Source organism: Manis pentadactyla, chromosome 2, assembly GCF_030020395.1.
Source record: "Manis pentadactyla isolate mManPen7 chromosome 2, mManPen7.hap1, whole genome shotgun sequence".
NCBI lineage: Eukaryota > Metazoa > Chordata > Mammalia > Pholidota > Manidae > Manis > Manis pentadactyla.
In genome coordinates, this window is record NC_080020.1 from 154,875,574 (window position 1) to 155,149,523 (window position 273,950).

At 48.7% G+C, this 273,950-nt stretch overlaps 8 protein-coding genes, 1 long non-coding RNA gene and 1 pseudogene across 28 annotated transcripts; 6 read left to right on the forward strand and 4 right to left on the reverse strand.

Annotated features, from left to right (window-relative positions):
- The first annotated feature begins 1,698 nt into the window (after positions 1–1,698).
- On the forward strand, positions 1,699–82,665 carry FAM178B (family with sequence similarity 178 member B). The gene is given in 14 exon segments (XM_036888404.2): positions 1,699–1,939; positions 9,681–9,945; positions 15,969–16,074; positions 18,731–18,815; positions 40,807–40,922; positions 46,371–46,454; positions 46,752–46,928; positions 47,174–47,275; positions 59,328–59,414; positions 66,296–66,421; positions 80,460–80,537; positions 80,797–80,842; positions 80,845–80,942; positions 82,286–82,665. Coding segments are annotated over 14 exon segments (1,644 nt in total). The 3' UTR covers positions 82,319–82,665.
- On the forward strand, positions 73,112–76,113 carry LOC130682541 (uncharacterized). The gene is made up of 4 exons (XR_008995741.1): positions 73,112–73,260; positions 73,962–74,244; positions 75,637–75,798; positions 76,023–76,113. It is a non-coding gene; the product is annotated as an uncharacterized LOC130682541 (long non-coding RNA).
- A 3,962-nt stretch (positions 82,666–86,627) lies between the features above and the next one.
- Positions 86,628–96,754, forward strand: SEMA4C (semaphorin 4C). 5 transcript variants are annotated; one of them, XM_036888897.2, is made up of 15 exons: positions 86,628–86,940; positions 89,407–89,552; positions 90,908–91,056; positions 91,406–91,468; positions 91,655–91,753; positions 91,849–91,945; positions 92,069–92,185; positions 92,292–92,443; positions 92,527–92,702; positions 93,016–93,160; positions 93,249–93,471; positions 93,598–93,710; positions 94,647–94,804; positions 94,898–94,968; positions 95,085–96,754. In XM_036888897.2, exons 2-15 carry the CDS (start codon positions 89,444–89,446, stop codon positions 95,912–95,914), a joined length of 2,502 nt encoding a protein of 833 aa, XP_036744792.2. In that variant the 5' UTR covers positions 86,628–86,940; positions 89,407–89,443; the 3' UTR covers positions 95,915–96,754. The 5 variants fall into 5 exon arrangements, with proteins under 5 accessions (XP_036744792.2, XP_036744780.2, XP_036744787.2 ...); XM_036888885.2 differs by lacking the exon at positions 86,628–86,940 and adding an exon at positions 87,036–87,406 and having other exon boundaries at positions 89,404–89,552; XM_036888892.2 differs by lacking the exon at positions 86,628–86,940 and adding an exon at positions 87,036–87,406.
- Positions 96,755–98,029: 1,275 nt separating this feature from the next.
- On the forward strand, positions 98,030–107,695 carry ANKRD39 (ankyrin repeat domain 39). Its single transcript, XM_036888872.2, has 4 exons — positions 98,030–98,196; positions 101,956–102,059; positions 103,773–103,976; positions 107,343–107,695. The coding sequence occupies exons 1-4, from the start codon at positions 98,097–98,099 to the stop codon at positions 107,484–107,486; spliced, it is 552 nt and encodes a 183-aa protein (XP_036744767.2). The 5' UTR covers positions 98,030–98,096; the 3' UTR covers positions 107,487–107,695.
- A 2,120-nt stretch (positions 107,696–109,815) lies between these two features.
- On the forward strand, positions 109,816–116,594 carry ANKRD23 (ankyrin repeat domain 23). The gene is given in 10 exon segments (XM_057496966.1): positions 109,816–111,127; positions 111,302–111,354; positions 111,356–111,427; positions 112,112–112,235; positions 112,465–112,486; positions 112,489–112,562; positions 112,651–112,749; positions 112,907–113,005; positions 113,118–113,201; positions 113,243–116,594. Coding segments are annotated over 10 exon segments (1,038 nt in total). The 5' UTR covers positions 109,816–111,016; the 3' UTR covers positions 113,543–116,594.
- Positions 116,595–117,340: 746 nt separating this feature from the next.
- CNNM3 (cyclin and CBS domain divalent metal cation transport mediator 3) lies at positions 117,341–132,363 on the reverse strand. 6 transcript variants are annotated; one of them, XR_008995742.1, is made up of 10 exons: positions 130,841–132,363; positions 124,959–125,102; positions 124,422–124,571; positions 123,880–124,049; positions 123,584–123,680; positions 123,058–123,191; positions 122,504–122,642; positions 120,103–120,197; positions 119,534–119,619; positions 117,341–117,924 (listed from the first exon to the last, which is right to left on the reverse strand). XR_008995742.1 is itself a non-coding variant. In XM_057496967.1 (10 exons), the coding sequence occupies exons 1-9, from the start codon at positions 132,195–132,197 to the stop codon at positions 119,555–119,557; spliced, it is 2,343 nt and encodes a 780-aa protein (XP_057352950.1). In that variant the 5' UTR covers positions 132,198–132,363; the 3' UTR covers positions 117,341–117,924; positions 119,534–119,554. The 6 variants fall into 6 exon arrangements, 5 of the variants coding, with proteins under 5 accessions (XP_057352950.1, XP_036744672.2, XP_036744663.2 ...); XM_057496967.1 differs by lacking the exon at positions 120,103–120,197 and adding an exon at positions 119,859–119,945; XM_036888777.2 differs by lacking the exon at positions 120,103–120,197.
- A 3,070-nt stretch (positions 132,364–135,433) lies between these two features.
- Positions 135,434–175,853, reverse strand: CNNM4 (cyclin and CBS domain divalent metal cation transport mediator 4). Of its 5 annotated transcripts, none has more exons than XM_036888759.2 (8): positions 174,443–175,853; positions 145,121–145,264; positions 144,691–144,825; positions 143,529–143,698; positions 143,217–143,313; positions 141,535–141,597; positions 138,311–138,492; positions 136,547–136,774 (listed from the first exon to the last, which is right to left on the reverse strand). In XM_036888759.2, exons 1-8 carry the CDS (start codon positions 175,842–175,844, stop codon positions 136,763–136,765), a joined length of 2,205 nt encoding a protein of 734 aa, XP_036744654.2. In that variant the 5' UTR covers positions 175,845–175,853; the 3' UTR covers positions 136,547–136,762. The 5 variants fall into 5 exon arrangements, with proteins under 5 accessions (XP_036744646.2, XP_036744654.2, XP_036744630.2 ...); XM_036888735.2 differs by having other exon boundaries at positions 136,578–138,016; XM_036888741.2 differs by lacking the exon at positions 141,535–141,597 and having other exon boundaries at positions 136,578–138,016.
- On the forward strand, positions 175,831–221,902 carry LMAN2L (lectin, mannose binding 2 like). 7 transcript variants are annotated; one of them, XM_036888843.2, is made up of 10 exons: positions 175,831–175,953; positions 179,629–179,765; positions 191,338–191,456; positions 194,281–194,398; positions 195,192–195,274; positions 207,497–207,529; positions 208,577–208,738; positions 208,830–208,944; positions 211,753–211,872; positions 212,198–213,671. In XM_036888843.2, the coding sequence occupies exons 2-10, from the start codon at positions 179,729–179,731 to the stop codon at positions 212,338–212,340; spliced, it is 930 nt and encodes a 309-aa protein (XP_036744738.2). In that variant the 5' UTR covers positions 175,831–175,953; positions 179,629–179,728; the 3' UTR covers positions 212,341–213,671. The 7 variants fall into 7 exon arrangements, with proteins under 7 accessions (XP_036744738.2, XP_036744748.2, XP_036744757.2 ...); XM_036888862.2 differs by lacking the exons at positions 175,831–175,953; positions 179,629–179,765 and adding exons at positions 189,908–189,927; positions 191,918–191,998; XM_036888853.2 differs by lacking the exons at positions 175,831–175,953; positions 179,629–179,765 and adding an exon at positions 189,907–189,927.
- LOC118913961 (60S ribosomal protein L21-like) lies at positions 200,110–200,586 on the reverse strand (annotated as a pseudogene).
- Positions 214,329–265,202, reverse strand: FER1L5 (fer-1 like family member 5). The gene is made up of 53 exons (XM_036888719.2): positions 264,924–265,202; positions 262,964–263,016; positions 262,271–262,362; positions 261,481–261,589; positions 259,777–259,831; positions 259,225–259,334; positions 257,276–257,404; positions 256,217–256,279; positions 255,544–255,594; positions 252,248–252,278; positions 251,550–251,665; positions 251,196–251,319; positions 250,703–250,755; positions 249,426–249,494; positions 246,866–246,909; positions 246,691–246,773; positions 246,519–246,613; positions 245,510–245,638; positions 243,746–243,923; positions 232,560–232,684; positions 231,633–231,733; positions 230,750–230,927; positions 230,519–230,674; positions 229,269–229,400; positions 228,034–228,197; positions 227,637–227,751; positions 226,697–226,799; positions 226,046–226,209; positions 225,791–225,955; positions 225,425–225,569; positions 225,215–225,292; positions 224,130–224,311; positions 223,753–223,942; positions 223,379–223,470; positions 222,276–222,422; positions 222,033–222,195; positions 221,859–221,884; positions 221,229–221,279; positions 220,980–221,081; positions 220,526–220,645; positions 219,852–220,013; positions 219,557–219,648; positions 219,035–219,205; positions 218,669–218,817; positions 218,318–218,457; positions 217,090–217,178; positions 216,742–216,834; positions 216,455–216,596; positions 216,164–216,263; positions 215,895–216,088; positions 215,617–215,726; positions 215,182–215,329; positions 214,329–215,070 (listed from the first exon to the last, which is right to left on the reverse strand). The coding sequence occupies exons 1-53, from the start codon at positions 265,024–265,026 to the stop codon at positions 214,846–214,848; spliced, it is 6,201 nt and encodes a 2,066-aa protein (XP_036744614.2). The 5' UTR covers positions 265,027–265,202; the 3' UTR covers positions 214,329–214,845.
- Positions 265,203–273,950: the final 8,748 nt, after the last annotated feature.

Here is a 273,950-nt window from a genome sequence, read left to right on the forward strand (position 1 = left end):
GTCTGTGGCTAATAGATTTGCCTTAAATACTTTCATAAAATACTACCAGGAGGCCACTCAAGTCCTGATAAATTTTCAAGAGGGGTAAAACAGAGGCAAGACCCAGCGAAGATCCCTCAGGAAGCCATGAGACAGGTCAAAACACACAACCACAATTCTTGAGAACAAAGTTTGTATTGCCCCCTCTGGTATCAGCAAACCGCACAGCGACGAAATCCCTGTGGCTGCTTCTGAGCTGGAAGTGGGTGATAGGCAGGTAAATAAAAAACCCAGACCATAATCTTACTGAAATTTAGCAGCTTCTTTCTTCATTAAGCATTTCCCTGATAGTGGTTTTTTATTATTCTAGAGTTCTGTTCAGTGTTGGTTCTGACAGGTTTTGCCAGCTTAATTATTGCTTTTGAGGAGGGACAGAGTTCTGGGGTTTCTTGCTCCCAGGTATGGACATTTTTGCAGTTATTTTTATAGTGATAGGTTGCTCTCTAAGAAGAATAAAACATTTTACAGTGCTAACAACAGGCATTTCTTCATAGTCACATCAACACTGTTACACATTTAAAAATTTTTTATTATTTCATTGTTGAAGAATACTTCACAATCCAGTAGATTTGAATTTCTTTAATTGTTGTTGAGTTTGAACTCTTGTTGAGTTAGTATTTGTATATTTTGTAAAGTATTGTTTCCTTGAACATTAGCTCATTCAGATATTAGCCTTTCATTTGCATTTCCGTTTATCTGACCCTGGGCCTGATATGATGAGAGATGTTTTTATAGGGGGTATGGTCTATCTTAGCTGAAGACAGCAGCTTCTAACACTGAAGGAGGCTAATTGGACCAGGATGGGGTTTCTTTAAATCATTCATGCATTCAACATAAATGCACCAAGCCCTACTGAGTGCCAGGTCTGTGCTGGTGCAGGGAAAATGGCAGGGACCAGACAGCTCTGCCTTGCCCATTGTGATCAGACAGCCTTACGGGGTGCCACCAAGCAAGCAAGATGTGCAGGACATCATCTCAAAACACAACTTTTCCATTGAGCTGTGCTAGTTTTTTAAAAAATGTTGATGTCTTTACATTTTCCCTCACATTCTTGAAATAGAGGTCAGATCAAGCCCTTAGCAACTTGATCTTCACGATACATGTATTTGGTTCTTGGGGTGGAGCTGGATGGGGAGTTCTCTCCCAGGCACCAGTGGACCCAGGCCCTCTCCTCTAGGCAGTCTAGAGCTGCAGAGCATTTAGCTGCTTCTGGAGGCTCCCCTCATCTGACAGGCGGTTCATTTCAGGGCAAAACATCCAGCAGCTTGCAGATGGCCAGACCCCAGCAGGTGGCGTTAGCCCTTCCAGAGAGAGAAGGTAGGTATCTCTCACCTGGCAGGTAGGGCCTTTCTGAGATTTGGAGCCACGGGGGAGTGGAAAACCCATAGTTGAGGGACTTCCTTGCATCCTGCCCACACCAATCCTGAGTTGCACCTCTCCTCATCCAGTAGGGTACAGTGGCTGGGATGGCAGCAGTCAGGTGGGGCCACTACTTATTCTTTCCCATCCCCAGGGGCCCAGGCAGCTGCTGACATGCCCATCCTCTTGCCTAGCCTGAAGGGCAGTTGCTTAAACCATCCTCTGCACCAGGGGCTCCCCCACCTCACCCAGTGCCTACGCAACCCCACCTCAGCTCCCAGATGGTCCAAGAAGCCCAGGATGCAAGCAGTTGGGAATATGTTCCCCACCGACTGGAGCCCACCACCTGTGGAGTTCCTGAACATGGGGTCACCACAGGCCAGCAGGATGGCCCCGGCCCAGGGGTGGATTGGCAGAGCAGGGCCTCAGGGGCTGAGGAGACTGGCCCCCCAGCTGCCCAAGGACTTAGAGCAGCAGCCCCAGGACTCAGAACCCAAGAGGGGCCTGGCCTCCCTGGAGGAGCCTTTCTGGAACACACCAGGCCCGACCTAGGAGGCTGCAGCTCCAGTGGATGGCTGCACCTTGGTAAGCCGGTGGCCACCCTTTGGCCTCCTCTTCATACCACCCTCTTCGGCCATCTCTCCTCAGTCACCCCAAGGCCACCCCTTTTTGGCTCCTCCTCAGCTGTACCCCAACTGCCCTCAGGCCACCTCCCATGACTATCACTTCTCAGCCTCACCACCACCCCCCATGCTCCTCCAGCCTCTCTCCAGCCTTCAGGCCCTCCTGGCTGGGAAGTTGAACCCCCAAGCTGGGCCGTACCTCTTACTTTGTTTCTGTTCCTAACCTCTGCTAACAGAGGGCTTGGGGTGGTGCCAAATTTGACACCTCTCTCATGTGGGGCCCTTCAAGACTTTCACAACTAAGGCTGAGGCTGTGGCCGGGCAGCAAGGAAGGACCTCGGTGCTGGGGTCTGGGCTAGGTCAGGCACAAAGACTCAGGCTGACTGTGGTCCAGTGTGTCGGGATCCCTAGCGAAATGTTCAGTGATGAACATCAAGCTGGGAATAAACTCTTGTTGATAGATAGGTTGTGGGGGGCAGGGCATTTAAGGACCCATCAATCCAGGAAATTTACCCTAAGAATAGGGCTCAATTATTGGTAATAGCCCAAGATTGTCTATAACCTAAATGCCTACCACTAGGGAACTATGTTCTAGTCATACATCAGAATACCTTTACAATGTTTTTTAAAAAGATATCTCTGTAGTATTGTCATGGAATGGCCTTCAAGAGGGCCCAGTACAGGGCAGGCTGCAGTGTGCTGCTGTTAGTTTGAGGAAGACTCCGAGACGTGCTACTGTGTGCTTGCCTGTGCAGGAGCTGTCCCTGAAAGCATACTGCACCCCCGTGGCCACCTGTCGGAGGGAGCTGGAGGGCTGGGGGTGGAGTGAGGGGAGATGTTTTACTGTGTGGTGTTACACTTTCTGATTTCTTAATCATGTGAATGTACTGCTTATTCAGAAAAGTAAGCAAAGTAAGTAAAGGGCTTACTTCGAACAAATTCCTATTGGGAGGAAGCAGCCTACCCCCACCCTTCACAGTGTGACTCCTGGAGTGCCCTGTGTGATTAATAACAAGCTCATGGGACAGCAACCAGCTCAAGGGGGCCCCTCCGAGGCAGAGAGCCCTGTACCCCCACTACATACAGAGCCCCTGTCCCTGGTGCTGTTTCGCCTTGCCTCTGTTCATGCCAGTTTGGGAACTCTTGACTCCCATTCCAGTGTCCTGTTAGAGAGCCATGGGCAGATCAGGCAGCTGTGGCACTGAGGCATTCAGCCTGACTGTTGCCTTGTTGGTGCTGTGGGTAGATGTAGGGAGCCTAGCATTTCGTTGTCTGAGCAGCATTGGGTGCACTGTGCTCATTTTCCCAGAGCTCGTAGGCCATGGCCACTTTCTCCTTGGTGTTGCAGTGAGCTGCATCTCATGTAGAAGTTAGTTTCACGTCTGATCAGAATTGGAAGTCCTAAGGAGGTAGAGGTGTTGGAGACCCGGTGAAGTGGTTGGCGTTCACTGAGGGCCCATGTGGGTAGGACCCTACTCCACAGAGTAGGCTCCTCGCACTGTGCAGGACATAGGGCGAGCAAGGACTGGGGCCCCGGGACAGCGTGTTCCTGCTCTGGGGCAGACTTCCTGCTGGGGGCATGCTCTTTGGTGGAATGAGTGCAGGTTGCGCATGTGCTTCATTCTTCTTTGTCCTAAACCCTCTCCTGTTGGGTTTTGTTTTGGGCGTCCATATTCCCTTTGCAGGAGGCAATTGCAGGGAGGGGTGGTGCTGCTGAAGTCTAGTGCTTCAGTTCCTGCCTTGCCTCTCCCTCTGGGAAGAATGATGGCTCCCTCCTGTTTCCTAGAGTTCCCAGCTCTGTGTTCTTGCCCCCAGGAGGGAGTTACACCTGTGGGAGACGAATTCCTGTTCCTGGTCCTTTGTCCCTTCCTGGCCCTTTGGCCCGCCTGAGTCATCTCCCCCATCCATGCTGCTCCTCTCCACTCTTAGTGGTAGCCCCTGACTTTAGTTGTTTAATTCTTTTGCCTGGGTGTATTTCCTTCTAGTTAAGAGTTTCAGGTAGGGACCATGTGTATATATTTCCAGGGCACAGCACTGTGCTGTAAATACAGTAGATGGCCCCCCTTTTTCTTTCTTTCTTTTTTTTGTCTCAAGCAGTGCAACAGCCTTTATTGTTGCAGCAATACTGATGTGTCTGTCCGTTCCTGGTTGGCCCTTATCCCACCCTACCCCTTGGTCCTCTCCACTGTGGGACTTCAGAGAGTGGAGGCATAGAGTCCCTAAGCAGAGCTGGGACTGGTGAGTGTTTGGGGTCACCACAGCCCAAGGGCTCAACAGGGTCACAATACCTGAATCCTCTGCCCAGATGAGAGCTGGGCACATGGGTCTTAGATTCAGGATTCAACAGTGCCTCGATCTGGGTTCCAAGCTACGGTCTTGGTCCAGGGTTCAAGATCTGAGAAAACCTTGGTCCCAGGCCTCAGTTTTGGCTGAGCATAGGAAGTGGATGGGTCCCAGGCTGGGGTTGGGGAAAATGTCTCTGGGTCCAGAGTTTGAGGTAGGCCGTAGATGCTCTGTTCCCCAAGCCAGGAAAGTGAACAGTTGTGGGTAATCTGCATGCCTGCGCATTAGTGCACCTGGCATTTGGGTGCTTTTGTTCTGCACTGAGCCTTCTGCCAGGCACTGGACATATAGAGATGGTGGCGTAGCTCCTGCTCGCCTGGTGATTTAACGTAATGACTGTAGTATTTCCAATGCTGTGAAGTTGCTATGGAGGGGCCCAGAATAGTGGCGCTTAATTTAACCTGGGGGTCAGAAGGGGCACCCTAGAGATGTCCTTATCCTTGAAACTTGAGGGATGGCGTGGGCAACCACACATGTAAAGGTGTGTGGGAAAGACATTCTGGTGTTTGGCTAAGAATGAAATTTTCAGTGCTGGGGAAGTGAGAATTGGAGTGGATAGCTGGTGTGAACCAGTGAATCATGTGGGGCCTCATGAACACAAGGTCCAGTCGTGGGAAAATTTTAAGCAGGTAGTGGCTGTGTGCATTTAAGAGAAATGGCTTAGGGAACAGGGTAGAGCCTAGGAATGGGGGAGGCTCCTGTATTATGGAGAAGGGATGGAAAGGGCAGGATAGGAAAGTAGGTAGTGGTGATGAGATGCGTTCCCTGGAGGAGGATGAGGAGCTCCTGATCAATGTGCTGACCTGTGTGGCTGGGATGCTAGGTCCTGTGTGGAGAACTCAGAATTAGACATGTATTAGAGGGGCTCAGGCACATTGAGCTGAAAATCATCCTGAAGTCAAGATGGAGGCCTGGTTTGGAGATGACATCTTTTGGAACTGAAGACCCGTGAGGAAAGCCAGGGCGAGCCCCTGGAGGGCAGGGCAAGGGCTGGGGAGGCTCCCAAGGCTCCCTCAACAGCCTGAGGGAACAACAGAGAAGGCCTCTGTGCAAGGAGACAAGGGCAGCACTGCCCTCTGGTCCCTCATTCCTAGGCTCTACCCTGTTCCCCATGTCTCTGCAGCCCAGCAGGGGTGCTGGATGGCTGGCACAGCGCTGTTGCCGGCTCTCGTCTTCCTGCAGGGAGCAGGCCCTGTAGCGGGAGTGAGAGAAGCTGCTTCTGCAGGACTGTCCCAGCCCTGACTCCCTGGATCTCAGCGAAGATGGAGTGCCTCTCACACCAGAGCACAGGTAGGCAGAGTGGGCACAGGTTGTGGGTAGGGACCTGTCCCCTTGGGGTGGAGTCTCTGCACCTGCCTCTTAAGTGCTGACCAGCTTTCAGTTTTGGACAGAGTTTCAGCCAGCAATTTGTGTCCATTTATGAGTTTTCAAGCTGCCTCCTTCTCTTAAACCCATATTCATTCATTATCTCCAGAAATACTTGATCACCTATGGATCTTTGAGCACACACAGATGTAAAACATGGCCTGCTCTACCCCAACTGTCAACCCAGATAAATAGAATCAGATGTCTTGGGAAAATAACTACACAAAATCACAGTGTAAATGAAAACTGCTTCTGAAGGGGAAAATAATGGCCACATGACATCTTTAATCTTCCCTGCCTGGGGAAACAAAGGTAACTTTTGTCAGTGTTGTCATCTGGGCAGGGGTCCATGGGCCCTGATTTAACTGGCCATTGACTGGAGGGAGGGCTGGACTCATCTGTACAATGCTGTCTTAACGATGCAATTGAAATCCGTCTTCAGGGGACCTGTTACCTGCCTATCCGTCCCTCTGTCTGTCCATCCAGCAAACGCGTATGAATGCCAACTTTGTGGCAGGCTCTGTGACAGACTCTGGGACAGCAGTATCTCTGCCCTCTTGCTGCCTGCTTTCAAGTCAGGGAGAATGACCTGAACACGACCAGTCGGAAGATGTGACTCTGCCTAGTGGGAAGAAGACAGGAGGGGCCTATGGAGTGTGGGAGGTTGTGAGATTTTGGATGAGGGGTCAGGGAAGGCCTCGGTGAGCAGTTGACTTTTTAGCAGAGCCTCAAAGAAGGAGGGAGGCAGCTCTAGGCGATCCTGCAGTGGGGGCACACCAGGTGTGCTGTGGGAGAGTGAGGGGGCAGGTGGGGGAGGAGGGCAGGGAGGCTAAGGGAGGGCTCGGGGCCAGAGCTTTTCCTCTGTTTGAGCTGGCCACCATCCATCTGAACAGGATCCTCCGCACCGTGTCAGAGATAGGCTGGAGGGTTGCGGGGGTGCGGTGGAAGAAAGGAGATCGGGGTAACGGGGAGGCCACGGCAGTAATCCTGGACAAGTGAGGGTGGGGTGGGGGGCAGGAGGCAAATTCCGGATATATGTTCAGGGCATAGCTGACAGGACTTGATAATGAGCTAGATGGAAGGTGAAAGAGAACTCAAGGAGACCCAAGGATCTGGGCCTGAGCAACCGGGCCAGGGGAGTTGTCTTTAATGAAACTGGGAAAGACTTTGTGACCTGGGCTAGAACGTGTGGGGGCAGGTGCAAGATCAAAGAGCTCATTTGACAGTGTACAAGCCGCCCCCATTGATCCCACCCCTGGGATCTTCTCTGGACTAGATTAGGAATCAGCAAGCTTCCTGTAAAGTTTGTAAGTAGTAAGTATATTATATTAGGCTTTGAGGGCCATACTGTTGCAAACACTCAGCTCTGCTGTTGTGACGGGGAAGCTCCCATAGATGGCACATAAATGAGCAGTCATGCCTATGTTGCAATATAACCTTGTTTACGGAAACCGGTAGGAGTTGGCTGCAGACTGTAGTTTGCTGATCCCAAGCCTAGATTAGGAGCACCTGCCTCTTAACTGGTACCAGTTTTCCCTGTGGAAATCTGTGAATGTTCATATTGGAACAGACATTCCAGGTAGGCAGAGAGCTACTCACACTGCCCAGAGACGCAGGGCAAGGGTGACTGCGAGTCCCATGGTGATTCCCGGAAGATGTGGTGGAATGTGAAGACTGAAATCGGTGGGCTTAGGCTAAGGCCTCCCTGGACAAGAGTATCTTGGTGGTATCACAAGTGATAAAAGGCATTTTCTGTTGCAGCTGGGACTTGTAGATTTGGTTTCTAGGTTCCCTACTCACAAGGTAGATAGCCTTGGAATTAACCTTTTAAGGCCTTTTAAAAAAATCTCTGCTGTAAGAATAGTTATTATAGCTTTTTACCTTTCTACTGAGTGCATCCAGGATTCTAGAAGTCATTGCTTGGATGTGCTGAAATTCTCCAGAGAAGAGTTATCTGGGCGACTGGCTTAAGCCAGAAGGTGTTGCAGACTTTGAAATCACTGATAATTTTCTGGCCACATGACGTTTTGAAGTGGTACTTTGAGAAAGCCTTTTTGACAACAGCTGCTTTGAGATGGTTGTTTTGATGTGGGATCATTTTGATGGGACAGTTCAACTTTCTGCTTCAAAGAAAATTACTCACTGATATTCAAAACCAGTAGCCCCTTCATCCCTGAATGGGGCTAGGGGGACCAAAGAGGGATGTGGGTCTGGAAGGGGTGCGGCTGGAGCTGGGGGCTCGCCACCCTCTGTAAGGCAAGTGTCCTGTGACCAGGAGTCGCATGACTGCCACAGTTGCCCATCGCAGAAAGGAGCCCTGAATACTCAGAGCAGAGCATCCACTCATGCTCTAAAGATTGGCCTGCATCTTGAATGCATGCCGTCCTGTGTTCTCTATTTCTTAAAGTTGAAAGACCTTATGTGTGTGCTGGGGCAGGGGAGGGGAGGATGTTTAAACCACAACATCATCCTTTATCCTTATTTTGGGCTGCACAGGAAATCCTCAATTAGACGAGTGAGAGTCATCTCAGCTCTCAGTAATGCACATGCATTATATTTAATATCACACAAGTCCCTTTGTGCGATGGTTTGAGGGACAGGGCTAAGATCCTTTTACGGATAAGCCTGGTCCTTCAAGACTTCCAATGATTTGTACATTTGTTAAATTATAAAAGCAACTAAAAAGCCATTGCTATTCAGAAACTTAAAGAAATTAACAAAACAGAAAATTGTTTAACCATCTGTGTGGTGGTTTGCTGAGGCTGCTTCCCAAAGACTGCAGGATCAGAGCCTCTCTGGTTTTCCAGGGTCATTACCATCATCCGATGTACCGTGTTGTCCTCAGGATGATTCCGTGATGTGTGTTGGTGCCTTACATTAGGTCCCTTGGCCAGAAAGTGGGGCAGGTTTCATCTGGCCAGCAGTGGGCTACCTGCTTGTGTCCCAGGTCCTAACGGGGGCCCCCAGTGCTGTTTCCCCTCCTAGTTCACTGTTTCAGGGCCTGGCTGGAACCGGGTAGGGTTGTCCTCTGGTGTGAGGAGGGTATGTGTTGCCCCATCTTGTTTCATTTCATTATTAAGTGAGTGTCATGTCACCGCAAAGTCAAGCAGCACACAGGGGTATGAAGTGAGCAGGAATGTCTCCTCTTCCTTCCCCATTGCCCAAATCCTGTGTCCCAGGAATGACCCTGCATCAAAATTGGGTGTGTTTGATGTGTGGGTTATTACTTGTGTCTAAGAAAGTATGTGTTCATGTGTGTGTGTGCACACACACACGCACTTGCTATTCTGCAACTTCCTGTTTTCACCCACCAGTGTACTGTGTTCATTCTAGTCCTTCAGGGTGCAGAGATTTACCTCACTCTGAGGAATCATCTTAACTTACCCCCTTTCCCCTATTCCTGCTTAAGTGGGCCAGTGAGTCCTGACAGTTCTGCCCTCCCCACCTTGATACAGTTTCAGCATACCCCCTCTTCTCTGTTCTTTCCCTGTCTATGGGGCCCAGCTCTGACTAAGTCAGACTCCCAGGACTGGGGAGTCCTCCCGGTCCCAGGAGCTTCAGGACTGATGCCCAGAGGAAGAGTGGAGGCTCCTTTGTGGCACAGATGTCTTCCCTGACCTGGCTGCTCCTGGCATCTCTCCTCTGCCCCAGCCGTGTAGGCAGCTCTGTGGCCAGTCCACTTGCTGAAGGGTATTGCAGTGATTTGTTTACACTTCTCCTGGGCCTGCCAGGGCAGCACACGCCTGACTCATCCTTTAGCACCTGGCACCCATACCTCGTGGGCACTCAGTGAAAGTCTGAGCTGAACAGAGCTGACGGGGGTGGGGCGGTTGGGCTTGGGACCAGGACTTCTGGTTCAGGGACTGAGGCCTTAAGGGAGGGGGGCGGTGTACGACAGGAAGGGGATGGGCTCCCTGGTCTGCATCTTGTGGGCTCTTCCTCTGTCAGCAGGTGGCGCTGTCCCCTCTGGTGTCCCCATCAGGCCATGGCTGCAGGGTGCCTTCTTCCAGGCTGCCAACCAGGTGCGCCCGCTGATGCGTGACTCTCCTGCCTCTTGCTTTGCCAGGACGCTGGTGGAGTGCTTCGTGTCACCACGGGCCCTCCCAGCAGTGCATCCAGGCGAGACTGTGTTTCTACCCAGGCGTCACCCCCTGCCTTGCATCCCGGATTGTTCACACCTGAAGCCACAGTGTGACCTGGAAGAGCTGTTCTTCAGGTCAATGTTGGCAGTATGGCCAGACCCCTTTCATCATGCAGCCCAGGAATAAGGACCAGCCCCACTGAGGAAATCCAATCTGTGTTTTGGCCAATTCGAATGTGGCAACTTTTATGGATATAGATGAAATAGCACACATCTACTTACATTTAATGTACTAATTGAGACTTCACGTACTTCTGAAAATCCTACATCAGAGCATATGTTATATCATGTATTCGCTCCCCTACACCCCACTTCATGGAACTTCTTTAGTCAGACTCATACATGCCTTTGGGGTTATGCCTCCCCCAGCACTGGAGCCACTTCCTGGGCCATTCGGCAGCTTTCCAGAGCATGTCATCCTCACTGCCACCTGATTGTTGGCAACACTGCCTTCTGCAGGCTGTATGATACTCACTCTGAAAAGGATGCCTCTAGCCACCCACAAGCAACGTTGTGTGACATCAGGACAGTAGCCTTGTTCTTCTCTGTGGAAGTAAATTCATGATTGTTATCACATAACTAATTTTTTAAAATTTTAAAGGGGATTTTTTAAAACTTTACCACAGTAACATCCAATACTTGTAATTGTGAGTTTGTATATCGAAGACTAGGAGGGAAAGCTCATAGGATTCAGTGCTGTGGCCTTCGCCAGGTGCCCACCCAGGTGGGTGACCTGCTGGGCCTTGGCTCCTGGGCTGGAGGAGCGACCCCCTGACCCACCCCCGCTTGGGAGGAGCAGAGGTGGGGTGCTTCTCTGGCCTCTTGAAAGCAGGCATCTGGTTCTCTTTTCCAGCTATTCAGGGCTTTCTCATGTCTATTTCATTAATTCTGAATCCACCTTATTTTATAATAGAAAGATAACATTTTGATATGTTTCCTTTAAAGCCATTTATCATGGAAACATTGAGCACACATAAAAGCAGAACGGTGTGATGTTCCTCCATGTGCTCATCACCCAGTTTCATCAATTCTCAACTCAAAGTCAATCTGTTTTGTCTCTACCTTTGCCCACTAACACTATTCCCTCAGGATTATTTTTAAGCAAATCCAAGATGCATGTAATTTAATCTGTAAGTACTTCAGTTTGTGTCTCTGATGGAACTCTAGGTATGATTTAAATACTATATTACACCTAAAAACTATAGTTTCTTCACATCAGTGTTCAGATTTCCTTATCTTATGTTTTTTATACGTTGTTCAAATCAGGATCTAAACAAGACCCAAACATTGCAGTTAGACCATGTAATGTTAATGACAATGAAATGTGAAAAAATGGTGAAATAATATTGTATGGCATTGATGCCTCAACATGTTTAATCATTTTGCTCATTTTACTTGACATTATGTTATTTCCCTGCTATAAGAATGTGGTAAAGAATATCTTTATACATAAATATTTGTCCAGAGGTCTGAAATATATCCCTGGATGTGACGTGAGGTGATTGGTTCTGAGCGTATGAATATTGGTAAATGTTCACATTGCCAAATTGAAAAGGTTCTAATAAAGAGATGATGAAAAGGGGGAAAAAAGGAATGAAGAGAAAAGAAGAAAGATAAGAGAGCTGGAGAAAGGACAAGGATAAAGAATGGGCTGGGCAGGCCTGGGACGGAGAGGAGAGAACAGGAAGGCGTCTTCCGGAGCTGCCTCAGCAGTGGCTTATGCGACAGTAGGTTTTCTCTGTCTAGGACTGGACGGCTGGCAGGAAGTGCTTGACAGATGAGATGGCCCGTGGAGCAGTGACCTGGGATCAGAGCAGCCCTGCCAAGTGGAGCAGGTGGCTGGCCAGCTTTCCTGGTGTGAGGAATTCAGACCCTCCTCCCTCCAGTATGCTAATGAAGCACAGAGGGGATGGCCTTGCCAGCCCCTCAGATCAAGGGGCTTTCTGGAGGAATGCCCACCACCTTACCATCAGATCAGGGGACCCTCACTATGCAGTGGATAAGGGCCACTTCCTGAAGGTCACTGTTTAGCCTTGGGGTCTTTTATTTCCTGTTTGTGCCAAGGACTTTGGGTCTAGACATAAGAGTGGGAAATACTAGTTGTTCAATAATTGTCTGTTGTGTTCAGCTGGAAACATGAAAATTGAGGAGGAATGAAAGGTTACTTGATCTCTAAAAAAACAGTATGGTTCAAGCAAGTATGGTTCTTGCTGTACAAAAAGTTAAGACGTATGTGAGTTTATGGGTAACTTTTATTTTCCTAATTATACTGTTTTCTAAAACTTTCTATAGTGAACATGTCTCATTATTCACTAGAGGTTTTAGAAAAATTTTGAATGGAATTTTAAAAAATCTCTTCTTGAAAGAGACTCACTTCTTACCTTTCTGTGAAAGAGATACTACCTTTCTTCCCACTGTACCAAGTGGAAAATCTTGGCACAGATTAAGCAATTGGTTTGTCTCAGATTGCAGAGCCAGAGCGGGTGGCCTTGTGTCAGAGGCCTTGTCCTCCTGGATTGGACCTACACGAATTTATGTGCAAGAACACAGCCCCCTGGAACACACAGCTGTGGGATTGCAGCTGGCCTGGCCATCCTTTCTCATTCATCACCCGGCTGGGTGTGTGACCTCAGGTTCCCTGGGACCAGAGTCACATGCCTTCATCACAGAAGTTGATACCAGGGGCTGAACTCTTTCCTCCTCCCTTGACAACACTTCAAAAAGAAATCTGATTCCCATCCCCTGTGGAAAAGCTTCAGGACCAATGCCCACAGGCAGCTCAAAGGCAGGAGCAAGCTGCCTGAGAAGGGTGGGGATTGCCTGCCAAATTACTCGTGGGCTTTCTGGGCTCCCACAGTGCATGAGAGAGGGTCAGGGTCCGTTTGTCCTCTGGGTGCATCTGCCACTATTCCTGTGAGGTGTTCGCGGGGTATTCTCAGGAAGCCAGGTGGCTGGCTGGGGCCCTCCTCCGTGAACACCCCAGCGGGCAGGACAGAGCGGTGGGTCTGAGCTGCCTTGACGTGAACGGCTCGTGTGCACCAGATCTCCCCGAGGCCTACAGCCCCAGCTCTTGTTCTGCTAAGGCCTCCTCCTCTTCCTGGCCTGCTGAGGTGGAAGCCTGGGTGAAGTAAACCCAGCAGTTACAGAGTATAGACAGAGCTGAGCAGCCCAGCTGGCTGCAGCTGCCCCCCATAATGAAGAGCTAGCAAAACCAGCCAGCTAGGTTGTTGCTGGGGTCTCTGGGTTTCTGGCTGGAGCAGTGCCCACAGGGAGGAAAGAAAAAGAAGAGCAGGAATGAAAGCTCTGACCGTTCTTCATTTCTGTCCTCCCTTTGCATTTTAAACTTTTTATTTGAGTGACTTGGCAGAGACACAGAAACTGATACTGTATAAGTAACTACACTTGGTGTTTATCCTTCTGCCATCACTTGGCATAAGTAACCTCGGCATTCCCAAGGCAATAAAGAGACTTTGCGCTTCGGGACTGCTGCCCATAAAACAGATGAGGACGTAGAAGAATCTTCCCTGGGGCATTATCCAGGACCGCACAGCCCAAGTGGAAGGTCAGTGCTCTGCCCAGAGGCCCAACATGCTGACCTATGCTGACCCCTGGTTTAGCGTGATTCCCCTCTCGCTGTTTTTCCCCCTTCCTTCCATGTGTTTCTGTGGTCCTCTGTCCTTGTCATGGTGGCTGGGGATTAGCAGTATTCTTGACTCTGAGTGTCCTGCTCTTGGGTGGGAGCCTCCTCACTGGGATCCTCAGGTTTGACAGCTAGGGCTTCTTTCTCAACCAGGCCTGCATGGCATCTGCTGCAGAAGAGGCCCTGTCCTCCTCTTCCTGCTCCAGGGTCCTCTGACACTCTTAGGGTCACCTGTAGGCACCCCCTTAGGCCCAGCATCACCGGGTTGTAAATCTAACAGCAGTTGATTCTGTAACCCGAAGTTTTTGAGCTTTCCATGCACATACCTCCCACCCCCTTCCTTCTCCTCTCACCAGGTGCTGCCTGCAGACTGTCCCACAGATCAAGGCAGTGTCTGCATGCAAGGCTGGCCCTGCCCTTCCACTAAGTTAGAGGTGACTTGTGCCATTGGCCTTGAACAGCCAGAGTGCTTGTGGTCAGCAGAGGTGAAGCAGCACCACCCTTACACTGAACATGCACACTTGGCTTGTGACCCAGCCTGCAGAGGAGATTCCTTGCATCTCATCTAGCTCTAGGCACAGAATTCCTTAGAAGCCATTCACTTCAAAGCACCCCTGGACCATGCCCCTTCTGCCCATCTCTTGCTGCTGTTCTTACGGACAAAACCTAACTCAGCAGCAATGAACTTGAAGGCAAAGTGATCATTTTTCTGGCAGAAACTGCTGCAAGGCTGTAGCAGAAGGGAAATGTTGTAACTCTAGGGATGTCTTTCCCTCAAAGCAGCAGTTGGAAATGCGTTGATCTGAGCCAACAGGGACTTATACAATCAATTCTCCTACTGAGAAGCTGGTCAGGTGCCCCCCAACAGAATGCCAGAGCCGGAGTCTTGAATCCCCAGAGTACCATTCTCCTGGCCACATGGCTCCAGGCCAGGTCCTACCAATTTGTAAGGTCTTCCAGACAGTGTTTGCTTGGGTATTGTCTGCATTTGGGGTGTGCTTGAATCATGCATGCATCATGGGGTCAGTTCATGAAAGTGTTGGGGTGACTAAGCACATGGAGCAGAGTGGAGTGTGCCAGCAGCCCTGGGGTGCACACGTGTTTGTATATACAAATAAAGGTCTATTTTAGAATTGTTAGCTTCACAGACACAGGAACAAAGCCACATTCTCCTCTGAACTTAAATGATTTGGAAAATATATACAATTTGTAAATTGCCTGGACATAGTCAAGGAGACAGCAGCTTGGCTCAGAGGAGAATCTATGTTTTGGAGCCTTCTGTTCCTGGCAGATTAAAATATGTCTTTTTAAAAAGGAGAAGAGGAGGGTTGGGCTGACCAAGGAAATGTCTATCTAGAGTCATGGCTTTAAATGTTATCTGAAATGTTGTTTGCACAAATTTGTCAATTAAAAAGACCAAACATGAAATTACTTTTTAATTTCCTGGAATCCATATTAATTGCTTTTAGGACATTATCTAGAAAAAGAAAGCAAAGGAGCATTCACAAAATGCAGAGAGAGTAGAAAACCCTACACTAAACCCAGCCTCCCAGCATGACCAGGAGTCCAGGGAGGGTGATGAGTCCAGCCAGCCCCTCTGAGATGACTTCTGGAGTACCTTCCACCAGGGGTCCTAAAACTGCCAGAAGTATCAACTCATTGGTTCATAGGCACGTGGGATCCTGTTGGTCCAGATGATCTGCCAGGCAGCAGTGTGCCCCAGGCATGGCTCCTCTCCACACCAGCATTCTGACTGTGAGAGCGCCTACCAGAAGGGAGAGGCCCCAGAGGACCCCACAGTGGAAGGAAACGCAGGGTATGGCCACGGGCACGAGGGCCTAAGCTCCATTCCCCTTGACTCTGCAACAGTTGCTGCTCACATAGCTTCTGAGGAATCTTCTGTGGCACCCTTGTTATTTCCTTCCCAGAATTTCCCCATTTTGGGCCCCTTTTGTTATTTTCCCATCTTCTCAGGTGTCCCCTTTGTTTCGGAAAAACACAGGCCTGGGGCAGAAATGCTCTGTGTAACCAGAGCCTGGATGTGGGCCCCACATGCCACCCCAGTAATTCAGCCTGCTGGCTGCAGCCCGGAGCCTTTGACTGGGAGGTGTGACTCCTGGGCTCTCACCTCGCCTCCACACAGATCTTTTTGCAATCTTGGTTTACTACCTGTTTTCCCCCTCCCTCAACTGGAAAGGACAAATGTACCTTCCAGTCATGTGTTTAGATGGTGTGAGAGTGTATGATCCTGTTGGTGGCTGGGGTTGTCTTCCTTCCCACCACTCCTTGCATGGGGGCTGTGAGCACTTTTATCTGTAGCAATTGTGTACCGATGTGATCCTGGTGTCCCATGAGGCTGAAATATGAAAATCCCCCACGGTGAGACAGGCATGCTGCAGAAAGCTGCCAGGCCATGAGCCTGAGGGCCTCCCCTAACCTTGCCCCTCTGCCCCTGCAGCTCCTCGCTGGCCCAGCAGCTCTCCTTCCTGCGCAGTGGCCTCCAGAGCAACCTCTACCTGCGCACTGCCAACTGCCCCGTGCCTGTGCTGCAGTGGCTCTTCCAGGTGAGCACCGCACACCTGCCGCTAGATGGTGGGAACGTTCCTGCTGCTTCGTCTGTCCTCTGCTGGCAGGTGGGGCTGTGGGCACCTACCTTCTTCTGGCCTTGGGTGCTGCTGAGTTTGTCCTCTCTGAGGCAAGAGGAGGGAGGAGGCCTATGATGACAGAGTCAGGGAGGCGCTGGGAGCAGACTAGTCGCTCTGCACCCCGCAGAGTGCGCGCCTCAAAGGGTATTTCCTGTGCCACCAGAAGTCCTCCCTGTGGTTCCGTCTGTGCTGCTCAGCAGCTGCTGCTATGGTGTCCACCCTTACCCCTCTGAGGCTGGGTCCTGCCCTGGCCTCACGCAGCCCTACAGTGCGCCTGGAGGGTGAGGGCCTCCCGAATTCAGAGCCACCGGTGCTTGAGCATTTGAGCATTTGTTCCCCTCTGTGGGGTTGTAGGTCAGCTGGAAAAGCCTAGAACAGCTGTTCTGTCTCCCTCTTTCTTCCCTTAGAGTTGCTGGAGCAATATTTTGCCCTGGGGAGATATGCATTCTGCCCCAGGCTTGAAACCTTTGCACTGAGAAAGAGAGAAGCCAGCAGGGATGGTCCAGAAACCAGCTGCTGTGATTTGAATGCAAGGCATGAGGATGCCGGCCTTGGCCCCCACCCAGCACTGTCCCTGCCTGGGGATGGGCAGGTCACAAGTCCCAGCTTGTCTCCTTCTTGCCAGTTGGATCCTGGACCTCAGCAATAAATTAGAGCCACCGAGCCGGGGTAGATTGTTCTAGGAACAACAGCCTGGGCTGACTGGCTGCCTTCCAGAAAGAGCCACCAGCCCTCTCTTCTTCCCAGGATCCTTTCCGTTGCCTTTCCCCTCCCCCAGGCCTGGAGGGAATGGCGGCTAGTAACTGGGAACAGTGTGGCCATTCTTCTTGGTCCTGTCAGTGCTGCTTCTCTTTGCTCCTTGTACAGTGTATGACACAACACAGTCAGGCACTGGGAGACACAAAGAGCCTGTCTGAGCTGTCACCCACAGAGGGTCCTTGTGTGCCCTGACACGGCCCTGGGAGGGGTGCCTTGTCCTGCCCCTTCTCCCACCTCTTACTGGACAGGCTGTACAACAGAGGACCCAGCCAGGAAGTGACTTCGGCTCTACCACTTACTACTGTGTGACCTTGGGAAAGTTATTTAAAAGCAGCTCTGTACCTGTTTCTTACTCTGTAAACTGGGTCTGTAGTCCCATGTGAAAATTAAATGAAGAGGTCCTGTGATCTGCTTGTCCCTGTGGTCCCCTTATGTTTCTGCCAGGGCCTGGGCATCATCTGGAAGGAATGAAGTTAGTGCAGAGGTTTTAGTTCTCCCTCTTCAGGAAGGAGAAACATAAGCTCCTCCTCACTCCACAACTGAAGTCAGGTCAGTGAAAGGGGTGCACTTGGCCTTGGGAGCCTTCTGGGTAAGACCCTGCCCAACATCTTTGTCTCTGGTGAGGAAGGAGGAACAGGGCAGCTGACATCTACCAAGCACAGTGACTCGTGGTCACACTACAGGCCTTAGCAGGATGGACGCTGATAACTTCACTCTTCAGGTTTTGGTTTTCTTGCCACTTGGAACATATTTTCCCACAGTGACAATAGCATTCATTCATCCATTTGCAGATGTCAGTTGAGGACCTGCTATATACTAAACTCCAGGGATAGAAAGATTTTAGAAAACATGTCCCAGGTAAATGCACAGAATGGCCATGGTGCTCAGCATAATCCATAGGGCTGCACTTGGAGAGGGCCCTTCCTCTAAGGTCAGTGCCCAGAGAGGGACTCAGCTCAGAGCCCCCCCACCAACACCACCCCACTCTTAGGGATGAGAGCCTTGGTCCAGAAGGAGGGTAGCCCAGAGTGTCCACCATACTGAGCTCTCAGCGCGCTTGGAAGGATGGTGTAATGCACAGTGTGGCCCGCGGTAGGCAGGAGCAGAACTGTTGACGCTGCCCCACCTCTAAGCATCATCATGTTTGTGTGTCCCCAGAGTGGATGGCACTGGTGGAAAGGGTGCTAGCCCATTGCTCATCTCCATGTCATACTCTTCACATTCCAAATCGCCAGTTTATGACCTTCAGACTCAAGGAGCATTCAGTCAGGATCCCAGTGAGTTTGAGTCACGTGGATGGCCTGCCCTCCGCCAAGTGGCTGGAGGGTCTGTACTCAGAACCAAAGACCTCCCAGATCAGTTGTCTCAGAGGACTGAGTGAAGGCATTGACCTGGAATGATGTGAGGGTCACTGAGAGGGGCCACCTTGTCACTGTGCAGCTGACTGTAGACAGTGCTTTTGAGTGCTTTCTTTCTCTTACACTGGCCCCTATCCTGGAGGGGCATGGCTGTGACCACAGGGGGTGAGGGGCAGAAGGACCAAGACTCCCATGCTGGGAGGTGGACAGGGTAGGAGATTTCTAGTCACATAGGCCTAGGATTGGATCCTGGTTTTGCTGCTTCCTAGCTGTGTGACCATGGGGAAGTTGCTTGACCCCTCTGAACTTGGGTTCCTATGAAATGGAAGTAATGACAATATCCTTTTACTGTGTAGACTGGTGAAGATTAAACAGGCCATATTTAATAAGGGAGTAGAAAGGTTTACAACTATTACTTCATAGAAATGACCCAGATAACCTGTTTTTTCTTCTCCTAGCTGCTGCCATGGCCTCCAGAAACTTCTTCAGGAGCCTTTGGTCTCCTGTGGGATCTCAGCATGGATGAGTTCTTCCATCATTCTGGTCAGTACTAGGGTGTGGGGTGGAGACTAGCACCCAGAAATCCCAAACTGGAGAGCCTGTATGGTGCACAGCTCTCAGCCCCTGAGGCCCGACATGCAGGGGAGGTGCTGGTGGGGACATTGCATCACCGGGATGTGCAGACATGAGGCCTTCTTTGGCTCTGGCTCCAGCATTAGTAGAAAGCTGAGCCAACAGGCTCCTTGGCACCTGGATCTGGCTTCAGGTCCATGTCACTGTGGCCAAATCCAGGCTGACCTCACAGACTTTTGGGATCCCAGAATAGCCTGGAAGGTGGGTTCTCTGGATTTAAGGGGACAGCTCACCTCTGAGTTCTTCCTTGAGGGGGTTCGAAGAGTATCTGCCTCAAATCAGGGAAGCTCCTTGGATTGGAGTTGCCATAAGGGAGGGCCCTGAAGCTGTCCCCCCACCAGCAGCCCTCCTTGGCTCACAGAGCATCAGCAGGGCGCCTAAGTTTGGTTTGGGCTGGAATGAGAGCAAGTCTGTACCTTGGTCCTACATTTAAGGGGTGCATTTAAGTTGTCTTTGTGCTTTAAGATTTCCAGAGTTTCACAGAAGCAATTAGATTTCCCTTTAGTGGCTGCTCCCTTCCTAAGCTGTCATCATTTGGTACCTGAACCAAGACACTTTGGCACCAAAAAATATCATATAACCAGTTGGATGTTGCTTACAGCAGACAGTGAGAGGGATTCATAGATGTCCAGATCCCACCTTTGCCCACCAGCTATAGTCTTCCCACCCTCCCACTAAATGCCAAAGCACAAGCCCCGAAGGCCGAGGTTACAGCCCCAGAATACTCCAATGAACTCCCCCACCCCATCCATTTGCATTTCTGCTTTTGTGCCTCATGAGCTGGGAGCCATTTGTCAAATTAAGCATTCCAGACTCCTCCCTGCCCATGCTTGGTCCACTCCTACTGAGGCCTCCTGAATAGCACTGTCTTGGCACCTTCCCCCTTTCTATAACCTCTGCCCCTGCAGCCATGGCTGCCCTTTCTTGAGCCCCTGAGGCCACCTCTGCGGCATGCCTGCCCTTTCGGGAACAGAGGCCTCCCTTGTCCCGCTCTTCTCCTCCGTGCAGTGGTATGTGTCTCCTCCCACAGAGGCAAAGGGGACATCCCACTCTTCTTGCCACATTGTCCCTGGTTTGCCCTCCATCAAGACGGGCCAGGAACTTGCTCCCGAGTTCCCAGTGAGTTCGACTTTGGCTCCCTCAACTTCAGAGCATTTCTCATGAGCCCAGCCTGGGGTTCTCTTTACCTCCTGTTGGCATAAAAACTGGCCTAGAAAATTCCATACCCAAGGTCAGGATCTTGACTGATAAGGAGTAAGTCAAAGGCCATGTCCACAAAAGAACTGAAAGCAGGACTTGAACAGATATTTGTACACCCATGTTTACAGCAGCATTACTTAAAATAGCCGAAAGGTGGAAGTAACCCACATGTCCACTGATGGATGACTTGATAAACAAAATATGATCTAAACCCACTGTATTATTCAGGCCTAAAAAGGAAGGAGATTCTGTCACATGCTATAACATGAAGAACCTTGAGGACATTATGCAAATGAAATAAGCCAGTCACAAAAAGACAAATACCCTATGATCCACTTATCTGAGGTACCTGGAGTGGTCGTATTCAGAGAGACAGAAAGTAGAATGGTGGTTGCCCAGGACCGGGGGGAAGAGAGAATGGAGAGTTATTGTTTAATGAAGAGTTTCAGTTTTATTGGATAATGCAAGTTCCAGAAATGGATAGTGGCTGCACAACAAAGTGAATATACTTAACACTACTGAATTGTACACTTAAAAATGGTTAAGATGGTAAATTTTATGTTACCATTTTTTACCATAATTTTAGAAAAGCCAAGTCCAGAGCCAAGAGTCAAGTGCCAGGAGAGAATCTACCAAAAATCCTGAAGTGAAAATCAGCCACTAGTTCAGGAAGCATTGGTAAGGTTAGCTTAGACCCAGGATTAATGCAAAAAGAAGTCATGATCTTCAGGATTTGTCAACAACTTGAGGTCCTTTGAGTGTCCTTGTCCCCTGTGGGGAGCACAGCCCTCTTGGACAGAACCTTAGGGCTGCCTTCCCCCCAGTATGAATCTGTGATTGTTTTCAAGTTGCTTGGTCTTTTTTGTGTGTAAACCTTGTGTCTGTGTAAATTTCCATCCTTTCCCAGAACTGTGAAGACTGACAGTTTTTCCAGACTATCCAGGAAGGGTCCTAACACATTTGCCTTTTATCTCAGTAAGCTTCCTGAGTAAGGGGAGTGCTGAGGCGGGCCCAGGGTCTTGGACAGGGCCTGGGACCCAGGCTTCAGAGTTAACTGCGATGGTGTGCTCTGGGGGACTGCGAGGGCTGAGCAGCCAAGAGTTCACCACAGTACTAGGGTATGGTGAGAATTATTTTCTTGGATTGATAGGCAGCACACGTCACCAATTAAAAACTCCTTGGTGAGCTTGAAGAATGGGATATTCTGGAACACTAACATTCTTCATTGCAGGGAATGCGTATGCATTTATTCAGCAAACACATTGAGTGCCTCAAGCACCTCGTTAGATGGCAAAGGGAAATACAGGGATGAATAAGGCATGGTACCTGCCCTCAGAAGGCTGATAGCAAAGGAAGAGGGGATGAAATGTGCAATTACAGTAGGAAATAGAAAGGAGGTACTGACCAAACTGTGGGAGTTCCAAGGAGAGGGAAATTACCTCTGGCTAGATGGGACTCAGGTGGGAGGAGGCAGGAATAGGGAAATGCTTTGTAGAAGAGGGGGCAGTTGATTCACCTCTCAAAAGATGGGTAGGGCAGGGATTGCAAACTAAGTTGCCTATGGGGACCAAGTGAGATCAGTGACTAGAGAGCTCCTGCTGTGTCCAAAGAAGTTTGCAGGTCTCCATTTTCAAAAGAAGCCATGTTTTAGTTAGGTTGTGCTTTGGCTATGTGTAACAAATAATTAAGAGAAGGTTATTCTCTCACATGACAAGAAACCCAGAGGTGGGCGGTCCCAGGGTATGTTCAGTAGATCTGCTGTGTCGGAGCTCTGACTTACCTTCTGTGTTTTCCTTCTCACTGCTTCCCTTCAGCATTGCAAAATGGCAGCCATAACTGTTCATCATGTTCTCATGAGAACAGTTTAAGGAGAAGGAGGATGAGGTCGTCATTTCTCATACTTTTTGCTCTTTTTATCAGGACATTCTTTCCTGATAATTTTTTAGTTTCATTAGACAGAACTGAGTCACAGGCTTTAGAGGACACTTGCCATGTGTTTGGCTGTCTGGTGCCCTGCAAACACCCTGGCCATGTATGAAAAGTTTTTGGCCTCTGGAATCCCACCCCTCTAGCATAGAAGCCAGGAGACTCACTTTTCCAGCCTCTTTTCAAATACTTGAATTTTTAGTTTTGGAATTTCCAATTAGTTGTTCATTGCTTTTTCTTCAGCAGTTTCTGTTTCCCTACTGGGGTTTCTTATTTGTTCATTCAGTTTGAGCATGTTTTCATTTACCATGTTGAGCATAGTTATAATAGCTGCTTAAAAGCCTTGTCTGTAGTTCTAACATCTACATGGAAAATTACGTGTAAAAGTGAACATTTATTTAGAATGAGTAAAGAAATCATACCAAATACTGGACCTTGGGAAGTTCAGGTCTCTTCCCCCTAGATCTTTTTAGGATGTTTTCTAGAAATGTTCCTGTAGATGTACCTGCTGATTGCAACCTGGCTTCCCTACCTAACCTAGAGCACTCACAGGGGGCCATGCAAGTGAGGGCCCTAGAGCTTAAGCTTCATTAGCCTGAAAGTCGGCTGGCTTCTGACATATAATAAAACTGTTTTCTACTCCTGTAGCCAGAGCCTGTTTCTGTTGCTTGTTGCTCAAATCTCTGACTTCTCCAATAACCCTAGACCAGTCCTTGCAAAGATAAGTGGGATGACATGGTTCATCCACTGGGGTGGACCTACCTTCCCTGAGGACACCAGAACAAAACCAGGGTTCCCTTAGCAGGGAAGATGGGGAGCATGGTGTGTGGATAGGTAGCCAGCAGAATTTTCCATAGCCAGAATATGGACATTTATGTGAAATCTCAAACAAAACTCCCCACTGTGAAACCATCTGCAGATTATATTTGACTGTAGATGGAATATAGCTCCAATGGTTTGCAGCCTTGGGGATAGGATTCAGGTGTGGAGAGTTGCAAAGGCAGCAGGGGGCAGTGGGAACACAGACAAGGAGGTGGGGAGAGTGGGGCTTCCTTAAGGGGGCAAAGTGGGAGATAAAACTGAGCATTTGGGGCCAGATCTTGGAGGACAGTGGGAGCCATTGCTGGTGCAGTGAATATTAATATTTGGCAAGACTGGGATAGTATTTTGTTTAGACATATAATTCACATACCATGTAATTCACCCTTTTAAACTGTATGCTTCAGTATGATTCACAGAATTGTCCAACAGTCACCACTAATTTCAGAACAGTTTCATCACCCCCAAAAAGAAACCTCATACCCATCAGCAGTCACTCCACACTCCCCCTTCCTCCCAGCCCCTGGCAACTCCTACTCTACCATCTGTCTTCATGGACTTGCTTATTCTGGACATTTCACATAAATAGAATGATACAGCATGTGACCTTTTGTGCCTGGCTTCTTTTACTTAGTATGAATAATGTTTTCAAGATTCATGTAAATTGTAGTACATGTTAGTACTTCATTCCTTTTTATAGCTGAGTGATATTCCATTGTATGGTTATACCACATTTTATCCATTGATCAGTTGATGGACACTTGGGTTGTTTCCACTTTTTGGCTATTGTGAATAATGCTACTATGAGCATTTGCACAGAAGTGTTTATGTGGACATATGTTTTCAGTTCTCTCAGGTATACTTAACAGTGGAATTGTTGGGTCATAGGATAACTCTGTGTATGCTTAACTTCCTGAAGGACCACTAAACTATTTTCTGAAGTGGCTGTATCATTTCACATTCCCATCAGCAAAAATTTTTCACATCCTTGCCAACATTTGTTATCATCCATCTCTTGATAGTAACCATACTAGTGGGTATGAAGTGTTAACTCATTGTAGTTTAGATATGCATTTCTCTAATGACTAAGGATGTTGAGCATCTGTTCATGTACTTATTGACCATCTGTATTTCTTCTTTGGGGAAATGTCAATTCAAATGCTTTGCCCATTTTGTGATTAGATTGTTTCTTTTTTTCTTTTTTTTTTTTGAGTTGCAGTTCTTTATGTATTCTGGATACTTGCCCCTTACCAGATAATGTGATATGCAAATATTTTCTCCCATTCTGTGAGTCATCTTTTCATTCTCTTGATAGGGGCCTTTGATACACAAAAGATTTTAATTTAGATAAAGTCTAATTTATCTTTTTTTTTCTAATTGTTTCCTGTGCTTTTGTTGTTAAGATACCATTGCCTAGTCCGAGGTCGTGAAGATTGTCCCTTACATTTCCTTCTAAGAGTTTTATAGTTTTAACTCTTGCATTTAAGTCTGTGATCCATTTAGAATTTATTTTTGTATGTGGTGTAAGATTGGGGAGTGGGGATGGGGGCTCTAGCTTTGTTCTTTTGCATGTATATATCCAGTTGTCCTAGTACCATTTGTTGAAAAGACTCTTCTTTCCTCATGGAGTTATCTTGGCACCTTTGTTGAAAATCAGTTGGCCAATAATGCATGAGTTTATTTCTGAACTCTCGATTCTATTACATTGATTTATGTCCTTATGCCAGCATCCCAAATTCTTGGTTACTGTAGCTTGTAGTAATTTTTGAAATTGGGAAGTGTGAATCCTCCAACTTACTCTTTAAAGTGTTGTGGCTATTCTGGGTCCCTTTTATTTGCATATAAATTTTAAGATTGGCCTTCAGTCTCTGCAAAAATGACAGCTTGAGTTTTGATAGTGATTGTGATGAATCTGTAGATAGCTTTGAGTGTTACTGCCGTCTTTATAATACTGAGTGTTCCAATCCATGCACATGGGAACATAGTTCCATATATTTAGATATTCTTTAATTTCTTGCAACAATGTTTTGTAGTTTTCAGGGTACAAGTCTTACACTTCTGTTTTCCTCATTTTCTTCCCAGATTGTTCCTTGTTAGTGTGTAGAACTACAACAGAGTTTTGTATATTGACCTTGTATCCTGCATCCTTGCTGAACTCGTTTACTAGCACTAATAGCTTTTTTTGACAGAATTTGGTTTTGAAAGCAAACATATTCTTGTGCAACTAATTGTTTGAAAGAAATGACCTCATGTTTCTTTAACAAACATGCTTTGACTGTGCCAGTGTAGGACCGGCCAGTAACCCAATGTCAATTATACTGAGTAGGCAGCAGTGCCTGGAGAAAAAAAGCTCCATTAGTGAGATAAAAACACATAAGAAAAGGAGTAAAAATGCGTAGGTTCTTTGCAGTTGACTTTCAAGAAAGTATTGTTCATTCTTACCTACACATTCCATTCCCAACGAGCTTCTATAATATTTGTGTAGGACGGAAAGGAATATAATAAAATGACCCTGGCCAGTACATTCTTTGGATATTTTTTAAGTGGATAAGAAATTTAGCTCTCTCTAAGAACAAGTAAGTTTCATTTTCACAAGCAGTGTTTTTGAACACTTTGTTCCTCCTCACTTGGTCACCATGCTTTTCTCTTTGTTCCCGGAGCTCTAGTGTCGTAAAATTGTCACCACAACCAAGATAATAATGTTCATTGCCTTCAAATTTTTCTTGTGCATCTTTATACTTAACTCACCTCTCCCTCCCCTTTTGTGTCTAGGAAACCATTGTGGTCTACTTTCTGTCACTACAGATCAGTTTGCATTTTTAAAATCTTACATAAATGAGATTTTGCAAAGAGTACTCTTTATTTTGTCTAGCTTTCACTCAGCATAATTATTTTTCAATTTTAACATGTATCCATGTCATTGTGTATATCAATAGTTTATTCTTTTTATAGCCGAGTAGTATTTCATTATATGGATATACTACAATTTGTTTATTCAGTCACCTTGTTGATGGACATTTCATTTTTTTTCAGTTTGGGGTCTATTAAAATTAAGTTGCTGTAAATATTCTTTTTTTTGTTGTTGTAAATATTCTTATACAAGTCTTTTCTGTGAACATCTGCTTTCTTTCTCCTTGGGGTAAATATCTACAAGCAGATAGGCTGGGTCATAAGGTAACTGTATGTTTAAGTTTTTAAGACATTGCCAAACTGTTTCCTAAAGTGGTTGTACCATTTCCTCTAGCAGTATAGGAGAGTTTCAGTTAGTCCACACCCTACCCACTTTTTTATTATTATTAAGGTATTATTGATATACACTCTTATAAAGATTTCACATGATAAAACAATGTGATTACTACCTTTACCCGTATTATCAAGTCCCCACCCACATCCCAATGCAGTCACTGTCCATCAGTGCAGCAAGATGCCACAAATCCACTATTTGCCTTCTCTGTGCTACACTGTTCTCCCCGTGATCCCCCACACCATGCGTGCTAAACATAATACCCGTCAATCCCCTTCTCCCTCCCTCCCCACCCGCCCTCCTGCACCCCTCCCCTTTGGTAACCACTAGTTCCTTCTTGGAGTCTCTGAGTCTGCTGCTATTTTGTTCCTTCAGTTTTGCTTCATTGTTATACTCCACAAATGAGCACAACCTACCCACTTTTATATTTTATTTATTATTTGGTATAGTTAGTCTTTTTTTGAAGATATGTAGTGGTTAATCATTGTAATTTTAATTTGCATTTCCTTAAAGACTGATGACCTTTGTGTTGGCTTATTTGCCATATGTGTATCTTGTTAGTTAAGTGTCTCTTTAGTTTTGCTGTCCACTTACTTATTGGGTTGTTTGTCTTCTTATTGAATTTTAAGAGTTCTTATATATACTACTTATAGTTCTTTGTCAGATACATGTTCTGCAAATATTCTCTCCCCCCAGTATGTGACTTTCCTTTTATTTGCATGACAGTGTCTTTCCCCCCATTTCATGACCGTCTTTTGAAGAACAGAAATTGTTATATTTCAATGAGTAGAATTTATTGATATTTTATCATTTGTGCTTTTCATATCATATTTAAGAAATATTTGTGAACCCTGGATCACTCTTCCTATTCTAAAAGTTTTATAATTTATATTTTTACAATGAAAATAAGCTTTATAGTTTATAATAAGACTTACATTTTAAGGTTAATAATCTATTTCAAAATAATTCTTTATGTTGTAAAGTAAGATTAATTCTTTATGTATGGCTCTACAGTTATTCCAACACCATTTGTTGAAAAGATTACCCTTTTTGAATTGAGTTACCTTGGCTCCTTTATCAGAAATCAATTTACCTGTATGAGTAGGTCATTTTCTGGACTCTACTGTGTTTCATTGATTTATATGTCTTAAGTTTACACCTACTCTTAATTACTATAGCTTTATATGTGTTCAAATCAGATAGTTGAAATCCTTCAACTTTTTTCTTCTTTTCAAAGTTGTTTTGGTTCTTCTAGGTCCTTTGCATTTTCATATAAATTTTAGAATAAGCTTATTATTTTCTACAAAAAAAAAAAAACCCTGCTCTAGTCCTTACTGGAATTGCACTGAATCCACAGATCAATAAGTTCTCCAATCCATGAACATGGTATGTTTTTCCATTTATTTAGATCTTTTGTTTCTTTCAGCAGTTCAGCATACAAATCTTGAAATTCTTTTGCTAAATTTATTTCTAAGTATTTTATTCCTTTTGATGCTATTGTAAATAGATTTATTTTAATTTAATTTTTAAATTGTTCATTGCTAGTATATTGATATAGAATTGGATTTTGCATATTGACCATGTATCCCACATCCTTAATAAACCCCTACTTTGCTGAGAATTTTTATCAAGAATGGAAGTCAAATTTTGAGATGATTATATGGTTTTCCTTTTTTAGTCTACTATAGTGAATTCCACTGATTGGTTTTTGAATGTTCATCCTGGCATTCAGGAATAAGTCCTACTTGGTCACGATACATTAATTTTTTTATGTATTATTGGATTCAGTTTGCTAAGTTTTTGTTGAGAACTGTTACATGTCTGTTCATAAAAGACATTAATCTAAAACTTTCTTTCCTGGTTTTGGTATCAGGATAGTGCTGGCTTTATAGAATTTGTTAAGAAGTATTTCCTCCTCTTCAGTTTTCTGGAAGAGTTTGTATAGTGCAGAGTTTTGGAAGTGTAGAATTGGTATTATTCTTCCTTAAATGTTAGGTACCATTGCTAGTGAAACTTCCTGTGCTTGGAGTTCTTTGTAGAAAGATGTTTAACTATGAATCCTATTTATTTATTTACCTATTTAATCAAATGTACATCACAGTGGTTCAACAGTCCCCCTCCCCCTGCCCCTACCCTCTCTCCTCCCCCTTGATAACCACTAGTCACTTCTTATTGTCTATGAATCTTTTGCTGTTTAGTTCCATCTGTTTTCCTTTCTTTTTTTATTTTCCACAAATAAGTGAAATCATATGGTATTTATCTTTCTCCAGCTGGTTTATTTCACTGAGCATAATACCTCTAGGTCCATCCATGTTGTTGCAAATAGCAGGATTTATTTTCTTTTCATGGTTGAAATAATATTCTGTTGTGTATATATACCACATCTTCTTTATCCATTCATCTGTTGATGGACACTTAGGTTGCTTCCATATCTTGGCTATTGCAAACAGTGCAGTGATAAACATAGGGGTGCATATATCTTTTCGAATCAGGGATTTTGTTTTCTTTGGGTAAATTCCTAGGAGGGGAATTCCTGAGTCAAATGGTATTTCCATTTTTAGTTTTTTGAGAAACCTCAATACGGTTGAACCAATTTGCTGTCCCACCAATAGTGTAGGAGGGTACCTATTTCTCCACACCCTTGCCAGCATTTGTTATTTCTTGTCTTTTGGATAATGGCCATTCTAACTAGTGTGAGGTGATAGCTCATTGTGGTTTTAATTTGCATTTCCCTGATGACTAGCGATGTGAAACATCTTTTCATGTGCCTTTGGCAATTTGTATTACTTCTTTGGAGAAGTGTATATTCTGGTCCTCTGCCCATTTTTTGATCAGGTTATTTGTTTTTTGAATGTTGAGGCATATGAGTTCTTTATATATTTTGAATGTTAACCCCTTATTGGATAAGTCATTCATGACTATATTCTCCCATACTGTAGGATGCCTTTTTGTTCAGCTGATGGTGTCCTTTGCTGTACAGCTTTTTAGTTTGATGTAGTCCCAGTTGTTCATTTTTTATTTTGTTTCCCTTGCCAGACAAGATATATTCAGGAGATGTTGCTCATGTTTATATTCAAGAGATTTTTGCCTGTGTTTTCTTCTAAGAGTTTCATGGGTTCATGACTTACATTCAGGTCTTTGAGCGATTTTTTGAGTTTACTTTTGTTTTTGGAGTTAGACAATCCAGTTTCATTCTCTTACATGCAGCTGTCCAGTTTTGCCAGGACCAGTTATTGAAGAGGCTGTCTTTTCCCCATTGTATATTCATGGCTTCTTTACTATATATTAGTTGATCATAGATTCATGGGTTTATATTCTGCACTCTATTCTGTTCCATTGATCTATGGGTCTGTTCTTGTGCTACTGCCAAACTGTATTGATTACTATAGCTTTGTAGTAGAGCTTGAAATCAGGGAGCATAATCCCCCCAGCTTTGTTCTTTTTGTCTCAGGATTGCTTTGGCTATTCAGGTTCTTTTGTGGTTCCATATGAATTTTAGAACTATTTGTTCTAGTTCATTGAAGAATGCTGGTGATGTTTTGATAGATATTCCACTGAGTCTGTAAATTGCTTTGGGCAGGATGGCCATTTTGACAATATTAAGTCTTCTTATCCATGAGCATGGAATAGATTTCCATTTTTTGGTGTCTTCTTTAATTTCTCTCATGAGTGTCTTATAGTTTTCACAGTAAAGTAGTTTTCTTTTTCCTCCTTGGTTAGGTTTATTCCTAGGTTTTTTATTCTTTTTTGATGCAATTGTAAATGTAGTTGGTTTCTTGATTTTTTTTTCTGCTAGTTTGTTGTTAGTATAGGATGGAACAGATTTCTGTGTATTAATTCTGTATCCTGCAACTTTGCTGAATTCACTTATTAGTTCTAGTAGCTTTTTGGTGGACTCTTTAGGGTTTTCTATGTATAATATCATGTCATCTGCAAATAGCAAGTTTAACTTCTTCCTTACCAATTTGGATGCCTTTTCTCTGTTTGTGTTGTCTGATTGCTATGGCTAAGAACTCCAGTACTGTGTTCAATAAAAGTGGTGAGAGTGGGAATCCTTGTCTTGTTCCTAATCTTAGAGGAAAAGCTTTCACCTTTTTGCTGTTAAGTATGATGTTGGCTGTGGGTTTGTCTTATATGGCCTTATGTTGAGGTGCGTACTGTCTGTACCCATTTTGTTGAGAGTTTTTATCATGAATGGATGTTGAATTTTGTCAAATGCTTTTTCAGCATCTATTAAGATGATCATGCAGTTTTTATCCTTTTCATTAATGTGGTATATGATATTGATGGATTTATGACTGTTGTACCATCCTTGCATCCCACTTGGTCATGATGGATGATCTTTTTGATGTGTTTTTTTATTTAGTTTGCTAATATTTTGTCGAGGATTTTTTTCATCTATGTTCATTCAGGCATATTAGTCTGTAATTTTTTTGTGTGTGGTGTCCTTGGTTTTGGTATTAGAGTGATGCTGGCCTCATAGAATGAATTTGGAAGTATTCCCTCCTCTTCTACTTTTTGGAATGCTTTGAGGATGGGTACTAGCTCCTCTTTAAATGTTGGGTAGAATTCAGCTGTGAAGCCATCTGGACCTGGAGTTTTGTTTTGGGGGAGTTTTCTGATTACCAGTTTGATTTCATTGCTGGTAATTGGTCTGTTCAGATTTTCTGTTTCTTCTTGGGTCAGTCTTGGAAGGTTGTACTTTTCTAGGAAGTTGTCTGTTTCTTCTAAGTTGTCCAATTTATTGGCATATAATTTTTCATGGTATTCTCTAATAACTTTGTATTTCTGTGGTATCTGTTATGATTATTCCTTCTTTGTTTCTGATTCTGTTTATGTGAATACACTCTTTGTTTTTTGATAGGTCTGGTTAGGGGTTTATCTATTATGTTTATTTTCTCAAAACAAAACTCCAGTCTGGAGTGCAGCCTGGACATGAACATTTTAAAACCTCCCCAGATGAATCCAGTGAACAGCCCAGGTTGAGAGCCCCTGTGTGGGTGGCCTCAGGTGCAAGGCTGAGAGACATGCCAAGGAGCTGGAGCTGCCCTTTGCCAAGCTGTCCCTACCCCAGCTCTTCACCTGCCAGAGTGTGAGGAAGGGCCCCTGTGTGCTGCCTGGGAGGGAGGGCCACAGCTTTCATTAGTCCAGTGGTCCCAGAACTTCTGCATATTAGAATCACTTGGGAATTTTTAAAAATTCCAAAGCCCAAGTCATACACCAGGCCAATTAAACCACAGTCCCCAGGGGTGGGACACAGGTGCCTGTAACTTTTGAAGCTGCTCCCTAAGTGGTTCCAAAATGTGCAGACAGGTCTGAGAACAAGTGTATTAGGTTCTCAGGTGGGTCCTTGATCCATAAAACAGCAAACACCTCCATCCCTCTGACTGCCAGCATCTGCTGCCCGAAATGTTGTGCATGGAGACCTTTTTCTCTGTCCATCCCTCCCTCCTTCCTTTCCTTCACCCTTCTTTCCCTCCTTTCCTTTCCTCTTTCCCAACCTTCTCTCCTTCCTGCCCTTCTTTCCTTCCTTCCTTCCTTCCCTCCTTCCTTCCTTGTTCTTTGTTTGTGTTATTTTTTAGAACAATTTTAGACTTATGGAAAATTGGATCAGGGTACAGTTCCTGTGTACTATCTCCCCACAACCATGGCTTCTCCTAGTAGTAACATCTTGCTTTAGAGTGGTATATTTGTTAGAGTTATGAGCCATTATTGACACATTATTAACTGAAGGACATTGTTTAAATTAAGGTTCAGTTTTTGTGTTGTACACTTGTATGGGTTTTGATAAATACATGGCATGTATCCATCACTACTGTATTATACAGAATAATTTTACTGCTCTAAAATTCCTGTATTCTCCATCTATTCATTCCTATTTCCCTCCACCAAACCCCTGGTAACCCCTGGTATTTTTATTGTCTCCATAGTTTGCCTCTTCTAGTGTATCATAGAGTTGGATTTATATAGTATTTAGCCATGTCAGACTAGCTTCTTTCACTTAGCAATATTCATTGGAGGTTTTTCTCCATGTCTTTTCTTAGCTTGATATCCTATTTCTTTTTATCATTCAGTAGTATCCCATTGTCTGGATGTACCACAGTTTGTTTATCCATCACCTGTTCAGGGACATTTTGGTGGCTTCCAAATGTCCAATTTTTGACAATTGTGAAAAAACAATAAATTTTCATGTGCAGCTTTTTGAGTGGACATACATTTTCAGTTCATTTGAGTAAATACTAAGGAGTACAACTGCTGGATTGTATAGTAAGAGTATGTTTAGTTTTGTAAGACACTGCTAGACTGTCTTCCAAATTGGCTGTACCATTTTGCATTCTCACCAGTAATGAATGAGAGTTCCTGTTGCTCTACATCCTCACCAGTGTTTGGCATCTGTTGTTTCATTTGATTTCAGAGATCATGAATTGTACCAAAAATCTCAGGTTCAGAAATCCAGAGAGAGAGAGAGAAGCTGGTGGCCACTCATTCAGGGACATTACTGGGAAGCGGTTTGGTTGAGTCTAAATTAGTCTCAAATTCTTGCTTTTTAAACTTGAGAAGGCGGTTTGCTACTACCTTCCTCGGCCACACTGAGGGGGCCTTGCACCCTTGAAAACAACCCAGGAAATGCATACTGCAGTGGCAAAGTGAGGCAGTGGTTGCCTGGAGTTGAGACTAATAGCTGGGCCTCTAGCAGCAGTCCTGGACTGTGAGGTAATTCGAGAAGGAGAGGGGCAGATGAGACGGCAGAGCAGAAGATGGGCACCCAGGATCCTACAGATCAGTTAGGTCCCTGCACCAGTGTGGTCTGCCCACCTCCAAACTTCTGGTCATCAGAGAGAAATAAAATTCTACTTTATTTAAGCCCATGTGGGTTAATTTTTGCAGGGCGCAAGGGTGGAGGTTGGTCTTTTGGTCATTTGCAGCTGAACCTAATTCTAGCAGGTATGAGTGGTTCCGTGGTTTGGCACAATGCAAGCCTGTCCTCCAACCTGGGGGCCTGGAATGCTCAAGGGTGTTAGGTGACACCAGGAGGTGGTGTGAGTTACAGAGAGCAGGAGAGAGGAGAGGTGGCCTGGGGACAGCACCTACCCTGTACCCCACCCTTGTTCCCAGAATAAATGGACCAGGGGCTGAGAGACACTGTGCATGGGTTATGTGGGTGCGTTTTGTGGGTGTGGGGGGGGAAGATGTGTGTTTATATGGTGTGTGTATGGGTGATGGGTATATCTGGTCTGTGTATGAGTGGGTTTTCATGTGTGTGTGGTGGATAGATATAAGGTAACGTTGGGGGCATATATGTGTGTATAAGTGGGGATGGATATATGGGTGTGTGATAGGTGGATATATGAGTATATATGTGTGTGTGTGGATATCTGAATGTATGTGCTTAGGGTTGGATATAGGTGTATATGTGTGAGGGTGGATTTATGAGTGTGTGTTCATACAGGTGGATATGTGTGGGGGTGGATATATGGGTGTATGTATGTGCAGGCTGGGTTATAGCAAGGCGGGAAGGGAGGTTTTAGGGGAACCAAAGGGAGGGCTTCAGTTCAGAGTGAATAGGGAGGAGAAAATGAATGGCTGTCAGGACAGATTGCACAGCATAAAAGGAATAAAAAGAAGATTCGGAAAGAATGTGGGGACAGTCTCTTCAACAGGTGGTGCTGGCAAAACTGGACAGCTACATGTAGGAGAATGAAACTGGACCATTGTCTAACCCCATATACAAAAGTAAACTCAAAATGGATCAAAGACCTGAATGTAAGCCATGAAACCATTAAGCTCTTGGAAGAAAACATAGGCAAAAACCTCTTAGACATAAACATGAGTGACCTCTTCTTGAACATATCTCCCCGGGCAAGGAAAACAACAGCAAAAATGAGTAAGTGGGACTATATTAAGCTGAAAAGCTTCTGTACAGCAAAAGACACCATCAATAGAACAAGAAGGATCCCTACAGTATGGGAGAATATATTTGAAAATGACACATCCGATAAAGGCTTGACGTCCAGAATATATAAGGAGCTCACACGCCTCAACAAACAAAAAACAAATAACCCAATTAAAAAATGGGCAGAGGAACTGAACAGACAGTTCTCCAAAAAAGAAATACAGATGGCCAACAGACACATGAAAAGATGCTCCACATCGCTAATTATCAGATAAATGCAAATTAAAACTACAATGAGGTATCACCTCACACCAGTAAGGATGGCTGCCATCCAAAAGACAAACAACAACAAATGTTGGCGAGGCTGTGGAGAAAGGGGAACCCTCCTACACTGCTGGTGGGAATGTAAATTAGTTCAACCATTGTGGAAAGCAGTATGGAGGTACATCAAAATGCTCAAAACAGACTTACCATTTCACCCAGGAATTGCACTCCTAGGAATTTACCCTAAGAATGCAGCAATCAAGTATGAGAAAGATCAGTGCACCCCTATGTTTATCACAGCACTATTTACAATAGCCAAGAATTGGAAGCAACCTAAATGTCCATCAATAGATGAATGGATAAAGAAGATGTGGTACATATACACAATGGAATACTACTCAGCCATAAGAAAAGGGCAAATCCAATCATTTGCAGCAACATGGATGGAGCTGGAGGGTATTATGCTCAGTGAAACAAGCCAAGCGGAGAAAGAGAAATACCAAATGATTTCACTTATCTGTGGAATATAAGAACAAAGGAAAAACTGAAGGAACAAAACAGCAGCAGAATCACAGAACTCAAGAATGGACTAACAGGTACCAAAGGGAAAGGGACTGGGAAGGATGGGTGGGTAGGGAGGGATAAGGGGGGGAGAAGTAGGGGAGTATTAAGATTAACATGCATGGGGGGGTAGGAGAAAAGGGAGGGCTGTACAACACAGAGAAGGCAAGTAGTGATTCTACAACATTTTGCTATGCTGATGGACAGTGACTGTAAAGGGGTTTATAGGGGAGACCTGGTATAGGGGAGAGCCTAGTAAACATAATATTTGTCATGTAAGTGTTGATTAGTGATACCAAAAACAAAGCAAAAAAAAAAAAAAAAAAAGGGCAGTTCCTGTGTGGTAACCTCCAAAGAGTTCTACACAAGGGTATAAAGGGCATATAAAAGTGTAGGCAAAGGGTCTGTTTGTGTTTATACAGAGGATCAAAGCCTAATTGGGCTACCCCGAAAATGAACTGAGATACGATATGGAAAAGAACTTCCAACATCTGCACTCTCTGGAAGACTCATGCCAGAAGATGATCATCAAAAAACCCCAACAAAGATCCACGCACTGCTACAGGTGTAGATGCACTCATCCCACCCGTTCCTGGACTTGCCATGGGAACGAGGAAGGAGATATCTAAGCTGGCCTGTGCATACAGTAAAACAACAAATTTGACTGGATCTATACTGTTGGAACTCAACCAAGAATTAGGAGAAGTGCAAATTGTAGCGCTCCAAAGTCTTACAACTACAGACTATTTAGTTAAAAGAACATATGGCATGTGAGCAGTCCCCAGGAATGGGTTGTTTTAATTTGTCTGATTTCTCTCAGACTGTTCAAGTTCAGTTGGACAATATCCACCATATCATAGATAAGTTTTCACAAATGCCTAAGGTGCCTTAATGGTTTTCTTGGTTTCACTGGAGATGGCTGGTAATTACAGATATGCTTTGGTTATGTAACTATACTCCTATTATGTTAATGTGTGTGTGCAATTTAAGTAGTAGCTTAAAACCTATACATGCTGAAGTTACTCTACAAGAAGATATGTCAAAGAAATAATCAATCTTCCCATGTTTTCTTCCGCCTGCTACTTCTATAGCTTTTCTTCTTCCTTCCTAATTACAACCCTTAAATAGAATTCGTGCCTCATATCAAATTTACCGAGTATCATAATTCTTCCAAGTGGTAAAGATACCTCAAGACAAATGCTGGGCATAGAAGCCACAGGGCATAAATATGCAAAGAAGTAAAAAGCGAACATTTTCAAACAATAAGGCTTCCCTGTCACTTACCAACTTCACATTTCCCTGTATGGCCCCGGAAGATGACTGGTTAGCCAGAGACGGGTAAGATTCCTCAAGGGAGGAACAACCTAAGACAGGCACAGTCGCAGGGGGGCCATCAGGTGAGAAATTGGGGATCAACAGAGGTGAGGCTTAGAACCTCACCCCCCCTGTTCTGAGAGAAATCTTCTGCATACGTGGATGTTTTATTGCCCTTGTCTAGCTTGGATTAACACATAGTCTACAGGCACACACCTGATCATCTACATTTGCTCTCTTACAACACTAAACTATGTTTTCTACCTTTATCTTGTATCTACCTACCACTTCAGCATTTTATTAAAAATAATAATAATAAAGAGAGAAATGTGGTATCCACATATAAATCAAGTATAAAAACCAAATGAGTATTCATATTTGAACTGACTGTTTAGAGTTCATAATGCATGAGCAAAACCGAAAGTTTTTGTGATGACTGCCCTTGTACTGTTCACTATGTAACTTATTCATTATGTAAGAATTTTTTCTCCATGTAAGAACTTGTTTGTTATGCCTCAGAAGATTGGAGACTGACGAAAATTAGGCTTGGGTTGGATTAATGATTGTGCATTGAGCATTGACTCCCCTATACAGAATTTTATTGTCGTTAACAACCATTTGATCAATAAATATGAGAGATGCCCTCACAAAAAAAAAAAAAAAAATGGACAGACTTCCAATGGTAAAATAAATAAGTAACCGGGATGTAATGTATAGCATAAGGAATATAGTCAAGATATTGTAACAGCTTGGTAGGGTGATAGCTGGAACCTAGAATTATGTATATAAATGTTCTACCACTGTGTTGTACACTTGAAACTAATGTAATGTAATACTGTGCGTCAACTACCCTTCAATAAAAAATAATTATTTAAAAAAAAAAAAAAAAAAAAGAATGTGGGGAGAGCAGGAGGTGGGGATGAAAGGCCAAGAACAGTGAGTGGGTCAGAACTCATAGAGGTGCCGCTGGACACTCCTCTCTGAGGGAGAGGCAGCACCAGTGTGTGGAGAGCACCAGCTGTCTTGCTCACACTATCATTGGAGCAATGAGGTACGTGCTTTTAAAATGTGGATGTGGTAAGATTTTGTATTTTCCCCATATACATGAATCCCTTTGATGTATCAGTCCCTTGTCATAAGACCAGTTGCTTCCCTTTGCCTTGTCTTTTCCCCAGTCTGCAAGGCAGGCGGGTTGGGCGGGTCTCCTGTCCCTCTCCCCAGCCGCCTCCACCCCTCTGCTGTCTTTATCTCCCCAACCTGGGCCTTGCTGGACCTAAAACAAGGGGCCACCCTGACCCCAGAGCTCCACAGGGTTCTTCCTTCTGTCGGTGACATTGTCCACCCTCTCCCCACCACCTTTCTTCCATGCTGTTTATACCACCTGGTATCATGCTGTCCAGTAGATTAGTATTCTGTGCTTTGTTTATTTCTACTCTAAACGGTTATCTCCATAAGACCAGGACTTCAGTCTCTTTTGTTCACTGCTGGACCCACAGCATTTAGAACAGTGCCTGGTGTTCAGTCACTATTTGTTCTGCAAATACAAATTTTAAATAACTAAAGCTAAAGCCAGTTGACTAAAGCCAGCAATATTAAACCAAGTTTAAGTACAAAAGTGCTGAGGGAATTTGACTAATCAGAGTCAGTAAGATAAGAAACAGTAAGATTTTAAGCCTCCCCTAAATGTCATGAGCCCCCAGGGCTCAGTCTGATGGGCTGGTAGTTTGATTTCCTTAAGGAACCAGCACCACCCACCAAGGCCGATTGGGAACACCCCTCCTGTGGCCCTGTGTGGTTCCCAGACACTGTCAGAGAACCAGGGCCCAAGCAGATGGCGCTGCTGGGCCCTCCCAAGGCTGACAGCCTGAATGCTTGATAGTGACTTTTTTGGGGGGTGTTGAGGGGGTAGAACAAGAACAGAGTCCTGTGGACACTGCTCCCAGTCCTCTTACCCTAAGGCCAGGGTGGGACTTGGCGGGTGAGTAAAAGGGATGACAGGCCTGGGGCAGCAGGAGGTCCTTGGGAATGCATGTGGCTTTCCCATTTCCTGTAGATGGTGCCAGAAGGGTGGCGTTACATGAAGCAACAGATTCTGAGGCACAGATGGAAAAGTCACTTTTATTTTGGTCCTGATGCTTTTCTTCCCGAAAGCATCCATTCAGTTCCAGCATCCCCACCAACAGGGACGTTTTCAGACTCACAGCCTCTAACAGAGCCCAGATTCTCAGGGCTACTCACTCTGGCATCTAAAAAGGCCCAGGGCCCAGTGCTGCCCTGGGGAATTGCCTCAAATGACTGTGCCAGGATGGGGTGGGGGCGTGGGCATGGAGAAACTGAGTGAGGGAGATGGAGCTGGCAGCCGTGTGTCTGAGCACTCTTGGGTCAGCTCTCTAGAAAATCCTCATTTGGTACCTACAGCACTCAGGAAAATCTGAGCACATGGCCTTCTTCTGGACAGCGTTAATTATGGGCTCCCGAGTGCCTGTTGTCACTTAACCAACTTCCAGAGCTGCTAATAGGGACTGATGTATCTCGTAGCATCCCAGGCCCCTCTTCTGAAACAGCTTCTTACACATCAGCCTGGGTCAGGGTGTGGTGAAGAGAAATGACGGGATAGGAGCAGGAAAAGGCCACAAAGGGCACTTGAAGCTGGCAGGATCTGCTCTGCCACTCTCACAGAGTTTTAAAGCAGCAGATGCACCTTTGTGGGTCAAGGTGGGAGTGAGGGGTGGTTGCATGCAGCACCCTTTGGGGTCCTACTCTGCTGGCAGGATGTTCCCGCCCAGCTGGGCCTTCCAGGGCCTCACCCTAGGTTGATTCTCTTTCCACACATGTCTTCCCCTCCCTGGAAAGTTCATCGACCCACCCACACATGCATGCATGTCTGCATACAGTCCCCCCAAGGGCCCTGATAAACAGCTGTCTCTCAGTGGAATCTCACTGTTTTTCTTCTGGAAGACTGCATTCTTCCCAGCTCATTTGTGGAGTGGGCAAGGGGTATCATTACTGTGCTCTTACTTGTTAGGTTGCCCGAGAGGAAAAAAACAGTTTTTCCTCCTCCAAGAGTCTAATTACCTAATTACTTGTTGGGTGAGCCCCGACCTGTATACATTTCCAAAGAGAGAGACACTTGATGCCGGCTGAAGAAATGTCCTTGGCCAGGATTCAGAGACCCTCTGCCTGCCATGCCACCATCTGTTGACTGCAGCCATACCAGGCTGTTGGTCAGACTTCTCAGTGAGTTTAGGATGCTGTATTTCTTGCCTGGGGTCACTGGACATGCCATGCTCATTCATGCCTCTCTGCCTGTCATTTCTGACCCTTTGCCCGGCATGTGCTGCTTTTCCCATTACCTGTGCTGTGGTCCTTGCCTTCCCTCTCCCCCAATTAATTCCCCCTCCTCTGAGCAAGCTCTGCATTTTTTACCTCCTTTGGTCTTAAACACAACCTTTTAGTTATTTGTCTGCCTGGCTCATCTTCCTCCTTGACTGTGAGCTACCTGAGAACAAGGTCACCACTGGATCACCTTTTTATCTTTAGTGCCTAGTATGGTTCCTGCCCATGGTGGGATCCATTGAGGTGAACATTTAAAAGGGAACAGAGAAGGTTTAAATTGTGCTGTTAACATGCCCCTCGCCCAGTTCCAAGTTCTTGATTCTGATGCCTCACCTGTTGTCGAATTCCACATGTGTTCTGTACCCTACAAGCTTATCTTGTGACTTGTTTCCAATTTCCCTCTTAGTCTGTATACTTAGGTTTATTTGGGATTCCTGCCACTCATTCATGCATTCACTCCTCCAGGCACTGGGTGTGCAGGATGAGCAGCACAGACATGGCCCCAGCCCCCAAGGAATTTTCATTCTAGAAGGGAAAGACAGACCAGAAGCAAGTACATCAATAAATAAGATAATGGAGAGGAATGATAGGGTGGAGACCTGGACTCTGTCTCTTGATGCCCAAGAGCTTGTGGGATGGGAGGAGATATTGTTGCCGCCAACTCTGGGAAATATGTTCAGCCTTATTGTTTTTTATTTTTCCATTTTCTGAGTTCTGAAAATGTCCTTAAGTAGTCTGACAGAAGAAAAGGCCCTGAGTACATAAAGTTTTCCCTCTTTGTTGATGTGGTCAGATTATTGTTCATGTTTTGCTAAACTAGTTGAGAGACAGAATAGTAGCTTGGCCTCCTGAGAAGACACCTCCCTGGCTGCAAGGAGTGCCCAGCAGGAACAGTGGACCTGGGAACACCCAGATGTAGCAAGGGTAACGTCGCGTCAGCAGCAGGCTCAGAGCTGACCTCAGCCCTTAGCGGCAGAGAGCCTGCAGGTGCTGAGACGCATGTCTTCTGAGTCTTGTAGTTTTGAGGCCTCTGTTTCAGGACTCTTTACCTGGGTCCGCTTTGGGACAGCTCGGTGTCCTGATAGCTGCCTGATATAATCAGGGCTCCCATCACCCCTGGGCCCTCGCATTTCAAGGTGGCCATAGCTTGAAGACTGGAGCATGAATTTCCAGGTTCCCAAACCTCCAGTGTCTGAAAACCACTGGCTGCACTCCTGTGGGACCAGAGAATGCAGAAAGTGGTCCCCTTAGGCCAGGGTTGTCACGTCCAACACCCCTGCGGGAATAGTGTGTCCTTTCCTCCTCTGGCTGCTCTAAACCTCTGCCCTCCTTTGGCCTGACAGGTGAAGCCATGTGTATGTGGTGCCCCTCACTGCAAGAGGTCACAGAGGCCTTTTATAGCCTGGGAGCCCTCAGCCCTGCTGTGTACCATGTGGGGCCCTGTCAGCACAGCAGGGAGGTGAGTACTTCCCCTTCCTGAACTCAGTCCAAACAATTCAAATTGTCTCCAATAAATTTGCGCAGGTTTTCCACACCAATTACATTGCATAAAAATGCTGAAAAGCAAAACATTACAGAAAGAAAGATACTTCTAAGCATGTATATTCATGCTAGGAAATACAAATTTAAAGTGTTTCCTATTCTATAGATGTAACGCAACTGGCCATTTATTGTGCAGAGCTGTTGATTTCGTCATCATTTATTATATGCATCCTCAGTTCAATGAGCATTTATAAGTTAGAAAATGGTAAGATTTCCTCTATTATTATATAAAGTTACATGCATTTTTTAAAGTTAAAAGAGAAAGTCATTAAACTCAGGCTCTAGCTCACACAGTAAAGTGGTCCGAGAGAATTACAGAAAACCACACAAGTACCTGTGACTGTAAATACCACACCAGGAGGCGTGTGAGGGGGGGGGCGGGTGCGCGCGCAAGGAGTCTTGCTGCTTTGGCTGACATCTCTTCCTGCCGCTTCCTGACTCAGAGCTCTCACTGCCCCTCCTCTTCCAGGACATGTCCCAGTCGCTTTGGTCTAATTCCACACCTCTTTTGGCCCATTACTTAATATGGACTCATGGCCAACAAAGCACAGTTTTACATGTAATTTCCACAATGCTCAATTTTGTTCTGTGGGTACCCTCCTTGTGCATTGGGCTGGTGTAGGATTGGGGCACAGGGGGATGATAATGCTGGAGGAACAGAGCCATGCAGTACATAAATGACTCTTGCTGGGTGGATGGCAACTAGATCTGAGTTGTAAAAGTGTCACATATCATAAGCTTGTTCCACAAATTACAGCACATCCAAACTCTTTCTTGAGAATTCTTTGAGAAGTTAGTTTGAGATATAATAGAGTGTTAAGAGCCCTGGACGGGTCGTTATACGGGCTCATTGCCCCCTCCGCCTCCTGCCAACAACCCCAGGAGGTGCTGGGACACCTTCCCTTGCTGGGATGGGCAGATATTCCTCTGCGCGGAAGGCCAAAGCTTTCTTAGGAACCTGTTCCACAACTGTGTTTAGTAATTGACTGCCAAACCAAACCAGACCAAGCCACACTCACTCTGCTATAAATACCCTGTGCATGTGCCAGCCTGCCGCTCCTGCCCCCGCCTCCTTTCAGAGTTCCATATCTGGTGTAATAAGCCGCTTGCCTCTGCCCCAACACAGAGCTTCAAACACACCACCTTCTAGGAAGAGTTGGGGAAAGAATTACACTCAGAAAAACAAATTCACATCAGTGGAGTGGGGTGAGGGAGGTTTCTGGGGTCCTATAGGGTTCTGAAGAGCCACTTCTAATTATTGTGATTTGCACCCAGTGTCCACCTGGAAAGTGGGCGATGGCACTGCAGGCTTATAACCTCCCAGTTCACTCTGCACTCTGCAAAAAGCCATCTTCCCCCTTCCCCCAGGATTGGATGGCTTCTGGCCCCTTGGGCTTCAGGACAGATCCACATCTCTGGAGGCCGTGGAACAGATGGGCATTAAACTGTGGCCATTTAAACATGTCATCTCAAATACATGGGAACACAAACCTTAGCTTGGAGACTTCCAGCTTTATCAGGCACAGTTAGCCCTGGGTAGGAGGAAGACAAAACCGTGTTGTCCCAGGACAAGGCTGAGAGTGCTTCCCAGATGTGCTGTTTGGATGCCCCTGCCTCTTTCCCTGGGCCCCACATCTTGGGCTGGCTGTTGGCACCGTTTCCCTGTGGAGTATTCAGAACTGGCCCAGAGGATCTGGCCTCTGGCTGCAGTTATGATTTCCCTATTGCGCTTTTTAAGAGCAGGCTGTGGCCACCTGCAAAGCCACTTGGAGGGGTGGGGTGGGGGGTTCTGTCAGAATACAGCCTCATTTTGAGAAGCAATCAAACATGCCCTGAGACCCCTGCAATGACCTTCCCACACTGTGCGGGAGCAGGGGTGCTTAGGTGGTCCTCCTGGGTTGCTCTGCTTGGGGAAGCTCTGGGAGTCATGGGCTTGGAAGACAACTCCTCTGGAATATTCAGGAAGCACCACAAAGGTTCTGACATCTCCTCAACCAAGGGTATAGCATCCATCATGGAGACGTGGGCCACACCCATGCCAGATGGCTCCGTGTCAGGCACTTCTCTGTTGACTTCCAGGGATGTCCCCTCCAGGGCTTCCCTGGCAGAACAGATACTTTGGGGCTCCTCCAGGGCACCTAAAAGCCTTGTAATGGCCCATGCTGGACTTGAGGAGCTGGGATGTCTGCATGTGGCCCCACAGCTTGGCTGTCTCTCTCACTGCTGTGAGAAGGGGGGGTCTCTCACCATTTGCTCCTCATCTCAGTTTCCCTACACCCACCACCATCTTGTCAGATGCTCCAAAGTTTCCCTTCAGAAAGATGGAGCCCTTCTGCCTCAGGACTGTTCAGATAGTCAGATGTCCACCTTGTTGCAGATAAAGTAGCCCAATGCCCAGGGAAGAGGCTGGGGAGGAAGAAATTGGGAATGTCTGGGGGCGAAAGGGCAGAAGAAGAGGAATCAGAATGAGCCCTGGAAGCAAGAGCTCCAGTGCCTCAGAGGGCAGGTGCCCCCAGTGACGTGCATACCTTTCGCCAGGTGCCCGCAGTCCCACCTGGGAAGGGAGGGAAGGTCCTTAGGTAATGGTGACTGATCTTCCAGGGCTGCTCCCTGACCACAAGACCCAGCTGAAGAGCCCTGCTCAGATACACAGCACTGGTACCTGAAGACCAGCGTCCCGCCGCTGGTGCCTGCTGCTGGAAGCCTGTACCACTTGGTTCTTGAAAGGGTAGCCTGGCGCAGAGGCCAAATGGGTAAATAAAGTCATTAATCCATTGAAAGGAAGGCTTGCCAAGTGTGGGGCTGGTTGGTAACTGACCATCTTGGGACAGTGTAATTCGATCCAGGTAAAAACGCCTTCTCTCCCTTTCCATTAGCTTAGCATTGATTCCTCTTTATTGTAATGACTTTGGCCCATAAAGCCGAAATAACAGGCCTGCCTCAGTTTAGCATACAGGCCTGGGGACAGCACCCTACTCAGCCTGCATGGTGGGACCACTGACCTCTGGGCCCTTCAGAAGGGCTCTTGGTTAGGGAGGTGGCAGCACCCATATGCTCTCTCACTGTCTGCCTGTAAGAGTGGCAGGGCACTGTACAGACGTCCCAGACTCCAGCTCCTGGATGTTGGCCACGGGCTGCGAGCCTTAACGCAGCCAGCAGGGCCAGAGCTCCGGGGCAGGGCTGGGCAGGCAAAGCTGCTTGCTCAGGGAGTCTTCTGGCAGGACCTTCGTCCCCCTCTTAACCTGCTGAGTCCAGGAGGCGGGGTGGGCTGGTTAGGCTGTGAGTCCGTGTGCTCCATAGCCTCCTGCTGGGAGCAGCAGTGGAGGTCTGGGGATTGGCTAATGGTGCACCCCAGGGGAGCAGACCCACAGCAGCAGAATGGTTCCTGCAGAAGGCAGGGAATAGAGGACCCCGTTATATTGCCTGCTGTTCCCAAGGAGAGCCAGCCCAGGGCAGTGCTGGAGCACAGCCAGGAGGCTATCTGCCCTCTCTACTGGGGAAGGTTGCCTTCCCCCCAGGGAGGAGAGGGCTCTAGTCCAGGCACACTTCCCCTCCCAGCTAGGAGAAGATGCATCAGCCTCTCACGTTTTCTACACTCCTCCCTCGTACAGCGCCAACCCGTCTGGAGTCCGTTCCTCTTCAGCAGAGTCGCGAAGTCGACTCTGGCCGCTCCCACCTTTGGGAAATCTGAAAGCATTCCCACCCATGCTCGCATGCCCTGTGCGCACTGATGGGCTGGCACAGAGCAGGACTTCCCCTCATACTGACACTGGCCCAGTGTGTGCCCACATGTGCAAACACCAGCCTCACCCATTCTCTGGCCCTGATAAATGCTAAAATCTAGAAGAATGGCCGAGCCCAGTCCTAGCTGCCTTCTGGGCCCTACCAACTTTGGTTTGTTGGCACCAGGTACCTAGAGATGGATTTCTTCTCCTGCCCCTCTGAGGAGCAGCACCAGTGCCGAGAAGTAAAGAGTCACAGAGGCTTTCCACTGGATGCAGGAACTGCGCTCTTCCCTTGCCAGTTGTGGGTAGCCACATTGTCCCTGTCAACAGCATTGTCGATATCTTCGTTTAGAGAGAGCCCACTGTTACTAGGAACTCCAAGCTAGTCAATAAGAACAGAGAAGTGGATGAGGCAGCAAAGGGGCCTTGGCATAAACTCACCTCATTCATTTGAAGTCAACGATATACATTTGGCCTGAGAGAGAGAGAGAGAGGTCTTGCTCAGCTTTTACCCAGTGAGCATGTTCATTGTGTGGGAAGTGCTCTGGGGCTCTGCTATCCACTGATGCCTCTCTCTCTGGCAGGATCTTGCACTCTGAGTGTGACTTTGGTCTTTTAAAGCAGGCTTTTTAAAAATTTCATATGATCATGGCCTCTTAACTTCACCTGGGCTCAATACCAGATCTGTTTCCTCACTAGAGGAAACTGGCCGTGCTGGGCTTGGTGGTAGGCAGCATGTCAGTGTGATGTCTTTGGAAGGGTTTTCAAGGATCATTTGTACTCTAATCATCTGATTTTCATCTTTCTTTCTGACTTTGGAAATTAACCCTAACGTAAGCTACAGCGTAGTATATTTTTCAGTGCGTGTGAAGAGTTGGCATACCCATATGGACACAGAACTCTTTTGAGTAAGACTCTTCTGGGCAATAGAATATGATTTTCTGGTTTCCGATTCCCTGAAAACTAAAGCTGGAGGCCTGACCCAAAGGGCAGCGCTGGGGAGGCAGCCCCTGAGGCCCCCAGGGGTCCTCATCACCTGTATTCACCCCCTCGTGCATCCCTCTCCTGTGCTGAGTCAGGCTGGCCTGTGTGGCCAGTAGAAATCAGCAGAAGTGATGGGATGTCACTTCCAAGAACAGGTTATAACAAGTTCAGCTTCTGTCTCGCGTGTTCTCCCTTGGGTCACTCACCCTGGGGGAAGCCAGCTGCCATGTTGAAGCACGTGTGGAGAGGCCCACTTGGCGGAGAGCTGAAGCCTGCTGATGACCCAGTGAACGGACTTGGATCAGCTCCTCCAGGGAAGATGGATGGTGGCAGCCTCTCCCCCAACATCTTGGGGGCAGTCTCCCAAGAGACCCTAAGCCAGAAGCACCCAGCTAAACTGCTCCTGGATTCTTGACCCTCAGAAACTGAGTGAGATAATAAACAGTTGTTGTTTTTAAGCCTCTACATGTTGGGGTGATTTGTCACGCAGCAATAGATGACCAGCACACACAGGGCCTGTGTCCCAGGCTGAATGGGTCATCCATGGCCTCTCTGTTCTTGAGCAAGTGCCCATCTCCCTCTGCCTCAGTTCTCCCCTGTGCCCACCTCATCCTGTTTCCTTCCCTTTGTTTTCCTCTTACCTTAGGGAGCTTTAGAGTGATGCTAGCCTGAGCTGGAGTGAGCAGCAGAACACCCCCTTAGAAACCGCCTTGGACATCAGCCTGAACTACATCTACAAGGTGAGTCAAACACCCATCAGACCTACTCAGCCACTTATATACCATTGAGCACCTACAGTGCTCTGCTCCATTGCGGACACTGTGCTGCCTGCCAGGACTGATGCCATGGAAACCTCACCCCCTACACACCTGAGCCTGCCACCCAAAGACCCTAGGGGGGCCCGGACTCCAGGTCTTGCTGCTTATTTTTCTTAGCACCTCTCGAGCATGGCCACGGGGGCCCAGTGCCATCCCCTGCTGCCTTGACCTGTCGCCCAGGGAGGCTGCTCCTGCCCCAGTGTTCTTTCTCCTCTCCAGGTCCTGACACTGGGTGCTCTGGACCAGCCAGGGGCCTACATCAGTGGGAACCTCTTGGGCCTGATTGAACTGCTCTGCTGAGCCAACCTGGACGTGGGGCTCTGACTGCTGCCCAAGACCAACCTCCAGCAGCTCCTGTTTCTGCTCCTTGATGACACCCAGGAATGGCCGGTGAAGGTACTATGAACCCCTGAGCCAAAGCCAAAGGCCCTAGCCTCATCTGTAAGGTCCTGAGGGCTCCCCACATGGCCTTGTCACCAGGGACTGAAGTTGTCCCTAGAGAGCCCTTGATGGGGTTGGCCCAGGGAACACTTCCTCCTGTCCCTCTTACCCTCCAAGGGCTTCCTCAAGTGGGCTGGCGGAGAGGTCAGGGTGGAGGCTGGCGCTTCCTGCAGCCCAGGTGGGTGCTTATGTCCCTGCAGCTCTGTCAGTCGTGCCACAGCCTGAGCTGGGTGTCAGATCACCACCACAACCGACTGGCGCTTGTGCAGTTTTTCCTGGATGTGACTCCCCAGAACAGGTGGGTGCTCTTCCCCCTCTGCCTCCTCCCTCTGACACTCTTCTGGGCCCTGTGACAGGGTGGGATGGGATGCAGAATCATGGCCCAGGAGTCCCAGCAAACCTCTCCCTCCCACCAGATCACTAAAATCCTGGAGAAAGAACTAAAAATACAAGTCACTAATGAGTTCAATACAAGCAGAAAAACGCCTTAATTTTCTTACCATAGTTTTACTAGCAGTACAATTGCCTTGCACAGTTAGCTCTGACAGCAGCTTCCAGCCCTCCTCTCTGCCTTCCCCCTCAGTCCCTGGTTGAGGATTCCTTCTCGTCGGTCAGACCTCAGCTGCATCGTGTCCCCTAACCACCCCTCTCCCAGTCGCTCTCCCAAACTCTCAGTTCATCATTTGGTTCCTTTTTCTGCACAGCACTGATCTCTGTCAGAAATTACCTTGCTGTTAGTTCCTTGTTTATGGCCGTCTCTCCCCCATGTTACCTCCAGGAGAGTGACCCTTACTGGGGTCACTGCCATATCACCCCACATCTAGAACAGTGCCTGACATGCTGTTGGCTCTTTATGAATTCTTTTTGAATGAATGAACAAGGTGAAAAAACAAATCAGCCCAGGGGGTGACCAGACCTGGCTTGTCTCAGCTCCTTCCTTCCTTCTCCCACTTCAGGCTGCAGCCAGAGCCTCAGCCAAGGGAATTCTTTGTGTTCCCCGAGCTGTTCACTTCCTCCCCATCTCCTCTTCTCTCCAGCCTACCCGTTTGCAGCTTCTCCCACCTAGGATGACCCCCTTGCCACCAGGCCTGTCCTGGGGCCCTCTTCAGGAAGACCCCCGCATTGCAGGCATGGGGCCACTCCACTGCAACTCCCTCCTCAGGGGTGGCTTCCAGGAGTAGGCTTGGGGTTCAGACTCAAATTCCCAGGTTTCCACCAGGTTCGATCATTTTGAGTCAACTGCAGTTCTGAGATGGGGAGCTCAGTTTCTTTCCTGTGAATCTGGCTGAAAGAGAGGAGGCCTGTCCACAATCCTGAAAGGGAAGTTTTGTTCTGTATTTGCAAGAACTGGGCTTCTGGAAGCTTTGTCTGAGACGTTCAGGTGTGAGTACCAGAGCAGTGAGTGCCTCAGTGGGCACCATCACCATTAAGCCCAAACCCCTGGGACTTCTTTGCGTTTGATCTGAAGAGGCTGACCTCTGCCTCCAGGCTCCCTGCTCAGCCCTGAACAGCTAACACATTCCACTGCACAAATTAGAAACCACAGTCCTGGAGGTTTCTCCCATGCTCACCTCCTTAGTTCATCCCTAAACTCTTTCCTTTTTGCCTTTTGAATCCTAAATTCCTATTTATGGTTGCTTCTCCATGTCAGCTCCATGAGAACAGGTGCTTTATTTGGGTTACTTTAAATCAGTCTCCTCCTTCCCACCCACTCCCAGATTTTACCACCTCTCACCTGGATGGCAGCAGTGGCATTCTGTCCCTTCCTTCTCTCTCAAAATCTGTCTGTTGTGTGGATACCTGTGATTATCACGTCACTGCCTTGCCGACTTCCCTTCACCTGCACAGCCAAGTCTACATGCCTAAACCTGGCCTCTGAGACCCCACATCATCCAGCCCTAGTTCTCATTTGCTCCAACCAGCCTGCTTATTTGTATTTGTTTCTCTCCATTTCATATATATACATATACATGCATGTATATGTTTATAGTTTGTGTGTGTGTGATGAACCTTATTCTTTTTCACAGCTACATAGTATTCTCCAGCATGTGCCCACCCACACCGCTATTCTGGATATTCATCCAGAATATAAGCTTTGCAGTCCATGCAAATATTTCTATAGGATAAGTCCTTTGAAGTGGGATGGCAGTCCTAAAATACGTATACTTAAAATTTGACCTCCAAAAATAAAGCTGTGTTAATTAATAATACCACCAGGTGGACATGAAAATGCCTGTTCCTTCATATTCTCATTAATACTATGTATTCTCCATTTTGTTTTTAAGTTTTAGTAAATCTATTCAGTGAAAAATATCATCATGTGGTTCTAATTTTCATTCCCCTGATTGCCAGTGAAATTGAGAATCTTCTTACATGTTTTATTGGCCTTTTATGTTTCTCTTATTGTAAATTATCTCTTGCTATTCCTTCTATTGGGTAACTATTCTTACTATATTGGTTTACAAATTGCTGCTGCTTATATATGTTTCAGACACTATATTTCCTCCTAAGACTGTAGATCATCTTTTTTAAACCTTTGTGCATGGTATCTTTCTGTGAACTGAAATTATTTTTACTTTTTCAATAAAGTTTGTTTAAGAATAGATTTAAATTTATGGTAAAGTTACATGGATAATACAGGGAGTTGTTGTACTTGAATCTTTCTGTCTTGAAAAGGAAGGCCTCCTCGCCCCAAGATCATAAAAAAATACTGTGTTCTATTTTCTTCCAGTATTTTTATATGACTTGGTTTCTGTTGGCATTTAATCCCACTGGAATCTATTTTATTTTAAGTATGACACAGGGTTCTAACTTGGTTTTTTCCACTTCCAAAGACCCAATAGACCCAACACCAATTTTTTATCTTAAAAATCCATCCTTTCCTAACACTTTTGAAGCTGCCTTCATCATATCCTAAATGTATGATGTCGTTAATCTGTGAGCCTAGTCAGAAATCTGTGATTGCAGGAGTGAGTCTTTCACATGGTCTCCATGTAGCTCCAGGGCATTCGGCCACTGCTCCCCAAGGACCAGGAGTGGCAGAATGGAAGAGCCTCACCTGTCTTTCAGATAGACACATTACCAAAGGTAACCCCTCCCTCTGAGAACTTTGTTAGAAAGAGTGTTCATCACCCAGATGGGTGTCATTTATGCATTTACTTAGAAATTCTGTTTGATTTCTCTAAAGAGAAAAAGCTTTCAAATAGCACAAAATTCAAAAGGCACCAAGGAGTACATACTGAAAATGTGCCCTGCCTCTGTGCCTGAGCCGCCGAGCCTGTCAACGTTGCTTGTCTGTGCTCGTGTGCGTGTGCTCCCCGCCCTTCTTTTCACTTCAAGGTATGTTTTGACAGTTGTTCCAAATTGGATTAGAAAGAACTTCTAATTCTTTCACAGCCAACTTGACTGTATCTATTAACTGTAGTCTTTAGTTAGGCCCCCTCTCTGTGCTCCATGTGGTGGCAATGTTAGAGGAGCTTGCTGGTGGCCTTGTTCTGTCCTCACTGGTAGCTGCCTCACTGGGCTGTGTGCCCAGACTGACCATGGGACAGAGGGCATATTGTACCAGGGCCTGTCACATTCTCAGTCTGCTGACTGGTAAGCACAAAGTAAGAACTCCCACCAACATCTGTGTGACCCCCGCCCTCTCAAACCACCTCGTTGACCAAGATTTCAAGGGACACACTGTAAATTTAAGGCAAAGTTAAGCTTAACCAGGAGAAATGAAAGTAAATACTAAAGCAAACCACCTAAAATGGGTTGAATGAGGAGAGGAGGTTCTTAGAGGACAGTCGTCTCAGGACAAGGCCCCTCTGGGGCAACCCCAGGTTGCTGTTGGGAAGAGCATGAGCTATGCCAGCTTCTGTCCAGGGTCTTGCATGTATGTTCTGAGCAAACCTCCACAGCCACCCTCACAGCCTGTTAGCAGGAATACAGAGGCCAACGGCCTCTTCCACTCCACTGAAAGGTGATATTCCCAAGTTCCAGACACATGCCTTCTTCACCACCCATGAATGTTCATGAAATATCCAGTGCGTGCGGCTTCACCATGGCCTTCAGAGTAGATGGGAAGATTAAACCACCTGGACAGCCAGATTCTGACCACAGGGAAGAGCTGGCTGATCAAACAAATGCAGGCAGCCCTTCATTTCTTCACAGCCTTCACAGTCATTGGGTCTTTGCACACCAGGATGAGTGGAGATGTGTGTAGGCACCCCTTAGCTTTCCCCAAAGCCCCCCTTATTCCGTCTGTGTTCCACACTGGGTGGGAGCCCCTCAGGTTCCTTTGGGTGGGACAGGGTGCCTCACCTTCCTTGCCCCTAGTCTCGCTCTGCATCCAGGGCCTGGGCCATTCATCTCCCGGTCTGCCAGCCTCTCTTGCCCTCATTTCCCGGGCTCTTTGCTCCACCATTAACTCCCTTCCTGCATGTTCTTTAGATCTGCCCACCCTGAAAACTGCATGGCTGTGTGGAATGGTACCACCACACATCCCTTGACCCTCAGCCTCTGACCCCATCAAGTTGCCCAGGAGCCACTCTGAGTTGCTGGCCAGGATCCTTGGAGCCCTTGCCAGATTGCAGATTCCACCCAACTTCTGCTGCTGGAACCTCTGCACTTCCAGCAGACAGCAGGGTCCCCACTTTCTCCACTGCTTGCCCTCCATACCACACAGACCTCATGGACCCACAACTGCCACCTTCCTTTCCTCTCTACCCCTACTTCCATGTTCAGGATCCCGATAAGCCCTGCCCTTCCTAAACCGTCCTTCTGCAGTCATCCCTTCTTATTCCTGTATCTTTAGCTTTTTGTTTCCTAGTGGCTCTTCTACCTCAGCAAATAAACATGCTCCTGTGGTGTCTTCTCCATAGAACAAGGATTCTATCTCCACCCACCCACCTCCAGCTCCTGGGGCCCTTCCAAAATCCCCTTCCCCAGTTTTCACCCCTCGTCTGAACCCTGCCCCTGCTGCACACATACTGGATTCTTCAGAGCTCAGAGTGTTCTTGGGTGTTCTCACCTGAAGAAAAGACATTCAGCCCTCTGGGGGTGGGCAAGGCCAGAACATTCTCGGAGAGAGCCAAGGGCCAAAAACCCTCAAGATTTCAGAAGAGCTCAAAATCTGGAGGAACAAGAGGCAAGATGAAGGTCATGTGCAGAGGTCAGGGGTCTGTGACTGAAGCTAGGAGGCCTGCAGAGGGAAATCAGGGCCTGATGGGGCCAGGCATGTGTGGGGCAGTGGCTGAGGAAGGTCTGGCTCAACTGTACGAGTGGGCGTGTGACAGGGTGACTTAACCAGGAGCAGAGGAGACATCCCGCGTCTGGCACCAGCCATTCCACCTAAACTGTTCCCGTGACCGGAGACCTTTCCTCATGAACAAGCCTCCCATTTTCTTCCTTGGCTTCACAGAGCCGCTCTTCTGGCCTTTTCCCACCCTCTTTCTGGCCCTGGTTAGTCGCCATCGCCCATTGCCCTTGCACCACTGCTCCTCAGGCCTGGTTTGCCTTAGGATTCTGGCCAAGGCCTTCTCCCTGGGCGTGGTGCAATCTCAGGGAGCTTCCTGGCCTGGGTGCTCTGTACACATTGCCCCACTTGAGGACTCAAGCACACACACCGAGTGTTGCCCTGCCAGCCTGCCACAGGAACTGCCTGTGCTGAAAACCATGGCCTTCCCAAGTTTGGGCCCCTTCCTTGGGATCACCCAGTGCTGGGGGAACAGAGGGCTGCCTGACTGCCTCAATCCGGGAGGTTTGTGAAGGGCCTTGCCAGCTTCCGAGGTCCCTGTGGGGTCGGCTGGGGGCTTTGCTGTCACTGCATTGCAGCCTGACTTTCCCCCTGGCCCAGACCTGCTTCCTTCACTCACCTACAGGAGGTGATCTCAAGAACACCCCTCTCCTGACTCCCCCAAGCAATTCCCCGCAAAACTGACCTCCTGGGGAACTCAACCTGAGACCCTATCTCATCCTTATAGGCTGCCCAGTCCCCACACTGTCCACAGTGCGACTTTCCTTCAAATGTACCTGTGGCCGTCAACTCCTTTGGTTAAAATCCTTCAGGCTTCCATCTTCATGGTGAAATTCAAATAGCCCGCTTGGTATACAAAGGCCTTCGTGCCTCCTTTCCCAATCCTATCTTCTTCCCCTCACCCACAGGCTCCCAGGCTCCAACCATACCCTGAAACTTTGCCCCCCATACCCCACAAACTTATCCTGCGCATCTGTCTCTGAACTTTTCTACATCTGTTTCCACTTTCTAGAAAAGCCTCTTAACCTACCCTCCTTCTCCTCTCGGCCTGGTTAATGTCTCCTCCTCCTCAAACCTAGGCTCAGACTAAGACATCTCTTCTGAGGAATTTCCTGATGCAAGCCCTGATTGTTGGCAGCCTTTGCTGACCCTCTGGGCTGTGAGCATCTTGAGGACAGGAGCTGTGACTTCGTTGTCCATGTCCTTGGAGCTTGGCATAGAGGAGGGGCTTGGGGAGCATGCTTACAGAGTGGTTGCTTCTGGAGGGCAGATTTCAAAAAGTGTAGAGAGAGAGTGGATATTTTTTATTAGCAGATTCCAAAAAGAAAGATGGCTCAGGTGGACTAGGAGATCCTGCAAGGACTTAATGGATTGCAGATGAGCCAGTGAGGGAAGTATCAGGAAGTGCCTGCAGGTCGCAGGGGCTATGCCCAGAGCTCATGCATGAGCTCAGACTTGGAAAATGGGCACAAAAGCAAGGAAATAGGCAGATGGCATGGGGCAGCAATGTTGGTACCATTGGGAAAGTCTAAGGCCTCTATAGAAGGCTCAGTTTAGTTACTTCTGAGGCAAGGAGTGCTGTTTGGGGCTGACAGTGAAAGGTTGTCACTGAGGAGGGAGAACACGTGGTAATTCCTGTTTCGCTTCTGTCATCTTTGTTGAGGAGCATGATTTTTCATCCAGACTCACGTGTTGATGGAAGGGAACTGAAGCCTGAGAATAGTGGAGGAGCATGTATGACAGCACCTGGCTGTGCAGATGAGCTTAGGGGAGTCCCGGGAGGGGGGCAGCTAGGGTGCACTGACACCATGGAGACCTCAGGAGGTGGGAGCGCTTCTGGGAGGTGGGGGGAGGGCAGAAGGTGCAGGCGTGACCTTTTTCCCCAGGAACCGTGTGTAGAGCACATCTAAAGGGAGCGCTGCTCTCTGTACCCTAAGAATAAGTCACAGCATACTACCTCGTCTACTTTTTGACAGGCCAACCAGAGTAGTACTCTGGAGAGGACTATGTGCTTTTGTAGGGCATTTGGTAAACTACTTTGTATCCTGTGGACCACACAACGAAATGTGGGCTGAATGATGGAGAATTAGATGGGCTCACCATCAAAAGGTACTGCTGGCCAGCACAGTCTGCCTGGAGGGCAGGCCCCTGGGCTCCATCCAGACTCACTAACAGGTTGGCCAGGGCAGACCCAGTACCTTTCATGAGGCCATTAATGGAACAATGGTCAGAGTGACACATGAGATGAGTACACCTGACAACAAATTGAAGATCCAGAAGATCTCAACAGACCATAATGATGGGCTGAGCGTAAAAGGGAGACTTAGCCGCACAATTAAGAACAAGATCTGGAAAATGGAATTTGACAGCAAGATGTGTGGAAAAGCTCTGGGCTCAGTCTGTTATTTGCAGAGCATCTAGGGGCTGCCGCAAAAATGAGTGTCAACCTCAGCTCTGGGTGCCACATTGGTGGGAATGTTGACAACCCCCGGGCCCTTCAGAGGACCCAACCCAGAGTGGCAAGAAGACTTCAAAAGTTAGAAGCATATGGCTGTTGCACCTGGAGAAGGGGAAGCCTGAGCGGGGTGGGGGTAGGGAGTGGGAGGGAATACAGCAACTTCCTTTAGGTTTGTGGACAGTAAACAAGTAAATGAACAAATACTAGGACATTCGACTAAGTGATTTTAAGGTGTTTTTTAAGCCTGAGGTCCTATAGATTTTATCATAATACCAAAAAGAGAGGGAGGGAGGGAGAGGAGGGGGAAGTTGGGGTTGTGATTGTCCGTGTGACTAAATAGTAACCTTCTTACTTAGTGATAAGGTGCATGCAGGAAAAGACATCAGCAGTAGACATTCAGTGCACCTTGCAAAGGGATCTGTGTGACCACTCTGTGTCACAGGACACAATGTCACCTGCTCTCCCGCAGCCCCCTTGGGTCCCTCCCAGGCATTACTTCAGCAAAGAAACCAGTTCCCCAACTTTCATCCCATAGGTTTTGCCTGTTTTTGAACCTGTGTGTGAAGGCACACGCGGAGGGTTCGTTCTTGTGTACGGCTCCCTTGGTGTAGCGTCAGCATTTTGTTGATGCGATTTGTCCATGATGAAGTGACTGGTTGCAGATGGAGCCTTTGCCTGGCCATGTGGTGGTCCACTGCTTGGATCTGTCTGCCCACCACTGTCTCTTCCTGTCCACGCTGTGTGTGCCCCAGTGTGGGTGTGGGTGACTGGGCTGGGCACTAGGGAAGGTTACCTTAACCTCAAGCCCAGGCCCAGCTTCTTGCTGCCTGAGCAGCACCTGCTCTTGCACAAGATAGAAGATCCCAGGTGGAGGACGGGGTGTGAGGGGTTTGACGGGGAGCTGTGATACAGGAGAGGCGGGTGGACTGCCCAAGAGGCCAGCCAGCAGACGCCCTGAGGTGGGGTGTTGGGCAGCATTTCCACAGCGGAACAAGACACTGTTGTTGCTTCCTGAGCTGCCCTAGAGACATGGAAAAGGCAGCTCACACCTTTGGCCAGATGCCTGATGGCCTTTTAGGGTAGTTCAGCCTTAGCAGGACCTGGTTCTCCTCCAAGGGAGTGAAGGTGAGGAGCATCAGTGGGGCTGCATTGACCTGCGTGGCTGTCCTGCCATCTCCGTGGCCCACCCTGGCTGGTGCCCGTTGCCTTCCTCAGAGCTCCTGCAGGGTGCCCCCCTGGGCTGCCCCTTGCAGTAGCTGAAGGAAAGGCTGGAAGCTGGGAAGCAGAGGGCCTGCATTCCACTTCCGGATCTGCTGTGGGTTTGGAATAGGCATTTCCAAATTTCCCAGCGCCTTAAGCTCCTCTGAGTGTTAATCCAGTGTCCTGATTTTACAAGGGCTGTGGAGGCGGGTAAGGCCCAGGCAGAGGCCTGGCCTGGTGTGAGCAGTAGGGCTAGAGCCTGCTGCCTTATATGACAGTGGCTGGGAGGGTTCCTGTGGCAGGGTTCCAGCGGCTCCTGCATCCTCCTTTGTCCGCCTGGTTTGAGTTCTGGGGAGGCCTTGCCAAGTGGGGTTGAGCAGCTGCTGGGGGAGAAAGAGCCCAAGGCCAACCTCAGCAGGCCCAGGGTCCTTTCTTCTTGTCCCCTGCATAGTTTGGGTGGTGTTTGGGGTGAGTATAGCTTTTTCTCCTCCGTAGACTAAGTTTATGGTCTAAAAAAAGTGGTCCTGTCCCCTCTCCGTTCCCAGTGGGAATTGAAAACGCAGGGGACTGTGTTGAAGAGGCAGTGAGGCCACTGGGATGAAAGGCAGTGGGCAGGTGGGGACAAAGTGGGGTAGTGTCACCCTTAGATGTGGGTTTCTTTTCATCCACTCACCCCCTCTGTGCTACTGCTGGTGCTTATTTCTTCATTTCTGGACGACAGCCCTGTCCTGACCTACCCAGACCCGCCTGCTCCCTTCTGGAACCTCCCAGCTCTCGGCTTAACCAGCCTGCCGGCACCCCCACCCCCAGGTTGGCCCCTCCCCGCCTGTTGCGGGTGAAGGAGCGCCCACGCAGGCCTCGGATTTTGTATTAATGGAGCCCAGCTGTAAACGTCTGATTCTGGCTGCAAATTAGCTTCAGGGCAGCACACAGAGGGGCCATTTACCTCCCACTGTGGTCCCTGCCCAGCTGCTGCTGGGGGTCCTGGGGAGAGGCTGGAGAGCAGGTCCTGGCTGACACGGAAGTGCGAGCCATGTGTGTGTGTGATGCGGCCAGGGCCCAAGGAGACCCTGGAGGGCGGGACTCCAGGAGAAGGGTGCTGGTTGGGCTGTGCCCACAGGGGTCTGGATAATGTGGGGCTCCTGTTTCTTATCCCATGACACAGTCCAGGGGCTGACTTCCTTCAGGAGGGTTGGGTGGGAATGCTGAGGTGCTCTGCAGAAAGCAGAGGGTCAGGGCTAAAGGGAGACAGGGTCAGGGCCCCATGCTGGTTAATATCAGTTCTTCCTGGTCAAGAATGGATGGAGGTGGCGGGTCCCTCCCGGGCTTACCAGATAAAGTACAAATACTGCCTGGAAGAAACTCAGCCTAAAAAAAATACTCTTTATCTATACAAAATTCAAATTTAACTGGGCATCCTATATTTTCATTGGCTAAATCTGGCAATCCTCCCTCCAGCTGAATTTCTTCTTTAAGTAATAGTTTTATTGAACTGCTCCACACAGACAAAACAGAGCACAGACCATGGGTGTATGGCTCAGCAGATTTCCGTAGGTCAAACTCGTGTGAAACCAGCACCCAGCTCAAGAAACGAAACACAGGCAGAACCTGGCCCCCCAAGCATCCCCAGGGTCCCCACTTCCAACAACTAGTATTTGCCCATTTTTTTACCACATATAAATGAAATCATACACATATACTCTTTTGTAAATCCAGCTTTTTTCACACAACTCAGATCATCAGCAGTGATGTTGGAGGTGGTTAAAACTCACTGGTAATGACTGCACAAAGGATTGCCTCATATGGATAGAGCCTGTCTTGTTTTGTAAGGATGTACCTGGGAGTAGGGCCTCTGGGTCATGGGCTGAGCACATGTGCATGTTTGGTATATCTCGCCACACTGTTCCCCAGAGCAGATGTGCCGCTGTCCGCTCCCACCGGCTGTGTTTGAGCATCCCCACGCCTGTGCCCTCACCAGCGCTGGCGTGTCCCCTTTCGCTGTCACCCTCCCCGTGTCTGGTGTTTGCTACTGCCTGCTACTCCTTGTTTCTTTTTTTAATCAGGAACTTCTTGCTTTGTTGATTCCTCTGACCTTGACAAAGTGCTGCTTAAGGAAATCAACAGGGCCCCTGGCTCATGTACCACCCTGGGCAGCCCCAGAGCTTTGAGAAGGCCATTCCACTCACCCCCTCACCCAGGGCCTGGCCCTGTGAGGCCCGGCCGCTCAATCTTGCCTCCTCCCAAGTACTTCCATAGGGAAACATCATTCCCAAGGGCTGCCCTGGCTGGCTGTCCCTCGTATCCTGTGGTTCCTTGTGGTGCCCTTCCAGGATGGGGGTGAGGACACTGTGGTCCCTCCAGCAGTGTTGTTACCTGGCAGCACATCTGTAAGGACCTCATCCCAGCCCGAGGGCTTTCCTTCATGTGCCCTACCTCTTTCCTCCAGCTTCAGGACCTCTCCTTTGCTTTACCTGGTGGTCGCTTCCCACAGGAACTGGGGACTATGGCCACATCAGTCTATGCCATGGGCCGCAAGCATATGGGGATGCATGGAAGGCTTGACTCCAGCCCTCGAGGACCCATAGAAATCCCCACCAGAGCTCTTCACTGCTATGAGAGGAGATGCTGTACTAGTGCCATCCTGAGAATCAGGACTGTTTGGTACTCAGCTCAAACTGAAGCAAAAGGGGCTTGGTGGCTCCTGTGCTGGCCGACCAAATAGCCCAGGAGGTGGAGGGGTCAGGCATGACAGGCTCTCGGTGCTGTCAGGGCTCTGGCTCTGTCCTGTTTGTTTTTTCCTCCAGGCTCTTCCCACTAGGAGGCAGGAGGGCCACCAGCAGCTGTAGGATCACCTCCTTCCATATGAGTGGCCCTGCTGGAAAAGCCCCAAGGCTACCTCTCAGTGGCTTAGTCACAGGGACTATGACAGGCCAGGCCTGGCTCATGTGCCCACCCTGGGAGCCCAGGTTTGGGCTGGGTAGGCAAGGGGTTCTCCAAAGGAGAGTCCCTGTTTGCTAGGTAAAAAAAAAAATGTTTGGCCTCACCAGGCCACATCATCCACCTTCCACCATCTTCCTTGGGCTGAAAAATTATAATGCAGCAAAGGAAAGAAAAAGCAAAGGTCTGCACAGAAGCAGTTAACCTTTCCCTATTTCTGTGTATCTGCAGGTAAGTGTTGACAGAGAAGAAAACCAACAGAAAAAAAATACTGTCAGCCTCTGAAATGAGTAGTGACTTTTAATTTTTTTCTTATTACATTTTAACTTTCCCATCATGCATATTTTATTACTTCTAAAATAAATATTAAATGTTATCACCAAAGGGGAAAGCCAGAGTACTCCAGACAGAGAGTGGCCCTCCTTTGTTCTCTTCGGGGTGTGTGTCCTGCTCCCCGTGTGACACACCTCCTCTCAAGAGTGTCACACACCTCTGTCTCTGTCACTCCTGTCACAAGCAACTTCGAAGCCAGCCCAGCCTCGTGATTATTGCCCGGATACTGAACCAGCAAGAGTCTCTCCGTCTCTGGCAAGAGAAGGCTCAGGTGAGTCCCCACCTAAGCTGCATCTATGGGGCCTGGGAGGCCGACAGGTGAGCCAAGGGCTATCCCTGCGGTCTGCACGCTCCTGAGGCTTCTCCCAAAAGGTTAGGAGCCTCAGGCCAGGAGAGCCACACTGAGCTTGAACTTTTCCCTCATATCCACGCATTTGACAGTTACTTTGTGTTTGCCTGTGAGGTGCTAGGCACTGAGGAGAGGGCAGTGCACTAGGAGCAGGTGTTACATTTTTTTAATTGTGGTAAAACATACATAAACAAAATTTAGCATTTCAACTTTTTTTAACCATCTCTACAGCTGTAAGTGTAGAGTTGTAACCGTTCTGAGGTGTGCGATGCAGCAGCCTTCAGTGCATTCACCATGTCGTGCTGCCATCACCTCTGTCCATCGGCAGAACTTGCCCATCCTCCAGAACAGACACTCGGTGCCTGTGAAGCACTAACTCGCCAGTTCCTCCTCCCCGAGCCCCTGGTATTGGTATTTCCAATAGGTGGAAAGACAGTAGTGATGAAAACTCATACTACTGAAAGTAAAACTCCTCCCCCAGCGTACGTCCGTCCCAGCGTTAGGCACTCTTGAGGCAGCAAGCAAAGGCAGCTTTGTCTTCTTTCTCTGGCTCTCTTCTCTCCATAAAGCACCAACGACAGCCTCCTTGTAGCTCTGAAAACATCATTTCAGGGGCCTCGGGGGCAGCGTGGGCCACAGCCAGCCCAAGGATGGACGGCAGGGATGCTGAGTGCTCCCATCTGCCAGGAATCTCCCTGGAATCCCTGACGAGTGGTTCAGCGGAACCCCAAGCTCAGCGACACAGGAGAAGCACGGCAGTCCCCATGAGAGGCTGTGCACCTCTGGTCACAAGCTGTATGAGGCCAGCCTGCGTAACCTTTGCCAAGAGTGCTGACAGAATGTTCTGGCACATCCCAAGCAGAGAGGACAACATGGCTGAGTCCAAAATGCCACAATTGCAGGGCGTGACTGGTTAAGTTGGCTAGTCAGAATGGGCCTGACCTGGCTTTTGCCCTGGCTGCCCCCTTTGCCTTAAATGCTTTCCCCCAGGACATAGCATGGCTGGAACTTCTTGTAGTTCCAGTTCCAGCTGAAATGTCACCTCCTCCAGGAAGTCTTTCATGACCATCCAACCCAAAGTGCCCTGGCACCATCATCCTGTTGAAATGCTTTGTGTTTACCTCCTGATAGTTTCCTATTATTTACTCAGGGTCTGGACCCACAGCAGCTCCTTGAGTGCAGGAACCAAATGGTTTCTGCTTGCTGCTGCCTGTCAGCACCTAGCACAGTGCCCGGCACGCAGGAACTCAGCGCACACTCGTGGAGTGAACAAACCTGAGGTGGAGTTGCAGGGGTGTGCAAGGGGGATGTTCCCCAGGTGAAACCTCAGGAGGGGAGGGCAAGGAGGTGGCCTGCCCAGGGGTCATTTCACAGAAGTGGAAGTCTGATGACCCAGCGTCTCCGGGAAGAAGGAGAATGGAGGGACCAGTCGATGTCAGAGGGGTGTCCAGCGGGCAGGGGACGGGGTAGACAGAGACGAAGCACGGGGACAAGACTGAGTGGTCCAAAGGCAGCCTGGTAGAGGCATTGGCACCAGCCAGAGGGGAGCCCCGAGCCCCACAGAGAGCAGAGCACAGTGTCAGCACAGCAGAGGCGAGAGGCCTGAGCGTCAAGGTCAGGAGGGGCAGGACCAGCGGTACGGGGGAGGCTACCTACACCTCTGTGCAGTGCCTGGCAGTGACCAGAAGGATGGCAGCTGGAGCGCCATGATGGATTCAAGTTCAAGGCTCAGGCTTTTGTTTGGATTTGGTAACTGTTGGCAGCATCCTGTGCAAGGGAGAGTGAGGGGAGCAGGAGGGGGCAGAGAGTGGGGCGGGGAGGTGCTGTGGAGGAAGAGCTGGGGTGTTTGGGCTGGAGGGCCTGCGAGAGAGCAGAGTGAACATGCCTCCCCAGGGAGAGCTGGTCTGGGGCTGGTGTCCTTGCCTGGCCTTGTGGTTCACAGCTCCAGGGCTTTCCCACCACACCAGTCACCCACCTGCCATGTGCCCACCATGTCACCATCTGTCAGTGAGTCCCTGGCTGAGCTCCTCCTGTGTGCCAGGTTCTGCACCAGGAAATGGCCTCAGAACTAGGCGGGCTGAGGGCACAGCCACTAACTTTGCCCAAGGGTAGGGAAGTGGCTTCCAGAGAAGATGTCCTGAGCCAGGTCTTAAAGGATGAGTCAGTGCTTGTGCTGCAAAGAGAAGAGTTTGCAGGAGGGCAATACAACCTGTGCAAAGCCACGCCAGACTCGTGGTGGCTGCAGGGGAGGAAGGACCCGCTGGGGCCTGCCCAGGGCCCTCCTGATGTACATCCCCCTCTCTACTGCAAGCCCAGGGCTGCTGCATGACCTCCTTGCAGGTCTCCGGGCTCTGAGCACTCCCCTTTCCAGTCCGGCCAGTTGGACAGATTCTCAGGAACCACCTTCAAAGGGCTGCCTCAACCCCACAGCTAGCCGTGTGGGACCCACACGCCCCCTTTCCCAACCTCTCCTCCACGCACTGGCCTGCCCGAGTTGCTGTTCTTCTCGGCTGCCCTGCAGGCCCGTCCAGCGCCCTCTGCACACAGCTTTGCTTTCCACCCTCACATCCCAACCAAAACAGCCGCAGCTGATGGGCCGCCGGCGCTGGCTGTGTCCCGGGTGGGCACTGTTCCCAGAGCCTGCCTCTCATAGCAGCGTCAGGCAAGAAGGGCTATTGTCACCTCCCTTTCCCAGATGGGGGAACCAAGGCAGGTGTGGTCAGAAACCATCTCGGGGTCACCTAGTGGGGAAGGCGTGGAGCTGGGATTCAAACCAAGGGGCCCCGATCGGGAATCGGCCCTTGGCCCCTGCAGCGTGCTATCTCTACTTCTCCAGCTCCTTCCTTGGCTCTCACGGTGACAGCCTGGACTACACCTGCTGGTCCTTGAGCTTCAGTTCTGCATGGCAGCTAGGAGGTCAAGGGCCATTCCATCTTCTTCCTTCATTGATGCACAAGTGCTGATTCACTGTGCAGGAGAGTACAAGGGCTGAGGACTGACTTGAGTAGGAGCGGCTCTGGGGTGAGTGCCTGGGCAGGGCACCACTGGGCAGGAGTCCCTGATCCCTGCATTGCTTGGCTCTCCATCTCAAGCTGCAGTCTGAGGCCCCAGGAACTGGAGAACTGGATTTGAGGGACAGGACTTCTGCTGGTGGTCAGGACACATCAACCCCAAGACTTGCATTTTCCAGAAAAGTGTCTGGGTCAAACTGCTTCATGTTGTTCCGGTGAATCCTGAGAATATCCCAGAAAGACCAGGGTTTTAGCCTCAGGCACCAGGGTGCTCCAGACACTGCTCAAGGCACTGAAAATACCGCCTGAGCAGAACTCAGTCCCTTCCTTGTGAATCTCTTGGTCTGAAGGAGATGGACATAGGCACCAAGAAAGAAATCGGTATTTGGTAAACCAGATAACCATAAGAGCTATGGAGAAAAAGCCAGACAAACAGGAGAGGGAGTATTAGGATGATGCTCTTCTATAGGGGTGAATGCGAAGGGGCTGAAGGAGTCAGGCAGGTTCCTTAGAGGGGGCAGCAAGTCAGAGGCCCTAGACCAGGCAAAGTTCTCTAAGGTTGGAGGAACAGAGGCCAGTGTGGCTGCAGCAGAGGCCTGATGGCGGAGCAGGAGGAGCTGAGGTCAGGTCGTTAAGTGGGGACTCAATCTGCCGGAGCTTCAAGACCGTGGTTGGGACTTGGACTTTCATGCCAAAGAAAAGTCGATCTCTCTTTGATGGAGAGCCACCAGTGTGTTTTGATAAGAGGTGAACCATAATCTGATTTATCAAAATTGTAAAAATTACCCAGGCTGCTGTGTTGAGAATAGACTATTGAGGCTGGAGAGGAAGGAGGCAATTGCAATAGTCTTGTGAAAACATCACAGGGATTTGGTATAGGTGGTGGGAAATGGTCAGATTCTAGGTGTATTTCCCAAATCCACCACAGCCAGTGGGATGTGGGAGGTGAGAGAAAGGCAAGGAGGGCTCCATGATTTTTGCAACTGGAAGGACAGAAAACCCTTTAGGGAGACATGCAAAACACAGGTGGAACAGGTTTGGAGAGAAATCAGGAGTTTGTTTTTTTTACCAGGCCACCTCTTGCAACACAGCAAAATTGTGAAGCTATGTCTTCCAGTTTGGAGTTTGGAAAACATGGGTTTTAAATGGCTGAAATCAAGAGAGAAGGGGGTTTGCATCTACTGAGGAAAGGCTAGCTTCAGTCCTGAGCTGCTGTTCATTAGTTTGCTTGTTTAGTGAATACTTAACTGAATATATGCCATGTGGCAGGTGCTGAGCTAGACTCTGGACATGCAGTGAACAAAACTTCCCTTGTGGACCTCAAGGTCTAATGAGGGAGGGTGCTGGGTGGTGATAAACACATTGCATAGCATGTTAGGTCATGAATGCCCTGCAACAGAGGTAATGCAGGGTCAGGGGATCAGCAGGTGTACGTGGTGTGGGCAAAGAGCCAGGAGTGGGATAGTCAGGGACCTGAGGGTAGGCCTTGAGCAGGGCCTGGGGGGAGGACAGGACAGTGGTGCTGCATCTGGTCGCTGGGCCCCTTCTGGGCACAGGCTGTGGGGAGCATCAAGAGCCACCTGGGGTCTCACAGACACTTAAGATCCGGGCCTTCTGCACTGTGTGAGTAGAAGTAACTGCCAGGCTATGCACAGGAGTGACCAGCTGTGTGGACAGTTGCCTCTCCGGAACTCATCTCCTCCTCTTGCTGGGCAGGCTGACAAGCCTGCCTTCTCGGGTGATCATTTGCTTCTTGTCTGGAGGTGTCTCTTCCTAGTGGGCTGAATGTTTGCAGAGACAGCTCCTAGCGGTGGGGGTAAGGTGGGGAGAAGGGATGGTCAGGCCCTGGCCCTGCTGGGACCCATGTGACCCAAAGCAGCCCTTTTCCCAAATGGGTGTGTCTGCTGGAGAGGGATGGCTGGGACTGCCAGAGCTGGAAGCGGAAGAGAATAAGCAATCAGAAGGTGGCAGCTTGCTGCACTATGTGGAGCAAAGCTGTTTTCATGGAGTGAGAGGAAAAACATGGGAGCTAGCTTGCTGCTGAAGCTGCTGCTCTGTGTTCCTATGCCCAGCCCCTCCCAGAGCTCCTGCAGCTGGGAGGGTCCAGCTGGGGTGAGGCTGCCTTTCTGAGGGCTGCTTCTGGGGGGCGTGGACTGCAGAGCAGAGCCCAGCCCCTGTGCTTGCACAGCTGTGAGCTCTAGCCGCCAGGGCTGTTTTGGAAACTCCCCAGACTTGCAAGGCCTGAGCAAGGCAGTACAGCTATAGTTTTGGTGAAGCTCCAGATGGTGCCTCTCTTCACCCAGAACCTTCCCTCTCTCTCTTTCTTTGCCTCCTCCTCTCCTTTTCTAAAGGGATCAGACACTAGTCCAAGAAGCTCTGGCCTCCTTCCAGGAGCTGAGGCCCTGGGCCTGACTCCCAGCCCGCAGCCCAGCTGCTCTTGTGAGCTAAGCCTGAGGCCTGCTGAGGTGCTGAGCAGGTGTCTGTGGGTGAGTCAAGGAGAGGAAGCCAGGTGTGGTAGGCAGGGCTGGGCTAGAGCAGGTAGCTGGGGGTGGGGCCGGGGAGGCTAGAGTCCTAGCACTTTCTGCCAGCCTACACCTGCTACATTTAAAGAGACGTGCCCCTGTGAACTCCCTTGTCTCTGCTTTCACTCTGCATCCCCTCTTCCCCAGGCTGCATGTGGCCTCAGAGGGGCTAGAGGCTTGAAGACTGCCTGCCTCCTGCCCAAGCCACAAGTTAGCTCAGGGGCAGCTGGACAGTCCTTGCTGGGACTTGGCCGAGGGGCTGCCCAAGCCAGGTGCAGGGGCTGGCCAGAAGTGGCTCACTGCAGACCCCTGTACTCACCTAGGCCAGCAGGAGCGGGGCACTCCACCCATTTGTTTAGAGAGGATGGGCAGTTTAAATGCAGGGTGGACAGCTAGCGGACAAAGTGACATATCAACCAAATGCAATGTGTGGGCCTTGTGGGGAACCCCCATTCCAACAAAACTACTGTAAAGACATTTTTTAGATGATCAGAGAAAACCGAACATGGGTGTTAGATTGTACAAGGAATTTTTGGTAATTTTGTTGGGCAATAGAGTGATATTGTGATTATGTTGGGGGAAAAATTCATATCCTTTTCTATTAGAAGCTCTTTATGGGTAAAATGATACAATATTTGGATTTGCTATAAAATTCTCTGGGAGGAAGAGGAGGGGTAGAGAGGAGTGCTGAAGTAGGGCAGGAAGATGAGGTATCTTCAGGCCCATTCCAGCATGAGCAGGGGTTGTGGGGCACAGGTGGGGACTGGGGGACACAGCCTCTCTCCTTTCACGAGCATTGAAAACCCCCACGGTAACTAGTTAAGCGGAAGAGGGACCCAAGGAGAACGGGCCTGCAGATGAGAGCAGCAGCACAGTGTGGGAAGGGTCTCTTCGCCTGGTGGCAGTAGAGAACCTTCTGCTGTTCTTGGTTCTAGAGTGTCTGCTTCCTCCGAGGAAGGGGGAAAAAGTTCCAGCCTATGGAGATCTTCCTAGTTCACTTCCTTAAGGGAGTGCACACCCTGCGCCAGGCCCCATGTGAGTGGGACCCTCCTCTCCCAGGAAGAGTGTGCAGATGTCTTCTCTTTGCAAACAAAAAACTCGGCTCTAAGAGCCCACACAGCCCCTAAGTGACAGGTGGATTCAGGTCTTGGAAGCTGGTGATCTGGCTCCAGAGCCCGTGACCCACTGCCACGATCCAAGGGTCCAGTCCAGGACACCCACAGTACCTCCAACACCCTCCGTGAGTGATGGCCTCCTTTCTTCTCGCCAGCTGTCCTCGCTCAGCCACCTCCTGAGCCTCCTGAGGCCATCATCCCTCAGGCAGTACCTGAGCTTTGGGAACTTGCCACCCAGCCAGGAGCAACAGCCAAACGCCGGTGCTGAGCTTGACCACAAGGTGAGCCCCTAGCTTTGCCTACTTCTGACAGGGTGCCAGCCCCAGGGGATGGGGGTGGGGTGGGGGCAGCACTGTCCACGGCTGCCAGCCCGCCTCAAAACCCTAAAGCCCCAGCAGGCTGCCTCCGTCTGGTGAAGGTCTGCACAGCCTGCCGTGAGCGCCTTGCCCGTGCCCCTCACAGAGGTACTGTGCATAGGTGTGCGTGGCCCACCCTGCTGGTGGGTTTTGCAGCATCCTTTACAGCCTACTATGGCTCAGCCGTGGGACGCTCTGCTAGTCCTACAGCACAGAGGCTGCAGGAGCTGAAATGCTGATGAGGTGTGGGAATGTCCGGGTGAGAGAGGCATCCTGCTCCCCCAGGGCAGAGCTGGGTCTAACTTCCCTGCTGTTCGTTGTTGTCATGGTTGCCACTGAGGCTGCATCCTTGGCCTTTCCCCGGTCCTTCCTGACTTCCCAGATATTGCCCAGCTCTCCTGAAAGCCGTGTTCTGATGGGAGTCTGGGGCAACAAGGTACCCAGAGTCTACAGGAATGGGGGGCCTGTGGGCCCTTGGGGTGAATGTCAAGCAGGGCAGTGCAGGGGTACAGGGGCCTCAGAGTGGGAGTCTCCAAGCTGGGTCTGGGGGTAGGGATGGGGGATTGGAGTTCAGTGAGCTCCCGGTCCCTGGGGATTTGGGAATGAAGACTGGAGATCAGGATCTTCCTAATTTAGAAAAGTGGTAATTTCAAAGACTCACGCAGAGGTTGGATGTTGTTGATCCAGAAGTCCAACCTTTGGGCATAAGTCTGTAAATCAGATAAAGAAATTAATTAGTGAGCACAAATGAACGATTAAGAAGGTAGGATAATTCCCAGGTATCTGCTCCTCTTCTGGAACATGTAGATAAGGTTATCTTTCAGTTGTGCCTAATATTAGTGCATTTATGAGGCTGCTAGTTATGGAGGCTGAATCTAGGTGTTCCCAGGCCTCTAGAAAGGAGGTCAAGTCAGCCCCTGGGCGGAAGGGGTCCATCTGAGCAGGACACAGTGGTGGGCCTCAGGGCCGGACTGGGGGAAGGGAGAAGGGGCTGTAAGAGCAAAGGAGAGGCTCGCGTCTGGTCTGACCCAGTGAAGGGTGTGACCTCCAGACACCTTGGTAGCCACTCCTCTGACCTCCCTGGCAGAAGAGTCACAGGCGGAGGCTCCCAGTCGGCTCACTGAGGTTCAGAGCCCATCTGGTAGCAGATGTCCCTTCAGCAGCCTGGAGGAGGGCACTCAGTGGGCTGAGGGAATCCTTTATTCTGAGCACAGTTCTCACACATGTAAAGGAGGCTGTGACACGTCCCCCTGGTCAGCTGCCATATTGGAAAAGACCTGTTTGGTGAGGAAACGAGGGACCAGTGTGTCTCAGCAGGGCACCCCAAAAGTGTAGGGTGTGCTGGTCCAGGGCAGTGAAAGGGGCAGGTGAGGCCGAGGCAGCTCTCAGCTGGGGTGGGCAGGAGAGGGACACAGTAGGAAGTGGGCTCGGTGTGGATGCAGGGTCTGAACAGACATGTGAAGTGCTCTGGGCAGTCACCGTGGTGCTCAGGAGGGGCCAGGGGGGCAGGTGACCAGCTTGCCCAGCCCAGCCCCACTCCCACCTCAGCCGCCTGACTCCTCAATAGGCCCTGGCATGTTTCATCCTCAAAGGTGATCAGGCCACTCACTCACCAGCCAAAAAGATCTGTGGCGTCTCCCGCCCTGTTTTATAGGGAGTGGTGGTCTGGGCCAAGGCTGAGCCTTTCATCCCCAGAGCTCAAAGTCTTTGCCTTCTTTCTATTGGAGGCACAGTGGGGAAACTAAGGCCAGAGTGAGGCTGGCCAGAGGTGACCCAGCCTGAAGGATATGGGGATGTGCCCTTTCCCAGCCCTTGGGGCTTCTAAGCTGAGCCCCAACCCCCCGGGCCCTGCTCACTCCGTCTGGGAGATTTCCGGTGAGACTGGTTGACAGCACTCCTCCGGCCTGCAGATAAACACTTCTGCCAGGCTCCCCTTCCCCTGCTCTCCCCACCTCCTCTCTCTGCCTGGGGCTTGGCCCAGTCTTCTCCCTCCCCAGGGAGGCTGGCAGCCTTCTCCCCCTCTGTCTGGCCTCCCCTCCAGGATTGGAGAGCTGCTCTTCGGTGCCCAGCCATGGCTTTCTCTCCTCACTGATCCCATGGCTTTGCAGTTGCCCCCTTACTTATGTCTGAGGCCAGACTGTGGGCGCAGCTGGTGTCTCTCAGCATGGTGTGGCGTGTTTGGCACTAGATGAGCGAATGAATGAACAAATGAACAAATGCAATGTTAATTCCTCTCTCCCTCTGTGAACATCTTCTTCTACTCCATTCTAGCCAATCACTCTCCTGCCCCACTTCTAGAAACCTCCCTCCCTCTGCATGCCCTCTGACCAGCCTCTGCACGTTGGCACCCTTGTCTCCTAATGTCCTTGTTTCATTAAGGCCACAGGGCTTGTCGGGTTGGAGTCCCTTGGCTTCTGAAGTGTTTCCTGCTTATGACAGAACCAATCACAGCACACGTTATTATAAGCTAGTGCAGTCCCTGCATGGGAGAGCTACCCACCAAGTATAATAAAAGAGGCCACGTGCTCCCGCTGCCTCACCGCAGGGGCTGGGGGTTCCTGCACTGGCAGTTTGTCCTCACTGGGTCAGTCACAGTGTCCTAGCAAATCCTGGCACAGCTTGTGTGCAATATAACAATTCTACTTCTTAACGAGATGATTAGAATACTTTCAGCAATTTAAAGTGCTTTTGGATAAAGAAATGATTGCTCATCCCCTTGATGCTTATTGGGGGCCCTGTGCTCGCCTTGTCTGAGCAGGTTGTCTCAGAGGAGGAGAACAACCATCTAGGTCAGAGTGATGCTTGGGGGCCTGGGACAGACCAGCAGGAGCCAGGTGCCCTGTTTGGCTGAGAGAGGTGGGAGAGGATGTTTTCATGCAGGACTATATTCTGAGAGTTCACCTCTTGGTGCTTCCCTGTGGCCCATGCATACCAATTCTACAAGAGACCAGCACCTTCCTAGGCCTCTGTGTGTGTGCGTGTGTGCATGTGCGTGTGCATGTGCATGTGTGTGTGTGTGTGTAACTGTCCTTTCAGCCACTCTACAGACAACCATTGTGTAACTGAACTCAATTTGCCACTGTCTCCTCAAAGTGACCAGCTTGGACTTCCAACCCAGATCAAGGGGTTTCCTTTAGCTGACTTACATAAACCATTTTTGGCCAGAATTTGCCTAATTTCATTCTGTCCGGTCCCATTGACTGTGTGTGTGTGTGTGTGTGTGTGTGTGTGTGTGTGTGTCTGTATTTATTTCTGTTGTTTATTGCTCTGCTTTTTTTTTTTACAGTTTTATATTGGTTTTGGTTATACAACACAGTGATTCAACAATTACATACATTACAAAATGCTCACCATGATAAGTGTAGTTACCATTCCTCATACAAAGACATTACAGTATTATTGACTGCATTTCCTATGCTGTACTTTCATCCCCATAATTGTTTTACAATTGGAAGATTGTACCTCTTTTATCACAACAGTCAGAATTGCTAGTATCAAAAAAATAAGTAACAAGTGTGGATGAGGATGTGGAGAAAATGGAACCCTCATGTACTGTTGGTGGGAATGTAAATTGGTGCAGCCGCTATGGAAAATAGTATGAAGGTTTCTTAAAAAGCTAAAAATAGAAATACCATATGATCCAGTAATGCCATCTGTGGGTATTTACTTAAAGAAATTCACTAATTTGAAAAGATATATGCCTTTGTTCATTGCAGCGTTATTTGAAATAGCCAAGATATGGAAGCAACCTAAGTGTCCACCAATAGATGAATGGATAAAGAAGATGTGATACATCTACACAGTGGAATATCATTCAGCCATAAAAAACTAAATTTTGCCATTTGCAACAATGTCGTTGGACCTAGAGGGTATTATGAATGAAGTAAGTCAGACAGGGAAAGACAAATACCATATGATTTTGCTTATATGTGGAACCTAAAAAATAAAGGAGACTTGTAAACACAGAGAACAGACTGATGTTGCCATGGGAGTGGAGGATGGGGAACAGGCAAAATAGGTAAAGGGGATAAAGAGGCACAGAAAGAAAAAATGGGGGAACTTTGAGGAAGTTAACTATCTCTTTTTGTGTGGAAAGAAAACTAAGGTCCACAAAGTAGAGGATCCCTGAGTTAGGCTACATTGAGGTACCAGGAGCCAAGTCCATCTCCTCGTCCCCCCAGAGCCTGATGAGTGTCCTCATGGGACAGACAACCTGGGGTCCGTGGAGGGTTCTACATCTGTGATGATCCCCACCCCAGAGTGGCTGCAGGAGGCCGTACGGCCTGGCCTGAGCCCTGCCACTGCAGGCGGCTGCAGTCAGCCTCCTCACCGTGCACAGCACCCACTGTTTCCCTGTGCCTGAGGCCTGGGGATGGCTTGTTTATTGGAGAAGTGTGTTTGTCAGGGTGGATCTTCATGGGGGTGGGCCTGTGCTCCAAACGTGGGTGATACTGCAGGGTAAACAGACTGCCCCGCTTCCCAGACTCCTCTGAGTTCCCTCCTGAGTACCTGCATGCCTACAGAGGGTGCGTTTGTGCGTGTGTGTGTGTGTGCGTGTGTGTGTCCTGTGCGTCTCCTGGGCAGCTTTGTGGTGTGTGGGGGTTAATGGAGTTGACAAACTAGTACTGCTGCCTTGGCTCCTGCTGCTGCTATGACTGCAGGCTGGTCTGTCCCTGTGTTAGGTGACTGTGCCAGGAGCTGCCTTAAGTGACTGCGCTGTGGTCTGGGCATTACGGGGTGAGGACAGGGAGGGCACTGCTGCCCTGTGGCTGCTGTGCGCTGCCTCTGCGCTGTCCTACTGGTGCTCAGCACCAGCAAGGGGCTGCTTCCTTGGGCATGGCTGGGCACAGGCCCCTTGCCTCGTGTCACCCAGAAGCTCAGGTAGACTGGGAGTCTCTCCCTCTGCCCAGCCTCTGCCTTCTCACCTGCCAGTGCCCCTCCTCCTCCTGCCCCCCACCTGCACCTTAGGGACAGCCCTGCCCTACAGGGATGGGACCTTGGTCAGGCCAAGATTAGGTGGATTGGGAAGAACCTGACTGGGTTTAAGGAACAGAAAATAGACATTTAGGATTCCTTACTTCCTCCCCAGCTAGTCTGTGGTTGGTTCTTCTTGACTTCCTCCAAAATGAGGAACATCAGACATTTTTTAAATAAACCTCAAAGAGATGGCCTCTCAGAAGCTGACCCTAAGGAAAGATCCGCGTAGCAGCTGCATGCGTGTCACTCGCACCTGTGTGGCTGCTGAACCTCTTCAGAATGCGTACTTCTTGCATCTGAAGGCCACACGGGCCTGGGCCCAGGTCAGCTCTGTTTGGCTCCCAAAGGTGCTGGCTGCTTTGCAGGTGTATGAGCAGGGCTCGAAGTGACAGAACTAAGCCAAGGAGGGCAGGCCTGGGTCCTTTGGGCAGCTCTGCAGCAAGCCCAAGCCGGCCAGAGGCCTCAGCAGCTTCAGGGCCTGCTCTCTGCCCTCCCCTCCCCCAGTCCTCCTGAGGACCCTCCGGGGACCCTTGCTAGGACAGTCCTTTCCCCACCAAGGGGACTTACCTGCTTCTGGCGTAACACTCTGCCTCGGTTCCTTCATCCTTCAAGTCCTCCCAGACAGCTCTGTGCTTGTCTTCCTCCCATTCTCACTTAGGAAGAAGGGGCCCGTAGTGCCTGTCACATCGTGTTCAAACCCTGCCATCAAGGCCTCCATCAGCGGGCCATGCTTCATCTGTCTGGTTTTTCTCCTGCAAATCAAACCACACCATTTGATTCCAAGCAATGAAAATCTTTCCCAGAAACCCTTCCTCAAGCCCATGCTTTGTTCCTGCTGTTTCTGCCTCCCTGGCAATGCCTAGCCTGTCTCTCCTATCCTTGGCATTCTGTGGTCATTACAGTCTGCTCACTCAACACATGGCTTGTCCACATGTTACTTCACGCACCTGAATGGGGTGACCTTGGAGGGCCAGGTCCAGAGTCTATCTCAGCTGCATCCCCCATGGCTCCCCCTGAAATGCCTGCACGAGGGACCCTTTCCCACCTCCCTGCATGCAGCCCTCCAATCCTGACTCGTCTCTCTCCCAGGCCTGAGCCAGCCCAGAGTGTGGGGGGAGGATCTGTGCCTTCTAAGTCCTTAAACTCAGCTCCCACTTCACACCTGGGGAGGACCAGAGGGATGGATGAGGGCCCTCACTTACTGTCCTCGGTCTGGAGGAGCAGTTGCCAGGCAGACCATGGCCTTCTCAGCTGCTCTTCTGCTCACTGACTTTTCTGTCTCTCCTCCCCTGTCTTTGCCAGGACTCTGTAGTGACAGAACACAGACACACATCCTGGAAGGTCCTGGGACACCTTACCAGGCCCAGTGGCAAGGGGCTAAGCAGTGTCAGGAAACCTCAGTGCTGTCTATGCATCTCATTCCCAGACAGGCTTTCCCCACTCATTCTGAGAAACTCCAGGCTTACATCCTTCCCTCAGCAACCCTAGCCAGGGAGAAAGAAAGTGCCTCTGTCTTAGAGTCCTAACCAGAGTCCCAGAGTGGAGTCTCACTGGGTTGTCTTCAGTCATGTGCTCCTCTCCACGGCAGTCACGTTGCCAGGCACACAGTGATTCGCCAGCCTGGCCGCTCTCCTCTGGAGTCAGGGCTGAAGTCACCACCATGGAACAACTTGGCCTGGGTGTAGGGAAGCCAGGACATTCTGACAAGGGAGGGGACAGAACCCTGGGCACCCGGAAGCCATGATATCCACCTGGTCTCAAGCCATGTGCAGTGGCCCCACACTCTGGTAAGTGTGAGGAGGGCAGGGCTTCCTGGGCTCCTCCTGCCACACCAGCAGGCCAGGAGACACAGGAAGAAAGCTAAGATAGGGTGTCATTGCTTTTGAGGAAGCCCCCACTCTGTGAGCGTCGCCAGCCCCTGGGGGATGCCGCGGCTGGTCTCAGCAGTTCCCTCCATGTGGCACCCATGTGCTGATGTGTACGTGCACTCCAGCCATAGATTCTCAGACATATGTACTGAGAATCTTGTCCCTCTCTGGGCAGTCGGCAGAGCTGGGTTTCCGGTCCAGATCCTCCTGAGGTCAGGGTCTTTAGTCCCAGCTGGAGGATGAGGAAGAGCCAGCCAATCCTCAACTGTCACCTCCCCTGCCCCCCATGGCCAGCAGGAAGCCAGAAAGGAAGGGTGGGCTGGATGGGAGCACTCTAACAAGGGTTTGCCTACAGCCCCTCGGTTCCCCCCACCAGCAGACATGGGAATGGGTCAGATGCTCTGAGATAACCTCCCTGCCTCAGATCTGCAGGAACAAAAAGCCCTCAGGCTTCCTGCTTTTGTCCCAACCCCATCTCCCATCTCTTTCCCACTCCAGCCCTACTACACCGTGGCCTCCTAGACCCTCCCTATCCTCGGTACCAAGACCAGAGACCAGGGCTGCTCAGGATCCAAGCCCAAGTCTGGGACAGAGTTTAAGAGAATCCTTCTGTCTTTTAGGGAAGTGCAGGTGAGGGACTTATCTTCTGAGGAATCTGAAGAGATGGACACACACTGGGCCTCCAAGGTTTTCCAGCAGCCTCTCCACCCAGCTGAGAGCAACTTTCTAGGCACTGGTGTCCCCAGCAGCTGCGCTGGACGTCCTGTTCCTGCCCAGATGCTGCCAACGTGTCTCCCATCACCCTCAGCCGGCCTCATCTTTGCTCCGTGTTTAGCTACCCCCTCACTCCCAAACACGGACTCTGATTTAGAAAATTGAGTGTCCAGCCTTGCAAACACCAGGGTGAGTCTAGCAGGCCCTGCCTGTGACGTCCGCTTGCTGGCCTCTGCCCTGTGCCCTCAGGGACCCTGGACTAGGAAGACGTGCTGGCCTCTGCCCTGTGCCCTCAGGGACCCTGGACTAGGAAGACGTGTTGTGTCACCATCTCATTTCTTAGTGATTGGTCACGTGTCCTCAGCATTTCCTACTTCCTAGGACTTAGGGACAGGGACCTGTCCTGGTCAGTCACTCCAATTTCGGTCTTGCTTTGGGCACAGCCCTCTGCCTGCTGTTGGAGTGTGGCCCATGCTGAGGCAGGACGTGCACCACTGGGGCAGAAATAGCATGGGCAGGGGGAGGGGCCACGTGGTCTGCGCGTGGCCACAGGAAAGAGGCGGCATCCTAGGGGTGACAGCAGGGGCCATACTCCAGGAGGGGTCCAGACGGGGCTCACCGAGAAGAGTTGAGCCCCTCTCATCTTTGTCCTGGCAGACACCCCAGCCAGATGGGCTTTGGCGCTCTCACCAGGTGGAGGCCCTTGGCTTGGGGCCTGCAAGTAGTCCTGCCTTGGGATTACTCATTACTAATTATTGTTATTTGCCCAACCAGTGGTGGAGTACCTGGACCATGCCCTTGGGGCTCAGGCTTGGGGGCCCATTCCCTTCCCCAAGGGAGCAGCCTCAGCCTCTCCCTGTACTCCCTCTGGCAGGTGACTGGGCCCTTGCTGTGCAGTGGCAAAGGGGCTTGTTCTCTCTGGAGGAGGGTGTCTCCAGAATTAAATTCCCTTTAGGGAAAACACACACACACACACACACACACACACACACCACTCCACACCACCCCCAAAGCCTCCACAGCTTAGCACAGACCTAACCCTTACTGCGAATGGTTATGCCATCAGAGGACTTCTCCAAGATAAGCTTCCACATCTGAAAATGAGGACCACCAGGTCTCCTCTGTGAGCCCCACAGGGTCAGGGCACTGTGAAGTGGTGCTATAGGTTTAAATTTTAAAAAAGAAAGAAAAAAGTCACTGGGACCCAGCTGTAGACTTGAAATGTCCCAACATAAACCATCGCAGCTGCAGTGTTTCCCAGACAAGATTGGTTCTAGAATTGACCTTCAGCATGTGTGGCATCCACGTCTCTGACAGAACAAAACCTCTAAGAAAGACCCACACGTGGCACCAATGGGACCTCTGGCAGGATTCTCCTCCTGGGGTCAGGTGTCAGTGGGGCTGGATGGGACCTCTAGGCCGTTTAACAGGGCTGAGAGTAGCCCAGCCAGACTGGGGCTGAGCGCAGGTCCCCAGGCCTGGAGTCCAGCACCAGTAGGTGTTCAGGGCCAACTTCCTAAGCAGGAGCCAATGGCCTGGCTGGGTGAGCATGTCCTCGGGTCAGTCTGTCCTCCCAAGCAGGTCTGCCTGGGCATCCTTAGTTCGGCCCCATCCCCACAGCAGCTGCCCCAGAGCCTGGCTGGACCAGCTCCCACCAGATCCTCCTGCCAATGGCAAGATCCGCCATCCTCACCTGGCCTGGCAGCTGCCAAGGAGAGGGCTTAGTTTAAAGACTTGCCTACAGTAAGCCTAGAATTTTGGTCATGACCTCAAGTGGGAGAAACCGTGATGTTCTGGCCAGACTGGGTAACTTCCTGGGATATCCTCTCTCTTCCTTTCTGTCCTTTTTTAAGCATAAATAACCAGGCCACAGCCTGCTCCCTTGGCATTTGCTAGAGGGGAATTTTGTAAAGAATGAAGTTCTTGGGAAATGTTCACCCTTTTTCTCTTCAGTCTTCTGATGAAAGTGCTGCAAATGGTGACTTGGCCAGTGGTTCTGGGGTCAGAATTAGCTGGACCAGAACAAGGAGACATTGCCCATTCCTTGCCCCATCCCTTGCGGTGAGTAACAAGCCCAATAGGCTGTCTCCTATGGGTCACCCTCCCCCATTGCTCTTCCCCAGGGAGAGGCCAGGGCCTGCTTTAAAAGGCTCTAGGGCCAGGAAGGAGGTATCCTGCATAGAACTTGTCAGAAAAGTTGGCCTGCCCGTCTCTGGGGAGAGACCCAGAAAATGGGAGCTGCAGGCCTTGCTGGACGGTTCTGGGAGCTGCAGGCCTTGCTGGCAGGGGACAGTCCTGTCTTGTTGGCACTGGGTTCAGACATGTCCCTTTCCTCGCCCTCAGACTGCCTCTCCCCAAGTTGTTGGCTGCAATTTCCCGGATCCCATTTCCCATGGGGGCTTGCCATCCTTCACTCACACTTGGCGGAGGAGGCGCTGGGCAGCCTGAGCTGGTGAGGGCCTATTTTTCAGATAAGATTCTGAAGGCTAGACAAATGTAGCCCCTACCCAACATACAAGAAGGGCCTCTGCCCTGCTCTTTAACCGTGAAGCCACCTTGACACCCCTTAGGGATTTGGAAGGGGCCTCAGGCTATGGAAAGGCCACCTTGCACTTCAGCTGTGGAGGAAATAGGAGCAGGCAGGGGGCTTCAGCACCTACTAGCACAAGCACAGCCGCTGCCTAGAAAGGGAAGACAGAGGCCAGTGTGCCAGCCAGGACAAGAATGGGCTTGCTAAGTTCAGCTATTGGTCACAGCGAGACAGGAGCAGGAAACGCAGCTCTTACACCTGGCTATTTACTTTGTATCCTAATTGGAAGGCCTAGCTCTCACCCACCCCTGCTGCGCTCCAGGGCCAGCCTCGGGTCTCCCAACCCCACCACCCACCCCTAGGATTTTCTGAGAAGGAAGACTGGTTCAGGCTCCACGTGGCTGCAGAGCCCCAGGGGCTGCTGATTTGTGCTTTCCTGGCCCTCACAAAAGCAGGGTAGAAGAGAGGAGGAGTGGGAAGAGGGGTCCAGAAGCCATACCTGCACCTGGTACCACTGAAGGAAGACCTGGGTGAGATCAGATGTCCTCCTACAACTCTGATCAACACTGAGCCGTCCCTCAACAAGGGTCTGGGGGAAGTGAAGGGAGGTGATTGGGGTGCTTCCTCCACAGTAGCAAAGTTCTTTTTTTTTTTTTTTTTTCCCAAAAGTACTACTACAAAGAGCACTGCTCTGTCATGACTTTCAACCACAGGTGGCACCTTATCCCCTTAAGCTAGATCAAAGTCTTCCTGAGGGCCTCCCTCTCTTAGCCCCAGCACCAGGGATCACCTTCCAGTGCCAGGAAACAAGGCGTTCCACCCTCCTTGCAGCTAGTGGACAAGTTTTTTTCCCCTTGGGAAAACCGGCTTATAAAATGAGGTTTAACAAAACTGTTCTTCAGAATTACCACTTCCTTCTTGCTCTCCCCCCACACCCCTACCCCCCAAAACAACCACATTCAGAATCGTTTTTCTGGGATTTTCCCTCCAGATTCAGTTACAGGAATCAGCGTAGAGACAAGTTGTGAAACCCGCACACACATAGCTGTAGAAGTCACTTTTTCTCAGTAAATCCCCGCTGCACTTTCCTCCAGGGCATTCCTCAGATCCCAGGCCCACCCTTACCACGCCTCCTCTTGGAAGATAAGTTCTGTGGGGAAGGACGATGGGGGTGTTGCTGGGGGGTGGTGCCTGGGGCCCCAGGGGCCAGGACTGCCTCTGCACCAATCCCAGAGCACCCAAGGTCCCTGTTAGCCCTCCCCGCCAGTACTGTGCACTGGGGCCTCTGAGGTGCAGCTCCGTCTGAGCCTGCGGGCCCGCCTCAGGTGCTGGGAGCACTTACAAGTGAAGGTCTGAGGTGTGCCTTCTCTGCCCAGCCCCTCCCAGGCTTCCACACCCACCGCCATCCTCTGACCTTCCAAGGTCCCCATCCCCTCGCCCTTGGGTATTTTCTTTGGCATCTCCTGCCACCTCTCACTGTCAGCTTGCTGGATGCCTTCTCAAAGAGGGGCATTGGTCCAGAGGGCTCTAACTTTGTATGCTGATTATATGAGTGAAGCACACACACTGTAGAGAAATTATGTTTTTAAAAAAAAAAGGGGGACATCCTGTAATCCTTTCTTTTGGGGAGAGCCACGTGTTCACTCTGGTATATTCCATCCCAACTGATTCTGTCACCTGCTTCCCCCAGAAACCTCCAGTCCATCCCACAAACTAGCCTCCATGCTCGAGAACCTCGAGTGGCCTCCACTGCCTACTGTCCAAACCCTCTGTGGCCATCCCCATCCTCAGGCCCTCCTCCCTTCCCCCAGCCGGCCACCTGGCAGCCAGTGCCCAGTTCACCCTTCCTCTGCTCCTTGCATCAGCCCAGAGATCTGTGGTGGTGTAATCTCGGCTGTGCCCCTGTGCCCACAGGGCCATCTTCACCTCAGATCCTCCTGTTTGAGGCCTGATTTAGCTTAGTCACTTCCTCCCTGGAGCCTTCTGAGCTGCAGACCACTACTGCCACCCCAAAATAACTAGAAGGATGCTTTTCCTTTTTGTTTTGTGGGGAAGCTGAGATTTAGTATCTGTTGACCAAATGACTAATTGCCATTCGTTCTTCAGCATCCTCTCTCTAATGTCTGGGTGTTTGTGGATGTGTCTTAGTCAAGGTACAGTGTCTGGCACTCAGGCCTGAGCCTGCTTTATGGGGGGGGAAGGGGGGGAACAATGAGCCTTTTGCCAGGATTGCAGAGTTTGGAAAGAGTTCTGAATGCTGTGGATGTCCCTAGGGTAAGGCAAGGCTGGGGAAGGGAGCCTGTGGGAAGCACCAACTCAGAGCCCAGGCAGCTGCAGGACCCAGCAGGTGGAGCTGCCTCAGAGCAACCCCAGCTTTCCCCACTGTCTTCTCTGTGCTTGCAGTGTGCAGGGCTGCCAACCTGGCCAGCCTGTGGGCTCAGGCCACCTGTGGGCCTCAGCTGTCGTGCTGAAGAACAGCTGGGGCCCAGGCTGGGCAGGTGCTGCTGGTGGGAGACCAGGGCTGGGGGGCAGGTGGCTTGTGTCCTCATGATTTTGCACCACAGTATTTGAGGTCAAGAAGACACTATCATGCCAAGTCTGGTGTCCTCAAAATGGTTCTGGCTTCTGCTATAAGGGGGTTCCTGGGTCTATGAAAACAGGCAGCCACCATTCCAGGGGCACCTCCTGGTACTCGAGGAGGAGAGGTTGGGGTAGTGAAATAGGAGAAAGGGATTAAACCTCAATTATAAATTAGTCACAGGGATGAAAGTACACCATAAGGAATACAGTCAATAATGTACTATCTTTCTATGTTGACAGTAACTACACTAGTTGGGGTGAGTACTTAATGTAGATAGCTGTTGAATTACGGTTGTATTCTTGAAACCAATATAACGCTGTGTATCAACTATATTTGAATAAAGAAACACATATATATAAAACTTAAAAAATAAGGGGAGATGGGGGACAGGGGAGCCTTGGGCTGGTTCTGAGCTCCATCCCTATTGTCACCAAGCTAGAGCCCTGCTGGCTGTCTCTGGAGCCAGCTCTCTCATCCCAGCTCAGCCTCAGGGCTGGTTATAAGCCACAGGCACAATGGAAGGGTTGTTCCTGTCACTTTCCCTATCTTAGACCTCAGAAGTGTGAAGAGACAAGGCATCAGGCACCCCTGAGAGGGGAGCGGTGTGCCCAGAGGCTGGAGTCCCATCTGCCCTCACAGAGGAGCCTCACCTGTCTTTGAGGTGCTCCCTGAACCTTCTATGCACAGCAGGTGGACGTCCCATGGGTGAATGGGCACCCACGGAGTCCAAGTTTACCTGGGGTCAAACCATTCTCTCCTGGGATGAAATTGGCCTTTGCCTATTTGCAAGCCTCAGGGTTCAGCAGGCAGAAGCAAGGGTATGAGTTGGTGGGTAAGGTGTGGAAATGCTTAACCCGCACTGCCTCCCTTCTGCCTCCCCTTTCTCACCTGCCTCCTCGTATGGGCCACATCTCCCCATAGAAGATGGTGGCATTCAGTCACAGTGTCCACAGGCACATGCGCTTCAGGGAGCAGAACAGAGACCAAACACCATGCAGAGGTCAGAATGGACAGGCCTCCTTTCCCAGTGGGCTTTCTCTGCTGGAACCTCAGGACAGGTGAGTAACAGTATAGGTTTCTGGATGGCAGAGATTTCTTTCTCTGAGGGGAGGGAGGGTATTCATTCATCAGAGGGAGAGCTCTGAGTGAGTGGGGTCTGGAGCCCTCCTTGGAGACGCCCCCTCTGGGAACTCTGGAAGCCCAGTGGTGGGTTGAGTCCCCACCATGGCCTACTGGGCCCACGAGGTGCTGGGAGTGGGAGTCAGGGCCCACTGCCCTGCGCTGACTCCCCAGATGTGCTACCTGTGCCACAGCTTCCTGACACTGGCTGGGGTGGTGGTCAGCTACCAGGACATTTCCCTGGACCACTGGGTGAGACTCTCAGGAGCCCAGCCCACTGTCAGGAACTGCACAGAGGGGGAGTCTGAGAAAGAAGGCAGCCTAGGGGAGCCAGGCCTCTTCCTTCTCCCTGTATCCCTTGAGGAGTTCCCAAGGGATACTGACCTGTGCCCCTCTCCCTAGCCTCCCTTTCCTGCCCATCTTCTGAACAGTCACTCAAATGTGTCCCTCTCTTTCTCTGACTTCACTCTCCCTTCTTCCCCACTGTGGATGTGATGGCCTGTGCCCCCAGGAAGAGCTGCAGCTGCTCTGCGTGCAGCTGGACCAACATGTCAACACCAGGAGAGCCCTCAGGCCATGCACCAAACCAAACTCAAGGACCTGGCTGCCCAGACCTACATCCTCTGACAGGAGCTACTGGCCCACTGCCAGCCCCAGGTGGTGCCCCTCCAGCCCCCAGATTGTGAGGAAGGAGAGGGAAGTGGTCAGGCAGGCTAAGCAGAGCCAGCGTCACACCCACCCTGCTGAACTGCTGAGCTCCTGGCTGAAGGATGGGGGAAGAAGGCAAGGGGTGGTGGGGAGGTCTTGGAGGACATTTGCCATTCTTATCAAGAATCAAATACCCAGCATGAGGGTATGGTGAGGGGGATACAGAGAAGCTGACTCCTAGGCAGATGCAAAGAAAAACTAAACCCTGGAGAAGGAAAAGCCTGGGAGTACCAGTTTTTCATGAGCAGTGCCAGGATGGGGCACTAGAGGCACCAGCTGTCGGCCCTCTGCCCACTTGTCCTGCAGGCCTAGGGCTGGACTCCTGCTTTGCTAGGAGGAACACTCCCAGGCTGGCCTAGTCCCTCCAATTTCTGTAGCAGCGACCTTCATACCCCTGATTTTCTGATTATCTAGGTGATAACATGCATGCCTAATAATTATTGAGTTGAAGACGCTTTTCTACATGAATCCAATTAACCCCCATGAGACAGATAATGTTAACATTCTGTTTTACAGATGAGCAAGCTAACCAGAGTCACTGAGAGGTTAAATAGCTTGCACCATCATGCAGGCAACATGTAAATGTCAGAACCAGGGCCCAGAGCCAGCCTGCCACCCAAGCCTGCAGACTTAAGCCCGGTCCCAACCCTGCTCTGGCAGCCTCCCTTCTGTCCCCTCAACGGGCAGCACCGGCTGGCTTAAAGGCTCTTCCCTCCTTTGGTCTCCAGCCCTTGATGGAGATGAGCTGGGTCTGGGGAGACTTTCTCCCCCTTCCCTCCCAGTGCTCGTTGGCTCCCAACTTGACTGTCCTCTGACTTCTCTTTGCTTGTCCTTCCCCCTGTAACCTCTGACTTGGGGCTGACACATCGGCCACAGGCTGTGGCTTGGGTCTCAGATTTCGCAAGTCTCCTGAGAAAGCTGTGGAGAGCAAACCTCACCCTCAATCCCCAAGGAACTAGATCACACTAGCTTCTGGTGGGAAACTGTGTTTGTCATGAAAGGAAGGAAGAGTGATTCGTAGCCTGGCCAAGCCAGGGGGCAGGCCCCACCTTCCTTCCAAACTGCCCTGGACCTGTGAGCTGTGAATAGAGGGAACCCAGGCAAAGCACTCATGTGCTGTGATCAAGTGGCCTGCTGAACTGCCATGTCCTCGCCTGGACCGGGAGCCCCTGTATTCTGGTCACTCAGTGCCTAGCATGGACAAGGCTTGGAGTGGGTGTGGAGATGGAGCATCAGGATAGTGGGCATGCATGGGCTTGGGCCGTGACACCCTGTGTTTGTCCCTGCCACAGGTCCAGTACTTCAGGCCCTGGAAGGACATCTGAAGGAGCAGGGCAGGGCTGGGCTGACCCAGGGCTCTTGTCTCTGGCAGGAATTGAACGGGGCTCATGGAACAGGAGCAAGTGAAGAATGGAGGCCAGAGAAGGACCAGTCTAATGAAGCAAGAGCCTGCTGCACACTGCCCCTGGCCCCACCAGCCAAGGCACGAGGCTTCCCCTGCCTGGCCTGCCCCTCAGCTCTCCTCCCCTCCCAGCCATCTCTTCTGTCTCCACAGCCTTTGTCTCCAGGGCTCTGGTGTCCCTTGCCTTCTTGGGTCCTGCCAAACCTTAGTCCTCCCCACCCTCCTTCCTCTGTGTTACTGGGAGTTTCTTTGTGCACATTAAAATCTTATCTCTGCATCAGTGATTTAGAAGATGTCTTACGAGCCCTATTCTGAGGGCTCATGACTAGCACCTAGTTTCCTCACACCTCTGTTTGAGCTTTGTGGAATTCTCACCTCCAAAGGTCATGTGACCCCTGTCTTCAGCACACACACCCTCCCCACTGTCCCACCGAGGGAGGAGTAGTTATCCCAGTGGCCCCAGAGCTGTCAGAAACCCTGGGAGCAGGGATGGGGAACATCTGTTTGGACCCAGTCTGGGACCACTCCCCACTCCCCACCCGCACTGGGGAGGAACCACAGAGTGAGCTCGTGATGAGCTCTGTAATTACACTTAATTCAGTTTATTATTGAGCTTTGAAATCAATTCCCCAGGCTTACCCAGTGGGAGGGCAGTGCCAAAAGGCCAGTCCAGATACTGCTTTTGTTTTCTTTCAGCCTTACCCAACATCAGTTTTGTGGGCCCTGATCCCTAATGGGGCACTGAATGTCCTGTCCCCCTTGAGAAGTGAGTGGACCATCCATGCCCCCAGGAGATCCCTGGGTATGACTTTCTCTCTCTGCCCACCCCTTCTGAGAATCCATTTCTAGTCTCTGGCCGCTCCTGACTCTTTCTGGGATGGTTTGGGGTTTTGAATGGGACACAAGAGGCAGATAAGAAGTAGCCTAGGCTGACCCCTGCCCAACTGGCCTGTGCCCACTCCTTAGCTCAACCCGAGTCTCTACTGATGGAGCTTTACCATGGCTGGTGTTTGACTTGCTGTTTATGTGTCCTTTCCCTTTGCTCTTTCATGCCACAGCAGGCAGGGTAAGATGGATAACTAGGAGAGACATGGCCTTCAGGCCAAGCTGCTCAGTTTGCAGCCCTAAAGTGTAGCCCATCACTTTCTGGGCCTGTTAGAAACTGCTACCTCCCTCGCCGGGTCCCCAGAATGCTGGGAGCTGAGGGACATCTATAATTCAGAGGACAGGCACATGAGGCGGAGTGCTGGCTACCAACAGGTCGCCTCTCTGCCTTGCTGCCTTTGCCAAGGTGAGGTAGAAGAACCCCTCTGCCATGGCGACTTAGATGCCCAGGTGACTTGACTTAGAGTTTTGGTTTCTGTTCCTGGCTGCATCACAGGCACCCTTGGCCGGGACACCACTGAGGCCCCAGTGGCATCAGGTAGGCCTGAGATGCTCCGATAAAAGAGCGGAGGCTCTGGTGAGACAGCCTCCTTCGCCCTCCCTCAGGGCTGCCTCTGCTTCTGACACTGCACATCCTGACAGTTAATCCTCAGCTATTCAGTTTGCTCTGGAAACCTGGAAATCACCTTTGAAATTTCCCTCCTTTGTTCTCACAGCCAAGGGCACAGAGGGAGTAGGGAGACCTGAGATGCTGAACCAGGGAGTTTCCAGTGCTCAAAGCTGGCTCTACTTGGCTCTGAGAAAGGGATGGAGCAGTCCATCAGCACAGAGAGCTGGAGCTCTTCCCCCAGTCCTGGCTCTAGTACACTGCCCCCACTGCCCCTGTTCCCCAAGCACACGCATCCCCCAGAGAGAAATAGATACCAAGGGAGGAGGTGTTGGTGACGACTCAGTCCCTCCAGAGACCAAGCTGAAACCTGAGCAAACCTGAGCAGAGGTGTGCACTAGTGAGGTCACCCAAGGGCGTATGCTATCCTCCAGGACATGTTATAGGCCCTCTCTGGAACTGGCTGGCTGCTGACAAGACCTTCTAAAACTAGTCTGGGACCAGTTATAGACTCAGCCTCCTCTCGGCCAAGAGTTCCATAGTGGTGCTGGCAACTTCACCACTTGCCTTTTCCAGGTCCTAAAGCCCCTGGAGAATGGCTGGGGATATCCTGATTGAAGCTGCTGGAAAGGCGGCATCCGGGGCTGTGATGACGGATGTTTTCCTGCTTCCTTTTGGTGATGGTGGCAGGGAGGGGCTGGGAAGGGAAAGGCTTCCCAGGTGGACAGCTTTGATAACTCTTTTAAGAGGAAGTAGAGAGAGGAAGTCCTTTTCCTATGTCCCCACTCACCTCAGAAAGATCCCTGAAGGATGGCTGACCCAGGATTTCTCATTTCCCCCTCTGTGGGTGACAATAGCTCCTGGGTCCCTTGAAAGTCAGCCAGGCAGTGTTGACTGGGGAAACCCACCGTGAACCCTGGGCGCCCCTCCTGTCAGCTACCTCCAGAGAGCTAGAGGGTAAGAAGCTCAAGTGAAGGATTCATGGCACATGACCAATGCGTGGGGGAGAGCGCAGGGCCTGGGTTTCCATCCAGGTAAGAACCTTGCACCCATATCTAGGGGCTGGCCTGAGGTGCCAGTGGATCCTTTGAGACCCTCAGAAGGTATTCGTTTAGTACATCTCTGACTCTCCTTGACTTGGCCACAAGCAGTTGAGCAAATGGGGCAAGTAGGAGGGTCTGTCAAGGTTTAAAGAGTCGGTACTTTCCATAGAATATGCCAAATAGGTCCTACAAGGACTTGATAGGTACATGAGCCCTTCCCCCTCCCCTGCAATTAGTAACTTTTTTACATCCTTAATTTAAGACCCAGGAATCCTCATTTGTTTCCCATAGTGCTTTTGTTAAAAAAGTCGTGCAGGAAACTATCCCCTCCCCATCCACACACCCACAGAAAAGGCCAGTGTTGGAAATGAGCAAAGGTAGAAAAGCTGAGCAGGGCACCACAGCCCTGTCTCCAAGGAGCAGGTGGGAAGGAAAGGGCTCTGGAGTCTTAGCACGAACGGAGAAGTCTGCCATGAGGAACGGAAGACTGTCATTGCCAGTGAAACCAAACCACCTTTTGTAACTTCCCATCTGGTCATCTTGCAGGTAGAGCCAGGAGCTCAAGTCTCTGCCTGGTCTCATACCTAGAGGGTGGGGGTGATGGGTAGGGCTGGAGTGGAGGTGAGGCACAAAGGTGAGGAAAAATAGCAGGAAATGAAGTGTTCGGAGCCTAAAAGCTGTCAGGATACACTGATAGTGGAAAGAGACTGGGGCATCCCATGACCTGATTAGCATTCTGACCCTGCTAATTATCTGTGTGACTTCAAGCAGGTTGCTTAGTTTCTGAGACTCGTTTTATCTATAAAATGGGAGAAACAATACCTACTTTTTTAAAGGGTGGTCATGAGGGTAGAGTGATAAAATGTACGTGAAGGCAGGTTGCTAAGTCTAAAGCAAGGAACAAATGTGAAGAGTATCTGCATATCAGAGGCACTTAAATAGACATAGGGTCTAACCTGGACCAAGGTCACACTTCCTCAGTCAGCTGAAGCAAAGAGCCTCCCCCGCCCACCCCCATGCTGTTAACTGGCTGGTGCCCTATCTCCAGCATCTCTAAGGCCACAGCTTGCTTTCTGGTGGAAAGGAGCTAGGAAATGGGGCTTTGGCCAGCGCGGGAGAAGGGGCCTTTATGTGGACCAGCAAAGGCCCAATTGTTACTGAATTCAAATGGGCTGCTTTTCCCAATTATCTCCACTACTCTCTGGTCTCCACTTCTCAGATGCCAAGTTTTAATCCAGAACAAAAGCTCCTGTCGGGACTGATTTATAATCCAGATCTGCTGATGGGGTTCTAAGTGTTTCTCTCCTCCAGGACTGCACTGGCTTAAAGTTACCAGGGAAGCCTTAGAGCCTAAGAGTGTCTTAACCTCTGCCCTTCGTCCCTAGCCAGGTGGTGGCACCTGTCTCCAGGTGCCAGTGGGACAGCTTCCCTGGGGTTTGTCTACCTGCCCAGCTCAGAGGACCAGCTGGCAAGGCAGACACCCCAGCACCGCCAAGGCCAGAGTTATTACTTCCAGGAGCGGCAGTGGGCGGAGGCTGGCAGTCCTGAAGGTGGCAGTTCTTCTCCAGAGAGGCTCTGCTCAGCCCCTTTCATCTGAACATGAGGGCTCCTGGCACTTGTTATTCAGCCTTTCAGCGGCATCAGGAGTCATTTCCTGGGGGTAGGCTCTGCGCAAGAGGAGCGGAGGGAGCTGGGCAAGGAGTGCCAATCAGGTCCCTCTGCCCAGAGCAAAACAGGGCAGACTGTCTCCGGAGCCTAGGGGTTCCTCCTGGCCGGTAAGGCCGTTCGGTCTGGTGGACTGACTGGCCAGTGGGTGTTGGGGCCAAAAGACAGACCACTCTGGTCCGCCCCGGAGAAAAGCCCCTGTGTCCCTTGCACCTCTCCCTCGGATACTCGCCTTGAGCTGGCTCTCCTGTCCATAGCGTGAGCGTGGGGAGCCCCTCAGCCCCATTCCCGAGCCTGGCCGTCCAGCCCGCGATTGGCCTTGGGGGACACTTCGGGAAAGACCGGGTGAGTCCGATTCCCCCAACGCAATGCCCAGTCCCTCCCTCGCCCCACCTCCCAGTGCTGTGGCGCAGACCGCGACTCGGACGCGCGGGGTGCCCGGGCTCGGGGAGGGCCGGGGGTCTGTGCCCCCCGGCGGAAGAGCGGAGAGGCCGGCGGGTCGCAGCGGGTCGCAACCCCCTCTTGGGCGGGCCTTCGCGTCCCGCCCCGGCCTCCGCTCGACTCCCCCACCGCCTGACGTCAGGGGGAGGGGGCGGAGAGCGGCGGCGGCGGTGGAGAAAGAGCCGGCGCCCGCCGCGGTGGCGCGGGGAGCCCGAGCCCAGGGGCGCCGAGCTGAGCCGGGACCAAGGGGCGGTGGCAGAGGGGCAGCGGACCAAGGCGGGCGGGCGGGTGCGCGCAGGCGGGTGGCGGCGCAGGCTGGGCCAAGCCGAACGCGAGGGCGGCGCCCAGGGATTCAATCCGCGAAGAAGAGGTGAGTGAGGCGAGGGCTGCGGGGAGCCGAAGCCCAGGGCTCGGGGATCCTCGCTTTGTCCCCGATTCGGGTCGGGGCTGCCGCACACGCGAGGGACAGTCTAGAGGCGCAGGGAGGAGCAGTGGCTGAGACAGCTGTCCGCCCCAGACCGTTCATGCACCCCCCGCAGACTGCTTCGCGGGGTCTCGGGAGTGGGGCGAGCGGTGCTCGCAGCCTTAGGGTCCGGAAGCGCGGACTGGTCAGGGGGAGCGAGGCTAAGGAGAGTGGGGGGGTCCTCCGTGCTGTCCGACCCGCGGCCGGGATCCTCTCCAGGTCCCCGAGTTGCCCCCGGCTCCCCACCCGCGTCGGAAAGTTTGGGGCGGGCTTGGACTGAAGCCGATGTTGTGGGATCGGATTTCCCTGCCGCGGCCCCCCGCCCGCCGCTCTCGGGAGGCGGGGTGTCCTGGAAAGCCAGGCTCCCGGCCCAAGCCGGGCCGCGCAGTCGCGGGTTGGAGCGCCGTTCGCGGCCAGCCGCTCGGGGTGGGCAAGGGTGGGGAGCGCACTGCCCGGCCCCGCACGCCTCCAGCCCCACCCCGGGGCTGCTCGTTTCCCCGCCCTGGGAAGGGCCGGGGGTGGGGGCACGCTGGGTGGGCAGATCCTGGGAGCGCGCCGCGGGGTCCGTCCTGAGCCTGGAATAAGGGGCTGAGGGAGGGCTGGGGTGAGGGGGCCGACGACTGGGGGTGAGCGTATCCCCAGACCCCCGCCCTTCCCGCGCCGGGGTACTGGTCCGACAGGGGGCGTCCGCAGGCCAGGCTCCGCCACGCTCCTGGTGCCGCCGCTTTGTTTGCATTCAAATCCCCGGAGCTGGGGGGAGGGGAGAACCTGGGGGGAACCAGGGACAGGGTCTTGGCGGGGACCCTTTGTTTTGGGGTGAGCAGGTCCCCAGCTTCTGTGTCTCTGCGCCCTTCATTGGAAGGCTGGTGCAGTGGAAGTTAATCCAGATGGCCTACGGCCGGGGTCCCGGGACCACAATCCCTGAGCTGGGACGTCTGCCAGACCCCTGGGGAGCGCATCAGGCGTCGGCCCTGCGCCGGCGTCCCCCGCAGCCGGGGAGAGACCCCTCTCGCGCCCTTCACTCGCTCCTGCCTTTCCCCCGGCCCCCGCCTGAGAGCGTGGCGGGGAGATCCCGGGAGGAGCCCAGAGCCGGCTCTGTAGTCCCGCCGCCACTCAGCCCAAGGGCTGGTGGCTCCTAGGAGGTTGTGCGTGGAGGACAGGATGAGGCCCTGGCCATTTCCACGCCCATCCCACCCACTTCCTGCCTCCCTTCTTGGGCAACAAAGGGGTTTCTGGAAGCTGGGCCCCTTTGCTCCCGGCCCCACTTCAGCCCTGCTGATGTGGAACGGGTTTTGGGCTCTGCTAGGCTATTGTCTGCGCTGGGGGAGGGAAGAGTCTGGGACCGGGACCCCCAGCACGCCGGCCGCACCCAGCCCCGCCTTGGGGGGGCTTTCCCATTGCCCACGTCACCGCATGCCCCCTCTCTCTAAGCAGCGGTTTGCCTCCCAGAGTCAGGTCTTGGGGCTGACTGGAGCCCCAGCAGGGACAGGCTCTGTTTCCAGAGGTTATTCTTAAGAATTCCTCGAATCCATCAGGCCTGAGGGTGGGGGAGGAGGGCTCCCCGTTTTATTTTCTTAAACAACTTCCTGTTGAGAAGAGGGGGTGGGGGAGGGTCTTGGAGGAGGCCAGAGACAGCCTCTTGGAGTGCCCATTCCTCTAGATGACCCAGTTCCTCCCCAGCAAGGAGACCCCATGGTTCTCTGGAAGCTGTGGGTGCTGAGGCCAGGTGTGGGAGGGCAGTGGGGCTCTGCTCAGAGGAAGGGGCCAGGGAGGAACCCAGGAGGTTCCTGGGGAGAGGCCTGACCAGGTCTTCTGTCCTGTCAGCATCTCCTGCTGTGGGCTGGTGTGGGCCCCCTTCCGGTCTGTTTTCTCTGCCTGAGACTCTGACCCTTTCTTTTCCCCAGCAGGGCAGCTGGCCTGGAGCTTAGAGCCAGGGCGTGTGCCATGGCCCCACACTGGGCTGTCTGGCTGCTGGCAGTGGGGCTGTGGGGCCTGAGCATTGGGGCTGAGGTGTGGTGGAACCTGGTGCCCCGGAAAACAGTATCCTCTGGGGGTGAGTACCTGAAGTTGTGGAGAGAAAGACCTGTGTGGGGAGCAGGAGTCTGGGAGGGACTGCTGGGGGACAAGGGGTGCTAAAGAATCACCCCTTGCACTGTGCCAGCTTTATTCTGCTGTTGGGCTCAAGGCTTACCCATGTTATGTGACGCAGCCTTCTTAGAAATGTAAGGAATGGCCCCAGGGACCTACAGTCCAGATCAGGACCTATGGTGTCCCATCTTCTGATACCTAGGACCAGGCCGCATCCGTCTCCTGGTGCTTGAATACACACACACACTTCCTAGCTCTTTGCTGTTAGAAGCTGCCTTATCAATCCTAATAGACCCCCTCTGCTGCCCTGACAAGGACCTGGATGGGTGCGTGTCCATACATAAGCTGATGTGGGGGACGTGGAGCTAACAGCCCTTTTTGCGTGCACTCCCACCTGTGTGAAGAGGTGATGTCAGGTGTTTGTATCATCTGTACTCTGGGGACCTAGGATGAGCTCACCTCCCACAGGCCCCACACCGGTACTAATGAAGACCTCCCTTGCCAGCCTGTATCTGGTCCCATCATTGGCTCCAAAGACTAAGGCTGGTGTAGGGGGACCCTGAGGACAGGTTGGTGGCTGTTTGGGGGCTGACGTAGGAGTCCTGTGACTCAATGAATGTCTTAGTGCCCTACTGCCCTGCATGGCAAATAGCAGCAAGGCTTCCCAGCCTGAGGCCTCAGTGCTATCTCTGGTCCCTTGCCTCTGGTTTCACCTGGCCTCCCTCCCTGACTTTGTCTCCTGTCATCCCTGCTCATCCCAGTGGCCAGCTGTGCTTGTATCCCTGGCAACCTGGATTTGGGTATGCTGGAAAAAGGGGTTTCCTACGACAAGAAGTGCTCACACCTTCTGAACGTCCTGCCCTGCTGGATCGGGGGCTGCGTCCTGGCTGCATCCTGATGTGGGCAGCAGGCAGCAGAGCAAAGAAGGAAGCAGCTGCCTAGCTCTGCAGCCGGAGGTGCCGCTGACCCTGAGAGTGAGAGCGTCAGTCTTATGGCTTCCTCTGGCCGGAAGCTGTGGCTGAGATATCCTTCCTTCCTCCTCACCAGCCCAGATTTGCCTCCTCCCAGGCTGGGAAAGGCCTTGGAGCCCTGGGTGGAGCTGTCAGAGCCAAAAGGCTATTCAGAAAATTTGCATCAGAAAATGCCCTTTATTTTCAGTCAGGGGGCTTGGCTGCCAACTGCTTCTGGGGCACTGGCTATAAAGTGAGAAGTGGGTAACTAGGCCTAGTAGACCATGGTCTGCCGGAGGCTGGGGTGAGTCTGGTGTCCCACGAAGGCCGGCCCACCCGCAGCCCAGCTCCTCCCACCTTGTCCCCGCAGAGCTGGCCACAGTGGTGCGGCGGTTCTCCCAAACGGGCATCCAGGACTTCCTGACGCTGACCCTGACTGAGCAGACCGGGCTTCTATATGTGGGGGCCCGGGAGGCCCTGTTTGCCTTCAGCGCGGAGACTCTGGAGCTGCAAGGAGTGGTGAGAGGTGGGGGCGCGGGAGGCACATGGGTGGGGGAGGCAGGCCCAGAAGGGCTTTGCTCGGCCAGGCTGTCCCCTCAGCCCGCTGCCTCTGCCCTCTTCTCCTGCCCTGTGGAAATCTTACTGGGTCTCCAAGCCTCCCCCACACCCCCAGATGGTACTGTGCTGCATCCCCTTCATCTGCAGCATTTGACTGAGTTCTGCGCTGGGCCATTTGGGGGCTTCTCTTAACTCCTAGGGAACGGGGACCCTGCATTCTCACTTGGCATCCCGATGGTGCTGCCACAGGCCATGCTTGTGGCATGTGCTCTGTATATGCCTGTGACAATGTGCCCCTTCCTGTCCCCAGATCTCATGGGAGGCACCAGCTGAGAAAAAGGCCGAGTGTATCCAGAAAGGGAAAAGTAACCAGGTGCGTGCTGGGGATGCTGCCAGGAAGGCCAGCATCCCAGGTACATCCCACGGGCCGGGTCTCATGGCTCACATCCTCTCTCCAGCGCTCCCCTTGTTCCAGTGCTGATCTGGGTCCCGTTCTTGGCCCTTGGGTCCCTATGGCCCCTGCCCTCACAACGTTAACTGGATGCCTTTCTTTCCCCAGACGGAATGTTTCAACTTCATCCGTTTCCTGCAGCCATACAACATGTCCCACCTGTACGTTTGTGGTACCTACGCCTTTCAGCCCAAGTGCGCCTACATTGTGAGTGTTGTCTGCCGCTCTCCGCCCCCTTCCTAGCCCTTCCCTGGGCTTTGGGCCTGGCTGCCTCTCATTTCATTGTCTCTTCCCTGCCCCAGAACATGTTCACCTTCACTTTGGAGCGTGGAGAGTTTGAGGATGGGAAGGGGAAGTGTCCCTACGACCCAGCTAAGGGCCACACAGGCCTCCTTGTGGGTGAGTGGCTGCCCCTACTGTAGGCTGACAGAGTCCCCCAAGACTTGCTCCCACTCTGGGGCTGTGTGACCTAAGGGTATCTCCACCTCCCTTCTGGCCTAGCTGACCCTCTGTCTCCCATAGATGGTGAGTTGTACTCAGCCACGCTCAACAACTTCCTGGGCACAGAGCCTGTTATCCTACGTAACATGGGGCCTCACCACTCCATGAAGACAGAGTACCTGGCCTTCTGGCTCAACGGTGAGCCCCGAGTTGCGGGTGAGGGGACTGAGGGCGATGTCGGTTAGAGACACTGCGAGGGCCCCAGGTCCCCCCACTGCTGCTAATTCCATTCCTCTTCCCATAGAACCTCATTTTGTCGGCTCTGCCTACATCCCAGAGAGCGTGGGGAGCTTCACGGGAGACGATGACAAGGTCTACTTCTTCTTCAGTGAGCGAGCCGTGGAGTACAACTGTTACACAGAGCAGGTGGTGGCTCGCGTAGCCCGCATCTGCAAGGTACAAAATCCTGCAGTGGTGAGCCCTGGGAGCCGCACTGGCCTGGCAGAGCTGACCGGCGGTGTCTCCTTGCCATCTGCCAGGGAGACATGGGAGGCGCGCGGACCCTGCAGAGGAAGTGGACCACCTTCTTGAAGGCATGGCTGGTGTGCTCTGCCCCAGACTGGCAGCTCTACTTCAACCAACTGCAGGCACTGCACACCCTGCAGGACACCTCTTGGCCCAACACCACCTTCTTTGGGGTTTTTCGGGCACGATGGTGAGTTGGCCAGGAATCCTTAGGGATGGGGAGGAGCAAGTTTGCAGATTGGGGATGGTTTATGGGTGCAAGCCTCTGGGGGAAGTCCAGGTGGTCGGTTATCCAGAAGCCAGGGAGGGTGTTGGGCATGTGCCCCTTTTCAAAGCAGCCAGTGAGAGGTGGGCAATATCCTGCCCCGGTAACACTTAAGAGCTGCCGTTACAGTGTGTGCCCGTGCCCACTTTATACTGGGCCCTGCCTTCCTACGATGTCCTGAGCTGGAGTAAAGTGGGCACCTGGCCTAACCCTGGGGGTCCTTCCCTTGCTGTGACAGGGGTGATGTGGACCTGTCAGCAGTCTGCGAGTACCAACTGGAAGAGATCCAGAAGGTGTTCGAGGGTCCCTACAAGGAATACCGTGAACAAGCCCAGAAGTGGGGCCGCTATACCGACCCAGTACCCAGCCCTCGGCCTGGCTCGGTGAGTTCTCTGGGAAGCATGTGCTCCTGCCCAGGGCTCTGGGGCCACGGCCCCCGGGCTGACAGCTCTCCCCCGCCCCCGTCCCCAGTGCATCAACAACTGGCACCGCCGCCATGGCTATACCAGTTCCCTGGAGCTGCCTGACAACACCCTCAACTTCATCAAGAAGCACCCACTGATGGAGGAGCAGGTGAGGCCTCGGTGGGGCCGGCCCTTGCTTGTGAAGAAGGACACCAACTTCACCCACCTGGTAGCTGACCGGGTTACAGGGCTTGACAGAGCCACCTACACGGTGCTGTTCATTGGCACAGGTAGGCACTTGGGGGTGTGGGCGTGGCTGCTGTCGGCCGGGGGAAGGCCTGCACGCTTGGGGAGGGAGAAGTGGAGATGCCCTCGTGCCCCCTGGCTCACACCTGCCCTCCCCCAAACCCCCACAGGAGGTGGCTGGCTGCTCAAGGCTGTGAGCCTGGGGCCCTGGATCCACCTGATCGAAGAGCTGCAGGTTTTTGACCAGGAGCCCCTGGAAAGCCTGGTCCTGTCCCAGAGCAAGGTAGGGATCAGGCCTCGCCCACTACTGTCCCTGCACCTTCTCGAGTTTTCAGCTGAGCCAGTGCAGGGGTGAGCACCAGGAAGTAAGGTCGAGGGAGTAAGATGCTAACGGAATCCATGCCCACCAGTGTTATATAAAACCTGGTCCCTGTGGGGCTGCGTCCCAGAACTGGGCCTTGGCAGCTGCGCCCCATGCTTTCTTCAGACCCCTCAGGGTTGTGCTGTGCCTCTACCCCATATAGGCTCTTCTCTGGTGTGATGCCACTGGCAGACTCTCAGGCTGCTTGTTCAGGACGCCCTCATGTCAGGTTTCCCTCAGTGCTCAGGGCCCTGGCTCTGCCACTTCCCTGTAGTGCCTCTTGCACCTTACCCTCACGAGGCACTCTCTTCCCGCCTGTCTGTGGCACCCTGAACTCTCAGGTGCTAATCTTTTACCAACTACTGTGGCCCAAACTGTTCCCAGAACATAGAAAAATGGCAGAAAGAAAGTCTGTGGTTAAAGAAGCACATAGCTTGGCAATCACCATTCAAACAGGGAAACACCTCACACTGTGCTGGTGCTCTTGTGAGGCTGATGCACCCCCATAGACGTGTGTACTCTGTGTACTGTTCTGGGGCTGTGTGCACATGCATGCATGTGCTGACACTTGGCCTGTGGGTCTGCAGCTCCTTTTTAATAAGGTCATGTCTGTAGGGTGTGCAGCTCCTTTTTAATAAGGTCATGTCTGTAGGGTGCTTAGGATTGTGTCTGGATTGTAGTAAGACCTCCGTGTGTTCTCCAGCCCTTAGGTTCCGTTGTTGGGACTTGCGCACTGCCGTCTTCTACCTTTTGGCACCTTTTGCCCTTGTGCCCCCAGCCCCGACCCTGCAGCGCCAAGCACCCCTGGGTGCTGGCCTGGCCTGGCTGACCCTCCCTCCTTCGTCGGTTCTCTTGCAGAAGCTGCTGTTCGCGGGCTCCCACTCTCAGCTGATTCAGCTGCCCCTGGCCGACTGCTTGAAGTACCGCTCCTGTGCAGACTGCGTCCTTGCTCGGGACCCCTACTGTGCCTGGAGCGTCAACACGAGCCGCTGTGTGGCCGTGGGCAGCCACTCTGGGTGAGTGGGGCTCTGTGCACCCTGAGACCTGGAGGGGGGGAGGACAAGGGTGGCTGAAGCCAGGATGCTGATGGGCCCTGCTTCCCCAACCAGATCCCTGCTGATCCAGCATGTGATGGTCTCAGACACCTCAGGCATTTGTAATCTCCGTGGCAATAAGAAAGGTGAGCTGCCTTGTCTCCCCTCCCAGTGGGATGGGCCGCGGGCCAGAGTTGGCGTGTATGCCTCTCCCCTTGGCCGTGGGTTTGCTGCACTAACTCTGCTCTCTCTGCCACTGTAGTCAGGCTCACGCCCAAAAACATCACCGTGGTGGCAGGCACAGACCTGGTGCTGCCCTGCCGCCTGTCTTCCAACCTCGCCCACGCCCGCTGGACTTTTGGGGGCCAGGACCTGCCTGCAGAACAGCCTGGCTCCTTCCTCTACGATGCTCGACTGCAGGCCCTGGTGGTGATGGCCGCCCAGCCCCGCCACGCCGGGGCCTATCACTGCTTTTCCGAGGAGCAAGGGGCACGGCTGGCTGCCGAAGGCTACCTGGTGGCTGTGGTGGCAGGCCCGTCAGTGACCCTGGAGGCCCGGGCGCCCCTGGAAAACCTGGGGCTGGTGTGGCTGGCCGTGGTGGCCCTGGGGGCTGTGTGCCTGGTCTTGCTGCTGCTCGTACTGTCACTGCGCCGGCGGCTGCGGGAGGAGCTGGAGAAAGGTGCCAAGGCAGCGGAGAGGACCCTGGTGTACCCATTGGAGCTGCCCAAGGAGCCCAGCAGTCCCCCCTTCCGGCCTGGCCCTGAGACAGATGAGAAACTGTGGGATCCTGTGGGCTACTATTACTCGGACGGCTCCCTCAAGATTGTGCCTGGACACGCCCGGTGCCAGCCCGGTGGAGGGCCCCCTTCTCCGCCTCCTGGGATCCCTGGCCAGCCCCTGCCCTCTCCCACTCGGCTGCACCTGGGGGGTGGGAGGAACTCGAATGCCAACGGCTATGTGCGCTTACAACTAGGAGGCGATGACCGGGGAGGGCTTGGGCACCCCCTGCCTGAGCTCGCTGACGAACTGAGGCGCAAACTGCAGCAGCGCCAGCCGCTGCCGGACTCCAACCCCGAGGAGTCCTCAGTATGAGGGCCGCGCCCACCTCACAGCGTGGGAGACGCAGCCCCTCCATTTGCACAGGCACCAGCTACCTCAGGGACGTGTGGGGCGCCCCCGCCCAGCACTGCCGGCACAAGCACTGCTGCTTGGTGTGGCTCACCAAGGCACCAGCCTCACAGAAGGCATCATCCTCTCCGTGAGGGGCTGGGAATCGCCAACACGCGGGACCCCAGCAGCCGAAGCTTTTCAAGGCAGAAGTTGGATGGGTGTGTTTGTATATATATGCGTGTGTATGTGCGTGTGTTGCACGTGTGTGTGTGTTGTGGGTATGTGTGACATAGTCTTCCTGTTTCTGTCAAGTTTTCCCTTGGCCTGGGGTCCTCCTGGTGAGTCATTGGAGCTATGAAGGGGAAGGGGTCGTATGACTTTCCTTCTCCTATCCCCCACCTGTCCCCAGCGTGGGGGCAGCCATGTACATATGGGGTGGGCTGGGCAGGGTGCTGTGCCCCTTGCGGGGAGTGCAGGGCTCTGGAGTGGGCCTCTCCTGCTCCTAGGGCTGTGAATGTTTTCAGGGTGGGGGAGGGAGATGGCGCCTCCTGTGTGTTTGGGGGAAGGGTGGGCGGGGCATCCCGCGTGGCCCTGGGGTTCAGTGGTATTTTATACTTGTCCTCCCTTACAGGGCTGGGAAAGGTTATGAGGGGGGAGGGGGAGGGGAGGGGAGAGGGTGGGCATGCTGTGGGTATGGCATACCCTCTCCCAGCCCTAGGAAGAGGGCTCCTAACAGTGTAACTTATTGTGTCCCCACGTATTTATTTGTTGTAAATATTGAGTATTTTTATATTGACAAATAAATGGAGAAAATGAAATTGGTACCGTGATGGGGATATTAGAGGGAGAAACTTCTGGGTGCAGGGAGGGAGGGTTCCCTGTGGAGTGAGTGGGGCTGGAATGGCCCCACTTAGGGTCCCCGGTAGCTCCGGTTCCCGCCTCCCTGTGCCTGTCTCTGGAGCGGGGACAGCCCGGGCTCCAGTGCTTTCCCACAGTGGTAGCGTGGAGCTGGGAACCAGACCAGGGCCACAGCCCCTTGGGAGCCAGCCTTGGCTTCTGGCCAGAGGAAGAAGTCAGGGCATTGGTAGTCAAAGCAGGAGAGGAGGGGCCTGTCTTCCCAGAACAGGGGAGAAGGGGAAGTGGGAGTGAGGGGCTACAGAAGGGGAACTTCTAGAAGCAGCTCTAGGTTGTATAGACTGGCTTGAGTGAGGACAGGGCTCACAGATGGTTTAGGGGAAGAAACGTTACTTCCAGCCCCCTGCCCTGAAGGAATGTTGGTCTTACGTGCTTCAGCTACCGTGGCATGGGGCATGGAACTTTCCCCACTGCCACCCAGTGTGTACCAAGCCACTGTCCTAAGGAGTGGTATAGGGCCTAGGGACTTGTAAGGAAAAGGGGACCCCGCCTGGGTTCTATAATTCATGCCCACAGATAGAGGCAGTCAAGTGAAATGTCCTCTACCCTTCACGGTCTGGGGACTGTGCAGTGGCTGAACAGGCCGCTGCCCCTGGTGTCCTCAGCTGGAGAGGGCTGCCATCTGCTGACGGGTATGCTAGCTTCCTGCACGATCAGTAAACATCAGCCTGAGCTAGATGTTTCGTGAACTAGGCGCCCACCGTGGGGTTGGAGGTTGGGCACAAGGCCCTGTCCCTGCTTTCGGGGCTTGGTTGCTCCAAGCGGGAAGACAAGTTGTCGCCACCTGCCTGCCACGGGCTTTCAAGAAATGGGCAGGAGGGGTGTGGGGAGGCCTTTCGCGAAGTCGCTGCGCGGCCGCCGTGAGATCTTTCTGGGCCTGAGTGGTGCGCTCGCCCATCCCTGCCCGGGATGCCCGGTGGACGAGGAGGACCTGGAGGGCTGGGTTCTGGCGAGCGTTCCCAAAATGCTCCCGATCGGGCCTGCCCGCCTCGTCCTCAACCCTACCAGGTCACGGGCCCGGGAGTCGGGTTCCTGGTGCCCACTCGGCGCGCCCCGGCTCTGCGCTTAGCCAAGGACGCCCTCTCGCGGCCGCCTTGCAGCGAGGCACAGCGCAACAAACCCCGCCCCGCCACCCCGATTGGCTCACGAGCCAACGCCCAGACGCCCTACTAGCCAGCCCCGCGCGGTCGCCGGCCGGCGAGTGGTCAGACCCGCGCCTGACTAAGCCGCCCGCCCAGGTCTGGGCAGAATGGCGGCGTCGCGGCCCTGCGCCGACCGCCCCTGCTGCGCCCACCCCAGCGCGGCGCCCGGCGTGCAGCAGACGCTAGACGAGATGGACTTCGAGAGGGGTGAGGCCCGGGAGGTGGCGGGGCTCCGGCGTTCGAGGGGAAGGCGGCCGCAGGCCAGGCCCGGCCCGGCCGGGGAGGGCGGCGGCGGCGGCGGGCTGGCAGCTCCCGCTTCGGTGAGAGCCCGCCGGGGCCCCGAGCTCGGCCCTTAGAAGGTAGCCCCGCGTGCGGGTTGGGAAATATAGGGCTGGTTTCGTAACCTCCCCAGTCGGGGCGCCGGGCCGGCTCCTCATCTGGAGCGACCTCCGGGAGACGCATGCCTGCTCAGGTGTCTGCGGGCGGGCAGGTGGGAAGCAAGACCTGCAGACGGGGACGCGCCGCTCCGAGCCCCGGTGTGTTGGGCCCCGTGTGCTTTAAATGAGCCAAAGATGGCCTTCGAGACGGGTGATGTTATCCCAACCTATGGGCCTCAGAAATAACATTTTGCCTCAGACCACACAGAGATTAATTATGTTGCCAGTCTGGAACCGAGTAAAACAGAAAAACAAGTCCGCTCTTCTCGGTACCCTGAGTATCCTATCTGCAGTCATAACGCTATCATCGGTTTTTTGGTAGATGCGACAGCTTTACGTGCATTCCCACTTAATAAGAAGTGGCTCGGGCATCTGCTCACTCCCTTCATCTCCTACTGCCATTCTCTGAGCAACTGAAGGAGTTCCCACACGGGCCTTCCTGCTTCCACTCGTGCTCTCCTACAAGGTTTTTTTCCACTTTATACACAGAAGCCGGAGTACCACTTTGAAAGTGTTAAATCAGCAATCTTACTGCTTTTAGCATGAATCCAAATTCCCTTCATGGCCTACAAAACTCTGTGTAATGGATCTCTGCCTGATATTCCCTGCCCTCGCTTCATTTCTCATCCTTTTCTTCCCCCAATCACTGTGCTTCAGCCACACTGGTCTCCTTTTGCTTTCTCAAAAACACAAGATCTCTTCCTGACTTAAGGCAAGTTGTACTTGCTGTCCCATTTCTTAGAATGAACTTCCTGCAACCATCAGACTAGCTAATGCTTTTCCTTCTAGTCTCAGTTCAGATATCACCTCTTCAGAGAGACCCACCCTGAACACATAGTGGTTCTCAACTGGGGGCAGTTCTGCGGGGTGAAGGTTTTTGGCAACATCTAGAAACATTTTCCATTGTTGGAACTGGGAGGGTGCCATAGATGTCTTGTAGGTAGAGATCAGGGACACTGCATAGATACTACAATGCACAGGACAACTTTCCATAACAAAGAATCATCTGGCCCAAAACCTCAGTTGTGCTGCTGTTGAGAAACAAACCTTGCCTTATCCAAAGTAGGATCCTTTTCCCTTCAGGTTACTCTGATATATCACTTCACTTTGATCAAAGCAGTTTTTTCAATCTGACATTATTTTGTTTGTTTCTCATTTATTATCTATTTCCCACACATGGAAAAGATCCTTACCTATTTTGTAGTGTGGACTTTTTTTTTTTCTTCAAATAGTATCTTCTCTCTGGGTTCATTTAACTTTTTCCTGAAGCATACACCTCATATCTTAACAGTTTTTCCAGTGAGCATGCATGCGTGAGCAAGAACGCATGTGTGCACGTGCACACACACACACACACACACACACACACACACACACACAACGTGGTAGCTTAGCTAGGTATAAAATTCTAGGCTGACACAGTTATTTCTGCCCCCCTCAATCATTTGGAGGTGTTGTTGCTTTATCTTCTTGTATCTGCTGCTGCTGATAGGAATTCTGATAATCTGATTGTTATTCTTCAGTGGGTAATGATCTTTCCTTTTTGGTAACTGTTAAGTGTCCTCTTTATTTATTTACTTATTTATTTTAGTGAAGCAGAGTAAAAGTTTTATTTAAAGTTACTTAAAGAGAGAGTAAGTGCAGAAGCCTCAGAGAGGAGAGGTGCCCTGAAAGGTTGGAGAGAGAAAGTTTAAGATTAAAAGATTTACACACTTACAAAGTGTGGGTGACCTCAAAGACAGGAGCACCTCTTTTTGATATTTGGTCATTTCACCATGCTAGATTTGTTCTTATTAATCCTCAAGATTTAATGTTTTTTTGTTTGAGAACTCATGGTTGTTTGCTTCAGAATGATTCTCTGCTGTTCTCTCTTCAAACATTGCCTTTCTCCAATCCAGTTTCTCTCTGTTTTTGTTATGTTTTTTGAAACTGTGGAGATTAGACATATGTTGATACATTGCCTTTCTTCCATGTTTCTTTGCCTTTTTAAATATTTTTCTCTTTAACATTCTGCATTCTGGGTGATTTCCAAACTACTAATTCTCTATGCAGCTGGGTCTGCAGTACTGTTCAACCATATATTGCTGTTGTTTTATTTCAGTGATTCTTTTTAATGGATTGACTTTTGTTTCAGATCTGTCTATCCTTTTTTCCCCCTACTGTTCTGTTATGAGCATATTAAATGTCGTTGTAAAGTCTTTTAGATTGTGCCATCATGGCTAATTTTTGAAGCATGCACTTTCCCATTTGCTATATTTGCTGACTTCCTGGCAAGGCAGTGGGTTGCTTCTTTGTTTTGTAATTTTTAATCTTTGAGCCCACCATGGGGGTTCTCTTGTAAGATGCTCTTTGCTGGCTTGTGGCAGAATCCTCAGGATTTTTCAGAAGTTACCTCTGCCTGTCCTTATAGGGTTCACTTGTCTGGGTCAGTTTTTATGTCCAGATCATGACAGATTCTGAGATTGGGATTTTGCTTTCTAAGAGTAATGTAGACACATATGGGTCCCACACCTCGCAAGTTGCTTAGGTCAGTATATCTGATTTTTTATGCTTCTTCTGTGCTTGCTGTCTTCTCACACCTAGTCAAATGGTGCCTTTTCTCATTTCCTTTAGATTTCTGTCGCCTTTTAGGATAGACTATAAAATAATAAATATCACCCTTTCAGAGATGCCATCCCTGACCACTTCTTGTGCCCCTTCTCTGTTTTTAGTTTTCTTCACTGCATTTAGCACCACCTGGCTTACTTCATTTTTTCTCTTGTCTGTTTTAATTAAAATGTAATCTCCATAAGACCAGAACTAGGGGTGAGGGTGGGGAGGCATATTTTATTCTTGGCTGACCTGTAGTGCCCAGAGCAATGCCAGGTACACAGTAAGTGTTCAGTAAATATGTGATGAATGAATGAGGTGCCTGGGCATGGCAATTTGCTCCCTGCTGCTCTTTAGGGCAGGAGAGTGGAGCTATCCCAGTCCCAGTTCAGCCACAACATGACACCACTCCCAGCTTTGTGCACAGAGGCTTGCTCTAATGTTCCAGCTCCCTGCCATGCACAGGACCTGCAGTCTTTTCTCCAGATCCTGCTCAGGCATTCAAGCTACAGCCCCTGAGATGTGAGTCCAGTTACGAGGACTCTTTGGATTCCATAAATTCAGTACCTCATCACCACTTCTCCCATAGTTTTTCACCTTGTTCTGGCATCTGGAAGGGTCTTGTTGCTTTTGGATTTGACTATATACTCAAACATTGTAAACATTCCTTTATCCAATGTTTGTGTGTTTGAAGTGGGAGGAAGGGATCTCTATATTGTCTAATCCTGTTGCCCTCCTTAGATAGGCCCCTTGGCTATCTTATTTTCAATTATGTCACCAGCACCTAAGACAGTCCTTGGCACAGAGGAGGTACTTGGTTAATATTTGTTGAGTAAATGAATCCCCATTTTATGGGTGAGAAAGTGGAGGTCAGGAGGTAACGGAAGCACTAACCTCAAGGCGTTCAGCTTTATTCAGGACTTTGGTTGTCTTTCCACAGGTATCTGGTCAGCAGCCCTGAATGGAGACCTGGGCCAAGTGAAATATTTAATCCAGAGGACAGCAGACCCCAGTCAGCCCGACTCAGCTGGCTATACTGCTCTGGTGAGCTGGGAAGGACCACAGGGTCAGAGGACAGAGATGCTCCAACTCAGGGGTACCTGCTCTGAGGGGGGATTGATGTTTGCCCTCTATCGTTACTCTCCCTTTCTTCTCTCTCAGAATGGTTTCTGTTTTAAATATCATGTGATCCTGGGCTTTTTAAATTAGTGTAAGTGCTGTACATCAATTATTGAATTTCATTTTCATAACAATCCTGTGAGGTAGGAATGATTCTTGTCCCCATTTTCCAGTTGAAGAAACTGATGCTAGAAATGAAGGAGCCTCCATACACAAAAGTAAACTCGAAATGGATCAAAGACCTGAATGTAAGTCATGAAACCTTAAAACTCTTAGAAGAAAACATAGGTAAAACTCTCTTGAAAATAAATGATGAGCAATTTCTTTATGAACATATCTCCATGGGCAAGGGAAACAAAAGCAAAAATGAACAAGTGGGACTTGTTCTAAAAAAGCTTCTGTACAAGAAAGGACACCATCAGTAGAACAAAAAGGCATCCTACAGTATGGGAGAATATATTCATAAATGACATACATATCTGATAAGGGGTTGACATCCAAAATATACAAAGAGCTCACAAACCTCAACAAACAAAAAGCAAATAATCCAATTAAAAAATGGGCAAAGGATCTGAACAGACACTTCTCCAAAGAAGAAATTCATATGGCCAACAGTCACATGAAAAGATGCTCCACATCACTAATCATCAGAGAAAGGCAAATTAAAACCACAATGAGATGTCACCTCACACCAGTAAGGATCGCCACCATCCAAAAGACAAACAACAACAAATGTTGGCGAGGTTGTGGAGAAAGGGGAACCCTCCTACACTGCTGGTGGGAATGTAAATTAGTTCAACCATTGTGGAAAGCAGTATGGAGGTTCCTCAAAAAGCTCAAAATAGAAATAGCATTTGACCCAGGAATTTACCCTAAGAATGCAGGAGCCCAGTTTGAAAAAGACAGATGCACCCCTATGTTTATCACAGCACTATTTACAATAGCCAAGAAATGGAAGCAACCTAACTGTCCATCAGTACATGAATGGATAAAGAAGATGTGGTACATATACACAATGGAATATTATTCAGCCATAAGAAGAAAACAAATCCTACCATTTGCAACAACATGGATGGAGCTAGAAGGTATTATGCCCAGTGAAATAAGCCAGGCAGAGAAAGACAAGTACCAAATGATTTCACTCATATGTGGAGTATAAGAGCAAAGAGAAAACTGAAGGAACAAAACAGCAGCAGACTCCAGAACCCAAGAATGGACTAACAGTTACCAAAGGGAAAGGGGTTGGGGAGGATGGGTGGGTAGGGAAGGATAAGGGGATAAAAGGGGCATTATGATTAGCACACATAATGTAGGGGAGGGGGCACAGGGAAGGCAGTATAGCACAGAGAAGACAAGTAGTGACTATAGCATCTTACTATGCTGTTGGACAGTGACTATAATGGGGTATGTGGTGGGGACTTGATAATGGGGGCAATCTGGTAACCACAATGTTGCTCATGTAATTGTATATTAATGATACCAAAATAATAAAAAATAAAAAGTAAATGAAGGAGCCTTCCCAGGCCACATGGCTTATGGAGGTGGCACCTGAGATGACCAAGTCACTTGCTCTGGAGCTCCACCACCCTTGTTACCTGCCTGGGTTCTGCCGTCTGACCTAGCCCCTGTTCCCTGCAGCACTATGCCAGCCGCAATGGCCACTACGCCGTATGCCAGTTCCTGCTGGAAAGTGGGGCCAAGTGTGATGCCCAAACGCACGGGGGCGCCACTGCCCTGCACCGGGCCAGCTACTGCGGGCACACTGAGATCGCACAACTTCTGCTTTCTCATGGGTCCAACCCCAGGTTGGTAGATGACGATGGCATGACCAGTCTACATAAGGTATGCCGCCTTTCCCCCTTCAAACACTTGTTTTGTCATTATAAAATTATGTTCACTGTAGAAAATGTGGGAACACAGCAAAGCATAAAGTAGAAAATAAAAATAATTTGTAATCTCAGCGCTGACCTATCATCACTTTAGGATTAGTGTACAATTTTCCAGCATTCTTCCTGTGCATGTGAATTGAGATTCAATGCACATGTCGTTTCCCTGAGGAAGGCCAAGAGTGCTTTTCTGTGTAACTGGTTCTCTGAAACTTACACATCCTCTTACCTATCCCTGTAGCCCACTTTCCATATGATAGCCAGAGTGATCATTTAACTGAACCTTGTCTGACTAGACATACCTACACACAGTCAACAATGGAAGGAGTGAAAAACAAAATACCATGAGAATGGGTTTCCTTTCCACCTCTGACCCCTAGTCCCTCAGTCTTCTAGGTCACTGTCTTAAAGCATCCACATAGCCAATTTCTTAGTCATTTTTGAGAAGTGGTTTAAGCATATTTATGGCACATGTATATATTTATTCCTCTCTTGCCCCCACTTGATTTTCTCCCCGAGTGAGAGTCTTAGAAAGCAATTCAGATTATGCCACACCTTAGACTCCTTCAGAGGCTTTTAGCAAGTCCTTAACGTTGGTTTACAAGGCTTCCTGGGATGAGCCACTGCCTACCTCTCCAGTTTGTCTTCTTTTTTTTAAATTAATTTAAACAACCAACACACATTAAGAATACTCTTGAATTGTAGCTTGTGAAATACAATTCTGGATATGAGTATTAAAATAGAAAATTTTAAGTAGTTGACTGCACGGTTTAACAACAGAGCCTGTGGCCAGTCCTTTTGCTCTCATTAGAAATCTATGCTCACTCTTTCATATTAGAGACATGTGTCTCTAAAGGGGCTCTCCGATTACAGACTACATGCCATTCCCCTCCCCCCCCGAGCACACTGGGCCAGGCAGCCAGTGCTCAGCCACAGAAGAAAAGACACATAGATGGGCATTATTTCCAGGAGAAAGCTTTTGGGAATCAGTGTTCTGACTCCAGACACTCTACTCCATTGCCCCAGCTGGTAACATGGAGGCCTAGGGGTTGACAAATCAATCCACAGCAGGCACCCCAACTCCAGAAGGATGGTGTGACAGAAAGGTGCTGGCTTAGGTACAGCGTCCTGGAATGCTGTGTAACAGAGATAAAGTTCTTGTTTTTATTTATTTATATTTTACACCCAGATGTTAATGGTTGTAACATTTTTTTAATGGATGATGGGAATTGGGGTAACACTTTGTAGTGGTATTTAGATACCAGTTGATACATTTTAAAAAGAGGTAACAGGTTTTGTCTTCTGGTTTTGTTTTTTATCCTGAATGAAATGTCTTATGAAGTCCCATATATAGAATAGTCAAGCCTAGAAGCAGAGAGCAAAATGGTGGTTGCCAGGGGTTAGGGGAGGGGAAGTGGGGAATTGCTATTCAACTGGTATAAAGTGTCATTTAGCAAGATGATGGGGTTCTAGAGATCTGCATTGTGTCTGTAGTTTACTATGTGTACACTTTAAATTTGTCAAAAAAGTAGATGTCCTATTAAGTGTTCTTACCAGAAGAAAAAAAGTTAGTGGGGAAAAAAGGCCTTTTCAAGGAACAACTTAATTTTTAGGAAGCAAGATGTAAATAATTCATTGTCCAGGGATTTTTGAACATACTACCCTCATGTGCACTGAGAGGGAAGCATATCTGTCCTCCAGTTTATCTTGAGCCCTTGTCCCCTTGTCCCTTACACTCAGGCCTTGCTAATCTTTTTCATTCTTGATCCTACTATGCTGACACCCCAGGTTCCATATATATGTCAAGCTGTTTCTCCTGTCTGGATGCCTCTCCTCTCCCATCCTTCATCTGGTTGCTTCTGTCCTTCCTTCAGGGTCTTAGCTTCTACATCACACCCTCGGAGAGCCTTCCTATTCCTTGGACATGGGCAGTTCACCCAACTAACTGTATGGCCCAGAACAACCTAAACTTGACTTCTAACTTCTCTCCCCCAAGAAGTTCTGTCTGAGCACTGTCTCCAGCTGGAGACAGCTGGACTTGCTCTTGTTGCTGTTGGCGCCTCAGCGCTTGGCACAGGTGCTCTGTGAATATATGCTGAGTGAACAACTGGTGTTGTTTTAAGAACCCTGCCAATTGGAGAGGCCAATTACTTATTTCTTAATGGTCTAAACTGGTGTTGCTTGGAAGTTTTACTGCTACAGTTCACATGGGTGTTGATAGGCAGAACCTGCTGTGGGCCTGACTGGTGTCACTCCCAGCCTGCAGAATTAGTGGTGCATCTACATACTTTTTTATCTTATTTGGGGGATGCAGATGTGTGAGGATTATGAATTGCTCTACTTTCTTTAAAAAAATTATTTTTTCTTTTTCTTTGCAAGCATTGGTATTTTTTTTTTTTTAATTCATTTGTAATGCATCTCACAACTGCTCACAACACACCATTGCCTGAACTGAGGCAACAAAGTTGAGAATTCTGGGTCTGTAGTTATCAAGGGGACCTGTTAAATAAAGATTTGGATTCAAATTTGAGGTGGTGGCTGCTACTCATATTAATTGTGATACCTCCCCAAAAGCCCCTGTAGTCCATCAATTTGTCTGTTGGGAGAAGTAGAGGATTAGTGGTATAAAATAGTTAAGAATTTAGGCTTTGAGGTCAGACTTACTTGGTTTAGAACCCCCAGGCTGCCACCCCAGCTCTGTGGTCTTGGGCAAGTTATTTAACTTGTATAAGCCTCCATTTCTTCATCTGTAAAATGGGACTAATGATGGTTCCTACCTCTGATGGTTATTGTGAAAGTTTAGGTAATCCATGTAAATCACTTAGCTCTGTTATTTTTTTTGGAGAAGGTAGGTTAGAAATTGACACCCAGGTTGGGGTCACCTACTTCAGAGAGAAGAAAAAGCTGGGTACCTGGGCCCACTTATTTCTGCTCATCAGCAAGTTCCCAGAGGACACAGCCTGTGCCTGGGGTATCTTGTGCCCATGGTGCCCTGCATCCTGTGAGTGATCTGAACATTTGAAAAGATGCTTAGAGATCCAAGGTTCTGTACTTGTTATTGTACACACCTGAGGAAAGAAGAATGGCCACTGAGCAAAGGACATAAGAAAGACAAACTGAGCTAACTGTCAGAATAATACCTAGTACTCCACCAACTGGCATGCAAGTCATTGGGATTTGGTAGGAATTAGGGGAAATCTACTCAGCCAGCCAGCGTCTCCATTTCCACAAGACCTTTTTCAGGACCAGGAGAGCCCTGGAAGTGGAATAAGGAAGAGCATGGCCCTGGGGCATGGCTTTTATTCAGCTTCTCTCTCCCCAGGCTGCTGAGAAGGGTCATGTGGACATCTGCTCCCTCCTGTTGCAACACTGCCCCGCCCTGAAGGCCATCAGGGATCGGAAGGCAAGATTAGCATGTGACCTGCTGCCAAGCAACAGTGACCTGCAGGACCTGCTGGCTGGGTGAGCTGCTTGCCTGGCTTTAGTGCATCTCCACATCAACAGGTGTTCCTAAGGGGAGGAGAAATAGTTCATCTCCATATCAGTGGCTAATTACCTCGGTGACCAGAGAGCTTATCTGAACCTGAGAGGTTGGAGGGGGGGTTTTGCTTGCTTCTGCCCTAGCAGGAGACAGCCCCCTGGACCACAGTTTGTAAGGAATAAACGGGTTTTAAACTTTATTTTTCTCTTTGACTGATTTCGGTTTCAGCTAGGTATTTTGCCCTGGCAGAGTTAACACCATTTAACATTTTTTTCTTTTGATTGTTTCACAGTTGTTGTTTGTGTATCTGGATATTGATTCTGGGTTTTTTGTAATTTTTTTCTTTCATACTGTCATTTGTCTCTGTTAGTGTCTATTCATGAAATTGGTAGGCAATAACTATTAAAATTTAAATGAGCAGGGCCAGTGATTTGATTTCTCTAGCTTCCTAAAGAAATATTCATCCCCGTATACAAAGATGTTTATTTACAGAGGCGTTTACAGTAAATATGTGCAGTGGAACATGGGCTATAATGTAAAAAGGAGGGGAGATAACCTAAGTGCTCCCAACAGGGGTCTGGTTAAATTCTGGGATGCATATCACTGGAGTGCAGTGTACGCTCATGTGGACGGCATGCTGAGTCAGGATCACAGTGTGATGCCTCTTAAAGCATGTCTATAGAAATGTGTACACACAAAAAATATACAAGGAAAAAGTTGGGAAGATATGTATTGAACTGGTGCCACTTCCCTGGGCCACTCTGGCAAGAGTGTTTTGTCAAGGTGGTCTTGAGCTTTATTTGTTAGATGTGGGTTTTTTTTTTTTACAAGGAGTAATATTCTAAGTCAGAGTTGTAAATACCAGTTTGTTGCAAGTGGAAGAAAGTAGTTGACTGCTGAGAATTTCAGTTGATGCAAAATGCCCTTGTCCTTGAATGCTAAAGTGGTTTTGGTCAGTGGCAGACAGTGGAGTCTAGAGCTAAAATCTGACCTTTTCTTGTGTGTTTACCCTCACCCTAGTCTAGGTTACTCTTTCCTTCCTCACAACCAAAGGCAAGAAATCTCCTTTGACAAAAATACCCAGAAACATAAGGACTGAGTTTCTTTAAAAAGCTCAGGTCTCCCTAAATCTCAAAACTTGGAAATACTTAACTGGGAAGCCAACTGTGGGTGGGGCCACTTGCAGCCCATTGGGGCCTGGGGCTGTCCTGGATTCAGGGTTCTCCCTCCCTCTCATTCTGTCATCTCTGCTCCTGTTGCTCAGATTCTGGAGTCTTATTAGCTATCAGCTTTCCTTTCAAAGGTCAAGGCAGAGTTCAAGGCATAGCTGGGGGGAAGGGCATGCTTGGTATTTTTAGGGAGAATTTTTAGGAAGTTTGTCTGGGTTGTTTTATGACTGGATTAATGATTAATGTTCCGTACTTGGACCTGGAATGGACCTCGGCCTCACCTTCCCTGTGGAAAGGCATGCTCCGGGCTGGGAGAGCGCTTGGTGAGGACCAGGCAAGGACTTCTGGGAGGCGTGGACACCGGCAGCAGGCTGCACGCAGTGCTGAGGGCACCCTAGGCAGGACACTGGCCTTCAGAGTGGTGCTACGAAAGTGGATCCGTGAGGGAGAGGTGCCTGGGCAGGAAAACCGCCAAGAGCAGGGAGGTAGCCTTGGTACTGGCGGGCGCTGGGAAATCACTTGAAGCCTGACTTGCCTCCAGGGTCCCCAAGGCAGAGGTCACCTCCCTGGCCTGGCCTCTGTTTGTGGGGTGGGACGTGAGGGGGTGGTCGGACGGGGCCTCCCGGGGTCTCAGCAGCCCCACCTACTGCAATGCCAGGGGCTTTTGCTGGGATCAAGTGCTGTTGACTTAGGGGGTTATTCCCACTGCGTCTGGGCTTGGGCTCCCCAGGACGTGTGGTTACTGTTACATCCCTCCCTAGTAGGTGCAGGGGGGCTGGCACAGGTGCAGGATAGCAGATGTCTGAGGACGCAACCAGCTCAGCTCCAAACCACCCCCTCCTACCTTCAGCACAGCCCACACTGGTGTTTTGGCCACGGAACAGAGCCACCGAGCTGCCTGGCCCTGCCCCCAGGAGGCAGCTTTCCTATAAAAGGGCTGGGCAGCTCACCACTCTCAGCAGGGCTGTGAAGAGCAGGGTACGTGGACTTCCTCAGTGTCTGGCGGTTGGTGAGGACACGGGGCAGAGAGTGGGAGGCCAGCAGTTGTCCGGGTGCCTACAGAGCGAGGAGGGGTCTGGCTCAGGCAGGGCAGGCAGTGCTTTCGGTGGTCTTGGGACCAGGCATTATGAGCAGAGGTCTGTCTTCGGTCTGTGCCCAGTTATCATGTGAGGTGGCAAGGGACAGGGTCAGGGAGCAAGGGAGGGAAACAACAGGAAAGCCTCTGGGTGGTGGAAGACACGAAACCCCATGAGCCTAGTGGGCTTTGCCCTGGTCTGTGACAGCAAAAGAGGGAGCAGCAGGTCACCTTAGAAGACATGAGGTGACTAGGTGTCAGTTTAGCTCAACTGCCCAGAAGGCAGTGGCTCTGGAGATGGTCCCGAGGGTGTGGCAGCCTTGGGGGTCGCAGTGGCAGGTACTCTGGAGTTTCCTGTGTGATGAAATAATGGGTGACACCAGTGGCACTTTGGGATGTCTCTTCTGGTGAGGAGGGCCATGGAGGCCCAGGCTGTCACACTGCCCAGCAGGCCCACTTCCGCTCAGGATTGGTGGGCCCTGCCTCTGCCGGGAGATGGTTTCAGGAGCTGAGAAGTATGTTGGTGCCGGCAATCGCTTTAGAAGGGAATGTAGTTCCATGTGGCTAGAAGCCCTGGGCTCTGCCAGCATATCATTCCAAGCTTTTCTCTCCCCCAGCCTGTTTATTCCTCAGTGCTTCTAGCTTCTGAGCTCCTGCAGATGGGAGACTGGGGAGGAGGAAAAGAGTGGTCCATTGAATGGTGGGTCCCACCCCAAGCACAGGCCCTGACAACTCATTTCCTCTTCACAGATTCAGGAAGTGAGTGCTAGTTTTACCCCTTCACTGTTGAAGAAACACTTCAGGAAGAGCCAAGATTTGAATGCAGGCATTCCAAATTTTACCCAGAAGGCATCTCCTCTGTCCCTCTGAGCTCAGGGTCAGGTGGCAGTATGGTGTGATCTGGTAGGAATATAAGGACAACCACCCCTGAGGGAAGCTGAGGTGTCATTGCCCTGAGCTTACCTGGACAGTGTACATAGAGATGTGGCACCATGCCCCTGGCCCTGTGTTCCTGTGGACAGGGCAGGGGGTGGCAGGCAGTTATCCTCCTGGGCCTTGGGTGACACTACAGCTGGTGAGAGTCCAACAGCCACGGGGATCAGGGAGAGTGAAGGTCCAGGCCAGCTCTCAGGTTGGGAACCCTGACCTCTGTAGGGCAGCTCTTGTCAGGGCCCCCGACTGTACAGCTGTATTTCTGAGGACTCCTAATTTTTCTGAGTTATCCTGTTCCTACAGGTAAGTGGAGAAGGGGCTGGAAGGAAAGTGTTGGGATGCGCACATGGAGTCCTGAACCTGGAGGCTGGCCAGGTGACCGCAGGCTGGGACTCCAAGAGGCTGTGGCCTGGGAGAGGCGGAAACTGGAAGAGGAGAGGAGAAAGTGAGTGATGCTGGGGGGCTGGTCTGAGGAGGGCAGACTCAGAGCAGTGAGGGCCAGGGGGGCCTGGGGCTTCTGTGGGCAGAAAAGATGAGGACTGCACTGACCCAAGAGCCCACCCCCACAACCGTGACCAGTGACCCGATGGCAGGGCCCCGTCTTCTGCCCACTTTCTGCCCAGCTTGAGAGATTTAACAGCTCCAGACTTAATCTGGAGAACCTGGCTGACTTGAAGACTTCAAAGATGGTAAGAAAGATTCTGGAAGCACACAGTTCCCCGCAGGGCCTCAGAGCCCGTGGTGAAGGAGAGTGAGTGTGGCGAGCGCACCCTGGGTGAGTTCCCCGGGGAGAGCTCAGCCTCACAGCCAGCACCTGCCACCCTGACAGTCACTTCTGAGCCCCCTCCCCACCCTGTATTTACTGGCTGGGGTAGCGGTAGCAAAGCACCTCAGACAGGAATGAAAAAACAAACGTGTCATCTCACAGTTCTGGAGGCAACGAGTGTGACAGGCCAGTTCCTTCCAAGGGCTGGAAGGCAGGATCTGTTTCATGCCTCTGCCCGGCCTCTGGCAGATGGCCATCTGGAGTTGTCCTTGGCTTGTGAATGCATCATGCCAGTCTGCCTGAGTTCACCTGGTGTTTTCTCCCTCTGTCTAAATATCCCCTTCAGTAAGGACACTCATCATAGTGGATTAGGGCCCACCTTACTCCAGCACAGTTCATCTTAACTACAGCACAGTGACCCTGTTTCCCCATAAGTCATACTGGGGAGGAAGACATTTGTCAACCCATTTCACCTCCCCACCCAATGCCTATTCAGATAGACTCTCCCTGGGGGTAGTATTTTTAAAAAAATTATTTGCATAAGCCACCAGTGGGCTGGCCCTCAGCCAGCTCTTGGGAGCCACTTGACTAGACTGGTGAAGCTGTGGCACCCCAGAGGCCTGCAGTCTGGGGAGTGATTTGGTCTTGTCCTTCAAATTACCTGGCTGCAGCCCCAGGCCCAGCCACAGCCTGTGTTCCTGGAGGTGTTCCTGCAGGCAGCTGCTGAGAACCAGGAGGCCCTGACTGACAAGTACCAGGCAGGCAGAGGAGACCCCAGTGCCCGTGACAAGGCAGCGCGGCAGGGGGTGGTGGTTGGATCACAGCAGCAGCAGCTACAGGGTGCCGCCTTTAGGATGTTCTTTCCCTGGCCTGGGAAATGCAGCTTTCGTTGTGGCCTCCTGAGCTGGGAGGGAGGGACCCTTTGCATGGTGCCGGACCCCAGCACAGGGAATGGGATCAGAGTGGGACCTGGGGGGTGTGGGGGGCGTGCTCTCCACCTAATCTCATCTTCACCCTCAGCTCCACCAAACAGCCTTGCACTGGCCTGTGTGAAGGGTCACAGCCAGCCTGTGAGCAAGTTGATGGAAACAGGTGCGACTGAGGATGCCCGGGACTTGGTGAGAGCAGAGGAAGGCCCATCCTCCCAGCAGACACCCTGCTCGGCACTACAACAGGGCAGAGTGCTTTGGTGCTTTTATTTTGTAGCTGGACAAGATGCCTGTGTTCTGGGCCTGCCGTGGAGGACACCTGGACATCCTCAAACAACTGCTTAACCAGGGTACCCAGGTCAATGCCCAGGACAAGGTGAGGGGCACCTGTGGGTGCGGAGCAGGGGGCTGTTAAAGGAGCAGGTGAGCAGAGCACAAGGACTGGAGCTGGGTCTGCAGGAGAAAGCTTAGCCCTTTGGGGTGGGATGAGGCCCTGCCACACCGGAGTGACTGACTTGCCCCCAGCCCCTTAGACTGGGAGCAGGCCCCTGCACGTGGTGGTATGCACAGAGCACCGTGACCACCTGGAGCTCCTCATTGCGTGTGGAACCTGCGTCAATGCACAGGACAAGGTGGAGGCTATCAACAGTGTGTTACAGCTCCCCTGAGGTAGTGACAGCACCTGCTGACCTGACCCTGCTTGGGCATGGGGAGGTTGGGAGGACACTGCCCCTTTCCCAACAGGAAGGGGACACAGCTCTCCATGAGGCCGTGCCACATGGCCACCACAGAGCCACAAAGGCACTGCTGCTCTATGGGGCTGACGTGGTGGGGCTGGGGGTGCCTAGGAGGAAAGAGGGCTGATCCAGGGTCCTCACCTCCAGGCTTCAATGACTGCAGTGCGGCTGGCATGAGACTGGCAGCGGGGCATCCAGGAGGCATCCTCGAACCCGGTGCTGACAAACCTGCAGGGCCACTCGGCAACCTTTCACCCCTTCACCCCTACCCTCATGCCCACTCTGGCCACTGTGCCCCTCTGGTTCTCCCCTCTCCCCAATTCCAGGGCTGCCATCAGCACTGAGGAGCAGCACCAAGCTCGGCAGGTAGGTAAGAGGACTTCCTGGCTTCAAGTCTCAGGGCTGAGTGTCCCCCACCAGGGCTTGGGCTAGGACCACAGGTAAGCAGGGAATGAAGTGGGGTTAGGCAGGGCCAGCAGGGGAGGGAGTCCAGGGTGGTGCAAAGTTAGTGGTCCTATATCTCTAGCTACCAAGGTGAGTGCTGGACTTCTCATGTCTACTGATTCTTAGGAGTGTCTACCGAGTCCAGGAGACTGATGAAGCCCCCACCATCCACAAGGGCCAGTTTCCTGTTGGTGATGCGCACATGGCCAGCAGCTGCCATTCGGGCCATACAGAGGCCAGGCACTTCTGCAGGTGGCCGGGGCTGTGAACACAGGTTTCTCCAGGGACTCCATCCCTAACAGCAGCCACCCTGGTAGCGTCTGGAGTGGCTCTAACAGCTCTGCTCTCAGGGACTCTGGAGTTGGGTCTGCAGGGGGTGTGCTCAGCAGGTCTGAGGGCCTACTGTAACAGAAATCCAGGACCAACCTGGTTGTCTCAGAAGCCCTAAGATTGAGGAGCTGGAGCTAGTATTTTAGGGAAACCTTGCGCCCACTATTCCTTCAGGCTGGCCTGCTGCTCTCTGGTTGGCCAGTGGGTGGCTCACCCTGTAGGAGTGAAGCAACTGGGAGCTGGGATTGCTGTGGCCCACCCAACCTCAGGGGCGTAGGCCAACGCCTGCTTTGCCTCAGGCACTAACAGCACCCTAGTCCTGGAGCTGGAGCTCTTGTCTGGACTCTGCAACTATGCTTGTTCCACGACAGAGGCAGGACATGAGGTGCTCAGGAACTATAGGAACGTCTAACTGGCAGGGGACGTAGGACCCGACCTCAGAGGTGCTCTCCTGCAGGCTCCTCCCTTTCACTGTCTTTTACGTTCCACGTCACACTGTGTAGACCTATACTACTAGTGGGGCTGGGTCCTTGCCTGCCAGAAAGTGAACCTTAACTCTGCCCTAAGTTGAGGACCATGGCTGAGGGAGGGGCTTAGCCTCCCTCACACACATAAAATACCTGGGTTGACATCCATTTTGCAGCAGTTATTTCAGTCTGAGTAGCCCTCTTGGCCCCAAACAAGGCTATTCTTACTATGAGAAAGCTGATCAGAACGACACATGCCTTCCCTTCACATCCATGTGGGGATGAGCCCAGTGTTCACCCAGATGCCAGGGCCACCGGAGAAACAGATATTCAGTTCATGAAGAAGACTTGATTCCCCATCTAGAAAATGGGGACACCTAAGTGACAAAGCACCTTTTCATACATGTCAGTATTTTCATTCATTAAAATTGATTATCCATCACAACCCAGTCATCTGTCTGGGCTGGGAGGGGCCAGTTGATTAGGCCCAGGGCCTTGTTTTCCTCAGCAGAGAAGTTCAAGCCTGTTAACCATGCCAGCCCAACAGCAAGACAGACCCCAAGTACAGACAGGCAGTCAGACACTTGGCACCTCTGCTTGCTGATGGGCAGGTTCAAAGAGCAGTGGCTCTCAACCTTGACTGCTTATAAAATCATGAGGGATGGTTTCCAAAGTCCTAATGTCAAGGCTGATTAAGTCAGAATTCCTGGACAGTGGGGCCCAGGTATCAGCACTGTCATGCAGATACCACCTTGGCAATGCAGAAGTCCTAAGGAATCTACAACCCACCACCTAGAATAAGGGAGTTCACAGTAAGATCTCAGGATGTTAAGATACACAGAAACCTACTTCTACATATCAGTAGTGACTATGTGAACATCAAAATTAAAGAACAGTACCATTTGCAATTGCTTTCAAAAACTACTTAGGTGTTAAATCGAACAGAACTTGGAAAGACTTGTGTGCTGATAACTACAAAACCCTGATGAAAGAAATCAAGATTTAAATAAATGGAGACATACTGTGTTCATGGATTGGAAGATGCAACATAGAAAAGATGTCAATTCTCCCCATACTTAATGCAGTACCTAGCAAAATCCTAGCAAGAGTTTTTGTAGATGTGATTATTTTTTAATTTATAGCTAAAACAATTTTGAAAGAATAAAATGTGAAGAATCAGTCTACCCAATTTCAAGACTTCTTATGGCAAGATAGCAGGGTATTGATGGAAGGACAAGCATACAGATCAATGGAACAGAATAGAGAGCCTAGAAATAGACACAAATATGGCCAACTGATTTTTTGGCAAAGGTACAGAAGAAATTCAATTGAGGAAAAACAGCCTTTTTAACGAATGGTGCTAGAACAACTGGACATCTGTAGAACTTTGACCTAAGTCTTACACCCTATACAAAAATTAATTCGAAATGGATCACAGTCTTAAATATAATCATAAAACTACAAAATTTTAGAAAAAATATAGGAGGCAATCTTCAGGACCTAGGACTAAGCAAAGAATTTTAGACATGACACCAAAAGCATAACCCCTAAGAGAGAAAAATCAGTTAAAAATAAACATCAAGAAATTCAGATGGCCAACAGACACATGAAAAGATGCTCCACATCGCTTGTCATAAGAGAAATGCAAATTAAAACCACAATGAGATACCACCTCACACCAGTAAGGATCGCCACCATCCAAAAGACAAACAACAAATGTTGGCAAGGTTGTGGAGAAAGGGGAACCCTCCTACACTGCTGGTAGGAATGTAAATTAGTTCAACCATTGTGGAAAGCAGTATGGAGGTTCCTCAAAAAGCTCAAGACAGAAATACCATTTGACCCAGGAATTCCACTTCTAGGAATTTACCCTAAGAATGCAGCAGCCCAGTTTGGAAAAGACAGATGCACCCCTATGTTTATCATAGCACTATTTACAATAGCCAAGAAATGGAATCAACCTAAGTGTCCATCAGTAGATGAATGGATAAAGAAGATGTGGTACATACACACAATGGAATATTATTCAGCCATAAGAAGAAAACAAATCCTACCATTTGCAACAACACGGATGGAGCTAGAGGGTATTATGCTTAGTGAAATAAGCCAGGTGGAGAAAGACAAGTACCAAATGATTTCACTCATATGTGGAGTAAAAGAGCAAAGAAAAAACTGAAGGAACAAAATAGCAGCAGAATCACAGAACCCAAGAATGGACTAACAGTTACCAAAGGGAAAGGGACTGGGGAGAATGGGTGGGAAGGAAGGGATAAGGGGGGGAAGAAGGGGGTATTATGATTAGCATGTATTATGTTGGGGGGGCACGGGGAGGGGTAGGCAACACAGAGAAGACAAGTAGTGACTCTACAGCATCTTACTACACTGATGGACACTGACTGTAATGGGGTTTATGGGGGGGCTCGGTCACGGGGGGCGCCTAGTAACCACAATGTTGCTCGTGTAATTGTATATTACTGATACCAAAAAAAAAAATAAACTTCATCAAGATCAGAAACTTTTGCTCTGCCAAAGATCCTGTTAAGAGGATGAAAAAATAAGCTACAGACTGGGAAAAACTATTGCAAACCAAAAACCTGACAAAGGACTAGAATTTAGAATATATAAAGAACTCCCAACACTCAACATTAAAAAAGAACCCAACTAATCCAATTAGAAAATGGGCAAAAGACATGAACGTACCTGCACATGGGAAGATGGATGTCAGCTATTACATTAATACAAATGAAAACCACAGTGAGACATCACTACATACCTATCTGAATAGTCAAAATAAAACAGAGTGACAATACCAAATGCTGGTGGGGATTCAGAGAAACTCCATCACTCATACATTGGTAGTGGAGACAAGAAAATTGTACAGCCACTCTGAAAAAGGTAGTTTCTTTTAAAAAAAGACATGCAGTGACCATACAACCTGACGGTTGCACTACTGGACATCTGTCTCGAAAGCAATGCTTACACAAAAATCTGTAATAAATGTTCATAGCAGCTTTATTTGGAATAGCCAAAAATTGGAAACCACCCAGATGTCCTTAAAAGGGATGAATCTACCATGGAATACTAGGCAGCAATCAAAAGGAATGAACTACAATGCACCCAACAACCTGGATGTATCTCCAGAGTATTATGCTGAGTGAACAACGCCAATCCCAAATGGTTATATACTGTATGATCCCATTTACACAACGTTCTTGAAATGACAAAATCAGAGATGATGCACTGATTAGTGGTTGCCAGGGATTAGGGCTGGTGACCGCAGAGGGCAGGTGTGGCCTGAAGGGAGACCCTTGTGGTCATGGGACAGCCCAGTACTTAGGCTGCAGTGGTGGCTACACAAGTCTCCATATAAGATGATGTAAAAACTACACACCCCACCATCAGAGTCCTGGTTTTGACACTGCATTATAACTATGTAAGATGTAACCACTGAGGAAGACTAGGTGAAAGGTACCTCTACCTTTTCAACTTCCTATGAATCGGTAATTTCAAAATAAAAGTGAGGGGAAAAAAAAGCAATAGCTCTAAATGCAACTTGGTCTCCTGGATTGGATCCTGCAACAGAAAAAGGATATTATTGAAGACCTGGTAAAATCCAAATAAAGTTTAGAATTTAGTTAATAGTTTTGTACCAATATTAATTTTTTAGTTTTGATATATATGCCAAGGTTAAGATGTTAACATCAGGGAAAGCTGGGTGAAGGGTATATGGAGCTCTGAGCCTAAAATTACTTCAAAAATATAATCTTGATGCCCAGGCTGATTAAATCAGAATCCCTGGGGATGGGCCCCAGGTATCAGTATTTCTAAGTGCCAGGTGATTGTGATGTACAGCCAAGGTTAAGAACCACTGTTTTGGAGAGATGATTTTTAAAGTGTCTGTCTCCTACCTGGGTTTGCTCTTGGGGAGAATTCCTTGAGAACAGTTTCTAAGAGAGCGTGCCCCTACTCTTTGCCTTCATTCCCAGTGGTCCCAGATAGGGACCTAAATCCCTTTGAGACAGGTTCCTGAAACCCTCCTGCCTCCCTACTCTACCCGATCGCACGTCTCTGTGATGCCCTAATTTCCACACAGATGAAGGACTATGGAAGGTAGCTATAGGTAAACGAAGAGAAAGACAAATGTCTTCTTGTTCCCGCTTCTCTAAAACCCCACAGCGGGGAACAGGGAAAAAGCAAAGAACTTGAAATATTTCAGAGATGTAAAAAAATCTCTGATTTCACGTTAATTTTTTAAAGAATGGCCATGGGGGTCTACCTGGTCCATAACCCAGCCTCTCCTCCCTTGCTGCTGTCCAGGCACATCATGCCCACAGCACCCCCACGGAGGCCTAGGAGGAAGGCACAAAACAGATCTTGTAGGTGGTGAGCCTCCCAGGATCCCACAATGAAAAGGGATTAGGTGTAGCAGAAAGATCCCTTCCTCCCATGTTGACCTCTTTTTAAAACACAGAAAGTGACAATACTGTTAGCAGCTACTAAGCTGGACGAGCAGAGAAGCAGCAATTGCAGGCCTGCCCAGCCCACTGGGGCCAGCTGGTTCACTCAGGGCTCTGGCAGGGCCAGATAAGCAGCCTCCACAGGAGGGAGCAGGGCCGTGGGGCAGGCTCATGGGAAACCATGCTCCTAGGTTTGGCACTCAGGACAGGCTGGGGCACGTGCTTTGAAACAAGGCATTGTGAGGGAAGCCAAACAGTTCACTGTGGCCATGGCCATGGATCTGAACCCCCAGTGGAAACTGGTACTCTTGGTTTGCTCAAAGAGTGCTACCAGCAGCAGCAGGTTGCCAAATGAGAAGCAAAGTGAGTACAGGTCACAGTCACATAAAGGCAGTAATCATGCACTCATATTATGGCTTGGCCCCAAGAGGAATAAATGCACTACACTGTCACAGGGAGAAGGCTGGGCCCTGGGGACCAGAGGTGACATGTTCCTTTCATTGCCTCCAGGAGCAGGGCCAGAGGGCTGTGTCCCATTGACCCCCTTTCCTAAAGGAGGACAGGGCCTGCGGAAGGCTCCTGCACTGACGTCCAGCGTAAGGAGACAGCCCAGTACCCATCTCTAAGGGCCATCTAAAACGTGGCCTGGGGGGGATGGGGACAGGCTGGCAGGAAGCTACTCCTCGGCTCTCTGCAGTCCCCCACGTGCTTGTCCATTCCCCAACCTGGGGCTGCCTGGCAAGCAGTCAGACTCCTGGGTTCCGCCCAGGGCTCTCCTCTGCGGGGAGGCTGGGTCTGCTGTGCTTGGGCCCTGTAGGAGAGAGGGAAAGGAGAATCAGTATCAAAGCTGGGAGAGGGGGCAACTCCTACAAAACCAATGTTAAAATCATCTTTTGACAGGAAGGGGCAGGCAAGGCAGAAGATCCTCAGCACCCCTCAGGTGTCAAGGCAGGGCTGGGAGAGGTTAGTTAGGAAACTGGCCAGCCCAGCTCCATTGTGAGGACTGCCGTTCCTGGGGGAGGGAAAGAGGGGGCTGGGGACTCTGCTCACAGGCAGCCAAGGCCTCATGCTGGGCCAGGGCGCCTGCCCTGGACAATAGAGCACCCGCCTGGAAGGAAGCGTGGTGTTCAAGATCTTCTAGAAAAATGAAAAGTAGCAATAAGGGACAGGAAGGGGCTACTCACCCCCCAGGGAGACACACCTCTCTGTCTGGGGGAGGGCTTAGAGGATTCCTCCCAGCAGCTAAGGGGCTGGGAAAGGAAAGCAAAGAGAAAGGGAAAGGGGAGATATTTACCTGGGTGTTTTCTTAAAACAAAAAATGCTCACTAGTCCACAATTATCAACTGCAGTTTCCAAATGTGCCAAAGAGGGAAAGGTCTACTGGGAAGGCTAGAGAGAGCAGAGAGAGAGAAGAGGGGACAGGCTGCTGAGTGAACAGCAGGGCCGCCCACTTGGGCTGCAGCATGGAGGTGGCCTGTGGCTGTGCAGGCAGGGGGAGGCACAGGTGCACACTCAGCGTCCTGCTGCTCAGAACAAGCAGGACGCAGAAGGCACAGTGTCCAGAACGGACTTGCCCTTGGAAATCCAATTCTGCGAGTCCAAATTTGAAACGGCAGGCCAGGAGTCAGAAACCTGTTCCTGTAAAGGGCTGTTATTTTTAGGTTTTGCAGATCATATGGTCTCCATGACAAGGACTCAAGTCCACTGTTGAGCTCAAAGGCAGCCATACACAATCCATAAACCAATGAGCAGGTTCCAGTGAGACACCACTGACAGGAACAGCCAGCTGGCCAGATTTCTTCGCCCTTGGGCAGGTGTGCCAATCCCTGCTGTAGGCAGTTAGAAACCATTGTGTCTTTCCAGCATTTCCATAAAGGCACTTCTCTGCCAGGGAATCTAGTGCCAGAGCCACCCAAGGGATGGCGCTGACCTGAATTATGTGACCCACATGCCACTATTTAGTTATTCCCTCACAGGACTGCCCCAGAGCAGCTGACCCCAGAAGATTAAAGAAACACTCTTGGTCTATGATAAAGATGAAAAGAAGGGAAAACCTTCATTCTTAGATTAAAGTCCCTGAATACAACGTGCAGTCTGAGCAGCAAACAGAGCCAGAAGAGGCTGACACGTGAGAAAACCAAAGCCAAAAGGCTCACATTTTGAAATAACAAAAACATTTTGGCTTTTGAGATGTGGGTCTAATGTGATGGTGCAAAGCTCCATATAAAGGACATCTCACTGAATAAAGAACATGGCAGGGCAAACCTAGGCACGCACAGCCCTGAGAGTGTACCTCCATCCAGGAAGGGCTGCCCTGGCCCCCACCCCACTCTGCCGTGGCGCAGGCTGGGGCTCTCTGTCCCTTGCACCTGCACATCACCTCTCAGAAAGCAGCTTTTATAAAAGCATGTTTGTGTTCTCAAGTGTGGGTCTAAGTGACCAGAGTGATCCCCTGCAAGGCACCAGAGACCAATGCCATGCACAGGGTCTCTGATTTTTCATCTGGAAGATGGTCAAAAGAGCTACCACCTCTCAAATCCGTGGGGAAGTTTTCTTAGGTGGGTTAGTGAGGTGCCTGGCAGACTGTTTGGTAAGAGCCTGGCATCCCCACAGCAGGGGAGGAGGAGAAGAGTGGGCCAGGCCACAGGGCAAAGGCCCACAGTTCCTCCCATAGCCCCTGGAAGCCCTGCCTGCTCCTCTAGGAACACCAAGCCCGGGAGTGTATCTTGGATTCCAGCCTAGAAGCTTGAGGAGAGTAAATGTAGCTTCTTGAACAACAAGGACAAGAAAGTCTCCTGGCTGTTTACCACTTCTACCCAAAGCCCACAACCCCTGGCTCCCATGCACATTCCAAAGTCCATTTCTTACAACACCATCTTACTTCTCCCGATGGAACCCCAGATGGGAGGGGCATGTTTTCAATATTGGCTTGACCTGACCGAAGGCCTGAGGGGTGCACTTCTAAGTTTCTGGAAGTGTCTGCCAACTCTCCACCTTCTGAGCCAGGCCCACTTATGACCCAAATCTCCATTTTCCAGGTGACCTAACCCTAACCCTAATTGGCCAATAGTGTCTGAACTTGATCTTATTCCCATTTAGCAGCTACAGCTGACCCTTGAACACCGAGGGGTTAGGGGCTCTGACCCCTGGGGAGCTGAAAAACCATATGTAACTTCTGACTACCCCAAAACATACTATTAGCCTACCATTGACCAGAAGCCTTACCGGTAACATACACAATTGGTTACCACTTATTTTGTATGTCATATGTGCTATATACTATATTCTTAAAGCAAGCTAGAGGGAAAAAAATGTTTTTTCAAATTGTTACAAATCTCTAAAAAATTTTCCAATATAGGTATTGAAAACAATCTACATATAAGTGGACCCACTCAGTTCAAACCTCTATTGTTCAATTTGTTAACCATATTCTCTAATTAAGTCAGCCCATCCAACGAGGCTCCTAAGAGAAAATGTTGACTTAAAATCTAAATGCCAGCTAGTCTACAGCTTAGCGTCATCTGAGCTATAAAAACAGCAAGAAGGGAAAGAGAAAAGGATGGGGATGAGATTGGGGGTGGGGGAGAAAACATGGCAGAGTGAGGACAGAGAGCACGAGTCTGTGTGTGCAGGCAGCAGGGGCTGGCAGAGGGCCTGCCCTGGGTTGGCACTGGGGTTGTGTGCATGTGGCTCACCTGCTGCTGCAGATGTCTTGTCTCCAAGCAGTCTGGTCTGGCTGCCTGGGATGACCTGGAGGCCCGCGTTCTCAGGGGACTGGGGCAGGCTCTGGGCTCGGGTAGCCAGGAGTGCATTGAGGTACTGCAGCCTCGTGACCTGGAGCACAGAAAGCATTACCTGGCAGGTGCAACTTGTGAGGCCAGATGGAGGTGAGGGCCAAGAGGTCACACCACTCCCCCATGCCCACAAGCACCTGAACTAGGTAGGGGAGTCACACTCAGCAGGACGGGGAAAAGGAAGAGCTTTAGTTAGCAAAGGGCAGAGAAGAGCAACTGAGCACTGTGTTTTTAAGATCTCAAAAGGAAACAGGATGCACAGGTCTAAAGATGGGACCAGACCACCCACAGCTGGAGGGGTCTCCGGGGGGGCCAGGGCCATCCAGCTACTCTGGGAGGTCTCAGACTTAATCAGAGTTTCTCTTAATCCATACAAATTTGTAACCAACTGATCTAGCCTCTTGGGAACACAAGATGGTTAAAAGCCAGCACCAATGAGCAGTCTGGACAGTCACCTTAATCATCTGCAGGTCAGAGAGTGCCCTCACGGTGTAGTCAGGACAATACGCAGACAGGCGAGTGCCATCAGCCAGCTCAGGCTGTAGGTCATGGCGGGTGGACTGGAGCGAAGACACTGGGGACTGGTGAACTAGGGAAAGGAGCCATCAGTGAGGGGCACCTCCCACCCTGGTGGGCACCACTGCCCAGCCTCTGAGGACCACCCCACAAATCACCCAAGAGGGACTGTGCCTAGGAACTCTGGAAAGGGTAGCAAACACACTTCCTCCTGGGGAAGGTTTTGCAGGGATGGGAGTAAGCAGCAATGGTCAGCCCTGAAGAAATGCTGGCCCTCCCTCCACATGGACCAGACAGGAGAAAAACTAACAGGTCCCAGAGCAGGCCACCTTGTTGGAGGCATGAGCTTGGAGGAAGGAAGGCCAGAATCCTGGCCACTGGAGAGCCCCCAAAGCCACCAGAGGGTAGGTGAGCTCTGCCCAGAAGCCGGCCCAGCCTCTGGCTCCAGGAGGCACTGCAGCTTACCCGAGGATGGTGCAGTCAGGGCAGACACTCCATAATAGGTGAAGGCCCCGTTCTCAAACTTCAGGCCTTCTTTCCCGATCTCCACCTCAACCCTGCCCTGGGAGGTATAGAGACATGGGGAGGAAGGAGGGGTAGGGAGAGAAACAGATGTGGACACATTATCTTTCCTGCCAGACAGAGCACAAGGAGAAAAGGAGAAACCTCAATTATTCAGGGGGGGTGCATCCACCCTCTTCTCAGCCCCTTCCCTACTTCCTGAGGCAGTGGGAGGTTCTCTGGTCTGGGCTCCCAGTTACCTGAAGGATGAGAATGAAATAGTCCACTGGCTGGCTGCGCTGGTACAGGTAATGGTGTGTGGCCAGGCGGTTGCTCTCGTCAAACCTCACTTCCTGGTTGACGCTGGGATGCTTCAGCAGGTGCAGCAGGACCTTCTCGGAGACTCGTACTGGGCTGAATACATCCACCTCTGCCCCATGGTGGGAAAAAGGGACAGTGTCCACAGAGCCCAGGGTGCCTGTATGACCACACCCTTTGCGGGCTGCCCCCCAGGACTCTCCCCGGTTGGCCCATGGGCCAAGTGTCCTCCCCAACACAAGAGAACTGGGCAGGCACATACCCACCTGGCTGAGGTCCCCTGGGCCCGGCTCTCAGCCCTCTAGCAGAGAGGAGCCACCCCTCAGGGGACCTGGGACGCCGACAGGGCCACAGAGAGAAGCAGAGAAATCCTGCAGAATGCTCTCCTCACTAAGATGGGGGGAGTCAGGTCTGCCCTGAGGGTCCCCTGACCACTGGATGGTGAGCAAGAGAGCAGGGACAAGGCCCCCCGGCACCCCCTCACCTCGGGAAAGGAAGCGCTGGGTGGCCAAGAGCAGTTGGGGAGAGATTTTCACTTTATATTCATCGTCAGACACCTTGAATAAGGAGAATTCCTCTTTCCGCCTGAGAGGGGTGCTCAGAGGAGCAGGCTTCTTCCTCACGGCCGTGTCTCCTAGGATGGCGAGAGGGCCTGCTTAGGGGGCAGCAGGCTCCCGCCACAGGAGCGAACCCAGGGGCGGGCTAGAGTTAGACAGGGCGACTGGGCAAGGCCCGCTATGGGCAGAGCCCTCCCCCAGTGATAGGGAAACAGTACAGCTGCTAGTGGAGCCCCAAGTGCCAGGACTGCAGAGCCACGGTTGGGACGGGCTGAGCCACAGTGGCTCCACATTCCAGCCGACAGGGCCAGGAGAAGAGGGCCTGGCTAGGTACAGCTCTGACGGGAGATCCAGCCTCATTTCCAGCCACATGAGACCTGCTACCCTCTGATTCAAATATGTATCTCAGTAAGCTTCATTCAAAGACTGGTGGAGAGGGGAAACTCCCAGGAGCCAAGACTCACGATAGTCTTCAGACTCATCAAGGATCTCAGACTTGATGATCTCCTCAATGACGTCCTCCAGGGTGACCAGGCCCAGCACCTCATAGAAGGGGTCACCTTCACCCTCGTTGTTCACCTTTTGCACGATGGCCAGGTGGGACTTCCCTGGGGGAGGGGATGCTCACATCACAGCTTGCCGGGGGGCTCCCAATCTGCCCACCTAAAGGACAGAAGCTGATGCTTGTATCCCTACAATGTGCCAGGCACTGGGCGAGACTCCTCTGAGGGGCCTACTGAAGGCTCTCTACATGCTCATGAGGATTAGCCTACCATACATACAAGGAATTTAAATCTCAGACACCACGTCCACCTCCACGAGACCCCCTGAGCAGCACACAGCTGGAGTAAGCCCCGGGTCTATGCAACTCCATGCCCTGAGCGTGGTGTAGACAAGAATGCATCCGGGCTAGAGCAGACACAACAGGACTGCAGACACCGGCTCCCTGGGGACAATGTAAATGGGGGAGCCCACAGGGGCCACCCAGTCGGACTCCCCTAGAAAAGCTCTCCCAATTCTGAAAACTGCCCTTTATTTCCAGAAGCTGGTCTATGGAAGTCCCCCAAGGGATGGATTCGGCCAATCAGGGCCCAGACTGTGTGGAAGTAAGCGCGGGGCCTGGAACTTTTCACCTTCCTCTCCTGGGTCTCTCTCAGGTTGGCTTCCTGTTTGTTTTGTCTGCTTGTTTAATAAGGAAATGCAAGCTTGAAAAAAGCCCAAGCCTCTGAGCGTGGGGAGCACTGGGGCAACTTCAGGAGTTTACTCTGCTTTAGGTCACTGCCTGTCATGTACACAGTTCTACACCTGTCCAAAAGAACAGAATGCAGGCCACGGATGTCATTCAAAATTTTTGAGTAGCCACATTAAATAAATACAGGTGAAATTGATAATATATTGTAAGTAACTCAAGATAGCCAAAATACCATTTCAACATGCGATCAATATGCAAATATTAATAGATGTTTTTCTTTTTTGGTACTAAGTCTTTGAAGCCTGGTGTGTGCTTGGCCCTTACAGCACATCCTAACTCAGACTAAGGTCACCTTTCTAGAGCTCAACAGCCACGTGTGGGTAGTGGCTGATGGCCTGGGTAGTCCTGGCCCAGGATACAGAACCAAGAGCAAACTCATCTGAACCATGCCTGCCTGTCACTAGTAGAAAAAGACTTAGGGCAAAAGCCGACCAGCCTGCATGTAAAGGTGTACTTGCTTTAAGAATCTTCTGGTAAAGCAAAACGTCAAGGTCACTTCTTTATATGCACCACACTTTACATATCCTGGGTTTAATTACAATGTAGTTGACTGAGTTTAGAAACACATCTCTGGAGTCTACAGGACATGCTCTGCCTCATTCTTTCAGCATCTGTATCTCCGGAGTAGTCAGGTAGAGGAAGACCTCCGCTCGACAGATGGGTGGAAGGAAAATGTCAAGAATCAATCAAAAGCTCTTACTATTATTAGGCCACTAACCAGATAATAAGAAAGGAGAGAAGGCTGAAAAAGAATAAAGACATAACATTTACTGTATGCCATCCAATCTAAGATGCCATCAATTATAGGACACATTCTGATGACAGCGATGTTAAAATGCAGAAATGTGCCTCTGAGAACTGAAGAGATGCAGTGTTCAGCTGAGTCCTCCAACAGCTCTGAGGAATTTAATACTGTTACACCCACTGTGCAGTTTACAGAGGACACGGAGGCCAAGACAGGCTTGGTAACCCACCCAAGTGCAAAACCAGGATTCGAACCCAGGCAGGTGGCTCCTGAGTCCACTCTCTAACCAAGTGACTTTCTTTCGCTCAGTCGACTTTCACTGAAGAGAACAGACTGGCCCTTAGGAGACCCTCCCCACGGGCAAGTCACACATCACCAAGGGGTGCTCTGCAGCACAGGCCCTTCCAAAGAAAAGACAGCAGCGCAATCAGGGCGCTCTGATATCCTGTCAGCACAGGTGAGGGTGCAAGTGATAGCAGAGCGCTCTGATGTCTTCCAACTGCAGGTGAGTTTGGAAGTGACCACACTAGGTTGTCTTCCTACCTCCCAGGAGGAAAAGGCCAGGAGTTCCTGGACAGCTATCTGCTCACTACTGCTGAGACAGGTGTGGACTGAGGAATGCCACCTTTCTAGAAGCTCTGCCACTTGGTATTTGTGTTGGGAATGGCTCACCATTCCTAAGGGGGCCATGGTAGCCCTGCCCCATGTTGCAAACATCATGCCAGATCAGGAAGGCCAAGGTTCAGCACACAAGTCTAACGTCTACAAAACAGGCTCAAGTTCCTCAGTGACCTGCCACATGGGATGACTCAATAATCAACAGAAGAAAAGAGCCCTTGGAAGATGTCCTAAAACAGTGGCCATGAGATTTCATCTCAAAACAACATTTGAGGAGTCCAAATGACAACCATGACAGAGTAGTTGGGGTACAGAGAGAAAGGGCAGCTGGCTGGACTGAAGTTTCTCTCTCATCTTATAGGATGAAACTCCATGAAAATACAGAGGCTCCTAGCTGGCTAACCAGAGACCCTCCCTGAGCAACTCTACAGGGCCACAGGCAGGGGGCAGGGGGCACACCTGTCAACAGCAACCAGAAAGCTCTGAAAAAGCTACCAAGTTTTCATTTGTAAGGAGGCGCAAGGGTACTCAAAAATTATATGGACACTAGAGAACTCTTCCATAATGCCTGATTTCTAGGATATTCTTAAAAATGCAGTTGGGAGTTTAAATTCCTCTGCCTTACCTTTTGTTTTTTTTTAAAGCAACTGTCTGAATATGTCTGAGAAAAGTACATGCTAACATTCTCACAGGCTTTCAAAGTTGTGGCAATGCTGTGCCTTCTGACAGACAAGGAACCAGAGCTTAGTTTGTTTAAAGCTGAGACTCTGAACAAAGCTCACCCAACCTAGGCCCTCCTCTGGATAAATGTCCTTGAATAGTCTCACCAGGGTTGACAACGAGGACAGAAGTTAAGGGCTTTCGAGGAAGCACACGCTCTTTACTATAGCTCTGAAGCACTCACTCTTCCTGGTAATGTTCACACAAAATAATCATGTCACCTCAGGCTGCGTACTAGCTGAGGGCGCCTCACTGGGGAAATGCCTTGCCCACACTCTGAAGTCCCAGAACAGACAGTTCTCTGAAAGAAAGAAAGACATGGGCCCCAGAATGGCAGCTGCCAAGAGGGAAGGACTCCAGCTTCAGGAAACATGGAGGGCATCATACACTTGGCAGAGAAGCAGGAAGGGAATAGAGTTCTAAAGCCTAAGGCATCATATGGGCTGCAATATGCCCTTTGTTCATAAGCAGAATGAAGAAGGGAATTAAGCTAAAAAAGACTTTAAAGAGGACCAATAAGATACCCACCAAAGGATTACACTGCAAAGAAAAGCAGTGAAAACTCCGAGACGTCACAGGAAAGACATGGACACAGACTGGTCTTCAGTCACCCAGGAGGAGGAAGGCGAGGGGACTAAGAGCTCCCCATCCAACCTCCAGGTTGCAAATCCCCTTGACCTCCACCAGCTTCTAGTGGGCTGCTTTTCAGCATGCTGTTAGGAGGTGGCTGCTGGTCCAGCACTGGGCTCATGAACTTGCTTGGTTCTCCAGAGTTGCTCTGAAGCCACCACTCCAGGACAGAGCAGCCTATTCCATGGCCTACCCCATCTACCAGCTCCTCCCTATCAACATTTAAACCTAGACTGACTCGATTCACCCTTCTTAAAAACAAAGAGCAGAAGGCCCCCTCCCCTGCCCATCCTCTCCCAGCCACAGCTCTGCTCCCACTCTGCAGCCATACCTCATGGGAAGGAAGCCAGTCTACCTTAGCTGTCATACCTCTTCATGTCCCATTCACTTGCCCATCACCTGACGCTGCGGCACCAAATCTTCTCTTGCAAATGGCAAAGGTATCCTAGTCGCTGGATCCACATGACATGACACTGACCTCTTTTCCTGATCACCTGTCCTTCATAAGTGGTCTCTTCTCTTGGCAGCCAGGGCAATCCTGAGCCTCTAGCTCCCCCAGCAGCTTCTCCTCTGCTGCCCTCTCCCGCTACACACTTGTATTGCCTGGCAGTATAGGCTTCCTGCTTCGCTTCTGCAGACTGAGGGACCACTTTGTAGACCAGACCTTTACCTCCTGTTCTGGTCTCTCACTTGCATTTCACATCAACTGCCTCTACAAGTCAGCCTCTTGGGCCATTGCACAGATGCAAATTTCAAAGTCTGGCCCCAGCATACCTCTCCCCTGCACACCTCTCCCCTGCACGTGCTCTGCCTCAGGGAAGGGCACCACCACTACCAAAGCAAACACACAGACTTCATCCTCAGCTCAACTGCCCCTCAGCTAACCACAAAATCCTCCCAAGTCCACCTCCAAATGCCCTCTTGGATCTCCTCTCCAAGCCCACTGGGCACCCTTATTCAGCCTACCATCACCTTAGCTGCCCCCCTAACTGGGGTCTCCCTACTCTGGTCTCCACGCCAGCCAGCCATCTCTGGGAACCCTCAGGTGGTAACAGCTCTGCTCAGTCACCATCCTGGTGATCAAGTCTAGCATTCTGAGGGTCTCAAGCTAGGAGGTCACAGGGGCAGGACAAAACCCTCTCCTGCTGATTTTGGAGCCAACACTGCCAGCCACCAGGCCCTAAGAACCGCCAGGGAACCAGCACTGCTGTGGAAGTCTCAGCAGCCCAGACAGAGCACTTACTACCCGAAGGTTCTGCTTGGCCCTCACCCAGGGCTCCCCTCCCCAGAGAGGGGCCGCATGGCCACTTTCTGGGGAAACAGCCAGGTGCACCCAAGAGATTGTCTCGCAGTCAGAGCGGCCCGTCAAAGTCTCCCACCCAGTCTGGGGGTACGGTAGTAACAGTGACTGACTATTCAACACCCATGCAGGCCTGTGGCCAGGAGGCTTCACAGTTGCCAGCAGGATTAGGAGCTCTGCTCACCTCTCCACCTCACGTTGTGCAGCCTTTGGGGTCATGCCCATCCAGAATCTGGGCATGTCACCATTCATGCCCATCCTGCAGGAGTTCAGAAAAGCCTGGCTAGCAGCCAAGGAGTGCCCCCAAGCTGCCCACAGAGTACTGCAGAGGAAGCCACACCTTCACACTTCGAGGGCCTCAAGTTTTTACCTGCAACCTTACAGTTGGCTCAGATAACCCAAGGTGAAAGAAGAGGATGAAAATGTTGACTTAGGAGAGAACTTACTCAACATTAGAAAAGGGGAACTTAAAAAAGGAAAGACAGAGGAAGGAAAAACTAAATCAGCCTCCATGCAGTGGCTGTTGGTGAAATCAGAGTGCAAGTTTCCACATCTGCAGAAAAGTTAGGAATCATCCCTTTTCTGGATTCAGGAAGGTAGCAGCCCTTCCTGACCTTAACAGCGATCCCCGGGAACATCACAGGCCCAGGTAATTTGGTATTGTACGTGTGCTGCTAACAGCGTTCAAGTATCTCAAGACTATATACTCTTTCCTCTGTTCCTTCAGTTTCTATCCAGGAATCTGAACCTGCTATAAGGCCAACGTCCACAAAAATGACCTGGGAGAGGGGAAGAACTGGGGAGTTGGCACCAGTGGCCACACCTCTGCAAACTGAGGGCCCTCCAGGAAAAGGGCTGTCTACAGCACTCTGCCACCCTCTGAACGAGAGCCTTTAAATGTTTTCTAAGTTCACTCAAGAGCTGCAAGGCCATCATCTCTAAAAGGTCACCGAGGTGATCTCACTGCAGTGCACAGAAATGGGACCCTTTCTTCCAGGCTTCCAGAGCTCCCCACCAGTTTTCTAGGGGCAGGCCCCGCACTGGAGTGCCCCCACCCCTCCCGCGATTCCCTGGATGTTACCTCGCTTGAACTCTTCCAGGACGGCGTCCAGCTTGGTGTCGTTGAAGACAAAGTGGAGTGGGTGGTTGTAGAAGCGGGTTATGGTGCTGAGCGGCGTGCAGTCCTCGGGGTCCACGAAGGCCAAGTCCTTGAGGTAGAGCATGTCCACGATGTTGGAGCGCTCCTCCTCGTACACGGGGATGCGCGTGTGGCCGCTCTGCATGATGCTGGCCAGGACGCCGAAGTCCAGCACGGCGCTGGCGTCCAGCATGAAGCAGTCGTCGAGTGGCGTGAGCACATCCTCCACCGTCCGGCAGCGCAGCACGCCCTTGCTGAGATCGCTGTAGGGGTCGCCGCCGCCGCGCGCCAGCTCCAGCACGCGCTCGCGCAGCCGCCCGGGCCGTGCCGCCAGCTCTAGCAGCTGCCCCACCGGCAGCGCCACGGGCAGGGTAAGCAGCACGGCCAAGCGGCTGAGCACCAGCGCGCGCGGAGCCAGCGTCAACGCCCAGCGCCCGCTCACGGCGGCCGGCACCACCTCACCCACCAGGAACACAAGCCCCGCGCTACCCAGCACAGCGGGCACCGCGCGCTGCCCGGTCGCGCGGTAGAGCAGCACAGCCAGAGCCGCCTGCGCCAGGCTGGCCAGCAGCAGCAGTGCGCCGAGCGCGCAGCCGGCCCAGCGCCGCGAGGGCTCCAGGCGCCGCGCCGCCGCCCGCTCCGCCTCCGAGCCGCTCTCGCGCAGTACCTGCACCTCGGCCGGCGCCAGCGCCAGCGCGCTCAGCTGCAGGCCCCGTGCCAGCGCCGCCAGCGCCAGCAGCCCCGCCGCCCCCAAGCCCAGCGCCCAGGGCGGAGCCGACTCCTCTGCCACAGCGCCGCCGGGTTCCACACGCACTGCCAGCAGCGCAGAGTGCGGGCGCTCGGCATCGGCGCGCAGGCGCAGCACCGCGCGCCACTCGCCTGCGGAAGCCACCGCCTCCTCGGCCGCGGAGCCGCCTCGCTCCCCGCGCACCGCCGGGACTCCCGAGTGCGGGCGTTCGGCCTGGGCGCGCAGGCGTAGCAATGCGCGCCACTCGCCCGTGGGGTCCGCCACTTCCTGAGGCGCGGTGGCCGGCCCGCCCTCCGGGCAACCCGCCCCCTCAGGGGCCACCCAGGACCAGGAGCTGTTGGCGAAGCCCGAGCCAAAGAGGCGCAGGCGGAAGGTGGCCTCTGACACGGCCCTAACCTCCTCTCCTCGCGCCCACCCAGCGCCCGCGGCTCCGTCCTCCTCCACACAGATGCCCAGCACTCGCGGGCCCGGCGCCGTCTTCCTGCCGGCGCTGCCCAGGCAGAACGCGGCGAGCAACCAGCCCAGCCGACCTGCCGCTGCCGCCGCCGCCATCACCGGCTGCCCCTCTCGGCCTCCCGCGCAGCCTACCCCTCCGCCTCTCCCGGGCCAATCGTCGCCAGCCTGAACGCCTCCTCCGCCAATAGGCAGCGGGCGAGGGCGGGCCCCAGGGTCGAACTAGGCTGCGCCGGGGCGTAAACAACCAGCGGCGCGATCCCGGGGCGGGGGGTCCTTGGACCCACGGGGCCTGGCCGCAGCTCTCCGGGCGAGAGGTGGCAGGCGTTGGAGGAGGCGCAGCGGCGAGCTGCACCGCCTCCGCGGACACCTCGTTCCCACAGGCCGTCCCCGCCCGACGGGAGGCTGGGCTGGTGCTCCGGGAAGTCCCTGTCTCGGGACTCGGGGCGCGGAGCCTAACGGCTTGTAGGCAGAGTTCAGTGTATAGATGAGCCGTTTTCTTAGGAAAGCGGTCCCTTGAACCACTGACCTGAAGGACAGGAGGTGACTGGGCGTCTGGAAGCCAAAGTTTACTGAAGAGAGATTTATTGATCGCGCCTGACTCTGCTATTGGTCTGGGGACGTGAGACAGTGCCTGCCTTCCGGCCCGGAAGAACGGTAGCAATCATGTAAACACAAGACAGAGCTACCTCATTGGATCTTCACAGCGACAGCACGTTGTTATTTTACAGGCGCAGAGGAAGCCTGACACGGCATGGATGTTGGGTTCCAACCCCCTGGCCACCCTCCCAGCCACATTTGGAGGGCAGCTCTGTCAGGAATTGCTGTATCTGGCCACTCCACTTTTCTAGCAGATCATCCTTGGGAAAATAATTACTCAGAACCAACAAAAACTAGTAAAGACGATCCTCACTGGAGAGTTATTTTAGAAGACAGTGTGGGATGCTTTTCATATATCTTTGGAAGGAAATAGACAAACCGTGAACACGTCTTATATGTGTCCAGACTGTTGTTACAATTTTTTCACATTTTTATATATTTTCAAGTTTCCTGACATAAGTAGACTTTGATAAGACTTCATATATATGTCATTTAAAATGGTCTTTGTAAGGCTTCTATAGACATACATTTGCTATGTCATGAAAATAATATTAAAAAGTATAGACACTTAAATGTGTGGCCACAATTAAATGTGTGGAAGGCAATGTGCAAAAATTAGTAAAACCATGGTGAACGACCAAAAGAAAAATTTGTGAAAAACTCTTCAAAGGATGGTAACAATATCTCTTCTCCATTGTAAACTAGACAAGACCGACCACATCTCCGTGTTTGTTTCTATGATCCCGACGGTGCTACACCCTTTCAGTAGTTTGCCTCACTGCAGATTACAGAATAAGGAGTAGCAGAAGTAAGGACGCTACTGGGCATTTTTACTGGATTAGCAAGCTTCCTCTGAAGAAAAAAGATAATGGCTGCAGCCCCTTTAATTCACACTTTTGTCTCCAAGTCCAGATAAAAGGCCGACATTGAGACAGAATGGATGACATGCTTGAAGTGTGTCCTGTGTCTGAAGTTATTAGCCAAGAACAGTTCCAGAAGAAAGACTCCCTATGGATTTAGACAGGGCTCTGAACTTTGATGAGTTACTATTTCCTTGATTTTAGGCTCCCTTGGAAAACAACCTGTAACTCAGTTTTTAAGAAAACCTTTAGGTAGAACAACTGGATCGTACTTGGAAAACACAAATGGTCATTTACACTGTCAGGACCCAAAGATAAAGAATCCAGCTCCATGAGAACAAAGCTGTTTATGGAGTCACTTCTATTAGCAACAGAGGCCTCAACAGCAGGTTTCTTCCTCTTGGCTCTGCTGCCATGCCCCATTCTCTGGTTAGTCACAGCATCAATGGAGACGCTGGCCATGTGACCTTCAGATCCCTCAATGACCTTCCCTGGGCCATCTTCTTTACGGATCATTTGGTTGAAGTCATTTCCATGTTTTATCTAAACATTTATTCTTGAGTTGCAAACCCAAAACTTTTGTGTGACTTCACTGGCTAATACCTGCTTATCTCTCATCTCTCAAGCCTGCAAATGTCACTTCCTCCAGCTGGTCTTCCTCCACCACCCTAAGTTGGGTCAAGGTTGTGGGAGCTGTGTGCTCTTCTGTTGCATCCAGTCCTCACCTTACTGAAGACCCATTCTTTCAACAAGTTCATTCATTCAGCAAGTGTTTCCTGCATTCAGTGCCTACAGTGTACCAGGTAGTGTTCTAGTACTGGGACTGTGTGGGAAATGAGAAAGTCCCTACCCTCCTGGAATTTAGGTTCTTGTGTGGGGACAACAGAAAAGAGACAACAGAAAGGCACAGTAAGGAGACAGAGGATTGGGGCCATGCTGTTTTAGATGAGGTGACCAGGGAAGACGACTTCTCTCAGGTGACATTTGAACAGAGGATTAGATGAAGTGGGGGGTGAGATCCACAAAGACCTAGAAGTGTTCCAGGCAAAGGAGACAGTAATCAAAAGGTCCTTTTGATTTGACAAGCTCCCTCAGGGAGGTCTTCCTCACAAAATTCACTGAGGGGTCAGTGGCACCTCATGGGCAGGGACTTAAATGTGTGGGACAGATGATGAATGAAATTTACTCTTGCCCCCCTCTACCCAAGTTCCACATTTGTTCTTTTATCTGGAATATCCTGCCTACCCCCTTGCCTCCCTTTCTTTAAACATTCCCTTCTGTTTGTCTGCTTTGTTAGGTCTGGCTTGCTTGAGCCAGCCCCTGGCCTCAGCACACTGATGGCATGCACCAGCCGCATCACCCATGGGCACCGCAGGAGTCTGCACAGCAGGTTTGGGAGTGAGTGCAGGGAGACAACATAGGTGGGCTCATCAGGGATGAGCCTTCCAAATTTGAAACCACAACTCACCCAGGAGTATGGGCAAAAGCTAACTTCATGGTATGAAGCAATGTACTAGTACTTTGGGATCCAGCTTCTTTCTCCTTCAGCTCCCAGGGGAGAAAGCAGCAATTTGCCCGTTCTAGCTGGCCCCTCTGCTACCTGCAGGCAGAAGACCCTATGGTGTCCATTTTACAGGATTCCTAATGTGGCAGTTGAGCACATTTGCCCTCTATGCCTAGCAGCAGCTGGCACTCTCTAGCTCCAGTGACAAGAGCCTTGATTATATGCATTTTGTAAGTTCTGCTTCCTTTTTATTGCTAAACAGCCCCAGAATACTTGCCCCTTGAGTCACAGGTGAGAGCCAGCCACAGCTACTGCTATCTCTATGACAGGTACTCATAGAGACAGAACTCAAATACGTAAACTAGACTCACTGAGATTACACATTTCATTTTTTATTACCAATCAAAAATAAATTCCATATATTGTTTAGCAAATATTATCATTGTCTTGTGACAAGACACAAGAGTCATAACAGAACTCCCCGAGAGTCAAAACTCAAAACAATGCCAAAATAAATCACAAAAATATACAAATTAAAATCTTATGCAAAATAAATATGAGTTATTTGCTATGTTGGCTATGATTTGCCTACCCATTTGGAGGCCAAGGTCTTGCCAAGGTCTCCCTTACACGGGAAGACATGCAGGGCTGGGCCAGTTCCAGAGTATGGCTCAGCCCAGGAACCAGAGGTTGTGACAGGAAGTGGAAAATTGCACTGCTAGGAGAAGTCATCAGACCAGTAATATTTGGAAATAATTATGACCCTCTGCAAGAAGTGATTATAAATGGGGAACAATGGGACAGGGAAGAGGGACCATCTATTGGTAGTAACTGTGTGTGCCAAGAGGTAGCTATAGAAGTGTGTGCCCTACTCCTTTTCTTCACACACACTCACTTGTGCAGGCCAGTGCTGTATGCTCCACCTGGCACTCTGGCCTCTCAGGAACACACTTTGTAAGTTCCTGTGAGGACTCAGAAAGCAAGCTGCTCCCATAGAAAACTAAGGGTTTTCCTCCAGTAAGGACAAAGGTGTGGTCTTTTTCCCCATGGCTGAGAACTCATGGGTGTCACCTCCCTCTCTCCAGACTTTCAGGAATAAATTCTGTGACTGAGGAAGACTTTAAGCTGACCTGGGGCAAAAATACTTGGTGTAAAATACTTCCTGGTCCTGAGAGTTAGGATTCTCTAGGCAACTGAAGAGCAGAGCACCTGGGGTTACAATTCACTGGTGAGGAAAGGAGTAATACTCAGGCAGGAGGCCTGCAGTCTCCCTCACCTGACCTTGGGCCCCAGCAACTGTCTACCCAACAGAAGGGCGTACATGGACCTCGGCCCCAGACTCCCCAGCGGTGAGCTGGCCTATTCAGCCCCAGGAAAAGGCACCCAGGCAGGACTTCATGTTGGGTGGGGCTCTCAGGGTTCACTGCCACTAGCTTCAGTGAAGGCCCTGACAACAACTCCTAGGACCACATGGGTGGGGGTGGGCTGCCAGATGTGTGCCCTTTCAGGTGGGAGCCTCCAGTCCCGGGCTCTGCAAGTATGTTGTCAAGGTCAGGGACAGCTCAGCCACGGAGTCAAGAGCATGAAGAACCTGCTCAGGCTGTTTTCCATATGCCCACTTGTCCTCAATCCCCAAGAGGCACTGGGGTTTGGGGATCAGAAGCTGGGAGTCTGGAAAGTAGGGCTTCATGGACCACTGACTAAGACTTGACCTGCACAGTGGGGTGGGAAGGGAGATGGCATTAACTGTTAACAATGCAGGTGCACAGGACCAGGTTCCCTCTTGGAACCGAAAGGAGTATCCTAGATGAGTCGCCTCTAGCGCAGTGCTCTCCTACCTAGGGGAAATCTTTGGTAAAGGTGAGGACAGCGCCTGGGGAGCAGGGCTGAGCAATCTGGAAGGTGTGAGACCCTGCCGAACACTTTTAAGTTGGCCCCATTACAAGGGGAGTTGTCCAAAAGGACAGACAGGAGGCAAACCAACAGGAACAGGAGTGAGAGTCCGCAGCCTAGCCACAACTCACCGGCAGAGGTCAGTTCTAGGGCATTCCTGGATCCTGAGACTGAGGAAGTCGCTGAGCTCCTCCCCATAGCTGCGAGTGTCCCTGGTCAGTTACCCACAATCCCCCACCCTCAGCAATGGCAGGCCAGTCTCAGTGCACGTGTCCAGGCAGTTGTTCTCGGCAGTATTTGATTATTTGCTTCCTGGGAAGAACCGTCTTCCTCCCAAGGGAGAGCCCTCCTCCAGCGGGCCTCTGAGAGTCCATCTCTGAGGGAGGAGGAGGGAAGAGGGACTCCCTGAGTCAGGGATGTAAGCCAGAGGGCACGGCTGGGAGCAGATTATGGCTATTGCTTCCCAAGGTGAGAAACCCTACCCCTTTTAAAGTTTTTGTGGGAAAAAGAAAAAGTTGTTTTTAAAATAAAGTTCCTTAACCCTGTCTTCCAGTCCCCAAATGGTATTTAAAAAGAGGAGCAATGAGCCTAGTTTAGAAATTGTCTCAGTAAAAAACAGCCTTGCTCATTCATGGTGGCTGGCCTACCACCCTACCAGTCCAGGTCTGTGTGGCGCCACCATGGAGCTGTTCAGAGGTCCCCGTCAGAGGCCAGATCCACCACGGCCTGGGGGCCATCTGGCTGCTCAGTTAGACAGTTAGACAGGCTGTCGGTACCCCTTCTGGCCTAACAGGCTCCCTATCTTCACATGGGCCCACTGGGGAGGCCCCCGCGGGGCTGGCGGGGGATCCCAGGCCCTCCTGTCAGATGGCACTCTCGTGGGAGGCTTTATGCCGCAAAGAGTTGCACTCGTTCAGGAGAGTTGTGGTCTCATCCACCACGGGCAGCTCAGGCTTCTCCACCAGGTTCTCTGCGCAGATGGTGCACCCATCCAGGGGAAACTGAGAGCAGTTCTCCATGCGTGAGGCCAGCAGCCCATTCTGGTACTGCTGTCGGGTGATCTGCAGGAAAGGAGGCAGTTCACAGACAGCAGGGGCTGGAGGGCATGACCCTGCATGAGACCTGGGGCAATAGGGCTGGCCAGGATGGAGGCCAAGTCCAGACAGAGACATGAGCAGGTGGAATCTCCAGAAGACGGGAGAAACAGTGAGGAGCAAAAGTAAGGGAACATGGCTCCCATGCCAGGGCCTCCGTGCTGTGTGTGGTGGGTGAAGGGAGAAGTTGCTGATTCCTGAGGCAGAGGGACCCAAACCTCCCTAACAAGGAAGACCAGGAGGGTCGCTGGAAGCACTCACCTTAATGTACTGCAGGTCCATGAGTGCCCGGACGCTGAAGTCAGAGACATACTGGCCCAGGATGGAGCTGCCAAACTGATTGCCACTGCCTGCCAAGGGAGCTGAGCTCGAGATATCCGTGCGGTCTGGGTAACTGAGGGAGGCTGAGCGACTGAGCAGGGTGGGGTGGGACGGGGAGCGGTCTGTGGCGGGCGAGAAAGGGGCTGTCAGGCAGGAGCCCCAGGGCCCCTCACAGCCTCTCATCTAGCCCCGTCCCACAGATGCATAGAGAACAGTGCCCCCACCAGGAATAGGCAGAGTTCTTAAGGACAAACAGAAGCGATAACTGCAGGAGGTCTGGCCTCATGAAAGCAAATGAGTTAGTTTGTTTAGAAGTTGTGTGGTATTAAAAAGGCTACCCAAACAAAAACAAAAGACACAGTAAATTTATGGCTATGAAACCCATCACTTCCACAACTAATCTACCAAGGGCAACACAATGATTATTACCCTAGCCTGGCAGACAAGCTTATGGAAAAGTGTCATCTCAATTTAACAGCTTTTGTCAAGGACATAAACTGTATTCTCTTCAATTACATTAATCAAAGAATGCAGAGTTTGCACTCTTTCACTATGCATACACACACCCCTCAACAGGACACCCTTTTCACATCTTAAAATGTTCTTAAGAGGTCAAATGTATGTTTCTGCACATCGCATGTTCTGTGTGGAAGAGCCCTACCCACTTGTATGTGTGCGGGGGGGTTCCCAGCCAGTCTGGCAGGAAGTGTGGTAGCAGGTTCCTCTCTCAGGAACCTAGAGTCCCCAGAGCTACAGGCTTCCCACTCAGGACTGGCCTGAGGCCCCTCCCACCAGGCAAAGGGCCCGGTGGTGGTGGTGCCTCTTGTCGCCACTAGGGGCAGCACAGGCCTCCATGCAGTAGATCAGAACCGGGAAGGGGGACTGACTCCACTCAGAAGAGGAAGGAGCCAGCTACTTACTTGAACTGCACACGTTATTGTACTCCACTAGATCTTGTTTTTGAAAACACATAGAAACAATGAAATGTACCAAGAAGTTAACTGTGAACACATGCTGGCTTGTTTTAAACTGACAGGAAGTGAACTAAGCTAATTTGCTTAATTAACTAGTTAAGTTGCTAACTAAGTTAGCTATTTTAACAAAAGCCCAGCAGAGAGCAAACATACGGAATCTGAGGACTGGATGACCAGTACAGCTTTAAATAAGTGAGATTGAACTGAGGGACGCTCTGTTTCTGAGCCTCATTCATAAAACTAGGAAAATCTGACCTGTATATTCTACGATTGGCTAGGGTACAATCACTAGAGGATCGTGTACATGTATCATTTATTCTAACTTAAGTAACACCTCTTATTAAGTTCTAGAAAAAAGAAGTATTTGGTATATTACTTAATATTTCACATTAATTATTTGAATTGGTGGAATGCTTTTTTTAATGCTTAGTAATACTCCAGAAACAGGAACGGAATTTAAAACCAACACACATTAGTGACATGACCTATTAAAAGAGGTTCTTGAGAGAAATACAGCAAAATCTGAAGTTTGTTTCTGAATAATGAAATTACGATGCCTCTTAATTTTCTTAAGACTTTTTTCTGTTTTCTCAGGTTTTCTAAATAAGCTGTTAATTTTATGATTAAAACAAAGCAATAAGTGTAAAAAAAAAAAAGGAAGGTTTTGACTTGGTAATTCCATTTCTGAAAGAATATTCTAAAGACATAATCTTAAACAGAGAAAGACGTTTTCCATAATGAGGTTTCATCATGGTGTTATTTAGAATAGAGACTCCTCCCATGAACATGCATCAGGGGGGATTAACAAAGGCAGGCACGTCTGGTCAGTGGAACGCTGTGTGGCTCTAACTAGAAAGTTTAAAGTGTCTCTGTTCCCATATTAGGTACAAACACCAGAAATTTATGCAAACCTGTATGCATAAACTCCTGGCCACACAGATCCAAGGGCAAGTGCAGAGAGGAGGGGCGGGAGGCTGAGGGGTTGGCCAGTGAGGGCCAGGGTGGTCCACGCTGTTCTCTTCAACAGCTCCTGACTCAAAGGCCATTAACGGCAGCCTACATCCTTCCAGGCCAAAATTTGCTTCTATTTTAAAGGGATGAGTGACTTCTAGTCACCTCTTTACCTTTTTAAAAAATGTGATCAATAGAAAAGTCTCACTGGTACAGTCAAGAAGGAAAAAGCCCCAGCTGTTTGAATATAAAATGGGCAACGAGTGACTGAGGTGACAGGTGTTTAGGACTTTTGGGGCCTCAGGAGCTAAAGTTCCACACTGAGACTGGAGCCAAAAGCCACTAGTAATGCTCACCTCCCAGGGTTCACCAAGCCAGACAGTGCCTCGCCCACCCTCTGCTGCCTGGCTAAGCAATGGGAGGGAATCCCCTGAATGAGTCTGGTGGACACAGTTCCCCCCCAGTCCTGGAAAAGGGCTCCGGAGTGTGGCATACCAAAGACCTGAACCAACACAGAGCTATTGGCCTTTTCCTAAGTACTTTGACTGCAAATAAAAAATCCAGAAATAATAACTGAGCTCTAACTATTTTGTACCAACTCTGTCACTTACTGTTCCCAACAATTCTAAGAAATGGGCACAGATGTTTTACCCATTTCACATGAGGAGACCAAGACTTAGGGAGGGTACGTCAGCTCCTGGGAATCCTTCAGCTAATAACCGTGGAGATGGCATTCAAGCAGGGCAGTCTGACTGTGGCCACACGTCTAATTGCCCAGATGCTGCCTCCCTCTGGCAGACACCAAGCAATAATAGAATGAAAAACTATGAAAAGAGGAGAGAAGTTTTTTAGAGAAAGCTGATGAGATGACAAGTCTTCCCAAGGAGGTCTGAGTGGCCTTCATCAGGGAGTGCTGAATAGGTAGGCTCACTTGGCCTGGCTGGGAGCAACCCTCCACTCCCAGCTGCGCGTGCACGTTTGTGTGTGTGTCTGTGTGTGTGTGTCTGTGTGTCTTCTCAAGGACTGAAGGACTTTCAGAAAAGCCATTCAAAGGCCAGGACAATGACACCCAGTAACTGGGCCCTAGGCCGGGCAGAGCCAACACTAATCAGGCTGGCCCACAGGTGTGAACACGCAAGGTGGGGAGCCTCAGGGCCTGTTGGGAGAAGTTAATACAGCTGTGGTATGTGGGCTCAGGCGACAGGTGGCAGTACAAACTTCTCCAGCCATGCCAGTTACCTGCGAGCCAGGAGAGCAAGGAGTTCCGCTTGCCAGGCGGACACCTGACCTGGGCTGAAGGCACTAGAGCAAAAGAGGAAAAGGTCAGTGATGGGTGGGGTCAGAAGGCAGGACACGGGAGCTACTGGAATGGGATGGAGAAGCAGAACTCGACCCTGCTGGAGCCAGGTTCCCCTGGGCAGAGAGGGGACATAATGGGAAAGGACAGGCTCTGCTGGGCAGGGTGCTCAGGCAGACCAGTGAGCCCTGCTTAGAGGGTCAGGAGCTGGCGGAGGTCGCCCAGAGCTCCCACAGTGAATCTAGGGCCCCCAGATGTCATCTCCGCTCCCTGCCAGCCACTCCAAGAGAGAATTGAGGCCTCCAGGTCAAGGGACAGAGCCCAAGACCCTGACCTGGGTCTCTGAGGCACCACTGCAGTGAAGAGTGTCTGCAGGAAATGTCCCGTGACTGTGTGCCCTTGTGAACAAGATGTCCCCAAGGCAGACTGCAAGAGGTGGTCTTGGAAGGGGCAGAGAAGTCTTCCCCAGGCCTGAGGCATCTGGGCAGGGGCCACTGATGCAGAACCCAGCTCTGGAGCCCTGTCTCCCTGCTCCCTCCCTCCAGCAGCCTGCTTATGCTGGCTCATGCTGCAGAGGGGTGGGGCGTGTCACACCAGCAAATGGATGGGTGCCCTGGCCCCACTCTGTGTCAAAGGACAGCAACAGGCACAGCCCAGAGACCTCCCAGGAGCTGTAGCACACCTCATCGTGTGCCTGTGTCCTGGCACCAAAGCAGACTTTCACTCTCCAGCACACAGCAACCTGGGGCCCCTCTTGAGGCTTGGAGGGGTCACACAGCTAGCAAGGAGCCAAGCCAGGTGACACTTGGGCCTTGCCTGCAGGGGCCCATTCCAGCCACAAGGTTCCTCTTGCAAAGGAAGCCTGGGCCATGTAGGACTAGAGATGCACAGGGCATTGGGGCAGCCAGAGTGGCCCTTTCCCAGACTTTCCACAACCTCTCCTGGAGGATGTACAGTCCCTCTTCACCCTCAAGTCCCTTTACTCCATAAGAACTGACAAAGCAGCCATTAAGCCCCAAAAAGCCAAACCCACTGCAATCTTCCCAGCAAACACCTTGGCCTGGCTCCCAACCATGGACCCCCTCACCCACCACCCCTCAGCTCCCCTGTCCCAGTCTTCACAAGCAAGATCTCCCTCCACCTGCCTTTTTCTCTCACCCTTCTTCCCACTATTATGGACAATAAGGGCCACTGTGGCCCACTTGCCTGGCTGCCCCATTCTGCTATCATATTTCCCCTGCTCACAGGCCACTAACAGCTGCCTGCTTCCTATCACGACCCAACACCATTGGCTTTCTGGGGCTCCCAGATGTGTCCTTCCTCACCCACAGTCTTTCTCACCTCCAACAGGCTGGTCTCACATCTCAGAACACACGCTCAGCTCCCCCAAGGCCTGTACTCAGAATCTCGTTCCATCTCTTCCCCTCTGCCCTCTGAATCCTGTCCAAAGGGGCAAGTCTCTCTGCTCTCCCAGGCTGCCCCTCTAGGCCCTGGCAGCCCTGGCCCTTGCTGCTAAGCCACCTAGGGCATGGGCCACCTAGACTGCCCAGCTTCTGAGCTGATGGTCAATGTGTCCTCCTCCAGGTGTGCTGGAGGGCAGCACAGATATAGCCTGGCAACTCACCAGTGGGGGACGAGGACAGGGCCATGGTCCCGTAGTAGGAAAAGGCGCCCGTCTCAAACTTCATGTTCTCCTTCCCAGCCTCCACCTCCACCTTCCCCTGAAAGGATGCAGGGTCAGGGTTACACACAGGGTAACAAGGGAAAAAAAGGATGAGGCAAGTAGGAGAAATGAGGGGTGAATAGGACTGTGCCACACGAGGAGAGCTGGTTCAGAGCACAGAAGAGCTCAAGGGCCCAACCAAGGAGTTCAAGGTGGCCTCTCAGGAAGACGATGGGCAGCGGGAGAACACAGGCTCCAGCGCAGGCCACTCACCTGCAGGATGAGGATGAAGTAGTCAGCAGGTTTATTTCGGGTGTACAGGTAATGGCGGCTGTAGTACTTGTTATGCTCATCAAACTTGAGTTCCTGAATGACGTCTGGGTACTTGAGCAGCCGAAGCAGTATTTTTTCTGATATCACGGAGGAGCTAAACTGGGGAACCTCTGTAGGAGGAGAGGGGGACTTTACACGGGCCCAGGCCAGGCGGCACCTAGAACATGGTCACTGCTGTCACTGCCCAGGCCCTGCCCTTCCTTGGCCCCAGACTGGTTAGACGCGAATCTGCCTGCTTGGGCTTGAACAACGGCTCCTGCACTAATAGTGCATGACTTTGGGCAAATTACTTAACCTGTCCCAGTTTCCTCATCTGTAAAATGGGAGTTAAAACTTCACAGGGTGGTTGTGAGGTCAAATGCGACAGTAGAGACAAAGCACTTAGACACTCTTGGCTTATGGGAAGTACTTGATAAATATTACTATTATTATCATTATCATCAACAGCCTGGCAGGAAAAATAAAGGAGAAGGAATTACCACATCTTTAGGAAGTGAGGGGTGGAAGGAAGTTAAGATACAGGGGTGGGGGGGACATGGAGGGCATAGGAAGGCATTTTCCTAATCAATTACCCAGCCCCCAAGGGAGCTTTGAATCAGGGGTAAGAAGAAAGAAATGTCACTGATCTAGAGGTCAAGTCCTGTGGGACCCAGCACACGCAGGCAAGAGGAGGCGGAGAGACAGGGCCGGATCCAGACTCCCCCAAGGGGCCAGGTGGGGCCAGGGCTGGGGGCGGCACCTGGGCGGCATGGTCCGGGGGACGGGCCTCCTCCCTCCTCCTGCACAGGTCTTGGTGGGCCCAAGGGAGTCTCTGTGCCCACCTCAGGTACTTCTGTGGTTATTTTCAAAACTACCTTAGATGCTTCCTAGAAGTTGGCAATAGCAACCCATTAACATGGAGAACAAACCACAGGGAGCCCAAGGATACAGAGACACAGGGATGGAGGGGGCCACCTTGCCCAGTTCCAGGGCAGCCTTTTTTTCCCCCACCTGTCATCTGCTGCAACCCTTGTCCCTCGGGAATACAGCAGAGTCCCAGTCCCATTATTTCTCCCTGTGTGTCTGTGTTCCATGATCCCCGAGGGCCCTTCCCTGCTCTTACCTGTGGCCAGGAAGCGATGAGCAGCCAAAAGTAGCTGAGGTGAGATTTTCACCTTGAGTTCATTGTCAGCATCCTTGAAGGCTGAGAAGTCGCGTTTGTTCTTCGCAGATACCCGTTTCCGGCTTCGGTTGTCAGCTGCAAGAAACAGAATCTGGAACTGAGAACCCATCCCCCCGGCCTCAGGAACAGACTGGATCCCGCCCACTGGCTCCCACTCCATGGTGCCTTCTTCACCACAGAAGCAGCAGAGTCTGGGCCAGGCTGGCTCCTCTCACGGCTCCAATTGGCACTCCCCACTTGCCCTGTAGCAAGAGGAACCCAGTAGGGTCAGGCCTCCCACATCCCTGCACAGTGACCTTTCCTCCTGGAGATGTCAGATGTCAGGTCGGAGCAGAAAAGGGGCCTAGTCCCGGGAGATGGTGAAACTCACTGTACATATCGGACTCATCAAGGATCTCCGACTTGATGATCTCCTCAATGACATCCTCCAGGGTGACCAGGCCAAGCACCTCATAGAAGGGGTCACCTTCACCCTCGTTGTTCACCTTCTGCACGATGGCCAGGTGGGACTTCCCTGGGGAGACAATGCAATGAGTCAGAGCAAAGGGACCAGTCATGAGACTCCTCTACCAAAACGTTAACACATTTGGGGTCATGAGTCATTGGGGTGGGGTCATGGTCGTTTCTTTTCCCTTTTCTGTATTTCCTGAAATTTCTACTGCAAACAGATATCGCTTTAATGAAAAAGAAAAACAGAAGTATTTTTTAATTTAAAAGGCATTTAATTAAGGACCATTTGTTCAAATAGAATAAAATGGAAAGGTCCTGACAGGCTGTCCCTGGACTCCCAGGGTGGGGAAAGATCCACATGACAACCAATGGACAGAGTAGTCATCGGTCAGAGACGCGTGTGCCAGCTTGACATGGGGCCTCAAGGGCCATTCACATTCCTCTACCCAGCTCTCAGTTGGCAAAACTCCCTGCAAGTAAGCAGGGGCCTAGATACTGCCCAAGGCAAAGGCACTCAGTTCCCAAAGCCATTAACAAATTAGCCCAGGCTGTAATTAGGCCAAGCAGGTGCTAGAATTAGAGAAGGGCCACACCTTCCACCTAAAGCCAGAGAAAGTTAGGAAGCAGGGGGTGGGAGGGGGAACCCTCCACAGAAGCTCTGTGGGGTGTAGGGCCTGCCAGGTCCCGTGCTTGTGTCAATCACCAGTATACAACAACAGGGAGACAGCCAAGAAGGGCTTGACCCTCACCCCGAGCTCAAGGGTCTGTGTGACCCACAGGTGGGACATAGGTGTGGAGCAGCCTGAAGGAAAAAGCCCCAGGAGAGCTGGGAAGGTCACCTCAAGGTCTGCTGCACAGCTTCCCCCTCACAGTCCAACCTGAGGGCCTCACTCTAAGGACTTGGTGTAGAGGAGCCTTCCAGGTCTCTCAGGCCCTGGGAACGCCCAACCCAGAGTGCCCTCTTCAGGGCTTAAGGGTGCTGAGGGAGAACAGAGAGATACCATGTCTCGGGACTGGAAGATTAACAAACAGATAAATAAATAATACCAGAGTACACCACATGTGATGAACAGGGAGAATTGTTTTGTGAAACTTTTCCACATACATGCCACTCACTATGATGTACTTATTTCCAGCTATGAGTTGTGGCCAAAAAAATTTTCTATTTTGCTAGAATGACCCATGGCTAGACTTGATTAAAAACTTCTCAGTGTCTTCTCAGCATGAGTCAAGAGGAGCAATACATCTGCCAAGGTACTCTAGCAGACAGTGGTCAGTCTGGGCCAGGACCATGGGGTCCATTCCCCTGGCCTCTTTGCCTGCTGGAGGCTGCCCACCCAGGGGTGCTCTCTAGAGAGAGGAACGATGCTCTGAGCACCCTGGGCAGCCAGCTAACCTATATCATCAGACAGTGTAGGGGAAATGAAAGTTCTGTGGCCAGGGTCCTCACCTGATACCCACTGTATATGCGCAATGAGGTAATTCTTAGCCCACTGCACAGGTTCATGCTTGCATAACCGTTGGCAATAAGCCATTACTGTCGGTATTGCTATAAAGTTCTGCCTGGTACTAAGGACCAAGGGAAACAGGAGAGCAGATTCTAGATAAGAGAGCAAGACAGCAGGAGAGAGGAGAGCAGAGGCTGGGGCCCAGGCTAAGCCAGGGGTAGAGATGGGATTCTAGGGATTCTAGTGCTTGACTACCACCGTGAGAATAAAGCTTGGTATGAGCCCCCTTTCACCCCCCAGCATTCCTTTGTCATTATTTGGTCTCACCAAATCCACAGTGAACTTCTCCAGGGCTGAAACTCTCAGGAGAGACAGATGGGAACCAGAATTAAAGCAAGACAGCTTTTACCACCTTACAGACATGATGCCCTGATTTGGGTGTTGGGAGAGACAAACAGGCCCTCACAGGCCCTCTGGTTGTAGGCAGGTAAATGGGCACAGCACTGCAGGAGGCCAGTGTGGTGGCATGGCTCAAACCTGAGGGTCCCTAACTTAGCTTCCTCAGAAGTCCCACCTGTAGGAAGTTATCCTATGGATATATCATCACAAAGCAGAAAGACACAAGAGCAAAGGATTCATCAGAACATGGTTTCAGACAACCTCAAACCAGAAACGACCTAAATCAATAGTGCAGCAGGAATACTGAATGGGGCTGCTCTGGGGTAAAGGTGGCAGGGCTAGGCTGACAATGTGGAATGAAACCCCAGCGGGGCTATTAGTGGAAGAGCAAGAAATGGGATTGAATGTGTGGTGCCATCTGCCTGCAAAGAGACAGCAGGGGCAGGGTGGGGTTAGACTGCCCTGGAAATGTCTGGAAGAGACAACAGAGGTCATTTTCAGAGGCTAGCTGGAGTTCGCAGGATGGACCCAATTGTCCCTAGCGCTATACCCTTCTTTTATATATATACATATATTTTGGTATCATTAATGTACAATTACATGAACAACATTATGGTTACTAGACTCCCCCAATTATCAAGTCCCCGCCACATATCTCATTACACTCACTGTCCATCAGCGTAGTAAGATGCTATAGAATCACTACTTGTCTTCTCTGTGCTATACTGCCTTCCCTGTGACCCCTCTACATTATGTGTGCTAATCATAATGCTGCTTTTCCCCCTTATCCCTCCCTTTTGACCCATCCTCTCCAGTCCCTTTCCCCTGTTAGTCCATTCTTGGGGTCTATGAGTCTGCTGCTGTTTTATTCCTTCAGTTTTTTGCTGTGTTCTTATACTCCACAGATGAGTGAAATCATTTGATACTTGTCTTTCTCTGCCTGGCTTATTTCACTGAGCATAATACCCTCTAGCTCCATCCATGTTGTTGCAAATGATAGAATCTGTTTTCTTCTTATGGCTGAATATTCCATTGTGTATATGTACCACATCTTTGTCCATTCATCTACTGATGGACACTTAGGTTGATTCCATTTCTTGGCTATTGTAAATAGTGCTGCCATAAACATAGGGGTGCATCTGTCTTTTTCAAACTGGGCTCCTGCATTCTTAGGGTAAATTCCTAGGAGTGGAATTCCTGGGTCAAATGGTATTTCTATTTTGAGTTTTTTGAGGAACCTCCATATTGCTTTCCACAATGGCTGAACTAATTTACATTCCCACCAGCAGTATAGGAGGGTTCCCCTTTCTCCACATCCTCGCCAACATTTGTTGTTTGTCTTTTGGACGGTGGCCATCCTAACTGGTGTAAAGTGATATCTCATTTTGGCTTTAATTTGCATTTCTCTGATGATTAGCAATGTGGAACATCTTTTCATGTGCCTGTTGGCCATCTGAATTTCTTCTTTGAAAAAGTGTCTGTTAAGATCCTCTGCCCATTTTTTTATTGAATTACTTGCTTTTTGTTTGTTGAGGTGCATGAGCTCCTTATATATATTTGGGATATCAACCTCTTATCAGGTATGTCATTTATGAATATATTCTCCCATACTGTAGGATGTCTTTTTGTTCTACTCATGATGTCCTTTGCTGTACAGAAGCTTTTTAGTTTCATGTAGTACCACTTATTCACTTTTGCTTTTGTTTCCCTTGCCCAGGAAGATATGTTCATGAAAAAGTTGCTCATGTTTATGTCCAAGAGATTTTTGCCTGTTTTCCTCTAAGAGTTTTATGGTTTCATGACTTACATTCAGGTCTTTGATCCATTTTGAGTTTCCTTTTGTGTATGGGGTTAGACAATAATCCAGTGTCATTCTCTTGCATGTAGCTGTCCAGTTTTGCCAACACCAGCTGTTGAAGAGGCTGTCATTTCCCCATTGTATATCCATGGCTCCTTTATTGTATATTAATTGACCATATATGCTTGCATTAATATCTGGACTCTCTATTCTGTTCCACTGGTCAATGAGTCTGTTCTTGTGCCAGTACTAAATTGCCTTGATTACTGTGGCTTTGTAGTAGAGCTTGAAGTTGGGAAGCGAGATCCCCCCTGCTTTATTCTTCCTTCTCAGAATTGCTTTGGCTATCCTATCCCGGGTCTTTTGTGGTTCCATATGAAGTTTAGAACTATTTCCTCTAGTTCATTGAAGAATGCTGTTGGTATTTTGATAGGGATTGCATTGAATCTGTAGATTGCATTAGGCAGAATGGCCATTTTGACAATATTAATTCTTCCTATCCATGAGCATGGGATGTATTTCCATTTATTGGTGTCCTCTTTAATTTCTCTCATTAGTGTCTTATAGTTTTCAGAGTATAGGTCTTTCACTTCCTTGGTTAGGTTTACTCCTAGGTATTTTATTCTTTTTGATGCAATTGTGAATGGAATTGTTTTCCTGACTTCTCTTTTTCCTAGTTCATCGTTAGTGTATAGGAATGCACTATACAGATTTCTGTGTATTAATTTTGTATCCTGCAACTTTGCTGAATTCAGATATTAGATCTAGTAGTTTTGAAATGGATTATTTAGGGTTTTTAATGCACAATATCATGTCATCTGCAAACAGTGATAATTTGGCTTCTTCCTTACCAATCTGCATGCCTTTTATTTCTTTGTATTGTCTGATTGCCATGGCTAGAACCTCCAGTACTATGTTGAATAAAAGCAGGAAAAGTGGACATCTTTGTCTCATTCCCGACAAGGCAGAAAAGCTTTCAGCTTCTCACTGTTAAGTATGATGTTGGCTGTGGGTTTGTCATATATGGCCTTTATTAAGTTGAAGTACTTGCCTCATACCCATTTTGTTGAGAGTTTTTATCATGAATGGATGTTGAATTTTGTCGAATGCTTTTTCAGCATCTGTGGAGATGATAATGTGGTTTTTGTCCTTCTTTTTGTTGATGTGATGGACGATGATGATGGCTTTTCGAATGTTGTACCATCCATGCATCCCTGAGATGAATCCCACTTGATCATGGTGTATGATCCTCTTGATGTATTTTTGACTTCGGTTTGCTAATATTTTGTTGAGTATTTTTGCATCTATGTTCATCAGGGATATTGGTCTATAGTTTTCTTTCTTTGCGGTGTCTTTGCCTGGTTTTGGTATTACAGTGATACGGCTTCATAGAATTCAGAAGTATTCCCTCCTCTTCTATTTTTTGGAAAACTTTAAGGAGAATGGGTATTATGTCTTCTCTAAATGTCTAATAAAATTCAGCAATGAATCCATCTGGTCTGGGTGTTTTGTTCTTGCGTGGTTTTTTTTTATTACCGATTCAATTTTGTTGCTGGTAATTGGTCTGTTTAGATTTTCTGTTTCTTCCTTGGTCACTCTTGGAAGGTTGTATTTTTCTAGAAAGTTGTCCATTTCTTCTAGGTTATCTGGTTTGTTAGCATATAGATTTTCAAAGCTAGGGCTTTATCTATTTTGTTTATTTTCTCAAACAACCAGCTCTTGGTTTCATTGATTTTTTGTATTGTTTTGTTCTTCTCAATTTTATTTATTTATTTCTTCTCTGATCTTTATTATGTCCCTCCTTCTGCTGACTTTGGGCCTCATTTGTTCTTTTTCCAGTTTCAATAATTGTGAATTTAGACTATTCATTTGGGATTGTTCTTCCTTCTTTAAATAGGCCTGGATTGCTACATACTTTCCTCTTTGAACTGCCTTTGCTGTGTCCCACAGAAGTTGGGGCATTGAGGTGTTTTCATTTGTTTCCGTATATTGCTTGATCTCTGTTTTAATTTGGTCATTGATCCACTGATTATTTAGGAGCATGTTGTTAAGTCTCCATGTGCTTGTGAGCCTTTTTGTTTTCTTTGTACAGTTTATTTCTAGTTTTATACCTTTGTGATCTGAGAAGTTGGTATGTACAATTTCAATCTTTTAAAATTTACTGAGGCTCTTTTTGTGGCCTAGTATGTGGTCTATTCTGGAAAATGTTCCATGTGTACTTGAGAAGAATGTGTATCCTGCTGCTTTTGGGTATAGAGTTATGTCGATGTCTGTTAGATCCATCTCTTCTACTGTGTTGTTCAGTGCCTCTGTGTCCTTACTTATTTTCTATCTGGTTGATGGAGTGAGTGGTGTGTTGAAGTCTCCTAAAATGAATGCGTTGCATCTATTTCCCCCTTTAATTCTGTTAGTATTTGTTTCACAGATGTAGGTGCCCCTGTGTTGGGTGCATAGATATTTATAATAGTTATATCCTCTTGTTGGACTGAGCCCTTTATCATTATGTAATGTCCTTCTTTATCTCTTGTTACTTTCTTTGTTTTGAAGTCTATTTTGTCTGATACAAGTACTGCAACACCTGCTTTTTTCTCCCTATTGTTTGCATGAAATATCTTTTTTCCATCCCTTCACTTTTAGTTTGTGTATGTCTTTGGGTTTGAGGTGAGTCTCTTGTAAGCAGCATATAGATGGGTCTTGCTTTTTAATCCATTCTATGTTACTCTGTATCTTTTGATTGGTGCGTTCAGTCCAGTTACATTTAGGGTGATTATCGATAGATATGTACCAATTGCCGTTGCAGGCTTTGGATTTGTGCTTACCAAAGGTTCAAGGGTAGCTTCTTTACTATCTAACCATCTAACTTAACTCACTTATAAGTCTGATGATTCTTTATTTCTCTCACTTCTTTTTCTTCCTCCTCCACTCTTTATGTTATGTGTTTTGTTCTCGTTTTGTGTTTCCCTTGACTGATTCTGTGGATAACTTATTTTATTTTGCATTTAGTTAGTATCTGGTTGGTGTACTTTTTTTGGCTGTGGTTTTATTTTCTCTGGTAACATCTATTTAGACTTAGGAGCACTTCCATCTAGAGCAGTCCCTTTAAAATACACTGTAGAGATGGTTTGTGGGAGGTAAATTTCTCAACTTTTGCTTATCTAGGAATTGTTTAATCCCTCCTTCAAATTTAAATGATAATCTTGCTAGATACAGTATTTTTTGTTCAAGGCCCTTCTGTTTCATTGCATTGAATATATTATGCCATTCCCTTCTGGCCTGTAAAGTTTCTGCTGAGAAGTCTGATGATAGCCTGATGGTTTTTCCTTTGTAGGTGATCTTTTTTGTCTCTGTGGCTGCTTTTAATACTCTGTCCTTATCTTTGATCTTTTCCATTTTAATTATTATATGTCTTGGTGTTGTCCTCCTTGGGTCCCTTGCGTTGGGTGATCTGTGGGCTTCCATGGTCTGACAGACTATTCCTTTCCCCAGCTTGGGGAAGTTTTCAGCAATTATTTCATCAAAGATACTTTCTTTTCCATTTTCTCTCTCTTCTTCTTCTGGTACCCCTATAATGCGAATATTGTTCCATTTGGATTGGTCACACAGTTCTCTTAATATTCTTTCATTCCTAGAAATCCTTTTATCTCTCTCTGCCTCAGCTTCTCTGTATTCCTGTTCTCTGATTTCTAGTCTTGCACCTCATCCAGTCTGCTCTTATATTCTTCCATTGTTTGTTTCATTTGTTATCTCCCTCCAGAATTCACCTTAGCTCTTGCATATTTCTCTGTAGCTCCATCAGCATGCTTATGACTTTTATTTTATATTCTTTTTCAGGAAGATTGGTGATTTCAGTCTCACCAGGCCCTCTCTCTGGTGTTTGAGGGATTTTGGGCTGAACAAGGTTCTTCTGCCTTTTCATGGCAATGGAAGTGTTCACCGGCAAGTGGCACGTGTGTCGGCTGGGAGAACAAAGTCCCTTCCTGTTTGCTCATTGCCTTGCCCATCTCCGCTGCCTGTGCCGGTCAACCACACACAGGGAGCAGCCTCTGGGTTAATCCTCTGAGCTGCCGTGGGTGGTGTGGCCCTTGGGATGGCGTAGGGCACTGGCGGGGTCACAGGCGAGCAGCATGTGTTCTCCCATGAGAACAGAGTCCCTACGTGCTTCCCAGACTCCGCACCAGTTTCCTCTGCCTGTGCCAGTCAGCCATGCACAGGGGCAGCCTCCAGGTTAATCACCTGAGCTGCTATGGGCAGGGCGGCCCTCTGGATGGCCTAGGGCACTGGCGGGGGTTTCAGGTAAGCAGCATGTGTTCGCCACAAGAATAAAGCTCCTTTGTGCCTTCTGGACTCTGCCAGTTTCCTCTGCCTGTGCCGGTCAACTGTGGGCAAGGGGTAACCTCTGGGTCTGGCCCAGTTTGCTGCGTGCTGGGAGAAGTCTCTGTGTGGTTGCTGTGGGCAGGGCTGCTCTCTGGCTGCTCTGCAGCAATGGCAGGTCAGCCAGTTCACTTGCAATGCCAGCAGGGGTGAATGAACAGCAGGCTGCTTATTGCTATGAGGGGCTTCGGAGCTGCGTTGTCCCCCAGGGGGATAGGGCGCCTGAAGTTCCTTAAAGTTCACAGCCTGCTGGGCTGAGTGTACCAGGATGATTTTGTCCACCTGTTAAACGCTTATCCCTTTAAGACTTAAATTGCCTGCTTTTCTTTTGTCCCAGGGCAGCCAGCTGTGGGAACCTGTTCACAGTCTTAGTTTCAGATTTTGCTTTTCCGTTTCTCTAATATCCAGTATACCATGCAAAATGTGTCTGTGCTCCCAGTACAGATCACCAGGGCTGGTTATTTAGCAGTCCTGTGCTTCCACGCCCTCCCCACTCTGATTCTTTTCCTCCCACCGGTGAGCTGGGGTGGGGGGAATGCTCGGGTCCCACCGGGCCGCGGCTTGTATCTTACCCTTTTCATGAGATGTTGAGTTCTCGCAGATGCAGATGTAGCCTGGCTAGTGTACTGTATCTTCTGGTCACTCTTTTAGGAATAGTTGTATTTGTTGTATTTTCAAAATATATGTGGTTTTGGGAGGAGATTCGCCACCCTACTGACACTGCCATCTTGAGAATCTCCCGGCTTCAGGCACTCTATACCCTCTATACTGTTCTATTTGGTGGGCATCTTTACCTCTACAAAATATTTAATTGAGAAAAAAGGGGAAAACAAAGTTAAGAGGAACAAAGGGAAACTGGCAGGAGTCTAGGGGGAGCAATGCCCCTCAGTGCCTGAACTGCCACAGACGGAGCCCGAGAGACGGCAGCATCTCAGAATGTGGCTCAGTCAGCAGCACCCGGCTCATGCCCTGGACACAGAGCCCTAAATAAAAGACACAGCTTCAGCACTCTGAGAAAACACCTTCCTCCCCACAGAGACCTCTAATGAACCCACCAGTGCAGAACAAGTGCTGACCTGGGTGGCACTGGGCCTCACAGGGAAAGGTTGGTGGCTTCACTGAAACCTAAATAGCCCTCCTGCAGATGAAATGAGCTGGTTCCCTGAGCCCCACAATGGGGCCACTCTTGGCCCTCCTGCCTCCTCACTGAGGCTCCTCTGTTTGTGGATCCATTTGAGGTGCATGGGCACCCTCTAGAGACAGGGAGCTTGGTGCACTGGCACTGGTAGTGGCTGGCCAGCTGGGGCCCCACACAAAGGTGCTGGGATTGTCAACCTCTGCTGGCCCAGTCACAATAATCTCAACTGTGTTTGCCTTCTGTCCTATCTGTCTGCCTGAGGGGGCATTTTCTTTTGTCTTAGCAGAATTTTCTCTTCTCGTAGCCAGAGAACCTCTCCTGCCAATGGCTCTGGATGGTGGGTCTGGCAGCCAGGTTGCAGCCTCTGACCAGGGGGTCACTCTCCCTATTCCTGGAAACTGCTCCTTGCCTAGCCCAGTGCACCACTCACCTGGTGCTCCTCTGATGCCAGGGCCTACTCCTTCTCACTGACCTCCCAGTGCAGGAGGGACCCAGGGGGCTCAGCCCTTACACCTGGTCCCTTGCCTCGTGACTTCAAAGTATGCCAATGTGACTCAAATAAATATGTGCAGCCCAGCCCTTTTCTGTGCCCCCAGATTCATATGCCCAGCTGCTGGCTGTCAGCTAGCCCCTACCCTTCACCACAGCCTTGCCATTTCTGGCCATCCAGCTGACTACACAATGGGAGAGTAAACTTTGCCTCCTCTTCTCTACCCTTCCACATCCAACTCTTCTGTCAGATCCCGTCAGATCTGCCTGCAATGGATACCCAGAATGTGGTGGCCCCCACTGCTACTGTCCCACTGTGAGCCACACACATCTCCTCTCCCAGAGGTCTGGGAGAGCCTCTAACCATCTTCCTGCTTCATCCCAGAGTCGGCATCTACTCTCACCACAGAGACAAGGGGTACCCACCTACAGTGGAAGTCAGATCACCTCATCTTCACCCAAACCCCTTCACTGCCTCCTGTCTCACTCTAAGTAAAAGCCACATTCCTCCCAGTAGCCTAGTTCCCAAAGCCCTTTGGGCTGACCCCTCACCCCACTCCTACTCTTCTCTCATGAGCTCAGCTGAGCCTCCTTGCTGTTTCCCAACAACCAAAGCTGCTCCCTTGTGGGCCTGCTCCTCCCCACTTACCAGCACAGCTCTCTGTGCCCTCGGGTCTTTGTCCCAATGTCACCCTTTGCTGAGGCCTACCCTGAGGACCTTGCTGAAAACTGCAAGCCCTCCTCCAGCATCCCAACCCCACCATTCGTGCATCTCCTGAATAAATGCTACAATATGCTTATTCGTTGCATCTATCACATGGCCCGTCTCCTCCCACTGTACTGTGACTCCATTAGAGCAGGGCTTCGTGTCAGTTCCCAATCACTTCTAAATCTCAGAATGTAAGTGGCACACAGGAAGTGTTCAGTGAATATTTGTGGAGTGAATGACTCAGTTTACCTGGATATTTGCAACCCAATCAGTGGGGGAGGGGGGAAGGGATGGAGATACCAGAAAGAATTATTCTGACTTTAAGTACTTAAGAAGTTCCTATAATTCACAAACTGCTGTAACTGGTTTATCAGACCAACTTAGTACTTAGGATTCTCATTGTGTGCAAAGTTAACATAGAATTTTATTTTTAAAAGTCACCTCATTTTATTATTAGCATCCAGTTGAATGGATGCTAATAGATTTTATTATTAGCATCCATTCAACTGGATAATTGGATTTTGGGGGTGGATGGGGTGAGAAATGAAACATGGAAATTTAATAATCCAGACTTCCACATTTCTTAAAGCAGGCCTTTTTCAAAGAAAAAAGGCTGAGGAGAAATAGCAAAATGGTCCTATTCAGCTGATTCATATGAAGTTGTTAATATACAACTACCTTTGACCAACAAAAATGACAATTTTATATGATTTAATCTAACTGTACAAGGGAATTGAGATGGTTTTAATTGTCCTTTCTATTCTTTTCTGAATGGAAATTCCAAAATTAGTATTAATTTTATAATCAGAAAGAAACACATACATTAAAGTAACGTTAAAAAGCCTTTCATACTGCTTCCTCTAGAACCTGGGGCTTCCTGAGGCTTTTAAATTCAAGCTATGCTAGAAAGGGTCAACCTGGCTGCGGAGAAGGAGGAGCCTTGAAGCCTTGTTCCTGCTGTCTCCTCTGGGCCACACCTGGCTGTGAGCTCACCCACTCAGCTGTTTGTCGACCTTTGTCCAGCCAGGGCTCCTCCCAGTTCGGAGAACTGCACGTGAGGCCTCTAGACAGACTCACTGCCCTCTCCTACCTGGACAGGGACATGGACCACCTGAGCACCTGACAACCCCTCTCTGCCCCCTCTTTTCCATCTGGCCTTACTAGGTAAGCTTGGGTGCCCACTGGCACTCACTGCCCTGCCTGCCCAGCTCCTCCTTTCCAGCTTGCAAGCTACGGCTGCCTGCCTGGCATCCTTCTTCCTGCCTGAGTCCTGCACTGCAACTTCACTCCTCTCCATGTCATCCCCTCCCCTCCCACCCATGCCTGGAACACAGCACACTTCCAAACTCTTGACTGGATACACACAGGCTGGGATCCGGGGCCCAAGGCTGGTACTCAGCCCTGCACAATGCCTGTTTTAGCAAACTGCTGTCCTCTTCACCATCAAAAATATCCATAATCTCTCACAAAGACTATAGGAAAAACACATTACTAGGTGCTAGGTTTCAAAGTCCACATGGGCCCTGAAAGGGCCCCACTCACCCACTCAGGCTGCCTTTCCACATGGGGAAGATCCAGGGGCCCCAGATCAGATATGGGATTCCCACCACACAAGATGGTATCCTTGGCACCTTCCTCCCTGGCAACTCCCACCTCCTGACATCCCAGGTTGCAGGGCTGGCTGGCCCTGGGTGCTCAGGGCCTCCCATGGGGAGAGGTACCAGCAGGGCTGGAATACGCAGCCTTAGGCCGTAGGCCTACATTTGCACCCTGATTTCCTGGGAACCCCCCTTCTTTCTCCTCCCTCCTCCCAGGCCAGGGGCAGGATTAAGCTGACTATTAATAGCGCTGATCTCAACCAGCAGGAGGAGTGGTGGCCCACCCCAGCAAGAAGATGCAGGCCAGGCTAGAAGAGGAGCCAGAGGAGCTCAGCAGCTGGAGCGGCCCCTGCACAACCCTCCCACCTGCCTCAGAACCAAGCAGGTGAGAGACCTACACACAAAAAGAACTCTTCCCAGTATCCATAGCAGAGGCCCCAACAGGCCCTGTAGAATGTGCAAGACCTTGGACTCAGCTGTTACTTCCACTGCAAGGAAAGTCCTAACACAAAGGAAAATACCAAGGCCAGTGTGCAAGGTGAGCCCAGGTGGTCCATCCAATGTGGTCTGCGACACGGTACTTCAGCCACTAAAAACGCTGCTGCAGACATAGATTTGTTTAGAGAGATTGCAGTTCACCCATTTGTTTGAAGCGGAAAGTTAGAAAACAGGACAGTTAGTGCAATTTTGCTTTTGCTTAATGATTTTAAAATCAACATGTTTTACTTCTTTATTTTTCTACTTATAATTAAAAGGTAAGAATGATATTTTGAGAGGTAAGTGGAAAGCAACACAGTTCACTGCTAACTTACTAGAAGAAAATGCACCAAAAATATTCACATTTTGGGTGGTAGGATAAAGGTAATTTTAATTTCTTAGTCATTTTCCACTTTTCTGAAAGTTTCTACAGTAAATATATTATTTTACTTTTATGTTTTAATTAAAAACATAATGTACACCTTTCTGCACCTAGTGTTCGGCACTCAGCCATGTCGGAGGAGCACAGAGTCCGTCACCTCCTCTGGGAGTGTTCCATGGGTGGACACCAGGATGGATTTAACCCTCTCCCTTCTGCTGATGGACACACAATGGTTTCCAGGTTTTCCTACTGCAAACAATACTGCAGCGAAAATCATTTCACCCAGGTGAGATGATACATTCATAGATGTGGAATTACTAAATTAAGGGGCTCCTGCACTGGCAAATTTGATAAAAACTTCCAAACTGACTTCCCTGTAGGGGCCCCAGATTATACTCTCACCAGCAGAAATTATATTCAATAGTTCTTCATTCATTCCTCAATGCTGAGCACGAGGCTAAATATACAGCGGGTGCTCAATAAAGAAGCCAGCTAATGAATACCACCCATGAAAATGCTACATTATAGTTGGTTTTGTTTTTAAAGGAGAAGAAATGAAAATGGAAGGCAAGATAAAGAGAAAAACTGAATGAGGCAGAAAAAAAGAAAGCAGTAGGAGGGCAGCCACAAAGAAAAGAGAAATGGAAATGCAGGCATTGTGGCCACCTGCCAAAACAGAAAGGGGTCCATCCGCAGGTAAGTGCATTTCTAGAGACTTTCCAGGAGACCTGCCAGCCACTCTGAGTAGCACTGCCACAGACCCCACACTGCAGCCCATCTGGGACCTTGTAGAACAGGGTCTCCATAGGTGGCACTCATCCTAGCTCCATTTACATTTATTTTTAATCCAAAGTAAATAAGCAACTTTAGCTTTTGTTCATACACACACTGATGGCAGGCCCTGACAGGGCTCTGTGCCAGCCGGTCACCATGGCAAAGAGCTCCTGCACTTCCCCCTCCCTCCCCAGAGAACGAGGGGCACTGCACATAAGGATTGCTCAATTACACAGACTCACACACTATGCTGAGTACTTCTAAACCACTTACATGCTCACAAAATGGACAGCCACTTAACAAGATCCCCTCAGAGATATCCGGGATTGAAGAGAGCATGAATAAAGCAGGCCAAGAGTCCACAAAGGCCAGAGCTGGCCCTCTCCTCGCCCTGCCAGTCCTGCGCCAATCAGCATGGGAAAAAGCCAGTACACTGGAGCCCAGGCTGAGTGGTTGGCCAAAATAATTCAAAATCGTTAAGAAAACATAGACATGGCCACTGTTGGTAATGATGAATCCCACCATAAGGATATTTTGTGCCTTGAGAAAGTGGTAATATCAAGACATCTAAAATAATAGCTATTCATCTTTATGTTTTTTAAATTGTGTTTGTTTTATAATATATGTATTAACAAAATGGTACATGATTTTGGATGAAGATACAAATTAAAAAAATTTTTTTTCTAATATGGTTCATGATCAATAAAGTTTGGAGAGCTCCCTTTCTAGCCTGGTCATGATGGTCAGACCTAGTTGTCCCTTCCCAGAGTAGACACTCAGATGTCCCCCTCAGAGCCCACAGCCCAGAGGTGGTCAGAGCAGGCGGGTGACAGACACACAGAGTGAGCACATTTTGGGGACTGCCCCACGCAAACCTCCTACTACAGAAACCGGAACTCTGGGCTCAGAGAAGTCCTGCCCAGGACCGCAGGCTGAGGGGCTGGCGAGCTGGATTCAGAAATGGGACTTCTCCAAAGTGCCTTCTTTTAACCCAAGTGCTCCTGGGGTGAAGCTGCTAACAAACAGATGTCAGGAGGCCCTCAGACAGTCTCACCACAACAGGTCTTCAGGCCTTTGATTTTCCTTTTAACCATAACTTGCTAATTTTTTAACCTTTTATTATGGAAAATATCAAGCACTTACAAAAGTGGAGGAAATAATATAATTACACCCTTAGGGCCCTTCACTACACCTAAATAATTAAGTCCTCTAGCCAATCTCCTTTCCTCTTTCCTCCAACCCACTCTACCAGCTCATTTTGAAGCAAATCTCAGATTTTATCTGTAAACAATTTTAAATTTTACAAGCATTTCAGTAAGTATCTCTAAAAGATAAGGACTTTTTGAAAAAGCAAAACAACAGTAGTACTATCACACCTTAAACATGTATTTCCTTGAGACCATCAAATCAACAGCCCTAATTTCCAGTTTTCTTAGTTTTTCCCCTTACATCTAATTTTCCCTTAGAATTTTTTTCCTGATACCAGTAACAAAGTGAAAGGTCACTTATCCTTTTTATAACTTATGCATTAATAGTCACTTATAATCCTGCCTTCCAAAGATAACTACTGTTAAATATTTTCTTTGGTCTCTTAATATACATATATAAAATATTATAATATACATTTTTGTCACCAACTAGATCATCATGTATAGTTTTTACCCTGCTTTTTAAATATTTCACATTCTTTATAATTTTTCATGCCATAAAAGTATTTTTTTAATGGAATGACCTCAGAGTGTTTCACTGTACACATGTGTACATAATCCCAGTCCCCAAGGGCTCTTATATTATGTCCTTCCCTTTGTTTTGTCATTGTGAAAATCCTTGTTAATAATATCCTTAAGATAGATTTCTAGAAGGGGAAATCATTGGGTCAAAGCATTGGGTTTTATAAGATCCTTAAGCTATTATTATCTAAGGAGTGGGTTTACACCTAACGCTGATGTCTTTGTCCTCAGTGCTGTGGAAACCTGTCCTGGACACAGCCAGGGACAGCTCAGAAGGCAAGGGTGACACAGAGAACTAGAGCTATTTTATGGAGCAGAAGCATATGGAATGGAGAGAAGGCACTGGCCTGGCTGACAAAGGCAGGGGAGAGTGATCAGAGGTGCTGAGCACCTTCCTTTGGACCCTGAGAGCAAATGCTTCTCCCCTTCCACCAGTCCTCTTCTCAGAAGCTCCTCTGTCCCTTCCCTTGGCTTCCCACCCCAGTCCCCCACCCAGGAGGGGCCCCTTCCTTGCCTCACCTCTGTTTGATTGCTGACACTCACAGTTCACCTACTACCTTATGAGACACCCATTCTTTAGACCTGTGTGTGCAGCTAGTTAATAATCTACAGGCAAATAAATCTAAAAGTGGTCCATTATTCATGAGACCACATGTCCCAAATTAGTCATGAGATACAATAGGGAATTCTTTTAAATGCTTTGCTGACTAACGTCAAGATACATCAAGTCTAGGACTAGCCTTTTACTGGACTAACAACCTCATAATCGTATCTCCCCTTCACACATAAAGACAAAAAGCCAGATTTTTTTCCTTGGTGAACTCCTGTTGATAACTGGTGATCATACACCATGTCCAAATGTTTACAAAATATTAAAATCATTCTAGACTTTGATATCAAAACCTGAAGAGGGAGAAACCCTCAAGGAACATTTGAAGAGATGTAAGAGGCTTGCCTGCAGCAGGTGGGGTGGGGGTGGTCTGGAATGTGACCTGTTATGTTCAAACGTGCTCGTCTGAACTGGGATGTTAGTTGTACAAAGGAAAAAGACTTAAATAATTATTTTTCCGGCCATACACAAAAAAAAACTTAACCTGGTCATCTTATAGTATCTTCCTCAGTTGTTCTTTTAATAGATAAACAAAACAGGGATAAACAATTACAGAGCTAAGTCTCTCATGAGTGTAGATGCGAAAATTCTAAATAAGGATTTTGGCAAATCAAATCCAGTGAAGTGTAACAAGGATAATATGTTTAACTAAGTTAGGTTTATTCCCATTTTGCAATAAATGTTCATGAGATAACATTAAAAGAATCAATCTGTGTAATTCAGAATAAAGGAGATGTATTATTTAATCATCTCAACAGATATTTAAAAAGCATTTGGAAAAATTCATCATTTATTCATTATAAAAACTTTTAGCAAACCAGGAAGACAAGGAAACTCTTGATCTGATAAAGGAAATCTACCAAAAAAAAAAAAAAATACAGCAAAATCATACATAATGATAAATTTTGAAAGCTTTCTCAAAACCTAGAATAAGACAAATGCCCAGTGTCACCAGTTCAACACAATCCTAAATGTCCTAGCCAGTGAAATAAGGCAAGAACAAGGATAAAATGTATAAAGCTTGGCAATAAATAAGGAAATTGCCGTTATTCATAAGCAACATAATTATGCTTGTAGAGAATCTGCAAGTATCTAAAATAAACTACTAGAATTAATGAGTGAATTTTGCAAGGCCAATGGATTCAAGGTTGTTATACAAAAATTAACTCTACTTCTCTATACTTGCGTGGTTGGTATTAATGAAGAATAGATCTGGTCCTTTCCCTAGTTCCTGGCACTGCAAGTCTAAAACCCTTGGAATTTCCCAAGTAATAGAAGCATCTGTTATGCTAATGTGATGACACAAGGTGAGCCCCTAAAGATAGCTTCACAAAGGGCTGGTCACCAGTCAAACCAAGCTGCAGACGACAGAACCTGCAGCTGCCCTACCTCCAGGGAAAGGAGGAGGGCTGGACACAGAGCTCAATCATGGCTTTATCATGGCCAAAAACTCCCTCCTGCCCAAGTAATGAAATCCTGATGAAAACCCTGGACCTCAAAGCTCAGTGGAGCTTCTTGGTTGGTGAACATATTTCCGTGCCTGGAGGCTGACACACCCTGAATCAGTGGGAGCGGGCATGGAAGCTCTGCATCCAGGATGTTGTTCCAGACCCTTCAGGGCCTCATCTTCTGTGTCCTTTAAAATAAAACTAATCATAAGTGTAGCACTTTCCTGAGTTGAGTCATGCCAATAGATTATCAAACTTGAGGCCCATCTTGGGAATCCCCAAATTTATAGCCAATTGATCAGAAGAAGAGCACGAGTTGGGGGAACCCCACTTGTGGCTGGCATGTGAAGTGAGGGTAGTCTGTGGAAGACGAAGCCCTCAGACAAGGGCTAACCCTAACACCAGGTGGTTGGCATCAGAACTGAACTGCAGCTCACTCCAGCTGGAACAATCTTAAGCAAACATTTGGAAAATAAAATTTTTAAACCACCACTTAAACCTTCATGTGCTGTTGGTGGACAGAAATACCATATAACCCAGGAACCCCACTTCTGGGAATTTACTTGAAGAAAACAAAATCACTAATTTGAAAAGACGTATGCACCCTTATGTTTACTGCAGTATTATTTACAATAGCCAAAATATGGAAACAACCAAAATGTGAATGGATAGAGAAGATATGGTACATAGACCAATGAACTATTACTCAGCCATGTAAGAGAAAATCCATCCATTTGTAACAACGTGGTTGGACCGTAGGGTATTTACGCTAAGTGAAGAAAGTCAGGTAGAGAGAGACAAATAACATGACTTCACTTACATGTGGAATCTTGAAAAATTAAAAACAAATGAACAAATACACAAAGCAGGTAGACTTAAAGATACAGAGAAGAAACTGGTGGTTGCCTGGGGGTGGGGCAGATGGGTGAAATAGGCGAAGAGGATAAAGAGGTACAAACTTCTAATTATAAAATAAATAAATCATGGGGAAGAAAAGTACAGCATAGGGAGCATTGTCAATAATATTGGAATGTCTCTGTGTGTTGACAGTAACTACATTTACCAGGGTGAGCTTTTAGTAACATTATTTGTCAAATCACTATGTGGTACACCTGAAACCAATTTAATGATGTATATCAACTATATTTCAATAAAAAAAATAAAGATACCACTTAAAATCTCCAAATACTTAGGAATAAACCTAAGAAAAGATGTGTAGGACTTCACAGAAAATGATGAAACATTATTGAAAGAAATTAAGAGGACATAAACAAATGGAGGGGTGACCAAGTCTGCAGACTGGAAGATCATTACTATAAAGACGTCATGTCTTCAAGTTGATCTACAGATTGAATGCAATGTCACTCAATTCCCAGAAAAAAAGGCTGAGAATAGTCAAGACAATGTAGAAGATGAGCAAAGAACAACACACTTAACATTACCAGATACAAAAATCTATATACAACTACTGCAATTATATCAATGTGGTGCTGGAAAAACACAAGGAAAAATAAAAAAGCCAATGGAATATGAGTCCAGAGCCAGACACACACACCTGCCACAGATCAGTGAGGAAAGGACAGTCTTCTCAATAAGCAGTACTGGACTAGTTAGAAATCCATACAGATAAAACAATGAACCTTAACATGTAATACATCAAAAACAAAAATAAATATCAGAAGGATTACAGATTTAAACAGGAAAGGCAAACAATACAGTTTCTGGAAGATAACATAGGATCCCAGCTGCCTGACTTGTACATAGGCAAGGAATCTTAACAGGACCTCAAAAGCACTAGCCACAATGGACGATAAGCATGTGAAAATTGTGCTCCCCATCATTACTCACTGGAGAAACCTATATTAAAATGCCAATGAGATACTAACAAACACCCCCATTTCTGGCTACCATAAAATTACATAAATAGCCAACATTACCAGAGTTGTGGGGATAGCGTGTACACTGATACAAGCACTTTGGAAAACTGGCTCCTCAATGCTGTAAGGTGGCCCAGCAATTCTACTCCCAGGTATATTCCCAACAGAAATGCCTACATATAGTCACCAGAAGACATGCACGTGAGCGTACTCTTAGCAGAATCATCTGTAATCATTCCAAACTGGAAACAATCCAAATGCCCATCAACAGTACCATTACAGTGTATACTGTGGAATACTATACAGCAATAAAAAAGAATGAACCACAGCAACACACAAGATGGAAAGGCTCATAAACTTAACACTAAGTAGGAGTCAAACACAAGAGTATATACTGTAGGATTCACTTCTGAAAGTTCGAAAACATGGAATCTACCTGAAGAAAATGAAATCATTAATTCCAAAAGACATATCTGCACCCCTCTGTTAACTGCAGCATCATTTACAATAGTCAAGATATGGAAGCAACCCCAGTATCCACTGATAGGTGAATGGATAAAGACATGTTACATGTCTACAATGGAATATTACTCAGCCATAAAACAGAAAGAAGTCTTGCCATCTGCAACAACATAGATGCACCTACAGGTATTATGTAAGTGAAATGTCAGTCACAGAAAGATGGAATACATATGGCTTCACTTATATGTGGAATCTGAAAAACAAAACAAAATAAATACCCTTATAGTGAGCATTTCATAATGTACATAATTGGTGAATCACTAAAGTTGTTCATCTGAAACTGATATAATACTGCACATAAACTATAAACTGATTGATTTAAGTTCAAAATCAGAAAAAATTAACCTATGATTTTGGGGGCAGGGGCAGTGACTGGGAAGGTGCATGGCAGGGGACTTGAGGGTGTTGGTAGTGTTCTATTTCCTGAATTCAGTGGGAGTTACACAGGGGGTGTTCCAACTATAAAACTGTACAGGCGTGCTTTATGCACTTTTCTTCAATGAAATGTTCACTTTAAAACAATTCTAGGTGGTTGCCAGGGACAGAAGGTGAGCCAAATGGCTGAAGGGAGTCAAAAGTTACAAACTTCCAGTTACAAAATAAATAGTCATGGGTATATAATATAAGCAAGTTGACTACAGTCTATACTATTGTATTGCATATTTGAAAGTCACTAAGAGAACAGGTCTCAAAGTTATCACAAGGAAAAAAATTGTTAACTATGTATGGTGATGGATGATAACTAAACTTACTGTGGTGATCATTTGGCAATATACATGTGGAATCATTATGTTGTACTCCTGAAACTAATAAAATCTTACATATCAATTAATATTTCAATTTTTTAAAAATCTAGAACTGACAGTAAATTTTCCAGTTTGGAATTGTTGGAATACCCCAAACCTCTGGTGTCTTTCTACCATCTCATGCAAAGTGACACAGACCAGTGTGGTTAAGAGCCTGACCTCGAGGGAAGCAGTGTGCAGCAGCCACCTAGTTGTCACCTAACTAGGAAAGATTCTCAGCCTCTCTGAGGCTCAGACACCCCACCCCGCTTTACCACCACCCACCTCCGCCCCGGGTCTACAGCACTTGGAGGATAAATTAAGTATTCAATAAAGGTCAACCATTAACGAAGGTCTTCTTCCTTCTTTATGCTCTCTGCTCTACCCTCTTTCAGAGCTCTGGGTCTCTGGGTCACTTCTGGGGAGACTGGGCCTACTGGGGAGTCCCTCTCCCATCACATCCCCCTTGGTCCGTACTGCTTTTCTATCAAAGCCTCTTCTCTCCTCAACTGGACATCAGGGACTGGTGAATTCTGACATGAAACCCAAGCAGAGGGGCCCCTGGTAAATGAGGCCACGCCCTTCCCCTGGAGCAGCGACCCTCCACTTTCTTTGCTCCTGCTGTTAGAGTAAGAATGTGCTGGCAATCAGGGTGGCAGACTTAACTTTTGTCCACCTTGCAGGAAATAAATAATTAAGGCAACAAGAATTTCCTCAGGTTTCAACTCCACTTCCACACATTTTCTTCCTTAAGCTCTGACTTCTGTTATCCTTATTAATATTCACACTGGGGTCCAATAAGACGGTATCTGAGTTAGCATGTAATTATATAGGGGGCTCTTTTGGCCTCAGTGAATTCGTAATTCCAAGCAAGGAACCATGCACAGAGTGAGGTAGCCTGAGGCAGCATATGAGAACCACTGTGGCCCAAGTTGGTGTCAGTGCCAAGGCACCTCTTAGATAGAAATAACAACAGTTTTTAAAATTGCTAACATTACTGCATAATAACATGGTGCCAGACACTGAGCTAAGCACCCCACATGCCTTCCCTCATTCAGGCCTCACCACAACACTCTCAGCTGGATACTGGCATTAATGTGGATAACTGTATCAGTAGAGAAGAGAAATTTTTCTGAGACCAAGAGTCCATCACCATTTTGAGCCTTTCATGAAAAAAATCAACACTGCATAAGCACTTAAACCTTTAAAACTTACTTTTACGGAAGTCTGATGAACTAGATGTAAATTTAAAGCAGGAGTCCAGTTAACTGTGCATGTCCATGTGTGAGAACAAGACCCCGGCTGGATGGGAAAAATGTGTGGGTGCGTGTATGCCAGCCTGTGGGGAGAAATACATATGTGTCTGTGTGTTTAAAGCATGCTTGTGTGTGAGAGCAGGGGAGTGTGTGTGTGTGTGTGTGTGAGCTGTGAGAGCAGGGGAGTGTGTGTGTGTGTGTGTGTGTGTGTGTGTGTGTGTGTGTGTGTGTGTGTGTGTGTGTGTGAGCTTGCCCACGGTAAGGGTGCAGGAGGTGCAGGAGCCTCCAACCAAGGCTCCTGGATGCCTGTTGGCCAGTGACCAGTTGTTACAGGGAGCCTAGGAAACCAGTCTTTCAAGAACCCCGCCCAGGTCACGGTAAATTGGCCCTGCAGCAGGGAAGCGCCTCTGACAGTACTCTCTGGGGAATGCTCCAGCAACACCAGGTTAACCCCCAGCAAAACAGGCTAGTGGCTACACACCCCAGCCCTCTGGGCTCACCTTCTTCTCAGCCACACAGCACTGCCCAGCCCTCAATCAGTGGAAATACTCTGAGACATCCCTCCCAAGAATCCCAGGGACAAAAAAGGTTTTCATTTCTTATCAAAGTCTGAACTGTTCCAAAAACTGGCACAAAATTGTACACAAGACAATAGTTTCAATGTGAAAATTCATATGGGCAGCTACTGGGAGAGAACATGGCTATTAAAATGAAAATGGCTTTGATCTTGCTATGTTATATTTTTTTAACCTAAAGAAAAGCTTTTTAAAGTAAATTTCTAAAAAAGTTATTACAATAAATCAAAATATTAAAAGTAGTTCCTTCTATGTCATGAGTTCATGGATTTTTTTATTAAGGTATCATTGATATACAATTTTACGAAGGTTTCACATGAGCAACATTGTGGTTACTACATTCACCCACATTATCAAGTCCCCCTCCGCACCCCACTGTAGTCACTGTGCATCAGTGTAGTAAGATGTCCTGGATTGTTTGGTTCAGATTTTTGTGTTTTCTGAAATTCTGACAATAAGCTGTATCTCTTTTATAATAATCACTAGTAGAAAGAAAATCACATAGTAAATGGAACAGGAATAGACTAAAAAGTTCAGTGTCCATTTGATGAAATGAGCCGGGAGTCTTCTATGCAGCCAGAGACTTTTACAATAGGATGTGGGAAAGACAGGAGGGGTAACCTGAGGTACAGGGCATGTGAGCATGGTCACGGGGCAGCCGCGCCGGACAGCAGGAGAGGAGGGGCTGGGTCAAATGGCAGCAACAGCGAGAGAAGGCTATTCCCCATCCTCTTAGCTGAGGGCTGTCTCAGCACCTCTGGAAAATTCCATAACCCTCATATACTCCTGGCCAGTTCTGCTGAGAAGTTCCAAATATTCCTAAGACTAAGGGAAAGCTTAGAGACAGCCAGCCTTAGGATGAGAAGGGTGACTGTCCCTCCCATGGGCTGAATTGAAGAAACCAGATGGCTCTGCTAAAATCAGTCACCAAGACAGTGACAGAAGGGCCTGGCCCATTCTCACCTTCTAGACACACTCTGCCTTGGCTGTGTGGCCTTGCAGAGGAGTATCTGATAAACACACTCGCTGCCCTGGCCCTAGAGGGGACTGAGACCGCAGGAAAACAGTACAGCAAGCCTCAAAGAGGCCCTTGCTGTTCCATTACCCCAGTTCGTCTGTGTGACAGAACTAACGTGGGGGGCGGGGGGTGGAGAGACAGAGCACACCGTGGTCTATACCCCAAAGCCTCTCTGCTGATAAGCTCATTTCTCATCCTGTGGTTTTTTTTCTCCCTGAACAAGAGGCACAGAGGTGGATGACACACCCCTTGAAGATCCAGCTCAAATGTTATCTCCTCTGGAGTGTCCTCCAGTCTTTACCAACCAGACAAGCCTCAGCTTCCTGAAAGTCCCTGCCCCTTATCCATTTCTCCTGCAGGACCCAGTTCTGTGGTTTTGGGTCTCTGTGCACCCATCTTATTTTCAAGGCTAATATCCACTCAATACCTCCTGTCCTGACCAGGGTAACTTGGGAGCTGGCTGGGCTTTCTAATTAAAAATGTAAGACTTTTGGAAAGTAAACACAATATGACCTCGGCATGATCTCAGAAGCTCCTATCAGGGCAGCACCTTCCAGAACACAAACAAGAGCTTTGGGAAGGCTGTAAACAGGAGATGGTGGGTCTGCTCCTTGTGGAAGCTGGCCCACAGGCTGCACCACGCCAGCAGGGGGAGAGGTGCAGCTGGCAGAGCACCGCACTGAGGAGGAGGTGAGCAGGAGCTGGCCAGAGTTGGCCCCAGCTGACCTGCTGGCACCTCCGCCCCAGCCTGTGGCTCCTGTCACCCTCGCAGACACACTGGCCCCGGCAGCTTCTTGACTTCCAATCACCAGCCCAGGTGAGACTCAGTTTCCAGGCAAAGCTGCTGAGGCCAGGCGCAGAGCTGCTCTCTCCCAGCACTTGTGTCTCATCCACAGTCTGGGCTCGGCCCCGCCGTGGCTGACCTCCCCAGGAGGCTCCCCAAACCATGCCCACTTGGCTTTGTGTCTCTCCAAGGAGCCACTTCAGCCAGGCATCCTTCTACATGCTTCAGGTGCTTTGCCTGCTCTCGGCTGACTTCCAAACCTGTCAGCCTGGTTCTAGCCTCACTCCCAAGCCCCACATGGGCACTTTCACCTGTGCACATGCCTGGACGGCCTGCACCCTCATCCTGCTTGGTGTAGTCCAGGGCTGGCAGCGTGGGCATCACCTGAGAGCTTGTCAGAAATGCACTCTCAGACCCACTGGCCACACCACAGACCCACTGAGTTCAAATCTGCATTCTAAAAAAATGCCCAGGCAGTTGGGGCACCTATTCAAGTGTAAGAAGCTCTGGTGCACACAATGCTGGGCACAGAGGAATCCAATAAAGGGTCACATCATTATTATTTACTACCACTCCCTTTTCTCCAGCCTCACCAAACTCTGCCTCCTCCTCTCCCCACTTCCATTAAAAGACATAACCAACCTGGATCCCACGCTAGAACCTCAGATGTCCATGACTACTTTCTGGTCCAACTCTAACATCTCCATAATGATCACTGAGTCCTCTTACTCTGCTTAGGAAGCATCTTCCTCGGCCACATGCACTGACCTGAGCTATGCACAGCTAGGCTTTGTTTCCATCTGTCTGCCTGGTAGACTGAGCTCTGAATCGAGCTGTTTTATTCCTCTCTGGCTTGCAACAGCTAGCACACTGTCTGACACACAGGCTTCCAAAATTTAAGTGCCTGCTTAACAGATTAGTGAATAAGCAAACAAAGGGAAGTAAGATACTTAAGGTGTGTGAGACTGTAGGAACCAGAAGTGAATGCAAAAATTATGCAGTGTTTTTTCTTGAATTTGTAAAGTTGTTTCAGGAATAAAATTAACTAGGTGGGGAAAATGTGCTGTGGCATAGATGGAAATATGGGGGAGTTTTTCATGACAGTATTTCTAGCTTCTCTTCTCTCCCCTAACTCTGTATGAGGAGCAGAATAGGTCCAAGGACACCTCACGGGTCATGACCAAGCTGAGTACAGTTTAACCCAGCTCTTGAAAGGGCGCTGGATGGTCGTAAAGTGGGTGGGGAAAGATAAGCTGACTAAAGATGAGCTAACTACCTGGGAGGGGCAGGAATGTCACAGAGGGAGGTGGGTTCAGTGCAGGACTTCAGCTTCTGACCTCCACTTGGAGAATTCATTCATTACTTCACTTCCAGAGTCTCAGCGTATGTGAAAAAGAAAAAATGCAACTGGGCAGCAACAGCCCAGGGAGCCTCTGTTCTAAGATTTCAAGCTGTAGACAAACTCAACCACAACACCCACTGCAAACAGTTCTAGGTGAGGTGTGAGTCAAAGGACCAAGGTTCAGACTGCATGAGCCTCAGTGGCCTTACTGTGGTCTTACGGTCTTCCAAACCTGTTAGCCTGGTCCTGACGTCCACCTAGCATCATGTCTTGCACAGAGTATGGGGTTCAGTAATTAGTACCTTGAGCTAGGAGGCAGAAGCAGCTGGGAAGCTGTTAACCCTCTGCTTTGCTCTCTAGTGGAAGCTCAGCCCCCCACGCTTGTCTCCAATGTGCAGAAGCATATTCGCGACTCAAGCTAATGAGTGAAGCTATGTAAACCCCTTATGGCCAAAGACCACTTATTCAGAGAAACTGAAGCACAGGCAAGGGGAACCATGCACCACACTCAAAACCTGCAACTCCACTTCTCAGTCCCTGACCCAAACCATTAATACATTTGCCACTGCAGGAGTTCCTCCTGGCTTTTTTGGTCAAGCCCCTGTATAACAGCATTACGCCATTTTTCTCTATCCCTTACTAGCTTCTCAAGATGCTAACACTTATCTGGAATGGGGATAACTGTCTCTCAAATCTGACAACCACTCATCCATTCAATAACTCTTTATTGAGGTCTTACTATGTGCCAAGAACCCCTGTAAGCAAACATCAGTGAACATAATAAAGTGCCCTGCCCTTTGGAACTTAAATTTCAGTGTAAGCATAGGAACTTCATAAATTGCATAGCTGTTAGACAAATGGTATGTGCTATGAGAAAAAGAAAATTGAACACAGGGTAGAGGAGATTAGGAAGGTCAGGGTGGGATGAGGGGGTGACAGTAACGCCACACTAAGGTTAAACTGAAGCAGACATGAGGGAGGAATGAGCCATGTCCTATCTGGGAAAGAACATTCCAGGCTGAGGCAATAGCCAGAGCAAAGGCCCCAGCAGGAGAGCATCCTGGTGAGTTTAAGGAACTGCAGGAAGGCCAGTAGGTCATTCATTCACTTACCACGCACTTACTGAAGATCCAGCTCCTTGCCAGATACCAGTGGTGACTATGCTAGTAAGGCATGATGCCTATTCTCAAGTATCTTGCAATGCCAAGGGCAAGGAGATAAAATGACCTCAAAAGAGGATTATACCCAGAGCAGGGAGATTCTGGTAGAGGTCAGGGCCCTCACCAACTTGGAGGCACTGACTAGCCCACTGAAGCGCAGTAAGGACCCTTAGGGACATGTTGCCTACATGTGGAGGCACCCCAGCTTGGATTTTCATGCTGCTGACAATGCTGGCTGTGCCAACCTTAATTCCTGGATTTTCTTTGCTAAGAAAGCTTTCCAAACATAGATTTGTCAAGAAAATCTTTTAAATTGCAGATGTACACTCCATGCTTGCAGTGTCCGAGACAGCCTTAAACTAAAAAGGCAAATGCCCAGTGGAAAGATCTGGGAAAGGCAACAGTGGAGCCCAGGGTGGCACTGAGTTGAGTTTGGGAACTGGAAAGCAAGGATGTAAACTCCAGGGAGTGTTCATTAGGGGTGGCCATCATATCTCCATCTCCCAGCTTTGCACGGGCAGGGGATGCAAATTACCAGCACCTCCTCCGGAGCTGGGGCTCAAGCCACCAGCCTCTACTAAGGAGAGCCCAGTGAACTAAAATGTGCATCCAGAGAGTTCCACTTAGGCCTGAGAGATGCTAGCTGTTTTACCAACTTCATGAAGCAGTACTTTTTTTTACAAGATGAATCCAAAGATGGCCCTGCCAAGACCCAGGAAGCTCCCATCCTAGGAAGGGTTCAGTTCTGCTGATCAGGGGCTGGAAGCTTGGCCAAGCCAACCCATACCAGATGGATCTAGATCTGGGCTGAATGATGCCACCATGCTTGTTGGGCATGTCACCAGCGACAGTCCCAAAGATCACAGGCGTGGTGAGGAGGAAGCCACCCTGGTGGGCCCTAAACCAGGTTCCTGACCAAGCAACATGGGAGAAGTCCTCAGGGCCAAGAAGCTGCAGCATCAGGATGGGGTACAAATCCTCACTGCTCTTCCATCCCAGGCTCAGATACCTGGGGGAAACCTGGACCTGCACCCCCAGAGCTCCAGCCAGGTTGTGGTAGCTACCAGGTATCTACATTCCCCCAGTCCCTCTGTAGTGAGGTTGCCTTACCTGGCTGTCTCCTGCTTGGAACTGTATTACTCAAGTCTTCTTCAGCCTGGTTGTAAAGATTCAGTCTGTCAAGCTGAGAAAGGGAGGGTACCAATCTCCCACCCTGGTCCTGACCCACACCTGGCAAGGCCAGCTCCTTCCTATCTGACTCCATCACCCTCTGATCCAGCCAATCCAGTCTCTTCTCCACGCTCTTTCCAGAAAAGATGGGGGCTTGCTCACAGGTAGGGTGCAGAAGTTGCTCCTAGCCTGGGTGCTCCTAGCTCAGCCAGCCAGGCAATAGCCAGCAGCTCTGCTTTAGAGAAATGAAGCAAATACCAGGTTTAGGAGGAGCTCTCTCCCCTCCCCCATTCCTTCATAAAGCACTTTCCTTTCTGCCTCATCACTCCCTTTGGCCTAGGAGGGGTTTACCCCATAATTGGTTTGTTTACTGCCATCAGAGTGGCAGAGGTGGGAGGAAAGTTTTGTTGGAAGGCAAGGGGTGTGTGCCCTGAGCTCTGAGGCTGGTGAGTAAACCCTCCAAGAGCCTCGGTAACCACCTGAGCACTGGCCACAAACCCACGTGAGAACAAAACAGGGCAATGCAAGGCCAGCTGAAGATTCCCAGCAGACCACAGGAGGGAAGCTTATGTTTGCCGCCTGGGAAAGACGGAATAATAACCCCAACTTAATCTGCTCGTTTCTGCCTAAGGGTCAAAAGCATTCCTCAGCACTGTTCTGACTGAGGAGCCAACCAGAGACCTCCCAATCTGGGGTCTGGCTAGGAGCGCCAGGAACATCACTCCCCTCATCAAAACCCTCGGCAGCTCTAAGCTCCGAGCACACTTACCATCCTGACCCTCAGGCTCTTCAGGAGGCCCCAGATGATTCAGCCACTCCCCGGCTGACCACAGGTCAGCACAGCCTATACCCAGCTGGACAGGACCACCTGCCAGGCCATAAGTACATCCTTTGCTTCCTCAGTCCAGTTCTCTGCAGTTCTCTGTCTAAGGGGCTCCCTCTGTCTCAAGTATGTTTAAAGGCTCTCCTCCACTGCTCCCCACCGCCCCGTGACAGTTTTCCCAGTTCCACAGCCCCTTCTCCCTCCACCCCAATTAGGTGTGCCACCCATCTCTAACCTCCATGCCCTGATGCAATCCTCTTTTAAGGAATCTACCATACCTGCTCCTGCTTCATTACTCCCTAAGGCCTTGCTCTATCCCTCCAAGAGGCAAACATGTCTTACTCAGCTTTGATTCAATGGAAGCACAAAGCACAGAACCCAACAGACAGCAGACGCTTAACTTTTTGCTGCCCCGAGGAACATTCACCCTCACAGGCACAGGAAGTGATGGGCAAAAGCGCAGAGCCACTCCAACGGACCACTAAGATCAGTGGACACAAAACAGGCAAAGGTAGCAGAGGTACCACAGAGGTTAACTGAGGAGCTGCGCCAAGCTTACCCTTCTTGAACTCCTCCAGCATGGCATCCAACTTGGTGTCATGGAAGACAAAGTGCACTGGGTGGTTGTAGAAGCGGGTGATGGTCTTGAGGGGGGTGCAGTCATCGGGGTCTACGAAGGTCAAATCTTTAACATAGAGAATATCTACAATATTGGAGTGCTCGTCTTCAAACACCGGGATGCGGGTATATCCGCTTTCCATAATCTCAGACATTGTGTTGAAGTCCAGGATGGCATCGCTGCGGATCATGAAGCAGTCTTGGAGCTGGGTCATGATATCCTCCACGGTTTTGGTCCGTAGTTCCAGGGCACCCTGGATCATATTTAGCTCCTCTTTCACGAGATCATTATAGGGCTCTGTCACCTTCAACATCTCCATCAGCTTCTCCCGATTGTAAACAGTGTGAATCTCCTGGCCCAGAAAAAAGTCCAGGAGTTTGCTAATGGGGAAACTGAGGGGAAAGGTGAGTAGCATAAAAAATTTGGTGAGAACGATAGTGTTGGCACCCACAGCCAGCCCATGTCGGGAACACAGGGCCTGCGGTACTATCTCCCCAAAGATGACAATGCCAATGGTGGAGGAGACCACGGCCACAATACCGGACCCAATGAGGTTGTCTAGAAGGATGGTGAGAGAGGTGTTGACCAACACGTTTCCCAGAAGCAGCGAGCAGAGCAAATAGTTGCCCTTGACCCGGATGGGCTCGATCTTGCGGGCATAGCGCCTCTCTTTCTGAGTGCCACAGTTCTGCACGATGCGCAGCTCCATGGGGTCTAGGGCCATAAGCCCCAGGTTTAGGCCAGAAAATATTCCCGACAGCACCAGCAGCACCAAGATGAGAAGAATGTGCAGCCAGAGGGGCAGGACCCTCACAGTCTCCTCTCTCATGAGGAGCAGCGAGTCCTTGTCCATCCACCGCTGCCAGGGCCTGTCCACTCCGGCCCGGGTGCACAGTGCATACAGCTTCACGTTCTCGCTCCTCCGGAGGAACTTGGTGAGTACCACCAGCATCCCAGACGTGTTCCCGCGGCTCACGTTGACCAGCTGCTGGACCACCAGGTCCTTGGTGAGCTCGGGGCAGCTGGTGGAGTTGTGGATGGCCTCGGAGTTGTCCAACTCGGTGAAGGAGATCAGGTCGCTGGAGATAGAGCCCAGCCTCTGGCCATACAGCCTCAGGTTCACTGTGCTGCCCTCGGACACGAAGATGATGCCATCCGAGCCCATCCCGCACGATTTGTTGCAGCTCGCCAGCCTCATGCCCAGGATCGTGCCCCGCTGAGGGTCGCCCTGGCCGCGGGCCCCCCGCGCCCAGAGCAGCACTGGCAGCACCAGCGCCGCCAGGAGGAGGCGCCCTCGGGCCGGCCCGCCACCCGGGCGCCCTTCCCCGCCCGCCGGCGCCATGTTGCTCCGGCACGGCCGCCGCCGCTCCCCGCGCCGGCCCGCTACCACCACCACTCCTGCCGCTCCGCCGCCGCCAAGCCAACTGCCCAAGCCGCTGGCTTTACGTCAGGTCAGCTCCCCGCCCCGCCCCGTCCCGCCGACACACGCCTTCATTAGCATGGGATGCCCCGCCCCGGGCGCGCGGCTCCAGCGCCCGCCCTTAAGGAAGTCCGGCGCTTAAGGTGGCTCGGCGCCCGAGCGCGGGAGCCGCGGGCAAGCTCCCGCCCCGCCCTCCTCCTGGCCCGCCCCTGTCCCACGGCTTTTACGCCGGTAAGGCGTCTGCGTCGTCTGACCAGACCATTTCTCTTCCGCAGCCCAGCCGGGCCACGTGTGCTGGCCTCATTCCTTGCCCTGAAGTCTGCGCCTTCGGGGCGGGGAGCGGGGCTGGGGAACTGACCTTTCTGTAGTTACCTCGGAAGCAGCACCATGTTGTACTCGGGCGAGAAAAATGCTTTATCTGATATAAAAGAAGAAACAGGGAATATAAGGGCTTAGGCCTGAGGAAGGCCTTCAAGTCCACGGGCTTTGCAGCCTGCACGTGGAAACTTTTCTGGCCTCCACACTAATGGGGTTCTTGCTGATCTTGTCCCACGGCCAGAAGTAGGTACCCCACCTCCAGCCCCATCTCTAGCGGCTCCCTGGTGTGGAGGGGACTTGGAACCGAGGATACAAAATGTACCTGCAAATCGAAGGGCCAGGGTCAGGCCGAAGCTTATCTCGTGTCGTTTACATTAAGGACGAAAATATTGAGCATCTGCTGTGTGTCAGGCACTTGTTCCAGGCCCTGACAATATAGCAAAAGTCCCTGCCCACTGGAGTTTATACTCTAGAGCAGAACACAGGCAATAAACAAGTAAACACATTCATAAAATTTATATAATCCTCTGAACAACCCCAGAAAGTTTTGTTATTTTCCTATTAGAGATGAAGCAATTGAGTCTAGGCACAAATCAGGGTCTTCCCAGACTGTCATCTGAAGAGCAGGCTTGTGTGCCTTTGGTAAGGCCTGTTGGGTGTCTCTCCTCAGTCCTGCTTTCTACATCCCTTAAAATGGGGGTTCGAACGGTAGTACAGCACAGCACCATTTCACTGAGATTAACTATGCATTGAACATGTTCTTTGGCTGCTAGTGTTCTTTGCTTACGTAGCTGTTATTGCCTTTCTGGACCAAACCCTTAACCCCAAATTGTGGTGGTGACTGACCAGCTGGGGCAGCCGCATGTGGAAGTGAGCTGAGAGGTGCCATGCCAGACCTGGCCCAGAAATGACTGCTTCTGGCACAGCCCTGCTTCCATGTCAGTCGGCAACTATGAATTGAGTACCAAGGACTCAGGGCATGTGGGGAAGACTGTAGCTGCTGGCCCTATTGGGGGAGGGAGACAGACAAACATTTTTATAGAAATTGCAGAGGTGCACCTAAGGGAGGATCAGGTATCAGGTTGACCACTGAGTCTTGGGACAAGTTTTTTCCCAGCCCTGGAGACACAGAATCAATTTCACTCTCTTCCTGCACAAATACTTGTGTTTATTTTTATTGGTATACTTTTGCCAATAAAAGCAACAATCAACACGGGACAGAGTCTAAACAGAGAGGAACAATCATATAGTGTTATGGGAGGAGGCATGGTGGCAGAAGGCTGATTTAATTAAGCACTGTGAGAGGGGAAGAGAGCTCTGCTTAATCACCAGCCTGAAGCCATCCCTTGCAGGCAGGTGCCACATTTCATAGTTCAGGCAATAGGAGCTTTGGGATGATCACTGGCCCAGACAGAACAAAAGCAGAAAGTAGAAACTTTGGCTGTTCCTTCCCATCTCCACTGGCCTGGATGGACCACCTGCATCACCTTAGAGCAAGCCCAGCTCTCAGAGAAGCTCTGGTCTTTCCAGCTAGTGTTAGGACTAATGCCCACCCCCATGGTACTTAAAGATTTTCCCATTCTGTCATCCACCATCAGCTGTTTTTATTTCGCCCTTTTTAGACTGTTGGCACTCCGAAGCTCTCAGCATATGCAACGACTCGAATGACAAGCCAACAAAGGAAAGGAAAAAAAATCCACTCTTGAGATACTTGGTTACAAGTGGGAAGGGTGGTGAGCGTCTGGCAGGAAAAAAATCAGTCTCTGCTGAAGTTCATTTCATCACACACATCCATGATTACATTCACCTCTGTGATTAAGTGAATAGAACAGATTCAACAAAGTAAAGAAATGAAATTCCTCTTTGCCCTCCCAGCGCCTGCGATCTACAGGAAGAGGTAAGGCTCCCTAGATATAAGTTAAATGCAGCATAACTGGGAAGCGTGGAGGAGATACTGAGGCCCAGACTGGAGTCCAGGTGAGCTTTCACCCTTGGTTAGTAAAAACCTTCTCCTGCAGAGCAGTGACATACAGATGGTGGGCTACTAATGTGAAGGGTCAGGATGCCTGGATAAATGTGTGGTTCCTGTGAAGCAGTCTTTGATGATGGCAGAAGTAATGTGTTTAAGAAGCCTCCTCCTTTGGAGGATGGACCTGTTTCTCTGCCTTGGGGTGGAAGTCCTTACTCTCACCCAAATAGCCTCCATTTGCAAGTCAGGAGTTTGGGGAATGATATCTGATACCTGATGTCTGAGCACCTCAAAGCACTCCATTACAGACATTTTGACCTGACAGTTTCCTTCCACGCCCTGTGACAGCAGGGCTACACTTCCCACAGTTGAGCCCTCTCCTTTCCAATCCCGTGCAGGAGATACTCTTATAGGTTAATTGTTCCTTTGGTAACTGGCATTGTGCTGACACTGAGGATCTAGTGTGAAGAGGTCCTGAATTAGTAACTGGGATCTCCTGCTCTACTCCCTGGCCTGCAGTCCTCCCAGGCTGGATTCTTAGCCTTCTTCAACCTCTGGGTCTGCAAGATGTGGGGCTGCTTGCAGAGGAGTTGCCAGTCTGCTGGTGCAGCCCAGAGCCTGCCATGGCCCTTCACTGGGCAGATGCCCTGGGCCTTGGGGTATGAGAGCCTGCTTGGAAGGCAATGGGACACGTTTCAGGGTGAGGCATGGGCCATTATGGATACATGGGGTGGCCTGTTCACCAGCTGGCTGTAAGTCTCCAGTGACCCTGAGCATTTGCAGGATATATCCATGCTGTTTAATTGTCTCAGGAGGGACAGGGCAATCATCCGACCAAAGAGGGTCAGAGTAAGCCTGGGCTCAGCTGGGATGGACATCTTGGCTCAAATCCAACTCAGGTCACAACAAGTGGGGACATGAGGATCTGGTGTCATGGTTTCTACCTGAGGGAGACTTATAGTAAGCCAGAGAAGGGGACGAAAACAGCAATTCAGTGGATCCAGGCCAAAAGAAGGATGTGCCTCTGAATCGATTGCTGAAGCTGCATAGGAGCAGAAGTGTCTGGATGAACTGGGTAGGCTTCAAGGTTCCCATGCCGTAGGACATACTGTTCTCCTTTGGGACAGGACCACAGGAGGCAGGATGCTGCACCAGGGGGGTTCAGGTACAGCTCTGGAGGCACACTGGGGGCTGGTTGGCCACAGCTTGTCTGTGTGACCTGGGACTCTGGGACATTCCTAAATGCTGAATGAGATGATGCCTGGCTTGGGTAAGAGCTCAGTAAACATGATTGGTAACCATGATGATGGTGAAAATGATGCGGCCACAATTTTTAGAGGACCCTCTCCAATTTCCTCAGCTCCATTGTGTCGCTCCATCCAACTCCGGCCAGTTTTCTTGTTCGTTCCTTTCCTCCAGAGGGAGAAAATCAGCAGAGGATGAGGAGGAAAGAAGGGAATCTGAGGGGAGACCACTGAGGACTAAACAAGATCACATCTGGCCCCCTTGAGCCTCTGTGATGAGAGAAGAGAGGAGGCTGGGGCAAAAGTGTGCAGGTGAGGCAGGAGGGAACTTCACAACCCAGAGAGGCCCAGGCTGCAAAGGCTGGCAGGCTGGGAGAGAGGGAGGCTCCTCCCTCGGGCTGGAGAGACTGGTGACCACCGCCAGCCCCTGCTCACACCAGGGCCCCTGTGCTGAGCCCCAGGCAGCCCCGGGGCTGAGGGGCCCAGTGGACTCAGGACTCCTGCTTTCTCCTCTGCTTCTCTGCTTCCCTCCTCCTCGGCGCACTGGAGCAGCGCCATCCCCAGGACTGAATACCCCAGCAGGTTTTTCTTCTGCCTCCCCAAACACAGGCTCTTTTTAATTTTAACAGTTAATCACAGAGAAAAACAAGGAAGAGCAAGATAATAAAGACTGAGTATTTATTAAAGCTTAAGAACAAACTTCTTGGAGTTATTGTCCCTGGTTTCTGACCTTTTTTCTCAGGTGACTGGAAAAAGGGCCTAGCAGAAATGCCCTGGGCTCCAGCTGGTTTCTTTTCTTTCCCCCCCGGCTAGGACTTTCACTTTACATTTCATTTATTTATTCATTTGTGTATTTTTATATTTTTATGGGGCTTTTAAAGTTGCCAGTTACACGTGTTCATTGCAGCGAATTCAAATAACGCAGTATATAAAGTACAAAATGGAAGTTTCCCTACCTCCCCATTCGGCCCAGGGATTGTTTTTCTGTAAAGTATTACACCTCCTTCTGCCTTCTTCGTTTTCCTCTCGTCCCTGCTCTGGGGGCCTGGAAGCTATTTCCTCCTGGGCTTGGAGTCCCTCAAGGGCAAAAACTGTGTCTTAGTGTCTCTGTATCCAGAGTGCTAGGCCTTTCATATGCATTTGTAGAATGAACTGGATTTCCATTTAAAAAGGGATAGGAATAATACTGGTAAGGGCCAGGGATAGGAAATGAAGAGGAAGTATTTAGTCAGTAGCTTAATATACACAATTACAACTGAGAAAACTATTTTATGACACTTTACCCCCTGATATACCTTCTGCTCTTTTTTTTTCTTTTTTAAACCTGATGCTGACTCAATTAAATCGATTTTTTCACTAATCCTCAAATTGAAAAATACTGGTCTCAAACACTGCCCATGGGCGTCCGCTGGTATTCCCTTTGGCAGAAGCCTGTGGGGACTAGTAGTAGTTAGAATGCTCTCTGTGTAAGTGACACCCATGCCCGCAAGGTCTGGTATGATCCACTTGTGGCAATAAATCACTCCAGGAAGATCAGTGAGGCAAGTTCCCAATTTCCAAATCTTACCTCCCAGTCCTACCCAGAAAGGGAGACAGCCTCTTTGAGAGCTTCATTCCCAAATGTCCAGATTTCTGTAGGTTTGCCCCAAACAACTGCCAAGGCACCAAAGAGCTGTAGAGGCTTCAGCAACCAGCTCATCTTGCTGGACCTCTGTAGGTTTGCCCCAAACAACTGCCAAGGCACCAAAGAGCTGTAGAGGCTTCAGCAACCAGCTCATCTTGCTGGACCTCAGGCCCTTTAACTTTAACAGGAGGAGACTGCATCAGAAAATCAGGTTCTAGCCTCATGTAAATTCCTTAATGTATAACTCTTTCTGGGCAACCAAGGGAGGAGGGTAAAATCAAGATCAGCAAGATCAAATGTAATGGGCATCTTTTTTTCTGACCTGTCCCCTTCTCCTGGGAATGGTGGCTTAATATACACAACTATAACTGAGAAAACTATTTTATGAGACTGTATTTACCCCCTGATATACTTCTGCCTTTTTTTTTTTTTAATCTGATCTTGACTCAACTAAATTGATTTTTTCACTAAATCTCAAATCCTCTGGGGACCTGTCCCACCTCCATTTCCATGGGTCCTAGTGGGGATGGGCAACTGGTCAGGCCTGAATAAAATACCTTGGGCCACAACAATTGACCTAGGCTGGGCAGGACACCAAGATGGGCCAATCAGGAGTCTGACCCAGGCTTTTATAAGGGGGGAGGATCCCTAAAAGGAGACTATAGAAGCCTCAAGCTGTCTGCTGCTATGTCCTTTCTCCCCGCTGACCACAGTACTTCTGTTTAGCATTACCATAGCCCAGAGGTTGTTACTATTATTAGTTTCCTTTACAGATGAGCAAAGGGAAACTTGGAAAGCTTAAGAAACCTGCTTGGGATCACCCGAACATGGATTTTGATACTGTTCAGACCTGTTTTGCTACCAAACCTTCTTAACCCCCACACAGTGCTGCCCCTCTGAGGGATAGAGTTACAGGAACAGAATTGTAATCGGTGGAGGAATCTCGACTCAGTGGAGCCACAACATGACATGGTTTTATTTGCTTTCTGATCAAGGTTTTTAACCAGTTTCTGTCAAATTTCCTTTTTCCTTTCCGTCTCAAAGTCTTGGGTAGACCCCACAGCTCCAATGTGACTTTCGGTATTAAAAGTCCAATCAGATCCATTAAAGACTACCTTCTCATTTCTGATTTATATTAACTGCGCTCCTCCCGATCATCCAGGCTTGGGGTTCAGTTTCTGCTCTAGGCGCTTGGAATGGGGAAGGGCCTTGGTCTGCCTTTAAATCCTCCAATCACTGCAGCCAGTTTAGGGGAGAGGTTTTGTATGTGTGTGCGTGTGTGTGTGTGTGTGTGTGTGTGTGTGTGTGTGTGTGTGTGCGCCTGGCACAGAATGCGGGGCTCATGTGTTGGTTCTGGGATACTTCTTTCTTCCTTTTCAGGGTCTAACTTTTCCACTGTTGGGGTTTGCCAAGAGTAAGAGGGGGAAATGGGTAATTTCTCTTCATCTCCCACAGTGTGAACCCCCGTCTTTGTGGCTGCTGCTGCTTGAGAGAATATGGCTTGTGTCCAGTTACTGGTTCCTTGCAATGGGAGGTTCAGCTCAGCCTCTGCTGGGACTCCCTACCCCCAGCTGTTGGGACACCTTTTACCTGTCAGGCAGCCTCTCCTGGGTGAGTCCACCCAATGGTTGCAATATAGACCACCCACTGCTGACCCTCACTCGGCCCCAGGGGTCTCTCCAGTTCTCTCTTCCCTTTGCTCTCTGAGTCCTGGGCAGAACAGCAAGCCTGCTGCTCAGTCTGATCCTGGTATAAGATGCCAGTCTCCCTTCTTACAGGAGCCCCAAATTTTCTTAGAGGATCTCCTTCACTTGACTTTGAGAGGTATGTTAGTTACCTATTACTGCATAGCAAATTACCTTAAGAACTTAACAGCTTAAAATAATAAACACTTATTATGTCATAGCTTCTGTGGAGCAGGAATTAAGAAGCAGTTTAGCTGGGTGGTTCTGGGCCAGAGATTCTCGTGAATTGAAGTCAAGATGTTGGCTGGAGCTTCAGGAATCTGAAGGCTTGCCTTGGGCTGGGAGATCCACTTCCAGGCTCACTCACATGGCATTTGGCAGGAGACCCTTAGTTCTTTGTCATGTAGGCCTGTCGCATGGGTCACTGGCAAAGCCAGCTATGCCCAGAATAAGTGATCCAAGAGAGAGAAAGACCAAGATGGAAACCACAATGTCGTTTATGACCTAGTCTTAGATATGACATATGACCACATCTTTCATATTCTATTGATTGTATGGATCAAAACTGATACACTGTTGGGAGGACACTGTGCATGAGCATAATAGCAGGTGGCAGGGATCGCTAGGGGCCATTTGGAGGCTAGCTGTCATGATAGGAGGTGAAGGAAAATCTTCTCTACTGAACACTGACAAACTGACAAGCTTCTCACCCTCACCCCCTGATGCCCGGATTCTTGTTCACGAAGCCGAAGAATGAGCTTCACAAACACTCAAGGTAGGAGAGCAAGGTACAGGCCTTTATTTAGAGATAAAGTGAAAGGACAGAGCTCCCAGCTCACACCAGGAAGAGACAAGAGAGTCGGGGGTGGTGCATTGTCTAGGGGGTTTTATAGGCAGTTGAGGATTTTTGAGAACATGAAAAAAGCTTAGGGGTGTGGACTTATTAAGTGGTCCCTGAATATTTGGAATTAACACCAGTAACTTCCTGCTCTGATGATTTCTTCCTGAGATACCAGCATCTTGGTCTTGGGGACAAATGAAACAAGGCCACCTGCTCAGCCCCCAAGGTGGGCTGAGGTATTGTTTGCCCAAGAGTAAGTTAAGAATTTCTAACGTCTTAACTTCTTGGGTATTAAAATGCAATCTTGTCTTTAAGGTGGAATCCTTCTTGCCTTTTACTGTGTTGTTTATGCCTGGGCTCACTTGCTAAATTAGTTGCCCAGTTTGCAAAATCACCTCACCAGATCTGAAGGAGGAGACCAGATCTGAAGGAGGAGACCAGCAGATAGGTCTGGGCCTTTTAGCATGCTAAGGTGAATCTTACACATGATTATAAATGATTAGCATAATAAAAACATGTGCTACTCTTCTTTATCTGGGGTATATTAACTGATCTTACTGAAGAATAACTCGAGAGCTGAATGTTTAACACAGAGTTTTAGTTAGGGTTTCCTTGCATGTAGTTACATTGCTCTGACTGCAAATATCCTGCCTTGCTTTTTCTGGAGGCCCTCACCCTACTCTGACTACACCCATGGTCCCTGTCTCACCCCAACAGCTTTTCTTAAAGACTGGGAATTTGGTCTACTGGGATGATGGTACTTCTGTCTGCTTAGGTGTCCAATAGACACATAAATCTAGTATCATCAAATTATAATGTTAATCTTTCCTCCAAAGGAAAGAATTATTATTTCCCATCACTTCCCTTTTTTCTGTCCCAGCTGCTCTGGCCAAAAATCTTGGAGTCATCTTTTATTGCTCTTCTACCTCAGCTGATATCCATCAGCAAATCTTGTTGGCTATACCTTGAAAATACATCTAAAATCTGGCTACCTCTCCCCACTTCTGCTGCATTTCAAGTCGCTATTTTCATTCTCTGAGAAACGTTGAAACCAAGGGACATTATGAAAGTCATCGTGATAGAAAATGGAAATCTTTATTATAAAATAGTCATGCATGAGTCTAGTTGTTTAGAAAAATACCAAGTGGAATTTGATTTAAAGAAATACAACTACATTTTTGCAATTGGCCTCCTTAATCATTAATCTCAGTTTTTATCCATCAGTGTTTAGTCTTACCTTGATGTGGTTCCCTTATACCCCCACAGGTCCAACAGTCCTCAATCTGACTTTTAGAAGTAGCCATCACAAGGCTGGCTCAGGACTTTGGGCCAGGTCAACTCCCAAAGCCCAGGATGGCTTCCCTAGGCTCTGAGGCTTCTGATCGTCCTGAGGAGACTGCCCTTCCATGCAGTGATGGGCTCTGTCTGCTGCACAGAATGGGAATTTCCAAGCTCATCCGCTTGCCCTCTGGGCTTCTGTCATAGCTATAGCTCAGCTGTACCCATGAACTTTCCCACTCCTCCACCCCTGAAGAGCTCATGGCTTCTCTATCTCTTCATCTTACACAGGCAGAAGGGTGAATGAGGAAAATCATGCCCACCAGAGCCCTTTTTTGACCTTTGAAGCTGCAGCTTATCATATTTCTAATTATAAACCCCAATGATAGGATTTACCTGTTACACACTTCTCTGACCCCAGACCCCTGAGCAAGATCCTTAAATCAGCCAATGGTTTCTACTTCATTTAAAAACAACTTCTGACACATACATTTCTTCTAAAAGGACCAAACCCACTTTCCTAGAACCCATTTCAGAACACAATCTTTATTAGGCAAGCCATAATAAAGCTTTAAAATCAATAGTAATTTGTATACTAATAGGATCCTTTAGGGTCTACAGCATGCATGTGTATCTTTATGCATTTTTTCACTTAATGTTGTCCACAACCCAGTGTGGGAGATTTTATCATACCTCATTTACAGATAGAGAATTCGAGGCTCAGAGAGATATGTAATTTGTCCCAGGTCATATAGTAGAGCTGGGTCTCAAAAGGGCAGATGTTTTCATTCCAACTCAAATATGCCAGAGTTCTCCTCCTTTCCCCCAACCCATTCTGCAATTCTTGGTAAATCCTATGTTCCAACTCTGTGACAAGCAGGCATCTGGATGCCTAGAGACAGTCCCTAATTCATGGGAGTACTGCTGCTTCAATGAGCCACCACAGATCTGAGATCTGGTCCTCAGGATATTGATTTTTATCAACTGACTGGTGGGTAAACACACTGGAGAAGAAAAGTCACACTGACTAAACAAGTAACAAAGTAATAAACCCAAATTCGAGTTTCTTAATTAATATGCTAATATACTAATATTAGTAATATAATAACATACTAGTTCTAATTTCTTAATACACTGAGAAATGAAACTGCTAAGAGGATTATAATTTGCATAACTACCAGCACAGAATACTTAGAAATACTCTCTCCCTGGCAGAACTGATACATTCTGATAAACTGTGTCCCCTGGATGTTCTTTTTCTAGATTGCAGCTTCTCTTTTTAGTTATAACATTGTATTGGATAGGTCACAATGAACTTTACAGATTATAGTTAATTGTAGTTTTCATTCCCTGGGGGATATTTAGAATACTATAAATGCATGCGCAGCACATTAACTCCAAAGAGATTTTTAAAAGCTTTTTATTATGGCAACTCTCAATCATACAGAAAGCTAGAGAGAATCCCCATGTACCCATAACCCAGCTCCAACATTTATGAGCCTCCTGCTGCCCTTTTTTTTGCATCTATCCTACCCTCCCCCAACACAATTTTCCCCAGAGTATTTTAAAGCAAATCTCTAAATCTTATCCATAAATTCAAGTGTTGTGCCCTGTTTGAAATTTACTCTCTCAACTGAGTACAACGTCCTTATCTTAAATGGGAGTATTGCCTGCCTTGTCCATCACACCAAGCCATTAGGAAGTTGAAAAGAGATATGGCATGTGAAAGGGCTGTGGTTCTGAAAGTTGATTCCATGACAAATTCTCTGGGAGAAGATTTTCAAAACCAAATCCCTGGGCCCTACCCCAAACCTATGAATCAGGTGTCTGGGAGTGGGACCCAGGCATTTGTGTATTGCCAGAAGTGCTCTAGGCTATTGAACTGTAGCTTGTTGTGAGGCCAGGATTCATTAAGCCACCATTGGAAAGTAGCTGGTTAGTTGGTGGTAGAGCTACTGTCCCCTTCTATGCTCCAGGATCTGCTCAGAGCACTGGAGGTGCTGCCAGGTAGAGCCAGGCCAGTTGTGACTTTAGGGCTGAAGATGGGCTCAATTTCAAGGCTCAACCTGGATCCCTGAAGAGGGAGGAATGGTCTGTCTGGTTTTGATGTTAGGCCTGCTTTGAGTCCTAGGTTTGAGTTGGGGTGGATTTAAACAGAATAGCAAGGTTTAGAAGTGAAGGACAGGAGGGAGAGGAGAGGATGGGGCCAAGAGTCTACCTCATAGCCTCCATCATGGGGTGGGGGACACATAAGGCCTTAAGGTGCTCCTAAGTGGAGGTACCTAAACATTTGGCTTAGAAGACAAGAAACTGGAGGAATCACGCAGGACTGCTGGAATGCACAACTCACATTGAGTTGAGCATATGAATATTGCCTCGCTCTGGAGGCATGCAGCCCTAGATCACAGGAGATGATCCCATGAAGAAGAAGAGAAATATTAGGCAGCTGAAACGATGGTAGGTCGTGACCTGGCCCGGCTTTCAGGAGGTGCGTGTGTGGGGGTAGGGCCCTGTGCCTCTCCTTGGCACTTGACAGCACTGAACTTTATCTGAACCCTGTACTTCTGGAAAGCAGCTACTGTCAATAAATCCCCCCATCCTTTTGTGTCCCCCTCATTTCATTTTGAGTTCTGAGAAATGGCTAACTCAAAAGACTATCTGCTCTAGAATATTCTAAGACCCACTGCCATTCTTTCTTAATGACCCAGATAAGACCCTCTCCCTCCTTTCTTTTTTTTTCTTTTAAGTAGCTAGTTTATTTAGTAATTTAAAAAATTATTTAAAGAAAAAATTGGTTCAGCAGCTTTTAGCAAAACATCCAACTAATGAGAAGGTTGGTTTTGTTCCCTCCTTCCTTCTAATGACTCTCTTATTTACCTGCCTCTATAAAACCCCAGGCCCTCTTCCTTTTGATAGGTTCCTCATTAGTGAGCATTCTCCCTATTGCAAAACCGTCTGATTTATTATCCTGTACATTTTGTCTCTCATACACTTTCCTTCATCATAATGAATTGTATGATGAGCGATTGCTGAGATACTCTAGTCCAGCTGACAGTTCACACAACATGAATATACTTATTGTACACTTAAAAACAGTTAAAATGGTAAATTTTGTTTCATGTATATTTTGCCACAATCAAAAAATTCCAGGTGACAGAGAAATTCAACGGAAACAATTTTATTAAAAACAATTAGAACCCCTACTATGTGCCAGGTGATGAGTTAGGAAATGGTCTAGGATAGGAAATGAGTAGATCTGCTCCCTGTGGTCTAGGAGTTCCCAACCTTGCTGGAGAGACAAAAACATGATCTGCTAATTGAGCTACATAATTTGGGTTGACACACATTGTAAAAGACATGTATGGCCTGATTTGAGTCAGGCTGTGAAGGGCCTTGAACCCTACAGTAAGGGGTTTGGATTTTGTCCGATGGTAATTTAAAGCAGGGTATGACACAAATAGGTTCACTAAAACTCCTAATGTCTTATCACCAAACATCTGCTTTGTGTGGAGTGTGCAAAAGATCAATGGCTGTCATAGCTTTAATTTTAAAAAGTTGATCCCCTGTAAAACAGTTCTCACATTCATACTTCTCTTGTTACATATATTTACAAGCAGAAAAGAAAGAGAGAATTAACTACTGGAAAAACAGAGACACAACCTGGAAAGTGCTCTGTAAGAAATGACCTCCAGGCACATTGAGATTTCTGAGCTCAGAGCCCCCTGCCTGAGGGAGTCAGGGAAGGCCTCCAAGAGGAGGGGGGCTGTGGAAAAGGAGTGGGAAGAGAGGAAGCAGAAGCATACAGATGAAGGAAGAAAGCTGCGGGCAGTAAGGCCAGAGGAGGGCTGAGCCAGAGGTCGGAGGGCTTTGTGTGACAAGTTGAGGGGCTTGAATCTCTGAGCCACTGGTGATGATGAGCCAGCAAGGACTCTATTAATAATAATGATGATGACGATACAGTGCTTACTACATGTCAGGCACCACCCTGACAGCTTTACCAATACCAACTCACTTAACCCCAATGCTCAGAAGACAGCATGATTAAGGTGGTTTAGGTCCCTTAGGTGGGCATGTGGATGATAACGGCCTGAACAAAGATCAAGACGAATGTGGTAGTTGGGGAGAAAGATGAAGGGAGGGATGGAAAGGATGTGATGGCTTTGAGAAATGATTGGGAATAATACCATCAAGACTTGATTATTTATTGGCTGGATGGTGGAATTGGTGAGGGAAAGGAAGGAAGCTGGGATGACTCACCGTTTTGGCCTCAGGTCCTGGGTGTATTCTTGTACCACTCAGGTAAAGTACTGATTGCCCTTTCCATTTCTTAGTGGACTTGCTTAAAGTCCTCCAGTACCTTCTTCTCCTTCATAGATTATTTAAAAGGGAGTTGTTCAATTTCCAAATATTTGGGGATTTCTCAGAAATCTGGTATTGATTTCTAGTCTAATTCTGTCATGTAGGAGAGCATCCTTTGTGTACTTTCAATTCTTTTAAATATATGGAGGTGTGGAGGGGTTTTTTTGGCCCAATCTTGGTATATGTTTCTTTTGCACTTGAAGAGAATGTGTCTTCTCGTGTTGTTGTGTGGATTTTCTATAAATGTCATCAAGTTAAGTCTTATGAATTTGATAATTTTCCAGCTACTTTAATTGTGGATCTGCCTATTTCTCCTTTCAGTTCTATATCCTGATTGATAGCTCCTCACAGGCAGGAGGGTACTATGGCAGAGAATAGAACGTTTGCGTGGAACTGGCAGAAGCATTTTCTCTCTTTAAATTTACTCTAGAACGCAGGGACAAAATATGAAATCACTGTCTCCCAGGAGGCCCGGTGGAGTTCAGGACAGATGCAAATAAAGGCGTACAGGCATTCGGTCACGCCCCTTTCCTGGGTTGGCAAGGCAACTGATACACAAGCTAGCCAATCGGTGAGATGCTCACCTGCGGGGGCGGGGACGCCCCGAGAGCCAATGGGACTCAAGGCAGATGGTTCCCTGGGCTAATGGCTGGGGCGACGGGGCGGGCTTGTGATGAGCGGACCGCGGTGGGAAAGATGGCGGCGGCTCTGGGGCCCTCTGGGTGGTGGCAGCGGTGGCGGCGGCGTTTGTCGACTTGGGATGGGTCTAGGATGTTGCTCCTTCTTCTTTTGTTGGGGTCTGGGCAGGGGCCACAGCAAGTCGGGGCGGGTCAAACATTCGAGTACTTGAAACGGGAGCACTCGTTGTCGAAGCCCTACCAGGGTGAGGCGCCCCGGGCGAGGTGGTCGTGCGCGGGGAGGGCTTGGGGACCTGAGCTCGTCCGTAGAGGCGGGGGCGGCGAAGGGCTCCGTGGCCCTCAGGAAGCTGCCGGCGGTGGGTGGGGCCCAGCGGGACTCCAGTCGCGTTTGGAGCCTCTGGTCCCAAGGTTAGGGGTGTGCCTCCCCCGCACTCAGCGCTGGAAGTTTTCTGCAGGTGGAAGCAGGGCTCTCGGATGCCATTAGCGCTAGGCCTGGACGAGAGAAGCTCGGAGTTGGACACGAGGAACGTGGCTGTGGGGGATAACTGCGAATGTCGGGGAGTGATTGCGGGCCACAAGCAATGAGCTGGCCTCCGGATGGAGCTGTGGATGTGCTAGAAAGAAAGTAGGAGGCAGAACTGGGGTAGAACTTGGCCTGACTGAGAAAGACCAAAAATTCTGTTGCCGTTTAAAACACCTGTTCTTCGCCAGTCCAGGAGCCCTACTGATGAAAAAGGCTGGTTAGTTTTGCTCTGTTTAGGGTTCATAGGCCCTAAGGTATGGCTTAGCAACCAGAAGATTTATGTAGTTAGTTGCATAAAGGACTAAAGCAGTACAGACGGCTTAACTCACAAAAACCTGTTGCCCCATTGGAGTTTGCATGGGGGACAGCAAGCACACAAACAACAACTCAGAGTGCAAGAGCATATCTGCTGCTAAGGGTGATCATTTACTAACTTAACGGATGGAATGCCTCTTCTGTGCTGGTCTCTTTGCTAATACTGTGGGTTATACAGACACAAAGTTACCACTCTCAAGGGGCTTACAGTCTGACCTACAGGGAGAAGTAGCTTAATACTTTGTTTAAAGAAAGAATGTAATTAAGCCCCAGAGATCTGAGGGTCAAGCTCTTTTTAGATAGATAGCTGGGGAAATATTTTCCTCTCATGGTGCTAGAATTTACTGACATACAGAATAGGGAGAGTGGACTTGACTTATCTGGTTACCGTGGCATAGATAATGTGATTGCTCTGATGTGTTCTGGGGTCTTCATCAGGGAGGCTTTGTGAAAGGAAGCTGTAAACATGGTAAGGAGTTAAGATTGATGAGTGACAGAAGGTTGGAGACTGAGTGACATGAAAGAGAAAAAAAGATGACTCCAGCTTTTGGAAGGTCCTTGTTGGCTTTCTGATTGGGCTGGTGTTGAAGAAGTATGAATTAATCTGCTTCCTCCCCATAGGTGTGGGCACAGGCAGTTCCTCACTATGGAATCTGATGGGCAATGCCATGGTGATGACCCAGTATATCCGCCTTACCCCAGATATGCAAAGTAAACAGGGTGCTCTGTGGAACCGAGTGGTAAGAATCTCCTCCTCTGTTGGTGACCCAGAAAGCCCTAAATAGTTCACCAGTGGCATTTTGACTTAATTTGACCTGTTACACCAGTATTCTATGTGGTTATGAAGGATTTTCACTTCAGAGATTATGATGACCTTCATAATGAAGTCAGATACTTAGGGAAATGCTCTCTGTTGCCCTAATTATAGCAAAGAATTCATTTTGATTCTGTTTTCTGAAATGTCTTTAATTCCTGATTAACCTGGTAGTATTACTTCTTGGAGGTTAATAACTTAATTCATGTTTAATTTGCTTTGCTTTGTAAAGTACAAGACTGCTCTTTTAAATTTATCCCAGACTTCATCCTGGTGTCCCCCCTTGTTATTTCTCTTTGAAGAGTCTAATTTTCAATTTTATTTTCAATGTGGAAGCCACTTTGAGCCCTTGGTCATTTTATTTGTCCTTCTCTGGACCTTTTCTAGTTACATTGTCTTCCTTGAGGTATGGCGGCAAGAAGTGAATGCAGTATTCCTGGTGTGGCTGCACTGTGATTTTGTACAAGTGTAAGATGATGCTTTCTTTTTGGTTTCCAGGGCTCTTTCTAAATCTTTTACAACCACTTTGCTTTTGGGAATGACCTTGGCATCCTTTACTACTTTCTCTTGGGTTCTCATAAGCTTAGAACTTAGTTTTACATGGCTTTTAGTCATTAGTTGTAGATACGTGAGCCTCAGAAAAGAGGACAGTGTCTTTTCCCAGTTCATTTTATGTGGTAGAAAGTTTTAAAGGAACAGGGAGTTAAGAAGTTTCTACATGAGCTATTTGCTCGAGCTGGCCCTTTAACCCCGACTGTAGGCTGAGCTCGTTTGTGGTCAGAGTGTAGGGCAAGTAAGTTCTGGTGGAAGAGGTGAAGGGCTGGTAGTTGAAAGACTTGGGCTCTAGATCTAGCTGTATCATAGACCCACTGTGAGCCTTAGACGGTTATTTAACCTCTCTCTGTTCTCAGTTTGTCCATCTGCCAGATGAGCTTCATGAGCTTCATTAATACCTTCGGCTTGCCCACCAGGATTATTGAGAGAATAAAATAAGACAGTACTCATGAAAAGTTTGGAAAGTTAAAATGGTTGCAGAAATGTGCATTGTTGTTACACAGCTGTTGCAATTTTCATTGATGGAGGTCTGTAGTTCCTAAATGATTATGTTCAGGGCTTGATACTTTGTTGCTGTCTTGCAAACTGCCCAAAATAACTCTCTGAAGCAGCAATTCTAGTCCAAGAACTAGTTGTCCTGCCCTTTTTCAGGTTCTCTGATACCTGAATTTTTGTTTTCTGTCTATAGAATGAGCTTTGGAGTTATTTGAATAGGATGCATTTGTTTGAGGAGGGGTCTCAAATTTGGCTCTCCATTGGAGTTGACACCTTGTCCCACCGCCCAGAGATTCTGATTTAATTAGAATGGGGTGCAGCTGGGCCACTGAGATTTTTTAAAGTTCCCTAGGTAAATCTAATGTGCAGCAAAGTTTCAGAACCACTGTTAGATACAGCCCTGAGCAAAATTGTAATGCATTGTGCTCCCAGAGACCAAGGATAAGTAGCAGACACCTATTGGCTCAGTGTGAACTTCTCTCAGCCTGCCCTCTTCCCAGAGGCATAATACATACCACTGGCTATGGGGCAGCTTTCTGCCATTGAATTTCAGTCTTGCCCTAAAACCTAAATGAAACAGCAGAAAGCTGGGAATCTGGAATGACAGCACAGGGCTGGGCTCATCAGAGTAAGGTCAGCAATAGGAGATTTCAGTGTTCTGTGGTGAATTCAGAAGTATTCACAGCCTCTTTCATTTTGACTATGTACTAATACAAACACTTCTGGAAGATTTCCCAGAAATTAAAACTGAAAACGATCTAGTAATATGTTGCTCAAGAGCCAGAACAATCTATCTGTGTAGAGCCTTTGGCTCAACCCTGCTTGTCTATCTGCAGTTGTTTCTTTTCTTTCTTCATGGTGAACTTTAACCAGAAGCCTTTCTAATCAAATACCAACTCTGGTTTCTCCTTGAAAGTGTTTAACTATTTAGAATGCTTAGCCATCCTCTTCACTCCTCCATTTTTCCAAGTTTTGATACACAATTCAAAAAAAGAAGACCGGGAGGCTGATTAGTACCCACATCCCTTAACATTTTCCCATGGAAGGCTGTCCCTGGGGTGGGGAAGGTGGTGGTCTCCTTTGGTGCATTTATTAGGCCATGACATGGGCCTGAGGTTTGGGGGACCAGAACTTACCCTTTGGGGGAACTCTGGCTTGCCCCTCAGCTTGGCATAGTGCCAAGTCTAGCTAATTGGAGTTGTTATAGTATCTGTTACTTATTCCTGGAAACCTCTGCATAATGACTTAGCTTTTTTTATTCTTTCATCATGAACGAGGCTTTGACCTTTCTTTAAATCCAAGCTTTTTAGAATCTTTCTGTCAGAGGGGTGGTCTTACGTTGCAAATGTGCCTTATTTCAGCCACCTATACTCTATAGTCCAAAAAATTTGCTAGGTAGGTATAGGGTCATGGTAGTCTAACTTGGCATGCTCTTGACTTTTCCAACTTAGAGTACTATCCTGTTTCTATTGGGAGACATTGAAGATAATTGGGAGGTTTATTCAACTTTTGTAGAAAATATCATACAGTTCAATGGCTCGGTCTCTTTAATTTTATGATATATTTAGCAAGTGTTAGTTTTGACCCTTAGCCTCATGTTCCCTGCTTTTATGTTTTCCAAATCTGTAGACTGCTGATGAGGGCTTTAGGGGTTTTGCATTTCATGCCCCTCATTGATTCTAATGTCTTCTTCACTTCAGCCGTGTTTCCTGAGAGACTGGGAGTTGCAGGTGCACTTCAAAATTCATGGCCAAGGGAAGAAAAATCTGCATGGGGATGGCTTGGCAATCTGGTACACAAAGGATCGGATGCAGCCAGGTATTGGGACCCTGGATTGCTCTTGTGTGGGTATGACAGGCTTGTTTTTCATGTGTTCTCTTTTGAGAAGGGAATGTCCCCACAGTGCCAGCAGTTTCCCTCTGCCCTGATGTCTGTGGGTGAAGACTGGCCTGTCTAGTCTCTAGTATGGGGTCTGAGTCCTAATGAGCAGCTGAACTTGACTCATCTGGGGTGATTTCTTGCTTATTAGTTCCTTCCGGTTTCACTTTGAAGCCACCTGACCTTTTGGCTGGCTGTCCAGAACACTTAATGACTGGGTGAGCTGATTTCTTCTGGGCAAGCACAGTGAACAATCTCAGAACTCCTGAGTCAGGAGAAGGGTTATCCATTTTCCCTTGTGGTGTGGGAGCCATTGCTCCAAGTATGTGGCGAAAGCTCTCCCTGATTTGACCTAGTCTCTTTTGCAACCAGAAGCAGAACTTGGGAATTCAGTTCTCTCTCGGGGACATAGTTGTCACCAAGTGTTTGTGAAGCGGAATTCTTCAGGGACACCTTAGCAAGCGGTTTGGGTCAGGGAGCGCCTGTAGTGCTAAGCATTGCAATGGCCTCTCTCTTCCCCTGCCTCCAATAACCAACAGCTGCCATTAGGTGCTGGGTGCTTGTTACAGGCTGGCGCGTTGCTGGGTGCTTTGACGTTACTTTTTCTCATCTTAAAGAGACACCTGGGAGTCCTTTGTATTTCACGTTTCCCTCCATTGTGGTTATATGTTATTTATTCCTTTATCAACTCTTGGCTTTATGTCATTGTTCATCATCTGTTCTCTCTCTCTAGGGCCTGTGTTTGGAAACATGGACAAATTTGTGGGGCTGGCAGTGTTTATAGACACCTACCCCAATGAGGAGAAGCAGCAAGAGGTAACGGCAAGTGTCAGAGCTTAGGTCTGCTGCACTGACATTGCATTCTTTTGCCTCAGGAAATGTTGTTCATGAGAGAACAGACGGGAAAGAAAGTAGGGGGTTTGGTTCTCTTTTCTTCATTTGTTGATCTTCAAAAATTAATGTCCTTGTCAGGGTTTTCTAGAGAGAACTGCTTATGGTGCACAGTCCTCTGGAAATGGCTGTCACCAATGGAGTTTTTTCTTTGGCATTAACAGTGTTGTGTTGCGCACACAAGGCAGCTGCTGGAATCGAGCATGTGTGGCTGGTTGGAGATATGGCTACTGGGTCAGCACCAGAGGAAGCTGAATTTATGTGACTCAGCTCCCCTGACTTAATATGGCACTGCTGTGCTCCCTTCTGCAGCTTGCTCACCCTTCCCAGCATCCTTTTCTTCTGCTTCTCAGACCTGAGCAGCAGTTCTCTCCTATAGGAAAGGCTATCGAAGGAAATTGAAGAAATCCCAGCATTTTGTTGGATACAGTATCTGTCTGTTGGCAGAAGAAGCTTCTTGCTTTTTGCTCGCTGACCCTAAGGTTCTGTAGTACTTTCTTATTCTGGCAAAGGTTTGCACTGTCTCTGCCCGATGGCCCTGCCATCAGATGGTGGGAAATGATTATGACAGTTTGTTGCTGAGTATCCCATGGCTAAATAATATTTAGCAAGAAAAGGCAGTATTAGGAGTGGAAGCAGAACTCACTGTATTTTTTCCCCAAAAGTTTTTTGTGAAAAATGTCAAATTTATTTTAAAAAATCACAAGAACAGATCATTGTATATGCAACACCCAGATTCAGCAGTTTTTGACATTTCCCCCAGAGTTCACCTTAGAGGAGGTAGAAAGTGAGACTTGAGTTAAGAGAATAACCTTTTGTTGTGTATCAGTTACAGAGTTGCTTCTGGGTTCCTTTTCGCTCCACCATACATCAAGCACTCTCTAGGGGCCAGGCCCTGGGAATTAGTGAGCAAGGCCCCTGGTCCTGCACTCAGTAGCACTGATGTGTGGGAGCGCTGCTGGAATGGTGGGGGGCATAGCAGGAGCATCTAACCTGGAGTCAGACGGTGGTGGTGGTGCTCCGGGAGGAATTCTTCCAGGAAGTGACATTTCTACTGAAGTCTGCAGAAGTAGAAACCAGTGTCCATGCAGAGGGAAAAGCAACTGTTAAGGTGATAAAAGTAAGAGAAGAGACAGTGAGTGTGTGAGGGGGGACAGAGATCAGGGCAAGAAAAAACCAAGGCCTGCAGTTTAGCCACATTGCACAGCTCCAGGGGCCTCCATTCCTGTGCGTTCTTTAGTATGAACGCTGTTCCCTTTTGGGCAAGTTAATTGGCCACTGAGATTGAACAGTGTCTCCTCGGGTGGTTGGTGGGTTGGGTGTTTAAACCAGCACCAGAGCAGTTGGAATGTATGTGACTCTTCCTCACCAGGCACGTTGTGGGGCCAACTTCTGCAGGGTGTTAGTCCAGTTAAGGAGTCTGGACTTTACTCTTAGGGGGTGAGTGCATTAAAGCATTTTAATGAGGGACATGTCCTGACTACATTTAGTAGTCTTAGAAATGCATCTGATAAGAAGCTGAGGCTTAGGGCTTGAATAATTTTAAATCTGGATCTCTGTTTCTCCCAGAAATGAGTTTTTCAGACTCTCTTAGCTTCTGTTCCACCATCAGGAAGTAGTAATTGTGATTTGAGAGGGTAGATCTCTTGGGCTATTTTGTAAGGAGAGTAGATATTAATTAAAAAAATTAGTTACAGGAGGCAAAAATTGGGACTTCTTTCCTACCTAGCTATTATGGTTCTTACTCTCAACTGCACACTGGCATTACCTGGAGAGCATTTCAAAATAATGATGTCCAGGCCCAACCTTAGAGAGTCTGATTCTGTTTGTCTTAGGTGCAGTCTAGGCAACCGTACTTTTTCAAAGATCTCCTGGTGAATCACAGGCATAGCCAGGAATGAGAACTACTGGGCCAACATCAGGTCCTTTTTTCCTTATTATTTGTTGACTTGTTAAACTTGTTTATGAAAACTAAATTTAAACAAACTTAATAAGAGCATTCTGTGTTTATATGTGACAGGTACTTTACAAATGTTGTCTCAATCTTCCTCAAATTTCCTTAGAGTCAGTATTATTTTCCCCATTTTTAGTGAGTAAACAGAACCTTAGAGAACTTAAGTGCCCTGAAAGGAAGGGAGCAACACACAGCAGCAATTCACCGGAGAATTCCGCTTTATTAGGGAAAGGTGCTGGGTTATATAGGAAGGGGCATGGGGTGATTGTGGTGTTACTTCTACGGGGCTGGTGGCTATTGGCTAGGTGCTGGGATTAGGGGGGTGAGGGGTGATTGGGGTTCAGATGGCGCCGGCGGGAACCGAGGACCCAGAAGAGAAGCAGGAGGTTCGTCATCTTATGGGTGGGGGCCCTTCATGCCCCATTCAAGATACCAGCCAGTGTAAAGTAGAGCTAGATTTTGAACACAGATCTACCTGATTCCGGAGGCTGTACTTTAATTATGCTTTACCACCTTCTATCCATGTTTCTTCTGCCAGGTTGATTTCCTTGAGAATGGAGACATTTATTCTATGTTATTTCCTATGCAATTTTAGTTCCTGGAGCTTACACTCAGTGTAGAGCATAGAGTGTGTACTAGTTTATACACCCCAACAACCTGGACTATCCTAGAGGGTTTTGTTAGTGACATGGTATTTTGATATACATAAAGGTGCTAGGCATTAATCCAAGCACTTTTCCATATATTATTTACTTACCATTACAACCCTTTGGGGTAGATGATATTATAATCCCTACATTATGAGTAAGAACCTGAAGAGCAGAAAGGTTAAAGAAACTTGTCAGTGACACACAGGTAGTGGGTTTGACTCCAGAAATGCAGTCTCCTTATTTTGAGTTATTATTTTGAACATATAAGAAGATGCAAATATAGTACCTTTTGAAAACTTGCAAATATCATGTGCAGATGTGTTGGGTGAGAACAAGGAACAGGCAGGAGGAGGTGAAACAATTCTTCAAGTCCCTCAAGGGAGTGGTAAAAATGTTTCTCTGGTTTCTTGTTTCCTTGTCACCAAAGTACATGACCTTGTTGTTCAGCTTAACTTCCTAACACACTTGTTCTTGAGGTACTACTGGGAAAATACTAGCAAACAATAATGCATCTGAGAAGGGCGTGAAGGAGTTCAGTATATAAGTGAGTTTAGGCTTGGTTCTCCGAAATCAGGACAGATTGTTTAAAGTCACATAACCTCAGGTTCCTTGTCAGCAGTGTAGGAATTGCAGTTTCTGTGAGTAAGTCAGTGTTTTCACTGTTTGGGAGTACAGAGTACTAGCTGTGCCATAGTGAGGTTGCCAGATCATAAATGGTTGTTAAAATGATAGTTGAAGAAATAGAAAATCTGGATAGATCTATAACAAGTAAAGAGATTGAATTAGTAATGAAAATGACTCATATAGAAAAATCCAGGTCCAGATGGCTTCACTGGTAAATTCTATCAAATGTGTAAAATAGAATTAATACCAATTCTTCTGAAACCCTTACAAAAAATTAGAGGAGGAGATACTACCCAACTCATTCTTTGAGGCCAGTGTTACCCTGATACCAAAACCAGATAAAGACATCACAAGGAAAAACTACAGACCAATATCTCTTATGAATATAGATGTAAAAATTAACAAAGTACTAGCAAACCAAATCTAGCGACATACAAAAAGGATTATCCACCATGACCAAATGTACTTATCCTAGGATTTCAAGTTTGGTTTACTATCGGAAGAGTAAAATAGACCATATTAATAGAATAAAGGATAAAAAGAATAAATTCTATCAATAGATGTGCAAAAAATATTTGACAAAATTTAATACCTCTTAGTAATAAAAAGCACTGAACAAATTAGAAATAGAAGGAAACTTCCTCAACCTGATAAAGGGCATCTATGAAAAACCCCCAGCTAACATCATACTTAATTGTAAAAGACTGAAAGCTTTCCTCCCAAGATCAGGAATAAGAGAAGGATATCTACTCTAACCACTTCTATTCAACATTGTACTGGAGGTTCTACTCAGGGCAGTTAGACAAGAAAATAAAAGGCATCCAGATTGGAAAGAAAGTAAAACTATTTTTATCTGTAGATGACATGATTTTGTATCTAGAAAATCCTAGAGGGTCAAAAAAAAACCTGTAAGAACTAAAACATGAATTCAGTAGAGTTGCACCATAAACGATCAACATACAAAAATCAACTATTTTTTAAATGCTTGCATTGAACAATCAGAAAATTAAAGAAAACAATTGTTTATGCTATCATAAGAAAGAATAACATACTTAGAAATAAGCTTAACAGATTTACTCTCTGAAAACTATAAAACATTGTTGAAAGAAATTAAAGAAGACCTAAGGAAATAGAAAGGAAAACTTACTATTGTTTTGGATTGGAAAACTTCCTATTGTTAAGATGGTGCTATTCCCCCATGTTGATCTGTGGATTTGACTCAATCCCTATGTGTCAGAAGCTTAGCTGGCTTCCTCACACAAATTGATGAGCTGATATTAAAATCATTATGGAAATTCAAGAGAACTGGAATAGCCAAAACAATCTTGATAAAGAGGAGCAAAGTTGGAGGACTCAAGCTTTCTGATTTTAAAACTTACTAAAAAGTTGCAGTAATAAAGACAGTGTGGTACCAGCATAAGAAAAGGCATACAGAGCAATGGAATAGATTTGAAAGTCCAGAAATAAGTCTTTATTTTAGGATCAATTGATTTTTTTTTTTGCAATACTTTTTCTTTTTTTTTTTATACCTGTCATTCCATGATTTCATAGGGAATGGATTCCGGCAGCTCAGGCTTCTTCCCATTTGTTTTCACAAAGTGTTCTTCTCTGGTTGGAGCAGGCTGCTGCTTCAATTGAACCCAAGTACTTTCTCTTTGGCATTCTTTTCTTTGTGATCATTTTCCTTCACACGTTTCAGGAAGCTGTCTTGGCTCTTAGAGCATTTAATATGCTCGATATGTACATTAGTTTTCTTGGCAAGAATCTTGCCCTTAACTTGTTTATCTTTACAACAATGCCACCATCATGCTGGGTAACACTGTAGACTCCTCCAGTTTTGCCATGGTCACATTTGTGGGGCAGTCCTTTTTGAATAGTGCCCATTCCCTTGATGTCTACGATATCACTGTCTTGTAGATTTATGTGTAGCCAAAGGAGCAACTCCATGTTTTCTGAAAGGCCTAGAACACACAGTGGATGCCTCTCCTCTTTCTCTTTGTGTTGGTCATTTTGGTGAGTTAATGGAAGATGGCAGTTGCAGCTGAAAAAAGGGTTCAATTGATTTTTGGTAAGGGTGACAATATGAATCAATGGGGAAAGAATTGTCTTTTCAACAAATGGTGCTGGGACAACTGGATGGCCACATGTAGAATAATGAAGTTGTCCCCTACCTCACACCATACACAAAGTAAAAATGGATCAAAGAACTAAATGTAAAAACTAAAATGATAAAACTCTTAGAAAAGATTCATGACCTTGGGTTTACCAATGGTTTCTTAGATAATACACTAAAAACAAAAGCCACAAAAGAAAAAAATAGATAAATTTGACTTAGCTAAAATTAAAAACTTTTGTGCTTTGAAGACGTCATCAAGAAGGTGAAAAAAAACCCACAGAATGGGAGAGAATAAATGTAAGTCATATATCAGATAAGGGATTTGTAATAGTTCTTTATGTATTTAAACAACTCAGTAATAGAAAATAACCCAATTAAGAAATGGCCAAAGGATCTGAAGATATTTCTCCAAATAAAAATGTCCAATAAATACATGAAAAGATACCTAAAACTTCATTAACCATTGGGAACATACAAATCAAAACCACAGTGAGAAGCTACTTCACTCCCATTTCTATAGCTAACAAAAGGACAGATTATAACAAGTGTTGGTAAGGATGTGGGGTAAAGGAACCCTCAAACACTGCTGGTGAGAATATAAAATGGGGCAGTTGTTTTGGACAACAGTGACAGTTCTTCAAGTGTTAAAACATAGAGTTTATATAATCCAGCAGTTCTAGTCCTATGTATATACCCAAGAGAACTGACAACAGGTCTACACAAAAACTTTTACCCAAATGTTCATAGTACTATTCACAATAGCCACAAAATGGAAGTAACTAAAATGTCTATCATCTGACGAATGGATAAACAGTACAGTATATCCATACAATGGAATGTCATTCAGCTTTGAAAGGAAATGTAGCACTGTTACGGGCTCCAGTGTGGATGACCCTTGAAAACATGCTAAGTGAAAGAAGCCAGTCACAAAAGACCACATACTGTATGATCCCATATATATGAAATGTCTATAATAGGTAAATCTGTAGATGGAAAGTACATAAGGGAATGGGGTATTGGCAGGGGTTTGGGGAGAGTGACTGTTAGCGGGCCTGGGGTTTCTTTTGGGGTGATGAAAATATTCTGAAATTGATTGTGCTAATCATAATCTTAACTCAGAATATCCTAAAAACCATTGAATTGTAGACTTTAAACTGGTGAAATGTGTAGTAAATGTGAATTATATCTTAGTATTGCTATTTTTTTTTAAATGTTGATTAAAACATGACCTGATCATCTTTTCTTGATACTTTGCAGTCACCAGCTAATGGTCATCATTCTCATGAGAACCCAGATGTTGGTGAAAAGTTGCAGGGAACTCAGTAGAACTCTTGGAGCAGGGATGTCTTCTTTCAGTTGAAATCAGAATATGAAGACAGGCGACTTTCCTGGGGCTTGGCTCTCATGCTTCCTGGTGAGGCATGTGGGCCTCACCCCTTGGAGACAGAAACAGCTGGTTGGCGTGTGGGGAGAGTGTTCTCCCCAGAGCAAGACAGTTTGGAAGTCTAGTTGGAGCACCTCAAGTCTCTGTTGAGGAAGACAATGATTCCTTTTGGTCCCTTTATTGTTGGCAAACTCTTTATATTAAAGGAACTCAATGATCTTTAAAATTCTCTTGTTATCATCCAACTTGGATGTAACTTAGGCTTTTATTTCAATGTTAGGTAAGGTAGTGTCTCCCAAGAGAGACTCCTTTGGAAACTAGGTCTAGGGGGTATGGGCAAGCTCTGTAGATGTGATTAGGCATTGAGGCTGAGCGTCATTGGTGAGAACTCATTTTTGAGGGAAACAGAAATGTATGGCTTTCTGTGAGAATTGAAGGAAGGTGGAGAGAAGATTATAGTGAAAGGGGGAAAGAAGAAAAAAAAAGCAAGGGCAGGTGTTTGAGAAGACCCTTAGCTCTGGGTTAGTTCTTCACCTGTCTTTGGGTTTTGACCCTTTTGATGATATAATGAAGGTGGGCCCACAAAAAGATGCAGGATTTTACATATAGTTTAGGAGGTTCATGGACTCCCCAAAGTAGAACTGTAGACAAGATCTCCTGTTCTATAGAGTTGATAGCTCTTCTCATTAATAAGAGATAGCTACATAGTATCAGAATGATAGGTAGCAGTGAAATTAAGGCATATGTATTTGGCTGTGTTCTCAGTCTTGGCACTAGTAGTCGGGAAATGGGTTATAACTTTGGTGTTTGGTGTTGGGGGCATGCCTCAAGTTAAAAATTTCCTGATTGAGTGCTCTTTATTGAAGCCCTCAAATTACATGATTTGGGTTTGTTCCAGTGCGGCTGCAACTAAGATATATGGGATTAAAGTCATTCCATGAGTTTAGGAGACCATAATAATGTTAAGTATGTGAAAGTCTTCTAGGCAGTCACTGGCCTGGAGGTACCACTTTTCCTGTGTTCACCAGTTGAGGAGCTTTGAGACTTGGGGAGAGTCACTAGGGTAGGTTAGCAGTAGGTTGGGGGTTTATGGAGCAGGGACCTTCTCATGCTGCCCAATAACATGGTGAGAATTTCACTGATTTTCTTACTCAATCTAAATAGAATGGGTATGGATGAGTTAACTAGTCACCTCTTTATCCAGATCCTTGTATAAAGGGTTGGTTCGATGAAGATTACGTTATGATCAGTGACTTAGAAAAGGCTTGAAAGTCTGAAAAGTGTTGTCTGTGGAAGTGGCTGGGTGTCCCACCTGAGGGGGAGGACCAAACGGGGGCCAGGAGGAGAAGCTGCGGCAGATGCATTTGCTCTGTTAGTTCTTGTTTTTATATAAAAGCTCATTACAGAAAAATCAGAAAAGGCCACAACAAAAACTGTACAAACACCTTTTTAAAAACAAAGCATAGCATCGTATTGAACATACATGCTTTTAAAACCTTTCAGTTTTGAAAATTGTTAGACATATGGACAAACAAAGTATGGTAAATACTAGATTCAGACTAATTTTTAAAAAAATTTTGATAGTTTCAGACTTAGATGTTACAAGAATACAACAAAGAATTCCAGATGCTCTTCACCCAGACCGCTCCAACTGTTGATGTTTTACACTTTGCCCTTTTCTCTTAGTCCTCTTTGTGCCAGTGTGTCTGTGTGTGCTTGTGGCATGTGTGTATATTTTTTCTGAACTACTTAAGAGAAAATTGCCTTTGTCATGCTCCCCTGATCCTAAATATTTCACTTGTTTTTCCTAAACACAAGTTCTCTTACATAGCACACAGGATCAAAATCAGGAACATTGATAACAATACTATTATCTGATCTACTGGTTAGTTGTCCCAATATGTCCTTTATAGTAAAAGAAACTCCCAGATCCTATGTTGCATTCAGCTGTCATGTCTCTCCTTTCCTTTAGTCTGGATCCATTCTCCAGTATTTCTTTGTGTTTCAGGGTACACTGGAGACTTAGGGTTTTGTGCTTTTTTTTGTATCTAACAGTATGTACTGAACATTTTTCTATATTGATAGATGTTGAGGGAAGTATAGCACAGTGACCCCTGAGCTAGGGCTCTGGGGCCAGACAACCTGGCTTCAAATCCTCATTTCATTATGGAAACAAGTTTCCTTACCTGTGAACGGGGATACTAATACTGCCCCTTAGGGCTGTGAAATTAATGAAGGCATACTCATATGTTACTGAGTACAGTGCCAGGTAAAGAGGAAGTTCTCAGAACATGCTAGCTGTGATTCACAACACTTAAGGATATTCCCAAGGGACATTTGGCAGCCCTCTTGGCAGTAGCTGTTGTGGCTCTATTCTCTCCTTTTCCCCTCCCAACAGCCTTTTCTTCATAGGTTCCAGGGAGCAATCATGGCTAGCTTATTCAACTGCAGTGTGGTTTAGGTTGGAAAAAACTGCTCTAAGACAGTGGCTCCTAAACACTAGTTCATGAACTAGTCAGTTTCATGGGTCTAAGAAAAGAAACAGTGAAGTGACTTTTCATAAATGCTAAAACGTTTTGTTATGAAATTACATAGTTCCTTTTTTATTTTATATACAATCTTATGCTCAGGTTTCACATGAGCAACATCAGTTCTTTTTTTTTTTTGGTGTTAAAATGCTCTTTTTAAAAATGTTTATTATATAGATCGTTCTGTCATTATCATATTTTACTATTTTTAGACATTGTCAGAAAAACAAGAAAGGGCAAATCTATTAGTCCCCCAAATGTTTTTGGACATTTCACTGGCATTTGACAGCCAATGCTCTGGGAATTACCACTCTAAAAGATGTATGTTTGTCTTTGTGCTTATATATATATGAGCACCTGTAAGCAATATTTGTATCTGGAAATGTATTAATTTAATCATTGATTGAATGAACATTTATTGACTCCCTCCTGAATGCCAGACACTGTACTAAAGGCTTTACCTATCTCATTTAACTTTTATAATTGACCCTGTGAGCTCTGTATTACGCTCTCTGCTCACAGTGAGGACACAGGGTAGCAAAGAAATGGTGTAATCCACCCAAGCTCAGAGAGCTGTGAATGGTGTAACAGCAGTTAGAGCCCAGGCTCCCGTGATTGCAGGGCCTTGTGTGCTCTTTTTTCTATCTAGTGGCTCACAGCTTGTGTGCTTTGGGCCTGTGGGATTTGAGCATAGGATCCATAAATCCGATATAAGTTCATGGGTCTCTCTTCAATCAAGATGTGCTGAAGGTACAATTACCATGTAGAGAGTCATTTTTTTTAAGTGACCTAGTACATAAAGTTGAAAACATTTCTTCAAATCATTTGGGCAATAGGTGGAGTTCCTAATTTTTAGTGACTCTTAAATTAGGTATGAAACTACCACCTTGTCTGAGTCAGTGTGATTCTTCAGCCTTCGGTTCTAACTTCCCTTGGCTGCTTTCCAAAGATGAAAAATTGCTGCTGTGTGAACTTAGAGGCTACCAAAACACACTTCAGGAACTCCTGCCTGGGCATAGAAAATAAGATGGCATTCACAAGATGTACTGCTAATGAGATGAAGAATTAAAGGCCAGGTCGTGAGTTGCAGAATAGACAGATTCCAGCCTCCGAAGCTGTGGGGATCTGTGTCTAGTGCAGTCTTCCTGAAATTTGGCTGCACATCACAGTAGTCTGTGATACTTTAAGAAAAATACTTGATCCTGTGCCCCTCTCTAGACCTACTGAGGGACCCACATGTAAGTGCGGTCGGAAAGCTCCCCTGTGTGATTGACGCGTGCTTACTGTGGGCTGTTACTGGGTAATTGGGTTGCCTCACCAGCCTTGGGAAGAGGGAAGTCCCCTTAGGCTCAGGATACTTGCCCTAGGAATTCTCTTGGAAGTGGCCACTCAACTCCTGAACACAGGTACTGGGGCTAATAAATGGAGCAAGCTTGGGGTCCTCACTGCTTCCGAGGGCTTTTTTTTTTTTCTCGAGGGCATTTTTAACCCCGTCTTTTTCCCAGTCGTTCCTGAAATTCCAAGCTTTCTTGTCAGAGGCCCATTTCTATAAATCGTTAGATAATGTTCTCACAATTCCTTTGTTCAAAATGGCAGTTGTAGAAGAGTAGTTTTATAGCATTTTAACCTGCTGATTTCATTTCATAGCTTTCTGTAGGCCTGGACGTGCCCCCTTCGTGGCATATCGTGCTGAGACTTCCCTTAATCTTACTGTGGTTTATGAGGCCCAGTGTGGCCTGGCTCCTGCTCAGCTCACACCGACCTCTTCCTCACGAGCCATGTTTCAGACACCCCTGTCTAATGGTCCTTGAATGTGCCAACCTCATCATTCTTAGGCCCCCCGGACTTTTGGTGGGCTCCCTCTAACTACTGGGGTCTCAGCTCAGATGTCCCCTCATCAGTCTCTATCATAGTAACCTGTTTTATTTTTCTCATAGCATTTATCACTATCTGAAATAATCTGATTTTCTTTCTTATTTGTTGTTTGTTAGCCATGTGAGAGCAGATACCTGTCTGTTTCCCATTGAACTCCCAGCATCTGGAACAGGGCTTGGCTCCTAAAAGGTGCTCCCTATATTAGAGGAAGGAGTACTTTGGGCTCTACACCCTCACCCACCCTGCCTTTAGGGCAGGACTGAGCTGATCTTGTGTAGGCCTCTTATTGCTGGTAGCTTAGAACTGTGGCAGTTTAATAGAGCAAAGCTAAGTATCTGTGAGCCTCATGATTTTTCTAAATCTGTGGTGCTGCAGTGCTCCCAGAGAGCTTTCCCTTGTTTACGTGTTGTAGGTTAGAATGACAACAGCTGCTTGGAGAGTTATGTCCATAAGGCTCAGTACAAGGGTAAATGATCCCTTTGGATTAGAGTGAGTTCATAGTATCTCAAATAGTGGTATTTTTGTAATCTGGGCAAGAGCTATATCCTGGGTGGAGAAAGACACCTCTACTTTGGAAGAATTAGCCCTATTTGTCACTCCTGTCTACCCCCTTGCCACAGAAGTACTGTGGTCTGGCTACAAACAAATTTGTGTCCGACTCTCAAAGACGTAAGTGGGGCCTGCTTGGACAGAGCAATGCAGTGTGTTTTACAAAGCTTCTGAAAGCCTCAGGTCCTTAGGGCTTCCTTGGGAGCCCTTTGAGCATCCAATGATAGTAACACACCCTCTCCTAGGAAACGTACAAGCAGCTGTGATATAGTTTTGCCCCTGAATTTGAGGGGTGTAAGGACTTGCTAAATGCCTTCCAGGGACCCTAAAATCCTGTGGGGATTTAAATTGGTTTGCTCATCTACCAGCATGGGGCCATAGCCCTTCCATGGCTGTTCCTTTCTGACCTGGTCTCCTGTCTTCTGTGCCCTCTCTTGTTTTTCTAATAACCTGCTGGACTCTCTCAGGCCCAGAAGAGGCGATATTCTCCAGGAGTCCAGGTACTCAGTTCTTGACCCACTGCAGGCACCCCTTATTCCCTATGTGTCCATCCAACATTTGCTTCTGTTCACATCCCTGTGGCTATTGTCTCAAGAGTCCCCAGTCTCTGATTTCAACCACATCTTCACCTTGCATGTTGGCTGTTGAGGACAGTGAGGAACTGACCAAAGAAGTGGCATGTTTCACGTTTCCTGTCCTTTGCTCCCCCTGCCTCCCTGCACGGCCTTAGCACTGGGCTTGTTCTGGAATGGTTAGCTCACTGTTTCTAAGGAAGAACTTGCTCCTACAACTCTCTTAGAGAGCGAGGGCCTCTGAAGTAGGTGGGAAGGTAGGTAGGAAACAGGGACACTTTCTGTGGGAGAACCTTGCCCAGGTTGTTATGGGAGAGTTAAGTGTAGATGATGCAAGAGTGGGTGGGAAGGTCCTTTGACCAAGAACAGGCATCTGGCTGCAGATCACCATCCAGCAGCCTGGCAGTGCTCTTTCTGAGTTCTCATCCATTTAACATCATTTGCTTAGAGGATTTAGAATTTGAAAGGAGCTATCCTGAATGGAAAGATTCCCCTAATCAAACAGGTACTTTCAGAATACCCACTGTGTGCACGGCACTTAACCAGGGTGGGAGGATGAGCTAAGGTGGAGACAGGCAGAGACGCATAATAAATGCTTTCTTCAAGAAGCTTACATGGCAGTTGGTGAGATAGGGATGTGTATGTGTATACACAAAGATGTGTGTGTATAAAACCATCAGTGTTGGCCTGTATGTAAGTGTTGAATGGTGATCTTTGGCAAGCTGCCAGTCAGACTCCAGACTGGTAGCAAGGAGGATTCCTGAAAGCGAGTACAGAGTGCAGGTGCTTCCTGGGCTGTTCCCTAAGTGGCATCTGAGTGGTGGTTCTTGAGGGCTGCTGCCGCAGAGGCAGAATGGTGGTCTGGTTTATGTAAGGAGCTCAGCTTGTATGTGCAATATTCCTGTGGCTGCTTCTACAGGTGTTCCTAAGAGCACTTCCTTACTGTCCTCTGCTTTCTCTTCCCTGCTTTCCCAGAGAGTATTCCCCTACATCTCAGCCATGGTGAACAATGGCTCCCTCAGCTATGATCATGAGCGGGATGGGCGGCCTACAGAGCTGGGGGGCTGTTCAGCCATTGTCCGCAATCTCCATTATGACACCTTCCTTGTGATTCGCTATGTCAAGAGGCATTTGACGGTGAGTCTCTGTTCTGGACCAGTTGGTGGTATGGGCTGTCTTGCTCCTGCTTTCATGGCCGGCCTTGACTTATATCTTCTTTTTATCCTAGATAATGATGGACATCGATGGCAAGCATGAGTGGAGGGACTGCATTGAAGTGCCTGGGGTCCGTCTGCCTCGGGGCTACTACTTTGGCACTTCCTCCATCACTGGGGATCTCTCGGGTACTGCCATGCACACACTCTATTTTCCCTGACTGAGTCATGTCTTGAGAGCTGGACCTTGGTGAGGCTTCTCAGAGGAGACAGCCAGACAAGCAGAGCTCTAGGAAGCGAGGGCCCTGAGAGGGCTTATCTTCTTGTATTCTTGCATCCGGGTCCCTTAAGAACCCCAGATCTGGGCTCTCCTACTATAGCTGTCTACAGGAGAAGCTGGTACTAACAGAAAGCAGAATTTACCTCTCCATCAAGCCACCTCTTCCAGCCTGAGTTCTGAGCTCCATGCTCTCCTGTCCCTGGGGTCCCTTCCTACAGTCAGGCTCCTCTCCTTCCACCTCCTAGTGTGCTCAGTTCTCTTCTTACAGAGCTTTTCCTTGACTTGCCTTTCCTCTTCTAACCTGACCCCCAGACTCTCCTCTGTGCTCCAAATTCTGAATGTGTCTTGAGTACAGATGCTCCCGTTTCCTAGCCATCCACCTGTTCACCCTCCTGCCCTTGGGCCGGCCTGGCTGCCGCTCCCCTGGCACTGCTCTCGTAAAGTGACCTCTGTCTCTCTGCGTGGATAGGACCTGCTCAGTCCTCCCTCTGTGGCCTTTCTTCTGTGTGTGTGGCCAGTTACTCTAAAGCTCTTGCCTTCTGTACTTCAGGGACATAACAGTTCCTTGTTCTTTTACTTTCCTTCCTCTGGATTTTCTCCCCACTTGTTATTGATTTGTAGCTTCTCTTTACATGCTTATCCTCTCCCTTGGCTTCAGCCCCAGTCATAATGTTGTTTGAGAAGAGAAAATGAACTGAACTTTTGGTTCTTTTGATGAGTATACTTTATTATGAATAAAGCTAGTAGGAAATAGAACTTTCTTGTGGCAAAAAAGGAAAAGGCAGCTGCTGCTCATTCCAAACACTGTCACCAGGAGAAAGTATGGGTCAGTGAGGCCATGTCTTCCAGATTTTCAGGAGAAGCTGGAAATGTGGGATTTTAAAATGAAATAAATTTTTAAAATCCTGCAACTGATTTTTTTTTTAAAAAATCAACTTATTTAAGTATGCTTTCCATACAGTGGAAGCATGTGTTTCAGAGTTTTGACAAATACTTTCATGTGTGTAAACACCATCATAGTCACTACATAGAACGTTTCACTCCTTGGCAGCATTCCTCCCTTACCCTGGCTCCAGGAAGCCATTGATCTACTTTCTGCCATTTGAAGAGATAGTTTTGGCAGCTGGGTTCCACATACTGTGCAGGCAGGCCAAAGCTGTGGGACAGATCTCACGTTGGTACATGGACAGGAGGCACAGGCTTGAGATCTCTGTTATATAATTGTATTATATGACTCAAGTTGAATGAGGTGTCCTTGTCTACATATTTTCCTTTGTGCTTACAGATCTCTAGGACCTGCTCAGTTAACCCCCAATGTATTTTTCAATGGGAAGTTGTTCCCAACTTTAGAAATGGCCAAAGAGAATAATTTTTTGTTTTTCCTAAGGAGTCCTTTGCTTTAGGTGTTTAGTAATAATGCCTGTCACTAAGTGTGTGTTCTCTGCTTGCTGGATATCCCTAAATACAAATTGTGTCAGTCAAGGTCTTCCTTGTTGAAATCTTGTTATGCAATGGATTGCTGAAAACTGCTGAGAAGGTTAGGACATAACCCAACTGTCTCATCCTTTGATGCCCCTCCATTGGGAGGAGCACTGCCCTGGCTTTTTATCCTGTTCCGTGGTTTAAACTCAGTCCTGACAGCGAAACTATCTCTCTAATTGAAGGCAAATTCAGTTTTTTCCTATCTGGGAGTCTGCCAAAGATTCTGAATCTGAAAAGCTGTAGGTACCATACTAATCATAGAAGTAGCAAGAAATCCAGTCCCCAATAACCAGCCTATTAGCAATGAGTACCCCTGGTATTCAGATTTGTGGTCTCTTAATACCAGTTCCGACTAAAAGGAATAAGAGCTTCTTGGAGAAATGGCTTGATGCCAGGCAGGAAATGTTCAAGCTAGCAACTTACCAGAAAAGCAAGGAAGATAGCAAAAACTTGTGTGTTTGTGTAAAAGGACGCAAGAGCCAGCTTGAATAGGCTCTCACTGGACAGAGAGGTGTTGAGTTGAGCATCAGTAAGAATACAACTTCATGTATTGAAACGAATCAAATATGCTTGAATCTTTGAGTTTATAATGATACTGTAAAAATTGTAGAAAGAGAAAAAACCTGAGTCCCTAATTCCTTTATCTGGTTATTAGTTTGATTCTCTGGTGATTAGTTAGATTCAGGGTCACAGTTACAAGAAGCTACAAAGAATTAGGCACAGTCCAGAAGGAGGTGCGTTCCACTAGTAGCTATTCCCTGCTCAGGAAGCAGCTGCTTGGAGGCTCTTCCCTGCCGTGCTTGTGTGTGTTCTTTGCAGTAAAGGGAAGCTGCAGAGCTGTGTCTCCTCTCACTGTGCTAGAGGGTTTTACACATGGGCTATGGGATTTAATTCTTACAGTATCTCTAAATTTTTTTAATTATATAGGTAATGCCTGCTTGTCGATACAGACTTTAAATATGGAATAGTATATATATTCTCTGTTCCCTATCCATATTTTTAGATGAGAAAACAGATTTCAGTAATTTTTTTCAAGGTCACTGCCAGTTAGCTGAACCAGAATAAATATGGAATAATATATATATTCCCTGTTCCCTATCCATATTTTTAGATAAGAAAACAAATTTCAGTTTTTTTTCAAGGTCACTGACAGTTAGCTGTGAACCAGACTACTTCAGGATACCTCTTTTTGAGGTGGTCTGAATAATCTTCATCCTTTTTTATTTTTCCTTTAGATAATCATGATGTTATTTCCCTGAAGTTGTTTGAGCTGACAGTAGAGAGAACCCCAGAAGAGGAGAAGCTGCATCGAGATGTGTTCTTGCCCTCAGTGGACAACATGAAGCTGCCTGAGAGTGAGTGCAGGGACCCTGGGAGACGGTCTGTGCTGGGGAGGAGGTCGCGGTGTGGTGGGAGGCCTAAGGTGACTCGCACTCTCAGCTGGCAGGGCTGGCTCCCCTCGGTGCTCTCGCTCTGAAGAGTGAGAGGGGACACTGCACCTGCCTCTTCACTGTCTCTGTTACAGAGGAGCTGTGGCAGAGCCGTCTCTGCAAAGGGAGCAGCTGCACTCTGGCTTCCGGAAATGGGTGTCAGAAACTGGGGAACTGACAGCTGGTTGGCTGATCCTTGCCAGCTGGGTGGGCTCCCTGATACTGATTTGTGTCTCTCTCGCTTCCCCAGTGACAGCCCCTCTGCCACCGCTGAGTGGCCTGGCCCTCTTCCTCATCGTCTTTTTCTCTCTGGTGTTCTCCGTATTTGCCATCGTCATTGGTATCATACTCTACAACAAATGGCAGGAGCAGAGCCGGAAGCGTTTCTACTGAGGCCTGCTGCTGCGGAGGGAGCCAGTGCTGGCCTGAGCACATGGCCCAGGGGCTCTTCCCCAGCCACCGACAGCTGGTCAGGGACTCTCCTGTCACTGCAGCTTTGAATGCAGGGACACCGCATTGCCATGGCCATCTGCAGGGTCATCTAAGTCTGGTTCAGGACGCCCACCCAGCTCAGGGCAGTGCTGCTCTGATGTGCCTTTCCCCGCACCCCTTCCCCTTGGGAGCTAAGAGGGCTGGAGAAAATCTGTGCCGTTACAATGCCAAAACCACAGAAAGGGATTTCATAGCCCAGGCTGCCTTGTGGTCGGACTCAGAGGACCCTTGTACTCCATTTTTAAATCTGCAAAGAAGAGAACACTGGTAACTACTCATATCTTCTAGCCTTCCGGTCACTGGTTTTTGCTTTTTGTCTTAAGTCTCTGTCCATCTGAGGAGCTTTCCTTGGAAATCTGAATGGAAACTTCTCCCTGCCTTCACCTTCCTCTCCCTCCATTCATTGCCCTCTCCAAATGCAAGCTGAGCTGGAAAAGACTCTGTGGATGCCTCTCTGTTGGCACCTGGAGCTGCAGAACAAAGTTCTGTTTCACAACCCTCACTAGGTGGCTGTAGGGAGAGGGCCTCCTGCTAACTCATTGCTTTGGCCTTTGCCCTTTAGTGTGGATCTTGGTTCCACTGGTGTGTTTGTGACCTTCCCAGTTAGGTCACTTTAGACCCTCAGTCAAGTTTGGCCTGTAAATTGGTGTGCAAGTCAAGAGAAGCTTGGAAGATGTCACAGATGCAGTGGGATTAACTGTGAAACTGACCAGCTCCACGTTTTGACATCAGGAGCAACATTTACTATATGATCTGACCATGTGGATGTGTTTCTGGACTTTTTGGAGCCTGTTTAACTGCATGTTTTGTATTTATTGTGATTTTTGGAATCCCATTTTGAATGTTCAAAATATGAGGAAGGTTTCTTCTTATATAGCCTTGGCTTGGATACTGCCTGAAGAGGAAAAAACTTGGCTTCTTTCTCTTAATAGATAAGAAACAGTTGCTGTTCTTGTGTTGCAAATCTGGGAGCAGTAGAACCTCGTCACCTGTGCCTGGATAAGTTCATGGTCATTGAGCAACAGAGCCTGAGTGTCAGCCCTTCTGTGGCTCAACCCTTATTCCACTGCCTTATCTGACAAAGGGTTACCTGCTGCTCACCTGTCTGTACCATGACTAAATTGGCTAACAGGCGAGAGTCTCCCTGGAAGGCCTGGAACTCTGAGCTTTCCTAGCTATGTACCTCTGTAGCCTAAGAAAATTCCCAAAATGGCTATGGAAACCAAATGTGAGCTTCTGTCTCATGTCCTTCCTTCTAGGGGTGCATTTAGGGGAAGGTCCAAGCCTTTTCTCCTGACCCTCAAGTCTGTTGACCATTGCCCTGCGTTTTCCTGGGTTGGGAAAGCCCTCAGCTCAGTCCAGAAGGAAAGGAAGATCACCTTGGCTGAGTATAGGTTTTCATCATCTTGGGCTTTCTTACATCCTTCCCATGTGCTTAATCGTCACAGGCTGCAGTGCCCTCCTCCTGACATCTGCACAACAGTAGGATAGCTCTAGGGTGCCAGAAGACTGACTGACATAGAACTGGGCCTTACAGCCAGGCAGAACTGAAAGAGCAAATGGCTCTCTTGTCTTGAGTTCAAGGGTAGATTGGATAGGTCCACCTTGTGGTAGGAGGATGTAGGTGGGCTCTTGAGATGGCCCAGACCACGGTGCAGGAGAATCTCATCGTTGGGGTGGGGGGGGGAGAGAGAGAGGGAACCTGTAGGTTTTGTGTGATTGTCACTCAGGAGCTCCTTGAGGCTTTTTGGAGGGGACAGGGAAGACATGAAATTTAGTCCCCAGCTAGCCTGGGGCTGGCTTTAGAGAAATGACTGGTGCAAGAACCTCTAACCTAGCATGTATGTCCTGCCCTAGGTCTTGCTTTTTGTGCCAGGAACAAGTGTTTCCCACTGTGAATGGGGCTGAATATTGTCCTGGGCCCTTTGTCCCAGGTATGTCCTAGAGGGGGGAGGTGCTTATCTATGGCATAACTCCTGTGCATACACACTAAGGGTGATAGCAGTGGCCTGCTTACCCCATATGACCATTTCTCTTCTCATAGTCACCCTCTCCCTCTGTGTCCCTCTGCTCAGAGCCTCTTGGATTGGAAGAGACCCTGAAGACTAGAAGTGGTTCATAAGTACTATTGCTCCCTGTCTTTGTGACTCTCAGCTGAAGGGCTAGTGTTTTCAATCTTTCATGGTGTCTTCAACCCCCACAAATTACACAGAAAACTTTTTTATTTCCGTGGAAGATTATAACTACCCTTCTTGTTGGAAGTGGTTTCCAAACAGAACAGCCAGAATATCTTTAGCCCCTTGCTTGTGTTCTGGAAAGTAGAAACAGGGAACTGGTGGCGAGTTCAAGGGTAGGGCTGATTTTGAGCAGGGGAAAAGCGAGGCAGATATATGGGATATGGGCAGATTAGTTTTGTGGAGCTGGAAGTTCTGGAAAGATATCTTGCAGGTGATTCCTGGGTCCCTGGAGAAGTTTCAACTTAGAGTCTATTGTAGGCGTCGGGTTTACAAGCTGGCTGGTGGGGCTGAGAGAGCTGGGATTGCTGGTGTTTGGTGAGTTGATATTGGTGAATATTTTAATAGGAGCATTCAGCCGAAGTTTAGGTTTGATCCAGCTCATGGCCAAATAGTTCTAGAGAGAACAGGCAACGGTTAACCCTGAGGGAGCAACTTGAAGGCTCGCTCTTCAGTCATCCCAGGAGCATCCAGTGCCTTTGTCCCTGTCCCCATGGTTGTCACTCACCGGAGTTGAATACATAAAGTTGAATAGCATAAGTGCTACAATCAGTGTAATTGAGACAACTATGATTTTGAAGCGGTAGCATTTCCAGAAAACACGGAAGAAGTTTTTAACAGGTAACCGAAACCATGTAAACAGGTTGTCACTGCGCCTGTCCACCAGAAGAGATGTCAGAAAATGGAGGGCAGAGGGAACCATCAGGTCAAGTAACCCAGAGCAAAGAGCTTTCTTTTTAAAAAGCAACTTGTGCTTTCTGCCCCACCAGCCCACCAAGACTGTTGTCTCTGGATGGTGGCTGGGCATTGAAGTGGGGTGCTGAGAACTAACTATCCCTCATCACCTGGAGGCCCACTGGTCACCACCCCATGCAAATTGCTGGGCCCAGCATCTCAGCTTCCTGAATGAGGAAGATTTGGTGGCTTTGCCCTTCAGGCTTACAGGGGAGGATGAAGTGTAGGGTATTGGTTGGGCTCCGACTGGCCTCGTCCTGCTGGCTTGATTAAGGCATCCTTCTCCGATAGAATCTCCAGAGTCATCTTCACTTTGCCCTAGAAACAGCACGGGTGGTGGGAGGCTGAGTCCAGTAAAGCAGGAGCAAGAATAGTTTTAAGGCCTCTTGCCAAGATCCAGAAAGGAAAAGGGATTTAGCTAAGGGCCCAGAAGTGTGCTAGAGCCAAGTCGTGTCCTGTGCATTAGACCCCTTCCCCAGCTCATACCGACAAGCGCCATTTGCCATCATCGAGGACCTGGCAAGGCCACCAGCCAGTTACCGTCTTCTTCTTAAAGAGTGAGAAGCGCTTGTACTGGAGGAAGTAGGGCCACTTGGGGTCAGGGTCCATCATCCGCACAGAGCATTGCTTGGCGTGCCGGGCCGGGAGGGGCATGTCAGACAAATCCAGCTCCAGGACCCCTGAGCCCAGAGAAAGACTGTCAGCAAGAAGGAGCTCCCCATCCTGCAGGCGTGGGCTCTATACCAGGACCTCACCTAGGAAATCATCACTCGAGAAGATGTCATTGTCCCAAACCTGGATGATAAGCCGGGCCGGGAACTTCATCACTGTGGGGTCCAGGCTCCATATGTAGTCCTGGAGGTCAGCAGAAGAGCATCTTACCAGCCTGGCCCCTTTGAGATTTCCCTCAGCCACCTTAGTAGCCCACTATTCAGCAGTGGCAGCTGCCAAGGAAGAGGGCTTCCATCTGAGGCCACATTACCAGGGTTCTGGTGTAGCTTGCGGGTCTCGGGAGGGGAGAGGAACGCCTGCCCCAGGCCGGTTACCTTCTCGCTCAGGACACATACACGCTCGGCTGGCAGGTAGTCCAGGTTGAAGACGAAGCGCCAGTTGAAGTCGCCCTCCCCCGTCAGGGACTGGTAGTGGATGTCTGTCTTCTGCATGTCCTTCTCTATCCCAAATAACCACCTGGGGCCAAAGGCCTGTCACCTGGGGTTCGGGTGTGCTGTCCCCATCCCCGTGCTGGAGTGCTGTGGGGAGGGCTGCCCAGCAGACACCAGGCACCAGTGGAAGTGGAAGGTGTCACCCCAGGGTTGGGCCCTGCTCTCCTCACCCTTTCACGTAGATGTTGCTCATCTTGGTACTTAAACTCACATCCTGCAGGTCCACATCAGCAGTTTTCCAGATAATGCAGCGCAGCTCATACCTGTGGTCACTGTGGCTGAGGCTTTGCTGAGGAATCGCTCCCTGGCAGCAGCCGTGGGAGGGCAGGAGCCCTGGGAGGCTGCCCTCCATACCCACACAAGCCAGGTTGCCCTCAGGAGTGTTCAGGGGAATGCAGCTCCCCAGATTCCCAGGAGATGAAAAGAATGACTACAACTTGGTGTCTGAGAACCCCGCACCCCGCGCTCAGAGGGCTGCCCCATGGTGTGCAGTGATGGGGAGGCAGACTGTCTCTCACCTTTTAGGCTTTCTGGGCTCGATGTTGACGGGAGGGCCAGGAGGCCCAAGCTTTTTGGGGAAGATGTCCACCCACATTTGCACCTTTCCCTAAAGTGGAGATGGATTGCTGGCTGGGGTTTGCTAGCCTCTGTTCTCAGCATGCTGGCCTGGGGATCCCATCCCAGATTCTGAGATCTGTTGGGGTGTGTTCTCAACACCGAGGGGGGTGGCATACAGGCCTCTGTCAAGTGGGATGGACTTCAGACAGGAAGTCGGGCAACCACCCACTAGCTTCCCCTTTTGCTTTTTTTGGCTGGGAGGATAGTCCAGTAAGGTTGGTAGTGTATGGTGGCTTTGAGACTGATGGCCATGGTGCTGGGACATCACTTGTCACTGGAGTCTGGGCACTTAGTGCCATTGAGCAGGTCATACTAGAGAGGCTTCTCTGCACAGGGCTCCAGAATGGGATTGGGGCTTCATTTATGAATTAGTTTAGTGGCCCCACATAGGAGTAAGCTAGATGATCAGTCAAACTAGGTTATTTTATGCTGTGTAACCATATCCTAAAGATATTAAACTACCCACAAAGCTCAGAGGTCTAACAAAGGGATGGAAATGGTGTGAAATGGAGAAAAGTAAAGGTAGAGCTACCAACATTGGAAGATAGATAAGTACATTCTTTCAAACTGTAAGTTGATCCTACTTGAGAAAACAGGTTTGGCAAGAATGGTTTTTGAAAATGCTCTGCAGAAAACTTTGTATCTACAATGTATCAGCTTGAGAAATTTGGAGGCTGATATGAGCCCCATTCTGGCGACTGGAGGGTCAGTGATAATTAGGGTGCCCATGGGGATTTTTCTCCTATTTGAGATTCCTTGCCATGGAGAAAGCACAGCTTGCAGTTATCAGCCAAGCCAGGGCTGTAATGTCTGCACGTGTGACCCCCACATCTGGGTACCCTGCCTTGGCTCCCCTCAGCCAGGAGATAGGGAGGCAGTATTGGCACTGACTGGTAGGGCACCTTAGCACTTCCTACGGCTGATATGTGGCCGCGGTTTCTTGTAGATGACTTTCCCAGCTCTGAATTTCTCCATCCTAAATGACATCACTGGAGCTTCTTATTCACATGTGCAGAACATCCTTGTTTGCTGTGCATATACTTCTGCAAATACTTGGCCTCTCCTTGCCCTCTTGTCATGGATGGATGGGCTCCCCCACCTCCTGCTGCAGCCCCTCCAGTCTCCTACCTGGTCGATGCCCGGTTGGCTGTCGCTGTACAATGTGCGGGTCTCCACATGCTCAGGCACCAGCCCTTGGGTGTGCAGGAGGTACAGTGCAAGGCGTTCTTTCTTAGGTCCCAAATATTGAGCAGTGGGGGGCTTGGGCTCTAGATTAGAGGGAGACCACAAGGTCATTAGCCTTCCCATCTTGCATGTAGGTCCCCCACCTCTGCCACCCCCAGCCTGGAAGGTGCACATGGTTACCCTCCAGAGGAGGAAAGGGGGAGGGGATGCCCTTGGGCAGCTCTCTAATCCTGGAGCCTCCCTGGCTTTGGAGGCCCCATTCTGTACTTTCTGGAAGTGCGCCATACTTCTCACCAAAGCTTTGTAGTTTGAATTTTGCCCCATTGTAAAAAACAGAGTCATCCTCAGGGTTGAAGAGAGGGGGAGGCAGTCCTTTCTGTCTGGCATGGCGTTCCAACAGGAAGCTTGGGAGTATTTGATCCCGCCACTGAAAGGGCCCTGACCTGTGGGGATTTGTGAGAGCGAAAGGTGGGGTGGGGTGGGGAGGGCCCCAGAGATCACTCTGCTGTATGCTGCAGGATGACCGGCATGGGAGTGTGGGTGGAGGCCGATCGGGCACCTTGTTTCCCAGCCCAGGATCCAAGCCTCCTTGGAGGGAGCTGTGGGCTCCCTCCTCCACGTCTCCCCACTGCCCTTGCCTGGGTTCAGGTGCACTCTTACTGGCAGTAGGATTTGGAGAGCCCACAACGAGCTCCAAAGCCAGACAGGAGTCGGTTTTCAAGGTCGATAACTGTGGTTCCAATCTTATCATCAGGTGAAAATAGGTCAAAGTCATACAGCTGGATCTCCAGATCCTTCTCCAGGGGGATAGTGCAGCTCAGTTCAAACATCCTAGGGGGAGGGGGTGGGAGACTGGCGACTGTGGATCCTGCTGCCCACATGCTTCCCTCCAGCATCCTGGCCCCACTCCCTTGTCTGGTCCTGGTGAATACGGAGAACAGAGCCAACAGCCGTCCCATTATGGCTGGAAATAGCCATGATGGGCCTGGACCCTGAGCTCCCCTCTGGAGGAGGGAGAGGTGGCCCTCCCGCCTACCTCTATCTCCTGAGCACCTAGAGGAAGACGTGGGGCCAGGAACCCAGAGGCTAGGACTGTAAGGGCTCTTTGCCTCCTGGGTTCACTCCCAGCTTGGAGCGGGTGGGCATGGAGAAGTGGGACTTGGGGGAGCTGGGGCAGCTTACATGCCAAAGATGGGATCCAGAGTGTTGGGCAGGTACTTGTTCCGGTTGCCAAGCTTTGTCTGTCCCAGTTTCAGGATCACGTAAGGGTCGCACTGGAGGCCAGACAGGAAATGGTGTCAGTCCGGTTGGTCAGGGAGGGTGGGAGTGGGGCCGAAATGAGCCCTTGCAGCACAGGTACCATATGGGGAGTTGGCAGTCTGGGGGCAGTGGCCTGAGGGAGCTCTGGGAAGATGCGGGGTTCTGGGCTGGGTGGGGCCCCAGAAGGTGGGTGCTGCAGGTTGGGGCTGCCCATTACCAGGCCATTGGAGTCTTGGGGCTGCAGGTTGATGGCACGCACCACATACACCCGCACTACGCACTGCTGAGGGAAGTCTGCTCTCTCTGGCCAAACCAAGAACTGCCGGGGTGGCCTGGGGGCTTCTGGATTCTCGGGGAAGGGGTAGACGCGGAACAGGCCCTGTGTGTGTGTTGGAGAGGGGAGGTACTGGCAGCCCAGCCTGGCAGTGCTGGCCTGGCTCTACAAAGCCCTCCAGGAGGCACCCCTGGTCGAAGCTCAGCAGAGAGTGGGGTATGTGGGTGGCAGGCTGAGGCCAGGTAGAGGGGTACAAGCAAAGATGATCTTCAGATCTTCAGGGACCACCATGTTAGGAGTGGGGCAAGGAACTGGAGTTCCTGCTGGAGGGAACTCTGATTCCACCCCCACCCATCCCATCAGGTTTGAATTTGCTGTCTAAGGCTCTCAGGGCTTGGGAGACTAGCACAGGCCAGAGCTGCGAGTGAGAAGGCCCTCACCCTACCTGTGTCAGGAAAGGTACCTACCCTGAACCCCTGATAAGTCAAGTCTGCTCCCCGCCTCCCAGAACTGATTTTCAAGCCCTCCCTGCCCCCTCCTCACAAGCATATAGAGCCAGGGCCTTTATTAGAGTCTTCTGGGCACAGAAGGGGCACCGAAGCTGGGTGGACACACACCTTGAACTCCCCTACCACAGGGCTGTCCATCTTGGGCTGTTCCTGGTAGAGTTTGAAGGTCTGGCAGAAGTCCTGCAGGCCTTGGAAGGTGGGCACAGCCTCCAGCTCACAGTCATATACCTGCACAAGGGTGGGTGGGACCCGGGCTGGTAGGGAGGCAGGCCTGGGCTTGACCAGAGTGGGACCATTCTGGGTCAGGGCACTGAGGGACCACCAGCTGCTGGGTCTTCCCCGGCGTGTCTGCCCAGTCAGTGGGCCCAGGAGCAGCACTGCGGGCTGCAGACACAGGCAGCCTGTTCACCCGAGGGTGCAGCTGGTGCAGGTGTGGCCTCGCGTCTTGCGCAGACCGTGAGGAAACTCCCCTACTTGGTGCTGCAGGGCTAGGTTTGCTGGCCTCTCCCAGCCAACTTTCTTCCACCTCCCCCAGCAAGCTCCCCTCTCAGGGGCTCCAAACCTTCAGGGTATGGTAGTCTTTGTACTTATACTGCAGGGACTCCGCATCCCCTGTGGCCCAGAACAGCTTGCTCCACCAATCCACTTCATGCTCATACTCGTCCTGGCAGGGAAGAGGGTCACGCTGGCCTTCAGGCAGAAGGCATAGGGCCTTCTGCTGCCCAGGGTCATGCTGCCCCCCACCTCCCACCTCCCATCTCCCTAAGTTGCTTGGGGTTGTTCCTGTTCCCCAAGGCTGAGCCTACATCACCTCCACTGCACTGGACTTGAACCAGAACTTCCCAAAGAGGTAATCTAGGAGCTGAGAAATGAGAGCAGGTGAGCAAGGGGAGGCTCAGCAGCCCACAGCCACCCACTCACCATCTCTGACTTCTGCGAAAAAGCGGATTGAGGCCAGTGCTTACTTCCCGGGCTCCCTTGCCACTCACAGAGGCCTTTTAACTCAGGGATCTTCAGATACAGGATTGGAGGTGAGGAGGGTTAGCACAGGTCTTATTTTTATTGCCCAGAGCTTCAGACTGAAGTCTGGAAGGGCTCAGAAATGCAGAAGCTCAAGCCCCACCCAGGCCTGCTGAAACAGAATCTGCTCTGGCTCAAAATGTCCCAAGGATTCCTGTACATTCCAGCTGGACAGGTGCTGCTCTAGAGCAGTAGTTCTGAGTCTTGAAAACATTGGGATTACTGGGGAAGGGGGCTGGAAAAAATGCTGATGCCTGGGTCCTTCCTCCAGCAATTCTGATGTATGAGAATTACTGAGCTCTCGTGGACAGTCAGGCCTCACTGGGCTATAGAACCACACAGATCAACCACACCCCTCCTCAGAGACAGGTTATTCCCTATAATGGTGTGGGAGGAGGTGGGACTCTAGCCCCTTACTCACCTCCTGGTGCTTGTTCACAGATAGCACTGTATAGAGAAAGTGCAGTCATGACTCAGGAGAGGTGAGAAGGATGAGGAGGAGGGACCCCAACCCCACAGGGAAGCCACGGCCTCACCCACCCCAGTGCCAGCTTGTCAGTGAGGCCTGGGAAAGGGCAAGTATAAAGGGCCGTACTTGGGAGCTGTGGCGGCACGTAGTCCTTGGCCCAGGGGTCACAGAAGTAGGGCTGGAGGGAGTCGATGTTGGCCTGACCCACCACAGTCTGTTGGCCAAAGTCCTGATTGTCCACCACCTTCAGTGTGAGGGCCAGTGCATAGGCCTCCTCTGTAGGCATGTGCTGTGGCCACAAGAACAGGCTGGAGTGAGGGGCCTCACAGGAGGACAGAGCTGCCCAGCTCTCACCTGAGGCCTTCTTACCAGCGTAAGGAAGAGGACTGACTCGCTGAAGTTGGGGTTGGTCTGGAAGTCCGGGATGGGTTTTGTCTGCAAGGACTCTTCCCAGCACTCCACCAGGAGCTGGGGGGAGTGCACCTGCTCCATGTTCCGAAGACCCCAGACCAGGATCTGCCAGGACAGAGAAGGGCGGGCGTGGGGCAGGCAGGGCCTCTGAAACAGGGTCCTGAGCACACAGAGAATCTCCTGGAGTGATGGTGCATCAGGAGACCCGTGGGCCCAGGGAATGAGGCTGGGTGAACTTGTCCTATAACCTGGGTGCTCTCTGGCCACTTGACCGTCCCTCACTGACCTCCAGTGCTCTTCAGGATTGCCCTTCCTCTCCTGCTGCCTCTTCTGTCCTCTAGTCAGGCCTCAGGAGGGAGTGCCTAAGGCTGGCTGCCTCGAAGGCCTGCAGGTTCTGGTGTCCCTCATGCCATTGAGCTCCTTGCTGACTTGTATCCCTTAGCACTCCATGGCAGCCAGTGACCTAGCACTCTGTGACCTCATTCAGGTGACAGACACGGCACCCTGGGAAATGCCTATGCCCTCCCTCATAAGGCCACCTCAAGGCACTGGAGTGGGCTTCCTGCTCTTGGAGGACCTGACCATCTTTTGCTCTGCCAGATTTGTGGCAAGGCACAGAGGTTCCGATGTGGGGACCTCCATGCTAGTGATCGGTGAGACACCTCCTAGCATTTGGAGTGAGGGAGGGCTGGGACCGAATTCTGGCTGTGCCACTTGGCCTGTATCACATGCAGGGGATACATTATCTGAGCACTTCAATTTTCTTCTCTGAAAGGTTGTCCCTTCCACAGAGCATGAGGCTCAAATGTGACAATGAATGCTAAAACTCTTTGCACCCACCACAGAGATTTGCATTAAATTACAATATTCTGTCAGAGCTCCTGCTTTTCATTTCTCTCCCGTCTCCCTCCATCTCTCAGATAGTGTATCCTTTTGGGGTCCAAACTTTGGGTCAGGTAGTCAGGAAGCCTAAAGAGGGCCAGCAGAGAGCTCCTCCATGCTCCACTACTCTGGGACATGCTTGTACCCGCCTTGCCCTCCCCACCCCACACAATCATCACCTCAATAGCCATTTTCTTTAGCATAGGCTGGATGCTCCTGGGGAGTGTGTAGACCCCATTCTTCCAGGGAACACTTAATATTGGCAGGTTCCCTCTGAGACTCTGAGAATGAGGTGGGAGAGTGGGGAGCTTGAGGCCCCATTGGACTGGTCCTTCTGTCCCCCACCCCCAACTCAAGCAGGTTCCAAGAAAGCTCAGTTCAAGCTGAGGCCCCAGTGCCCCATGGGCAGAAGCTGGCAGGGGAACTAGGAGAGATGGGCAGACAGGCATCACCAGTTGTGTTCAGGTTCCCAGGCCCCAGGCCTTTCCTGAGGGGGTGGAGTTGGGGACCTCTGGCTGTGGGAACGTGGGGTGGGGTGGGGTGTGAGCACCACATTCCCCTCCAGGCCCTCCCCCCAGTACCTCTGTCTGCAGGATCAGCTCACAGCATGCCAAGACCTCGCCCTCTTCTTCCCCCAACTGTTTTACAAGGGGGTGCCATCTCATGGGGGGCAGGATCCGGTTTTGGACATCCAGCCAGACCACTGGGCACAACATGCTCCTTCCCCACAAGCTCTCCTTGCCCTGGACAGAAGGGGAGGTTTGCAGAACTTGAAGGGCAAAGCCAGCAAGGTTCTGGCTCCCCACTGGGATGCCAGCAGCTCTAGACTAAGGGCTAATGTTTATGTCACTTGATGCTCTCTGAAAATCAAACCCACGGGAACACTCTCCGTATGTTCTCAGCAACCCTGCCCAGCCCAGCCTGCCTTACCTGGGAGTCCCTCTGCCACAGTTCCAACACCACGAGGGGTGGGCTCTCTTTGGTGTCCTGGGGGTTCTCATACAGAAGCAGGTGCTGGAAGATGAGTGTCTGGGCCCATGTGGGGACTGCAGAGTCTCTCAGGTTTCGGGTGCACTGGCTGTGGTTCAAGAAGACCAACCGAATGAAGGGTCCTGGAGGGTGGAAGGAGAGGAGAGGGTTGTGCGCCTGAGGCTCTTCTCTCTGGCTGCTGCCTCCACCAGACCAGGTACCCCGGGAGGCCCAGGCAGGGGCAGCCATGGCCAGCTGTCCGGCAGGCCACCTCAGCATCAGCCACAGAGCAGCTGTGTGGGTAACCTGAGGCCAAGGATCATTCGGCTCCATCCATGACTATTTTACACTACCATGGTTGAAGCCTGGGTGTCACAGAGATGGAGGGCCAGGTGGCTCTTCTGGAGGAGTTCTGGGGACCAGGCTACACGTGATTGCCCTCCCACAGCTTCAGCAATGGCCTCGGCTTTGAGGAATATCGTGTGGCTCTCTTGATGTGAGTGCTGATGCCCAGTGGACACCCACTCCCAGCAATCACCGACTGCCTTGGCTCAGGCCCTCATCCAGGGACCTGGCTCCCTACAGACAGTGCCTCCAACAAGACAGGGCAGGTGCACATAATTCACCTGAAACCTGTCCTCCTCACAGGACCAAAGTTTCCTCCTACAGAGGGCAGGAAATCGCTACATCCCCTCCCAACCCCTCATCTTCTGTCCAACACAAGGGACACGTAGTTCCCCAGCATATCACCCTCTCTCCGCCTTCATGTCTCATCAGTGCTCTGCTGGCAAACTCCTCCTTCCTCAAGGCCCAGGAAGTGGTCCCTGCTGGGGTAAAGCCTCCTCAACTCCCCTTCTTACTTCCACAGCTCAAGAGCAGCCTTGTATTCCTTGTTTTTGTGTCTTTTCTCCAAACTAAGGCCATGAGCTGGTGGGGGGAGGGGTCTGCATGGGTGTCACCCCCTTCCTTGCCACCTTCTTTATACTGCTGGGTGGCCAGATAGTGGGGCTCCTGGGGGTTTGGGGACCAAGGTGCCTGCTGCCTACCCTGGAATGTCTGGATCTGGCTGGACGTCAGGTTCCGGGCCTGGTAAATGTAGCAGAACAGCTGGTAGTAGTGGGGCTCTGGGTAAGAGAGGAGCTGTGTAGGTCACCTGCCCCCAGGATCCCCACCTACCTCCTCCTGGCTCCCTGCCCTCAGATAACATGGAGCCTGGGTCCCCTCCCCTCCCAGCACTCTCTCAGGTCAGTGCTCACTGTTGAAGATGCAGTAGATGAAGGGCAGGGCAGGTGGCTGGATGTCCTCTGGGGCTGGCCTCCAGGGGCACCTGAGGGATTTTTTCAGGCCCCAGGACGACACCTGGTCCTCTTGCTTCTTAGTCTGCTCTTTCAGATCCACATGCTGGGCCCAGGACATTCTCTGTGAGGCTCTTGGCTGCTTTTCCTGTCTCCTCCAGCCCAGGCTCCTGTCACCCTCTCCCCTCCTCGGCCCCACCCTGCAAAGCCTGGGGATGTGCATCCAGGGCCCTCACCCCCCACCCCTGCCACAGGGCATCTTTGGCTGGGCTCTGGCTCCTGGATGTGGGGCTGCAAGGAGGAGTCACCCAGGCCCCTAGGCTGTACCAAGGATCCCTCCAGGAGGAATATGGGTGCAATGCCCTCATCTTCGTTGGGGGCCAGCCTGCGGTGCCAGCAGCGGCGGCGGAACCGGCTCTGGGGCTGAGGGTTCAGGTGGAACTTGGAGCCGAAGGTGCCGTACTCCCAGCCCTCCCCCTCGGCCAGGCTGGGCTGGGGCTGCAGGGAGAAAGCAGTCACCCTGCTGGGCCTGTGGCGGGACCCTGAGCACAGTCATGGCCAGCCCATGGCACAGCCCCTCACCAGCTGCAGGAAGGACAGGGTCTCCTGCTCGGGTCCCAGCCTCCCGTGGTTCCGGCAGCGCACACACACCCAGCGCCGGCGACGACAGGAGTAGTAGGTTTTCTCCACCGAGTTCCAGATCTGAGGTAGGCCGGAGGGTGGGACACCTGCTCCGTACTCCCAGCCTGCAGAGGAGGAAGGACCAGGGCTGCCCGTGGGCTGGGAAGCTGCCCTCCTGTCCAGGCCTCTCTGGCGCTGAGATGTAGAAGGGAAGGTGTGGTCACACTGGGTCACCTGGGTGGTGACCAACTGCCCATCATACAAATGAGCAAGGGGAGGCCCAGAGACATAGTATGGCCTGCACAAAGTCACACAGCCTGTCACAGCATCTGCACCTTGAGCTCAGGTCTTCTGCCTGCCAGCCCATGGCTCCTTCCTTGGAGCTACCCAGGCTCCATGACCAGATTCCTGTTCAAGTGCTTGGGAGGCATTTACAACCTGCTCTGGGGCCCCATCTATGGAAAGGGTGGAGGCTCTGCTCTCCAGAGGCTGGAGGATGCCCAGGAATGCAGGCCCATTCCCCCCAGAAGTTTGCTGCATTGAGGCTGTGGGGAGTGTCCGACCAGGGCAGCTCCAGGATCTCCTGCCCCCAGCCCGTGACCAGAGACGGACCCTCACTGTCCACTGCGGGGTTCAGCTCCACGGCCCACTTCTTCTTAACATGCCAGCCTTGGGGGCACGTCACATTCTCCCGGGCCTCCACAGGCTGTCCGTCCTGTGGGTGACAGAGAGGGAAGGCCGGAGTGTCTGAGCTAGGATGCGGCCCTCACCCCGCCTTCCCACCCACTTGTGTGCCTACCCGTCCTCCTGCGCTGAGCAAACAGCATTTGCTGCATCTAATGCCACCAGCATATTCACTCAGTGTGCTTTTACTGACTGTATGGCTGTTTTTAAAGGGAAACTTTGTGTAACCACTATCAGTGGAAAATTGGTTTCACTCACCATAAATAGGAAATAACCATACTAATGTCTGTGGAAGCAAAATAGTGTGACTAAACCTCAGCTAGATGCTGTGGGCTGTCCCTACCCGAGCCGGCTCTGTCCTGGTTAAGGGGAGGTTAGCATGTGGGAGAGATGGGCAAGGTCTATGCTGTCTAGTGCAGCAGCCACCAGCCTCCTAGGGCTGCCCACATGTCAGTCGATCAAAATGAAACAAAATGCAAAGTCCAGTTTCTTACTCTCACATGTACCACACGTCAAGTACTTCAAGTACCCATCTGTACCAATGAGTGGTACAGATATAGAATATTTCCATCGAACCAGAAAGTTCTGGATACACAGTGATGACTTTGACTGCTCTAACCAGTCTCTCCCTCAGGGGAAGCATTACCTTTGAGAGAGGCCTGGGAAGGAAACGCTGTCCCCTTTTGTTCCTTACAGTCCTATTTAAGTATCTTTACCTGTCATCTGGAATACAAACCCCATTAATGTTCATCCAGGGTCCCCGCTGTGTGTGGGGAGCAGGGTTCAGATGGTAACCCCTGGTCTAGACAACCCAGCTTACATGGCCCCCACCTAACCACATCCCTGAGGCAGCTTTGCCCCTGCTCACCACATCCGTGTTGGGGATGGCTGCGGGCACCCAAGCCCCCGCGGGGTCACGGCACTGGTTCTCATATACCTCCTCCAGCACCTGGCTCTTATTGATGTCTACGTCCAGGAGGAGTCTGGGGACAGCAAGACCCCAAGTTCCCAGCACATCTCCCTGAACCCAAAGGTCCCTAGGCTCCTCCTCTGCAGGCTGAGGGTGAGGCTAGGCGGTGGGGCCTGGCATACAGGACATCTGGGAGGCAGGCCCTTTGTCTGTGCACCCCAGGCCTGGGATCAGGCTGCATGGTTGGGTGCCCCCCTCTTTGGGATGCTGTGAACTGGCCCTTGGGTGGAAAGGGTCACCTCCCCTGCTGCACATCCAGGGGCACACAGCCTGCAGGCCCTGTGCCCAGCCTTACCTCCTCTGAGGCTCCACCACCCACTGGCCCTGCCAGTGCCATCCATGGGGCTCCCTGAAGTCCTCCTTGGGGAGGGCCTTGTGTCCCATGACGTCCGAGAAGTGGGGGCAGCGGTACAGCCCCTGCGGTCCCCACTCGTCTTTATACTTGGCCTGGTTCTCGTACTGGGGAAGGGAGGCCATCAGTGCCTGCTGCCTCCCTAGCACCCAGGGGAATGTTGGCCCGCCCTGGGCTGCAGGAGCCTCCTAGAAACATGGTGGTCAGGCAGGGAAGGGCTACACGGCCCCCTCTCGGGCCAGGAGCTTGTGTTACCACCCACCCAGGCAGCACTTTCTCCAGCTGTCAGTCGGGGGCGGGCCAGCTCACTGGTCACGCCAAGCCTCACAGGGATTACCCTGTGATCCCCACACTCCCATCTCACAGGGGAGGAGACTGAGGCTCAGCTTCCGAGGCGGAGAGGGGTGGATGCCCATGTTAGAGCTAGCCAGCCTCTGCAGGGTGACCTGTCTTCCTGGTGTACTGCTGACCCAGGCAAACCCAGGCCTGCCCCACCCTGACTACATCTTTGTTGCCTCTGTGCTTTTTCTTCCACAGTTCCCTACTGGGCATATGGTCTCTGTTCCCTGCACCACATCCCAAATCCTCCCTCTATTTCAGCGTCTCCAAGAACTGTGTAGGGGCCAGTTCCATGTATCATGATATATCCATCCATAACATGTAACTTAGGAACCATAAAAATGTTTTAACTCAGTAAATTAAAAAGTCAGAAACTCAAGACTTACTTCCCCTCTGCTCTCAGAGCCTTCTCCTGAGCCCTGTGTTCCCCTGACTGCTCACCCACCTGGGTTTATGGTCCTGTGGGAAGATGCCTCAATTTCTTGCTCCCCTGACTGTTCCAGGCCCCTTCCTGTGACCACTGGGCTGGCCTGAGGACCCAGCTGGGGTCTGCAGGGGTCCCAGGCTGCCAGGTTGGGCTGGAGCCTTGTTCACCTCACATGCCCTGAACTTACTGGGAGAAATTCCTCAGAATCCTCCATCAGGGAGAGAGTCACCAGCCCTGAGGACCGCTCAGCTCTCCCCTGTCACCATGCACCTATGGCTTGCCAACAAGGGATCCAAGCTGCTACTGGACCCCCTTTCACAATTCTCAGACTGCCAGGAGTGTTTTTCTCCACCTTGGCTGCTGGGCTGTTGCAGCCAAACCCTCCCACCTGCACCCCCTGGGCCATGCTCACCGTCTCAGCATATACGACCACTTCACCCTGGCGGAGCAGCTGCAGATCCTTGCTGTTTGCGACATTGCCAAGCCACATGCAGACCCGGAGAGAGGCTGGGAGCGTGCCCTTCTGTCCTTCACCCTCTGGGTACTGAGCCAGAAGCAGGCCAATTCCCCAGGGGCAGGGGCACAGGTGAGGGAGGGGCACACACTTGGAACAGTCACACATACCGGCCTCTGTCCCGGAGCAGCGACCTTACACTTAGCTGCGTGCTGGGGCTAAAAAGTGGAGGGCATAGCCTTCCTGCCTCCCGGAGTGGGAGCCAGCATGCAAATGGTTTTACCTGTGACCGCAGTGTAATAGAGAGGCTGGGGGCGCCTTGGAGGGGAGAGGGGCAGAGCCCCTAGGGAGCGTGGGAAGGCTCCAGGAGGAGCAGTGATGACAAGTGATGCTGACAGTCACCTAGCCCTGGGTTATTGTGTGCTGGCTGCAGGTCAGGCACTGTGTTAAGTGCTGAATGTGGAGCGTGTGCTGATCCTCACGTGCCGTCATGAGTTGGGTGTTATTATTGGGCCTGTTTTACAGGGGAGCAGACTGAGGCCTGGGCAGGAGTTGGCCCAGGGTCATATAAGCCAAGGAGTGGAGGAGCCAGGACTCAATCTCAGTGGTTCTTGTGGGATGAGGAGGACTCAGATGGGCATGGGTGGTGGGAAGGGTAAAGGGGGTTGGGATCCTATGTTAGGAGTGTGGGGCCCAGGAGGGCTGATGCCTGATGAGAGGGGGCTGGGCCTGGCCAGGCAGGAGGCAATGGGGAGCCAGGATGTCTCTGAGAGGGAGGGGGTGGCCCCCATCTGCCTTTCTGTGGAGGGCTGGAAGCAGGGGCTGTCATCAGGGTGGGGGTGGTGGCCAGTCAGCCTTATTGATGGCTTACATCTGACATGATGGGCTGGTGCCTAAACCTTAGAGGCATTAAATACTGAGGACAGCACCCATCATGGTCCAGGGGAGATGACGAGGGTCTGGACCAGGTGTGGCATGAGGATGACAGAGGAGACAAATTTGAGGGACATGGACATGGCGTCAGCCACATGGTCAGAGGCCCCTGCCTTCCTCTGGAGACTATTTAACCCCGGGTCACCTGGCAAAGGGCAGGGGAAATAGGAGTGGGTGTGCCCATGGGGAGGCTCCAGGGCACTGCCCAAGGGTTCAGGGCTTCTCCTTGGGATTTCTGGGCCCTCTCCTCCCCTGACAATTCCCGGCTTCCCCACCTGCAGGAGGAGGGTCTGTGTCTTCCCACAGAACCTGCCGGAGTGCAGGGCCCCTGCTGGGGAGAACAAGATGCTGTGGGCAGGCACCTGTGCATAGGCCACTCGCTGCTTGTTGGACACCAGCCAGATCATCACATCCGGGAGGCTCACCTGGGGCTGCCGGGCAGGAGAGTGTCAGGTCTGTGCAACCAGCTCCAGGGCCTGCTCCCTGGCCAGGGTGTCCGTGCCCACCTCAGGGAGCACGGTGTTGAGGCGGTACAGCCAGCCTTCCACCATGGCCAGCATGTCCCTAGGCTTGACTTCCTTGGCTTTGTGGGCCAGTTCCTGGAGGAGGAGGCTGCGCAGCTGCCACCTCTTCTGGTCCAGGTTGGTGGCTTTGGGCTGATTAGTCATGCAGGGCAGAGGGCGCCTGTGGCCAGGACCAGGAAGCAGGGGGCTGGGCCTCTCTTCCATCTCACCACGTCAGGGCCTCCTGCCCTGCCGTAGGCCAGAGTGCCCTTCCTAGGCACGAGAGCCTGCCCTGTCCTCTGCTAGCCTGTCCCGTCCTCTGCTTTTCTTTAGGAAGGCTGCTGCTCACTGTGGCTGGCCCTTGGGTCTCATCCATCCCTCTCCCATCCTCCCAACTCCCAGGGGTGCCAAGCCATTGCTCAACAACCTCCTGGATGCAGGTATGGACCCTGAGGCAGGGGCCAACCAAACCCTGGAGGGTGGGGATGGAATCCAAGTGGGGAGTGGGGCTGGGAGAGGCCTGATAATGGATCTTCCATAACAGGCAGAGCCCTGAAGACAACGCTGGAGCTGGGAGCAGCCCCCAGGGAAAAGGTGTGGGCCAGAAGCAAACGCAGCTTGTCTGGATAACCGGGAGAGACTTGGTTTGGTAGTTGCATCAGGTGTGTGTGTGGACAGCAGGGACAATGCTGGGTGTGGAAGGTCAGGACCATTTCTTGGAGGGCCAGAGTGGGAGCAAAGCAGCTCTGTTGTTTGGGTTGAAGCTGGGGAGGGATCTGAGCAGAGCCGTGTTTCTTGAGGAGGTGGAGAGGGGAGGGTGGTGGTGGAGATTGCTCTGTAGGGTGCAGGTCTGAGCCCCCAGCCCCGAGCAGTGCCCCATGCCTACTTGCAGTCCTCTGCCAGCTCCCTCAGCAGCTTCTTCCACTGTGGGAGCAAGGCTGGGTCCCTTGGATTCCTCATAGATCTCAGGGTGTCCAGATTGGCTTTCTGCCCAGCAGGAGAGAAATTGCAAGTGAGCATGGGGTTCCCAGGGCAGGCTACAGGGCTGATTAGACCCAGATGTTTTCCCAGGACTTGGGGATTTTTGAGGGGTGACCTAGGGATGTCAGTCCAAAGCTGTTACATGCCTTTGCAAGGCTGAGATTCCCACACACACTCCCCACTACCCAACAGAAGAAATGGATGGCAGGAGGGAGCCAGGATGGGGTGGGACTGTGGAGGTCTTGACCCTAGGCTTCCCTTCTGTAGGCACAAGTCATGTCTGAGGTGGCTCTCCTACCTAAAATTGTTGAGTGGATTCCTTTCTTAACAGACACCTAAGACCTTTTGTAATCTGACCCTTCCCAGCTTCTCTGGCCTTATTCCACATCATCTTCAGGTCCCCGCCACCCCTGACATTCACATCACCATGGCTTTGAACATTTTTCCATTCTCTGCATCCCCCACCACGCACCCAGCAAACTCCTCATTCTACAAGACTGCTCAAATGTCACCTCCTTTTCAAACACCTCCTATGACTATCCTCTCATCTGCCCTCCCCTACCCTGAATCTCTCTGCTCCCTGTGGCTCTGGTACCTGCATCTCCACTGCAGCCTAGTTGCACTGCACTGTAACTATCTGCACATCCAACTTCCCAGATGGTGAGGACAGGGTTGTGTTTATTCATGTTCGTGTTTTCAGGCCTGACACTTTGGTTAGCAGTGTGGAACGCATGAGGGGGCTGAGGATGGGTTTCCTATGACTGTGATTCATTTTCCCACGCCTCCTCCAGTGATCCCGGTCCTTCCCTGTGCCCCCTCCAGCACCACTCACCAGGCGGTCCCGAGTGAAGTGGAGGAGGTTGAGGCAGTTCATGCGGAAGCTGACATCCTCCCAGTAGGAGGTCACAGCCACAACTGGCTTGGTGTTGTACCAGGGCACATAATGGTAGATGTTCCCTGAGACACAGAGACACATGCAGGGCAGGTATGTGAGGGGCTCTGGAAGGCCTCCCCTCACTGTGCCCCCTCAGAGGACCTTCCCTGAGCTGCTTCATTCCTCAGGGGTGTGATCTGCTTATAATCATCCTGATCATACCCTTCCTGCCCAAGGGAGGGCTGAGGGCTGAGTGAGAAGGCATGCCCCTCAGTGAACACGGCCTTACCAGGTACCCATTGCGCTCGGTGTGTCACGTGGCCTTCCAGGGTCCCCAGTCTACAGGTGGGAAAACCCAGGCTAGTAATGGAAAGTAGTTTGCCTGTGGTGGCACAGCCAGGTGGTTGTAATGCACACATCTAGCTCCAGAACCCCACACCCTTAACTTCAGGCAAGATGCCAAAGCAGGGGTATGCCTCGAGGTAGGCCTCCCTTCTGGGTGGTCTGTGAGGTGGAGGAGTGGCTGCTGGGCTCAGGAGGAGATGCGGGGTGGTTGGGGTGGGCACATATCTCACATAAAGGGCCTGCCTGTGCTGAGGAACAGGGTCAAGGGAGTAAGTACAGACAAAGCCAATGATGGGCATGGCAGACCATGTTCCCCAGCGATGTTCCTTAGTGAAACGAGGAGGAAAAGCAAGATGAAACATCATGGATCATTTTTCTGAGATGTATTCCTGAGTTGACATAAAAGAAAGAAATCCACAGAAGCCAAAAGTAAAGCAGAAGCAGAAAAGCTGTGGGGCAAGCAGAGCAAAACTGACTTGTATCCTCTGAGTTTCTGGCAAATCTTGCCGAACTTGCACTTCTCTTTGACAGCAGCTGGGGCACAGGAGTCAGGAGAGAGAGCCTTGCACCGCCCAAGGTGGGCACTCTGACAGGAGACCCATGTGCTATGGGCTGAACTGTGTCCCCTATCCAGACGTTGAAGTCCTAACCCCCACTGCCTCAGAGTGTAACCTTATTTGGAAATAGGGTCGTTCCAGCCATAATTAGTTAAGATGAGGTAACAGTGGAGTAGTGTGGCCCCTTAACCCCATATGACCGGTGTCCTTGTAAGAAGAGGAGACACACAGAGATATGACGGCCATTCAAAGACTCAAGGACAGAGGGAGAGCACGGTGTGAAGAGGTAGGCAGAGACGGAGGGACACGGCTCCCAGCCAGGGAGCATCAAGGATCACAGGTGACCACCAGAAACAGGAGCAGTGCCAGGAGCCATGCTCCCGCGGACCCATCTGAAGGAACCTACCTGCCAACGCCTAGGTTTTGGACTTTCAGCCTCCAGAGCAGGGGCAGAATACATTTCTGTTGATGTAGGCCACCCTGTTTGTGGTATTTTGTTATGGAAGCCCTAACAAACTCATATGCCATGCAAAGCTGGCACTCCAAACCCTAAACCTTCAGTCAGTGAGAAATAATCCACCACAGAGAAGACGACAGTGAGGAAACCCATCTCTAGCATGGCTGCAGGGAGAAGGGGCAGGACACTTCCCCGAAAATTCTTAATCACAAAAGTGGGGCCTTGTGCAGGCTGTATTCTGCATTCATGCCGCCTGTGTGGTCTGGAGAAAATTTAAAGTAGACTTTGGTTGGCAGTGCCCCCGGGTAACTGGAGGGAGGAAAGATAAATCCTCTCTGGGAATAAAACTTTAGTCAAGTCCCCAAGGATTCCCACAGGTATCGTTCCAAGAAAACAAGCAGCTTAAAATCAATACACTTACTCTCTAACCCAGCAATTCCGTTCCTAGGTACACAGCCAATAGAAAGGTATACATGGCCTTATCAAAGACATGTGGAAAAATGGCCATAGCAGCACTATTCAGAATAGTCCAAAATTGGAAGCCACCAAAAATTCCCCTCACCAGTAGGAGGGATAGATTACAGACTACATATATAGCAGAATACATCAAGGAGAACAAATGAGCTACAGTCACTTGGGTTCATGCATGCATTTCCCAAATAAAATGGTGAGCTAAAGAAGACAGACACCAAAGACTACATGTTACGATTTCTTTTATGTAAAGTTAAAAACCAGACAAAACAATTGGAGGTTAAGAGACTGGCTGCCCTTGGTGGGTGGGAGTGAAGGGGCTCCCAGGCCTCTGGCAGGCTGGCGCTGTTTCACGGTTTAGGAATGTTGGTATGTAGATCTATTTGCTTCATGGTGATCCCTTGAGCTGGACACTTTGGTTTGTGGACTTTTCCATAGGTATGTTATGCTCACATCAGGAGTTTATTTAAGAATTTTAAAACTAGCAAAAAAAGACAAAATACATCCAACTACAGAGTGTCAAATGGTGGAAAATGTGTGGAGAAACTACAGTGGGGGACAGCGAGAAGGAGATGCCCACATTTTTAAATAGCATGGTTACTCAGGACATTTCCTAGGAGCTCTACAAGAAACTATGCAAAATGCAGCCCAGAGAGATGAAGCATATGGAAGTGAGGTTTAAAAATATGAAGAACAGAGCAAGAAGTTTCACAGAGGATGGAGTGAATTCAAGAAGGAAAAATAAGAGACCAGGGGGAGAGGTGATTTTCAAAGAGAAAATATCTCATAATTTTCTAGCATTATTGGAAGATACCAGTGTCTGGCTGTGGCCAGAGGGAGTTATTAGGATGATACATAAGCAGAGATCCCTGACTAGGGTTCTCAGATATGAGCGTGGGGGCACAAGATGGCAATTTGTTTCTCCTCTAGGATAGCATATGAAACAAGAAGGAAAATAACTCCATTTTCAGCAAAACAAGGCGACAGATATAATGTGCAGATTCTAATATACCTAAGGACTGCCTAATGCAACCACGATTGCCCTCGAAGCCTGAAGAGGGGGAGTGTAACAGAAGCCACCTGGGGGAAGTGAGCAGCAAAGCAGACAGCTGGAAGCACAGCTTGATGGGAGTGAAGTGCAGAAAGTGCCAGCAAAAATACACTCCCAGAAGTAACTCAGGCTCACACAAGGAAATGTGAACAGGCAAACCCCAGAAAACAAGAAGAAAAGAAAATAAGAACGGCATAGCAAGGAAGACAACAGAAAAAGAAGCCTATGGGAGATTAGACCTGGCAGACAATTCAGTGACAGGCATAGAAATAAGGATAGAAATAAGAAAAGTGGCCAAAATAGAATGCAAATAGAGTCAAAAAGGATCAGGGAGAAAATGAAAGAGAAGAAAATCAAGGAGCATTGTTAAACCCATAAATAGAGCCCCTAAAGAAAAAAATCTAAACGATGGAATAGAATATTTTAAAATATAATTTATGAACACACATAGGAAAAGCATAGTTTTTTTTAAACAAATGAGCTTGATAAACTGGGTATTTATATGCAAATTAATTACAAATGGATCATAGAGCTAAATGTAAGAACTAAAACTATAAAAATTTAGAAGATAGGAAAAAATCTTGATGACCTTGGGTTAGGCAAAGAGTTCTTAGATGTGACACCACAGAAGAAAAAAAAATTGGACTTCATGCGAATTAAAAATGTTTGCACTTCAAAAGACACCATTAAAAAAATGAGAAGACTAGCCACAGACTACTTATGAATCATATAGCTGATAAAGTACTTGTATCCAGAATATATAAAGAATGCTTAAAATCCCAAAATAAGAGGACAAGCAACCCAGTTAAAAAATGGGCAAAAGATTTGAATAGCATATCAACCAAGAAGATATATGAATGGCTAATGAGCTCAGGAAAAGATGATCAGCAGCATTAGATGTTAAGGGCATGCAAATTAAAACCACAATGATATACATGCCCACAATAATAAATACAATAAAAAAAGAAGTAATAGCAAACATTGGTGAGGATGTGGAGAAACTGCAACCATGATACATTGCAGGGGAAATATAAAATGGCACAGGCACTTTAGAAAAGTTTGGCTGTTTCTTAAAAAGACATTCTACTTCTAAGTATCTACCCAAGAGAAACAAAAGCATACATCCACACAGGGCTTGTACACAAACATTCACAGCAGCTTTACTCATAAGAGACAAGAAGCTGAAGTGGAAATAATGTCCATTAACTGATGAATAGATTAAGAAATGATGAATTGTATATCTGTATGGTGGAATACTACTTGGCAATAAAAAGGAATGAAGTACTAAAACATGCCACACCACTAATAAACCTCAAAAACACTATGCCAAGTGAAAGAAGCCAGGTGCAAAAGATCGCATATTGTATGGTTCCACTTACATGAAATGTCCAGGAAAAACAAATATACAGAGACAGAAGTAGACTAGTGGTTGTGTGGACTTGGAGATAGGAATGAGAGGATGACTATAAACATGCATGAAAGATTTCTAAGGGACGTAGAAAAGTTCTAAGATGGGGCACGGCAATGGCTGCCCTGCCCTGTAAACTCACTGAAAAATCACTGAGTTGTCTGAAACAAGTGAAATTTATGATATGCAAATTATACCACTAAATAAATTACCAACAAAATAAAAGAAGACATGAATCTACATATGAAAGAGTACACTATATGCCAGGGAAAACTGATCCCAAAGGAGCAGCACCTAAACATGTCTTAGTGTGGTTACTGGACTTTCAAGATAAAGAATCTTTGGGCAGCTGGACAAAAAGATCAAGAGATTTGTAGGGAAAAAAATATCAGAAAGAGAAAAGCTACTAGTTTTGAAATTTTAAGAAACCATAAACTTCTGAAAGAAAACAGAGAATTCCTTAAAAAATTTGGAGTGGAAAAGACCTTTCTAATTATGACTCAAAATCCAGAAGCCATAAAAGAAAAAGGTTGAGTCCATAAGTAAGTCTAAATAGGAAAAAATCCCCAAAACACCATGAGCAAAGATAGGAGACAAATATGGGAAATATATTAACAGCTCATCTCACAAAGTCCTAATCTCCCTAATATGTGGAGGGGATCCTAGAAATCTATAAGGAAATGACTGACATCCCAATAGAATAAAAAAGGTAATTATATAAACCATTAACAGAAAGGGAAATACAAATGACTTTTAAACATACAAAAAATGTCTAACCTCATTTATAATGAGGGAAATACAAATTAGAACTACACCTAAATGACGTTTTTTGCTTATCTGACTGGCAAAAATCCCAAAGTTAATACCAGAATTTGGGAAGGCTCTCACACATTGCTGGTGGGAGTGTAGAATGATACAAACTTTATGGAGGATTAACAGTAAGGGTCCAGCCAAGAAAAGAACAAGACCATGCCAGATATTTGAAAGAGATGGGATTTGCTAGAGAAAATGTGTTGAAAGGGCCAGGAATCAAAAAGGGGAAAGTGAGGTTGCTGAGAGCCTCATATCAGGAGGAAGAAGCTATACTCTTTGGGCAACAAAGACTGGCAGTGGCATGACCAGAGGCAGGTGCACAACCACAGCCTGCATCAGTGAGGTTGCTGCCCAGGTGCTGGAACCACCAAGCAGGTGACACCCAACAAGTAGTGAAATTGCAAAGGAGGGGCTGCCTGGCTAAGGCTGGAACCATGAAGGAGCAGGCAGCCAAAGCTGGTATCTCTGAAGGGGTAGAGCTACTTCCAGAGATGCCTCCTGAATCAGGGAGAGGGAGAGAGAGAGTGCAATGGAAGAGAACAACAGTATCTCCCCTTCTACCTGCTGGCAAGGGGCTCTGGGAAATGTGTTTTGCAGGTGTCCAGTCCATGAGCTAGAGAGTACAGCAAGGAAGCAAGAATGAAGGTTGGTGTAGAGCAGAGCATGGAAAGGCCTCTCTGTGCTGGAAGAGCAGAGAGCAAATGGGAACAGGACCAGCAGCACAGAGGGAAGTTTTGCAGTATCTGCCAAAATGTAAGTGCACTGTGATCAATTCTACTCTGGGAAATTTATCCTACTGATACACTGATTTGTGTGAAATAACTTATGAGTAAGACCACATCTTGGCAGCATTACTTGTAATAGTGACAGACTGGAAAAGTCTGTTAAGACTTACCAGGAAAAAAGAAAGAAGCTCCACACATACACAAAACCCCCACAAAGAATAAAATAAGGGAGATGTTTTTAGACACTGCAGACATTAAGCAGATAAAAATGAGAAGCTATGGTGGAAAACAGCTGGATAGTTCCTCAACAAGTTAAACAGAATTAACATATGATCGAGTGATTCCACTCCTAGGTATGTACCCAAAATAATTAAATGCAAGGATTCACACAGGTATGTGTACACCAGTGTTCAAAGCAGCATTATTCAAATAACCAAAAGGTGGAAACAACCAAAGTGTCCATTAACAGATGAACCAATAAATAAAATGTGATATGTACCTACAACAGGATATTATTTAGCTATAAAAAAGAGGGCAGTTCTGACTTATGCTGCAACATAGATGAACCTTGAAAGCATTATGCTATGTGAAATAAGTCAGACACACAGAACAAATATTATATGATTCCACATAGATGAGTTAACTAGAATAGACAAATTCAGAGAGACAAAAACTAGGACAGAGGTTACTAGGGGCCAAGGGGAGGGGGAAGAATGGATTTATTGCTTAATGGGTAGAGTTTCTGTTTGGGATGATGAAAGGGTTCTAGAAATAGTGATAATGGTTATACAACATTGCAACTGTACTTAATCTCACTGAATTATACACTTAAAAATGGTTCAGATGGTAAATTTTATGTATATTTTGCCACAATAAAAAATATAAAGATATTATGAAGAATTTTATGCTGAAAAATATGAAAATTTAGATGAAACTTATAAATTCCTAGAAAAATTAAATATATTAAATTAATTTAAAAAGCGAGAGAAAAGCTGAATAATCACAAAGTAAAATCTGTATTTAAATAATTGCAGGACTTTGTTTAGTCATATAGTACACAAAATAAAATGTTATTTGTAATTCAAGTATGGATGTGGGGACAGTAGGAGAGAATTATTTGTTAAATTCAACTGCCCCTATCAGTTCAACTGGCTATCTCAAAAACATTTCAGACTCATCACATATGCTCCTCACAATATTTTACAGGATCCTCCTCTTTGCAGACATTACTAAATGATGGAGACCCTTTTTTTCCCTCACCTTATTCAAGGGCCTTTTTTCCCCTTCATATTACTCTTTTTCCTGGCCAATCTCAAAAATGCCCGGGACTTCAATAAGTTGGTTTTACAGTATAAATAAACAAATAAATAATCGCAGGAAAAATCACCAGGTTCATATTTAGAGGTGAGTTCTACCAAAATTTTCAAGGACAGATGATTCCAGACTTACTTAAATGTTCCTAGAGAGTAAAAGGAGTAAATGCTACTCAATTATTGATGAGACTGTCATAACTTTGATATTAAAACCAAACAAGGACAGTTTAAGAAAAATTACAGATCAATCTTCTTCGTGAATATAGACGAAAAAAATCCTAAACGAAATAGTAGTAAAGCAATGCCAGAATATGTAGCAAAGATAAGATGAAAATGCAATTATACTATTGTAACAGTTATATACTGAAGTGGTATAATATTAACTCAAGGTAGATTAAGGATCAGTATTATAATCCCTTAAGCAGCCACTGAAAAGAATCCAAAGATGTATAGCCAGAAGTCAATAGACAAGAGAGCATGCAATACTAAAAACAAAACAAAACAAAAAGCACTTGATTAAAAACAAAAGAGGATGAGAAAATTCCAGCAGCTTTTTTTTCAGAAATTGTCAAGCTGATACTAAAACTTACGTGAAAATGGAAAGGAATAAGAATAGCCAGAAATTGTATTATTTGTAAAAAAAAAAATGACAAAGTTGGAGGACTAACTATGGATTTCATCACTTGCTTTAGAGCTACAGTCACCAAGGAAGTGTGATATTGACATAAAGATAGAAAAGTAGGTTAATGGAATAGAATAGAGAATCTAGAAAGAGACCCACAATATATGGCTAATTTTCAATAATGGTGTCAAAGTAATTCAATGTAGAAATGAATAGTCTTTTCAGCAGAGAGTGCGGAATTAGATATATGCACAGAAAAAAAGAATCCTGACCCCTCCCTCACACCATACCAAAAATTAAGTCAAGTTAGATTATGAACCTGAACAAAGAAGCTAAAACTATAAAGCTTGTAGAATGAAACCTACAGAATTATTGTCATGATCTCTCAGTAGACAAATATTTCTTAGACCACATAATGAACTACTATAAAAGAAAAAATAATCAACAAATTGGACTTAATCAAAATTAGAAATGTTTGGTTTTCAAAGGATGCTGCTTGGAAATTGAAAAGTCAAGCCACAGAATGAAAGGCAATATTAGCAAAAACGTATCTGACAAAGGACTTGTATCCAAAATGTAAAAGAACCTTGGAATACAATATAAAAAGACCAACAACCCAATGAAAGACAGGAGAAAGACTTAACAGTGCCTTCATGAGGAAAAATTATGTAGCATGAGAAGATGCTCAGAATCATCAGTGGTTAGAGAAATGGAAATCAAAATTACAGTTAGGTACAACGTCCACTCACTAGAATGACTCAAATAAAAAAGGCTGACAATACCAAAAGTTGGCAAGGCTGTGGAGTAGATGGAACTCTCAGACATTGCTGTGGGGGTATAAAATGGTACAATCACTTTGGAAAAATGTTAGGTATTTTCTTTAAAACCCTAATTCTATTCCTAGGTATTTACCCAAGAGAAGTGCAAGCACATTTCCACAAAGTACTTGTACAAGAATGTTTGTAGCAGCTTTATCCATACTACAAAACTTGGATCAATCCAAAGTCCCATAACAGGGGGATGTATAAATAAACTGCCATATTCATATAATGGAGTACTATCAGAAAAAAAGGAACAAAATACTGATATATGCCATACCGTGGATGAATATATAAAACACTATGTTTGAGCTAAAGCAGCCATAGAAAGAGTACTATGTGCATGACTTTATTTATATGAAGTTGTAGAACAGCAAAGCAAATCTTTAGTCCTAGCACACAATGATTGCCAACAGGGGTGGAGGAGATTGACTGAAAAGAGGCACATGGCAGCTTTCTGGGCTGATGGAACTTTCTACCCATGGCTATATGGGTGTATGTATTTGTCCAAACTCATCAAACTAACTGTACACCTAAAATCTGTGCATTTTATTGTTTATAAATAATACCTCAATTGGCAGTAAGAGAATGAAAAGCCCCAAATATGCAGAAGATATTTACAACACACACATCTGACCAAAGATTGTTCCCAGGAAAAATAATGTACGAATCAGTACAAATTTGTACATAATGTACAAGATAATGTACAAATCAGCCAAAGATAATAATGGATAAAAGATATTGATAAGCTTTTTATAGATGAGGAAAGACAAATGTTTGTGAACACATAAAAAGATGCTCAACCATTTATAATCAAGGAAATGCAAATCAAGGACTTATGAGATTGCATTTTACATCCATCAGATTGGTAAAAATTAAAAGGCTTGGCAACATCAAGTACTGGTGAGAACACACAGTAGTAATAGGGATTCTTATATTATGCTGATGAGAGTGTAATTTGGTATAATTACTTTTGCTTTGACTTTCTCTTCCACTCCTGGATATGTAATTTAGTGACCAGGAGACATGTACAAGAATGTTAGGAACAAAATTATTGTAGTAGGAAAAAAGATACAATCTAAATGTCTACATATACCACATAATTTGTGGTCTAATCATACAGTGGAATATATACAGAAATGAAAAGAGCTTTAGCTACACATACCAACATAAAAAAAATGTAATATTGAGCAAAAGATGCAAAACAGATAAATACAGGCTGAAAGTTTCTATTTGTATTAGAAGGTGCAAAAATGATATGCTGTTGAGCGTTGCATACACAGGGGTAAAAAACTAAAAAGAAAAGCAAGGATGCGATTATTACAAGAGTCAGGATAGTGGTTATTTCTTGGATAAATGGATCTGGGAAGGACATACAGGGACTTCTAAGATTTTCTGTCTTTTAAGCTGGGTGGTGAGTTCATGGGTACCCATTTTATTATTCTTCTTTAAACTGTACATGTACACATGTACATTTAATATACTTTTTGTATATATTCATAATTTAAAAACAAATAGAACGTTATACTAAGTGAAAGAAGCCAGCCCACCAAGCAACACATTTGTGTGACTCCATATATATAAAATGTCCAGAATAGGAAAGTCTAGAGACAGGAAGTAGATGAATGGTAGCCAAAGCTGGGAAGATAAGAGAGAAGCACAGGGTGGCCGCTGGTGGGTACAGGGTTTCTTTTTGAGGTGATGAAAATGCTCTAAAATTGACCATGGTGTCGTTTGCACAATTCTGTGAATATCCTAAAAAACTTTACATGGATGAATTGTATGGTGTGTAAATTATATTTCAATAAAGCTGCTCTTAGAAGAAACAGGATGAGAAGTGGGATGCAAAGAAAGGCTCTCAGTGGGTGATAAGATGCAAGTGAGACAGTATTCCTCTAGAACAGCAGTTCTCAAACCTTAGCATGCATCCGGATCACCAGCAGGGCCTGCTGAAACACAGATTGTGGGGCCCCATCCCCAGGTGTTCTGATTCTGTAAGACTGGCATGAGGCCAAGAATCTGCATTTCTAACAGTCCCCAGGTGATATGGATACTGCTGGCCAGGGACTGTACTCTGGGAATGCTACTCTACAGTGCTCACTCTAGGTGCCCAGTGAGTATATACTGGATGGATGGGTGGTTGGTTGGGTATTTGGGACAGTGGATGGGTGGGAGATGAATGGATGAATGGGTGGATAAGTGGATTCATGGATGGATAGAAGGTGGGCAGATGAGTCGTGAATGGTAGATGCATGGATGGATGGATGGATAGGGGGCGTGGGTCTCAGTAGTAGGGGAGAAGATGGCATCTGGAACATTGTACTGTGGAATGTAACAGAGAAGGACATATCGTCAAGACCTAGTTTCAACTCTTGTTGTGGGTTCACTACCTACTAGTGTGCAATGTTTGGCAGGTGACTTTACCTCCCTGAAGCCCATTTTCCTGAGTGTGCAATGTGGGTTAACAATGCCTATGAATGTTCCATGAGCTAATACCCTCAAAAGGGCCAAACACAGAGCCTGGCAGGGAGTGGATGCTCTCTGCTCTTTGGTTGATCTGTTACCATCATATATCACTGGGCTGTACTGTGTGGTTGAGACAAGAGGCTTGTAATTCAGGTCCATCTTGTTTCCATAGTGGCCCATGCTGACCTCGAATTGGATCAGGTCCTTGAAGTTGGGCATCATGGTACAGGAAAGGAAGATGACACACAGCCCATACTTCTGGCGATTCTGCTGCTTCTAAAACAATAATCCCCCCACATCCCAGTACATAAGAGAAGGGATGAACAAGGCTATAGAGTCAGGCAGGGAGGCAAGGATGAGGTGCCTGTTCCTTTCAAAAGCCATCTTTGCTTCTCTTTAGGGTGAGCTAGACCATCACTGGACCCCTGCCTCCTCTCAAAGTCCTGCCTGATCCCATTCACCTGGCTGGTCCAGGGGGGTTCCTCCCAGGACCTCCATCACCTGGTCCCCTCCACCCAGCCAGGTCTGGTTCCTTCCCTCCTGAAATTGGGCAGGAGGGTCTTCTCCCTGATCAGGCTGGGCTCTGAGCTGGGCCAGGTTATCCCTCCCCTTTCTGCCTAAATGCCCTTTTTGGAGGAGACCGAGTGTGGGCAGTTGAATGTGGTAAAGGCTGCACCCACATGCATCTGCTTTTGCCCTTCTCAAGCTCCCTCCTCCCACCATGCCTCACATCTGCCCGGGGTCCTCCATCCGTCATGCTTGATCCCCTCTCCTGTTCCCAACCTTGGCCCTACTCTTGCGTTGTTCCATTCTGTTCATTGGCTCAGGTCCCCCATCTTAAAAAATAACCCACTTTCTCCCCTCTGGGCCCCAATTTATCTACCACCTGGTTTTGTCTCCTTCCACTTTCCACCCAAGTTCTCTGCACTTGCCTCTCTGCACCATATGCAACTCTCCCTCCCACTTGCAGTGGCCTGGCTTCTGTCCTGACCAAGGGTACCCATGCCTTTCTAATAATCAGTGGACACGCTGGAGTCCTCACCCTTCTCTCCGCTACATTCAAATGGCTGATGGCTCCTTTCTGCAACTCTGCTCCAGAGGCTGCTTAGTGCTCCCCTTGCAGACTCCTCCTCAGTCAGTTCTGCAAGCCCTCCCCTTCCTTCACCTGCCTCTTGAGCTGTGGTGTCCTTTCACTTTTTCTCTCCCTGGCCAATTCCTTCACAACCACGGGTTCAGATCCTGGTGTGTTGATGGCACACTCATCTGTCTACAGCCTGGGGACTGGTGGAGGTCTCATAAGCACATGTCAAAGGGGATTCATCATCTCCCCCAGACCTGCTCCTCCTTCAGGGAGCCTTTATTGATGCATGCCACCCTTCCCACTTGAGGAAGAAAATGGGTATCACCTTAGGGGAACTGGTCCCACTTCCTAAGTCCTGCTAGTCAGTGCCTCTGGTTAGTCCGTCCCCTAGAGGGTCTCTGGAACCTGCCCCCTCCTGTCCAGCTCCACTCTCCTGTGACTGTGACCCTATTTCTCTTGAGTGGGTGCCCCACCTCACTCCCCTCTAGTCTATTCTTAACAATGGCCCTCCCCTGCCTTCAGGAAGAAATCCAGACTCTTTAAGCTCTTTTCTCCTTAAATAGATTTCACATTTCTTAAACTGAAACCTAATCTTGTCTTTACTGGGTCCCCTGACCTCCTGGGGTTTGGCACAGCACGAAGCCCCCACTGGGGCTTCGCCGAGCCTCAGGCACTCATAGCGCATTCAGCTTGTGGCTCTTGCAGTGTCAGAAACAGGGTTCGCAGTAGATGAGGCAGGCAGAGGGACTCTCTCCCTGGGTTACCTGTTTCCTGGGGTTACCTCTATGCTGGTCACTTCTTGGGAGAGGTCCTTGATCTTAAATTCTCGTTGGGAGTTGAAGTGGGTTATTAACTCCAGGAAGATTCGGCCTCGATAAGCTAAACCATCCTTAGCAGAGTCGGGAGTATTCTAGGGAAGTAGGGAGGAAAACACCAAGAGAAGGCATGAGAGGAAGAAGGGCAGGCAAAGCTCCCCTGAAACCTCTGCAGGGAGGTCAGGGCTGTCTAGTAACTTCTTGACTAGGACCAACTACAGTCCCAGGGCGGATGTCCAGAAATCCCAGGTGTGGCCTGGAAGCCTCTGGCCCTGACCCCTCTTCCACACCCTTAGGTCCCTCCTCCTCTTCAGGAATCTACCCGCCAGCCCACTTGAAGCACCCAGGCATGCCCCGCCTCATTGGCAACAGTGATTGGGCCAAGGGGAGCACATGTGACCTAAAGAGGCCAATTAGAATGCTCCCCTGGCCTGTATTAGGGGCTGTGATGGCCCTCCAGGGAGGTCTGTCTGCACAGGAGAGGAGGGCTAGGCTTAGGGGCAGCAGAGAGAAGCATGGACTGAGCCCGTGAACTTCTCAGCATTCAGGTCCTGGTGCCCGCAGCTGTCCTCACTCGGAATCCTTCCCGGCCCACTTCCCTTCTTCTAAGCCAAGTGGAGCTGGCTTTCTGGCATTTTTCACTAGTTTTACATGTCTCAGTGCTTTTCCACATTTACCTGGTCTTTTCTTTTGTCTGGTATGTCTTTTCCACCTGCTGATAATCTTACCGAGCTCTCATCACAATGCCCTATGCTCAGTGACTGCCCAGGCCACTCCATCTCTTTCTGTCTTGTGCCACAGCACATGTCCCATATGTGCATGGCTATTTATGTACAGGCTGCAAGTCAGTCCTCTGCTGTCATGCCGTGGACAGAAACCAGGGCCGCACCTCCTCAGGCATTTCCCAGGCCCCAGTGCCTTACACATGGTGGGTTTTACCTCCACTGTTCCCTAGCGCTGACATGAGAAGCTTACAGTGCCTTCTTCCTGGATCCTGAAAGGAGCCTTTTTACCCCCACGGAGAGTAAGGAAGCTGGGGCCAAAGCAGGGGAGGAAACCAGAGTACATTCCTGCAAGAAAAAAGGTGAGAGGGAGCAGGTCCAGGTGGGAGAGGCATGGGAGGCAGGAGCCTAGGGGGCTTGCTTGCCTTCAATTTCTGCTCCTGTGGATGAGATCTGGTTGAGGTACAGGCTGACAGTCCCGATCTCATTCTGGCATTTTCCCTTGGGGCTGGAGAGAAACACACTCTGCAGACTGAGCCACTGGCCCAGCTCTGATTTTCTCTGCCCTTGCTGCTTTTCAGCCTCCAATCAGTTGCTCACCAGTCCAAGACTCTAAACTTGATGTAGCTGGAGAGGCAGGGCAGCTGCAAGGGGACAGGGAGAGAGCAGTGGGTGTCCACTCGGATGGTCTGGTCCTTGCAGAGACTGAGAGCAGCTGGGACATCCTGGGTTAGGGTCAAGGCCTGGCTCAGTTACCTATGAGCCGTTTAGCCACAGCAAGATGTATTTACCACGGGAACCGATGGACCTGTGGTTGAGGGCCCGCACCACTTGCATGGGCCCCTTGCAAGGCCCTGGGAGAGGTGTGGAACTGGGTCCCATGATCGTTTTATATTCTTGCTCTTAAAACGGACCCCGAATTGCATGAGCTTCAAGACCAACAAGACTCGGGTCCACCCTGACAAGAGACTCCATGATTTCAGTCCTCACACCACCTTCTATGGTCCAACTGTCTGTTCCCCAAACCACCTCCTGGAAAGGTCATGGGCCTAGAATGTCTTCACCACGTTTAGCAGTTAGCTTTTAAACAGCAGGACATCTGTCTCTTCAAAGAGTAAATAGTGATAGCTGCCACTCTGGGGAGGGTTTCTGTTGTCCCTTGGCCTGTGCTGAATGATCCATGTGGATCACCTGAGTGATTCCCCGAACAGCCCCACCAACCAGGTGCTGTTTTCCCATTCTCACACAGGAAAACTGAGGCACAGAGAGGCTGAGTTCCTGAAGTTCCCATGTTACATCCAGGGGCTGAAGCAGCCTCAGAGCTCCTATTCACTCTGCCATACCCCAGTGAGGGCTGGGATTGTCCCAGTTGACAAGATGAGGGATGAGGCCCAGAAAGGGAGAGGGACTTGCTCAAGGTCACACAGTAAGGGGTGGAGTCAGGATTAGAACCCAAGCTTCTGAGTCTTGTCTCCACCCTGCCATAGGGTTCCCTCAATTATAAAAACAAAAACATCCATGTGTAAAACAGCCTGGTTGGGACCCAAATCCTCTCACTGGGGCCTCTCCCTTCCAGTGGCTCCTGGGGCATGGTCATGAGTCCTCCTAGTTCCCTGCTCTCCCCTTGCTGTGCAGTCTAGGGGCCGAAGGCAAGTAGGGAAAGGGCTTTGCAGTTGAATAACTGGTTAGGAAGAGATGAGGAAAGGCCCAGGTTAGGAAGGATGTTGGTAGTGGAGGGGTGGGTGGCATCAGGCATCTAGGTCTCCCAAAGTTCTGGATCCACCAAATTGGAACTCATGGCTGGACCATCTTTTTATCGACCGTTTTGAGACTTCTCCCCCCCTTTCCCATTTCTTGTCTTGGTCCCCTCCTGTCCCAGGGCCCTTACCCAATTACACCAGCACCCCCACCCCACCCACCCACATTGCTGGGGCTCTGATGCTACTGTCTGTGTGGTCATCCTGCCATTTCACTGTGAGGTTCACAGCTGTCTGCTGCATTTCCAGAGGGCTAGTGACAATCAGGCCTGATTCAGATGACCCCAACCCCTGGGGACTGTGTTCTGTGTGAAATGGGTGAGGGTCCAGGGAGCGTTTGGACATCTTCAGATGTTGGAAGGCCTCTCTCAGGGATGGTGGGGTGCCTGGCCTGTGCCACTGGTTTTTGAGTGTGAAGGCAGCTGAACATGGGGGAGGGTTTCCAAGCTTTGAACATCCACAGAGCATCTGAGGGTCCCAGTCATGAGGTTAGTCACAGCCGGGAACAGGTGGGAGGGAGCAGGGGTGGAGGGTAGACCAGGCCTCCTCTAAAACCTCTTCCTACTTTAAGAGTCTATAAACTCACCCAAGAAGGTGGGGATTATGAGAAATAGTTAAAAACTATGACTCAGCAGGAAACAGACTTAGAAGCTTCTAGGAGAAGGAAGGAGGCTCCACAAGTAGAGGGGAACTCGCTGACTAATTTCCCTCACACTGATGTAAGTATAAGGAAAACCAGACACCCTCTGGGTACCTGAATAGATGCCACACAAAGTTCTATGCACTCGCAGTTATGAGAGTGCTCAAGTCATCTCAGAATTGCTTAGTCTTATTTTACACAGAGTGCTTAGAAGCCTGGCACGGCGCCAAAGGCAATCAAGGCTCTCCCAGGACTTCCAGAGAACTGGCATCCACTGCTGATAGGTGACTGAGAGGATGGAAAGGCTATAAAAATCACACTACAGAACCCAACAAAGAAGAGCATTGTGGGGCCGCTTAGGGTAGGAACAAACAGCCCACGTAACTATGTTCCCATAATGCCTCTAGGCCATCAACAAAGCTATAATTATATTCAGGGCACTTTGCATAGAAGATAAGAAAATGTATAATATAATTTAGAATGAATTTTTAAAGTGATTATTCTTTAATGGAGGTGAAAGGGCATGATTATGTTTTCTGGAAAGTTTAGTCGTCAGGCCCACTCATATCTTAATACCAGATAAATAAAGTAAGGTTTTCCATACTGTGTCCTGGGCTTCCACCTGCTCCCTACCAGGCAGAGCCCCCACACGGCCCGCATGCTTCCTGCCCCTACCTTCCGTTCCCATCCCCGCACGAACACCCAAGCTTCCCTGCGGTTTGTTTGGTGGGAGGAGGGGAGGGGGCGCGATGGCCAGTGTTACCTGAATCTGGAAGGTCAGGATCTGGTTCCACAGCGGGTTCTCGGTTTGGGTCAGCGCGTTTGTCTTGAGCTGGAACATCCCAAAGCAGTCAGTGTCAGCCTCCCTCCACGGGCCTCACCTTCCAGCTCTTCCGGTCCTGCCCACCAGGGGACGCTGTCTGCAGCACTGCGCTGATGATGGGAACTCCCGATCTAAAGACACTTTGAGGGCTTCCCTTCAGCAGCAACATCAGTCCTTTTTGAGCCTACCAGACCCAGATGCCTGAGGAATTTCCCTTAAATCAGCTTTCAGTTGACTTCATTTAAAAATAGATATAGGGTTACTAACTTTATTATATGAGTGCATACACATAGATTTTGTTAGACAGACTCAAAGATCCCAGGAGAAAAAGAGCCAGAACAATGCTGATGGCAGCAGGACACCACGGCATGTCCTTTTCAAAGCATCACGTGACTTCGTTGTTAAACCTATCGTTAGTCTAAGCAATTATGTCAGTGAAATCAAGGGTTAGTGGACTGGCTAAACTTTTCGATCTACACTAATAAAAACAGAGAAATATTTAAAAAATTTTAAAATGTGTGCCACTGGCCACCCACAAGCATCTCACCTAGATACATAGTACCCAACCCACACTCAGTGTGGTGGTTTTAAAATACGTCCACAAATCCTTTTGACACTCCTCCCTTCGAAAGGTAGATACTAAGCTCCCTCCTCTTATGAACAGGCTGGGTTCAGTGACTTCTAATAGGTAGACTGTGGTAGAAATGCAGTGGAGGTAATTGTTTATGGATTCTGGGACAAACCTATTTAACTCTAACCCAGCATTCCCCAAATTTGAACACAAGATCCGTTTTTTTGGACATAACCTTTTGGAAAATGCTTCCCTGTGTTCCGAGAGGTTCATGGAGTATCAGCAACTGTCTTGCATAGGACCTTCAATTTATAGATGAAGAAACTGAGGCCCAGAGGGGGTGCTGACAGTTTCAGTGTTGTTCTTTGAGGGTATATTCTTTCATTCACTCATCCATGGCATTTGTATGTTTGGCTTCCAGTGGGCATTTTCTCCGTGCAAGGCACTGGGCACAGCGCTGGGATAGGGGGTGAGCAAGCCACGGCCCCACCTTCCCAGAGTTTCTGGTCCAAAGGGGTCACATTGCCCATTAACGGAAGGACTCTATACTATTTCTGGGGTCCTGCCCACCAGTCCAGTCTGTTCTCTGCCCAATTTTTTCTCTAGGTGGCACTTTCTCTAAGCCTCAGACCCTTTCTACACTTACCTTTTCCCCAATTAGTTCCACCTCCACCACAGGACTCACTGAGTAGTATTTCTCTGTAAAAAGGGAGTTAAAAGATTTCTGAGATGGCAGACTTTTTTTTTTTTTTTTTTAGGAGGAAATGGAGAGGTGATAGAACCACTTAAAACCCTTCCCCACAATTTGGTTTGGTGGCCCATGGGCAGACCTCTCCCATCTCTGCTGTGTCTCTGTGTGCTGTTATGTGTCACCTAATGGCAGCTGGGGTGGGGACTGGCATAGGGAACCTTGAGTCTGTATCTGGATGTCAAAAAAAGGTCAGAGGCATATTGTCCATATTAAGGGTATCCATGGGGCCTTCATAAAGCAATTCTTGGTGGATTTCTGTCTCCCCCTCTCCCCTCACCTCAAATCTTAGGTTCAGATCAAAGTGGAACAGGGAAGCCCCATGAGAATCCAGGGTGCCACCGTGTAGAAAACCTCAAGACTGCTCCCTCCCCACCACCCTGACTCTAACTGAGATGAAGGTCTTCTGCGCAGTAGATGAAGAACTGTAAGTAGGCCACATTCATCGAGACCACTGTTGACTTGAAGATCTGAGGAGGGGTGTCATCAGTCCCATAGGGCAGCTTCTGATCTACCTGGAGAGACCAGAGAACTGACTAGGGTCAGTGTCATAGGGAGGTCACAGCCAAAGCCACCAGATTTGGCTTCCCCAGCCTTCCCCTTGGTATAGGGTGGGTGGACCACACTGAAGGGACACAGTGGACAAATGAAAGGGTGTGAAGATCAATGGCCACTTTGTGGCCCACAGCTGCCCCATGGAAGCATCCAGGCTAGGAAATGCTCCTGGGGTGTCGAGCAGCCTCACCAAGGCCTGGTCTCCCGCACCGAGGGCACAGATGGTGACTTTCAGGTAGCCTCTCACGCCACTGCTGGGCTCATTTGGCTGGCAGAGGCCTAACCATTTCCTCAGGAGTGTGTGACCTGGAAGGGCAGAGGGCCTTTGGGAGACCAGCTTCCAGTCTCCATCATGATTCCCTAAAATCAGTCTTTGTTTCTGTGGAAGAGAGGTGTGGAAATGGATCTCATATATTCCGATTCCAATCCAGTAGCAGAGGAAAATGGGAGTGATTCCTGCCATTAGCAAAGGTAGTACACTTGCAAGACTCCTAGCTGTTGCCTTTGGAAATAAGGACCCTTCATTCCCATCCTGGGAACCTACTGGTGTTACTGTCCTGGTCTGAGAGGCAAGCATTTTCCCCAACCCAAAGTCCCAACCTCCACCACTATGTTTGTTATGGCCAGGTCACGGTGGGAACCTCTACTCAAAAAACAGAAATTCCACCCAAGGCTGCAATAAAAGGTTAGCATTTAACCCAAAGAAGTGCTTTACATTTTCCAGAGAAAGATGTTATTATAAAATAAGACAAGTCAAATACAGAAAATTATTCACACCCTTGAATACTCTTCCCCCCATGTGTTGAACATACAGGGATTTTGAGATGTTTCAACACATGCCCTGGTTTTTCTCAGAAGACACACATATTTGTAACTACTGTCACCTACCTGGAGAATGGTAGATAAACCCAATATCTGTCTGTAAAGACAAGAGTGGAGTAAGGATTAGTTAGGGTCTCTGGTCAATATTTGTAATACCAGCTAGCCTGATGACAACAGTAGCCACCAGGGCCCGGGCACTTCCCTGTCCTAACTCCTTTAATCTTTACAACAACCCAGAAGTTGGGTGATTGGTGATTATCACTTCCACTTGTTAGAGGAAGAGCTGAGTTTGAAGGAAGTGCCCAAAGTCTTACAACTAGTAAGTGGGGAGGCCTGGAATAAAAGGATCCTGAATGATACTACCATACAGCTCTGCTTGGCCAACACAGCACTGACTGAACCCATGGCTGGGGGGAAGGGGTGTCTCCCATCCTGGGGAAGAGGATGGTCAGGAGAGGAGTCAGCAAGAGACCATGGGTTTTTCCTTTCCCTGGGAGAAGATTCTGACTGAAGCCTGAAGGGGGGTGTGGGCCAGGCACTGCAGTACATTCAGGCCACTGTTGTAATCCACAGTCTGAAAGTTCCATAGAGGATCCTCAAATTCTGCATGTTAGGCCTGCTTTAAAACTCAGTTATCCCCTTGGGTTGGAAAGGCAAAGTTTTTTTCAGATACAGCAACAAAAGCACAATCTTGAAAAGAAAAATTTGTAAGTTGGACTTCAATGAAGTGTAAAACTTATGCTCTTTAAAAGACACTATTAAGAAAATGAAAGGATAAATTGTATGCTGGGAGAAAATATTTCCAAATCACATATCTGATAAAGAACTTGTATCCAGGATATATAAGAACATTTCAAAACTCAATAGTAAAAAAACAAACAGCCCAGTGAAAAAGAGCAAAAGATTTGAACAGACACTTCACCAAAAGAAGATATAGAGATGACAAATAAGCACATGAAAAGATGCTGAACATCAGTAGTCATCAAAGAAGTGTAAATTAAAGTCACAAGGTGATACCACAACACATAATTTAAACGGCTAAAATAAATAAGATGGACTATGTCAATAGTTTGGGGAAAAACTTTTAGGAATTTTCTTTAGCTGTTACATACACCTACCATATAAGCTACTCATTCTACTTCTACATATTTACTCAAGAGAAATTAAAGCATGTATCCATACTAAGATCTATACAACACTGTTACAGCAGCTTTACGGTAGTCAAAGACTGGAAACATTCTGAATTCCATGAACAGATGAATGGATAAACAAACCATAGTCTCTCCATAAATGGAATTACTAGCCAGCAATAAAAAGGAATAAACTGTTCATACAAGCAACAACATGGGTGAATCTCAAAATCATTATGTTGAGTGAAAAAAGGCAAACAAGAAAGAGTATATGCTGTATTATTCCGTTTATATAAAGTTCTTGAATATGTGAAACAATCTATAGAGAAAGCAGACCATTGATTGTCTGGGAATGGGAGGGGGTAGGATGGGAGTGAGAGGGAAGAATTGCAAAAGGGTACAAGGAAGGTTTTGAGGGTGATGGTGTAGATATGTTCATTATCTTGGTGACAATGGCTTCAAGGGTGTCAACATATTTTAAACTATCAGATTATACATTTTAAGTATGTGTAATTCATTGTATGTTAGTGTACCTCAGTAAAGCTGGAAGAAAACAAAACAAATTTCTGTCATCCCTAATGAAACAATAGATCTAGGCACTGATCAATATCTGTTAACAACGTAAAAGAGAGACCAACAGATATTCTGTACCTCGTTCTGAAGCTGTCTTGCTAAATAATTGACCCAAGTCTGGTCAAGCCTCTAGATAGGAAACACCTGGGCAGAGGGACATGTGACCCGATCCCCTGGAGAAGCAATCAGCAAAATCCAGCCTGGGGGAAGCTCTGCAGGACAAGCCAACCAATTTCTTTAACAAATAAATGGCAGGGGGAAAAAGGCAGTGGGACCAACAGAAGAAAAGAGACCTAAAAATATAGTTCGGCCAACTGCAGTGTAGGCGCCTAGTTTGGGTCCTGATTTGAGCAGACTCTCAAAGGAATTCTCAGGACGGACCATTAGGGGAATATGAACACTGACTATTCAATGCTATCCAGGAATTATAAAGGTCTTTAAGTGTGATCATTGTATTTGATTATGCTTAATAAAATTTTTGTGTTTTAAAGATACATAAGGAAATGTTTAAAAATGATATGATGTCTGAGATTTGATTCAAAATAGGCCAGTAGGGGAGGGGAAGTGGGCTGGGTATAGAGAAAACATCATTGGCAATGAATTGGTGAAGTTGAGTGATGACGATGGAATTCATGAGGCTAGTCTCTATTTTTGTGTATATTTGAAATTTTCTAAGAAAGTAGTATGTATATAAAAAAGCTCAGATTTTCTCTGACCTCTATAGCTTATTCAACAGTTCATATTGTTGGTCACTGTCTGGAAATTGCACAGTGGCCTTTGTCAAGTGGCCTTGTTAGAAGACTTCCTGCCATCTAACCTTTCTAGAATATCCTAATTTCTAAGCCTTCTTTGAGGGTGAGATTGGGGCTGGTTGGGGGCAGGCAGGACATGACTGTTCTTGTTACAAGGGGGGAGGAAGAAGCCTTTCTTTGATTGGTACTAGGTGTGCCTTTCCCAAGGGTGGGGCCCTTTTCCTTGGTTGCCAGATTTACCAAATTAAAATGTAGCCGCATACTTAAATGAGATTTGCAGATAAACATTGACTCCTTTTTTAGTGTACATACATCCCCTGCAGTATGTCATGAGGAGCCATACAATACGTGGAACATATTTGTATTTAAAAAGTATCTGTTGTTTAGATTCAAATTTAGCAAGGCATCCTGTATCCAATTTGGCAACCCTGCCTTTGGACAATCTTAGTGTAGCTCCTCCTGTCTGTGTAAACTTTCCTCATCTCTCAGTCTGTATCTTTCCAAAGCAAACCATTTTACTCTGTCCTCACTGGCAGCAATCTTTCTCCCACAGTTAGGTTGTCTATTTTGGAGCCTCTGCTTCCATTTCCTGGGGGCAGTGATTTGTGTTGTGTCCATAGTATTGTAAGTGAGGGTAATTCAATGTGGCACCCTACACTTTTATAAATGTTATACATTCTTTAGTGCCCAATGACCCTATGAGTTGAGTATATTATTATCTCCATTTTACAGATGAAGAAGTAGAGGCTCAGAATAACTTGTCTAAGTCACCCAGCTGGTAGGTGGATCCAAATCTGGGTCTTTCTGCATGAAAATCCAAGCCCTTTTCCCTACACTCAGGCAGGGAGGCTAGGGTGGGTCTCTATATAACCTTTTCACTAAACTTCCTCTGCTATCCAGTGCTCACTTGGAATCTCCCGATCTCTGCATTGAATCTCAGCAGTGAGGAATTCATCACCTGCAAGGGAATTCGCAGAAAGATCTCAGTTATTCACAGCCCCAATTTCCCCGCTCCCATGGGAGGAATTGTAAGGGTGCATTTAGGATTCTCCAGGATTCACTCAATGCTTCCACATAGGTTTTCTCATTTGGTCAACCCAGAGGTCAGCACAAAGCCAAGCGCCACACTCAGCCGTCTCCACTCATGCCATCCTGGTTGTTTTCCATGTGTCTGTGTTCCCAAGAACATGAGCTCTTCAAGAGAGAGGCCCCCTTGTTCTCCTTGGCCTTGTGCTGGGCACATAGGAGCCACCTGATAAACACACATTCACCACTGTTGCTGGGCTCCCTCTGGTCAGGGAGTGGAATGCCCCATGTTGAGGGGACACTTGAGAGGTCCTTTGGCGGCCTGGAATCCAGCATGTGGTGCAGGGCAGCATGGTTGGTGTCAGTGCCTGGCTCAGGGCCTAGCACCTGGCATTCTCTAACCTCCGCTGGTTGACTGAGTGGGGAGTCAGAGCTGCGGGGAGGGCAGGTGGTGGCGATGCCACCTTGGGGACAGGAGGACCATGTGAAGTGACATGGGCTTTAAGGGAGGGCTATGGGGCTGACGTACTTCCCAGAACTGTTGGGCTCCTCACCTGGATTAAGATGGTCTCATCAAAGAACTTTGCAGGAACCTCATGAAAATTCTGGAAGAAAGTCTGAAGCAGAGAGAATGGGGGTGGGATGGATGGCGTTTCTTCTACCACTTCACCCAGGGACTCAGGAAGCCCTAAGGCTTAAAATAGCAGGCTTCTTCCCCAACATTTGCCCATTTTGCACTCACACTCCTCCAAGCAGAGGCCTGCCAGGCTCCCCCAGGGTTTTCTGCCAGATGAAGGGCTGGGCTAGGGGATCCCTGGAGGACCTGCCATGAGCAACTTAAGGCCTAGATAGCTGCACTGGGATGGAGATCCGTGCCTCTACCTCCTCCTGGATTGCCCTGTCTGTCACTCTAGGCCGCTCCCTGCTGCAGCCAGTGCAAACCTGGCTCTGCGCTCTCCTGCTCAAGTCCCTCCATGGCTCGCAAGGGCCATCCATGATGGGGCACACATTTCGCAGACTCCCATCCACCCACACCCGTATCTATAGTTCTGCCAGCAAGTCCTGCTGCCTCTTGATTCCAGGCCTCTGAAAACACTGTTCCTTTCTCCTGAGTTATCTTTCCCCACCCTGGCCCTCTTTCCCTGGGAGACTCTTCCTTCAGGGTTTTGGGAGCCTTTCCTGAGTCCTTTCCACCCACTCCTCTATGTCCCCACTGTGCTTTCTAACTTGCATTTGTTGGTCTGTTCACCAATTAATTCAATGAGTGTTTATGAAGTGCCTACTGTGTATCAGGCACAGTGCTACAGTTTGGGGCTCCAGAAGTGACAGTGAACATGGTCTAGGCCTGTGTTTCATGGCTGCATTAACAGCATTCCCAGATGGCTGTCAACTCATCTTGCCCCACTGTCATTTCAACACGTTCACATGCTGGGATCCCCCTTCCAGTGCAGGGCTCCGAATAATTCCACCTGTATTCCCAGTGCCGAGCACAGTGCTCAGCCCTCCATCGGTGCTCAGTAAACGTTTGTGTAACAAACAAAATGCAAACATGCGAGTCAAGAAGCAAGCTTGCCAGCTGCCTGCAGGAAATGCTGGCCCCGGGACTGGCCCACCTCGTTGAAGACCGGGTTGTTTCCCATCTTGATGCGTGTGTAGTGCTGCTGGCCTCCGATGACCACCTTTACCACTGGCTTGATGTTGTTGCCCATGAGCTGTCGGGCTTCAAACACCTTCACTCGGACCTACAGGGGAGAAAATAGGGGAACTGGATGTTGGCGTGCAACAGGGACTCTTCTCTAAAAGGACACAATATTCTGCTAAGAAACATCTACCAGGGATATAAGGGGGAGGCACAGAGAGATGGTGAGGAGGCAATGGGCTCTGCCTGCCTGAACACCAGCCCTGGAAAGGCCTGGCTCCTCCTCCTCCCTCGGGAATTGTCACCTCCACTTTGCCCTTCTCATCTTGCATGGACCTGGTGTTTCTCCATTGGTATGGGCTTGTTACAGAAGAAAGGAATAAAGTCTAACGTTTCTCAGGTTTTTAACAAAATTTTTCTTTTCAAGGAATTGAAAATCTGAAGTCCCATGCAGTTCAATCCAGGATCTGTGACTTGATCTCTGATTTGTGATTTCTTCTGCTGCTTTTATGTACTTTCCTGAGACCCAGTAAAGGAACTATGATATCTGGGCCTAGAATTAGAAGGCAGGAGGGAGAAAAGAGAAGGCTGGAGCCCACAGAAGATCCAGCCTGGTTTAGACCCAGCGGTAGAAGGAACTGGAGTTTGTTAGTGGCCAGCAGGGGGGAGCTGTGGGAGCTTGTCACTGACTATGGGTAGTAACAGCATCCAGCTCTCCCAACCTAGGTGGTGGGTCCAGCCATTCTCCACGAGGCCACCTGTGTCTCCATCAAGTCCAGGGGTCCTTCAGAGATTGATACACATGCAGCTACCTGACCATCAGAGACAATGGTGGGCCAGGCAAACAGCCCTCATGTCAGAATTCTGCCCTAACCACTAGTACACAGGAAGAGTAGTGATTTGGGCACATTGGTCTTCTGTCCTGTGGCAGACCAGCCCGGTGACAAGGGATGGGCCAGTGGGGAGAGGGGAGGTACTCCCAAGCCAATAGCATGTGCAAAGCCTGGCGGCTAGAGGGAGAGGCTTGAGAAAGGGGACTGCAAATTGCCTAGGATGCTAGAGCAATGTGAGGAGGCAGGGGAAAGAGTGGCTCGGAGGGGCAGGCTTGGTTATCAAGGGTGGGGAACCCATTGTAAGGAGTTTGGGTTTTGTCCTGAGGACATTGGGCTATCCTCATTTTTAGGGACATTTTTAGGAGGTGTGTGGCATAATAAGAATGATGTCTTTGAAAGACAACTTTGAAGAATGGACAGGAGAGAGGTGGAAGCTGGGAGTTGGGGGGAAGCCTATTGAGGTCATTCAGGCAAGCAGTGGTGGTTGAGGTCAGGGATGGAGAAGTGGGTGAAATTAAGGGCTAAGACTTGGCTGATGATGGGTGCTGGGGGTGCAGTGAGGAAGAGGGGTGGTCAAGGGTGACTCTCAGTCTCCTGAGCAAGTGGCAGGCTGGGGAGCAGACAAAACATGGCAGAAATGTTAGGTCACAGGCTAGGGATCAGAGAGCAGTGGTAAGCCATGCATGGGGCTTCCAGAGGGGACCTTCCTGTGGACCCCCTCAAACTCTCCTCGGCCTCTGGGCGTTCACCTAATTCACCATGTGCAGCTAGCCTCATGTGCTGCCCACGACTCTGAGGATGCCAGAAGAGCAGGGGCCCGGCCTTCTGCTCTGCCCCCCAGCATCTGCCAGGGAAAAGCCGTTGGTGCATGGCTGACAGTGCCTCCTGTCACCTTGCTGGAGTTGCCTCTAGCTTCAGTCACATGCAGAAGTCCCCTGGGATGGCCCATGGAGGAGCCGGAGATGTGGTGAGGATCTGAGGACATGTAGCTCTGATCCTTGGCCATGGCCTGTAGACAGGCCGGCACAGCCTGGGAGCATGGTGAGCGTGTCAGACAAATCACACAAGCTCCAGCCTGAGAGGCCCTCACCTGAAAGTGCTGAGGCTTGAAGGACAGGGCCTTTTGCATGGTGGAGCTGGGAACCATCGGTTTCTGCCAGGCTGCCTCTCGTGTAGTTAGGCCCAGGGGGTCTTCATCACCTGGGGAAACGAAATCCAGGGTGGGCTCTCAGAGGCTGGGACGTAGAAGGTTTTGAGGCATTTCCCCCATTTCATTGTTCTATCCCCAGTGACCAGCTCCCAACTAAAACATGGCCAAGAGACTATGATAAGGGCACGTCCTCCCCAGAACATTCCCACGGGCCCCCTCCCACCCTCAGTAACCTGGGCAGCAACTCCAGACAGGGGGCTCTTGGAAATGGCCATCCTTGCCTCCCTTTCCAGCCCATTGGATGCTGGGTCTTAAGTCTAGATATGAGAAGCGGCATACTGAGAGAACATGACTTCAGCTGGATGTCTGGAGATCTGGCCTCTAGACCCTAACCTGGTCACAATCCTTCTGTAGGCCTCAGTGGATGGGTCTCAAAGGTCCCATCAGCTATGCTTGGAGAAGGGCAGGGGTAAGCCCCCTGTGAGTACAGACCTGTCTTCTCAATATGCGGGCTGGTCATACGGGCCACTTGTAGGGTGATGGTGCACTGCAAGGCAAAGGCCGTGGCCATAAGCCAGACGTTGTGGTCCTTGGCCAGGTCACAGCCCCAGAACCTGGCCCAGACTGCTGGGTTCACCCAGTGCTACTGCAGAGAGCAATGTGGCACATGGTACAGGGCCACACCATGGGGCCTGTGTTGTCTGGGGTGGAGGGAGCAAAGGTTATGGGGCTGGGGGTTTGGAGAATAGATGCAGCCCATGGCAGAGGAGGTGGTAAGTGGATGCAGCAGTGGGGGAGGAGAGGGAGAGGTGACTTGGGACCAGTCTAGAGCCACAGGTGCTGACGGCTCTTCTAGCTCAATATCTCATGACCTCAGGCAGGAGCTCCTACAAATATCTCTTAACTGACCTCCTGTCTCCAAGTGCTCCCACTACCCATCCATCCTCCAGACCATCGCCAGAATTGGCCCTAAACACTTCCTAAGTACCCTTAAAGATCAGGGTAAACTCACAACTCATCAGCACAGGCCAGAAAGCCCCTGGCCTCTGACCCTTGACCACGCACCTAGCCTCAGTCCCCCAACCTTCCCTTCACACCCCCTACCTTCTGCTGGTGGTTCAGGGCAGCCCATGCTCCCAAACCTGCCCACTGTCTCTCTCTCCCTTCAGCCTTCACACTTGCACCTTATTCCCCTGCCTGGCATTGTCTTCCTTTCCTGTTCTTTGGGCAAACTCATGCCCAGCGAGAAACTGAATATACAAATACACAATAACCAGACTCTATATAAAAATGGAACACTGATGCGCGATTTGCAATAATCAACTCAGTATATACGGTAACCAGCCAAGGAAGCCAGCCTGCTATGTATAGCACAGCTTTGTAAGAGGTCAGGTCACTTCTTCAGCCACCAGTCCAGGAAACTAAACAATAACCCCTGAAACAATCAGTCCCAAACAGCCACGACTTGATTAATACCTGATAGCTTCTCTAACTTCTGTCCCTGCTTCCAACTTAGGGCCAACCAGAGAAAGCCAAATATACACTCACTGCCAATCACATAGGATGCATGCCCTCTGATCTTCCCAGATCCCCCAGCGGCCCCCAGTAAAGTGCATCTGGAGCCTTCCCCTTTTTGCCACTCTAAGTTTTTGCCTCTCCTCTGCCTGCCTTTGAGTCTCTGCCAAAAGGCAAGTGATGGTGGCTGACTCCTTTGCTATAGCAACCTCTCAATAGAATTTGATTATTCTCATTTGACTGGTCTTTGTTTCCACATGTCTTAATCATCTCTGTAAAGTCTCCCATTACCTCCCCAGAAGAACCATTCACTTCCTCCTGACCTCAGCAACCTGGCTTTACAGACCCTTGTGTACTGCACTGGAGCACCTGTCACTGTGAGCAGAGCCAACTCCAGTAGACCATGAGTTGGCTTCATTTCATGTTCCAGGCCTAGCACAGTTGCTGACACCCAGGGGACCATCAACCAAATAATCTAAATGGGTGGGTGGAAGGGTGAAAGGGTGGGTGGGTGGATGGATGGCAAGATGGGGAAGCTGGGGAGATGATGGCAGTGTGATGACCCCCCTAGGACAGGACAAGCCCTCTGGTGGGGGACACTGGCCCTTTGCTGGGGTGGCGTTTCCCAGCTTCACCAGCTGCACCCCTTCCTCCAGCCACCATTCCTGGGGCCCGACTCACATCTGTGGGCGTCATGGAATGACTGAGCAGGGCCAGATCCTTCAAGAAAAGGACCTCGCTTGGTTTTTCCACCAAGGGCTTGAGCAGTACTGTGGCCAGGCCCATGAACCTGGGGAGATGAGGAGCAGGTATGAGATTCCGAGCCGGGGGAAAGGGTGTCCTCTGTCCCAGGCATTATTTCATCTAGAGATGCTTTTCTCTCCTACAGGCTATGCTGTCCACAGGCTGAAGGAAGTGTGCAGTGATGGAGAGCATCCACCAGAGGGCGCAGGGCTCTCAGGTTTCTGGGGATTGGCTTTGGGGCTCCCTGGGCAGTGAGTGTCCCAATTACTGGCTCCGCCTGGCCCAGCCTCTTCCCAGAAGCTCTGCTCCCAAGTAACAGCTGATTGGACCAGGCGGTGGACACCTGACCCAACTGGGCCAATCAGATTTTCTGTCCTAGGAATTTTGATCTGGGATGCCTTAGCATCAGCCTCAGTGGGTGTCAGCTTCAGCTGGGCACTAGGATGGGGCCATGATGGGAAGCCAGGGTTGGGCAGAGAGAAGCAGGGATTTGAGATCCTGTGGTTTCAGACGAGGCAGAACTGCTTCTGGGCTCCCAGGTTCCTAGTTCTAGATCATCTAAATTCCTAGACTCAGGAGCCTTCCACAAATCCCCCACCCTTTCTTTTCTTTCTCTTTTGCATTAGCTGGCTGGAGTGAGTTTTGAGTGAGTTGCAGATTAAGGACAGGATTGCAACACCTACGTAGCTTTAGTTAGAATCAGGAGTCTCCTGCCTGTCTGTCTCACCTTTCTTTCTTTGTGGAGCCCATGTCTTGAAGGATGATTTGCAGGAATGAGTCATTTTGCAGGGGGCGGTTCCAGAGGTGCCAGATTAGGGTCTGTCGGGGGGCAGAGAGAGGTCAGCATCCTTCCTCCCCACTCCCTCGTCCATCCTTCTAGGAAATGAGGAAAGATTCAGGGAACAGGTTGGCACTGTGTTTCTCTTGAACTGAGGAACCTCCCTCAAGTCAAATTTCCTAAGATGGCGGCATTTGTTACCTTCCATTTAGGTGCTGGGCATCCTACCTGGGATGCCTCCCTCAGCTTAACTGCAGTGTTGTGGCATGTTGGTAATTAGGGGGCTTGAGGACCGAGGTGGAGGATGGGGACATGGGTAGGTGGGTGGAGGATGAGTGAGGATCCTGCACAGGGAGCCCTGTCTTGCTTCAGTGTTCTGGGAACATTAGGATGGCCCGGTTGGATGAGACTGGCCATACCCAGAGGGGAGGGGAAGGGCCCAGAGCACTATGGGCAGATGTGGCCGCTGCGGCCCTCAGCCCTGCATGGCCTTCAGTTCAGAGACTGCGCCAAGATGCCCTGGCTGTGGGAAAAGCTTGTGAGGTTTCCTATCCTCTCCCTAGACTTCTAAGCATGGCCTGGACATGACCCTTCTATGGGGGTTGTCAATGCCTCCTCCCGGCTTGTCCTGATGTGTTTTACCTCATTCCACATGGGGTTATTCCCTTCCACCTCTCGAGTTCTTCTCTTGATATCTGCAAAGAGACCAAGGGGCCGACACTGGTGGCAGGAAATATTTCATAGTCTAGGTTGGAATGGGGTAAAGAGAGGTAGGACTCCAAGAAAACTTCAAGTCTACATTAGCAGATGTGACATAGCTATGTTGGCAGCACTGATTTTTTTTTTTTTACTCTGGGGGTTTCAACTTTCTCACTTCTTACAAGATAAAAACATCACCCCCATGTGACAGATAATGTTATGTGCTCATTTCATGTTCTTTGGTACATAATTCCTAGCCATCTTGCAGCCAGGAGGGGCCATGGGATGCATTCTGGCCAACAGGGTATGGGAGCAAAATTCACACTGCCAGGCCTGGCTCCTAAAATTCCCATGAGGCTTTCCATTCTCCTCCCCACTCCCCACACCCACCCTCACGATCTGCTGGCAGGGTGGTGCCAGGGTGGCTCCATAAGCAGCAAGCAGCTGGTCCCTAAACTACTGTTCGGAGGACCCACTCAGGATTGCTGCCTGATCAACACCATTGATGTGGGACTTGGTGTAAGCAAGAGCTCAACTTTTTTGTGTTACAGCACTGGGATTTAAGGGTTTATTTTTTACCAGAGCAAAGCCTGGCATACCCTAAGACATTCCAAAACGTCTATAATGGGTTGAAAGCTCTTCATCCATGAAAATCCCTCCTCCAGAAATACCTCTAACAAAGAACAGTCTACAGACCTGCAAAGCACCTCCAAAGTGCTAAATTACTTTGAGATTCTTCTCAAGGAAAGATGCGAGTAAGAGAGAGAGAGAGGGGACCCAGCTTGCACCTGTTGGGTAGGGGGAGGGGTGCAGAGTAGTGAAAGGTACACAGGAGAAGAGCAGGTGAAAAGGCATACAAAATATCAAATAAACATTCAGTTATGAGAATTTGTAGGTAAACCCAGGGTTCCGGGCTTTATGCATTTTTATAAAAGCTGCTTCTAGGAGGAGAAAGGTAATGCCCATGAGGCAGTGGGGGAGATGGCTGGGAATCAGGCTGTTCCCCGGCCCAAGGTAAATTAGTCAGGGCAAAGACACAGCATCCACGACACTTCTTTAAACCTGCAACCTGGGGACATAAAGCTCAGTCACCTTGTGAGCCTGGAGTCCCACGTGCTCAGCCTCTGAGGGCTGCCACGTCCAGGGAGCACAGAGGGAAGAGACCTCATTCTTTACTCAGGGCTCTCCTGAAAATGGCTGTACCCTCTCTTTTCTTGGCACCAGTTTTCTCCCTCCCGATGCTTCCCAGAAAACCTCCCTGGCCTGCATCCACCTTCCTTACTCTCCACCCACAGACTGTTCATCTTCCTCCCCCTTCTCCCCTTTTCACTCCCAGCTCTTTGTCATGTAGATATACTCAACCTCTTTCATTTTCCCTCATAAATCCTTTCACACACACACCCCACTTCTTGGCCATTTTTTCCTCATCTATGAAAACATGGAGCCAAAAATAAACTTGTCTCGCTTGCTTCATGGAATCGTTGTGAGGTGCAAAAGCTGCATCTATGAAAAGGCTTTGCTCGTTGTACAAGGAATTCCTATCACTGAGCAGTTGTTATGGGAAGTTGTACAATGAGCTGTATGTACATTATCTTTTTAAATCCTCACATCGATCCTGTGAAGCAGGTACTTTCTTTTTAAGCCTCAGTTTGTGGCACAGCTTTAGTTCATAGAAGTACTAATCTAATTCCAGTAGCCCTTCCCTGGGAACAATGGGAGGCTGAGATGTCCTAATAAGAGAAATGATAGCAATAAAGATGAGAGTTTAGAGAACTGGACGGTGACTACCTCACCTTTCCGTCACACAACTTTCACAGGGTAGGGCACCAACAAACCTATTTTTTCCCTGAATGCATGTTGCCTTTTGGGACTCATGTCTCCCATCCAGGACCCTGACGCTCACCTCTGAAGTACGCAGACACGTAGGGTCTGGGTGGGGGCATTGGGGGCGTTTTGGGCAGGTTGATCTTGGCCGACACCACAACAAGCCACAGTATGTCCTCCATCTCCTTCCCTTGTCAATGTAGTGAATCTTCCGTCTTGAGGCTTCTTTCAAGGCTCTTGGGGTGAGTGGAGTCCTGAGTCTGTTGCTTAGCAATAGAGGCGATGCCACAAAGGTGGATGGTTCTTGGTTCCGGGGAGGAATCAAGGAAAATAAGAGGAGAAAGTCACAGAGGGTATGGAACCGATGGCTTGAGGTGACTGGGGCTGTGGAAACAAAGCAGTTGGGCCACTTTTCATTTCCTCTTTCTTTTCTCGTTTCTCTCTCATTCTTGCTGTCCTTCTGATTTCAAGATCAGGTGTAAGAGTAATGTTTTCCTGTTTATACCTGCAAAGTATCTGGAGCAAATCATTGCCCGAGTCACACATTTTAGATGAGAAAGTAGGAGAAGCAAGGCAATCTGAGGAAGGGGACATGGAAATCAAAGGCAATTTCAACGATGTTTTGGGAGAATTCCTTCCTAATTGTGTAAGCATATGATTAGGCCTCCTGTTTTGTGTTAAAGGAAATCTAAGTTCAGATATGAGTCTCTCTTTAACGAAGGGAGATTAGCTTTTTAGCTAACAAGCTCTTACGCCAGCTGGGTTTGTAAGGTTAAAGAAAAACTGCAAAAACCACGACCAAGTCAGATTCATCCCAGGGATGCAAGGATGGTACAACATTCGAAAATCCATCAATATCATCCACCCCATAAACAAAAAGGACAAAAACCACATGATCATCTCCATAGATGCTGAAAAAAAAGCATTCGACAAAATTCAACATCCATTCATGATAAAAACTCTCAACAAAATGGGTATAGAGGGCAAATACCTCAACATAATAAAGGCCATATATGATAAACCTACAGCTAACATCATACTGAACAGTGAGAAGCTGAAAGCTTTTCCTCTGAGATCGGGAACAAGACAGGGATGCCCACTCTCCCCACTGTTATTTAACATAGTACTGGAGGTCCTAGCCACGGCAACTAGACAAAACAAAGAAATACAAGGAATCCAGATTGGTAAAGAAGAAGTCAAACTGTCACTATTTGCAGATGACATGATATTGTACATAAAAAACCCTAAAGACTCCACTCCAAAACTACTAGAACTGATATCAGAATACAGCAAAGTTGCAGGATACAAAATTAACACACAGAAATCTGTGACTTTCCTATATACTAACAATGAACCAATAGAAAGAGAAATCAGGGAAACAATTCCATTCACAACTGCATCAAAAAGAATAAAATACCTAGGAATAAACCTAACCAAGGAAGTGAAAGAACTATACGCTGAAAACTATAAGACACTCTTAAGAGAAATTGAAGAGCACACTAACAAATGGAAACTCATCCCATGCTCCTGGCTAGGAAGAATGAATATCATCAAATGGCCATCATGCCCAAAGCAATATACAGATTTGATGCAATCCCTATCAAATTACCAACAACATTCTTCAACAAACTGGAACAAATAGTTCAAAAATTCATATGGAAACACCAAAGACCTCGAATAGCCAAAGCAATCCTGAGAAGGAAGAATAAAGTGGGGGGGGATCTCACTCCCCAACTTCAAGCTGTACTACAAAGCCACAGTAATCAAGACAATTTGGTACTGGCACAAGAACAGAGCCACAGACCAGTGGAACAGAATAGAGACTCCAGGCATTAACCCAAAAATATATGGCCAATTAATATACGATAAAGGATCCATGGACATACAATGGGGAAAAGACAGTCTCTTCAACAGATGGTGCTGGCAAAACTGGACAGCTACATGTAAGAGAATGAAACTGGATCATTGTCTAACCCCATACACAAAAGGAAATTCAAAATGGATCAAAGACCTGAATGTAAGTCATGAAACCATTAAACTCTTAGAAAAAAACATGGGCAAAAATCTCATGGACATAAACATGAGTGACTTCTTCATGAACATACCTCCCTGGGCAAGGAAAACAAAGACAAAAATGAACAAGTGGGACTACATCAAGCTGAAAAGCTTCTGTACAGCAAAGGACACCATCAATAGAACAGAAAGGTACCCTACAGTATGGGAGAATATATTCGTAAATGACGGATCTGATAAAGGCTTGACATCCAAAATATATAAAGAGCTCACACACCTCAACAAACAAAAAGCAAATAATCCAACTAAAAAATGGGCAGAGGAGCTGAGCAGACAGTTCTCCAAAGAAGAAATTCAGATGGCCAGCAGACACATGAGAAGATGCTCCACATTGCTAGTTATCAGAGAAATGCAAATTAAAACCACAATGAGATATCACCTCACACCAGTAAGGATGGCTACCATCCAAAAGACAAACAGCAACAAATGTTGGCGAGGTTGTGGAGAAAGGGGAACCCTTCTACACTGCTGGGGAGAATGTAAATTAGTTCAACCATTGTGGAAAGCAGTATGGAGGTTCCTCAAAATGCTCAAAATAGACATACGATTTGACCCAGGAATTCCACTTCTAGGAATTTACCCCAAGAATGCAGCAGCCCAGTTTGAAAAAGACAGATGCACCCCTATGTTTATTGCAGAACTATTTACAATAGCCAAGAAATGGAAGCCACCTAAGTGTCCATCAGTAGATGAATGGATAAAGATGTGGTACATATACACAATGGAATATTATTCAGCCATAAGAAGAAAACAAATCCTACCATTTGCAACAACATGGATGGAGCTAGAGGGTATTATGCTCAGTGAAATAAGCCAGGGGGAGAAAGACAAATACCAAATGATTTCACTCATCTGTGGAGTATAAGAACAAAAGAAAACTGAAGGAACAAAACAGCAGCAGACTCACAGAACCCAAGAAGGGACTAACAGTTACCAAAGGGAAAGGGACTGGGGAGAATGGGAGGGAAGGGAGGGATAAGGGCGGGGAAAAAGAAAAGGGGATATTACAATTAGCATGTATAATGTGGGGGGTGGGAATGGGGAGGGCTGTGCAACACAGAGAAGACAAGTAGTGATTCTATAACATCTTACTATGCTGATGGACAGTGACTGTAATGGGGTTTGTAGGGGGGACTTGGTGAAGGGGAGGCCCTATTAAACATAATGTTCTTCATGTAATTGTAGATTAATGGTAACAAAAAAAAAAAAAAGAAAGAAAAACTGCAACACCAGCGTAATGCTGTGGCATCTTGGCTGCTCTCAAGGCCTACAGGCATGAGGCTGGAGCTGGGTCATTTGTTCTTGTGCACACTAAGAAGCTTCTTCTGCCTTAGGGATGAACACTGTATAAATTACATCTTATCAATAGGTGGCATGAAAATTAATGGGTATTTTTAAAATGTGTATTAGTTGATGAAATTAACTTAGCTGTAAATTTACTATGCACCCTAAAAGATGCATGGCATTCAAAGACCAAAAAGCTTGGCGGTGTGATCTTGGTGCTATGGTTACTTTCTGATGCAGCAGATTTTTTTTAAAAAGTACTTTCTGACACTGTGTCTTGATATCTAAACATGGCCCAATGCTTTTTGCTTTGTTAATGATTTTTCAAGCTAAATGTGACACAACAGGCAAACCAAATAAAGGAAAAGGCTCATAGATTTGACTGCCTAAAACTTAAATTCCTGTACAGAAAAATAAACTTTAAAAGATGATATCAAGGTAGGGAACATTTGCAAGATACCTACTGTCCAAAAAGTTATTAGCTTTTACAGTGTGAGCTCTTGCAATTCATAAGGAAAAGGGGGAAAAGTTTATAAAGATGATCGCCTGAATGGACAAAAAAAATTTTTAATTCAGTCTCATTAATAATCAAAGAAGCACAATGAGACGCTGTTTAGCACTTTGCCAAATTGGATTCAAAAGCCAAAAAAAAAAAAAAAACAATGTGAAAGAAAATTTAAGCTTGCTAATAAGTTAAGAAATGCAACAAGACAGTGTGTATCTCCTCCCAAATTGGCAAAAAATGAGAAAACATAAACCTGGTGAGCTGAGGAAGGAGGAGGGGCAGAGCAGAGGTTCAAATCCATACAGGATGCTGATGTGAATATAAATAGAAAATAGCCAAGCTCTGGCCTAAGAAAAATGCTGGGGAGAGGGATTAAAGTGGGGAGAGATGGGGCAAGGATTGCTCTTTTTTGTGCATTTCTAATAACTTTAACCTCTATGTTTCTAAGTAGCATATTTAAATAGCATCCCTTGAAGTTTTCAGTTTGAGACACTGTTTATTAAGTTAGCTTTCTTCCACCATCTCTCACTCCTTTCCTGTCTCCCAGCTTCTGTCTCCCAACCTCCCCAATTTATTTCTTTTAGACATTATCTACTGCTGTTTATTACACATCAGGAGTTTAGCTTTCTTGCACTCTGCCTTTCCTGCATCCTGTTCTCCCAATATAATTGCATCTCATTTGGGGACTAAGTCTATATTCTTTAAGTTCATGATGGTGGTGATGTATATTTTTCCCTCCAGATCAAGCAGTATACTCTAATTCCATGTTCTTTTTTGTATAACTTGGTGTTTTTCTGTAAATTAAGAAGTGCTTTGTTTTTTCATTTGCTTGCTTATCTTGACAGTCTGACCAAGTCTCCCAACATCCTTCAACACCTCTGTGACACTCCTTTTAATACAATATTCCCTAGATTCAAATCCATCAGCTACTTTACCTGTTGCATTGTTTTCCCCGGGGATATCCCTCCTGGGCTTCCCTCCTCTCCTCTGTACCTGGGTGCTCCTCAGCCCTGTAGCCCAACTATCGTCCTGAGAATTCCTGCACTGTCATCTTTAGAATTCCCTTTGTCCGTCTCCTGTTTTGGACTCTGTTCCTCAGATCCCATGCCTTCCTTTTCCTTGATTTACTCTCTCACCTTAGTGGAACAGAATTTTCAGAAGCTTTCAGAAGTTTCTGAGTGTTGGCAGGTCGGTATGTGTCTTCTCTTGCATTTGACTGATAGTCGGGCTGGATATATCAGTCAGGATGGGCTATGTTTGCTGAGGTAATAGCTTAAAGTATTAAAACTTTTTAAAAAAAAATAGCAGCTTTACCAATATATCGTTCATATGCCATAAATTCAGCCTTTTAAACTGTACTATTCAGGTTTTTAGTATATTCACAAGGTTGTGGAACTATCACCACTATCTAATTCCAGAACATTTCATCACTCTAATGAGAAACCTCATATCCATTAGCAATCACTCCCCATTTCCTCCTTTCCATACCCCTAGGAAATGATGAATGTACTTTCTGTCTCTGTAGATTTGTCTGTTCCAGACATTTCCTATAAATGGAATCATATAATATGTGGCCTTTTGTGACTGGCTTCTTTCACTTAGCATAATGTTTTTAAGGTTCATCCATGTTGTAACTTATTAGCACTTCATTCTTTTATTTATTTATTTATTTTATTTTGGTATCATTAATGCACAGTTACTTGAACAACATTATGGTTGCTAGACTCCCCCTATTATCAAGTCTCCACCACAAACCCCATTACAGTCACTGTCCATCAGTGTACTAAGATGCTATAGAGTCATTATTTGTCTTCTCTGTGTATACTGTCTGTCCCGTGTCCTCCCCCACTACATTATGTGTGCTAATCGTAATGTCCCTTTTCCCCCTTATCCCTCCCTTCCCACCCATCCTCCCCAACTGCTTTCCCTTTGGTAACTGTTAGCCCATTCTTGGGTTCTGTGAGTCTGCTGCTGTTTTGTTCCTTCTGTTTTTGCTTTGGTCTTATACTCCACAGATGAGTGAAATCATTTGATACTTGTCTTTTTCCACCTGGCTTATTTCACTGAGCATAATACCCTCTAGCTCCATCCATATTGTTGCAAATGGTAGGATTTGTTTTCTTCTTATGGCTGAATAATATTCCATTGTGTATATGTACCACATCTTCTTTATCCATTGGTTGGACACTTAGGTTGCTTCTATTTCTTGGCTATTGTAAATAGTGCTGTGATAAACATAGGGGTGCATATGTCTTTTTGAAACTGGGCTCCTGCATTCTAGGGTAAATTCCTAGGAGTGGAATTCCTGGGTCAAGTGGTATTTCTATTTTTAGTTTTATGGGGACCCTCCATACTGCTATCCACAATGGCTGAACTGGTTTACATTCTCACCAGCAGTGTGGGAGGGTTCCCCTTTCTCCACATTCTCGCCAACATTTGTTGTTGTTTGTCTTTTGGATGGTGGCCATCCTAACTGGTGTGAGGTGGTATCTCATTGTGGTTTTAATTTACATTTCTCTGATGATTAGGGATGTGGAGAATCTTTTCATGTGCCTGTTGGCCATCTGAATTTCTTCTTTGGAGAACTGTCTGCTCAGCTCCTCTGCCCATTTTTTAATTGGATTATTTGCTTTTTGTTTGTATAGGTGCATGAGCTCTTTATATAATTTTGATGTCAACCCCTTATCAGATATGTCATTTATGAATATATTCTCCCATACTGTAGGATGTCTTTTTGTTCTACTGATGGTGTTCTTTGCTGTACAGAAGCTTTTTAGTTTGCTATAGTCCCACTTGTTCATTTTTACTTTTGTTTCCCTTGCCTGAGGAGATTTTTTTAATGAAGAAGTTGCTCATATTTATGTCCATGAGATTTTTGCCTATGTTTTTTTCTAATAGTTTTATGGTTTCATGACTTACATTCAGGTCTTTGATCCATTTTGAGTTTACTTTTATGTATGGAGTTAGACAATAATCCAGTGTCATTCTCTTATATGTAGCTGTCCAGTTTTGCCAACCCCAGCTATTGAAGAGGCTGTCATTTCCCCATTGTATATCCATGGCTCTTTTATCATATAGTAATTGACTATATATGCTTGGGTTTATATCTAGACTCTCTATTCTGTTCCACTGGTCTGTGGCTCTGTTCTTGTGCCAGTACCAAATTGTCTTGATTACTGTGGCTTTGTAGTAGAGCTTGAAGTCAGGGAGCATAAATCCCCCTGCTTTATTCTTCCTTCTCAGGATTGCTTTGGCTATTCAGGGTCCTTTGTGGTTCCATATAAGTTTTAGAATGATTTTCTCTAGTTCATTGAAGAATGCTGTTGGTATTTTCATAGGGATTGCATTGAATCTGTAGATTGCTTTAGGCAGACTGGCCATTTTGGCAATATTAATTCTTCCTTGCCAAGAGCATGGGATGAATTTCCACTTATTAGTGTCCTCTTTAGTTTCTCTTAAGAGTGTCTTGTAGTTTTCAGGGTATAGGTCTTTCACTTCCTTGGTTAGGTTTATTGCTAGATATTTTATTCTTTTTGATCCAATTGTGAATGGAATCGTTTTTCTGATTTCTCTTTCTGCTAGTTCATCATTAGTGTATAGGAATGCAACAGATTTGTGTGTATTAATTTTGTATCCCACAACTTTGCTGAATTCAGATATTAGATCTAGTAGTTTTGGAGTGGATTCTTTAGGGTTTTTACTTCATTCCTTTTTATGTCTTAATAAACCCATTATGTAGATAGACCACATTTTATTTATCCCCTCATTGGTTGATGGACATTTAGGTTGTTAACACTTTTTTGGTTTTTATGGATAGTGTTAGTCTGAACCTTTGTGTGCTTGTTTTTATGTGTACGTGTATTTCTAATTCTCTTGAGTACATATGTAGGAGTGGAATTCTTGGGTCTTATGGTAACTCTACATTTAACTTTCTGAGGAACTGCCAGACTATTTTCTAAAGTGGCTGGACCATTTTGCAATCCAACCAATAATATATGAGGGTTTTAATTTTTCCACATCCCTGCCAGCACTCCTCATCATGGTTTTTGCTGTCATTGTTGATTTTTTTAGTCATTCTACTGGGAGTGAAGTGGTAAAGATTTATTTTTCATCTTAACCCATGTCTCTTGCCTTGGTGTCCATCTGTCAGTCAGTCAACCAATCGATCAATCATCAATCACTCAACACAGGAACCATTCCTTCTGTCCTGGGTGAAGTTCTCTGAAGAATACAAAGAAGATTAATGTCCATGACTTTGAGGATCTACTCTTTCTTCATAAAACCCAGAAGAAAGTTAACACAGAGCAGTCTATGGTCAGTACCAAATTCTTACTAGGGCATCTAGGGCCTTGCTGGCTCTGGCTTATGCCTATCTCCAATTCCTAACTGCTGCCTCTTGCCTTTTTTAAAAATGTTTTCAAGCTCCTTTCTGCCTCAGAGCCTTTGTTTATCTACCATTGTATCTCACTCTTTTGGTTTCAGCTTCAGTGTCACCTACCCCATCACCCATGACAAGGCTGGTTCACTGTTTTACATGCTCTTGTCACCTTGCACTTTTCCTTATTGCAGTAAACATGGTGGAGAGTGGAGTTGTGAGGGGTTACATGCTGAGGTTCTGGAGCTGGACTGCCTGGATTCCAGGTCTGCCTTTGATATCTAGTTATTAGCTGTGACCCTTGGACAAAGTACTTAACCTCTGGATATAAATACAACCTAGCATGTTGTATTATAGTCATTGAGAGGATTAAATTAAGTAGGTAATTCATGTCACTTAGAATTTGACATTCTTTAAATGCTAGCCCTTATTATTCACAATTATAAATTAAACAGTCATTTATGTAGGTTAAAGAAATATGCCTTGTCAGTGCTGTATTCTTGGCAGTACTTATCACATCGGAATTTAAGATATACTTGTGAACAAATGAATGAAGGCCAAGTGTATCCTGTAGGATATCAGAGGAAGGAGCGGCATTATAGAGAAGATACAGCCAACTCTGATCAAATGGTAGTGACAGCCTGGAGTCTTGTGTGGAGAAAATGATTTTGAAGTTGCATCTGGGTTCATAGTAGACTGTGATTGATTCATCATGTCTGCCACAGCACAGGAAAAACAACACTGCAAGGCAAACACTAAAGGTTTGACTTCTGCCTGATAGGGGAACCAAAATGAAACAATTCACTAATTACCCTAAAATGATTGGACTTGACCCCTGATTGTGTTTCCCATCCCAAGGATACCTGCAT

Excerpts from the sequence above, each read along its gene's own strand:
- SEMA4C (XM_036888897.2), top strand. The coding sequence starts at position 89,444 with ATGGCCCCACACTGGGCTGTCTGGCTGCTGGCAGTGGGGCTGTGGGGC. Across the intron at positions 91,946-92,068 it reads CCACACAGGCCTCCTTGTGG|ATGGTGAGTTGTACTCAGCC; the intron begins GTGAGTGGCTGC and ends TGTCTCCCATAG. Across the intron at positions 93,161-93,248 it reads CCAGCCCTCGGCCTGGCTCG|TGCATCAACAACTGGCACCG; the intron begins GTGAGTTCTCTG and ends CCCCGTCCCCAG.
- ANKRD39 (XM_036888872.2), top strand. The coding sequence starts at position 98,097 with ATGGCGGCGTCGCGGCCCTGCGCCGACCGCCCCTGCTGCGCCCACCCC. Across the intron at positions 102,060-103,772 it reads CAGCTGGCTATACTGCTCTG|CACTATGCCAGCCGCAATGG; the intron begins GTGAGCTGGGAA and ends TGTTCCCTGCAG. Across the intron at positions 103,977-107,342 it reads GCATGACCAGTCTACATAAG|GCTGCTGAGAAGGGTCATGT; the intron begins GTATGCCGCCTT and ends CTCTCTCCCCAG.
- CNNM3 (XM_057496967.1), bottom strand. The coding sequence starts at position 132,197 with ATGGCGGCGGCGGCAGCGGCAGGTCGGCTGGGCTGGTTGCTCGCCGCG. Across the intron at positions 124,050-124,421 it reads CCAGCGCTTCCTTTCCCGAG|AGGTGGATGTATTCAGCCCA; the intron begins GTGAGGGGGTGC and ends ACCATGGGGCAG. Across the intron at positions 123,192-123,583 it reads CCTGACTGCACCATCCTCGG|TTCACCAGTCCCCAGTGTCT; the intron begins GTAAGCTGCAGT and ends TCCTTTCCCTAG.
- CNNM4 (XM_036888735.2), bottom strand. The coding sequence starts at position 175,844 with ATGGCGCCGGCGGGCGGGGAAGGGCGCCCGGGTGGCGGGCCGGCCCGA. Across the intron at positions 143,699-144,690 it reads TCATCGCTTCCTGGCCACAG|AGGTTCCCCAGTTTAGCTCC; the intron begins GTAAGAGCAGGG and ends CTCCTCCTACAG. Across the intron at positions 143,314-143,528 it reads ACTTCATCCTCATCCTGCAG|GGGAAGGTGGAGGTGGAGGC; the intron begins GTGAGTGGCCTG and ends GCATCCTTTCAG.
- LMAN2L (XM_036888801.2), top strand. The coding sequence starts at position 189,937 with ATGGCGGCGGCTCTGGGGCCCTCTGGGTGGTGGCAGCGGTGGCGGCGG. Across the intron at positions 207,530-208,576 it reads GATATTCTCCAGGAGTCCAG|AGAGTATTCCCCTACATCTC; the intron begins GTACTCAGTTCT and ends CTGCTTTCCCAG. Across the intron at positions 208,945-211,752 it reads CATCACTGGGGATCTCTCGG|ATAATCATGATGTTATTTCC; the intron begins GTACTGCCATGC and ends TTTTTCCTTTAG.
- FER1L5 (XM_036888719.2), bottom strand. The coding sequence starts at position 265,026 with ATGGAGGACATACTGTGGCTTGTTGTGGTGTCGGCCAAGATCAACCTG. Across the intron at positions 257,405-259,224 it reads TCAAGCCTCAGCACTTTCAG|GTCCGAGTGAAGGTGTTTGA; the intron begins GTGAGGGCCTCT and ends TCTCCCCTGTAG. Across the intron at positions 225,570-225,790 it reads TCCTCCTGGAGGGATCCTTG|CATGTGGATCTGAAAGAGCA; the intron begins GTACAGCCTAGG and ends TCCTGGGCCCAG.